At 40.6% G+C, this 288,358-nt stretch overlaps 2 protein-coding genes across 4 annotated transcripts in view; one reads left to right on the top strand and one right to left on the bottom strand.

The window, feature by feature from the left end:
- Pnrc1 (proline rich nuclear receptor coactivator 1) overlaps nt 1-2,937 on the bottom strand; it is a 3,414-nt gene extending 477 nt beyond the window's left edge. Inside the window, exons 1-2 of the mRNA XM_041667644.1 lie at nt 2,347-2,937; nt 1-612 (exon numbers count right to left, since the gene is read on the bottom strand). The exon at nt 1-612 is cut by the window's left edge and continues 477 nt beyond it. Coding sequence (XP_041523578.1) covers nt 169-612; nt 2,347-2,796 — 894 coding nt within the window. The 5' untranslated portion in view covers nt 2,797-2,937 and the 3' untranslated portion in view covers nt 1-168. The remainder of the gene's footprint in view (nt 613-2,346) is intronic.
- A 66,573-nt stretch (nt 2,938-69,510) lies between these two features.
- Rngtt (RNA guanylyltransferase and 5'-phosphatase) lies at nt 69,511-258,032 on the top strand. Of its 3 annotated transcripts, none has more exons than XM_041667676.1 (16): nt 69,511-69,700; nt 76,563-76,672; nt 81,021-81,124; nt 81,207-81,295; nt 95,214-95,289; nt 96,591-96,831; nt 104,037-104,146; nt 105,062-105,163; nt 125,189-125,324; nt 131,655-131,726; nt 133,601-133,765; nt 142,520-142,588; nt 164,919-165,019; nt 197,185-197,251; nt 253,599-253,722; nt 255,101-258,032. In XM_041667676.1, the coding sequence occupies exons 1-16, from the start codon at nt 69,637-69,639 to the stop codon at nt 255,262-255,264; spliced, it is 1,794 nt and encodes a 597-aa protein (XP_041523610.1). In that variant the 5' UTR covers nt 69,511-69,636; the 3' UTR covers nt 255,265-258,032. The 3 variants fall into 3 exon arrangements, with proteins under 3 accessions (XP_041523610.1, XP_041523611.1, XP_041523612.1); XM_041667677.1 differs by lacking the exon at nt 69,511-69,700 and adding an exon at nt 72,226-72,247; XM_041667678.1 differs by lacking the exon at nt 69,511-69,700 and adding an exon at nt 76,026-76,146.
- The last annotated feature ends 30,326 nt before the right edge of the window (nt 258,033-288,358 follow it).

The following is a 288,358-nucleotide window of genomic DNA, read 5'->3' as shown; positions in this document are numbered from 1 at the left end:
TATTTACAAAATATAAAATATAATACAAGTTTCTTGTGTGTGACTTAAGCTCATCTCCTGTCGTTATGCTCCAACATGGCAAGTTTCCAGCGTTGTATCCATTTCCGTTTAGAGTCCAAGGATGTGGGAAAAAAATCTATGTTTAACATACATATTGAAAACTAAAATCTACGTCTGAACTTTGAGGAGCGTTTTCAGATGCACTGCCATGAGCTCCCGGCTGTGGCTGGGATTTTCAGCAGTGTTTCCCATCCAGTGACTCGGAGGCTTTGGAAGAACACTAGGGGAAGGTGGGTCACTAAACTTTGCTCCCGCGTAATTTTCCTTTTGGCTAACTTCTGTCAGAAATGCTGATTTCTTCAAATGGTTACTTTTAATGTTCTCAGTATTTTTAAAAGGCTTTTTTTCCTGCTTCTGCATTCTATTGGGGGAAGCAGAGTCCTGCCAAAAGTCATTTTCATTCCTTTTTGCAGAGGTGATCTTGGTTAGTGGCAAGTTAAATTTGCTTTTCTGTCTGTTTATCTTTGGTTGTTCACACAAGTGTATACCATGTACAAGCTGGCCGTGGGGAAGGACAGTTTTCTCCGATTTTCCCATCTTTGATTTTAACACCTACAAAGGAACACAATAGTGAATAGTTTGAAAGTTATCTTTATAGCATATATTTTACATATTTCTTCTCAATTCCTCTAGAATTGAATCCAGTTTCGACAAAGTATATGCTAGCTACCAGGTTTCCAATTACACATGCCTCTTATATTGCTACTGAAAACATGAACTCAATGCTGTTACCGGAATGCATATAAAGTAAAACATCCAACTTAAAAAATTCAAGGCAACCATGTCCAACTTTTCTAACTGTAAGCAAGAGTTACTTGCGGGATAAAAAAATGTTCCTGGCCTGGTAGTGGAAGTGCAGGCAGATCTCTGTGAGTTCAAGGCCAGCCTGGTCTACAAAGTGAGTTCCAAGACAGCCAGAGCTGTTACACAGAGAAACCCTGTCTCAAAACAAACAAAAGAAAAATTTACCTTGTGTGCCTTTCAGGTTCAACAATTTCATGAAAAGCCTTTAGGCCCAGCCAAAAGGCCTGTAAGGCACAAAGAAGCAGAAGTTCAGGCCAGCATGAACTGCTTGGTTAATCTTGTAACCTCCAACTCAGCCACCAACAAAGGTAACTAAAACATTTTGCACACTGTAGTAACTTTCCTAACCAAAAGTGGAACCTAGAGAAATCTGCATCAAATGAAAACTTCTACCATTAGATCCCTTGGTACCTGCAACGTTACACAGAAACCGGAAAGCTAAGTACAAGGTCACCCATCGGTGAGTAGCTAAGGGTAGCACAGCTTCCCCTTTCAATACTGCCTTTGAAGAATAAAATCTTCGGCCAAGTCTTTTAGATTAATACACAAGAAATCTTAGCAGGCGTGATGCACAGTAATCGCAGAACTGGGGTGGGGTGGGGGTTAAGATATCTGTTATTCTCAGCTGCACAGTGAGTTTTCTAAGACAATACAGATTACGTAAGCGCCTGCCTGAAAAACTGAAACTATAATAATAAGTAAGTACATAAATAAATACCCTTAGAACCTAAGTTTTGATTCCCCTCCATGGGCAAACCCTGATCAAGCACAAATTCTAGTACAAAGACTGGTTTGGGGTCATTATAAATGAGAACCAATCCTTCAAACTGTATGAAAAGGTTTGTTGTTGTTTTTTAAACTAAGACTACTCTCAAATTCCTCTAACCCCGACGAAATTTTATCCGTATCATTCAAATCACTGAATTGGCATGGTTCATCTGATAACTTCTAAAACTCATTTTGGACACCACTTAGAAGCCCCGCCAGAGGCAGGCTCGTGATCGCCTGCACCGCTCGCAGCACTGGGGCTGGGAAACATTCGAGTCGGGCGTCTGAATGCAAACGCTCCTGCCAACTTCCAAAACCCCGGGTCCGACTCCGCGGGTCCGGCCGCGCGTGGGTTCGGCCAGGGTGCCCCAATGGGCACCGCGCCTGCGCCTCCGCCCCCACCCAGCACCGCCTTCATGAGCGCCCCAGAGCGCCGCACGTAGCGGGCTGACGTCAGCCCTCCGAGAGCCCGTGAGCCCCGAACGCCGAAACCCCCTGGAACGCCGCCAGCCTTCTAAATGCGGGCTGTTGCTGGGCCGCAGCCGCTGCTTCTATTGGCTGGCTTCGGAGCCAATGGGCGGCGCCAGCGCAGCCGCCCAGCCCCCTTCTCCCCCGCCCCCCCCACCCACCGCCCGCTTCCGCTCCGCGACTCCAGCGAGCGTCACGGAAACTTCCCTCCCGAGTAAACAGCCGCCCCGCCCCCACCGGCCCTACCTCCTTGGCGAGCGGGGGTTGTCGGTGTAGCAGGGCTGTGGCCGTCGGGCCCCGCTCCTCCGGCGCCGCGGTCGGCCCCGGGGTCGGACTGTGGCCGCCTTCCAGGCTCGGCCGGTGCTGCTGGAACTGGTGGAAGCGGCTGGGGAGCTGTCCGGCCGGGCTGGTCCGCACCTTCTTCTTCCGCCGCTTCTTGGGCGCCGCCCGCGGGGCAGCCGCCGGGGCCGGGCTGCAGCCGGACGGCGCAGCGGTGCGAGGCGCGGGGGCCAGGCACGGGCCGTCTCCCTCGAGGAAGTGCGGCAGGAAGAGGGTGGGAGGCAGCGCGCGCGGGTCCGGAAGGCGCGGCAAGGGCGGCGGGGCCGGGCTCACCATCGGGAGGGCCCCGAGGAAGCCGAGCGGCGCTAGGCGGCCGCCCAGAGCGAGCTCTCGCTGCGGGACGGAGACGACGGTCATAGCGCGGCGAGGCGTGGGACTCGGCAGACGACTGGAAGCGGGCGTCACGGGGTGCCGGCGGCGGCTGCTGCTGCTGCTGGGAGAGTCGGAGCAAGGACCATGACTCGGGCGAGGCAGCGCAGCAACAAATAGCCCGGGCCGCCGCTGCGAGTGTTGTTAGCCGAGGCCCCGCCCCGGGCCCGCCCACCTCCCTGCGGCTGCCCAGTCCGAAGGCGCCTGCCAGGCCACGCCCTCGGCCCCGCCCCCCGCAAGACACAAACAAGCCGCTTGCTGCAGCCGGGCACAAAGAGCACACGTCGCGCAGGCGCGACCAACGGGCTCTTCTGGAGAGTGTCCCGTGAACAATGAAGTTCCACTTCGGCCTCACCTCCCTGGGATGAGGGCGGTGGAGGAATTAGGAAGCTGCTGACCTCGAGAAGGGACTGCTTGTTTGTTCGCTTTTGTTCTTTTTCAGTTCATAAAATGTGTAGTTAAGAGATTTTGGAGAACACTAACGATTTATTCCATAGCACTGGCGAAGATCTGCCTCCGTATAACCTACAGTGAAGCGTGGTTGTGTGGTTTCTCATTTATTCGGTTTGTGACGCTGCTAATTAACCCTGGGATGAAAAGAAGAATTATAGGACTTACTGATGGGTTCCTAAATTTACAAAAAGTTCTCCATAATCCCGAAAACGGGCCTTACAAGTTTAACTGCTTTTATAGCTAAAGATCCGGGGGGGGGGGGGGGGAGGTTTGAGATCTCACACTGCCCCTGATAGTTGATGCTGCTGCAAACCGATTGGCCTTTGTCCCAGTGAGAACACCAGCCCTGCTATAGTTTGCTAGCTAACTGGGTTAACAGAACTCTCCCCACAATTCATACAGAAAAGGACTGTAGCCACCAGTAGCTTCTCAGTACTAATCCCGTAAATCATCTTGTTTGAAACATACTCCTTTGATGATTAGATTATTTTTTATCCTCATTTTACAGAAGGGGAATTAAGACACAAAAAAAGCTAAAGATTTTGACACAATCATAAAAAAAAAAGTCAACAGAAGTCCTAGTCTGGCAAGATCAAAGTTTGAAGCGGGGCCTGGTGGCACAGACCTGTAATTGTAGCCCCTGGGGAGGCTGGAGGATGGAAAGTTCTATGTGGGAAATTTACTGATACTCTGTCTCAAAATAAAACCAAGTAGGTAAAGTGTTTGCTACATAAACCATGCAGCCTAAGTCCCGTCCTTGGAAGCCACATTAAAATGGAAGAGAACCAAAAACCACAAAGTTACCCTGTGACCTCCAACTACATGTTGTGGCACACTTGCTCCCTGCCTGCCCTAGCACGCACGCACGCACGCACGCACGCACGCATGCGCGCACAGAGGATGCATAGGCAGGTAATAGTTCCGTTATTGTCCTTGGCCAGAAGTAGGGAATGTCCTTGTGCTCAGGTCGGGAATATTAGACCGAAGCTCTGATTTCTCATTTCTTCCTCAATAGCCACTCCCACATGGGGGAGGGGGGGTAAAAGTGAGGATATAACCAAAACTCCAGCCCGGATACTAATTCCTGATGGTGAACAGATTTAAATATGGGGCCACTAGCTTTTCATCATGAAAAGGTATGTCCATTTCCTGATTTCAGCCCATCTTGTCAATGATTGTAAGATTGCAGAGCAGTAACTTTGAACTGAACTTGATGCAGTTCCCCCATCAAGGGGAAGTCGGAAGAGCGGAATCCATGTCTTGTCGTGGATAGAAAGATGAGATTCTATAATTTCCCTTTTATCTCTCTTCTTTCAGATACTGGCCAGAGCCTGGACACTGGGTTGGTCCTGCCTTCTCCTCTGATATGTCTAACCAGCCTTCCTGTTCTGTGGCTGCTTTCAAAAAGGGAAGGCTTTCCCTTTTCCTTCTAGGCAGCTGCTGAGATTTACAGTATTCCTACTCTAGGGTCTTAAAAACAAACAAATCCCAAAACTCTAATGTTTGTGCTTAGGCTTCTGTTGAATCTGTTCTAAATTAACTTCTTATTGAGACTAAGAACCCTGAGAGGGGACTCCAATTTTCCTGGTAGCAAGTTGTCACAAGACCCCGAAAGGGACTCCTCAAAATTTCCAGTAACAAGTAAAAATTGTTTTTAATTTTACAGAGTCTTGCAGTATAGCCCTCATTGGCCTGGAATTCATTGTATAAACCAGACTGCCCTTGATCCCAAAGGAGATCCGCCTACCTGTGCCTCACTGGTGCCGGGATTAAAGGTGTGAAAAGGTGGGGCCCGGGGTGGAGGTAATGGACAAGCCTTTAATCCTAGCACTTGGGAGGCAGAGGCAGGCCTGATCTACACTGAGTTCCAGGACAACCAGAGCCACATAGTGAGAAAAAACAAAAACAAATCAACAAAAAAGCTAATCGTTGGTGATCATCGTCTGTATTTTCTGCCATCTTTGATTATCGGGTTTTCTTCTGTTATTACTTTTTTGAGGGTCTTGCTGTGTGGCAGGATGGATGAGCTTGTCTGTGAGAGTGAGGGCAAAAAGGCAAAGGACCAAAGCTTCCTTCTTCCTTGTTCTTTGGTGTGGGCTGCCACCAGAAAGTGTTGCCCAGAGAGAGGATGAATCTTCCCATCTCAAGTGGTCCAGTCATGAAAATCCCTCACTGGGAAGGCCCAGCTGCTTGGGTTTTGGTTGAGTCCAGATGTAGTCAAGTTGACAGGCTGTTCGTAGTCTGTGGTGGCTGTTCTTGCTTGTCAACTTGATTACACCTGGAATGAACTAAAACCCAAAAAATCCACCTGTTAGGGATTTCTGCCTAATTTGAAGTAGGTAGATCCATTTTTAATCCAGATCTTTGAGGGAGGAAGACACCTTCGATCTGGGCTGTACTTTCTGAAGGAAGCTTTGCTCTAATGGAAGCTTCTGCCCTCTGCCTGCTTGCCCTCCCCTTGCTATCAAGTCTATTCCTCCACTGCACTGGAGCCTCCTTCCTTAGGATTCCAGCATATGCTGAGATCCACTGAGACATCCAGCCTCAAGGAAGGAGCAACTATTGGTTCTTGGGCCTTCCATTCCCAGCTAGCCATTGTTGGATTATCTGGACCGTAGCCTGTAAGTCATGCTAATAAATCTCCTCTCTCTCTATAAGGAGATTTGTTTCTGTTACTCTAGAGAACCCTGACTAATACACTGTCACCCAGCCCTAACTCTCCAGGGAATAACATGAGGAGGTGGGTCCTCCGGGACATGATTTGTTACATGGGAGCCCTCATGAGCAGGTAGAGAGCCTAGACAGACTCTTGGTGCTGTGTGAGAACACTGCAAGGCCGGAGTCCATGACTTATGAAGAAAGCTGACACCTGGCCTTGGGCTTCCAGCCCCCAGAAGTCTAGAAGGCAAGTCTGTGTTAGCTATGAACAGCACGAGGTAGGAATCCTGTTGTTCTGGCACAAAAGGGCACCAGTATGTTGCTGGACCTTGCGTCCAGCCTGGGAATACCATCTTGGATCTTTGATCTCTACCAGTGTAGGGGAAGAAAAAAAAAAAAAAGAACCTTAGAGAAACTTTGAGGAACTCTGATTCCTTTTAGAAAAATATATTTCTAGAAACACTGCATCATCAACCCTGGTACAGTAGTTCATTTTTTACTACTATAACAAAATATGTAAGGTGGGTTATTTATATAAAGAAAACAGGTTTATTTTGGCTCATGCTTTGGGAAGGGAAAGTCACGGGGCTGTATCTTTTTTTTTTAAATATTTATTTATTATGTATACAACATTCTGTCTGTGTGTATGCTTGCAGGCCAGAAGAGGACACCAGACCCCATTACAGATGGTTGTGAGCCACCATGTGGTTGCTGGGAATTGAACTCAGGACCTTTGGAAGAGCAAGCAATGCTCTTAACCTCTGAGCCATCTCTCCAGCCCACGGGGCTGTATCTTGTAGCCTTGCTAGCATAGCCCTGCTGTGATCCGAGAGACTGGGATGCACGTGTGTGTGCCTGTCTCTTTTGGTCTCTTTTGACAGGGGCAGGATCTCACTACGTGGTCCTGGGTGGCCTGGAACTTGCTGTGTACATCAAGCTGGTCTTGAACTCTTTGAGATCTGCTCCTGCCTTTGAAGTGCTATGATCAGAGATGTTTCCTGCCACACCCAGCTCTCGTTCTCTTATACTCCCACCATGATTTAATCATGGACTTCATCTAATGACTCAAGATTATCAAAATCCTCTTATTTGTTTTTGTTTTTTGTTTGTTTGTTTGGTTTGGTTTCTTGAGACAGGGTTTGGGGTAGCCTGGACTGACCTCAAACTCACCATGTAACTAAGGCTAACCTTGTACTTACTGTATCTTAGGATCTTACTATATCTCAGGCTTGCTAGGAACTCAGTATGTAGCCCAGGCTGGTCCCAAACTAGTAGCAATCGCCTCCCTCCACCTCCTTCCCAAATTACAGACTTGAACCATTACACCTAGCTTCAGGGCCTCACTTATAAGCGCCGAAGCCATATTAAGCTTCTACCCACATAAAATTTCACAACTGGGATTCAATCACAACACATAAAAGTGAGGGGACACCTCAGACTGTATCACTTAATTAAGAAAAATATTGGCTGGAGTCAAGGTCCGTTCACTGTCCTCCTTGTGAGCCAGTCCGAGGCAAATAAGCTAGAAAGGTAACAGACGAGGATGACCGGCCTGGTTGTGGGGTCTCAGCGCTGGGCAGGAAGCAAGCATCTCTAGAGAAGAGCACCCAGACTGGGGTAGCACAGCTGTTCAGGGTGGTTTCCTTTTTCCTTTAAAGCCAAATGAACTGAACTTTCTGTTTTTGTTTTTTAAGATAGGTGCTCATGTAGCTCAGACTAGCCTTGAAATTTCTGATCCTCCTGTCTCTGCCTCCCTAATGCTGGGGTTATAGATGTGTGCTTAACATTCCTTGCTTAATATTCTTTTTTTCTTTTTGTTTTTCGAGACAGGGTTTCTTGCTTAATATTTTTATGTTTTCTTTTTCAAAAACAGAAGAATCTCCAAAATAATAAACTTGGGTTTTTTTTTTTTTTGTCTATGACCTCTAAAGAGTAGATTGCCCTTACTGAAAGACTTAATGCTTACAGTCATATTTTCTGATTCCACCTGATATCTTAAAAAATGAGATTCAATTATTTCCCAGAAGTTTAAATTAAATTAAGAGAGATGAGTGTAGTGAAACACACCTGTAATCCCAGCAACCAGGAAGCAGGAGGATTGCCATGAGTTTAAAGCTAGCTGGGCTACATAATGAGTTCCAGGCCTGCCTGAACAACTTAGTGAAACCCACTATCAAAATAAAAAGAGGGTCAGGAATTGTAGTTCTGCAGTAGAGAACTTGCCTAGCGTGAATGCCAGCACTGTGTAACCTGGGCATAACTGCAATTCCAGCATTTGGGAAGAGGAGGCGGGGGCTCAGAAGTGAGTTCAAGGGCAGTTTGGGTTTAATGAGAAACTGTCTCAAAGCACTGTAAGATAAGCAGAGCAAATGTGCCAATTTTACTGCTAGAGAGGCAGGGACGAGAAGATCAGGAGTTCAAGGCCAGCCTCGACTAGACAAATTTACAGACAGTATGGACTATATGAGACTGTCTCAAACAATTGAAAACTATGGCTGTGGGTTTAAGTAGTGAAGTGATTGCCTGACCTGTGTGAATACCTGGATTCAGTCTCTAATATCAGAAAAATTAAAATAAAGCAAGTTAAGGAAAATGGATTAAAAACTCCCTGCCAACTTTGTTTATTTTTCAGGTCTTAGAATATTCACTTCTATCTTTTCTCCTAATTAGCTAAAATCTGTAAGGAAAATAACTCGGACAACATGAATAGGGCCAGTGAGATGGCTCAGTGGTTAAAGTGCCTGCTTCCTGATACTGCACCCCTAACAACTTGAGTTCCATCCCTGGAACCGCATGTGAAGGTAGAAGGAGAGAACCTATGGCCACAAAATTGCCCTCTGACCTACATGGTTGCAGCATGACATGAACATAAAATACAATAAATAAAATAAAATTAATAAAATTTATAAGTTATTAAAAAATAAACTAAATACAGGAACCGGGTATGACGGCACATACCTGTAATCATAGCCACTTGGGAGACAAAAGCAGGAGAATCAGAATTTCTAGGTCATGCTTGGCTACATAATGAATTCAAGACCAGCCTTTGTTACATAAAACCCTGTCTCCAACAACAACAACAACAACAACAACAAACCAACTGAACACAGAAAGGCCAACCACGTGGCTTAGAGAGCTGAAGACCAAATGAAACCTCTGTCAAGAGACTCACAGAAGGAGCTGCTCATGTTAGCATTCTGCCAGGTCATATGTCAGCGTTGATGATGACTCATGGCTATAAATGCAGTATCTAAAATGATGTAATTATCACTTCGAGTTTCGGGAGAGAATAACTAAAGTTAAACCTAACTAGTAAGTTAGCATGTTACAGCTATTCTTGATATGTACAGGTACGCCAGATGCAATTAGTTTACATATTGATGCTCATATTTTCTTTGATATGAGACCCCCCTATTAATAGATCTACATCTATTACCTACCTACCTATGTATTTTTGAAACAGAGTCTAGCTCAGGCTGTCCTGGATTGCTTAATCCTCTTGCCTCAGCCTTCCAAGTGCTGGGATTTCGGGCGCACCACCATCCCTGAGTATATTTCCTTTATTTCTTCTTTCCTTTAATTACAATGTTCTCTGAGTTATAATGCCCTGGTTCTCTAAGCCTTGTCGAATTGTTACTCCTTTTCTGACTATAATCCATGCTTTATATCCAAAGTCTACAATCAGAGTCTCTGCCTCTGCCTGCCTGTCTGTCTGTCTCTCTCTTTCTCTTTTTTTAAAGACAATTTTTTTTTTTATGTTGCCCAGCTTGCCTAGAATTCACTGCATAGCCCAGGCTGATCTCAGACTCGTGATCCTTTTCCCTCAGCACCCCCAGTTTTTGGCATTATAGGTATACTTTACCATGCCCAGCTACATCATGAGGTTTTTGAGGACTGAATAGTTAACAACAGGTGGTGCGAGACAATTGTCTATTTTCTGTCAATTATGTTTTAAATAAATGCTGATTGGCCAGTAGCCAGGCAGGAAGTATAGGCAGGACAACCAGACAGGAAGTAGAGGCGGGTCAATGAGAACAGGAGAATTCTGGGAAGAGGGAAGCTCCCTCTGCATTCCTGTCCAGACACAGAAGAAGTAAGATGTGACTACGTCTCTGAAAAAGGTACTCAGCTATGTGGAGAACACAGATAAGAATAATGGACTAATTTAAGTTATAAGAGTTAATAAGAAGCCTGAGCTAATGGGTCAATCAGTTTATAACTAATGTAGACCTCTGTGTGATTTCTTTGGGACTTAATGAGTGCAGGAACTGGGCAGGACAGAAACCTCAGACAACAAACAGGAATTTGAATGACATAGAAACAGAGAAGAAAAAATTTCCAGGGCCACCATTGTGTTTAGTTCTGTGACAAAATATATGCCCCGAGAAAATTCACCTGTAAGGAGGAGAGGTTCATTTGGCCCATGGTTTCAGTCCCTGGTCACTTGCTTTGGACCTGTGGTGACACACAATGCACAGAGCAAGAGGACATGAATGTCTGACAGCAGAAGAAAGCGAGGAAGGGGCCCCAGTCCGATGCCCTCTTAAGAGCATGCCCCCACAGCCTATCTTCTATCCAATGGAAAGGTTTCCAATGGAACCTAGAAAAGGGTCCCATGCCCTCTTAAGATCATGCCTCCACAGCCTATCTTCTTTCCAATGGGGCCCTATCCCTAGAGGTTCCACTTCCCCAAAGCACAACAGGCTGAGGACCAAGCCCTCAATGCACAGGTCTCTGGGGGACATTCGGGATCCTAACTATGAAGCCCTCAATTATCTGTGAGCATCAAGAATTCAGTGAATGAGAAACACGAACCTCCAGGCAGAGAGCTCACACATCGTTCAGCACACTAGTTGGAAATATTCCTGCACCAAGAAGCATGATCGGAAAAGAGATGATCATTGAACCCCTCCAGAGAGAAACAGCTCTCACACGAAGCTGGAAAACCTGAGTAGCATCTGATCGCAGGAACTGAAATTAGAAGACAATGCACAAATGACTCCAGCATTCCCAAGGGAGGGGAATCCCAGCACAGAAGCCTGTTTCTCCAAACTATCAAACACGGGCAGAATCTAAATTCTTCAAGCACATAAGACCCAAGAAACTTGCTCTCATCCTGTCGTTCTTATGAAGCTACTCTTCTCAGAGACCGATCCAGAAAGAGAAAGGACGATGTTCCATTCAGGAAATGAGCATGAAGGTTTCTGGGGAAGAGAGAGAGCAGTGACCTAAGTGTCACAGCTGTGCGGGTGGACTAAAGAGCAACCAGGCCAGGCTGCAGTGGTAAAGATGGTTGCTGGGGGCGGGGTCAAAGAAAGCTTAAACTAATAGGATCTGCAGTATGTCTGTAGGAATTGAGAAGAGATGTACTATTCTACCAGAGAGTTCTGGGATAAAGAAATGATGGGTAAATAAAAGATGAAGTCAAGGAAAGGAGTGGGAAGATTATTGCTGTTTAAGACAGGGTTTCACATAGCCCAGATTGGCCTCAAACCTACTGTGTAGCTGAGGGTCCCCTTGAGTCCCTGATCTTCCTGTCTCTACTGTCCAAGTGCCAGGATTACTGGCCTGGTGAATTAGCACACATGCTTTATGCACTCCTGGGGATCGAACCCAGAGCCTCGCACATTCTAGGTCAAGGCTCTTATCAACAGCACTACATCTGTGGCCACGCTTATTCATCTGAAAGAAGCGCAGAAGCACAAGAAACAGACGTCAAGAGATCTTAAAGTTGACATACCCTTACTAGGAAAAGTGGGAAGGGAATACGTGCGTATATGTAGACGTCTGTCTGTGTATGGGATTCTGGGTACTGACAGATCAAAGGAGCCAAATCTTCAGCTGAAGGGATGGCTAAGCAATAGAGTGTACTTTTAGTATGGGCAGGGTCCTAGAGTTGATCTTTATTGCTAAATGAACAGCAAAACAAAATAAATATACATATTATACATTCTCTAAGCAGATGTTTTGCCACCTGAGTCCCCATTGGTGAAAAATATAGCATTTTAAGCATTTTATTTAAAAATATGTTCCAAGGGCCAGGCAGTGGTGGTGCCCACCTTTAGTCCCAGAACTCAGGAGGCAGAGGCAGGCAGTTCGAGGCTGGCCTGGTCTATAGACCCAGTTCCAGGACAGACAGGGCCACACAGAGAAGCCCTGTCTTGAAAAAGACAAACAAAAATGTTCCAAAGGATTGGAGAGATGGTTCAGTGGTTAAGACCATTTGTGGGCCAGGCAGTGATGGCACACACCTTTAATCCCAGCATTTGGGAGGCAGAGGCAGGCGGACCTCTGTAAGTTTGAGGCCAGCCTGTTCTACAGAGCAAGTTCCAGGAGGCTCCAAAGCTACACAAAGGGAAAAAAGAGCACTTGTATTAGGTGTGCATGGCAACCACTATGGAAATTCCCATTCACCTGTGGTTTCTAAAAACCGACCCACTGGTGAAGAGATGGCTCAGCAGTTAAGAGCACTGGCTGCTCTTCCCAGCACCCACATGGCAGCTAACAACCCTCCTTAACTACATTTTAGGAAATCTGACACCCTCTTCTGCCTTCCATTGGCACTAGACATGCACATGGTGTGTAGACAAACATGCTGGCAAAACTCCACATGCATAAAAAAAAAACCCTCAAGTTCAATTCCTGCACCCACATCAAGCAGCTCACAAACACTTGTGACTCAAGTTCTAGGAGGATTTGATGTTGTTGGCCTCCTTAGGCACCCACCTCTGGCATAGCCATGCGTAGACACATATACATAATTAAAAATAATAAAAATAAATTTAAAAATATATTCCAAGAGCTTGACCTAGTAGCCAACATCTGTAATTTCAATATTTGGGAGGAAGACCAGGAATTCCATCCTTAGTTTCATAGTGAGATCAAGGTTAGCGGTAGGATACAGTCTACTCCCGAATCTCAGCCTGTTATGGTGTTCATAGCTGTATTATTCTCAATAGTAAAACAAAACAAACACAAGAAAAAACAGAGAGACCCAATGTTTACCACAGAATGAATGGACACCCATGATATGGTATATCCGGTACAGCTAACCGTATTTGGCTACAGAAAGAAAGGGAATGCTGTCATATGCGGTAACAGCGAGTCCTGGGAAGCCTGGCCTGAAATGTGTATGTGGCCCAGGCTGCCTTAGCCATGCAGAAATTCCATCTTGGTCTCTTGAGTCCTGGGATTACAGGTAAGTGCACCATGTCTGCTTTATCCATCATTTTTTTTAATTTATTTATTTATTAAAGATTTCTGTCTCTTCCCAGCCACCGCCTCCCATTTCCCTCCCCCTCCCCCCCCAATTAAGTTCCCCCCCCCCCTCAGCCCGAAAAGCAATCAGGGTTCCTTGTCCTGTGGGAAGTCCAAGGAACCCCCCACCTCCATCCAGGTCTAGTAAGTTTAGCATCCAAACTGCCTAGGCTCCCACAAAGCCAGTACGTGCAGTAGGATCAGAAACCCAGTGCCATTGTTCTTGAGTTCTCAGTAGTCCTCATTGTCTGCTATGTTCAGAGAGTCCGGTTTTATCCCAGGCTTTTCCAGACCCAGGCCAGCTGGTCTTGGTGAGTTCCCAGTAGAACATCCCCATTGTCTCAGTGTGTGGGTGCACCCCTCACGGTCCTGAGTTCCTTGCTCGTGCTCTCTCTCCTTCTGCTCCTGATTTGGACCTTGAGAATTCAGTCCTGTGCTCCAATGTGGGTCTCTGTCTCTGTCTCCTTTCATCGCTTGCTGAAGGTTAATATTCAGGAGGATGCCTATATGTTTTTCTTTGGGTTCTCCTTATTTAGCTTCTCTAGGATCACTAATTATAGGCTCAATGTCCTTGGTTTATGGCTAGAAACCAAATATGAGTGAGTACATCCCATGTTCCTCTTTTTGTGTCTGGCTTACCTCACTCAGGATAGTGTTTTCTATTTCCTTCCATTTGTATGCAAAATTCAAGAAGTCCTTGTTTCTTACTGCTGAGTAATACTCTAATATGTATATATTCCATACTTTCTTCATCCATTCTTCCATTGAAGGGCATCTAGGTTGTTTCCAGGTTCTGGCTATGACAAACAATGCTGCTATGAACATAGTAGAGCATATACTTTTGTTGTATGATAAGGCCTCTCTTGGGTATATTCCCAAGAGTGGTATTGCGGGGTCCAGGGGTAAGTTGATCCCGAATTTCCTGAGAAACCGCCACACTGCTTTCCAAAGTGGTTGCACAAGTTTGCATTCCCACCAGCAATGGATGAGTGTACCCCTTTCTCCACAACCTCTCCAAAAAGGCTATCATTGGTGTTTTTGATTTTCGCCATTCTGACAGGTGTAAGATGGTATCTTAAAGTTGTCTTGATTTGCATTTCCCTGATCGCTAAGGAAGTTGAGCATGACCTTAAGTGTCTTTTGGCCATTTGAACTTCTTCTGTTGAGAATTCTCTGTTCAACTCAATGCCCCATTTTATAATTGGGTTTGTTAGCCTTTTACGGTCTAGTTTCTTGAGTTCTTTATATATTTTGGAGATCAGACCTTTGTCAGTTGCGGGGTTGGTGAAGATCTTCTCCCAGTTAGTGGGTTGCCTTTGTGTCTTAGCGACAGTGTCCTTTGCTTTACAGAAGCTTCTCAGTCTCAGGAGGTCCCATTTATTCAATGAGGTCCTTAATGTCTGTGCTGCTGGGGTTGTATGTAAGAAGTGGTCTCCTGTGCCCATGTGTTGTAGAGTACTTCCCACTTTCTCTTCTATCAGGTTTAGTGTGTTCAGATTGATATTGAGGTCTTTAATCCATTTGGACTTGAGTTTTGTGCATGGTGATAGATATGGATCTATTTTCATTCTTCTACAGGTTGACATCCAGTTTTGCCAGCACAATTTGTTGAAGATGCTCTCTTTTTTCCATTGTATACTTTTAGCTCCTTTATCAAAAATCAGGTGTTCATAGGTTTGTGGGTTAATGTCAGGGTCTTCTATTCGATTCCATTGGTCGACTTCTCTGTTTTTATGCCAATACCAAGCTGTTTTCAATACTGTAGCTCTGTAGTAGAGTTTGAAGTCAGGGATGGTAATGCCTCCAGACGCTCCTTTGTTGTATAAGATTGTTTTGGCTATCCTGGGTTTTTTGTTTTTCCATATAAAGTTGATTATTGTCTTCTCCAGATCTGTGAAGAATTTTGATGGGATTTTGATGGGGATTGCATTGAATCTATAGATTGCTTTTGGTAGAATTGCCATTTTTACTATGTTGATCCTCCCAATCCAGGAGCAAGGAAGATCTTTCCATTTTCTGGTGTCCTCTTCAATTTCTTTCTTCAAAGACTTAAAGTTCTTGTCAAATAGATCTTTCACATCCTTGGTCAGAGTTACCCCAAGATATTTTATGCTATTTGTGGCTATCGTGAAAGGTGATGCTTCTCTAATTTCCCTCTCTGTTTCTTTATCCTTAGTGTATAGGAAGGCCACTGATTTTTTGGAGTTGATCTTGTATCCTGCCACATTACTAAAGTGTTTATCAGCTGTAGGAGTTCTTTGGTAGAGTTTTTGGGGTCGCTTATGTATACTATCATATCATCTGCAAATAACGAGAGCTTAACTTCTTCTTTTCCGATACGAATCCCCTTGATCCCTTTATGTTGTCTTATTGCTATTGCTAGAACTTCAAGCACTATATTGAAGAGGTATGGAGAGAGTGGACATCCTTGTCGTGTTCCTGATTTTAGTGGGATGGCTTTGAGTTTTTCTCCATTTAATTTAATGTTAGCTGACGGCTTGCTGTAAATAGCTTTTATTATATTTAGGTATGACCCTTGTATCCCTAATCTCTCCAAGACTTTTATCATAAAGGGGTGTTGAATTTTGTCAAATGCTTTTTCAGCATCTAATGAAATGATCATATGGTTTTTTTCTTTCAGTTGATTTATATGCTGGATTACATTGATAGATTTTCGTATGTTGAACCAGCCCTGCATCTCTGAGATGAAGCCTACTTGATCATAATGGATAATTTTTCTAATGTGTTCTTGGATTCGGTTTGCCAGTATTTTATTGAGAATTTTTGCATCGATATTCATGAGTGAGATAGGCCTGTAATCTTCTTTCTTGGTTGGGTCTTTGTGTGGTTTTGGTATCAGGGTAACTGTAGCTTCATAAAAGGAATTTGGCAATGACTCTTCTGTTTCTATATTGTGAAATACATTAAGGAGTATAGGTATTAGCTCTTCTTGGGAGTTCTGGTAGAATTCTGCATTGAAACCATCTGGTCCTGGGCTTTTTTTGGAAGGTAGATTTTTGATAACGGTTTCTAGTTCTTCGCGACTAACAGGTCTATTTAGATCGTTCACCTGGTTTTGGTTTAGCTTTGGTATGTGGCACTTATCTAAAAACATGTCCATTTCTTTTGCATTTTCTAGTTTTGTGGCATACAGGCTTTTGTAGTAAGATCTAATGAGTCTCTGAATTTCCTCTGTGTCTGTGGTTATGTCCCCCTTTTCATTTCTGATCTTATTTATTTGTGTGTTCTCTCTCTGTCGTTTAATTAGTTTGGATAGGGGTTTGTCGATCTTGTTGATTTTCTCCAAGAACCAACTTTTTGTTTCATTGATTCTTTGGACTGTTTTCTGCGTTTCTATTTTGTTGATTTCCGCCCTCAGTTTGATTATTTCCAGTCTTCTGCTCCTCCTGGGCGTGTCTGCTTCTTTTTTTTCTAAAGCTTTCAGGTGTGCTGTTAAGTCTCCGATGTATGCTTTCTCTGTTTTCTTTAAGTGGGCACTTAGTGCTATGAACTTTCCTCTTAGCACTGCTTTCATAGTGTCCCATAGGTTCGAGTATGTTGTTTCTCTATTTTCATTGAATTCCAGGAAGACTTTAATTTCCTTCTTGATTTCTTCCTTAACCCAGGTGTGGTTCAGTAGTTGACTGTTCAGTTTCCATGAGTTTGTCGGCTTTCTGGAGGTAGGATTGTTGTTGAATTCTAACTTTAATCCGTGGTGATCTGATAAGACGCAGGTGGACACTGATATTTTTTTGTATCTGTGGAGGTTTCCTTTGTTTCCGAGTATGTGGTCAATTTTCGAGAAGGTTCCATGGGCTGCAGAGAAGAAGGTATATTCTTTCCTATTTGGGTGGAATGTTCTATAGATGTCTGTTAAGTCCATTTGCTTCATTACCTCCAGTAGTTCTCTTACTTCTCTATTAGGTTTCTGTCTGATTGACCTGTCCATTGCTGAGAGAGGTGTATTGAAGTCTCCTACTACTAGTGTGTGTGGTTTGATATCTGCCTTGAGTTTTAGTAATATTTCTTTTACATACATGGGTGCTTTTATATTAGGGGCATAAATATTCAGGATTGAGACCTCATCCTGACAAATTGTTCCTGTTATGAGTATAAAGTGTCCATCTCGATCTCTTCTGATTGATTTTAGTTTGAAGTCAGTTTTGTTAGAAATTAATATGGCCACACCTGCTTTTTTCTTAGGACCATTTGCTTGAAAGACCTTTTCCCAACCCTTTACTCTGAGTAGATGCCTGTCTTTGTGGTTGAGATGTGTTTCTTGCAAACAGCAGAATGTTGGATCCTGTTTTCGAATCCAATCTCTTAGCCTGTGCCTTTTTATAGGTGAGTTGAGACCATTAATATTAAGTGATATTAATGACCAGTGGTTGTTCATGCCGGATATTCTTGTTGTTTTTGGAAGTAGAATTTGTGTGTTTCCCTTCTTTGAGTTGTGCTAGTGAAGGGTCGCTAGATGCCTGAGTTATTGTAGGCAGTGTTGGCAATGTTGGATTCCTTGGGTTGCGGTTTTCCTTCTATTACTTTCTGTAGGGCTGGATTCGTGGCTACGTATTGCTTAAATTTGTTCTTATCCTGGAATGTCTTGGTTTCTCCATTGATAGTGAACGAAAGCTTGGCTGGGTATAGTAGTCTGGGCTTGCATCCATGGTCTCTTAGCTTCTGCAGTACTTCTATCCAGGACCTTCTGGCTTTCATGGTTTCCATAGAGAAATCAGGTGTAAGTCTGATCGGTTTACCTTTATAAGTTACTTGGCCTTTTTCCTTTGCAGCTCTTAGTATTCTTTCTTTAACTTGTATATTTTGTGTTTTGATTATTATATGGCGAGGGGATGTTTTCCTTTGATCCAGTCTGTTTGGTGTTCTGTATGCTTCTTGAATATTCAAAGGAATATCTTTCTTTAAGTTGGGAAAGTTTTCTTCCATAATTTTGTTCAAAATATTTTCTGGGCCTTTGGGCTGTGACTCTTCTCCTTCTTCTATTCCTATTATTCTTATATTTGGTCTTTTTATTGTGTCCCATAATTCCTGAATGTTTTGTGATGAGAATTTGTTGGCTTTGCAGTTTTCTTTGATCAGAGCATTTATTTTCTCTATGGTGTCCTCAGAATCTGAGATTCTTTCTTCTATTTCTTGTATTCTATTGATTATGCTTGTTTCTGTAGGCTGTGCTCGTTGACCTAGATTTTCCATATCCAGCTGGTCCTCAGTTTGTGTTTTCTTCCTTGCTTCCATTTCAGTTTTCAATTCTTGAACTGTTTCCATTACCTGTTTGATCGTTCTTTCTTGGTTTCCCAGGGTATTATGTACGTATTTACTCATTTCCTCAAATTTTTGGTTATACTTCTCATCCATTTCTATAAGGGCATTTTTCACATGTTGTTTAAGGGACTCTACTGCTTTCAAAAAGTCAATTTTTTCCACTTCTTCTGTGTTAGGGTGTTGGAGACCTTCTGTTGTAAGATCATTGGGTTCTGGTGTTTTCATGCTGATTTTCAGATTATTGGGTGAATTCTTTCCTTGACCCTGCCCATCTCCTCCTATCGATGCTATCTAAGGGGTCTGTTAAAACTGGTTCAGGTTTCCCTGCTGGCCAGGGGCTCCTCTTACAAAATGCCCTTGCTCTGTTTCCTGGTTCCTGCCGGGGGGGGGGGGGGGGGGGGGGGGGGGGGGGGGGGCCAAGATCCCTCTCACCCCTCAGAAGGGTCTTCAAGAATAGGACCGGGCTCCTCCTCTGCCAGGGACCTCCCCAACCGAATGCCTACCTCTTTGGTTTAATTGTAGTGGGGCAATCTGTTCTCGGTGTTTCGCGCGGTCCCTGCAGCCTGCTTCTGCTGCTGGGATGGTTCCCGCCACCAGCAGCCTGTGTCCTCTGCTGCCACTCCGGTCCCCGCCGGTTCCAGCCTGTCCCAGTTGGTCCCCGCCGGCTGCCTTTATCCATCATTTTAACAACACGATTTCCCCTTTAAATTCCACATATCTTCCCTCAGAACCACTTTCCTGATTGAGGTAAAAAGCTGTGGAATCTTTTGAATTTTGAATAGGTAAGGTCCTCTTTGAACAGAAGTCCTCTGGCTGAAAGGGATGTGGAGCCTGGCCTGCTGCTTCTGTGCTTTAATGTGTATTCTCACTCGGTTACATCGTAGTCAAGCAAAGCATTAATTGGGGCCTTTCGCTGAATGATATTCAACAAATATGCTAGACTAGAAGCCCAAACAACTTCCTATACCAGAAAGCCAATAGAGGGAATTAAAAGAAAGACTAAAACAGGGTCTGGAGAGATGGCTTGGTGGATAAAGTACTGAATATTGAGGATAGAAGTTTGCATACCCAGAACTCATCTAAATGCCGGCCAGGGTGAGTGTGGTGGCCTGCCAGTAATTCCAGATCCCAGAAGGCGGAGAAGCATATTGACAGCTGTACTGACAGGCTCTTGGGTTCACTGGAGAAACTCTGCCTCAAAGGATAAAGTAGAGACGACTGAAGAAGACTCCTGACACCAACCTCAGGCCTAAACATGCATACCTACATGTACCCTCACACACGTAAACATACGTATCAACATGCATACTTAAGGCACCCACATACATGTTAACATGCATGCCCACACGCACATGCATATAAACATGCATATATACACTGTATACATGCAAGCACGTATACATACAAACCACACACATACATGTGAAAAAATAATAACCAAGTTCTGTTTTGTAGCAAAAAATTATTTCACTAAAAAGATGTATCTTGTAGGGTATGGTGGTACAAACTTGGAAGCCTAACATTTGGCAGGCTGAAAAAGGAAGATTGTTCATGAATTGCAGACTAGCCTGGGTTACAGGGGAGTTCTAGGATAGCCAAGCCTATATAGGGAGACCTTCTCTTAGAAAAAAGAAAGAATAAAAGAAGGGGAAAAAAAGAAAAGAATGTAAACAAACAAGTATTTGTCTTTGAAGGGATTTGAGAGGGGACAAAGTTGGAGAGATGGCTTAGTGTTTTAGAGTACTTGCTGTTCTTGCAGAGGACCTGTGTGTAGGTTTGGTTCCCAAGCATCCACATGTGGCTCACAACCACCTGTAGCTCCTGTTCCAGAAGATCCAATGCCCTCTCTTCTGAACTCTGCAGGTACCATGCATGCACACGGTGCACATACATGCAGGCAAACAACACTCAGGTTGGGGATCATTATCATAAAGTAAGTGGATATAAGGTGTAATAAGGTGGTAAGTAGACAGTCTTCCAAACAAAATGAAACAAAGCAAAAGCTTCACATGTATTCTCTGCTTCAAGCTTTGGGGATCCAGCCTTATATGAACAGGTCAATTAAAGGGGGTAGTGGAGGAAAAAACGCACATGCATTTCTTACACATTTATTTATTTTGTTTTTTTGAGACAAGGTTTCTCTGTACCTTTGGAGCCTGTCCTGGAACTAGCTCTTGTAGACCACGCTGGCCTCGAACTCATAGAGATCCGCCTGCCTCTGCCTCCCAAGTGCTGGGATCAAAGGTGTGTGCCACCACTGCCTGGCTTTCTTACACATTTAGTAAAAGCCCCAGAACCAATCTTTCCTTCCTTCCTTCCTTCCTTCCTTTTCTTTCTTTGTCTGTTTTGTTTTGAGACAGGGTCTCGCAGTGTAGCACTGGCTAGGCTAGCCTGAAACTTGCTTTGTAGATCAGGCAACCCTTGAATTCACAGAGATCTGCTCACATCTGTGTTCTGAGTGCTGGGATTAAAGGCACACACTGCCATTTTACAAATGTTCACTAAAATCTTCATTATAACATAGTTGAGATTTGCTGGGTTAAACAGGTATTCATGTCCCCAAGACACTTTTTTTTTTAAATTTTATTTTTATATTTCACTCCTGGTATGGGTTCGAAATCAAACTCAAGTCCTCTGGAAGAGCAGTAAGTGCTCTTAACCATTGAGCCAGCCCATCTCTCCAGCTTTGGGCTATGTAGAGAGCATCAGAATCAGTATCAAAGGCAGTAGCTACAATCTATTAGCATTCAGGAGAGAGCCTCAGAAGCTTCCAAGGACAAAGGCTGTTTCTGTCTATTTACTGAGACACTCCCAAGGCTGAGGACTGGCTCCTTCAGGACACGGGACTGGTTGATCTTCCTTACCTGTTTTCTTTGTTCAGTGCAAACACGGGCACTGACGCAGATTTGTTGACTTTAACTTGTGTGTGGATGGCGGGGGGTGGGGTGGTGGAGGGTGTGGGGGGGTTGGGAGGGCTGGTAGCGGGACCTCTCACAAATTGGCAAGTCCTGTACCCCTGAGTGGCTCTGCCCGGTCCCTGCACTTCTTTAGCCTGTCTTCTCTGCCTGCTGATAATGAGTGATGTGATTTTGTTCCTGGTTCAGCCCCTGTCTCCCTTGTAATCTCTGGAAAGAATTCAGGCACAGAATGTGACAAGGGAGACAGGCAGAGGTCACCGAAAAGCAAGTACAGTCCACTCTCAAAGATAACAGTGGCAGTGGCCAAAGAGACCACACTGACCCAAGCACCACGTTAGATCGGGTCTGCTCTAGCTGCTCTGCTAACGAAAAAAGAACCTCCCTGTCAGGTCAGAGTCCTAGCCAAGTGATTGCTACAGCTGTTTGGTCTGCCTGGCCTTGGCTTTTACAGAAAGGAGCTCAGTGAGGCTCCTCATGGACTAATGTTTGACCAGAAGGCCTCCTGCTATGCGGCAGTCTTAGGAGGTTCAGAGAGAGCTAGGTGGAGCCTGGGTCAATGGTTATCTCAGGCACGTCAGCCTGGAGGCTGCTTTTCCTTCCATAGCCAGATGATTCAGGCCTGATTTTCTGATTCTTCATTAACAAGCTTTTACTTCACAGTCGCTGACTACAGAGAGGTCCTGGCCCCAACATCCTCCGAGACTTCTTACCTCTGACTTCTCACATCCTCTTCGCTAGGATGTCAAATCTTCCTGTCACCCAAGACCACCCTCCTGTCAGGAATTTACTTCTTGTCCTGGGCTGGGAGCTCCAGGTGTCTGCTGCTCTATGCGTTACTGAGTACTTGCATAGTCTGGGCAGAAACCGGAAGTTGAGTGAGAAACGGGGATTCTAGCCTACTTTTAAGTGCCCGGGATCAAGCAGGGGTGCCAAAAAGTCGGAAGAGGGTGCGGATCCCCAGGCACTGCAGTTCCGGGCAGCTGGGTGCCCCTGGAAACCGAAGTAAGGCCTTTTCCAGCTGCTGCAAGGGCTTGTCTCTAATTTCCAGGCTGGCCTGGGATTCCGTCTGTGAAACAGACCTTCATCTTCCCAGCTCTGCCTCAGTGCTGATGCTGGGCGTACAGGTGAATGCCTGGCTGTGCTCTATCATTAAAGTGGTCCTCTCTCACACAGACTCGGGAGGGGAACTCCCATAAACCAGATCTGGAATCACTGTTTGAGGCCGATGTACTTCTGAGCACAAATGTCTATTTTTGTTTCAGTATTTTTGAATAATGAGTTTTTGAATTTAGCACAAATATTTAAAAAAAATCCCCTTCCAGTTTAGGCTTTCTATTTCCCTCTCTGAAGACCTCTCTTGTGGTATATGTTCACACAAACAGACACAAATAAAGGTGAAAATAAATCTCCTTAAGAACTCAAAGTAACAGCCAGGATTGTTCCACAGAAAAACTCTGTCTCTATAAACAAAACACAAACAAACAAAAAGAATCCAAAATAATAACAATAACAGTAATAATTTTTAGGGCTCAGTAGTAGAGTCTTTGTCTATCATGTGCAAAGACTGAGGTTCAATCCCCAGCAATGCCAAATAATTAAGATTAAAAAAACAATAATAGGGAGAATTGTTTCTGTGGGTAAAGACTTGCTGAGCAAGTGTGAAGACATGAGTTGGGACTCCCAGAATTTAAAGCTGAAGAGTGTGTGTTTATAATGATAAGGCTCCTTTGGAGATGGGCGGTGAAGGCAGAAGAATCCGCAGAAGCTCATGGGCCAGATAGTCTGGCATATGAAGGAGCAACCACAACAGTGAGATCCTGTCTAAAGGTAAGTCAAGCACCAACACCCAACAATGTTCTCTGACCTTTGCACATACACACACACACACACACACACACACACACAGAGAGAGAGAGAGAGAGAGAGAGAGAGAGAGAATATGCTTTAGGAATGGTGCTGTATACACGTGGTTCCAGCAACTGGGAGGCTGAGGCAGGGATCTCGAGTTCAAGGCCAGCCTGAGCTATACATTGAGACCCAATCTCAAAACAAACAAAATAACAAAACACAAATCTCAAAGAATTAAGAAATTCTTATTTAATCTGGACCATATTTTTTTTTTTATTTTCGAGACAGGGTTTCTCCGTAGCTTTTGGTTCCTGTCCTGGAACTAGCTCTTGTAGACCAGGCTGGCCTCGAACTCACAGAGATCCACCTGCCTCTGCCTCCCGAGTGCTGGGATTAAAGGCGTGCGCCACCAAGTGGTGCCGGCTTGGACCATATTTTCTATGACAAAGTATTTATGATTCCCTTTCTGTGGAAGAGACATTGAACGTGTGCCCAAGGCCTCTGAGTAGAACCACTCACTCCAAGCCTTTCAGATTGCTCCAGTCTAGGACACTCGGGGGCCCCTAGCTTCACTCTGAGACACTCGGGGCCCCCAGCTCTAGTCTGGGACACTCGGGGGGGCCCTCCACTCCACTCTGGGACACTGGGTAGGACCCCTTGCTGCTCTCACAGGCCTTGAGTTTGTTTCCTAGCATCTGTTTTGGGCACAAAACAACTGCCTATCACTCCAGTTTCTGGTCTCTGCAGGTACCTGTACATATCCACACACAGATTCACACATAATTAAAAATAAATCTTTTAAACCCCTATCCAAACTAATTAAACGACAGAGAGAGAACACGCAAATAAATAAGATCAGAAATGAAAAGGGGGACATAACCACAGATACAGAGGAAATTCAGAGACTCATTAGATCTTACTACAAAAGCCTGTATGCCACAAAACTAGAAAATGCAAAAGAAATGGACATGTTTTTAGATAAGTGCCACATACCAAAGCTAAACCAAAACCAGGTGAACGATCTAAATAGACCTGTTAGTCGCGAAGAACTAGAAACCGTTATCAAAAATCTACCTTCCAAAAAAAGCCCAGGACCAGATGGTTTCAATGCAGAATTCTACCAGAACTCCCAAGAAGAGCTAATACCTATACTCCTTAATGTATTTCACAATATAGAAACAGAAGAGTCATTGCCAAATTCCTTTTATGAAGCTACAGTTACCCTGATACCAAAACCACACAAAGACCCAACCAAGAAAGAAGATTACAGGCCTATCTCACTCATGAATATCGATGCAAAAATTCTCAATAAAATACTGGCAAACCGAATCCAAGAACACATTAGAAAAATTATCCATTATGATCAAGTAGGCTTCATCTCAGAGATGCAGGGCTGGTTCAACATACGAAAATCTATCAATGTAATCCAGCATATAAATCAACTGAAAGAAAAAAACCATATGATCATTTCATTAGATGCTGAAAAAGCATTTGACAAAATTCAACACCCCTTTATGATAAAAGTCTTGGAGAGATTAGGGATACAAGGGTCATACCTAAATATAATAAAAGCTATTTACAGCAAGCCGTCAGCTAACATTAAATTAAATGGAGAAAAACTCAAAGCCATCCCACTAAAATCAGGAACACGACAAGGATGTCCACTCTCTCCATACCTCTTCAATATAGTGCTTGAAGTTCTAGCAATAGCAATAAGACAACATAAAGGGATCAAGGGGATTCGTATCGGAAAAGAAGAAGTTAAGCTCTCGTTATTTGCAGATGATATGATAGTATACATAAGCGACCCCAAAAACTCTACCAAAGAACTCCTACAGCTGATAAACACTTTAGTAATGTGGCAGGATACAAGATCAACTCCAAAAAATCAGTGGCCTTCCTATACACTAAGGATAAAGAAACAGAGAGGGAAATTAGAGAAGCATCACCTTTCACGATAGCCACAAATAGCATAAAATATCTTGGGGTAACTCTGACCAAGGATGTGAAAGATCTATTTGACAAGAACTTTAAGTCTTTGAAGAAAGAAATTGAAGAGGACACCAGAAAATGGAAAGATCTTCCTTGCTCCTGGATTGGGAGGATCAACATAGTAAAAATGGCAATTCTACCAAAAGCAATCTATAGATTCAATGCAGTCCCCATCAAAATCCCATCAAAATTCTTCACAGATCTGGAGAAGACAATAATCAACTTTATATGGAAAAACAAAAAACCCAGGATAGCCAAAACAATCTTATACAACAAAGGAGCGTCTGGAGGCATTACCATCCCTGACTTCAAACTCTACTACAGAGCTACAGTATTGAAAACAGCTTGGTATTGGCATAAAAACAGAGAAGTCGACCAATGGAATCGAATAGAAGACCCTGACATTAACCCACAAACCTATGAACACCTGATTTTCGGTAAAGGAGCTAAAAGTATACAATGGAAAAAAGAGAGCATCTTCAACAAATTGTGCTGGCAAAACTGGATGTCAACCTGTAGAAGAATGAAAATAGATCCATATCTATCACCATGCACAAAACTCAAGTCCAAATGGATTAAAGACCTCAATATCAGTCTGAACACACTGAACCTGATAGAAGAGAAAGTGGGAAGTACTCTACAACACATGGGCACAGGAGACCACTTCTTACATACAACCCCAGCAGCACAGACATTAAGGACCTCATTGAATAAATGGGACTTCCTGAGGCTGAGAAGCTTCTGTAAAGCAAAGGACACTGTCGCTAAGACACAAAGGCAACCCACTAACTGGGAGAAGATCTTCACCAACCCCGCAACTGACAAAGGTCTGATCTCCAAAATATATAAAGAACTCAAGAAACTAGAACGTAAAAGGCTAACAAACCCAATTATAAAATGGGGCATTGAGTTGAACAGAGAATTCTCAACAGAAGAAGTTCAAATGGCCAAAAGACACTTAAGGTCTTGCTCAACTTCCTTAGCGATCAGGGAAATGCAAATCAAGACAACTTTAAGATACCATCTTACACCTGTCAGAATGGCGAAAATCAAAAACACCAATGATAGCCTTTTTGGAGAGGTTGTGGAGAAAGGGGTACACTCATCCATTGCTGGTGGGAATGCAAACTTGTGCAACCACTATGGAAAGCAGTATGGCGGTTTCTCAGGAAATTCGGGATCAACTTACCCCTGGACCCCGCAATACCACTCTTGGGAATATACCCAAGAGAGGCCTTATCATACAACAAAAGTATATGCTCTACTATGTTCATAGCAGCATTGTTTGTGATAGCCAGAACTTGGAAACAACCTAGATGCCCTTCAATGGAAGAATGGATGAAGAAAGTATGGAATATATACATATTAGAGTATTACTCAGCAGTAAGAAACAAGGACTTCTTGAATTTTGCATACAAATGGAAGGAAATAGAAAACACTATCCTGAGTGAGGTAAGCCAGACACAAAAAGAGGAACATGGGATGTACTCACTCATATTTGGTTTCTAGCCATAAACCAAGGACATTGAGCCTATAATTAGTGATCCTAGAGAAGCTAAATAAGGAGAACCCAAAGAAAAACATATAGGCATCCTCCTGAATATTAACCTTCAGCAAGCGATGAAAGGAGACAGAGACAGAGACCCACATTGGAGCACAGGACTGAATTCTCAAGGTCCAAATCAGGAGCAGAAGGAGAGAGAGCACGAGCAAGGAACTCAGGACCGTGAGGGGTGCACCCACACACTGAGACAATGGGGATGTTCTACTGGGAACTCACCAAGACCAGCTGGCCTGGGTCTGGAAAAGCCTGGGATAAAACCGGACTCTCTGAACATAGCAGACAATGAGGACTACTGAGAACTCAAGAACAATGGCACTGGGTTTCTGATCCTACTGCACGTACTGGCTTTGTGGGAGCCTAGGCAGTTTGGATGCTCAACTTACTAGACCTGGATGGAGGTGGGAGGTTCCTTGGACTTCCCACAGGACAAGGAACCCTGATTGCTTTTCGGGCTGATGGGGGGGGGGACTTAATTGGGGGGGGGGGAGGGAAATGGGAGGCGGTGGCTGGGAAGAGACAGAAATCTTAAAAAATAAATAAATTTAAAAAAAATAAATCTTTTAAACAGCAAGAATTAAATTCCCCTTCCCCAAATACAACAAAAAATGCTGACTCCTCCTTGAGAAGCCTATAACCATACCTGGAAGTGCACTCTCCTTTCCCTAAGCTCCTCTATTAACCTTTAATTCATATTTAAACATTTATTCAGTGTGTGCAATGTGTGTTCTGTGGGTGTGGGGGACTGAACTTAGTACCACCAGGCGCCCTCACCTGCTAAGCCATCTCACCCTGGTGTTTTTTTTTTTTTTTTTTTTTTTTGGTTTTTCGAGACAGGGTTTCTCTGTAGCTTTGGAGCCTGTCCTGGAACTCCCTTTGTAGACCAGGCTGGCCTCGAACTCACAGAGATCCACCTGCCTCTGCCTCCCGAGTGCTGGAATTAAAGGCGTGCGCCACCACCGCCCGGCCACCCTGGTGTTTTTTTCTGCTGCCTTTTTTCCTTCTCCTTTTTTCCTTCTCTTCCTCCTCCTCCCTCCTCCTCATGTTGCCCAGGCCAGCCTCAGATCCCACAGTAGCAGATGATAATGTTGATTTCTTGCTCTTCCTCTCAAATGCTGGGATTACAGGCATGTGCCACAATGCCTAGCTAAACGTTCTTCCTACCAAACCGCAACTCTGCTTAAGAGGAAAGATGGGAAGGAAGGGAGAAAAGGAGGGAAGGGGGGAGGAAAATACACCAAAAATGGAATCTGCTTTTATTAAATCGAAATGACGTATTTGAAATTAAAGTCCAAGGGAAGCTCAAAGTAGCAGTGAGGAGTGATTTTTAGATATCAGGAAGCCCCTGAGGGCACACTGATGAAAGAAAATCCACTGAGATAGAGCTGGGTCACTCATTACACGTCTCTAGTGTGAGTTAGTACAAACCGGAGGCGAGATGACAGCATTGCTGGGGATGACTGCAGCTTGCACAAGGCCAGACATTTCCTGGATTGCAACACTTCTTGGCCAGCACCTGCCCTTTCCCTCCCTGGCGAAGTCCAGTGTTACTCACTTCTTAGCCTTCGCCAGCCAGCTGGATTCCCTTTACCGCTAGGGTGTGGCTGTTTTTAATACTAGCATAGGCTGGGGGAGGGGGAGGCGGGGTTGGATTTGCACGTGAGCCATCTCGTCAGACTGTCACACTGGGTCATCACTTGCATCAGTAACACTGTGAATCTGGGGTATGACTTCAGCCGAGCAGTGACGGGAATGCCCTGCTGGCAGGCTTTTCGTGGATCCTTGAAAGTCCGTGAGTGGACTGGGGTGAGCCCGGCTGAGTCACGGTCCCTGCTCAGCAGTTATTCTGTCATCATTCATGATGGTGAGCAGCCGCCGAATATTCCAGCCTTACACCGTGTTGGCTGCCAGGCTTTGCTTTTAGAACACGGCAGTGACAGGCCAACCCCAAGGCCCTCTCAGAATGGGTCCTGCCTGAGACAGGGAGGATGCTGCCAGCCATTCTCGGGCCTGTTCTATCCTGAGGCTCTCTCTAATCCACCTGCTTCATGCATTGCCCACCTTTTCTTAGACTCGGGTCTCACTCTGTAGTTCAGGATGGCCTCAACTTGTGGCAATCCTCTCACTCAGCCCCTCAAGTTATATAAGATGAACCACCCTACCTGACTCCCACGAAATTCTGAACCTATCTATGTCTTCCTGGAGCTCTGCCTCTGAGAATCCCTCCCTCATCCCCTGGCTCTTCCCAATGTCCCCCACGAAGTGGGAATTTTTCTAGGGTGTCTGGCTGTAGATAGTCAATTGAAGTATCTTTCCTAAGAGCTGGACATGGTGGCTCACTCAGTTTGTCCCTCTTTCCCAATCACAAACAACCTTTGCCTTTGGGCTTCCACAGCATCTCACCAGGGGCTTTAGAGCCCCCTTCAGTATGTGTCTGTGATTTATATTTTACTGTTTGTCTGTTTGTTTTGAGATAGGCTATTAACATGTGGTTAAGGACTTGATAGGTACACCGTGATGGCCTCGAACTCATGCCAGTTCTTTTGCCTCTGCCTCTCAAACACTAGGACTACAAGTTTGCACATGGTGCCCAGCTCTATTTACTATTTTAAAATTTTAATTTAAATTTATTTGGGGGATTTGTTTTGTTTTGAGACAGGTTCTGATGTAGTCCAGGTTGGTTTTGAATTTTTGACTCTTTTGTCTCATTTTTCAAGTGCTAGTATTACAGGTATGCACTGCCGTGTCTGGGCTGTATTTTTATTAACCCCATTAAAAAATTGTTACAAGTTTGGTGTAGGAGGTTCTTCTGTCTATGTGTTGCTTTCATTGGTTGAATAAAGAAACTGTCTTGGCCTTTCGATAGGGCAGAACTTAGATAGGCGTGGAAAAGAGAACTGCATGCTGGGAAGAAGGGCAGTGTGGCAGATGCCATGGATTTCCTGCCCGAGACAGACGCTGGTTAGAGTTATGCCAGTCAGCCACAGTCAAGTGGCGATACACATTAATAGAGATGGGTTAAAGTAATATGGGAGAGTTAGCCAATAAGAGACTAGAGATAATGAGCCAGGCAGTGTTTAAATGAATACAGTTTCTGTGTGATTATTTCGAGTGTAAGCTAGCTGGGTGGGACGAAAAGCAGGCCCACTCTCCCTGCAACACAAGTTGGGTAGTGGTGGCATACTCCTTTAATCCCAGCACTTGAGGGGCAGAAGCAGGTGAATCTCTGAGTTCTAGGCCAGCCTGGTCTACAGAGTGAGTTCCAGGACAGCCAGGGCAACACAAAGAAACCCTGTTTCAAAAATCAACAAAACAAACCCAACAAACAAAAAACCAAATTATTTATTTGTTTGTTTGCTTGTGTTTGGGCATGACTACCAAGGAACCTGTGTGGAGGTCAGAGGACAACTTGGAGGAGTCAGTGCCCTCTCAAATATGTGGGTTCCAGGGATCAAACTCAGGTTCCCCCACAACTGCTTTTACCTACTGAGTCATCTTGTCAGCCCTTAACCCTCTCCTTTTTATGGCGGAGCATGGGGACGCTCACCTTTATTCTCAACACCTGGGAAGCAGAGGCAAGTGGATCTCTGGGAGTTCAAGGCCAGCCTGGTCTACATAGGGAGCTCCAGGTTTGACATTATACATTCCATAATGTGCTGGCTGGTTGAGGACAACGTGACAAAGCTAGAGTCGCCTGATAGGAGGGAACCTCAGCTGAGAAAATGCCTCCATAAGATCTGGCTGTAGGGCATTTTCTTAATTAGTGGTTGATGGAAGCGGGTCCAGCCCATGGTAGATGGTACCATCCTTGGGCTGGTGGTGCTGGGTTCTATAAGAAAGCAGACTAAGCAAACCATGTTGAGCAAGCCAATAAGCAGCACTCCTCCATGGCCTGTTCAACAGCTCCTGTCTCCAGGATCCTGCCCTGTTTGAATTCCTGTCCTGACTTCCTTCAGTGATGAACAGCAAAGTGGAAGTGTAAACCAAATAATCCCTTCCCTCCCAGATTGCTTTTGAAAGCAAAGACCTAATCCATCGAAGTCCCTAGTTATGGGAAAGTCTCAAAATGTACAAGTCTTGCTTTTTTGGCTTCTGTAGTTCTGCTTCTGGCTCACTGTTCTTGGGAACTGAAGCATGTCAACCCAGAACATGCTTTTGTGCTTCAAACCTCACCCCGAGAAAGGCTCGGGGCTGCAACTGGATCCCAAGCACCCAGTGTAGTTGCTGGTCAGCTAATAAAAACTTTCTGTTGGTTTAAAGCCAAGTCTGAGCAGTCGTCTCTGGTGAATACCCAACACCACCCATCAACCGATGAATGGAAAATGAAAATGTGGTTCATATACACAATGGAATACTCTGGCTCTAAAGGAAAATAAAATCAGGACATTTTCAGGTAACTGGATGGAACTAGATAATATAATAGCGAGGGAATCAGACCCAGAAAGACAAACACTATACTTGAGGAATCTTTCCTCTGAGCCTTTAGATTTGAGTTCAAAACCTGAAGTAGCTGTAGAAGCCAGGGAAATAGAAAAGACCACAGAACAAGTTTCAAAAGGGGGCACTTGGGCACAGGTGCTGTAATGGGAAAATGGGGACTTTAGTGGGGGTGGGGAAAGGCATAAGGCAGAGGGAGAGAGACAGAGAGGAGGGACAAATGGCATTAAGGATATTTTTAAGCCCATAGGGAAACATTATTTTATAAACTTACTTAAAATTACATATGAGCGTGTACGCACACATGTGCATGTACTCTAGCAGATTTGCTGCTATTGTTCTAAATATATATGGGTGTGTGGTTATGTGCAGGTGAGTGCAGCTACCTGAGAAACTTGCGATGTCTGGTTTCTGGAGTTGTGAGTCACCTTACATGGGTGCTGGGAACCCAACTCAGGTCCTCTGGAAGAGCAGCAAGTCTCTACACCTCTGGGACATCTCTCCGGCTGAAATATGTACTTTAAATGGAGTTACTCCACGGGAGTGGTAATACTCCCCTAAAGAGCCATAGACTAACAAAAACCCCAGTGCCAGACATGGGAAATGTCCCTTCATATTGTCAGTCACAGGAATCCAAGAGACTTCCAAACAATATAGCCTGTTGCTGTTGCCCTTGCTTGCCTCCCAAAACTCGAAGGTAAGACCCTATTACTGAAGATACCACATATTTCTGACACAGGACTTGGAGGAATTGAACTAGAACTGACCTAGGAGTTCCCTTCTGAAGACACTATGCAAACTGCCAAGGGAAAGGAAGAACCTGTCATCCTTCCTAGCTGTAAAGCCTAGGAAGCGTAATGATGGCTGGGAGGAAAAGGAAGAGCCTGTCATCCTTCCTAGCTGTAAAGCCTAGGAACCGTAATGATGGCTGGCTCAACAAGACATCCCCAATGACAATCAGTGGCTGTTAAGGGAGGAAGAATCAGGTATTTTTCATGAATGAGTTTCCTGATGGGTTATCCAATCCACGCGGTCCGTCTCGAACACATGTCCATTCAAGCAACACTAAATGAACTCAGTAAGTTTTTTTTTTTTTTTTTTTTTTTTTTTTTTTTTTTTTGGTTTTTCGAGACAGGGTTTCTCTGTGGTTTTGGAGCCTGTCCTGGAACTAGCTCTTGTAGACCAGGCTGGTCTCGAACTCACAGAGATCCGCCTGCCTCTGCCTCCCAAGTGCTGGGATTAAAGGCGTGCGCCACCACCGCCCGGCTAAACTCAGTAAGTTATGCATGTGTAACAATAATAAAAGAGAAGAAGATATGGATTTGAGGGCACAGGAGGAGTTGGGGGGTAAATATTGTGAATATAGTGCTCTTAAATTCTCAAAAGATTAAAAATTAAAAATAAAGCCTTAAAAGTAAAAAAAAAAAAGGGGGCTCTCTTTACTTTTAAATTTTTGTTTGTTTCTTGAGAAATCAATCGACTGATTCTTCGGGAGGAAGCCTCTTTCTACGTAGCCCAGTCTCCCTGCTCCACCTCCCATTGTTGCAGGATATTTTGTCACAGTCTGACACACTCTTGAGTAAAGTTTACCTTGAGTCAGAGAGCAGATCCAGCTACTAGCTGACGAAAATTAGCCATAGGGGTTTTGGACAGAGAGATACAGAAACTAGACGGGAGGACTTAGAAAGATTCTAGGCCCTTTTGGATCGAGGAAGGAGAAAGAGAGGAGGTCACGGATCACTTTTCTGATGCTTCAGTGATCAATCAGGTTCTTACCCCCATATCTGACTCCTGAATTTTTATTGATAAATGAATAATTAGATAAACACTTCATCCCAGTGTTGGGATTACAAGTGTGTGTCATCATGCCAGGAGCTCAGAATGTGTTTTTTTATTGTCTGCTGCTCCTTAACATTAGAAACCACCTTCTGGTTGCTCCTCCATATACCTCGCACAGTGCCTAACACTTTCTCAAAGTCCACTAAATATTCAAAAAACGAAAGATTGTAAGATTACGTGATCCTGTCTTGTTTGGATTCTAGTCTTGTGAAAACAGAGGAACTGGAGCAGTGAAGTGACCCAACAAAAGGGCACTTGCTCATAAGCCTGGTGACCACAGTTCAATCCCTGAGACTCAGGTGGGGTAGGGAGTGCTCTGACCTTCACATGGATACCGTGACACACGTGTGTGCATACTCTCAAGCACATGCATGCTCACACACAAATGAATGTGAAAAAATGTTTTAAAAGAAAAACGAAACAGGAGCCATATGTGTGTTGACAGAGGTTTCTGTCCCACCACCAGATCCCGCAGTTGTTCAGTCCCAAAGAAACACACAGATGTCTAATCATAAACTGGTTGGCCTATTAGCTCAGGCTTCTTATTAATTAATTCTTACATCTTAACCCATAATTCTTGTCTGTGTTAGCCACGTGGCCTGGTACCTTTCATCAGCGAGGCATTCTCATCTATGTCCGCTACGTCTGGGTGACAACTGCAGGTTGACCGTTCTTCTTCCCAGAATTCTCCTGTTCTCGTCACCCTGCCCCTACTTCCTGTCTGGCTACTGGCCAATCAGCGTTTTATTAAAAATAATACAAGTGACAGGATAAAAGACCATCGCCTCACAGCATATGTGGATTCTGAAATCAAATAAGGTTCAGTCTCTGGCAAGCACTTCTCTGGGAAATGTGTCAGGGGAACTGACTGGAAACATGTTTGAGGATAATTATAGAATATGAGAGCTGACACAAGCAAAGTACAATACACTTGAAAATGTCATCTAAAACTCATTATTTTATATGCTTATAAAATAATTTTATAAAAAGGCAGGGTTACTGTCATTGAAGAAGCACCTGGTCCCAAAACATTGAATTATTTTATTTTGAGACAGGGTCTCATGTATCCCAGGTTGGCTCAAAATAGCTGAAGATTACTTGAGCTCCTGATTCTCCTTCTTCTCTCTCCCAGATCCATTAGAGAAGCCTGTAGGCAAGTCTGTGGGGGCATTTTCTTGACTAATGATTGATGTGGGGGGGCAGACCACTGGGAGCAATGCCATTTCTGGGTGGTTCTGGAACTTTGTGTTGGTTTGAATAAGAATGGTCCCTATAACTGTGCTGTGGTGGCACACGCCTTTAATCCCAGTACTTAGGAGGCAGAGGTAGGGGGATCTCTGTGAGTTTGAGGCCAGCCTGGTCTACAAAGTGGGTTCTGTTCTAGGACAGCCAAGGCTACACAGAGAAACCCTGTCTCGAAAAACAAAACAACAACAAAAATGTCCCCCATAGGCATATATATATATGTGTGTGTGTGTATATATATATATATGTGTGTGTGTGTGTGTGTGTGTGTGTGTGTGTATACACATACACATACAAATGTATATGTTTTTTGAGACAGGGCTTCTCTGTGTAACAGCTCTGGCTATCCTGGAACTTGGTCTGTAGACCAAGCTGGGCTCAAATTCACAGAAATCTGCCTGCCTCTATTTCCTAAGTGCTGGGATTAAAGGTGTACACTACACCCTCCCCTAACCCTTGCTCATATATTTGAAGGCTTAGTCATCAGAGAGTGTCACTATTTAAGAAGGATTAGGAGGCATGGCCTTGAGTGAGTAGGTGTGGCCTCGTTGAGGAGGTGTATCATTGGGAGGTGGGCGTTGATGTTTCAAAAGCCCAAGCCACGCTCAGTGTCTCTCTCTTCCTGTTGCCTAGGGATCTGAATGGAGAACTCTCAGCTACCCTCAGCACCATGTCTGCATGCATGCCACCATGCTCCCTGCCATGATGATAATGGACTAAACCTCTGAACCTGTAAGCCAGTCTCAATTAAATGTTTTCCTTTATAAGAGTTGCTGTGATCATGGTGTCTCTATAGACTAAGATAGACATATAAGAAAGCAGGCTGAGCAAGCCAGGAGCAACCCAGTAAGCAGCACTCCTTCATGGCCTCTGCTCCAGTTCCTGCTTCCGGGTTCCTACTCTAACTTCTCTTTATAATGAACTGCTTTCAGTTGTAGTGTTTATCAAAGCCATAGAAACCTAACTAGGACACTAGGCAAGCACTCTACCAACTTAGCTATATTCGCAGAGGCCCCTGGATAGTGTGTGTGTGTCTGTGTGTGCCTGTGAATGCATGTGTAAAGTAGATGATTGAGGAGGCTAGAGGCATCAGAGCCCCCTTAGAGCTGAAGTTGTAGGTGGTTCTGAGCCATCCAACATGGGTGCTGGGAACCAAACCCGGGTTCTCTTAACTGCTGCATTATCTACACAGCCCTGCCTCCACCTGAATGTTTTATATGATGAATATTTCATGGGTCTTTGCTCCTTGAAAATATTTTTTAAAAAAAGCTAGAAAAAGCTAAAGAATGACACTAATCATTATCAAGGACAGAGAAAATTATTTGGTAGTAAAAATAAAAAAGATCCAGAATCTCAGATGGCTCAGCAGTTGAGAGAACACAGTTTGCTCTTCCAGAAGACCAGAGTTTGGTTCCGAACAACCTTCTAAAACTCGTGTCTCCAATATCCAGTGTCCTCACAAGGCACCTGTATAGATGTGCACAAACCCTCACATAATCAACACAACATATACATAGTTAAAAATAAAAGGCAGTAGCTGGAAAGATGGCTTAGCAGTTAAGAGCATGGGCTGTTCCTCTAGAGGACACAGGTTCAATTTCTAGCACCAACATAGTGGTTTCAGTCCCAGGGGATCTGATGCCCCCTCCTGACTGCTTCAGGCACTGCAGGCATGTGGTGTACATACATACAAGCAGGTAAACACTCACACATAAAATATAAATCAATCTTTTTTTGTTTGTTTGTTTTTCGAGACAGGGTTTCTTTGTAGTTTTAGAGCCTGTCCTGGAACTAGCTCTTGTATACCAGGCTGGTCTCGAACTCACAGAGATCCACCTGCCTCTGCCTCCCCAGTGCTGGGATTAACGGCATGTGCCACCACTGCCTGGCTTCAATCTTTTTTTTTAATCTTTTTTTAGAAAAAGGTAAATCTTTAAATGATTCAAGCTGCAAAAAGATAAGATTAACTATGGATTACGAGAGAGAAAGAAAGAGAGAGCCCCTGGAGAGATGGTTCATCAGTTAAGAGAGTACTTGCTGCTCTTGCAGAGGATCTGGGTTCAGTTGTTCCTCAGTTCCAGGGGACTGGACACCCTCTTCTGGCTCCTTCAGAAACCAGTCATACACATGGTACACATACAGACAAATGTTCATGCACATGATAATAATAAAACAAATTTTGTTTTGTTTTGTTTTTCAAGATAGGGTTTCTCTATGCATCCCTGGCCATCCTGGAACTCGCTCTATAGACCAGACTGGCCTTGAGCTCAGAAATTCGCCTGCTTCTGCCTCCTGAGTGCTGGGATTAAAGCCCTGTGCCACTACCACCCACCTAAAGTATTTTTTTTTTTATTGAAAACATAAAGAAAAGCTAGTTTGACAGGCATGCCCGAAATGTCTGCTCTTGGGTAGAGGAAGGAAAATCAGGAGTTTAATAAGGTCACTTCCTAATAAGAAACTGTATTAATTTCTTTTCGATTGCTGTGAACTTTTAGAAAGAAAGGTGCATTTGGGTCTTATGGCTCCAGAGGAATAGGAGTCCGTGCCCATTGTGGCAGGGAACAGGGAAGCAGGCAGGCATGATGCGGGGGCAGCAGCTGAGAGCACACATCCTGATCCACAGACTGTGTTAGTGTCTGTTCCATTGCTGTGCTAAGGGACTCTGAGAGCTCAGCTTAAGGAAGTAAGGGTTGAAGGTCGAAGGTCGGACCTGCCACGCAGGGGAATTCAGGCAGCCGGAACTTGAAGCAGCTGCTCACATTAAGTCTCAGGCAGAAGAGAGCAATGCTTGCTACTGCCCAGCCCCCTCTCCACACAGTCCAGGATCCCATCCAGGGAACAGTCCCAGCCACACTAACATGTGTTTCCCCACATAATTAACAGAATTAAAAAATCCCCCACAGTCGTGCTAGGAGCCTTATCTTCTAGGTGACTAGAAAGCCTATCAAGGTGCCAGCAAACACAGCCATCACAGGACTTTGAGACCAGCCTGAGCTACGTCAGCTGCTGTCTCAAAAAAACACCTCCTCACCCATAAATAAAAAAGTGCAAAAAAAAAAAAAGTGCGTGTGTGTGTGTGTGGTGTGTGTGAGTGTGAGTGTGTGTGTGTGGTGTGTGTGAGTGTGTGTGTGTGTGTGTGTGGTGTGTGTGAGTGTGTGTGTGGTGTGTGTGAGTGTGTGTGTGTGAGTGTGTGTGTGGTGTGTGTGAGTGTGTGTGTGTGAGTGTGTGTGTGTGAGTGTGTGTGTGTGTGAGTGTGTGTGTGTGGTGTGTGTGTGAGTGTGTGTGTGTGTGGTGTGTGTGTGAGTGTGGTGTGTGTGTGTGTGTGGTGTGTGTGTGAGTGTGTGTGTGAGTGTGTGTGTGTGTGAGTGTGTGTGTGTGAGTGTGTGTGTGTGTGGTGTGTGTGAGTGTGTGTGTGTGTGGTGTGTGTGAGTGTGTGTGTGGTGTGTGTGTGAGTGTGGTGTGTGTGAGTGTGTGTGTGTGTGTGTGTGGTGTGTGTGAGTGTGTGTGTGGTGTGTGTGAGTGTGTGTGTGTGAGTGTGTGTGTGTGGTGTGTGTGTGTGAGTGTGTGTGTGTGGTGTGTGTGTGAGTGTGTGTGTGTGTGGTGTGTGTGTGAGTGTGGTGTGTGTGTGTGGTGTGTGTGAGTGTGTGTGTGAGTGTGTGTGTGTGAGTGTGTGTGTGTGTGAGTGTGTGTGTGTGTGGTGTGTGTGAGTGTGTGTGTGTGAGTGTGTGTGTGTGAGTGTGTGTGAGTGTGTGTGTGTGTGTGTGAGTGTGTGTGTGTGTGTGGTGTGTGTGTGAGTGTGTGTGGTGTGTGTGTGAGTGTGGTGTGTGTGTGTGTGAGTGTGTGTGTGTGTGGTGTGTGTGAGTGTGTGTGTGTGAGTGTGTGTGTGTGTGAGTGTGTGTGTGTGAGTGTGTGTGTGTGTGAGTGTGTGTGTGTGAGTGTGTGTGTGTGTGAGTGTGTGTGTGTGTGAGTGTGTGTGTGTGTGAGTGTGTGTGTGTGTGAGTGTGTGTGTGTGTGTGTGTGTGAGTTCATTGGTGAAGTTGATGGAGGGTGTGTGCCTATAAATCACAGATAGTTTCATGTAGCCCAGGCTGGCCTTCAGTACCATATGTAGTTTAGGATAACCTGAATGCCTGATACCCCTACTAGGATTATGGGTCAGCCCTTTTCAAATATTTTGATTTTACATACTCGGAATTAATAAATGGGAGCTGGTTTTTGTTTTGTTTTGTTTTGGTTTTTGGTTTTTTGAGACAGGGTTTCTCTGTGCAGCTTTGAAGCCTGTCCTGGAATTCACTCTGTAGATATGGCTGTCCTGGAACTCACAAGAGATCCATCTGTCTTGAGTGCTGGGATTAAAGGAGTGTACTACCACTGCTGGGCTATAAATGGGATTAAAAAAAAAAAAATTTCTGAGTTGAGACTGCTCCTGGAGAAGTAAGTGTCTGGGTTCCTGGCTGGAGGGCTCTGTTCTCTAGGCCCTGGGCCCTAACCCCAGGAGGCATATCCCGTGTACCACACTCAGCCACCAAACCCCAGAGACTCTGGAGCAGCCTCCACACAATGCAACTACCCCCACTGCCCCTGGAGAACATCTGAGACCACTGGAGTCTTGGCCCTGACAACCTATAGAGAGAGCCTTGGCCCCGCCTACACCTGGAGGAGCCCCAGAACCCTCCCAGCATCCACTAGAGGCGTGGACCTGCCTGCACTTGGAGGAAGAGTGACCACCTAAGCCACAGGTCCCATCTTTACCAACTGGAAGAAGAGGGACCTCCTGAAGCACAAGTCTCGCCTGCACCTACTGGAGGAAGAGATGGGCAGACGGCAGTGTAAGAACACATTCAGCAGCATAAAGAGCAATATGGCACCACCAGAACCTGGTGGTCCCACAACAGGAGGACCTGAACATCCTAATCCAGAAGAAGTAGAAGAAAATGACCTTAAATATAACTTTATGAAGATGATAGAGACCCCTAGGGAGAAAATGAAAAATTCCCTTAAAGAAATGGAGGAAAAGACAAACAAAAGGTTGGAAGAAATCAATAACTCTCTTAAAGAAAGCCAGGAAAACCAAGAAAAAAACAATCAAACAGGTGAAGCAAACAGTTCAATACTTGAAAATTGAAATAAAGAGTCAATAAAGAAAACACAAGCAGAGGGAATTCTGGAAATGGAGAATCTGAGTAAACGAATAGGAACTACAGATGCAAACATAACCCTAATGGGATTACCCACAGAAACAGCTGACCTGAGCTAGTGAGAGCTCACGGACTCTGGGCTGATAGTGGGGGAACCTGCATAGAACCAAACTAAGCCCACTGAATGTGGGGGACAGTTGCGTGGCTTGGGCAGTCTGTGGGGCATCGGCAGTGGGACCAGAATTTATCCTTAGAGCTTGAATTGGCTTTTTGGAGCCCATTGTTTTTGGAGGGATACCTTGCTCAGCCTAGATACAGCAGGGAGGGCCTCAGTCCTACCTCAAAGTGATGTGTCAGACTTTGTTGACTCCACTTTGGAAGCCTTACACTCTCTGAGGAGTGGATGGGGTATGAGGAAGGTGGGGGAAGCAGGAGGAGAAGAGGGACTGGGAACTGGAATGGGCATGTAAAATGAGAAAAGATTGTTTTTAAAAAATGAATTTAATAATAATAAAAAAATCTGAATCTAATAAAAATTTGAATCTAATAAATCACACATTTTAAAATTTAGAAAAAACAAACAAACAAAAACCTTTGTGTCAGTTTTGCTCTGTAAGCCAGACTAACTTGAATTTTCTCTGTAGTCTATTTGCTTGAAACTCATGGCAAGCCTCCTGCCTCAACCACCTGAGTGCTGGGCTTAAAGTAAATGGGAAATGTCCCGGTTGTATACAGAAGTGAAAATGAAACCAGGGAAGGAGAAAGACCAGATGTGGATGTGGGGGCACCTTCCAGCAGAGGTGGGGTGGTGCAGGGCAGGATGGGGGATGGGACGTCCTAGGCAGGCTGGACTTTCCAGGGCTAAGAAAGCATGCTGCTCTGCCTTCTAGTCAGTATCAATTTTCTTTCTAAATAACTTTCTTTATACTCTCACGAGTAAGGAAAGTTTAGGTGAAATAATGGAATGAGGATCAGGAAATGTAACCCAGGCAATTCTCTCATTTAGCCCCAAATGTGCTGGGATTGCAGGTATGAGCCGCCTCGCCTGGCTCCCACGTCTCCCAGTCAACAGAATTCAGCCAACAAGAGGCTGTGCTAGTTCAGGTCAACGCCTTATGAAAGTCGAGGACTTTGTGCTTTTGAAGTCTTGGAAAACTTGAGCCAATCCACAAAATAATTATTGTCCTGCTGAAGTGACCAGAAGAGAGTCTGAGCTCTGAGCCACATGACTGGCCCCTGGCATGCCCAGAGACAGAGCAGAAGGTCCCAGACTAAGGTCATAAGTGTGGGGAGCTCTGAGACTAAGGAATCGCTCTACTTCCGGCCTTTTGTCCCCATTAGCCATGGGTTTTTTTTTTTTTTTTTGGAAGTAATTTCTTACGCATCAATAGCACCTCTTTAAGAGATTCTATCAGCAAGTAAGGCCAATGACTGGCAAATGGAACCTTGTGAAATATAAAAGCATCTCTACCAGCAAAGGGAACTGTTATCAAGAAGATAAGCAGCCCACAGAGAAGTATACATACATCAGACAAAGGATTAATATCCAGAATATATAAAAACATGAACACTGATTAAGAAATCAAAGAACCAGGATTAGGGAGTTGATTCGGTGGTTAAGAACTCTATTGTTCTTACAGAGGACCCAGCTTCACTTCCCAGCAGCCACAGGGCAGCTCACAGTTATCTGTAAGTCCAGTTGCAAGGAGATCCAATGCCTTCCCCTGACCTCTGAGATCACCAGGTACCATACATGGTGTGTACACACATATCCAGAGCCAAAGTACTCGTAGACATAAACAAAGCTTAAGAAAACAACAACAAACCAATTTTAAAAATGGGTTAAATAACTTACCAGAGAGTCCCCAAACAAAGGCATACAAATGTCCAATACATATTTCTAAAGTCTTCAACAGGATTAGTCATCACAGAAATGCAAAATAAACTAATTCGAAATTTCATTTTACCCATCAGAGTGACCATTATCTCGAAGACGAATGAGAACAGGTGCTAGAGAAGATGGGAGGATGGAGAGGACCTGTCCCCTGTAGAGAAGATGGGAGAATGGAGAGGACCTGTCCCCTGTAGAGAAGATGGGAGGATGGGGAGGACCTGTCCCCTGTAGAGAAGATGGGAGGATGGGGAGGACCTGTCCCCTGTAGAGAAGATGGGAGGATGGGGAGGACCTGTCCCCTGTAGAGAAGATGGGAGGATGGGGAGGACCTGTCCCCTGTTGGTGAGAGTGCAAACTGGTACGACTACCACAGAAATCCGTGCAGATGTTCTTCAGAAAACTAACACTAGAGCAAACGTGCTCAGCTGCGCCACTCCTGGGCACACGCCCAAGGGCTCCACATCCAACTGCAGACTCTTGCACATCCACGCTCATTGTGGCGCATCGCCGATGGAATCAGTCTAGACGGCCATCGGTAGAGCGGAAAATGAAAACGTGGTACGCATACACCATAAAGAAAGGTGCGGGACTAGAGGGATAGCTCAGTGATTAAGAGCACTTATTGCTCTTACAGACGACCTAAGTTTGGCTCCCGTCACCCACGTGTAGCTCACAACCATCTGTAACTCCAGTTCCAGGGGATCTGACATCTTCTGGCCTCTGTGAGCACAGACATGCACATGGTACACATACCTGCATGTAGACATGAACTTACATACATAAAATATTTTTAAAAAATGAAATTTGCTGACAAGAGGGTGGAACTGGACAGACAATACTATATCAAGTGAGATAATTCAGTTCCAGAAAAATATTACATTCATTCAGATCCTAGTTCATTCCCTCTCTCTCTCTCTCTCTCTCTCTCTCTGCGCGTGTGTGCGCGTGTGTGCACGCGCGCAGAGGTCAGAGAACTAGAATAGGACCAGGAGAAGGGGAAAGAGGCTTTAATAAAAAGGAGCAGGAAACTATTAGAAAATGTAATATGAAAGTGGAAGGGGAAGATTGCGAGGCCAGAAAGAGGGACAGGAGGGAGGGAGGGAAGGACTTCAGCAGGGGTTGGGTGCAGAGAGAGGGGCAGGAGGGCATGAGGGAGGGGCTTCAGCAGGGGTTGGGTGCAAAGAGAGGGACAGGAGGGAGGGAGAGGAGGGCTTCCATCAGCAGGGGTTGGGTGCAAAGAAATGGGGAAAGGAGGAAGTGAGGGTAGGATTAACCAAAACTAAGTATATATGAAAATATCATAAGAAAACACGCAACTTTGTAAGGGTACCTTAAGAAAACTCCTCTAGCTGGGTGTGAGGGTACATATCTGTGATCCTGGCACTCCAGAGCCGGAGCAGGAAGGAGACTCGGGAGTTCAGGGCCAGCCTTGGGTACAACAACAAGTGTAGAGGCCAGCACGGGCTCTAGGAGACTTTGTCAAAATAGACAGACAGGCAGACAGAGGGATAGGCAGCTAGGTAAGCAGGGGGAGGTGGATAGATGAATGGATGGATAGACAGACAGGTGGGTAGATAAGGGTGTGGTGGCAGGTGTCTGTAATTCTAACAGTTGAGAGGTTGAGGCAGGAGACTCAGGAGTTCAAGGTGAACCTGGCTGCATGAGTGCCCACCTCACAAGAACAAGTAATAGTAATTATTAATAAATAAATAATGGTTTTTCTTTTCCAGAGTTTCTTTTTTGTGATAAACACAAGAATTCTAGCAGTACTCACACGCCTGCATGCATCGGCCCTTGTTGCTCTGGTAACAGAATTAGGCTTGCCATTCAAGGGTCCAGTTCACTGTTCCCACTCCTGCTCGGCCCCCTGCTACTCCCCATGATGTAGGCTGAGTCTATATGTTTAGCACAGGAGAGGTCCTGGGGCCCCACAGCTCAGCTCCCAACTCATGACTAGGTACATTCAAGATTCCTAGTTCACAGGCTGACACAGCAGCTTCTTCAAATTACATTCAGGGGAACAGAGCAGCTACTAACTGGCTATCTTGCACAGTACAAAGACTTCCAGTTTTAGAGGATTTTGCTGGTGAGTCATTAAGTTAAAAAAGGAAATCTGTATCAGTAATAAACAGTACTCTGTGTTCCTTTAAAAATTCATTGTTTCGGGGCTGGAGAGATGGCTCAGCGGTTAAGAGCACTGCCTGCTCTTCCAAAGGTCCTGAGTTCAATTCCCAGCAACCACATGGTGGCTCACAACCATCTGTAATGAGGTCTGGTGCCCTCTTCTGGCCTGCAGGCATACACACAAACTGAATATTGTATACATAATAAGTAAATAAATATTTAAAAAAAAATTCATTGTTTCTAAATGGCTACCTCGACTAACATCAGAAGAACAGATTTCTGATGTGATAGAAATTGGTGCTTTCTGAGAAATTGTTCCTAGTTTGTGCTTCTGTTTTGAAGTGGGCACAGGAGATTTTTCTAAATATTTTATTGCTGGGCAATGGTGGTGGTGGCACATGTCTTCAATCCCAGCATTCGGAAGGCAGAGGCAGGAGGATCACCATGAGTTTGAGGCCAGCCTGGTCTAAGACAGTTCTAAGACAGCCAAAGCTACACAGAGAAACCTGGTCTTGAAAATACAAAAAGCAATATATTTTCAATTACATGTATAGGAATATGTGCATGTCAGTGCAAGTGTCTGGGGACACCAGAAGAATCTGTTAGGTTTCCTGTGATTGATTTCATGTGGGTGCTGAAAATTGAACCCCATTCCTCAGGAAGAGCAGTCAGTGCTCTTAACTGCTTAGCCATCTCCCCAGCCCAGCATAGGAGATTTCTTATGAAGGTTACTTCTATGGATTTAAATTTTTCAATAAATTTAGTGTGTGTGGTGTGTGTGTGTTTCTTTTATTTTTGAGACAAGATCTCATTCTGTAATAGTGGTTAGCCTAGAAGTTGCTATATAGACCAGGCTTGCCCTAAACTCACATAGACATGTCTGATTTTGGTTTTGTTACTTGTTTGTTTTTGGGACAGAATGTCACTGTAGAGGTGTGACTGGTCTGGACCTCACTATGAGACTAGGCTGCCCTCAAACTCACAGAGATCCACATGCTTCTTCCTCTTGAGTGCTGGGAGCAAAGGCACGAGCCGCCATGCCTAGCCCCTTTTTCTTTTTAAATTACATTTTATTTGTATGTGTGTGGGTGTGGGAGGGCACACACATGCCACAATACAGAGGTCAGAGGCTAGGTGGGAACTGGTTCTTTCCTTCTATTACAGGTTTCTGAACCGAATCACACGGTCAGTTTTGTATTACATATTCCAGCAGTGTTCTCAGTATCGATGTTTATAAATTCAAAATATTGATAAGCAAAAGAAGAGGCTGGGGACTGCCTGCATGATAACCAGGTTCTTCTGAGCTTCGGAAGACTCGCCTGGCTCTGCAGGACATGCTGGCACCCGCAGGCAGGCACTGCCGGGTGAGCATGAGCAGGGAGATCCCACTGGGCCAGGGATTCAACTCCTCATAGACCTTCTGTGAGGATTTTGGGAAAAGCACGAGAAGCAGCACCCTGGCCCCTTGGTCACTTTAGGAAAAAAATAATCCTTGAGAGTTGGAAAAATTGTGTCTGCAAAGAAAGTTGAAGTTTGGCCAAGATGGGCTAAGCTCAATATGACAGGGAGATGAAGAATTGTATTCCTCTGAAAGGTGACAAGAAAGAAAAGACAAAAGGCAGCTATGTTCTTGAAAGACTACCACCTGCTTCCTGCCACCTTCCTGATTTGTTCTGAACATCACCCCAAACGAAGAGTGACTGTCCAGGTCTGTCTATTGGAGATACTGTGTGAAAGCTGGGTGAGACGTGGTCTGAACTGTCAGCCAAAGATAAGCAACCCCATGGGCAGACGGTTACCGTAGAGGAGATGCTTGGAAGGGTACTGCTGCATACATACCAAGGGCAAAAGTGAAGCAGGGATGAAGAGAAGGAAGCTGAAGATGAGGAGCAAGATGAGGATGAAGAATAGATGGCTGTCCTGTATACTGGAGTGTGTGTGCGTGTGTGTGTGCGTGTGTGTGCGCGCACGCGCGCGAGCCATGAGTTCAGGCAATTGTTTTGCTAAGCACGTGAAAACTCAAGTCTAGCTCAACATTATCTTCAGTATAGGAACTGTACAGATTTTCGTATAGCTAATAAGATTCTTTATAGAGAAAATACTTTGTAAAATGCACTTAGAGTCTGACTGTGGTGTGGAACACCTGTAATCCCAGCACTCTAGAAGCAGAGGCAGGCGGATCTCCAAGTTTGAGGCCAGCTTTGTCTAGAGTGAGTTCCAGGACAGCTAGGACTAATAGAGAAACCCCTTCTAAAAACAAACAAACAAACAAACAAACAGCAAAATGCACTTTGTACCTTTTTGAGGGGCTACTATGTACAGTTACATTTAAAGCTTTTTATGTTGAATGGTCTTAAATATTTAGTGGTTTCTTTAACTTCTTATATATGGTAGCATAGCAAACTTCATAGGACTTCATATTACCAGTAATACAATACCAGTACAAATACAGAATAAAATTATGAATCTTAAAAAAATACAGCAAACAGTTCTAAAAAAAAAAAACCCACTGAAGATGCTTTGTGTCCTGCAGACTCAAACACTCATCAGAGAGTTACTCCTCTGTGTAAAAATAAATAAGCACTCATCTTATTAGTGTGCAAATCTTCCTTTGTTTTTTAGTAAATGCTAAAATTATATGTAAGCAATAGAAAAATATATGTCTTGGCTCTGACTAGAAGACGTAGTGGGTATAGTGTTTGCTGACCCTGAGAACATGAGTCACGTCCCCAACAGCTACTGTGAAACTCTAGGCATAGCCATGCAGAGCCTATAACCCCAGCACTGGGAAGCACAGAGGAAGAGTCTCCAGGCTCCCTGGCCAGCTAGCCCAGGAGCCCCAGGTTCAGTGAGAGAGTGTCTTACCTAGAGTTTCTATTGCTGTGATAAAACATACAACCAAAAGCAACTCGGACAGGAAAGGGTTTGTTTGGCTTGCATTTCCTGGGCCACAGGTCCACTAAGGGACCACAGGACACATCTCAAGGCTGAGTAGGAACCTGGAAGCAGGAACTGGAGCAGAGGCCATGGAGAGTGCTGCTTGCTGGCTTGCTCAGCCCTCTTTCTTAAGGCACTCGGGACCACCAGCCTGGGGATGCCACACACCTGGTTCTCCCCCATGAATCAAGAAATGTGCCACAGGCCAATCTAGTGGAGACACTTCTCAACTGACGTTCCGTCTTCCCAAATGACTCTCACCTGTGTTCGTTTGACATAAGACCAGTCAGCACAGACAGTATGCTCAAAAAGGAGTGAGAAAAAAAGAAAAAGAAACCAAACAAAGGAAAGAAAAACAACTGAAAACAAAAACAAACCTACGAGATGGCTCATTGGGAAAAGTTTCTTGACGCCAAACTCAGCAACAGAGTTTGATCCCCAGGAACCACACAGTGGATGTTGTCCTCTGACCTCTGCTGTGCTGCGGGCATCTTGTCTATGTTGTGTCCTGACGTCTAATCAGAGTCAGGCGTTGGGTCAGGCGAGGGGGGAGGGGAGGGGAATCCTTAGTCAACTGATCAGAAGGGATCAAGGGATCACAGAGTTTCCCTAGACTCAAGAAAGGCCTGTGGGGAAGAGGAGGCGAGGCTAGACGGTTGAGAGGGTCCTTTCAAGCCAGGAAGCTAATGGTGGTACTACGTCGAGGGCATTGTCACTGGTTCTTATCTTTATATTTGTCCCCAAGTTTTATTTTACAATAAGAGAAATCCCAATACTAGTGTACACACACACACACACACACACACACACACACACACACAATTAAATGAATTTCTCGATGATTTTTTCATTAAATGTTTTATTTGTATACCTTTTATAAACCCCATGGCGGTAAATGCCTTTAATTCCAGCACTTGGAAGGCATAGAGGAAGACAGATCTCTGAGTTCCAGGCCAGCTGAGACTTCATAGTGAAATAGAGTCTCAGAACAAGAAAAGAAGGATAAAAAGGAGTCTCAAGTATAATAGAACCTCTTAGAAAACCCTGTTAGCAGCAGGCGGTGGTGGCGCATGCCTTTAATCCCAACACTTGGGAGGCAGAGGTAGGCAGATCTCTGTGAGCTCAAGGCCAGCCTGGTCTACAAGAGCTAGTTCTAGGACAGGCTCCAAAGCTACTGAGAAATCCTGTCTCGAAAAACCAAATGAAAAAAAAAATACAAAAAAAATAAACCCCCCCAAAAAAATAAAAAAAAACAAACCCTGTTAGCCAGAAATGTGGGCACATTTCTGTAATCCCAGCATTTGATAGGTAGAAGTAGAAAAATTAAAAGTTCAAGACCATCCTCTAATACCTGGTAAATTCAAGGCCAGTGTGGGCTGAAACCTTGCCTAAAATAAAAAAATAAAATAAAACAAAAAGCCCTTCTATGGATGACCACAGAAATCAGGACAGACATTTTTTGTTTGCTACTTTTGTTTTATTCTCAAATATTGTTTTTCTAGTCTTCCATATAATTTTATTTTCTACTTTCAACTATAATAATACAACACCCTGAGTTCTTCTAGTCTTTATTTTTTATCCTGTGGTAGGGCTGTAAACTCGGGCTTATCTAATCCACTCACAGACAAAGCAAATGCCTCTTCTTGAAATGGTCCCACTATGGACACCCACCCCAAACCATGTCCTCGCCTGGATTGATCTTCACCGCCTATCATTTCAGTCTTGAACTTTTCCACGGCTTCCATGGCTTTGCCACCACCCGTGGGACCCTGAGGCTTCTTCTCGGAGCTGTCTCCCCCAGAGACTGCACACCCCACTCCCTGCTTTCCAGAATCACTGTCTCCTTTCAATGGAATCATCTAAGTTTGCCTTTGATGCATTTTTTAAAGATAGGATCTCATGTACCACAGACTGGTCTTGAACTCACTACGTTGCTGAGAATGACCTTGAACTCCTGATCTTCCTACCTTACCTTTCCAATACTGAGGTCATAGGTATGTGCTACAATGTTAGGGATAGGGCCCAGGGCTTTGTGCAGGCTAGGCAAACACTCTGCTAACTGAACTACATCTTTAGCCACCTCGCTCTGCTTTGTTGAGACAGGGTTTTGCTAGGTAAGCCCCAACTGGCCTGGAATCCACCATGTTGACCATACTGGCGTTGAATTTGTACAGATGATCCTCGTCTCTGTCTTCTGAGTGCTGGGATAATGGGCGTTTCTGTGTTCCTTCCTTCCTAGGGTTTATATCTGATGGGGCCATGAACACTGAAGAAAGATGGCCGCACATCTGTTTTACCATGGGCAGTTCGGGGAGTAATGGAGAAAAGTAGCCGAAGTATTATGCTCTTTATTAACTTGGAGGTGCTTCTATTCTTTTGATCAGAAGCAGATCTCTTTTAAAAAATAGTGTATTTATTTCTGTGTTTTGGATGTTTTGCCTACATGTATGTATGTGTACTGCGTGCCCACGGAAGTCAGAAGGTGCTGGCCCTCTGGAACTGGAGCTGCAGATGGTTGTGAGCCACCATGTGGATGCTGGAAATTGAACTCAGGTCCTCTGCAACACCAACCAGTGCTCTTAACCACTGAGCCGTCTCTCCAGCCCCTGAAGCAGATCTTACCCGAAATCCTGAGTCTACCATGAGGACAACCCAGGCAGCAAAAAGGCAGGGACCAAACCAGATTTCACCTGCTCTTGCTTTGCGTAAATCCAGTCTGCCAGCATCTAGGTACAAAGCTCTGTTTCCATACTGTGTTCACTGCTGACCAGACTCCGCAGTTCTGCATTTGAAAGCCAGACATTGAGGCTGAGACAGGCTATGGAAGTTTTACCATGGCTATCGGGTGCATGCGTGTGTGTGTGTGTGTGTGTGTGTGTGTGCTGACTTGTCAGTGTGTGTGTGTGTATGCTGACTTGTCAGTGTGTCTCTGTGTGTGTGTGAGTGTGCTGACTTGTCAGTGTGTGTGTGTCTGTGTGTGTGCTGACTTGTCAGTGTGTGTGTGTGTGTGTGCTGACTTGTCAATGTGTCTCTGTGTGTGTGTGTGTGTGCTGACTTGTCAATGTGTCTCTGTGTGTGTGTGTGTGTGCTGACTTGTCAATGTGTCTCTGTGTGTGTGTGTGTGTGCTGACTTGTCAGTGTGTGTGTGTGTGTGCTGACTTGCCAGTGTGTGTGTGTGTGTGTCTGTGTGTGTGCTGACTTGTCAGTGTGTGTGTGTGTGTATGCTGACTTGTCAATGTGTCTCTGTGTGTCTGTGTGTGTGCTGACTTGTCAGTGTGTGTGTGTGTGCTGACTTGTCAGTGTGTGTGTGTGTCTGTGTGTGTGCTGACTTGTCAGTGTGTGTGTGTGTGTGTGCTGACTTGTCAGTGTGTGTGTGTGTGTGTGCTGACTTGTCAGTGTGTGTGTGTGTGTGCTGACTTGTCAGTGTGTGTGTGTCTGTGTGTGTGCTGACTTGTCAGTGTGTGTGTGTGTGTGCTGACTTGTCAGTGTGTGTGTGTGTGCTGACTTGTCAGCGTGTCTGTGTGTGTGTGTGCTGACTTGTCAGTGTGTGTCTGTGTGTGTGCTGACTTGTCAGCATGTCTGTGTGTGTGTGTGTGTGTGTGTGCTGACTTGTCAGTGTGTGTCTGTGTGTCTGTGTGTGTGCTGACTTGCCATCCTGTTTTCCCGAGGCAGTCATGAGTCCAGGTAATGTAGGGTCAGAATTCCTTAATCTCATGTTGTCTTATTTTTGCTTTGTCTTGTTTGGCTAACCTAGAACTCACCAGTAGACCAGACTGGCCTTGCACTTCCTGTTATCTTCCTCTTTCCCTCACAAGTGTCAGATTACAGGTGTGAGATTATAGGCGTGAGACACCACACCCAGCTTCTTTTACCACTTGTAGGACATTGAGGAAGCATATTTATCTTTTTACACAACACACAAATAAATGAGATTTTTCTAGACCCAAATAGCACTACAGGGTCTCATGTAGTCCAGCCTAGCCTCAAATTCTCTTATGTACCTGAGGATGACTTTGAATTCCTAATTTTCCTGTTTCTAGTCTCAAGCATTGGGATTACAGCCAGGTGCTGCCGGTTGGTTGTGGCTCGAAACAGGCTTTTCATTTCTGATTTTCGGATATGCATGCCTCTCCTTGTCTCTGAGAGGGAACACGCCTTCTCAGAATAATTACAAAGGTCACAGCCTGTGGCTGACGGCTGCTTTCTCAGAACGGGAAATCCTATGGTTGCGCTCTGACTCTGGGGGTTTTCCGCTTTCGTGAGGTGCTTCCCTCAGTTCCTCTAGGGCAAGAAACTAACTCGGGAGGCAAGGGATTGCTTCCCTAGGGACTGACATCGAGCAGAGGCCTGACAAGTAGATGGGATTTTCCAGAAGAAGGTCGGGTTAGGAGAGCTGACATGTAGGTCAGACCGTGCAGGGATATGAGGAAGTGGTTTGCCGAGTGAGGAGGAAAGGGGATCCGGGTGGGACTGAAACCTGGTGAGAACTACAGCCTTCAGAGAGAAGAGCCAGGAGTCTGGCCAGGGCCAGGAGCGAGGTGTCACGTAGGTGAGCATTCAGACAAGAAGCAGGACAGATTTTAACTGCGAGCTTTGTGGCGTTATTTTCTTTATACAATTGACATTGATAAAATTCAAACTTTGCTATGTCAAATTAGAAGTATGTCTTTCTCAACATTTTTACTATGAGAATTCTCAAAAAGCCAAGGTAAAAAAAAGACTGGTTGTGGCCATGGCTGTATAAACCCCTGGTTGCCAGTACTCAGGAGGAGGAGGCAGGAAGAGCAGGATTCCAGGGTCAGACCCAGTTACATAAGAAGCCCGAGGCAGTTAGAGCTATGGGAGACCCTGTCTACCACAAATAAACCAACAGTAAAAAGAATCACTTCAAGGAGTGCTACCTCCTTTCAAGAAAAAAAAAAAAAAAAGGAATCTCACAAATAGCTGAACAGCTTGAAAGAGTTAATAGGTCTATTTAAATGGTTTTGTTTGCTTGGAGACAAGGTTTGACTTAGCTCAGGCTGGCCACAAATTCCCTTTGTAGCCAAGGATGACCTTGAACACCTGATCCTCCTGCCTCCCGCTCCTACCTCCCACAAACTGGAATCACGGCCACGTGTCACCGTGCCTGGTCTGTTCAATGCTGTGCACAGAAGCCAAGGTTTCATGCCTGCTGTTACCTCCTCAGCCCTAGAGTATAGTTTAAAGGTACCTTTTAAATAACAGAAAAACTAAAATTCGCTGTGTGTCCTCCATGTACCTGGGACCTGCTCTTATTACTGTGATTACTGGAGGGGAATCAAGAAAAGGCTGCTTTAACTAACTAAACTGTAAACGTAAGGCCAGAGACGCTGGGTGGTTATGAACATGAGGACCTGGGATTGGTTCCCAGTACCATATGGCAGCTTACCATGGCCCATGACTCTGGTCTTCAAAGGTACCAGGGATGCATGTGACATACAGACAGACATGCAAGCCAAAACTCACACCAATCAAAATAAAATGTAAATGTAATTACGTTTTGAAACCTTTTCCTAGGCATGGGGTTGTAGCTCAGCTGGCTGAGGGCTTGCCCCTTGTAGCATAAACAGGGCACTGTGGTCCCAGCCTGTAATTCCAGGACTTTAGGAGTAGAGGCAGAAGGCTCAGTAGTTAAGGTCATCTTCAGGTACATGGAGAGCTTAAAGCTAACCTGGGCTACAAAAGACACTATATCAATTTTTAAAAAATGCTGATCTTTCCCTGGGATCTAGCCAAATAAAGATCACCTCCATCAGGGAAACTTCTTACAACAGACACAGAGCATGACATAAAAAAAGTTACAACCAATCAAAATGCAGAGTGGAGCCCAGTACAATGGGTGCATCTACAACACCACCCCTGCTGGGGATCAACCGCAAAGAGGGGGCAAAACCAAGGCCAGCTGGCCTAGGTCTGAAAAAGCATGGGATAAAACCGGACTTGTTGAACATAGCGGACAATGAGGACTACTGAGAACTCAAGAACAATGGCAATGGGTTTTTGATCCTACTGCACGTACTGGCTTTGTGGGAGCCTAGGCAGTTTGTGTATTTAAGTGTGTGTTCACAGGCACATGCAGGTGTGTAACAACAATTACAGAAAAAGACCATAAATTTGAAAGAGAGCAATGGGGGGTTGGTACATGGGAGGGTTTGGAAGCAGAAAGGGAAGGGAAAAAGGATGCAATTATAATCTCAAAAAATAAAACTATTAAAAAAATCTTTTCCTACTGTATATTGTGCTTTGAGAGTTTATTCTTGTTTTCTTTTTAATTTTTTTAAATATTATTTATTATGGATACAATATTCTGTTTACATATATGCCTGCAGGCTAGAAGAGGACACCAGACCTCATTACAGATGGTTGTGAGCCACCATGTGGTTGGTTGCTGGGAATCGAACTCGGGTCCTTTAGAAGAGCACGCAATGCTCTTAACCGCTGAGCCACCTCTCCAGCCCCCTCTTTTTAATTTTTTAAACATGTGTGTATGTGTGTGTGTGTGTGTGTGTGTGTGTGTGCATGCAAGCGTGTGTATATGTGTGTGTGCATACAGTCTGGGGTGCATGCCGCAGTGCTTATGCAGGTCACAGGGCAATTTGGGGGAGTAGACTGTCTCCTTCCATTAAGTGACTATAGGGATTGAACTCAAGTTGCCAGGCTTAGAGACAAGTGTCCTTACAATCTCGGCAGAGCCATCTCAGCAGCCCTGTTTTGGTTTTTGAGACCGGATCTTGTTATGCAGCCCTGACTGGCCTGTAGCTCACACTGATCCTCCTGCTTCGTCATCACAGGTTACGCACTATGGTGCCTGGCTAATGAAAGTGTTTTAAGGACCAGGCTGCTCCACGATTGTAACCCCCAGAGCCAGATTGTGACTGGATCCAGCTTGATACTCCCCAAGGAGTTCCTATTTCCAAAAGGGCCCGGAGATACCACCGGGTGGGGTAAATACAGAGGCATTTTCCTTTGGATCATCTCAATAATTCAGGGACGTTCCCCCTCTGAGAGAAGCCCCCTTAGAGATGTGTTCTTTCTTTCATATGGTGCCAGAAATGCAGAGACACTTTCTGCCCTGTCTCCGGAGTTTCACTTCCCAGCCTATGCAACCAGCAACACCTTCCATGACTACGGTGGTTCCTGAAATGCTCAGATTACAGAAGTGATCAGACTACAGTCTCTTTAGTTGCGTAACAGGACTGAAGAGTCTTTCGAACACCCTGCCGCAGGCTCCCCTCTAAACCTTAGGAAGCACCTCTTCGCAATGCCTGCTTCTGCAATTGGGTCACCCCAACCATTTTGCATTAACTCTTAGCTTGCTGTCTATAGTGAACATACCAAGGACCTAGCTAACTGCATTACCCCGGATACCTCACCAAACACATACTCACTCCCCCATTATAATTGACTTTAGGTGAAAGGTAAGAGTTGAACTTCAAACACAGACCCCGGTTTCCCCAACAAACGGTGTAAAAACGATGGTGCCATCACATTAAAAACTGAGGAAAGGGTAAACATCACTGCGACACTACAATTGTCGCCTCTCACCACTACGTCATCCCCTCAGTGAGCTCAGGGCGACCCAGTCCTGGCCTTCGTCAAGTCCCGGTGCCTTTCTGTAACTTCCTTCATATTTACAGTCCACGGGCATTCTGCAAACTGACTGTGTGACACACAGAACACTGGGGAGCTAAGAAAGCAGGAAGAACCTTCCAGGTGCCTGCTGCTCTTGCGAAGGCTTAAAGTGATGCTTTACTGATTGCATCCACACAGAATCACCTGCAGAAGTTAGCACTGAAGGAGATGGAACTGACTTGGTCGGTCCGGGTATTGGGAATTTCTCACGGACAGCCAAGACTGCACCCCACACACAAACTTCCTCACATGAACCCACATTGGAACAGCTACAATGATAGATTTTGAAATCTAGGTCTTACCTCATCCCAAAATGATATGAAGTGGTCTAAATGAAAAAAAAAATTACTTGTTGCAGCAGGAATCCCACCAAAGGCAGAGTTCTGGTCTGTCAAGCTGGCCACAGCCCATCTGGGGCTGGCTGAGGAAGTCAGTGTAGAAGCAAATTCAGGTACATTTTATTGTTCTGGTTTCGGTTTGTCAGACAACAGGGGCAGATTTTAGGGGAAAAGAATTCTTAGAAAACAGCTGATTGGTTGGGGTACTGTTTCTAGGAAGCTGATTGGACCAAGAACTGTTTCCAGGCAGTTGATTGGTCCACTAGCTGTTTCCAGGCTGTCTAGCCAGTAGATTGCTTGGTCTCCAAGGGTTACTCAATCCACAATGTGCTAACAGGTCCCTAAAGCTTGTGTTTTGGAATTATAATTTTCCCCATTACAAAAGCTTATTGAAGAAAATGTTAGTACTACAGAATGCCTCCTAGGAGCTCCGCCCTCCCCCCCTCTTTTTTAAAATGCACCTTCCCTAAGGGACAGGAAGAGACGCTGAAGCAGAAGCTTCCTAATGAGTTTTTCACAACTCAAGGAATGGCTCAAGCTATCCCATAGTAAACTGGGGCCTTTACAAAGCCACAGAGTGTAGGTTAAGTGCTTCCTAGCTTTTTCTTCTACTTCTCAAGTACCTGAAGCCATTCGTACTTTAACACGGGAAGGAAACAGCGCCTGGAACTGAAGATTGGGTGTGGTAATGTAAGACTGTAATCCCAGCACTTAGGAAGTAGAGACAGAAAATGAGAAATGCAAGGCCAGTCTCCGGTGTGCAGCCAACTTTAGCCTGGGCTGCATAAAACTTGTCTCAAAAAAAACAAAAATCAGGGTTGAAAGGACAGCACAGTGGGTAAAAAGGACTTTCCATGCGAGCCTGGGGACCGGAGTTTTTAATCAGTGACGAGATCAAATTGCAAGCACTAATGTAGAGACAGTTTATCCAATTCTTAGTTTGGAAAAAACATTTTCCATTGTGGTTATTGGTCACTAAATTCCTACATAAGAGAGCTACAGGATTTGGGAGGTTGAGGGCGAAGGATTAGGATTTCTGGGTCCTGCTTGGCTATATAAAGGGAGTTTGAAACCAGCCTGGTCGGTACGAGACTGTCTCATGATAAATAAATAAATAAATAAAATGCAGAATTTCAGGTCCACATCTGACCTATTGAATTCGATTTTATATTTAATGAGATTGCCAGGTGATTTTGTGCATTTAAGTTTCAGGGGCAAAGCTAAAACAGTGTGGGAAGTCCCTCTGTATATGTGTTGCTTTTATTGGATAAGGAATAGGGAATCTGTTCCTTCCAGTGGCTTGGCAGAGTAGAGCTAGGTGGGAAAACGAAACTGAATGCTGGAAGAAGGCGGAGTCAAGTAGACACCATGTAGACACCGTCAGGAACAGACTAGCCAGAACCTTGCCAGTAAGCCAGTCACGTGGTGATACACAGATTAATAGAGATGGGTTAAATTAAGATGTAAGAGCTAGCCAATAAGAAGCTAGAGCTAATAGGCTAAGGAGTGATTTAATTAATATAGTTTCTGAGTGATTATTTCAATTCTGAGAAACTGAGAATGAATGAGCGGGCTCCTACATAAAACCTTGCGCCCTGACAGGATATTTTTCCCTTTAAAGCACAACACACAGATGGAGCCCAAGCCAGCCCTGGACTTCAGGTCTTCCTGTTTCAACCTTTGAACTGTTGAGATCACTGCAAAAGTTTTCAACTGTTTATGACAGAGGATCTGCAGAACGTTTGTGCTGTGTAGGTGTTATGGTAACAGCATGCTGTGGATGAGGCTGGCACTGGAAAATCTCCAGTTCCAGGCCAGGCTGGGCTATACAGTGAGTCTAAGTCTCAAAACCACACAAGTAAGTAAATATATAGGTTTTCCGGGTAGTCAGTGATAGAGTGCTTGCCTATAATGCACCAAGTTCTGAGTTCAAGCCCCAGAACTGCATAATATGAAGTGTGGAGCGAGCCTGTAATTCTCACACTCAGAGGGGGCATACGGAGGATCACCCTTGGGTACCCAAGGCATTTGAGACCACACATTTGAGACCACACATTTGAGACCACGCAGGGGTACGTGAGACTTGGTCTCAAACAAACACAGAACTACCAAACCATAAACCCAGCAAATTGAAAAATAAACCCTGGTTGAGGACCAAAAAATTTGTTGTTGTTGTTAAAGTTATGTATGGTGGCCCACACCTACATAACACTACATAACACTTAAGAGTGGAGGATAAGGAGCCCAAGGGTGGCCTCAACTCCACACTCAAGGCCAACCTGGCATATCTGAGGTTGTCTCAAAATAAAACCCACCTGGGCCTTGTGGAGAATGTCTGTAATCCTGTTTCTTAGAAGGCGGAGGCAGGAGGATCAGGAGCTCCAGGTCAGCTTGCTGACAGAGCCAGGTCCTTTCTCAAAAGAAAAGAAAACACATTCATGGCAGAGCTTAGGTTGGATGGAGGCTTCCTGGCAGTTTCCAGTTTTGCATATCCTTTCCAGCCTGCGCAGCCTGCTCCTCACAAAGTCCATATGGCCACACACCTACTACACATAGCTGTGCCCACCAGCTCGTGTCTGATAACCTCAGAATCAATAGTTCGTGCAAAAACTGTGTTCTTCTCAAATGAAACGGCAAATAGCTTCCCATATTATTGAAAGCAGTTGAGCTAATTTTTTTATGACTCACGGACGCAAGTAATTCCTATCTCTGAAAGCCTTGGCAGCAGTGTTTAGAAAGGCCCCTCCCCCACAATCGCGCTGAAGTGACCGACATGAGCTGGACAGCAGAGTACGGGAATAGTCATGGCTACTTAATCGAGGTAGGTTAGGCTGACCTCTTTCACTCGGAATTCGGGGCTGGGGCCAAATTCAACATTTGGAATGGAACTAAATTCAAGAACCTGACTTGCTGACCTCATTTGTTTTGATTGCCAAAGCAATGAAATTTGTATTCGCTGGGTTGTAGCGCCATCTGGTGGAGTTCCATGAGGACTACTACTCAGTGTTCATAGTAGAGGAATGGCGGGGTTTTTATCTTTCCGTGTGATTATATCCTGCTTCTCAGCGTTCCGTGTATAAAGTTTGGTTCTTCTTGTGGTACTTAAGGCAATAACCGGGCTGAGGATGGAGCTAGTTGAGGGGACTTGCCTCAAATGCATGGCGTCTTGGGTATGTTTACGGCACCGCATAAACCAGACGTGGTGGCCTACGTGGGAGGCAGAGGCAGGGAGAGAAGTTCAAGGGCATCTTCAGGATACTTAGATAATTTGAAGTCAGTCTGGGATACATAGAAGCCTGTGTTTAAAAAGAAAACAATAATAACATTGTTGAATCTATTCTTTCATCAAGTCCTAAGAGAATGAATTTCTCAGAAGATCAGGTCATTTGTACTAATTTAATGTTGCCCTTGCATTTTCCTGTTTAGGCTTTGCTGTTGTTGTTAAAAGGTTTTGTTTTTGTTTATGTGTATGTGTGTAGGTGCCCATCTGACATTCATACCAGGACTCGAACTCTGGTCCTCTGGGAAACCAGCAAATGCTCTTAATTGCTGAGCATCTTTTGGAGCATCCTGTGTCTGCCCTATGAGAGAGGAGTCTCTTGGTGCATCCAGCAAGGGAAGGCTGAACCAGCAGGATTTTGAACCTCATCAAATGCCCTTAAAAGATGGCTGAAAAGCGAGCAGTAGGCACACGTAATGTAATATGTCAGTGCCACACACGTGACCAGATGGCAGAGACAAGGGCTAACCTTCCCTTGTTTGTTAGAAACAGTTTGTGTATACAGAATAGGAACAACCAAGACAATATGCCTCCTCCAGAAGTCAGAAACCCTACTGCAACAGACACTGAGAAATGCAATTTAGCAAAAGCACAAGACACTGACTTCAAAAACACCAATACACGTTCAAGAACCTTAAAAGCCTTATATGAATAAATGCCTTAATGGAGACTGTGAAAACAAACACAAAAAGTTGACTAAAACAATGAAAATATTTCAGGACACAAAAGTAGAATATAGCAAAGAAATAGAATCACTAAAGGAAACACCAAGTTAAAAAAAACTAAAAATAAAAAAAATTTAGGGAATAAAGCAAAACCTTAGAGTTAAGCCTCACCAATAGATTAAAAGATATGGACGAGAGAACCTCAATTGTTGAAGACAAGGCAGAAGAAATAGATAGCCCAGTCAAAGAAAATGTTAAGTCCTAAAAATATACAAGCACAAAACATCCATATTGAATATGTGGGGGTGGTTCAACATACGGAAACCAATAGACATAATCCAACACACAAGCAGAAGGAAACACAAAACCACAAAACCGTCTTATCAGGTGCAGACGAGGTCTTTGACTAAATTTAACATCCATTCATGATTGTTTATACAGTTCCAAGGAGACACCGTCCATCGTGGCAGCAGAAAAGCTGTTCCCACTGTATAGTTCCAGGGGTCGGGTCCATCGCAGCAGGCAAGGGATGGTGGCCAGGCTAGGAGACCAACTGGCCAGGTCTGTGTTTCCACTTAAAACAGTGTTCATTGACAATGAAAGAGTGCTTTCTAAATATTGTAAAGAAAAATAAGACAAAAACCATCAAGTAAGGAAAAAAAGTACAGCCAGGCAGTGGTGGCACAAGCCTTTAATCCCAGCACTTGGTAGGCAGAGGCAAGTGGATCTTTGTGAGTTCAAGGTCAGCCTGGTCTACAAAGTGAGTTCCTGGACAGCCAGGTAACAGAGAAACTCTGTCTTGGAAAACAACAACAACAACAACAACAACAAAAAAACAACAACAAAAAATGCACAAGTTATATAGATATAATGTATTTTAACAAAAATGTATTTTTTGCTAGAGAAGGCTAAAGGAAGGGGATAAATGTTTAGGCTTTTAGATGAGGGAGGCTTTAACGGAGGGCTTGTTGTACCGATTGTTGAATAAGGTCAGGTGTGGTGGTGCCTTCCTTTCCTAGAACCCAGGAGGCAGAGGAAGGCAGATCTCAGAGATCCACGACAGGCTGATCTACATAAGGAGTCTAGGCCAGCCAGGACTACACAGTGAGACTCTAGCTGAATAAAGGCTGAACTAGCTAAGACGAGACTAGAAGGTTTAAGTATGTTTTATGTGAGAGTTAAAACATGAAGCAGGTGACATCCATACAAATGGACGTTACATTCCTAAAGGTAAAGCTCAAAGCACTGAGATAAAACTGGTGCCTGATTTCCTGTGTATAACAACGAGATTTTCATGAACATTGATCTTTTAGTAACGTTTCTTCAACACAAACAACTGGCTTAAAAAAAAAAAAAGACTTGGTGGGTGAGAAAGAGGACTCAGTGGGTCAAGGTGCTTGCTGCCAAGCCTGATGAACACTGGGACCTACAGAGGGGAGAAGAACTGACTCCTGCAATCTCCACACTATTGTCACACATGTGAGCGCGCACACAGACACACACAGACAGACACACAGACACACACAGACACACACACAGACAGACACACAGACACACAGACACACACACAGACACATACACAGACACACACAGACACACACACAGACACACACAGACACACACACACACAGACACACCACACACAGACACACACACACAGACACACACACACACAGACACACACACACAGACACACACAGACACACACACACAGACACACACACAGAAACACACACAGACACACACACAGACACACAGACACAGACACACAGACACAGACACACACAGACACACAGACACAGACACACACAGACACACACACACACAGACACACACACAGACACACACACAGACACACACAGACACACACAGACACCCACACACAGACACAGACACACACACACACACACACACACACACACGTCAATAAAAGAAGTAAACAGTTTGAAAGGATATTTTTAAACAAACAAACAAAAACCCTCATGGATGTTGTTTTATCCTTACACTAAGTAAAACATTTAAAGCTTGTGATGGAGGTTTCATTCAAATGCTAATTCACGTGTTCTCTCCCTGGGTTAGAACTTTCCCCTTCAGAAAGCCACCCCTAGGCAGTAAACCATTCTGTTAGGAGGGCTGGGTCTTGATACTCACAGAACTTGTTTGACTGCATAAGCACCTGAATCTATCAGTAAAATTTGACCTATTATTTCTTTACACTGGGTTTATGATCCTCAATCCTCTGGGATGGTTGAGTGAGCAGACGGTACTATGAGAAAACAAAACACAAAAACAAAAACCTACTAGCAAAGTTAAAGCCTTTGGCTTTTGTAGCCTAAGAGACTTCTAAATCTCTGCCCCTTTTGGAAAACATTCATTATCTCCTTATAAAATAAGTACTCGGTGTCTTATAAAAGTTAATTTGAAATTAAATGAGCTGCATCAAAGGGAATCCCACACTATTATAATGGACTTTTAAATATAACTAAAATAGCAGTACTGGTCCTAGTCTTTGCGCAGGGAGCTCTAAGAGATGAAAAAACATCCACCCCCAACCAAAGAGGAGATTTCCTCAACCGAAACCAGAGACTGTGCATCCAAGATTCCCTTTGGCAGGAGAGAGGGTTCTCTCAGGCACCAACCAACAGCTAACTAGCCGCCGGGGCCAGAGCAGCCAAACTTCAGGACATAGACTCTCAGATTTTACTTCTCACCTCAAACGTGTTTCAGTTTCTTCTGAGAACATGACCACATAGACCTCAGAAGTGCTGGACGGCAATCACCTTCAACAATACCAACAACTAAGTGTGCCAAGTAACTAAATATTTCTAACTATATTTAGATATGGACACTTGTCTAATCTACTTAGTATTTTGCTTGGTATCTGCTTAAGTGATAAAAATAATGCTAATCTTGATTCTAGAAAAACCGGCAAGTGAGGACGATCTCCTCTCCTCCCGTTAATTGTATTTTTGCTACGACTGTTTGTTTATTTAGTACCCCATCACAAAACAGGCCTGGATCATGATTGCACATAGACTTGACCTGAGCCAGGAGTTTCTTCCATAATGGCTTTACCAGCTTGTTCTCTTTCTCAAAGACCTCTTCCCTGCCTATGATGTAGTCTCATCTGTATCAGATCCGAGGAATAAGCTTTCCTAGTAATGGGGGCCTCGAACTAATATTCAAAATAACAAGTGCCAACTGGGACGCTGGAGGAGGGTCTTTGAACTAAGCCTCCCGGAAACAAGTTACACGTACACTGAGCATGTCACAAAGGCTGACTAATTCAGTGGTTCTCACCCTGTGGGTCACAACCCCTTTGGTAAACCTCTCTCTCCAAAAATATTTACATTATGATTCATAACAGTAACAAAATTACAGTTATGACTTAGTAAGGAGAATAGTTTTATGGTTGGGGTCACCACACATGAGGAGCTGTGTTAAAGGGTCAAGGTGTTAGGAAGGTGGACAGGCCCTGGCTAATTCACCTTCAGTGCGTGTGGAGTGGTTGATTTTGAAGATCTAGTGCCAAATTGTCTCCATCTATCTTTTTTATTGATTTTACTGAGCTCTATATTTTTCTCTGTTTCCCTCCCTGCCTCTCCCCTCCCCTTCAACCCTCTCCCATGCTCCCAATTTATTCAGGAGATCTTGTCTTTTTCTACTTCCCATGTAGATTAGATCCATGTATGTCTCTCTTAGAGTCCTCATTGTTGTCTAGGTTCTCAGGGATTGTGATTTGTAGGCTGGATTTCTTTGCTTTATGTTTAAAAACCACTTATGAATGAGTACATATGATAATAGTCCTTCTGGGTCTGGGTTACCACACTCAATATGATGTTTTCTAGATCCATCCATTTGCCTGCGAATTTGAAGATGTCGTTATTTTTCTTTCTGCTGTGTAGTACTCCATTGTGTAAAAGTACCACATTTTCCTTATCCATTCTTTGGTTGCAGGGCATTTAGGTTGTTTCCAGGTTCTGGATATGACAAACAAAGCTGCTATGAACATAGTTGAGCACATGTCCTTGTGGCATGATTGAGTATCCTTTGGCTACATACTCAAAAGTGGTATTGCTGGGTCTTGAGGAAGGTTGTTTCCTAATTTTCTGAGAAATCGCCACACTGACATCCAAAGGGGCTGTACCAGTTTGTACTCCCACCAGCAATGTAGCAATTCATTTACCCCACATCCTCTCCAGCATAAGTTGTTTTTGATCTTGGCCATTCTTACAGGTGTAAGATGGACTCTCAGAGTTGTTTTGATTTGCATTTCTCTGATGACTAAGGATGCTGAGCATTTTCTTAAGTGTCTTTCAGCCATTTTAGATTCCTCTGTTGAGAGTTCTCTGTTTAGGTCTGTACTCCATTTTTTTTTATTGGATTATTTATTCTTTTCATGACCAATTTCTTGAGTTCTTTGTGTATTTTGGAGATCAGACCTCTGTCTGATGTGGGGTTGGTGAAAATTTTTCCTATTCTGTAAGCTGTCATTTTGTCTTGTTGACCATGTCCTTTGCTTTACAGAGGCTTTTCAGTTTCAGGAGGTCCCATTTATTAAATATTTCCCTCAGTGTCTGTGCTACTGGGTTATATTTAGGAAGTGGTTCCCTGTGCCAATGCATTCAAGTGTACTTCCCACTTTCTCTTCTATAAGGTTCAGTGTGGCTGGCTTTATGCTGAGGTCTTTGATCCATTTGGAATTGAGTTTTGTGCATGGTGATAGATATGGGTCTATTTTCATTCTTCTACATGTTGATATCCAATTATGCCAGCACCATTTGTTAAATATGCTTTCTTTTTCCATTTTATATTTTTTGCTTCTGTGTTAAAAATCAGGTGTTTGAAGGTGTGTGGATTGATATTTAGGTCTTCAATTTGGTTCCATTGGTCCTCCTGTCTGTTTTTATGCCAATATCAGGCTGTTTTCAGTACTGTAGCTCTGTAGTAGAATTTGAAGTCAGGGATTGTGATGCCTCCAGAAGTTCTTTTATTGTACAGGATTGTTTTGGCTATCCTGGTTTTTTTGCTTTTCCATATGAAGTTGAGTACCATTTTTTTTGAGGTCTGTGAAGAATTTTGCTGGGATTTTGATGGGCATCTCATTGAATCTGTAGATTGCTTTTGGTAAGATTGCCATTTTTACTATGTTAATTCTACCTACCCAAGATCATAGGAGATCTTTCCACTTTCTGGTGTCTTCTTCAATTTCTTTCTTCAAAGACTTAAAGTTCTTGTCATACAAGTCTTCTGCTTGTTTGGTTAGAGTTACTGCGAGGTATTTTATGCTGTTTGTGGCTATTGTGAAGCATGATGTTTCTCTGATTTCTTTCTCGGCCCATTTATCTCCATCTATCTTCAGATCCTTGAATAGTCATTCATTGCCCACCTCTGTGTCTGACCTAACAGTTAAGACTACCACAGGAAGCCTTTGGGGATATGCTAACCCAACAGCTTCCACTAACCAAAAAGCTAAAAATGTCATTTGATTTAAAAAAAAAAAAAGTCATTGCAGCCTCTGAGGCCTGTTGCAAAGCTTTTTCCCCTTTGCTATGATGGCTAACTTCAATTGTCAACTGGAGATATAGAAGTGCCTGGAAGTCGGGCCCCTGGAAACACCCGTGGGGGTTATCCTGGTTAGGCTGAGGTGGTCAGACTACTACCTACAAAGAGGAAAGCGAGCAGAACGCCAGCCTGCTTTGCTCCCTGTTTGTCCACGCTGGATTCGCTGTGAGCTGCTGCTTCAAGCTCTTGATGCTGTGTCTCCCATGCCAAGCTGTGCTGGAGCTCTCAGCTGGAAGCCAAAGCCAAGCCTTTCCCTCTGCAATTGTTTCTGTCTTACCACAGCAGCAGGAACGCTGATACAAAAAGCTGAGAAACGGAGCTCTTGATGTGATAAACAATACTATGCAGTCCTCAGGCCTGGGGATCATGGCCAGAACACAGAACAGTTAGATACCTTGGGGTAGAAAATAAGTAGAGAGTAAGGGGTCATTTTGGTAGGTGCTTGGAGGATAAGAATTTGGAGAGAGGATATAACACCCTGGAAGCAGAACCTTCCACACAGCATCAGGACAATAGGAATGCTCTCGGGACTCAGCAGAGGCTCCAGCATACAGCGATCAGAATTCATCTGAAAAAAAGAAATTCTAAGGCGAAGGGGTCCCCTGCTCAGTGACGTGTTTCCCCAGAGTCAGCGCACAGTTTGGCACAGCCCAAGGTGGCAGCACTGCCTGAGTTGATACTCTTCTTGTAGATAATGAGAGATGTCAGATTGAGGTGGTCCTGTGATCTTGACCAGCAGGTCTTTCTTCAGTGACAGGGTACTTGGGGGGGAGATGAGCTGAAGAAGAGAAGATAAAAAAAGACAGGAAGGTTTGGGGTTAGCAGGCTTTACATAAGCTGATGGCTTTTGCAAATGATTTATGAAGAAATACAACTCCTTACATACAGTTTGTAGGGGAGAAACAGGAGAAAGTCAGCAAGAAGCTGATCAAGCAATACTGTATGAAGGGCAACACAGGATATCTCAACGGCATCAGAGATTGAGCACAGAGCTTTGGGGACTGGCCAAGCCAGTCTCTTCGGAGGAAAAGCCAAGTTCCCGGGTACTGAAACTTAACTTCTTTGAGACCATGCCAGCCCAGACTTTGCCAAGTCTGCTCCTGCACCAAGGACCTAGAATTAGGTTCCTCAGAGGCAGGCGGATCTCTGGGAGTTCGAGGCCAGCCTGGTCTACAAGAGTTAGTTCCAGGACAGGCACCAAAGCAACAGAGAAACCCTGTCTCGAAAAACCAAAAAAAAAAAAAAAAAAAAAAAAAAAAGAAAAAAAAGAAAAACAATAGAATTAGGTTCCTTTAGTCCATCATAGGTGTTCTGGAGAAAACCGTGGGTGGCTCCAGCTCTCAACAGTCCTGTTACATAGTTTCAGGTCTCTGTGAGTTTGAGGCCAGCCTGGTCTACAAAGCCAGTTCCAGGACAGACAGAGATGTTACACAAAGAAACCCTGTCTTTAAGTCTCCCCAGCCCCGCCCCCCCCCAACAACAACAACAAAAAACCAAACTAAAAACAAACAAACACACAAAGAAACAAAGACACAAACAAAATGGAAGCTACCCAAATGACACTGAGGGAAGCCAAGGGACCATTTCAGAGAAAACTAACCAAGCGGGCGATCTGTGAACACTAGTAGCTGCTGGGAAGAGAGGGCAGGAAAACATCGAGAAGGAGAGTGTGGGTGGCAGCCATAATAGCTAAGTCTGGGCAGGTCACCCAAAGGAAGTTCTTTGCTTCCTACCAATATGACCCCCCCCCCCCCCAAGAGCAGACCATTCAGAGGAAATACCTGGCATTCCAACTGCTGTAGATAGGATCACCTACCAGCTCACCTCAACAGGTCACCCCTAGACAGATGTCAGCCAATCAGAGGTACTGAACCTCAGAAACCTCTCACCCCCACCTTTACTACTATAAAAACCCAATTCTAACTGAGCTCGGGGCTCTCCGTTTATTCCAATACGTTGGACATGCGAAGAGACCGAGTTTGCTAACTTGAGTAAAATAAAGGCTCTTTGCTTTTATATATGGTACTCAGTCTCCTTTGTTGGCTTTTGTGGGGACCCCACGAATTTGGGTATAACAGAGAGCAAAAAAGCAAGCAGCACTAAGGTTAGGCCATGGAGGTTGTAAAGCAGCTTCATGGGTCGTGTGTGTGTGTGTGTGTGTGTGTGTGTGATGGACATTTGATGGGGAGACACAACAACACATGGATCTATTCACTCCAGAAAGGGAGCTCACAACAGAATAATGACTATACTGTTTTCCAACTTAGTGAGCCAATGAGGGTTTTATTGGGGTCCTTTTTATTTTGTTTTTTGTTTTTCAAGACAGGGTTTCTCTGTAGCTTTGGAGCCTGTCCTGGAACTAGCTCTTGTAGACCAGACTGGCCTTGAGCTCACAGAGATCTGCCTCCCTCTGCCTCCCAAGTGCTGGGATAAAAGGTGTGCGCCACCACCACCTGGCTTTATTGGGGTTCTTAACAGGAGTGTAGGGGAGGGCTACTGACGACGAGGAGGGCTAACTTTCCTTGTCATGCAGCTTCAGGGCCAGAGAGCCTACTCTATATGGGTAACGATTAAGGAAATCTACAACTCTGGAGCTTTCTATGTGGCTCACTCCAGAACTATCTCTTTTTCCGCCACTTTCCCCCTCTTGGTCATAGTTTTCTCCTCTTTATCCGCCTGGGTAGCAGCCCTCAGAAAGCTTCCAATTTCCTGTTTTCACATCGCCCTGTGTTTGCCTCCTGAGGCTCAAGGGCCTTCCCTTTCTCCTCGGCGCAAATGTTTCAGTTTGCAGGGAATGTTGCAGGTTGTGAGGAACCTGCCTCACCAGAGGGGGCCTCACAGAGGGAATGAGATTGTCCATAATGTACCGGCTAGCATGTGTAGGATTTTGGCCAATAATAAAAGGCAGACAGAGAGAAAAGTTATGTCGTTCTGTAGGAACTCCTGCTTCCCCTTGCACAAGCTGGAAGACACCATCTGCCCCACTTTCCCCAACCCCGCCTGTGCTGAGGAAACTCTGAACAAAGGAATGGCACCCAAGTGCCCACCCAGGAATCTAGCTTTCGACCATACTTGGGCACAGTCCCAGCTCCTTGCTGGCACGTCATCACTTCTCACCGAAGGTCTAAAGAAGCTCCCTACCTTATCCTGGCCCTGTGGTTTCTCACCGAAGGGCTAAAGAAGCTCTCTACCTTATCCTGGGTCCATGGTTTCTCACCTAAGGGCTAAAGAACCTCCCTACCTTATCCTGGCCCTGTGGTTTCTCTGGCTCTGTTCTTTGGTACTGGTTAACTCACCCTGGAAACCATGCCCAATAAACCTGCATTTATCTGTTTTAAATCTGGTCTGATCTGGCCTTTTGTGTTGGCAGAAACTAATCATCTGCTTTTTAAAATTTAAACCACAGAAAGCAGAACAGAATTAGTGAACATCTGTAAGTAACTCCTCTGGGGGAAGGACTTGGGGTGTGTTAGTGCATTATCTCATTAAGGAGATAATTATTCTTTCCATCTCCTTAGCATGTCTTTAGGCAAATTAGCTTGGGTCTGGAATCATATGACTGACAGACTTAGTAGGATTAACTGCCTGGCACACCTGGCCCGGCACCTTGAGAGGACCTTGCAGAGGGGACCTGTGCCTCATACACCTTGAGGGGACCTGTGCCTCATACAGGGCAGGCAGTATGCTGTCCCTTTAAAAGGTGAAACTCTACCTACTTCTACCTCCCTCTCCCTCTTCTCTTGGACTGCTCCTATCCCCTGAGGTTGGTCTTTTCCTTCCTTCTCTCCCTTTCCCACACCCTTATCTTAATAAAACTTCCCATGTAAGTGTGTCTGTCTCTCACCCACCGAGGTCTCTCGCCCACAGAATCACATCATTGACTCTAAAGGGAGGGAACAATAGTACAAAAAAATTATAGATTTTGGGGCAGAGATTATATATGTCTCTCTTCACCTAAGGCCAAAGGTAGAATTTATTCCTTTGAGCAAGAGTGTTCTAGTTTGTTTATTTGTTTTCATAAATAAAACACTGGCTAAAAGCATCTTGTGGGGAGGAAATGGTTTATCTGCCTTACTGGTTCATCAAGAAAGTAAACAAGGGCAGGAACTCAACCAGGAACCTGAAGGCAGGAACTGAGCAAAGCCACTGAGGGACACTGCTTAATGGCTGGTGTCCCTGGCTTGCTCAGCCAGCTTTCCTATACAGCCAGCCAGTGGTTTTCAATCCGTGAATCACGAAACTCTTAACAAACCTGTATTCGCAAAAAATATTTACACTATGATTCCTGACAGGAGCAAAATTACAGCGAAGAAGTGGCAGCGAAAATAACATCTGGGGTCACCACAGCACGAGGAACTGCACTAAAGGGTAGCAGCATTAGAAAGGCTGAGACCCCCCCCCCACTTGGCTCAGGAAGGGCACTGCCCACAGTGCGTTTGGAGCTCTCCCGTCAATTAGCAATCAAGAAAATGCCCAACGAGCATGGTCACAGGCCAATCAATTCCTGGATTGAGGTTTCCTCTCCTAGGCGTGTCCGGTAGACAACTGAAGCTATTACAGGGAAGAACCAGCTCGGCCCTAGCGGGCCACAGCCACAGTAAAGTCCTGCTGGCTCCACCTTTTCAAACGGTGTTTTAAATCTCAAGGGGAAAACGCAAGGCTTCCTGGTCTACACTGACCTAGTAGTAGCCAAGTGGTCAATTTCTATCTCTCTGCCAATTATACATGATTACTGACCCCTTCGAGACAGAGACTTTCCAAAACTGCTAAATGTTTGCGATAGAGAAAACAAAAAAAAAAGATTAAACAACAAAAAAACAACAAAAAACACATCAAAACTGCCTGCCCCAGAAATGATAATCTTTTTTTCCCCCATCCTTTTTGTTTTTTTGAGATAGCATTTCTCTGTAGCTTTGGAGCCTGTCCGGGAATTAACTCCTGTAGACCAGGCTGGCCTTGAACTCTCAGAGATCCAAATTCCTTTGCCTCCTGAGTGCTGGGATTAAAGGTGTGCGTGCCACCACCGCCCAGCTAAAACTGCCTGTCCCAGAAATGACAAAGTCTTAGGTACTAATTTTTGATGTTTCATGGGTCCTCTGGAGCGTGTTCCCTAGCCCTCACAGAGAAAGAATTTCCTCATTTGTAATAACCTAGTCTCTGGTTTTAAGAATTCTGATCCGGGTAAGGGAGGATTCCCAAAGGCCGCTTCAAACCCAGATCCTGTAGGGACACCCAACTTGAGCTGTGATTATCAGAAAAACACTTTCACGTGTCAAAGATACCCTTTTGAAAGTGACATGTCAGTCCATAATGGGAGATAAGCTTGGATTCTTTCTATCTGGGGGTTTCTCTTGTTTGGATGGGAAATAAAAGGACGCGTGTCATTGGCTTACGCACTGAGTCAAAACAGGCTTGGGCTTGGCAGACAGAGGCGGGAGCCTGAGACCCAGGGGGCGGGGCTGGAGGGGCGGGGCCGGAGGGGCGGGGTCAGGTGGAACCGCCCCTCCACTTCGTGGCAGCTTCCAGCCACTCACCAGGGCGGGGCTTCCTCTTTGCTTGACCTCGGAAGGAAGGGGGCGGGCCCTTTGGGGCGGAAGTTGCGATGCATTGTGGGCTCGCCGGGAGCCTCGGAGTCGAACCTGAATGAAAGTGGCGCGCCGCTGAGGAGCTGGGTGGGGTTGCCGGGCTAGGGTCCCGGGCCGCTCGCTCCCGAGCGGTCGGCTAGGTGGCGGTGTGCGGCGCCGACATGGCTTACAACAAGATCCCGCCGCGGTGGCTGAACTGTCCGCGGCGCGGCCAGCCGGTAGCAGGTACCGGGGACGGGGCTGCGGGCGGGTTCGAATCCCACTCCTCCAGCCGGGCCTGGGAACCGCGCGCTCGGCGGCGGCCAGTCCGGGCTCCCGCAGGGCTGGGGAGCGGGAACGGGAGGTGGACAGGAGGCTTCCGGAGCTTGAAGTTGGTGAACTTCTCTCTGGGTGATTTGGAGACTGGGTCTCGCTGTCTGGAGACACTTGTTCTCGGAACGAGGACAGGAGCGGAGTGCTGAGTCTTGAGATTGAGGAAGACTTCAAGAGAAAGGAGCCTGGGAAGCGGGGGGAGTTTTGGTTTTTCTTTCAAACGGACTTTCGTGGAATGTTTCCATCTTGAGTTTGACGTAGAGTAGCTTTGCTCTGGAACTTGGGAGATGCTTTTTCTAGCCTCCAGAATACCTGGGCTTCTAGGCCCGTGTCACTGCTTGACTAAGGGATAAGGACTTAACAGTGTACGGTTTGATGAATTTGGATCACACACATATATCCCAGGGACTACCCCTGAAATAGCTGAGACACAGTTCTCTGAATTTGGGGAGACATTGCAGATGGTAGTTGTAAGGGGGACCATAGTTAACCAGCAACAAGGTTAGATAGCAGTTTGGAACTTTGTCGACTGGACGTAGGAGCCAAAAGCAATTTTTAGGCTGAAATTGAGGAAGGAACACACAAACTGTTTACACTGGATTTACTCTTTTTTTTTTTTTTTTTGGTTGTTTTGAGACAGGGTTTCTCTCAGTAGCTTTGGAGCTACAGAACTAGCTCTTTCAGACCAGGCTGGCCTCGAATTCAGAGAGATCGCCTGCCTCTGCTTCCCGAGTGCTGGGATTAAAGACGTGCGCCACCACCACCCGGCAGATTTACCGTTATAGAATAATCATCGGACAGTTGTTTGCAGATCTTTACTGCTAAGCCTTCGTTTATGAGTTCTCAGGCGAACTTTACCGTTTCTTTCCCTCTTTGGATGCTCTTTGAATAGCATCAGAAATACAGTGAGCGATGGCTCTCCATTGAGGAGCTGGTACCTCTACTTGTTGCATTTTCTTGGAGAAGCCCATACCCTTGCTTTCTGTTGTCATTCTTTTGAGCGACTCTCTTTCCCTGAACTCTTGAGCTCAAATCTGTACTAAAATATCTTCATTAAGCTACAACGGTGCTTCAGAACAAAGCCAAACCCAAAGTAGACAAGTTTTAGGATGGCGCTTAGGTGAGGATTTTAGCATCTATCCAGGGAACGACAGTTTTGTTAAATAAAGGTCAGGATCTGGTGGTAACTGAGTATCTTTTCTGGCACCATCTGGCATTGAGAATTAAATTTACAGCATCTTACGGCATCTCAGAATTTTTTTTAATATTTATTTATTATGTATACAATATTCTGTCTGTGTGTATGTCTGCAGGCCAGAAGAGGGCACCAGAACTCATTACAGATGGTTGTGAGCCACCATGTGGTTGCTGGGAATTGAACTCAGGACCTTTGGAAGAGCAGTAAGTGCTCTTAACCGCTGAGCCATCTCTCCAGCCCCCCCCCCCCACAAGTATTCTTAAGATATAAGAGATACAGAGAAGAGAAGGCAAGGGGACCACGGAGGCAGAAATTAGAGTGCAGCAGTCTCAAAGGAACTGCTGGAGGTGCAGGGTGCTGGGAGGGCAAAGGATGGATTCTCCCCTAGGGTCTTCAAGGGAGCAGGATCCGCTCCCTTAACCACTTGAGCCATCTCTCCAGCCCCCGGCATCTCAGAATTTTTGCCACGTTCAAAGTTCTCTCACTTTTTTCTGTTACTGTGCTTAAGTACCCCCTTTCAGGACATCCCAGTCAAGGCCATCCATGTGGTGACGCGTGAATGGGAAGTGCTCTGCTGCCACGCTCATCTCCAGCTGTTCCCCAAATGGTGGGATTAGGTATATCTCCTGTCTCCCATACCCTGCTGTCAGTTTTTAATCAGAGTTTGAGTTGTTAGAGGAGTTCCTTACATTTGTCAACTCCATTTTGTCGCCTGCTTTTTTATTCTAACAGTTAATGCATTTGCTGGGTGTGGTGCTACAGACCTTTAATGCCAGCACTAGGGAGGCAGAGGCAGCCTGGTCTCAAGACTGAGTTCCAGGCCAGCCAGGGCTGCATAATTAGACCCTAGCTCAAAAATAGAAAAGTGAAAGTTTAAAATTTTAACTAATTTACAACTTATTTTTGTGCGTGTGTGTGTGTTTTGAGACCCACCTGCCTCTGCTTTCCAAGTGCTGGGATTAAAGACTTACTTTTTTTTTAAATGATGGCAGAATCTTATGTGTGCTAATATTAAGCACATATTTTACAACATTATCTAACTATATGAAATTTTTAGAATCAGAGATACCATTATTACTTGTTCATGTTGATTCTTCTGTTTTGTGTTTAAGATTTTATATGAAGTCCTCAGTCAATAAAACCATATAAACAATTGATAAAAGTGATCTGAAAGATTTTAAATAGAGATGATGGGAGATGTATGCAATCCCAGCATTTACAACTGAGGAAGAAGGATTGCTTTGAGTTCAAGGCCAGCCTGGGTAAGACTGTTGGGGAAAAAAAGGATAAAAGAAAGAGAGAGAAATAATTTAAAGCCAGATGTGGTAGCATACACCTATAATTTTAACATTTAGGAGGATGGGGCAGGAAGGTCAAATCTTTGAGGCCATTCTGGGTTACATAGACCCTGTCTCAGAAATAAAAAAAGCTCTTAAATAGCTCTATTTCTTGAATAGAAAAGAAAGATAATTTAAGCAAGTTGTAGTGTGAAGAAATTAAAAAAAAGCAACTCTTTTTGTTGTCACCATACTTACATATGTATTTTTGTTTATAATGATACTCTTTGATAGTCCTATTATCTTCATTCTGAGTCTTTTAAGAAGTATTTCTTTACACCAGGCTGTGGTAGCACACACTTTTAATCCCAGCACTCTGGATGCAGCACTCTGGATGCAGAGGCAGGTGGATCTCTTGAGTTTGAGGCAAGCTTGTCTATAGATTCAGATTCAGTTCCAGGACACCAAGGCTACACAGAGAAACCATAAACTGTGTCTTGAAAAACCAAAAAAAAAAAAAAAAAAAAAAAAAAAAAAAAAAAAAAGAGAGAGAGAGAGAGAGAGACAGACAGAGAAATATTTATTTACAGCTGTGGCACATGACTTTAACCCCAGCACTTGGGAGGCAGAGACAGGGGGTCTGTAAGTTTCAGGATAGCCAGAGAAACCTTGTCTCAAAAAAACCAAAACAATAACAACAACAAATCCAAACCAAACAGGCAGAAAAAAAAGGTAACAATTGTTTACTTAGTAATGCAGTAATGTTTTGGATTGAATTTCGAGCCTCATACATACTAGGCATTTGTGCCACTGACCTATATTTCCATCCTTTGTGCATTTGTGTGTGTGATAGACATGTATAGGTCTGTACTCAGTGAAAGATGTTGTCTTTACTCCCTTGAGAAAGGGTCTCTCCTTGCGCCTAAAGCTAGTTTGGGAGCCAGCAAGTCCCAGTGACCCTGTTATCCATATACAGATGGATGTGGGGCCATCCACTGATGCATAATACACACCCCTAAGGAAACTGAAATTAACTCAGCTTTACTGAGCATGGATCAAGCTTTTCAGCATGGGGAGGAGTTTCATGTGCCCCATCCCCAAAGATTCTTTTTTTTTTTTTTTGAGAGAAGGTCTCAGTCTATGCTGGCCCCAGACTCACGGTGTAGCTGAGAATGAGGCGACCCTGAGCTCATCCTTTCCTTGTGCTGTTGCAGTCACGTGCCAACACTCCTGGTTCTGTGTGGTGCTAGGCTAGCAAACCAGTGCATGGTAGGCAAAATGCCCCCCAAAGATTTCTGTAAGTTATAATTTTATATGAATTGGAAATGTATATTTGAGAATCATCAGTGTAAATCTTAGTTGTGTGTGTGTGTGTTTGGGGGGAGATAGAAGCCCAAACTCCCCAAGTCTTGTGTATGGAAGGCAGGGAAGTTTTTCAGGAAGGGTGCTGCTGGGTGCATGAAGTGCTGCTGAGTTGTTAAGGTACTGGTAGTTGTTGACAAGTGTGAGAAGTGTTTTTCTTCCTCCTAGGATGTAATCACCTTTGGAAGGAGAGGGATTTAAAGGAGTGGAGAGAGAATTCTAATAGACTGCATGAGAACTCAAAATTAGTGTGAATTAGGTGTAGTTACGGACAGGTGAAGTCATTGCTGTTTTGACTACATGTACAAATAAGTATTTGTATTCATTTTCTTTCTTTTTTTTTAGAGTTAGGGTTTCAATATTTAGCTCAGGTTAGCATGAAACTTAGTATTCAATATTTAGAATTTACAGAAATCTGCTTGCCTCAGCCTCTTGAGTGCTGGGATTAAAGGAGTGAACCACTATGTCTGGTGGGCTGGAGATGTGGCTCAGTAGAACGTTGCCTAGCATATAAGAGAGGAAAAAAGAAGAAGTGAGGAATGAAAATTATGCACAGTCTGCGAGAGTTTGTTTGAGTCCTGTTCTTTTCTGGTCATGTCTGTTCAGGATTCTAAATGTGTCAGTGTTTGAATGCCATTTCTTTTCCTAGTTTTGGAAAATAGTCTGCCAGGATTGTATTGAATGTTTCCTGTGCCTTTAGTCTGCATCTTTTTTTTTCTTTTTTCTTTTTTTGGATTTTTTTGAGGCAGGGTTTCTCTGTAGCTTTTTGGTTCCTGTCCTGGAACTAGCTCTTGTAGACCAGGCTGGCCTCTAACTCACAGAGATCCACCTGCCTCTGCCTCCCGAATGCTGGGTTTAAAGGCGTGCACCACCACATCCGGCTTTAGTCTGCATCTTATTTCCTTGTTTTACAGCACAGATTCCTAGGTTTGGTGTCTTCTGTTGTTTATCTTGAACGCTGTGGTTGTGATCATTCATTTCTTTATTATCTGGATATAATAATTCCTTAGCCTTGTCTTCATTCATTGATATTCTTTCTTCCACTTAGTTTGTTATGATACTTTCCCTTGCGCTTTTTATTGGTTCCATTGCATCGTTGAGTTCGGGTCCTGAAGAAATGGCTCTTGTTGCTCTTCTAGAGGCCTCACGTTCAGTTCCCAGCACTTACGTGGCAGTTTACAGCTGTCTGTGGTCTTAGTTCCAGGGAATAATGTCTTCTGGTCTCCTCAGGCACTAGGCATACATATGATCTACATAAATACATGTAGGCAAGACACAACAAAAATCAGTAAGACAGTATACACCACCAGTAAATATGAAAATAGGAGTTAAAAATTGATAATGGGCTGATGAGATCAGCCGGTAAAGGTGCTTACCACTAACTAAACCTGGCACTTGAGTTCAACACCAGGGTTTACATGGTAGAAAGAAAGGACAGCGTCTCCAGCAAATTGTCATATGACCTCCACATGCAAGCTGTATGCACGCACACAAATATATGTAACAAAATTAAAATTATACTGTTACCGATTAAAAATTTTAGTTACTAATAGTAGCTAGCTGTGGTGGCACACATTTGTAATTCCAGCACTTGGCATGGAGAGGCAGGGAGCTCAAACCCAGCCTGGGTTTACACTGTTAAAAAAAAGGTACCAAACAAACAGTAAGTCTTTAGCAGCTGATTCTGGTTAATACCATTTTAACACTATAACATCCTCCATGATCTTTTTGCTGAGATGTGGATGAGGTTCAAAGATGGAAATACTTAACAACCTTCACATACAGCCAAGGCTGGGGAAATCCTTTAGTTAGTAGATTAGTTGCCTAACATGCACAAAGTCCTGCTTTTGATCTCCAGCATTACATAAAACCATCACTCTGAAAATTGAGGTAGGAGAATCAGGAGGTCAAGGTTATCCCCTGCTACACATTGAGGCTAAACTTGATATCCCTGCTTTAAATAACAAATAAACAGCAACAGCACCCCCCCCCCCCCCCTTACCAATGCCATGTAATCAGGAACTTGAAATAAATTGAGTTAAACTGGAGTGTTGGTATATACTTACAACTCCAGCTTTTGGAGATATTGTGTGAGGTGCTATTTCTGGGTAAATGTGAACATCTATTCTTATTCTTACCCCAGATAGGGAAATGACAGTAAACAAGAAGTAAGGATATTTACCAAAGTTCAACTTGGTGAGCAAATGAGTTTTTTGGGGTTCTTGCTCATAGAAGCAGATGACTTTCGTGGTATAGATTCCTAAAAAAAGGATTTATTTATGTTTTATTTACATATACGTGTGTGAGCCTGTGTAAGTTTATGTGCACCATGTGCGTGCAGGAGTTTGGAGGATAGAAGAAGGAATCGGATCCTTTGGAACTGGAGTCACATGTGGTTGGGAACCACCGTATGGGTGCTGGGAATTGAACCCAGATCCTCTGCAAGAGCAATAAGTGCTCTTAACAGCTGAGTCGTCTCTCCAGCTCCAAGTTTAGATTCTTTACGGATGTTTCACTCATTGGTAATTTTTCTTTGTTTATATCATCAAATTCTAGAATAAATTCAATTAATTAATCTGCATTTAGAGTGAAAGAACATTATGGGTAATTGCGTTTATAATTTTGTATTTCATTTTAAGGTATTAACAAAGTGGGGTTGGGATGTAGTTCATTTAGTATAATGCTTGCTTACTACCAGGAAGCCATAGGTTCTATACTCAGCACTACATAAAGCCAGGCAAGTGGTAGGCCAGAATCAGAAAATCAGGGTGATCCTCAACTACACAGTGAGTCTCGTGCCAGCCTGGCATATGAGACTCTACTTCAATAAAAAACAAAGACAAAATGTTATTTTAAGAAGGCAGGTTTGAAAAAGCAAATTATAGAATTTTAGTCCTTTCTTTAAATAATGAAAATTATTATTCACCTTGATGTTTAGGAAGATTCTTACCTCTGAAGACGATGCTGGGGCCACGATATGATAGTCAAGTTGCTGAAGAAAACCGCTTCCATCCTAGTATGCTCTCAAATTACCTAAAGAGTCTGAAGGTAAGAAGCAAAGCTCTTTGCTACTAATGTAGTCTTCCTTCCCTGCTTCATCTTCAAGCGTTTTCAGTGAGGGATATGTGCTTACACATGGGTATAGAGGCCAGAAGACAGCCATGGGTATGGTTTTCAGGTGCTGTTCACGTTTCTGTTCTTGAGATAGTATTTCTCAAGGAATACTATCTCATTGGTAGATTCCTTTCATATGCGTGTTTATTTTCAGAAGCTCTGCAGTAGTAGGTTTCCATATGACTTAAATGGCCTTTAGTGTTAGTTGTCCCTCCCCATATTCCCTTTTTTCCTCCCTTACTCTTCCTCTCCTCCCCCCGCCCTCATTTAATCCTACTATTCTAGTTTCCCTTTGTTTCTTCCTAACACTGTGTAGTAGTAAGAGCAGCAGGGCTGCGTCCCCAGCACCCCAGCCGCCCGCACGGCTAGCTTATGCCCGAAATAATTACACGGAAACTGTATTCATTTAATCACTGCTTAGCCCATTCTCTTCTAGGCTAATTCTCACATATTAATTTAGCCCATTTCTAATCATCTGTGTGTAGCACCCCAAGGTGCACTTACCGGGGAGATTCTAGCCTAGTCCATCCTGGGTCGGAGCTTCATCCCGGGAGCGGGGCATGGCGTCTCTCTCAGGCGTCTGCTCCAGAGAGGAGAGCTGTCGAGAGTCTGAGCTCACTTCCTCTTCCTCCCAGCGTTCTGTTCTGTTTACTCCTCCCACCTATCCTCTAACCAATAAAATGGGTCAAGGCAGTTCCTTTATTAGCCAATGACCTTCCTCCATCAACACTGTATTCTAGTTCCCATTCCTTGAGAGAGCTTCTCCTCCTCACTGGTCCCTTCCTAGGTACCTAATCTCTGTGACTGTTCAAATTGTAGTACACATATTGAAAGCCTAAGCTAATATCCACATGAAAGAGAACAGCATACGGTATTTGTCTTTTTGGGTCCATATTACCTCTCTCAAGATGAATTATTCTAACTCTACCCATTTACCTGCAAATTTCATTTTTTAAATATCTGACTCATATTCCATTGTGTAAAAGTATCACATTTCTATTATCCATCAGTTGATGGATATCTAGGCAGTTTCCAGTTTCTGGCTATTATGAATAGAGCAGCACTGGACATGGATGAGTAAGTATGTCCACAGTAGGATGTGGAATTCCTTGGTTTTATGTGCAAGGGTATTATAGCTGGATCTTAAGGTAGATCAATTCCCAGCTTCTTGAGGAACTGCAACACTGGTTTCTACAATGATTGTACCAGTTTGCACATTCCCCAGCAATGAAGAAGTATCCCCCTTTCCCAGCATCCTTGTCAGCATTTGCTATCATTGCTTTATTGTTCTTGGCCATTCTGACTTGTATAATATAAAATCTCAAAGTCATTCTAATTTGCATTTCCCTGATGTCTCAGGATATTGAACATTTTTTTTTGTTTCTCAGCCATTTGTATTTCACCTTTTGAGAACTTTATGCTTAGTTCTATACCTCATTTTTAAATTAGTTTATTTTCTTGATGTTTAGTTTTTTAAGTTCTTCATGTTTTCTAGATACTGATCTATCAGATGCATAATTGGTAAAGATCTTATCTCATTCCATAGCCTACTATGTTCTGAATGATGGTGTCTTTTGCCATTACAGAACTTCTCAGGTTCATGAGGTTCTATTTAATAATTGTTGTTTCTAGTACTTGTGCTATTGGTGTCCTGTTTAGAAAGTCCTTTCCCATGCCAGTGAGTTCAAGTCTGTTCCCTGCTTTGTCTCTATCAGATTCAGAGTATCAGGTCTTATGTTGAGATCTTGATCCATTTGGACTTGATAGGTACTGTTTGCATTCCCCCTTCTACTTCTACAAAGCCATGAACTTTGAGCAGTATCATTTGTTGAAGATGCTGTCTTTTCTCCAGTGTGTATTTTTGACTTCTTCATCAAAAATCAGGTGTCCAAAGGTGTATGGAAATACTTCTGGGTCTTTAATTCCATTGATTGCTTTTATTACAGTTTGAGATAGACAATAGTAATAACCTCAGTGTGTTTTTAATATTCAGTTGTTCAGGATTGTTTATTTTAGTTTGTGTGTGTGTGTGTGTGTGTGTGTATTTCCAAATAAAACTGAAGGTTGTTTTCTCAATTTCTGTGAAGAACTGTGTTGGAATTTTGGTGAGGAGTGAATTGAATCTGTAGACTGCTTTTGGTAGGATGGCCACTTTCACAATATCAATTCTACTGATTCTTGAACATAGGAGATCTTTCCATCCTCTGATATCTTCTTCAATTTTTGTCTTCAATGTTTTAAAATTTTAATTATACAAGTCTTTCACTTGCTTGGAGTTATCCCAAGATAGTTTCTTTTTTTGAGGCTACAGTGAAAGGTATTATTTCCGTAGTTTTTCTTAGTAGGTCTGTCATTTGTATATAGAAAGGTTACTGATTTTTTTATTAGTTGATTTTGTATCTTCCTACTTTTCTGAAAGTGTTTATCAGCTGTGAAAGCTTCCTGGTAGAATGTTAGGGTCTTTGTATATAAACTCTTTGCAAAAAAGAATACTTTAACTTTTCCTTTTCCTATGTATATTCCCTTCAGTTGTCTTAGTGGTCTACCTAAGACTTCAAATACTATATGGAATCTGTATGGAGAGAGTGAAAATCCTTATCCTGTTCCTGATTTTAGTGGAAATGTGTTGAATTTTTCTCCATTTATGTTGATCTTTACTGTTGGCCTGCTTGTCCTTTGTATCACTAGTCCATTGTGGACTTTTATCTTGAAGGAATGCTGGATTTTGTGAAAGGCCTTCTCTGCATCTGATGAGATGATCATGTGGTTTTTGTCTTTCCATCTGTTTATGTGGGGGATTTACACTCATAGGTAATGTAAAGTCTTTGGTAGGTAACTCAGTTCAGTTTTAGTTTTATTGGTTATATTTTCTTTGCATTCTTCCAAACTATGTATGATAGAATGTTGTGCAGGATTTGTGCACTGACTCTTTCTGGAGCTCAGTTCAGGCATATACTTCTCTCTTTCTCTTTCCCCTCTATTTTATTTTATTTTATTTTATTTTATTTTATTTTATTTTATTTTATGGGTATTTGGATAGAGTCTCATGTAACTCAGAATGTGCTTAAAGTTGCTGTATAGCTGAAAATGACTTTGAAGTTCTGTTTCTTCTGTGTCTACCTCCCATGTACTAGGCATGAGCCACTATACTAGGCTTGGGAACTACATTTTAAAAATAGCTGTTTATATTATCTATGTCTCTTATTTTTATTGAAAATAAAATTAAGATTTTAATTTATTTTCATACCCTTATCTTGTTTCTTTCTGATATCCAGGAAGAGAAATACACGTGCAGAGGCCAGAGGTTGATGTCTGATGTCTTCCTCTGTTATTCTCCAACTTATTTTTTTGAGACAAGGTCCTTCACTGAACCTGGAGCTTGGTGATTTGGCTAGACTAGCCGGACAACAAAGCCCAGAGGATCATCCTGTCTCCACCTCCCAGCTCGGGAATCACAGGTGTGTGTTACCACACCTGCCTTTTTATGTGGGTGCTGGGGATCCGAACTCAGGTTCTCATGCTTGCATAGCAAGCACTTTGCCCACTAAGCCATCTCCTCAGCTTTCATTTTTTTTTTTTTTTTTTTTTTTTTTACTCCCTGTGTGTAGCTTTGGCTGTCCTAGAACTATCTGTAGAACAGGCTGGCTTCAAACTCAGAGCTCTGCCTGCCTCTGGGATAAAGGTGTGTACCACCACACCGGGCTTCTGTTTTTAGTTTTTACTGTGCTTCTTCAAAAGGAATATAGTTCTAGGCATTAGTGTATTTTTAGAAAATGCACTAAAATAGAAGAATAAATTAAATAGAAAAGGAACACACATTTGTTGCATAAATGGCTTCTTACATGCTTTAAGGCTGGATACAGTGTAGTGGATAGAAGTAGCGGTTGTGGTGGCTACCTCGAACCTGAGTGATGTGTGCCAGGCGCTAGAGCTGTCCTGCTGTTGTAAGCTTCAGGCTTCTGAGGACCACAGGTAGATACAGAAACAGTGACAGTGTTTGCCTCCTTGAATTCACATTGTTGGCAGTGGAGTCTGTTTTGCTTATACTTTTTGTCCTCCTTAGTTTAGAATTATTTTCCAGTGCCCCCTTAGTTCTTATTTCTGGAATGGTTGGATTCTTCATTTAGAAGGTAGTCAGTAGCAAGCACTGTCAGCTGCTTGGTAGCAGTGAGCATGTAATCCTGCTCAGTGGAGTAGATGAGTTCTAGTCCTGTCACCTACTCATCTTGTTTGGAATAAATGTAGTAACTAGCAAATCTGACTCTTTATATATTTATTAAAGGTTAAAATGAGCTTGTTGGTGGATCTGACAAATACTTCAAGGTTCTATGACAGAAATGACATAGAAAAAGAAGGAATCAAGTATATCAAACTTCAGTGTAAAGGGTAAGTTGTAAGTTATAAACATTGAAAGCTTTTATTGAGGTTTGTAATCTCTTTTCCAAGCAACTTCTTTTTGTGTTCTCAGACATGGTGAATGCCCCACGACTGAGAATACCGAGACGTTTATTCGCCTGTGTGAGAGGTTTAATGAAAGAAGCCCACCTGAACTTATAGGTATGCTTGACTTCCTTAGGACAGTCCTCCTGCTTTCTGTGGATATTTACAAACAAATAGGACTCCATATACTCAGTAATTACCATTTGCTGATATTTTCGTCTTCCCACTAGTTTATTTTAGTATTTAATTTTGCTATTTTTTAATTAATTAATTGGTGTGTATTGTATGTACATGTTTATATGTGTGTGTTTGTGTAGGTCAAGACAGGGTCTCCTGTCTTGGAGCATATGAATTTGGCTAGGATTGCTTGCTGGCCAGTGAGCAGGGGTCTGCCTGTTCATATCCCATGGTGCTGGGTTAGAGATGTATGCTGTACCCAGCTTTTTACACTGGTGCTGGAGATCTGCACTGAGGTCCTTATGTTCGTGTGGCAGGGTATTTTCTGACTGATTCATCTTCCCTGACCTTTTTTTGTGTATTTTAAAGGAAATCGTAGATGCCATGCCATTTCATTAAGAATATTTTAGTATGTATCTCTAATTGTTCGGGGATTTTGGTTTTTCTATAATGACTACACAATTAGTATACCAAACAGAATAGTTACAAATTCCTTAATGTCATCTAAAACCAGTCTACTTTCAATTTTCCTTACTAATCTAAACTTTGTTTTTAAATTTTATTGTTTTGGGACAGAGTGTGGAATGACCTCTGGACTCCATATATATATATATACACACAGAAAAAGACAAAAAAACTGTAACAGCTGTTTATTTCCTGTATACTATGAAGCACACAGAGCCATCTATACAATATTCCCGTCTGAAGTGCTAGAATGCATCTGGAAATAAATTTAATTATGTTTTTAGACTAAATTCAACTAAATTCATAGGCTATATTATAGATAAAGAAACAATTTATAGTTTGAAAATCCATAATCTGAACATCCAAAATTCAAATTCTTTTAAACCATAAACTTTTGAATATAGTTATGACATCACAAATAACAAATTCCAGCCCATGAAACTTCGCTTAAAGTTTTGTTAAGAGTAGTTCTACAATATTAGTTTCAGGCTAGGTTTGTATAAAGCATAAATCAGTTTCATATTTAGACATAAATTCAGTTCCCAAAATAAATTTTCCAAAACTGAAAAAATTTCAAGACCTAAACCATCTCTGGTATGAAGCTTTTTGTATAAACTGTGATAAATAGCATGGGAAAATAAACAGAGGAATTTAGAATATAGAATATTTTTACAAGAAAATGACTTGTTTCTTTAAGAAACTTTTAATGGCTTAAAAAGAGAGAAACTAGAGAGACAACAAAGTTTTAATGTGAATGTTGTTAGATTGTATTTTGAGAAACTAACTTAGGAAGGCATTGCTGGCCTGGTTGTGGCGATGTTCTCCTTTAATCCTTCGCAGTACATTATGTAGCAAATTCTAGGGCAGCCAAGGCTACATAAAGAGACCTGGTCTCAAAAGAAGAAAAAAAGAAAATAACTATAAGTACAAATAGGCTATCAGGCTTGCCAAGCAAGCCTTTTTACCTGCTGAGTTATCTTACTGGCCTCAGAGGGTCTTGTTGAACTGCGTTTGGCATTTCTCTCTTAGGATATCCCATGCTCTAGCCACTGATTGATTTATACTTTGCTATATTTTGATTACTGTATTTACATTTGAACATATTTTTTAACTATCTGTACTTTCTTTGTATCCTAGGTTATGAGGATTGTTCATGTGAAAGGTTTTATTTTTAGTATTAGTGGTCATTTTTATGCTGTGGAGGTGGAAATAATTGATTTGGCTCAGCAAATAGTCATTTTCAAAACTGCCAATTTAAGTAACAAAAGCACTTTTGTAAAGAAGTCTTACATGTAGAAATGAGATGAAAATGATATTTACTTAATTCAGTTTTTGAGATAGGCTCTTTGTAGACCATGCTGACCTGGAACTCAGCATCTTTCTACCTCCCGAGAACTGGGTTTATGGAAATGTACCACAGTTGTTATTCAGACATTTTTTTTTTACATTTTGTGTGTTTGTATGTGTGTCTGTGTGTGAATGTGTGTGTGAATCTGTGGGTGCACATCTGTGGAAGGTTAAAGGGCAATTTACAGGAGTTGGTTCTCTCCTTTTACCATGCAGATTCTGGGGATTAACCTCAGGTTGTTAGGCTTTATGGCAAACACCTTTACCTGCTGAGCCATCTTGTTTGTATACTCTATATTTTTTAATTAGAATGTGACTTTATGATAACCTAGGCTGGCCTCAAACTCACCAAATTCCTGCTTCATTCTCTTGAATAGTGGGATTTCTGTTATGTGGTACCACACCTGGCTTCTGTGAGAGTTCATTTTGAGTCTGCAGGAGAGTCAGTTGATCTGGCAATAATATTATGTTAGTAATGACATAGAACTTTTTTTAAAAAGATTAAATTATTTATTATGCATACAATATTCTGTCTGCCTGCATGTGTCCCTGAAGGCTAGAAGTTGGCACCAAATCTTATTACAGGTGGCTGTGAGCCACCATGTAGTTTCTGGGAATTGAACTCAGGATCTCTGGAAGAACAACCAGTGCTCTTAGCTGAGCCCTCTCTTCAGCCCCCATAGAATTCTTAATTACTATTTCCTTCCTTCCTTCCTTCCTTCCTCCCTCCCTCCCTCCCTCCCTCCCTCCCCCCTTTTGTTTTTTTTAGAGACAGTGTTTCTCTGTGTAGCCTTGGCTGTCCTGGAACTCATTCTGTAGACCTGACTGGCCTTGAACTCAGAGATCTGCTTGTTTTGCCTCCTGAGAGCTGGGATTAAAGACCTGTGCTACCACTGCCTGGCTTTAATTACTATTTCCAAACTCTTTTGTGCTTTGAGACAGAGTTGTACTATGTAGCCCAGATCACTTATGGACTAATCTTTCTGCTTTCAGGCTCTTAAGTGCTAGAATGAAAAGAGGAATGAAAGCTCAAAACTGTTAAAATGATCCCCTTTATCCCCCCTCCCTTTGGAGATGGGGTCTTCTGTAGTCTACTTTAGCATTAGCTTGCTGAAATGACCGTGAACTTCTGATCCTCTTCCATATTTTCCTAAGTGCTTTGATTACAGAGTATACTACCATGCCCAGGAAAGTGATCTTAAATAATATTCTGAAGAGGGCTTAAGAAAAGTAAATTTATTTTCTTCAAGTGTTTCTTTCTTGTAAACATTCATTTTAAAGTAGCATAAGCCCCAATGTGAAGATACACTCAGTTGGTTTATTAAGCACTTTAAAATAGTATAGGTTTACTATACTGAGTCAACCAGTTATCTGCAGCTTCTTTGTCATTGTCCTATTGCTATGAAGAGACACCATGACCATTGACAGCTCTTTTTTTTGTTTGTTTGTTTTTTTTTTTTTTGTTTTTTTTCGAGACAGGGTTTCTCTGTGGTTTTGGAGCCTGTCCTGGAACTAGCTCTTGTAGACCAGGCTGGTCTCGAACTCACAGAGATCCGCCTGCCTCTGCCTCCCGAGTGCTGGGATTAAAGGTGTGCGCCACCACCACCCCGCTTGACAGCTCTTGTAAAGGAAAATATTTAGTTGGTGCTGGCCTACCGTTTCAGAGGTTTAGTCCATTGTCATGGCAGGGAGTGTAGAGGCATATAGGCAGACCTGGTACTGGAGAGGTAGCTGAGAGTTCTGTATCTGGAATGACAGGCAACAGGAAGATAGTGATACTGGATTGCGTTGACCTTCTAAAACCTCAAAACCCACCCCCCCACCCCCAGTGACACACTTCCTCCAACCATGCCACGTCTACTCTAACAAGGCTATATGTCCTAATCCTTTCAAATAATGCTACTCCCTGTGAGCCTGTCGGGGCCAATTTTATTTAAAGCACTATAGAAGCCATTCACTTCAGTTGATTACCCTCAACTATTGTTAATCCCCAGATGATTTTATATTCCTTTTTTTGGGTGTGTGTGTGTGTGTGTGTGTGTGTCTTATTTTGACTTTCTTTACCAGTATAGTTTGACCATCTTTCACATTGATCATAAGGGAGGCTGGAAAAACTGGATCATAGTTGTGGAATATAGGTGTCTTGTTTTTGTGTGTGTTCTTCTGACTTGTGTGTTTAAAACTTAAATTGTTTTTTTTTTAAATATTTATTTATTATTTATTATGTATACAATAGTCTATTTGTGTGTATGCCGAAGGCCAGAAGAGGGCGCCAGACCTTATTACAGATGGTTGTGAGCCACCATGTGGTTGCTGGGAATTGAACTCAGGACCTTTGGAAGAGCAGGCAATGCTCTTAACCACTGAGCCATCTCTCCAGTCCCCAAAACTTAAATTCTTGAAATAAATTTTGATACCTTTTTCTGTTCTTTTAAAAGACTTTTATCTTTTTATTTAAATATCATTTTTTTTCATTTATTTTACGCACCAACCAGTTTACCCTCCTTCCTCTGCTCCCATTCCCTTCCCTTTCCCATCTATCCCCCCTATTGTGGGTGCTTTACTCTTTTGACTTTTTAAGGGGCTCACCACCCAGCTCCCAAATAAATCACAGGGAGGCTTACTATTGTGTAGCCCAGGCTGGCCTCGAACTCGTGATCCTCCTGCCTCTGCCTCCTTCAGCAAATCCTACCGGCGTGCGCCACCACAACCGGCGAGGCTTACTATTGTGAATGCCCGGTTTTAGTGTAGATTGTTTCTTGCCAGCTTTTCTTTTATTAAATTATCCCAACTACCTTTTGCCTCTGGGCTTTTTCTTTCTCTATTTCTGTATACCTTACTTTACTTTTTTCCACCATGGCTTGCTGTGTAGCTGGGTGGGTGGCCCTTAATGTCCTCTCCTTATTCTTTTGCTTCTTGTTTTTCCTTTTATACTCTCCGCCTGCCAGCCCCACCTATCCTTGCTCCTGCCTCGCTGTTGGCTGTTCATCTCTTTATTAGGACCATCAGGTGTTTTAGACAGGCACAGTAACACAACTTCACAGAGTTGAATAAATGTAGTGTAGACAAAAGTCACACACCTGAAAATAATATTCCCCAACATCTCCCTTTTTCTTTCTAAACAAAATGAAAAATTTTAACTTTAACATAGTAAGACTATGCAGTAAGAACAATTATCAAGTAAAGATTACATTCACAATATAATGAATTCCAGTTCATTTGTGTCTAGCAAATTAAAACACCTCATTATCTGCCCTATCTTACTGAATCTATAGTTTTATACCTAATTTACTCTCTGTCATAACTAAGGAAAACTGCAACTATAACTGTCTGGTCTTCAACTCCATCAAAGACCCCAGAAGGGTAACATTTTTTGACTAAACAAAAAGTCCTTTGCAAACAACTCCCAAAAACTCTATGAATGACAGAGATATCTGACTGCTTGGACAGTCACCCAAACTTCCTTTGCAACATTGGGAAATCCATCTTCAGCCTATAGGCCCATAGAATCTGGCAGACTTTTCAACGAAGCAGGAAATTTGAAAGAGTGTCTTGCCTATATTGGTCATTTGTCAGTCACTTTCCTCTGTGCCCTGCATAATGTCTGGCAATTTCTTCTGTGAAGCAGGAACCCTGAATGACCATCCTGCCTTATTTTGGCAAAGTTTGCAGCAGTCACTTTATTGTGGGTCTTGCATGTCCAGTCTGCACAGCACATAGTCAGCAGTCAAAGGCAAGAGCAGTTTCTTTGTTCAGTGACTAACCTTGCCACAATGAAAGCAAACTCCAAAAAGGAGTTTCTTTATTGCCGATAGCTTCTTTGAAGTAAATTGGTGCTGCTAGGATCAGATTATGTCTCATTGTCATGAAAACTTTAACAGAACATTTTAAGTGCCATAGTCTATAAGTCTTTGAAGTATTTGAAGACCATCTATCTAAAATATATCCATATGATCTGGAAAATATACCTAGCTTATCTATAAATTTGATTGTTATAGATGACTACTGGCCTGTGTTTCTTGATTATCCTAAATAGTTCATAATAATAGTTTTCAAAAGCTAGAATTTTACCTTACATTTTTAAAGTGAACTGCATAGGTACAATACCTTAAATAGGCAAAAACATATATACAATAGGTTGTAACAAAATAACCTTAAATTGGTATCAGTATATAAAAATCCTTTAAAAAAAAGAGTAGATACATATGTATATAGTGCGTTGTAACAAAAATTACCTTAAATTTGCATCAGTATACAAGAGTGAAAACATATATATGTTGTAACAAAATTGACTTTCAATTTGTGTTCATATACTAAAATTTATGCCAATGCAAAATACCTGAGATTAATAGTTGTCGTTTTCTCCTGTATTTTTGTATTCCCCTGAATTATAACAAACATCCATAACCTACATAATAATCAAAGACCACCCACACCCCGTTTTCTCTTGGGAATGTGGACTTTGTGTTTTCTAGACTGCTTCCTGAATGTGGGTAAACTATTTTTAGGATTCCAGAGAGAAAATTTGAGATAATGGCTAAGTCCTGGGAAGACCAGTTATAACCTTTGTTGATAGATATCACCTATCAAGGTGCAGGAGGTCTCCCTTCATCAAACCAGATCCAAGTCAACCTAGAAGGAATCCACAGCCTCTTTTTTCCTCTGGAAACAAAAGCAAAATCTCTTCTCCAGAGCATTTTTGATTTCCATTTGGCAAATAACATTTTTTGGCTTTTAAAAGTTAAGGCATTCTTAAAATATCTAGGTTGGCTTATTTCAAAGTCCCTCTTTCAATTCCAGGTCTCTTAGCAGCTGCCCTTTGTTTTTCAGCAATCAAAGAATTCAAAGCCAACAATAGTATACAGAGTTCAGACTCCACGTGTGTTTCCCATCTTTATGTGACTTTTTTGGTTTACCTTACTTTTACTGTTTCTTTAAAGCTTTACTTTATTATTTTTAATCATTTTATTTCTTTCTATGACTACCTATATCCATTTTCTTTCTTTCTTCAGCCTATACACATTGTAAAGCACTCTGAAACTTGCTTAGATTTTTTTTTCCCTGTCTGGACCTCTTTCACTGCATATCTTTCAGTCCTTTTAAAACTTTAGACTGTTAAGCGACTACACCTTATCCTCTGTGGGCTTCGCCCACCCTCAGGTTGGGTTGTGAAAGCTAAACTTGCACCCTAGTAGGAGGTGCATGACCAGAAACTGCTTTCAGCCTTTCTAGAGCTCTAGAATGCTGATGCTTGCACTGTGACAGGCATTTTTACTTTTTTTTTTGGTTTCTCTTAGATGAACTGGCTGCTCAAGGGCTCACTAGCACGTGTAAACGCTTAAAGGAACCGAATACTTTTTCTTTCAGCTTTCTCAGGCCCTACATGAAAATATGGCCTCACATTGGAATGCCAAAATATTGTGTTTGTTTTACTCTTGGCTTTTTGAGAGGCCCACCACCCAGCTCCCAAATAAATCACACGGAGGCTTATTATTACTTGTGAATGCCGGACCTTAGCGTGAATTGTTTATTGCCAGCTTCTTTTATGTTAAATTATCTCAACTACTTTTTGCCAGTGGGCTTTTATCTTTCTCTATTTCTGTATACCTTACTTTACTTCTTTCTCCATGGCTTGCTGTGTAGCTGGGTGACTGGCCCCTGCTGTCCTCTTCTCCTCATTCTCTTGCTCCTTGTTCTCCTTGTTTCTCCTTTTGTACTCTCTGCCTGCCAGTCCCGCCTGTCTTTTCTCCTTTCTGGCTATTGGCTATTTAGCTCTTTATTAGACCATCACGTGTTTTAGATAGGCACAGTAACACAGCTTCACAGAGTTAAATAAATATAGTGTAAACAAAAGTCACATACCTGAAAAGTAATAATCCTCAATACCCCCCCCCCCCCATCCATTTCTCCATCTGTGTTCAGAAAGGGACAGGCTTCCCATGGGCTTGCACAAAGCATGGCACATCAAGATGAGGCAGGGGCCAGGCAATCGAGCATGGAGAACAGGGTACCAAAAGACAGCTAAGCCCTAGGGAGAGGTCCTGCTCTCATTGTTAGAAGCTTTCCTAAGAGACCAAGCTACACGTTTGTCACACACAGCCTAGGTTGATCCCATCCAGGTTCCCAGACTGTTGGTCCAGCGTCCATGAGCCCCATGAGCTCAGGTCAGCTGTCTTTGTGGGTTCTCCCATCATGACCCCTTGACCTCCACCTCCTCCCTTTCTTCCACAAGACTGGGAGCTCAGAGCAGTGCTTGTCTTTGGATCTTTGCCTCTGCTTCCATCAGTTACTGGATAAAGTATCTCTGATGATAGTTAGGGAAGTCACCAATCTGCCTATCATAGATGCCCTCTCCACCATTGCTAGGAGTCTTAGTTGGGGTCATCTTTATGTATTCCTGGGGGTTTCCCTGGTACTAGGTTTAATCCCTGTCCCCCAAATGAATCCCCCATCAGGACATTTCTTTTATTAATCTTCCCCTCCATCCTGCCTCCAACCCACCTCCAGTCCCCAACCCACCCAACCCACTTCCTCTAGTTCCCATTTCTCCATCCCCCAACCCCTGCTGTCAGTTTACCCAGGAGATCTTTTCTTCTTTAACTTCTGAGGGAAATCCATGCTTCCCTCTTTGGGCCCTCCTTGTTATCTAGCCACTCTAGGGCTGTGGATTGTAGGTTGGTAATGCTGTACTTTATTCTTAATAGCCACCTGTGAGTGAGTACATACCATGTTTATCTTTCTGGGTCGGAGTTACCTTATTCAGAATGATTTTTTTTTTTTTGCTAGTTTCATCCATTTGTCTGCAAATTTCATGATTTTTTTTTTTTTTTTTTTTAACAGCCAAGTAGTACTTCATTGTGTAAATGTACCACATTTCCTTATCCATTCTTTGGTTGAGGGCCATCTAGGTTGTATCCAGGTTCTGGCTATTATGAATAATGCTGTTATGAACACAGCTGAGCACATGTCCTTGTGATATGATTGTGCATCCTTTGGGTATATGCCTAAAATTGGCATAGCTGGGTCTTGAGGTAGATTGATTCCCAATATTTTAAGAAACTGCCATACCAATTTCCAAAGTGGCTGGCTCTTCAAGTTTGACTCCCACAGGCAGTGGAGGAGTGTTCCCTTTACTTTGCATTCTTTCCAGCATAAGCTGTCAGCAGTGTTTTTGATTTTAGCCATTCTGACAGATGTAAGATGGCATCTCAGAGTTGTTTTGATTTGCATTTCCCTGATGGCTAAGGATGTTGAGCAGTTCTTTAAAGTGTCTTTCGGTCATTTGAGATTCTTCTGTTGAAAACTCTCTGCCTGGATCTGTACCCTATTTTTTAATTGGATCATTTGGTATTTTGATATTTAGCTTCTTGAGTTCTTTATATATTTTGGAGATCAGCCCTTTGTCAGATGGGTTGGTGAAGATCTTCTCCCATTCTGTAGGCTGCCTTTTTGTCTTACTATGTTCTTTGCCTTACAGAAACTTCTTAGTTTCAGGAGGTTTCGTTGTTAATAGTTGCTTTCAGTGTCTGTGCTACTGAGATTTTATTTAGGAAGTAGTCTCCTGTGCCCATGTGTTCAAGACTACTTCTCAATTCCTCTTCTATGAGTTCAGTGTGGCTGGATGTATATTGAAGTCTTTGATCCATTTGCATTTGAATTTTGTGCATAGGGATAGATATGGATCTATTTACATTCTTCTACATGTTGCTACCCAGTTATGCCAGCACCATTTATTGAAGATGGTTTCTTTTTTCCATTGTACAGTTTGTCAATGGAAACTATGGTAAAAGCTTCTTTGTCAAAAATTAGGTGTTCATAGGTGTATGGATTAATATTCAGGTCTTTGGTTCACTTGTCTGTTTTTGTGCCAATACCAAGTTGTTTTCATTACTGTAGAGCTTGAAGTCAGGGATGGTGATGGCTCTAATAAGATGTAGTTGAATAGATTTGGAGAGAGTGGACAGCCTTGTCTTGTTCCTTATATTAACAGAATCTGCTTGAGTTTCTCTTTATTTAATTTAATGTTGTCTGTTGGCTTGCTGTAAATTGCCTTTATTATGTATAAATATGTTCCCTGTATCCCTGATCTCTCCAAAACCTTTATCATGAAGGGGTGATGGATTTAATCAAAGGCTTTTTGAGCATCTTGAGATAATCATGTGGTTTTTTTCTTTGTTTGTTTATATGGTGGATTACATTGACAGCTTTTCATATGTTGAACCAACCCTGCATCTCTGGGATGAAACCTTCTTGGTCATGTTGTGTGATTTTTTTTTTTTAAATGTGTTCTTGGATTTGGTTTGCCAGTATTTTATTGAGTATTTTTGCATTAATGTTCATGAGGGAGATTGGTCTGTAATTCTCTTTTTTTGTTGCATCTTTGTGTGGTTTCAGTATTAGGGTAACTGTAGCCTTATAAAAAGAATTTTGTTTCTTTTGTTTCTATTACATGGAACAATTAATTTGAGGAGTATTGGTATTAGCTCTTTGAAATTGTGGTAGAATTCTCCACTGAAACCTACTGGCCCTGGGCTTTTTTTGGTTGGAAAGCTTAATGACTACTTCTGTTTTCTCAGGGGTAATAGGTCTATTTAAATTGTTTATCTGGTCTTGATTTAATTTTGGTATTAGGTACTTATCCAGAAAATTGTCCATTTCTTTTAGATTTTCCAATTTTTGTGGCATATAGGTTTTTGAAGTATGACCTAATGATTCTCTGAATTTCTTCAGTGTCTGTTGTTATGTCCCCTTTTCATTTCTGATTTTGTTAATTTGGATGTTCTCTCTGCCTTTTGGTTAGTTTGGATAAGGATTTGTCAGTCTTGTTTTTTTCTCTAAGAACCAACTCTTTGCTTTATTGATTCTCTGTATTCTTTTTGTTTCTATTTTAATTTCAGCCCTGAGTTTGATTATTTCCTGTCATCTTCTCCTCGGGTGAGTTTGCTTCTTTCTGTTTGAGAGCTTTCAGGTGTGCTGTTAAGTCACTGTGAAATTTCCATGTTCTTTATGTGGGCACTTAGTGCATGAACTTGTCTCTTGACACTGCTTTCATAGTGTTTCATAAGTTTGGGTATGTGTGCTTTCATTTTCATTAAAATCTAGGAAGTCTTTAATTTCTTTCTTTATCTCTTCTTTGATCCAGTGGTAATTCACATGAGAATTGTTTAGTTTCCATGGGTTTGTAGGCTTTCTGTAGTTTGTGTTGTTGTTGAACTCTAACTTTAACCCATGCTGATTCAATAATATACAGGGCTTTATTCCAGTTCTTTGTGTATCTGTTGAGATTTGCTTTGTGACCGAGTATGTGATCAGTTTTAGAGAAGGTTCCATGAGGTACTGAGAAAGTACAGTTTTTTTGTGTTTGGGTGAAATGTTCTATAGATGTCTGTTAGGTCTAATTGAGTCATAACCTCTGTTAGTTCCCTTATTTCTAGGTTAATTTTCTGTCTGAGAGACCTGTCCATTGGTAAGAGTGGGGTGTTGAAGTCTCCCACTATTAATGTGTGGGGTTTGATATATGATTCAAGCTTTAGTGATGTTTCTTTTACCAATGTGGGTGCCTTTGTATTTGGGGAATACATGTTCAGAATTGAGACTTCATCTTGATGAATTTTGTTCTTGTGATGAATATGAAATTTCCTTTTTCATCTCCCTCCCTCCCCTCTTCCTCCCCTCCCTCCCCCCCTCCTTCCTCTCCTCCTCCCTCCTCCTCCTCCTCCCTCCCTCCCTCCCTCCCTCCCTCCCTCCCTCCGTCTTTCTTGGTTCTTTGAGAGAGGGTTCTCTGTTGCTATGGAGCCTGTCCTGGAACTTATTGTGTAGACCAGGCTGGCCTCGAACTCACAGAGATCTACCCGCCTCTATCTCCCAAGTGCTAGGATTAAAGACATGCACCATCACTGCCCGGCTCTTCATCTCTTTTGGTTAATTTTAGTTTCAAGTTTATTTGTTAGATATCAGGATAGCATCACCAGCACTTCTTAGGACCGTTTGATTGGAAAATCTTTTCCCAACCCTTTACTCTGAGGTAGTGTCTGTCTTTGAAGTTGAGTTGTGTTTCTTGTATGTAGCAGAAGGATGGATCCTGTTTTTGTATTTATTCTGTTAGTATGTCTTTTTATAGGTGAATTGAGTCCGTTGATATTAAGAGATAATAATGGCCAGTGATTCTTAGTTTCTTGGTTTTGTTGTTGTTTTGGTAGTGTGTTTGTGTGTTTCCCTTTTTAGGGATTCATTGGTATGGGATTATCTATTGCCTGTGTTTTCGTGGGTGCAGCTAACTTACTTGGGTTGGAGTTTTCCTTCTAGTATTTTCTATAGGTTTGGATTTGTAGATACATATTATTTAAATCTGGTTTTGTCATGGAGTATCTTGTTTTTTCTATCTATTGTAATTAAAAGTTTCGCTGGGTATAGTAAGTATGGACTGGCATCCGTGGTATCTTAGTGTCTGCTAAATGTCTGTGCTTTCATAGTCTCCATTGAGAAGTCAGGTGTAATTCCAATAGGTCTGCCTTTATATGTTACTTGGCCTTTTTCCTTTGCAACACTTAGTATTTATTTATTTATTTATTTGGTTTTTCAAGACAGGGTTTCTCTGTGGTTTTGGAGCCTGTCCTGGAACTAGCTTTTGTAGACCCAGGCTGGCCTCGAACTCACAGAGATCCACCTGCCTCTGCCTCCCGGGTGCTGGGATTAAAGGATTCTGTATGTTTATTGTTTTGATTATTATATGGTGAGGGGACTGGGTTTTTCTTTTTCTTTCTTTTGGCCCAGTCTATTTGGTGTTCTATAAGTTTCTTGTATCTTCATAGGCATTTCCTTCTTCAGGTTGGGAAAGGCTTTTTTCTATGATTTTGTTAAATATATTTTCTGTGACTTTGGGCTAGAATTCTTCTCCTTTTTCTATACTTATTTTTCTTAGGTTTGATCTTTTCATGGTGTCCCAGATTTTCTAGATTGTTGTAAGAATTTGTTGGATTTAACATTTTCTTTGAATCTATTTTTTGTATTGTATCTTTAGTGCCTTAAGAGTCTCTCTTCCATCTCTTGTATTCTGCGGGTTATTCTTGTATCTATAGATCCTATTCGTTTATTCAGATTTTCCATTTCCAGAATTCCCTCTGTGTGTTTTCCTTATTGCCTCTATTTCAATTTTCAAGACTTGAGCTATTTCCTTCACCTGTATGATCATTTTTTTCTTGGCTTTCTTGTTTTTTTTTTTTTTTTAAGCGATTAATTCTTCTGATTTTTTGTTTGTCTTTTCCTCTATTTCTTTAAAAGAATTTCTTTTCCTCTTTAAGGGCCTCTATCATCTTACACGGTTTCTTCTGCTTCATCTGTGTTGGGATGTTCAGGTCTTGCTGTTGCAGAACCACTAGGTTTTGGTGGTGTCATATTGTTCTTGATGTTGTTGAATGTGTTCTTAATCTGCTTCTTCTTCTTCTACTTGATGTAGGCAGTGCTTGTATCTCTAGGGGCTACTGATTTTGAGTGGAATGTTTGACCAGGGAGAGGGTGAAGGTTTCAGTGTGTTTGGGTGCAGAGTGTGTATTGTAGGTTACAGTGTCCAGTGGGTAGGGATGGTGGTGGAGCAGCCTCAATTCTTGAATTTATTTTTTTATTTATTTTTTGGTTTTTCGAGATAGGGTTTCCCTGTGTCCTGGAACCAGCTCTTGTAGACCAGGCTGGCCTCTAACTCACAGGGATTCACCTGTCTCTGCCTCCCGAGTGCTGGGATTAAAGGCGTCAGTCACTACCACCTGGCCTATTCTTGAAAATTTTTAATGACAAATTTTAGACAGTAAAGCATTTTAAACTAATGAACCAGTGTTTTATTATTAAATTTCTATCTAGTGTTCTAAATTAGGCCCTAAAGAACTTAAATTGACAAGCTATTAAGTTAAAGGAGTATTTTGAGTTTTTAGAATATACAAATACATAATGTAATTAAGTAACTAACTGAACTGTTTGGAAATCAGGTTGTCATTTAAAACAGAATGTCACCTTTGGAGTGGTTCAGTTTAACCCAAACTGCTTTTTCTTCTAGGTGTTCACTGCACCCATGGCTTCAACCGGACCGGTTTCCTCATATGTGCCTTTTTGGTGGAGAAAATGGATTGGAGGTATATAGGTTTATTATATTGGAAGAAGATGTATGTGACAATTCATGATGATTAAGAATCTTATAAACGGTGTACTTATTTTTCCATGTTTTTCTTGTATTTTAAAAGTTGCATGGGGGCTGGAGAGATGGCTCAGTGGTTAAGAGCATTGTCTGCTCTTCCAAAGGTCCTGAGTTCAATTCCCAGCAACCACATGGTGGCTCACAACCATCTGGAATGAGGTCTGGTGCCCTCTTCTGGCCTGCAGACATACATACATACAGACAGAATATTGTATACATAATAAATAAATAAAGAAAAAAGTTGGAGAAGTTGGGTCATCATTGTTTGTGTTTGTATTCAGCTTTGGAAATGTCCCGTTTTTTTCCTTTGAAATTTATCTTTTATAGCTGTTAATTACTAGGAAAACATAGTGCTATGTGAAGGAAGCATTTTAGGATGTCATTACCCTTTAAACAATCTTGTCTTTATTGAGCATGTTACTTGTGAAGTACATTTTTAGATTTTGAGAGATTAGAACCTAGTTACCTGAAATTCTTATGAGAATAGGGTATTGCTGACTGAGCTTTCCTTTTACTTCTCTAGGTTCACAGTTAGTGTTTCTAAATCCTTTTACCCAGCAGATCCTTTTTTGGAATACAGTCAAGCAAAACACGGATGCAATTGTTTTCTATTTCTTTTACACTCAGTGGTTTTCTACTTTGTGTATTTTTCAGCTCTTGTCATTTAGAACACTGTACACAATAACATCAGACTCCTATGCCAGACTCAGCCAGTGGTTAACTCTTTCTCAAAATGTGTATTCTTTGTGACTGGCTCTGGGTCTTTTGGTAAAAAGATTTCTTAAACATTACTGTTGCTTGTTCACTTTTCTGTTCACGTTCTTTTGACGGCTCTTTTTCTTTGAGACCCTGACCTTTAATGTTTTATTAAAATTTCTTTTCCTTGGCTATCCGTGTTTGTCATAAGCACTCACAGCAATGTGTTTTAGACATGTATAATGTATTATTTGTTAGTACCATATATTATAGCAGTCTATGTATTATATATAATGTATGATATATTATAGTGCCCATGTATTATAGGTGGGTAATCGATGTGTACCATATGTTGCAGTATACCATGTGTATGTACTTTAAGAATTAGTTTATCATTGAAAACTTTGCTGATAAAGAAAGACTTTGGTTTTTCTGTTTTATATGCCTGTTATACTTTTTGTGGTATTTTGAGTATGAGTTAATTATTGACAATTCCACATAAATGGACACTAGTGAGAAAATTGCATTGCTTATTTTCCATAGTATTGAAGCAGCAGTTGCTACATTTGCCCAAGCCAGACCACCAGGAATCTATAAGGGTGATTATTTGAAGGAACTTTTTCGTCGCTATGGTGATATAGAAGAAGCACCACCACCACCTGTATTGCCGGATTGGTGTTTTGAGGATGATGATGAAGAAGATGAGGATGAGGATGGGAAAAAGGACTCAGAACCTGGGTCAAGTGCTTCCTTTGGTAAAAGAAGAAAAGAACGGTTAAAACTGGTAATGTTCACAAATACTGTGCTGTTTTTTTAAAATTATTTTAAATTACATTTATTTATTAGTTATTTTGTGTATTTTGTATGTGCATGCTTGAATGTGTGTGCCTTGGTGTGGGAATGGCACAGTATGCATGTGGAGGTCAGAGGGCAACTCGTGGGAGTCAGTTCTCTTTTCATACTATGTATGGGTCCTGGGGGTCAAACTCAGGTTGTCAGGCTAACTGCAGGGGCCCTTACCTGCTGAGCCATAATTTATATTTTTGTTTAAACCTATTGTGGGATATTGGCTAGGTTTCTGTTATTTCACACTCTCTGTTTTTCTCTCTGTTAAAGAGCATAATAATGGGCCGGGTGGTGGTGGCGCACGCCTTTAATCCCAGCACTCGGGAGGCAGAGACAGGCGGATCTCTGTGAGTTTGAGACCAGCCTGGTCTACAAGAGCTAGTTCCAGGACAGGCTCCAAAACCACAGAGAAACCTTGTCTCGAAAAACAAAAACAACAACAACAACAACAACAACAACAACAAAAAAGAGCATAATAATGGTTTCTGATATTGTGAAATTAATTTTGGTTCTACATGAAACCCATTAAGAAACTCCTAACATCCTGAGCCTGATGGAGTCCTTAAAAAGTCATTGTTTTTTACCGCTGAGTAGTACTCTAATGTGTATATATTCCATACTTTCTTCATCCATTCTTCCATTGAAGGGCATCTAGGTTGTTTCCAGATTCTGGCTATTACAAATAATACTGCTATGAACATAGTTGAACAAATGCTTTTGTCATTTGATAGAGCATCTCTTGGGTATATTCCCAGGAGTGGTATTGCTGGGTCCAAGGGTAAGTTGATCCCGAATTTCCTGAGAAACCGAAACACTGACTTCCACAGTGGTTGCACAAGATTGCATTCCCACCAGCAATGGATGAGGGTACCCGTTCCTCCACAGCCTCTCCAGCAAAGGTTATCCTTGGTGTTTTTGACTTTAGCCATTCTGACAGGTGTAAGATGATATCTCAAAGTTGTTTTGATTTGCATTTCCCTGATTGCTAAGGAAGTTGAGCACGACCTTAAGTGTCTTTTGGCCATTTGAACTTCTTCTGTTGAGAATTCTCTGTTCAGTTCAGTGCCCCATTTTTTAATTGGGTTAATTAGCATTTTAAAGTCGAGTTTCTTGAGTTCTCTATATATTTTGGAGATCAGACCTTTGTCTGTTGCGGGGTTGGTGAAGATCTTCTCCCAGTCAGTAGGTTGCCTTTGTGTTTTAGTGACAGTGTCCTTTGCTTTGCAGAAGCTTCTCAGTTTTAGTAGGTCCCATTTATTCAATGTTGCTCTTAATGTCTGTGCTTCTGGGGTTATACATAGGAAGCAATCTCCTGTGCCCATCTGTTGTAGGGTATTTCCCACTTTCTCTTCTATCAGGTTCAGTGTGTTCGGGCTGATATTGAGGTCTTTAATCCATTTGGACTTGAGTTTTGTGCACGGTGAGAGATATGGGTCTATTTTCATTCTTCTACAGGTTGACATCCAGTTGTGCCAGCACCATTTGTTGAAGATGCTTTCTTTCTTCCATTGTATACTTTTAGCTCCTTTATCGAAAATGAGGTGTTCATAGGTTTGTGGGATAAAATCCGGGTCTTCTATACAATTCCATTGGTCGACTTCTCTGTTTTTATGCCAGTACCACACTGTTTTCATTACTGTAGCTCTGTAATAGAGTTTGAAGTCAGGGATGGTAATGCCTCCAGAAGATCCTTTATTGTATAGGATTGTTTTGGCTATCCTGGGTTTTTTGTTTTTCCATATAAAGTTGATTATTGTCTTCTCCAGATCTGTGAAGAATTTTGATGGGATCTTGATGGGGATTGCATTGAATCTATAAATTGCCTTTGGTAGAATTGCCATTTTTACTATGTTGATCCTCCCAATCCAAGAGCAAGGGAGGTCCATCCATTTTTTGGTATCCTCTTCAATTTCTTTCTTCAATGCCTTAAAGTTCTTGTCAAATAGATCTTTCACTTCCTTGGTTAGATTTACCCCAAGATATTTTATGCTGTTTGTGGCTATCGTGAATGGTGAAGCTTCTCTGATTTCCCTCTCTGCTTCCATATCCTTTGTGTATAAGAGGGCGACTGATTTTTTGGAGTTGGTCTTGTATCCTGCCACATTACTAAAGGTGTTTATCAGCTGTATAAGTTCTTTGGTGGAGTTTTGGGGGTCGCTTATGTACACTATCATATCATCTGCAAATAACGAAAGTTTAACTTCTTCCTTTCCAATTCGAATCCCCTTGATCCCATTATGTTGTCTTATTGCTATTGCTAGAACTTCAAGCACTATATTGAAGAGGTATGGCGAGAGTGGACAGCCTTGCCGTGTTCCTGAGTTAAGTGGGATGGCTTTGAGTTTCTCTCCGTTTAATTTGATGTTAGCTGTCGGCTTGCTGTATATAGCTTTTATTATATTTAGGTATGACCCTTGTATCCCTAATCTCTCCAAGACTTTTAACATAAATGGATGTTGAATTTTGTCAAATGCTTTTTCAGCATCTAATGAAATGATCATAGGGTTTTTTTCTTTCAGTTTATTTATATGCTGGATTACATTGATAGATTTTCGTATGTTGAACCAGCCCTGCATCTCAGGAATGAAGCCTACTTGATCATAATGGATAATTTTTCGGATGTGTTCTTGGATTCGATTTGCCAGTATTTTGTTGAGGATTTTTGCGTCGATATTCATGAGTGAGATTGGCCTGTAGTTCTCTTTCCTGGTTGAGTCTTTGAGTGGTTTTGGTATCAGAGTAATTGTGGCTTCATAAAAGGAATTTGGTAATGACCCTTCTGTTTCTATATTGTGTAATACATTAAGGAGTATAGGTATTAGGTCTTCTTGGAAGTTCTGGTAGAATTCTGCATTGAAACCATCTGGTCCTGGGCTTTTTTTGGTAGGGAGGTTTTTGATAACAGCTTCTAATTCTTCGCGACTTACAGGTCTGTTTAGATTGTTCACCTGGTCCTGGTTTAGTTTTGGTAAATGGTATTTATCTAAAAAAGCGTCCATTTCTTTTACATTTTCCAGTTTTGTGGCATACAGGCTTTTGTAGTAAGATCTAATGACTCTCTGAATTTCCTCTGTGTTTGTGGTTATGTCCCCCTTTTCATTTCTGATCTTATTAATTTGCGTGTTCTCTCTCTGTCGTTTGATTAGTTTGGATAGGGGTTTATCAATCTTGTTGATTTTCTCCAGGAACCAGCTTTTTGTTTCATTGATTCTTTGGATTGTTTTCTGTGTTTCTATTTTGTTGATTTCAGCCCTCAATTTGATTATTTCCAGTCTTCTACTCCTCCTAGGTGAGTCTGCTTCTTTTTTTTCTAGAGCTTTCATGTGGGCTGTTAAGTCTCCAATATGTGCTTTCTCTGTTTTCTTTAGGTGGGCACTTAGTGCTATGAACTTTCCTCTCAGGACTTCTTTCATAGTGTCCCATAAGTTCGAGTATGTTGTTTCTTTATTTTCATTGAATTCAAGGAAGACTTTAATTTCTTTCTTTATTTCTTCCTTAATCCAGGTATGGTTCAGTAGTTGACTGTTCAGTTTCCATGAGTTTGTAGGCTTTCTGGGGGTAGCATTGCTGTTGAATTCTAACTTTAATCCATGGTGATCTGATAAGACACAGGTGGTTACTAATATTTTTTTGTAACTGTGTAAGTTAGCTTTGTTACCAAGTATGTGGTCAATTTTCGAGAAGGTTCCATGAGCTGCAGAGAAGAAGGTTTATTCTTTCCTCTTTGGGTGGAATAATCTATAGATGTCTGTTAAGTCCATTTGCTTCATTACCTCCATTAATTCTCTAATTTCTCTGTTAGGTTTCTGTCTGATTGACCTGTCCATTGGTGAGAGAGGAGTGTTGAAGTCTCCTACTATTAGTGTGTGCGGTTTGATGGCTGCCTTGAGTTTTAGTAATGTTTCTTTTACGTTCGTGGGTGCTTTTATATTAGGGGCATAGATATTCAGGATTGAGACTTCTTCCTGATGAATTGTTCCTGTTATGAGTATAAAATGCCCCTCTCCATCTCTTCTGATTGATTTAAGTTTGAAGTCAACTTTGTTAGAAATTAGTATGGCCACACCTGCTTGTTTCTTAGGTCCATTTGCTTGATAAGCCTTTTCCCAGCCCTTTACTCTGAGTAGGTGCCTGTCTTTGTGGTTGAGGTGTGTTTCTTGTAGACAGCAGAATGTTGGATCCTGTTTTCTTATCCAATCTCTTAGCCTGTGCCTTTTTATAGGTGAGTTGAGCCCATTGATATTAAGTGATATTAATGACCAGTGGTTGTTAACTCCGGTCACTTTTTTAGTAGTAGGGTTTGTGTGTTTTCCTTCTTTGATTTGCGCTGGTGAAGAGTCTCTAGATGTCTGAGTTATTGTGGTCATTGTTGGACTCCTTGGTTAGTGATTTTCCTTCTATTATTTTCTGTAAGGCTGGATTTGTGGCTACGTATTGTTTAAATTTGTTTTTATCTTGGAAAATTTTGTTTTCTCCATTTATAGTGAATGAAAGTTTGGCTGGATATAGTAGTCTGGGCTTGCATCCGTGGTCTCTTAGTTTTTGGAGAACATCTATCCAGGACCTTCTGGCTTTCATGGTTTCCATAGAGAAGTCAGGTGTAAGTCTGATAGGTTTACCTTTATAAGTAACTTGGCCTTTTTCCTTTGCGGCTCTTAATATTCTTTCTTTATTCTGTATATTTTGTGTTTTGATTATTATATGGCGAGGGGATGTTTTCTTTTGATCCAGCCTATTTGATGTTCTGTATGCTTCTTGAACCTTCATAGGTATATCTGTCTTCAGGTTGGGAAAGTTTTCTTCTATAATTTTATTAAGTATATTTTCTGTACCGTTGAGCTGCCCTTCTTCTTCTTCTACTCCAATTATTCTTAGGTTTGGTCTTTTTATTGTGTCCCATATTTCCTGAATGTTTTGTGATGAGAGTTTGTTGGACTTGCTGTTTTCTTTGATCAGAGTGTTTATTTTCTCTATGTTATCCTCAGAATCTGAGATTCTTTCTTCTATCTCTTGTATTCTGCTGGTTATACTTGATTCTGTAGTCTCTATTCGTTTACCTAGATTTTCCATGTCCAGCCGGCCCTCTGTTTGTGTTTTCTTCTTTGCCTCCATTTCAGTTTTCAAGTCATGAACTGTTTCCTTTATCTGCTTGATTGTTTTTCCTTGGTTTCCTAGGGTATCATTCACTGATTTACTCAATTCCTCGAACTTTCTATTATACTTCTCATCCATTTCTATAAGGGCGTTTTTTATATGCTGTTTAAGGGTGTCAATCACTTTCATGAAGTCAGTTTTTTCTACTTCTTGATTAAGGTGTTCATGTCCTCCTGTTGTGGGGTCACTGGCTTCTGGTGGTTTCGTGTTGTTTTTCAGATTGTTGGGAGAATTCCTGCATTGGCGTCTGCCCATCTCTTCCTCCCAATACTCCCCTTTGGATCTTCTTTTACAGGATCAGGTCTTCTTGCCCACTGATGTACCTTCCCAGTGATGTCACTCCCCAGAGATGTTTCTCCACAATGATGTTTCACTTGGTGCCCAGATCGAAACTCCGCGCTGCTTGGTTAGCTCGCGAACAAAGGGCTTTATGATAAATTTTTATAAGGAAATTGAAATACATAGACGACTTAGACTATAGCCTTGTACCACCATGTCTGGCTTTTCAAATATACTTTTAAAAAACAACATTAATCTTGAGCATATATGCTTAATACATTTTTGAAAATATTACTTGATTTTTTTGATTTTAATAGTTATAATGAGATACAATTTAAAGGTTTATTTTTCATGCCTTTCCAGTGGAAAAAAATCTTAAAGTTACACCAAAGAATTGGTAGAGTGCTTACTTAGCATTTGTGCCCTTGGGTACATTTCTTCCCTTTTCTTTTTTAAAGCAGATTTGGGATTTTATTAGAGACATTTTTAATACTGACTTTAAGCATGCTGGTTAAGAAAAGAGAGGCGCTCAGGTACAAGGCACAGCTGGGCATATTTAAGATGATAGTTTATAGGGATATTGACACCACTTGGGTATTCTTAGTCATTGTATTACAAGTCTTAGAGTTTTGCTTTCAGAATTTATTTTCATTAGTTAGTAGTATTTATTAATAGAAATGGCCTATTTTTAAAGTGTTTTTTTAAATAAGGTTGTCAATATATAGCCTAGCTGGCCTCAAACTTATTGTGTGGCCAAACTGGCCTTGAACTTGTAGGATTCCTTCCTCAACTTCCATAGTGCTGGAATGATACTCATGCATCACCACAGCTGGCATCAGAAGTGTTTTCATTTTTAAGATTTATTATTTTATGTGTATTAGTGTTTCGTGTGTGTGTGTGTGTGTGTGTGTGTGTGTGTGTGTTTGTCTGGGGCCCATAGGGGTATAAAATGTGTTGGATCACCTGGGACTGGAGTTTTGTTGTTGGGTCAAGGTAATGGTATAACAGGAAAGCATTGGTCATCTTTATCCTTAGGTCATGGGATCCCAACATTATCATTATTTTAAGACAGTCAGAATTGAAGATTTCTTAGATGATGATACATCTCATTCTGGGTTTGAGACAGTGTAAGAGTGCTGTCTGCTAGAAAGACTTAGGACTCCTGAGGACCTGACAGAGTGGATATGTGGATGAACTCTGAATTTTTTATTCCTCTTCCCAAGGGCATTGCTTGCCAGATCTTGGCCAGAAGGTTGAACTTTGCAACTTGTAGACCAGGTTTTTTTATTCTTTAATGACATTGTCAGCTAGAGTTGTTACATAATTTTACTTGAAAGTGATGCAGAAGCTCTCTGATGTGGCTGAAACTGATTTAGTATACACTTAGACTAATGTTTTAGTTTTAAAAAGTATGAAAACAGAAGCACAGAAAATTTTATAGACTTTCCTGGAGTACACCTTTTCTTTTCTTTGGCTTTGAGATGGGATCTTGCTATAGCCTATGGAGACCTTAGAGTCCTTTTGCCCCGTGTCTGGTGGAGTGTAAATGCCACTCGTGCAGCAGGCAGAACCAATCGTTTCTATGTAATATGAGTTTTCTTAGGTTAACTAGCTCATTAATTTGTAAATACATTTATCCTTTATATATATGTGTGCGTGTATATAGTACATATATATATATTATCATTTTATTTTCTCTTTCCTTTAAAGGGTGCTATTTTCTTGGAAGGTATAACTGTTAAAGGTGTAACTCAAGTAACAACTCAACCAAAGTTAGGAGAGGTACAGCAGAAATGTCATCAGTTCTGTGGCTGGGAAGGGTAAGGCATATTTTCAAGTTTTAAATAAAATTTATTCTTTATTTAATACTTAAAATTAATAAAAGCATTAACTTGACTTTTTGCTTCTTAAAGTTAGTGTGTACATTGAGTGCGTAAGAGGATGTCAGGTGTTTTTCAAGGTAATCTGTAACAGTTGAGTTGAATCAGGATTAGTTGATATACATCATTCTCAAGAATACAACATTATTGTTGTCACCAGAGTTGTTTTCGTTGATCTCCTTGTTTCTGCTGGCTAATGATGAGGAGGACTCCTCGTGTCACCCTCTGCCTCCACTGCACCTGTGGGCTGGGTGCTCCCCTCCCCATCATTTATTGTGCATGATCTAAACTTGAGGGAAACACTTGAATTTTAGCTTAATTACCTTAACAATACTAGACCCCAGTATCTGCCTGTTTCCTCCCCCCCCCCCCCCATTTCTGGGATTATAGCATATGCCTGCCAGGCTTGGCTTTTGATTGGGATCTGGGGATCCCAATGCAGGTGCTCATACTTTCATAGGAATCATTTTAGCCCCTGACTCTCTCTCTCTTCAGTCCTGCATAATAATATTTTTAAATTAGCCCAATATTTATATTATAGCAGTGGCCATTTAGTACCCTTTAAACTTGTATTTTAAAATGTCAAGAGAGAGTGTAGCTTTGGCTGTCCTGGAACTCACTATGTAGACCAGGTTGGCTTTAAACTCACAGAAATCCACATGCCTCTGCCTTCTGAGTGCTGATTTTAAAGTAATATGCAACTATTCCTGGCTGAGATTGATGCTATTCCATTTGAAATTAATCTCGTGATAGGAAGAATATTGTGATCAACCTGTGAGCCATTAGAGATTGGTTTAACACAATGATAACATTATATGGGTTGTAGCTATGACAGAATAATGTTTTTTCTTTAAGGTCTGGGTTCCCTGGAGCACAACCTGTTTCCATGGACAAGCAAAATATTAGACTTTTAGAGCAGAAGCTATATAAAGTAAGCTGGAAAGCAGATGGTACTCGGTAAGTTTGACTACTCAAAATCAATTACACAAATAACTCTCATGCTTGAAGAATATTATATTGTTAGGGAAAGTGTATACTTCTCAGGGTGTGAGTTTCTGATTTGAACAGCGAAATAAATGTGTTTCAGAAATTATATAGCTTTTATCTGTTGATATTTTAAGTTGTATAAAGTTTTAGTTCATTCTGCTGAATTTTGGCAGCAGAATTCTGTTTGTTTTTGTGAAAAAGTTTTCTATTTTAATTTTTTGAGACAGAATTTTACTTTAACCTGGGCTAGCCTTAAACACCTGGTGAACCTACAGCAATCTTCTTATCCTCCCCAGTGCTGGGATTATAGGTGTGAGCCATCATACCTGATTTAATACGATCCTCTTACCTCTGTCTCCTGAGTGTTGGGATTATAGGCATGTGGCACCATGAGCGCATTTGGGATCTCTTTTTGTTATCCTTATTTCATAATTTAGTTGCCAGATATTCTAGTATCGTTTGTTTGTTTGAGACAGGGTTTCTCTGTAGCTTTGTTGCCTGTCCTGGAACTAGCTCTTGTAGACCAGGCTGATCTCGAACTCACAGAGATCCACCTGCCTCTGCCTCTGCCTCCTGAGTGCTGGGATTAAAGGCGTGCACCACCGCTGGCCTTCTATTCTAGTATCTTTATGTAAATGTATTTCAGGAAAACTTAATTTTGGGGTCAGGGATGTAGTTGTTACAGTGCCTGACTAGCAGGGGTAGGGCCTGAGTTTAGTCCCTGACACTGAGTAAAACTGGGCAGTAGTGGCGTAAGCTTGTATTCCCAACATTTGTGAGATGGTGGCTAGAGGATTAAAAGTTCAAGATCATCCTCAACTACATAACAATTTCAAGGTCAGTGCAAGGTACAGGAGACTCTGACACAAACTCACTAACTAACTTACTTTATTGCACAGCAGTAGGCACTATTTTCTTTGGAGTCATAGTTTGCCAACCCATGACTGAATATGTTCTTCTTAAAAGACTTTTTCCCACTAAGATAGGAGCTCTATAGTTTTGACTGGTCTGGAACTTACTATGTAGACCAGTATATTTCTGTGCACCACTTGTGTATAAGAGCTGACAGAAGTCTGAATCATTAGATATGGAATTATAGGCAGTTGTTATTCTTTATGTGGGTGCTGGGAATTGAACCTGGGTCCTCTGCAAGAGCACTGAGTGCTTTTAACCACTGAGCCGTCTCTCCAGCCCTGGTAAACATCTTTTAAAAACATTAAAAAAAAAGATTGTGTGTGTGTGTGTGTGTGTGTGTGTGGTAGGTGCTCATGGAGGCCAGAAGATGGCGCCAGAACCTTTGGAGCTAGAGTTACAAGTAGTTATAAGTGCTGGGGATCTAATCAAGTTCTTTGGAAGAAGAACAAGTGCTTTTAACTGCTGAGCCATCTCTCTAGCCTCTTAAAAACAATTCTATGGTTGAAAATTATTTTATTGTTGTTTTTGTTGTTGTTATTATTATTATTTGAGAGAGTCAAGGTCTCACCACTGCTAAGCCAGCCTGGAGCTTACTGCATAGCAGAAGTTGAACTTGAACTACTAATTCTCTTGCCTCCACTTCCCAAGTACTGGGATTATAGGCCATGCTCAGCTTTGTGGTTGAAGTTAAATAGTGAAAACAATTTTTTATTCCTACTGGAAATAGTTTTAGATTAGTGGGATGGATTACATTCCTTTTTTTAGTGGCAGGAAGTAAACTCACTTTAATATTTCAAAGATACAGGGATTTATAAAGACTTTTGAAAGTCAAAGATACTAAGGGTCCCAGTGAGATCATGAACTGTTATTACTGCTCTTCTAGCATATGGATTGTTTGTTTGCTGAAGGAGGGCTTTTACTAGAAGTGTGTTCTTTGGGGCAGTAAGGCAGTGGCCACTCAGACCTTCCACTGCGGAACTGGAACCCACACTGCTGCAAAGTCAAGGTCAACTTGTGCTAAATAACCACTTCCACCCTCCCCCAGCAAAACTCAGATTACAAAGCTATGAGACAAAAACTCTCTTGGAAGCTTTTGGACTATAGGCTTCTGACTGAACTTGACACAGCTGATTGTGTTGGAGGACCCTCTTTTTCTATCACTTTGATTACATGCATGTCTTATGAATTTTGGTTTAAAAATACATTTCTTTTTTTTTTTTTTTTTTTAGTACAAATGTCCTGTCATTTTTCAGTTGCTGTTGGGTCTGGGGTCTGCATCTTACTGGGTTGTGTAAAATGGCAGCTCCATCTGTGGAGATTATTTTTGCCCCTGTGCATGCTTCATGGCCCTTACATTTTGTAACCCAGAAGGTTATTGAAATGGTATACTTGTTTATATTTCCCCCTTTCCTTACTGTTTTTATTACTTTGTCAAAGTTATCCAATACTTAGCATTTTAAAACATCAAAACTTATTATCTCACTGTTTCTGAGAACAGTTTAGTTGGGTGGTTCTGACTCAGTGTTTTTCATGACATTGAAGTTACTCAAAGCTTCTGTGTATCAAACCTTCTTCCAGAATTATTTATATGATTGATGGTAGACCTCCATTTCTTATTGGCTATTGAGTAAACCAGATGTACACTTGTACTGTTATAAAACCAAAACTTTCAGGTCAGACACTGAGGCCTGAGGTCCTTGTTACTCAGGAAGCAGGATTTCTTGAACTCATGAGCTGAAGACAAGCCTAAGCAAAACAGCAAGGCTCTATATTATTAATCTCCCTATCTTGCCCCCTGACAACAGCAGACTTAAAAATTTCTAAACATTATAAATTTGGAAATACACATAAATTGTTGAAGTACAGTAGTTTCACATAGTGGAATAAGGATCCAAAATGATTCTGCTGGCTCTTAAGACCATCAAAATGATAGATAGCAAAGGTTTTTTTTTTCTTTCCTTTTTTCTTTTTTTTTAAAGTAGTATCTGGTAGTTTAAAAAAATCAACAACATTGGAAAAGCATGTTCATAGATAGTCTAATGCTTCCATCAAAGATGGTAGGAGGTGAGCACTGTTAGGCTGTGGAAGGAGTCCACTTCTTGTAAAGGATGTCCTGTTCTGACTGCTTGGGTTTAAAGTGGCCAACACATGATGAGGATACTCAGGGTCTGTGCAGTTCAGCTGCAACCTGGAGTTTTAGTATGAAGGTCATGTCAGAGTCAACAGATACAGAAGGGAGTCTTTCAGCTTCACTTTGCAATTTACAAACAGAAATTCAACCAGGCATGCTATTCCATGCTATTCCAGAGTTAAAAACTTGGAAGCAAAAACTCGAGTGTTAGAACATGCCTCTAATCCTGTGCTTGGGCGGCAAAGGCAGGAGGATAAGGGTTCAAGGTAAAATCTTGGCCATATATCAAATTCAAGGCAAACCTGGGCTTCTTGAGAACTCTGTTGTTTTTGTTACAGAGAATGTTTTCTGTACACAGAGGTATGTCTGTTTGCCTTTGACTCTCAAGTGCTGATATTCTTAAATCTTTTATTTTAATAATTTATTAAGGAGTTTTATTGCTGAAAACTTTCTGATTTAGGGTTGGTATTTTATGATCTCAACCAGATGGCAGTAGAGGACCAGCTTTAATTTGTTGCCTTTGTAAAACAGTAGAATCTTAATGGTAGTTATATATTATACATCACAGAATAGTATCTATCTTGTGGTTAAGAATTTAGCAAAGATCAGGTGGGTTCTGTACGCATGGAAAGTCTAGCTCTTTCGACAATACTGATATATTCTCTTGTGCATTGCAATTGTCTTTGTTAAAAAAAAAATTGCCCCATGGCTAGGTATGGTTCTGCACACTTCCTAGACTAAGGCAGGTGGGTGGGAATGAAATCCAGGTCTGCTTGAGCTACAGCAGGATTTAGACCAGAGGGACTTACACAGTGAGAGTGGATCTGATATTTTTTGAGTCATATTAAAGTTCTTAGGAATTCTTAGCCTAAGGAAATAGAGCTTCCTCAGTGAACTACGGGAAGGAGATAAGTAATGTGAGGATTCTCTTTTCATCTCATGTTTATTTTCTCTTACTGTGTTGGGAGTGAAGAAATTTAACAGAAAAACAGGTGTTGGCAGGTAGCTTTTCTGTTTTAGATATGAAGGTCAGCATCTGTAAGGTCAATATATTGGCGTTGGTTTAGGAAGAACAGTAATTCTGAGAACAAGCCCTTCTTTATAATAAAGCTTGGGAAGCTCTTTAACCCTGCATTTTAAAACTGAGCTTCCCTCCCTCCCTCCCTCCCTCCCTCCCTCCCTCCCTCCCTCCCTCCTTCCCTCCCTTTTTTAAAATTAATTAATTAATTAAGTTGAAAAAAATATCCGCCTCCTCCCCGCCTCCCATTTCCCTCCCCCTCCTCCCACTCCTCTCTCCTCCCCCATTCTTTTTCCCCTCCCCCCACTCTTCTTCCCCTCCCCCCACTCCATTCGCCCTCCCTCTCCAGTCTGAAGAGCAGTCCAGATTCCCTGCCCTGTGGGAAGTCCAAGGTCCTCCCCCCCTCCATCCAGGTCCAGGAAGGTGAGCATCCAAACAGGCTAGGCTCCCACAAAGCCAGTTCATGCAGTAGGATCGAAACCTAGTGCCATTGTCCTTGGCTTCTCATCAGCCTTCATTGTCCACCATGTTCAGAGACTCCGGTCACATCCCATAATTATTCAGTCCCAGTCCAGCTGGCCTTGGTGAGCTCCCAATAGATCAGCCCCACTGTCACAGTGGGTGGGTGCACCCCTCGCGGTCCTGACTTCCTTGCTCATGTTCTCCCTCCTTCTGCTCCTCATTTAGACCTTGGGAGCTCAGTCCGGTGCTCCAATGTGGGTCTCTGTCTCTATCTCCATCCTTCGCCAGATGAAGGTTCTAAGGTGATACGCAAGATATTCATCAGTATGGCTATAGGATAGGGTCATTTCAGGTTCCCTCTCCTCAGTTGCCCAAGGTACTAGCTGGGGACATCTCCCTGGATACCTGTGACCCTTTCTTTTTAAACTACCGTAAGGAATTAAATCAGATTTCTTTTGTTTGATAGTAGTTTGGTTCCCAAAAGGAACTGCTGTCTGTGAGATTAGTAAAGAAGTGGGGAACTGAATGGCAGCTCCTTTTCAAATGTGCAATCTGACTTAGAGTACAGTGTGTCACTGGCTTTTAGCCTAGCTTTAACATAGCTATTGCTGATAATTTTGCTGTCAGGTGAGCTTTCTTGCACTGGTTTTAATAACATTTTAGAATTTAGGAAACAATTTAAAAAATACTCTTGTGTGATAGAGAATTAAACTTTGTTATTTTTTAATTATGTTGAATGACATTTAAGCTTAGTGTGTGTTAGCTTTGCCTGATAAAACGTAAATTCCTGGAGTTACGGAATATAGAATATAATTAGAACAAAATATATTGCTGCTTACATTATAAAATTTAAGTATCTGTATATTAGAATTCTGTTGTAAATAGGGGCGGCAGGGCTGCGTTCCCAGCACCCCGGCCTCCTGCTCGGCTAGCTTATGCCCCGAAATAACAACACACAAACTGTATTCATTTAAACACTGCTTGGCCCATTCTCTTCTAGGCTAATTCTCACATATTAATTTAGCCCATTTCTAATCATCTGTGTATGGCACCCCAAGGTGCACTTACCAGGAAGATTCTAGCCTATGTCCATCCTGGGTCGGAGCTTCATCCCGGGAGCGGGGCATGGCGTCTCTCTCAGGCGTCTGCTCCTGAGAGGAGAGCTGTTGAGACTCTGAGCTCACTTCCTCTTCCTCCCAGCGTTCTGTTCTGTTTACTCCTCCCTCCTATCCTCTAACCAATAAAATGGGCCAGGGCAGTTCCTTTATTAGCCAATGATTTTCCTCCATCATTTCCCCTTTTTCGGTTTAAACCAAAAAAAAAAAAAAAAAAGGCTTTAACTTTAACATAGCAAAATTACATATAACAAAACAGTTATCAAGTAAAAATTACAATAATCTTTATCATAACTAAGGAAAACTATAACTATAACTAACTATTCTTAACTCCATCAAAGACTCCAGAAAGATACAATACTACTAAGCAAACAAGAAAAAAGCAACTTTTAAAACTCTAGAAATGACAGAGACATCTTGTTGCCTGGACAGTCACCCAAAGTTCCTCTGTACCGTTGGGGCATCCATCTTCAGCCTTCAGGCCCATGCTATCCAGCAGACATTTCCATAAAGCAGGAAAATTCAAAGTCAGTTCAGTCACTATCTGTTGTGTCCTGCAGAATGTCTCAGACTCTTTCATGAATCAGGAACCCCAAAAGATCATCTCACCTTAGGCAAGTTCAGTAGTCCTCTCTCTGTGGGTTCTCTGTGTCCAGTTTATGCAATAGTCCAGGCAAGAGCAGTTACTTGCCCAAGTGGCTATCAAACTCCATAAGGTGCCTCTTCGATGCCCATCTTCCTCTTGAAGTACATTGGTGCTGCCAGGAGCAGAGTGTCTCATTGTCATGAAAAGTCCTCAGTTATTAAAACATTAAATGTCCTATTCTGTAATCTTTGAAAGACATGAAGAATGTCTATCTAAAATATATCTCTATATATCTAGAAAATCTAATTAACATGACTACAAGCTTTACTATTATCGATGATTATCCATTAACAACCTATATTTCTTAATTATACAGTACATATTTAAATGAACTACACAATCACAATACCTTAATCAAAATCAGAAACACTTATACATATAACAAAATTGACCTTAAATCTCTATCAATAAAGCAAAATCTATACTAATGTAAATTATTCATATCTATATCATTTCCCCCTTTAAATGTAAAAGAACATTTATAAACCATATTTGGGAATATGGGCGCAGTTATTTCTCTCCAAACTGCTTCCTGCTGAATGGGGGCGTCGTTAATTAGGTCTTTCATGGTATAATCTGTGTGCTAGTTTCTTCTCAGTTGGCAGTTGAGCGAAGCAATTTTCTGAAGATGTTTACACCAACCCTTCAGGAGGGCATGGTTCATCATACGAAATCGGAATAGAAGAAATGAACAGCGTCTCATCCTCTGTGAAAACAAAATAAGAATCTCTTTTCCAAAGTATCATATCCTTAGATCCAAATTCAAAATATCTATGTTGGATTAGTTCAGCAGCATTTATAAACAAATATCTTTTAGCAGCTGTTGCTCCTTCCTCAGCATTCAAATAATTCAAAGAGAGCATAATAGCATACAGTATCAAAATTCTCTGTGTATTTTCCATCTTTGTACAGCTTTGTTTTAACCTCTATTTTGTTTATTTTTACTTTTAACTCTTTGCTTTTTGAGATAGGTTCTCTGTATCTTTGACCTGAAGTAACTCTGTAGACCAGGCTGTCCTTGAACTCTCAGAGATCTGCCTGTCTCTGCCTCCCAGGCATTCGGGATTAAAGGTGTACACTACTACACCTTGAACTCACAGAGATCTGTTTGTCTCTGCCTTCTAGGCACTGGGATTAAAGGCGTGTGTTACTACACACAACAACTCTCTTCCTTTTTTTGTTTTTTACTTTAAGAACTTCAACTTTTAGTCTTCATATATTTTTAACACACTTTAAACCATTTAGAAATTTTCTTTGTCTTTGAATCTCTCTTTACTGTTTATCTCTCTTTTTCTGACCACACAAGTCTTTAATTTACCAAGCAATATCAGTAGGATTAAAGGCGTGGCTTTGCCGGCTGGATCCAGCCCATTCCTTAGCTTTCCAGCCTCATGGCTGAGGTACTGGCTGTAGCCAGCAAGCGAGCTTCAGCAGCTTGTGCTTGCAAACCGCACAAACCGCCTGCGTAAAAGAGTCAGAGTTTGTTCTGGCAGGACAGCCCAGAAAGCTGGCATTTTTAAACGGCGCAGCTTTTTTCCTGCTACGGCTGAAAACCGAAAAGCATGCATTCAGCTTTTCGTCAACACCATTTAAGTGTTTCGTGGCAGGACCTCTTAATGAGCTGCAGGATTTTGCAGCTGAAGCTGAGTCAGGAAGCCTCTCTTAGATGAGGCGCTTGCTTGCCTCTAGCAAGCAGAGCAGACCCGAGAACACAGCGAGTGTAGTTGCCATCAAACAAATCATAGCACTTTACTCCAAATGCTCTATTCAAAAGCTCTGTCTCCTGCAGGAGCCAGACAGAGATAGCAATGTCGGCACAGCCCAAGGAAGTCGTGCTTTAAAATGACACAGCGTTTTTTCTGCTACTGTTGCCGAATCAGGAAATCTCTCTACAGCACGCCACCAACAAACAGCAAGAATCTGTGTTAAACTCTCTTTCCCTTATTTTTAAGCCTTCTCAGGTTTTTTAAGTGGATTTAGTCCATCACGTTGGGCACCATCTGAAGTAATAAGGGCGGCGGTGGGGCTGCGTCCCCAACACCCCAGCCGCCTGCCCGGCTAGCTTATGCCCCGAAATAACAACACAGAATTCTTTGAGACCTGGCCTTCCTAGTTGCCCCCCCCCTTGTATTCCTGATAGTGTTATATTCCTGATAGTGTTATAAATATTTGTTTTTAGCTGTTAGACTGATTCATCTAGAATGTCTCATGGCACTGTTCCTGTCAGTGTGAACAATGTGGCACTCAGTGTTTAAAAATAGATTATCTGTATGTGCATTTCTGTATTAGTATGTGCTGTTTGTGCCGAGGCACTCTCAGGCCAGCTGGAGTTACAGGTGGACGTACGTGCTAGTAATGGAACTGAGATCCTCTGGAAGAGCAGAAAGAGAGTCACTGAGCGACCAAAGCAGTTCATTTCTAATAGTGTAATCCATTAAATAGTATTCAGTAATGTTAAAAAAACGAAAATGGAAGTCACAGTTTATTAGCTCTACCCCAGACCAGTACTTACAACCTTTTAAGCCAAGTAGACATCATTTTGATTTTTCCAGTGCTATATGTATGCATAAAAGAGGCACAAAACAAATGTTAGTCCTTGTCAACATGACTCAGTGAAATCAAACCGGAGTTATAGATAGATTATATTACACAGACCTGCTTGCCTGAGAAGAATTCTTCAGGCATAATAGCCAGCCACAGAAGTGGTGAAATGCTTCATACGTGTGTGCTGCACACTACTGTCACTCAGTATTGGGCAGGCTTCTTAACCACACACATACCTTACACAACAGAAAAGTTTTAAAACTCTTCCTCAATCTGATAGCATTTGATTTTTGACATTGGCAAATGGAAAAATACTAAAACTCATTAAAAAAATATCTTAGTGGTTAAGAGTATTACCACTCTTCCAGAAAAACCAGGTTTGATTCCCAGCACCCAAACAGTGGCTCATAAGCTCTGTAATTTTAGTCCAAGAGAATCCAGTCACTTTCTTTTGGCCTTTGAGGACACTGGGAAGTATGTGGCATACCGACATACGTGCAGACAAAACACACATAAGATACGAAAATGAAAAACAGGGTGAACGTCAGCATTATGCTATTTATTCTATTTTTTTCTATGTGCATAAACTTAAACCAAGTATTTCCCACTATTTTTTAAGTTTTAATAATTTTGAAATAGGGTCTCATGTAGCCCAAGTTGACCTTATGCTGTCTGCATCCTTCTCCCAAGTGCTGGGAACACAGGCATTTACCAGCACATTTAATACTTTCATGCTTTTAATTGTCTTTCTTAAAAAATACCATAGTTTCATTGTTAGCTAGTTTATTTCTAATTTTTGTTTTTTTGAGACAAGGTTTCTCTGTGTAGCTTTGACTGTCCTGGAACTTACTTTGTAACCAGGCTGTCCTTGAACTCAGAGATCCACCTGCCTCTGCCTTATGAGTCCTGGGATTAAAGACTTGTGCCATCAACACTCAGCTCATTTTGAATTTTTATTTCTTTTGCAAAGTAGTAGGGAAGTTTATTTAAAGCAAGCAGTAGAAAAGATGAGAATAGTACAGGAGAACAGCTGGCCACCCAAAGCTCAAAAACTTTTGCTTCTGAGTTTATAACAAATAATGGAGGATAGTTGTTGTAAAACACTTATAAGTATAGTATGTTAAACGTGGTATCTTAAGTTTTTTTTTATAGAGTCGATCTTTTCAATAAAATATTTCTTGGAAATTTTGAGTAAAAATTACAAAAAATATGGAGAGACTGATTAATTTAAAGAAAACATTCAGTATCTGACAAGTTTTAGAAGGTTATTTGGACAGCCCATTCAGAGCCACTTAGCACAATATTGTGATGTGATAAAATATTTAGATGTACAGTAGTGATTTTTTTGGTATAAAAGTCATTTTGCATGTATTTAGAATTAAATGAAATTAAACATGGCTTATGTCCTTGAATGGGTCAAAGTCAAATTGATGCTTTAAAAAGAGAAGATACAGACAACAAAATGAAGTATAATTGTCTTAAAAGGCTTGACACATACTCTCATAATGTAGGAGGCTTAGGAAGAGGTTAGTAAAGGTTGTTAAATGGCAGCATCAGGAAGAAGGAAGCTGGGATTGGCTTGCTGGTTGGTGTACATTTCCGTGAATTCTGGTCTTTAGACACTCAGATGCTTAGTCTATAGGGAGGAATGAATCATACACGGAATCTTACTCTTTCTTACAAATACCCGGCCTTAGCTTGGCTTTCTGTCCAGCTTTTCTTAACTTAAATTATCCCATCTACCCTTTCCTCTGGACTTCTTCCTTTTCTTCTGTAATCTTACTTTCACTCTGACTCCATGGCTGGCTGGACCCTTCTTTGCTTGCTGTTGGATCTCTTTTGCTCCTTCTTCCCAGATTTTTCCTTCTGTTTATTCTCTCTGCCTGCCAGCCCTGCCTCTCCTTTCCTGCCAGGCTGTTGACCACTCAGCTCTTTATTAGACCGTCAGGTGTTTAATAGACAGGCACAGTAACACAGCTTCACAGAAGTAAACAAATGCAGCAGAGAAGAATGCATCATTGAAAGAAATATTCCACAGCATAAACAAATATGACACATCTTAAAATGATGACAGGCCAGTGTACATCTGGGACCTAAAATAGCAATAATGGGCTTCATTGTCCCAAGCTAGAGATGATTAGAGCAAAGATGAGAGAGTAAGTGGCTTGTTCAGGGCCAGTTATTAATCAGTTATGTTAGACTTTAATTTTTCTTGCCTATTTAAAAATAATTTGATTACATTTTAATTATTTTTATAGTATGTATCTGTCTAAGTGTTCATGTGTATGTGCACACATACATGTGAAAGTCAAGAGGACACCTTGTAGGAGTCAGTTCTACTGTGTAGTAGTCCCAGGATTCAAAATCAAGTTGTCAGACTTGATGATGCGTGTGCGTGTGCATGCATGTGTGTGCGTGCGTGTGTGTGTGTGCGTGTGTGTGTGTGTGTGTGTGTAGGGGTCTTTGCAGATACTTCGGCCAGCAGAGTGTCGATCTTGGGGAGACAAGAAGCAAAGCCAGTTTAGTAGCTGGTGTTGGTTCAAACTTTGAGAGTATGACACTGGGTACTATTTTAGGCATATTTAAGCCTGGCACAAGTTGTAAAAAAATTTCCAGATGATTATTAACTCCGTGCCATTTGCACAACAAAGCTGAAGTCATGACTATGTAGAGAAACTCTTGTGATATTTTCCATAAAGATAGTTTCTATAGATTAACTGGGGAAACAGGGTCAAGATGAACAAGCTCAACATAAGGGTCTGAGGGGAGGACAGCACCTTAGATTGAAATAAGGCAGCTCAAGTTAGGAGGGGTTTGGGAGCCAGTGTAGCACAGAGATCATCAGGCTGTTGACCACGTCCACTCCCAGCATTCTAGGTGGAAAACAGGTTATATAGCGCTCCCTTTGAAGAGACAGCCCTGTGTGTTTAACATTCCTGGTTTCTTATGCTTGTCTGTGAGCACAGTACCTGTATGCCTCCTACATATGGGTTTTTGCAAGTAAGTATAGGTTAAAAAAGAGGCCAGATGTGTTGGATTCCTCCTGAAACTGGAGTTAACAGGCTATTGTGAGTTGCTTGATGTGGGTTCTGGGAACTGAACCCAGTGCCTATGCAAGAACAAAATGTCTTTTAACTGATGATGGTATTTATTTTTTTAGATAGTTTTAAAATTGAGTGGTTTAGAGTAAATTTTTTTCTGTCTTATTGTATACTTCATTGTTGCTATTTCCTGTCATTTGTTTATGAGGTAGTGTGGAGGAGTCTAGAATCTGATGCTGGGTCCTATCCTCAGGCAAGCTCTCTGCTAATGGTGTGTGGGGGTTTTATTTGTTTGTCTTTTGTGTATGCACATTTATTTTTATGCTTTGTCTAATTTTATTTCTGGTTAAAAGAACTTTCTTGAAATAGAAACATCAATTATTTTGAAAATGATCAAGTTTTCTTGACAGAAGAATACTCAAGACATTTGAGAATGCTTGGAGATTTACCTGTTAAGATACTGTAGGCATCTTGAGCTCTTCACTATTTAGCTGTAAATTAATTAAAATGTAAAAAAGTTACTTTTTTTGTCTAGTGACTTTTCTATAGACAAAGTTTACCAAGATATAGTAAGACCATTTGTTTTATAAACAACATATGAAGTAAAATGATTTGAAATATTGAATTGAAACATTGGCAAATTATCCAACTGTTGCTAGCCTTCCATTTAATATACAGTTCATTCTAAAATAAGAACTTGATTAGAAAGAATTGATATTTCAATTAGCGAGGAGGTAATGGGCTTTGCAATTATAATTAAATAGTACATGCTGTCTGTTTAATCAGTGTGCATGCAAGTCATCCTATAATAGAATGAAGCTGACGACTTGTAGTGAATTTAAGATCACATCTGTTTCATGACTAAAAATGTGATTTGAGAATTGAAGGAAAGCTAATACTTGTAAAGTATTTTGCTATGTGTATAGACTCTATATTAAAATTAAATACCTTTATAATTGGAGTATTTTAATAATGTTCAATGAAAACTTGGATAGTTTATGTGGAATATAAAGTGTTTAAATTGTGTCTTTGTCAGTGATTGTTAATAGCAGCAATAAAAAAGTGGTTGGACTGGAGAGATGAGAGATGGCTCATTTGCACAAGCATGAAGACCTGAGTTGGATCCTAGCACCCAGGCATAAAGCTGGGTATGGTTGAAAATACCTGTAACTTCAGCTTGTGGTTTGGGGGCAGGAGGACTGCTAGGGCTTGCTGACTGAGCCCAACTCCAGGTTTAGTGAGAGACCCTGCCTGTCACAAGGGAGTCAGACAGAGTGAATGAGAGAGCAAGATGCTCACCCATGTCCTTTTCTGGAGCATGCATGTAGACTGTGGTGTTAGTGTATTGTGTATGTTTTCTTGTTGTAAAAATGAAGACCTTCATGTGAACTTTTGAATTTTTAGGAGTTCAAATGATAGATTTCTTTTTTAAAGTGCTGAAATATGTTATATGTGCAGGTAAGCACAGTAGTCATAGGTTTGATTTTAAACTCACCTGTTGAATTAAGTTGTTTCATCAATTTTCTTTTGTGGAAATATCTGAAACAAGATTTTGAATTACCTTGGTTTCTTTTCCTTTGTTTTCTTAATTTTAAATTGCATTTTATAGAATTTTGGCTTAAGTAGCGATTAAATATCCGAATTAGCCTATAAACTTTTCTTAATTCCTAAGGTAAGCTAATTTACCTACTTTGTATATCTGCCAGAAAGATAGTAAAGCTTATTATAATTGTGCTGTTAAGTAAATAACATAATTGCAGCGTTAGAAGTTTATAAAACATTATATTGGATACTTTAAATACTCTTAGGGCAAATATTATTTTATGAAATGAAGAGGCATTTCCCATGGAGGTTAGTAACTCTGGCATCTATAGGGGATAAAAGTTAGTATTTGTAATTATGTTTGATGCAAATATTGCTGGCTTTGGTTCATGAATGGAACTATGTAAAGAAGATAAGAAGGAAGAAATTAAAAAAAATATAAAATGTGCGGGTGGTGGTATTGGTGGTGGTACACGCGTTTAATCCCAGCACTCAGGAGGCAGGGGCAGGTGGGTCTCTGAGTTCCAGGACAGCCAAGGCTGTTAACGCAGAGAAACACTGTCTTGACAAACAAGAACAAACAAATAAAAAGTGATTAAGGTTTCACTGTCTTTTAAAAAGCTGGGAAAATCTAAAAAAGTTAGGGTTAAAGAGGACAGGATATAATTTTTTTACAATAGAGGTGATCAGGGATGGAGTTGACTGAACAGTGATCTAGTGAGAGATACAGAAGCCCACTTTGCATACATCCCATGGGGAAGAAAGGAAGCCGGAAGCTGGTAAATCAGTTGTTTTTGTATTATTTTTAGAACAAAATGCGAGAAGGGTATTGGTGAGTAATGGTAAGGTCTGCCTAGCTTTTCTTATGTCAGGAAAGTTTCTAAATTGTTTTTTTAAAAATAGCTCTAAGCTGTGCATTTTCTTTTAAGATGCCATGTAAGTTTACTGGGATTAGAAGTGAGTGGAATGATAGCAGTGGTTAGGTAATGGAGTCTTGTGAGGGCAGAAATCCACAGGGAAGGTTAGCCTTATGCACTTGTCTCTGCAAACGATGAGATGTAGGTGTCTTGCCTCTTGGTATGAGGTTATTCTATATAAATAGCTAGTATTATGCAACCCTTGGTATTGAGGATATGCTGGGGACATAGCACGGGTATTAAATCATAGGCACACCTAATTTCCACTTGGCTGAAGAGAGTTGAGAAAAGACAACCACACAAAACTAGTATGGGGTGGGGAACAAATATACTTATTAGCATTCTTGATGGTGCAAATCAGTTTTGACTAACTTATCTAAAGAATGTCTTGGAAGCCTCTTGGGAGAAATAATTTTTTTTAAAGATTTATTTAATACGTGAGTGCTCTATCTCCATGTATGACCTATGCCAGAAAGAGGGCATCAGATCCCACTGCAGATGGTTGTGAGCCACCATGTCGTTGCTGGGAATTGAACTCAGGACCACTGGAAGAACAGTGGGTGTTCTTAACTGCTTTCATCTCTCCAGCCCCAGGAGAAGTAATCTTAAGATGTTGTCTGTTGACAACTTTATTACTAGTCTTGTTCTCCCTCTCAGATGTTCTAGCTCCTGAGTGGGGAATAATGCAACATCACTAGCTTCAGCTCTTAATACTTGAGATTTGGTTTGATGCAGATATATATTACTAGTTTGACTCATCACTGGAACTAAATAAAGGGTGAGGAGGAAGGAATAAGAAATGTATAAATTATACTTAAAGTTTCAGTTCATTTTAAAAGTTGGGAAGAATCTAAAAAATTTTGGGTTAAAGAGGACATGGGTAGAGTTCTACAAGGGAGGGCATTTCCATATTAATGGATGCTTTTATGTTTTAAAATAATGGGATACTATATTTGTTCAGGGATGGATATTGATTTTTCGTCAGTACAAAGTAGTTTGGTGAACTTCCTTGTATATAATTGCTTGAGCATTTATTGAGTGTCCTGTGTGATTTAAATAGACCTGGTCTATAAAGAACAAATAGATAGATTTTTGCATTCAAAACCTAAAATAAGTTTTTGAAATGTGAATTTATCATCAGTGTTGTGAATTGGTGATATGAAAGTCAGCGTTATTTTCCCTTTAAAGCACTGGTTGGAATGTGAATTAAGACATGTTCTATTGCTTACAATTTTGTCTGTTGGTCCTCTTCTCTATACTTCCTCATTTTTACTAAAGCATATTTTGCGGATTTTACTTGACCATATAACCTCAATGATGAAAAAGATAAAATTGGATTGTTTCTAGGTCAGCTGGAAAGCTTACATTTATGGTAAAACATTGTATCAATCTGGCTTTCCTATAATCTATAATAACTGCGTGTACCTTTATAGAAGGAACACTTCAGGTCTAGTTGTGGTGATGAATGTTTGTGGTCCCAATCATGGGCGGGGAGGCTTTCTTGTGATAATGCAATTTGGAAATCTTGAGCCTGAGCTCAGCCTGGGCTACACAGTAAGATCTGTTAAACAACAAACAAGCAACAAAAAGCTTGGCAGGAAATGAAAAGGTTTCAGTGAAATTTTATGCCTTAATGAGAATGCATATGAACACGAATAATTCTGAATATTATATTTGTAATTGGTGTAATCTTCTAAAGAGAAATTATATTACCCTAGTGGTTCATTGTCAGTAAAGGAAGATTTGTACTTAGGTACTGAGCCAAAATCTAGCAGTGTGTGAGGTAGTTGTCTCTTTCAGAAATAATCTGGTTTACTTTCATGTGTGAGAATTCTTTCTGTCATCTTTACCCTTTGTTCCTGACATGAGACAACTCATTATTCACTTACTTATTTTTGGTGCTATCTTAGCCCTGGTCATTTCCTCCAATAACTACCACATAATAGAAGAATGTATCATTTGAAATGATTAGGATATAGGCCAGAAATTGTACTTCAGCAATTTGTTTCAAAACCCAAGTGCTAATAATACATGTAGAGGAATCCCCGGATAGCAATGAGTAATTTTTTTTTTTTTTTTTTTTTGCTAACTCTCTAGATACAGTTGTTTTTCACATAAGCAGTACTATGTAGTAAATTCTATCCTCCAAAGCCTTTTTGTTTTTGGTCTTTTAAACCTATTAATATGCATGGGCACAGAGTATTTTATTTTATGTATATGATATTTTTATTTTTTTATCTTTTTGCTTATATCATGTGTGTGCACTATATTCCTGCAGTGTCTATGGAGATCAGAAGAATCATTGGGGATCCCTTGGAATTACAGTTCCAGATGGTTATGAGCCACCATGTGGGCATTGTATTTGAACCCTTGTTTTTTGGAAGAACAAGTCAGTGTTTTTAATCACTGAGCCATCTCTTAAGCCCCTGTAGTATTTTTTTAAATTGATGAGCTCATAAGATAGATACATAACTTTGTGTGTGTGTGTGTGTTTGTGTATTTGGAAGTTAATATATCACTACTCTAGAAATTAATGTTTATTTTATATTAATTCAGGTCTTAATTTCTGATTAGCAAGTAAAGAGAAATACAGTGTCTGTCTTATACTCAGAACAGGCAAACTATTTCTTTCTCAAATTTGAAAATGTATCAATGTAAGCCAGTTTGTTCTTGAAGTTTGAATTCATATTGGTGTCAGGTTTAGAAATCTGAGGCTCAATAAGACAGATACACTTATATGTTTTCTCATGATTTTAATTTCTTTTAAAAAGATTTTTGTTTTTAGATTTAAAATTTTTATTTTGTATGTATTATATGTTTGTTTTGCTTACGTTTATGTATAATATTACCTGGCATCTAGGGAGTTCAGAAGAGGGCATTGGGTTCCCTGGTATTGAATGTTGCAGATGGTAGTGAGCTATCATCTGGGTTTGAGAATCAAACCCCTGTTCTCTGCCAGAGCAACAAGTGCTCTAAACCTTTGCGCTATCTCTCTGCCTGTTTTATTTTTTGATACTGACTCTTAGGCTATATAACTGAAGCTTGCCTGGAACTTCAGAATCTTCTGCTCCTGCAATATCTCTGAGGGCTGGTACTACATATTACTACACCTTACCTATGATTTAAAATACCCTAATATGTATGCGTATCTTGACTTCTAAGAGTTTTCCTTACTTGTGTTTTCCATAAACACCTTTTATTAAATACTGGCTCAAGTCCTCAAAGACAATGGATTGTTTATCTTATATAACACTGTAGAAGTGTCATAATTGCTTTTTATTTGACATTATATGTTGATTTAAATTTCTTATGGAACATAGTCCAGAACATTTCTTATTTCTTGCAAGAAGCCTAGTATTTTCATATATATCTGGAAGCATATGCAAGAGTGCCTTGGGTTTTAAGTATTCCTGTTACTTTTGAGCCTGCTGGATTAGTATTTGGTCCATGAGTTTTCTTTCCAGACTAATTGATTTTTTTTCTTAGTGAAACTGAGTTTCTGCCCTTTTCGTCTATTAGGGCTGCCATTACTTCCAAATGAGACATGGGCCTGAACAGTCTGTCTTAGGGCCAGCTGGAATACTTACTTTAGGAGCAGCAAGGGATACCATGTTAGCCCTCAGATAGAAGCCCCTTGGATGTTCACTGCTGCTCTTTTCCCTATTGTTTGCGTCCTTTCACTTTAGTCTCTTTCTACATATGATAGACAAATTATTGTGTTAGCTGCTATCTGTTCATTTAATGTCTCTTCTGTCACCTGATTTTAGTCTGCTTGCCCTCCATCTTTTACTTGTTGCCGACACACTGTATCCTCTGGGGAGGTGGTTGTGTGGATCGTTGTTTTCTCCCACTTTAAGTGTCTATCTTGAATATTCTTCCACATCTGTGTCTCCTGGAAATCACTTTGCAACCAAAGTTGACCTTAAACGTCTGATCATCTTGCTTCCCTTCATCTTCCATGTGCTCAGATTACAAGACCCTGCCACCATTCAGGGTTTCTGTGCTAGGACTTTGGGTATTCCAAGCAAACATTCTACCAACTGAGCTGCACTCTCTAGTTCTACCCTTTCTGACATCATACACAAATAGCTTGACTGAACTTTGTTTTTGCCAGGATATTGGTATGTAACTTAGAGAAACCTTCAACTCTTGATCCTCCTACTTCCTCCTCCTGGACTATTTTTCTGTGATGTGAAATTTGAGCACTGTTCTTATTTGTATGTACAAGTGTTTATTTGTGATGTATGTGGAGGATTGTTTTTCTGTTTTTGTAGACAGGTTCTGTCACTGTGACGTAGCACTCACTGATAGAACTAGCTTGGCTGGATAGTTAGTCCCAGGGTTCCACCTATTTCTGCCTTCCTAGCATTGAGATTACCAGTGTGTGCCTTAACACCGGTTTTTGTTTTTTTTTTTTTATGTGGGTACTATATTAGTTACTTTTCTGTTGCTCTAATAAAGAGCAAAGCAACTTATGAACGAAGGAGTTAATTTCACAGAATTAGAGTTCATGATGCAAAACATGAAGTATGTGTTTAGAGCAGACCCTGAGAGCCTCAAGCAGGAGGCAGAGAGCCATGGACATGACACAGCATCCGAAACCTCAAAGTCTACCCTCCATTGACATACCTCCTCCAACAAGGCCACACCTTCACATCCTTTCTAAACAGTTCCATTAACTGGGGATCAAGTATTTAAACAAGAGCCCATGTGTGGCTGTTTTTATTTAGGTTACCATAGGTACTACAGAGCAAACTTAGTTATTCAGGCTTTCATAGTAAACTTTCCACTATTATTATTATTTTTTTTAAAAGAGAGACTGGTTTCACCTTTCCCCCCTTCAAGGCAGGGCCTTACTCTTTATGCTGGCTGTCCTGGAACTTGCTCTGTAAACCAGGCTGCCTCGAACTCAGAGATCTGCCTGTCTCTGCCTCCCGAGTGCTGGGATCACTATGCGTGGCTGAATCATGGGATTTTAAGTGTGAGCTCCATGCCTATGTTGGAGCTCCATGCTTGACATGCAGATACCATAGATTTAACCTGACTTATGAAGTATGACTGCTTTATTCAGTACATAAATTTCCCCATATATTGATTGGAGATAAAAGTCAATGAAAAGTTGTAGCTGAATATTTTAATTTTGTAGTTATAAATGAGAAGAATTCTAACATTCTAGTATTTTGCTTATCACAGTATTGATTCAAAGAGAAATACTTGTGCAGTTGGTATGGTAGAAAGAATATTAAATAATTTGAACTCAGTGTTTTATCACCTTTGATATGGAAAAGGTAGTATCTAATTTGTAAAATACAGTACATATGTTTGTGTATTTTTAAACTTTGAAATTTTTTGATATAATAATCTAATCAAAATTAGAGAAACATTTCTTCTTATACATCATATATGCATTATGATGGTATCAAGAATGCATATGCATATGATACCATATTGTCTTCATAAAAATCAGATTTCCTTGTTTTTATGTTTTCTATAGAAATTAAAACAAAAATAATGTGATTCTTTTAATTTTCATGATCAAGAGAGGGACTGTAGTAATCATTCTATGAAAATGTTGTCAGCCTAGGGAAAAAAAGTTCAACTGTTCTGATAACCTTGTTCTTGAAACCATATGTTAATACTTTTTAAAAAAATGTTTTATTATAGTTATATGATGTTGATCGATGGCACAAATGAAGTTTTCATGATTGACAGAGATAATTCAGTGTTTCATGTTTCAAATCTGGAATTTCCATTTCGTAAAGATCTTCGCATGCATTTATCAAATACACTTTTAGATGGGGTAAGTAATTTACTTTTGTGTATTTTTTAAAATTGACTAATGCAGTCATTATTAGTATGTTTGATTTAGAATCAAATGTAATTTTTATTTGAATGTTTCAATTTTATTTCTTACCTGTACGTAAAGTAAACGAATTCCTTAACAGATGGATCTAGAGCTGGGTGGTGGTGCATGACTTTAATCCCAGCATTTGGGAGGCAGAGACAGGAGGATCTCTCAGAGTTTGAGCTCATCCTGATCTACAGAGTGAGTTCCAGGACAGGCTCCAAAGCTACCGAGAACCCCTGTCTCGAAAAAATCAGGGGAGAAAAAAAAAAAAGATGTATTTACCTGAGAATGGTAGTGCACTTGTATGATCCCTGCACGTGGGTGGCAGAAGCAGAAGGATTGCAGCAGCAAATTCAAGGTTATCAGAGGCTAGCATAATGAGATCCTGGTCTCAAAAACAAAACAAACAGACCTCAAATATTCATCTTGGAGATTAAATACCGTTTTTCCAATATTTTTTTAGTAGAAAAAAATGTTCATGATATGGGAAATCAATTAATAAATCTGGCATTAATCTTAAAGGGACAAAATAAAATCTTTGTTTTATTATTAAAAAATGGTTGTTATTTATTTTTTGGTAATTATCAAGTGATTTTTCACTTTCTTCCTGCAAATAGCTTTCTCCAACTCAGTTCTTAGGAAAAGAAAACATACTTTAAATAAAAATAAAAATAATGCATAACACAACAAAAAACCTGGTAATAAAAGCTGAACATGGTGGCACATACTTTAATCTCAGCACTTGGAAAGCTGAGACAGGGCTGTATGAATGCAAGGTTAGCCTGGGTTTTATATTAAGTTCCAGGCCAGTCTGGTTTCATAGTAAGACTGTCTCTAAAAAATCAAAAGCAAATAAGCCAAACAAAGGAAAAGCAAATAAAAATAAAAGACCACTGAAGCTTCTAATGGTGGGATAATTTATGCTGCTATTTTGATGGCTTTAACTGTGTCCTTTGTTCAGTGTTGAAAAAATAGAGCACATTCATATGAGTAACATCAGCTTTGAGAACTGAACTTTCCTTCCTTCCTTCCTTCCTTCCTTCCTTTCTCTCTCTTCTTTTTTTTTTAAGATTGGCTGTTTTATAGATAGTTTTTAGTATTTAAGGTTTGTGAGTTCAAGAACCCCCTGTGCCTGCAAGTGGTGGGATTATGCATGTGTACCACCACAGCTGGTTTTTAGAGTATAGATTCTTTTTTTTTTCTTCCAAGACAGAGTTTCTCTGTGTAGCTCTGATTGTCCCAGAACTTATTCTGTCGACCAGGCTAGCCTCAAACTCAGAGATCTGCCTGCTTCTGCCTCTTGAGTGCTGTGATTAAAGGCTTGCATCATCACTGCCAGCTAGGGAATAGACTCTTAAACAGTTTGTTTGAAGCTTTAGGGAAGCTAGGGGCCTAATTAAGTCTCAGAGTTTGAATATTCAACAAAATCTTTACCTTGGCTGGAAAAAGGAGTGCTCTGATCAAGTATGTGCGCCTGTAGATCATTCTTTGATTGCTTCATCTTCACAAAGAACTAAATGCTGTACATGATTTTTAAAGTAATTTTTACTTGCAGTATGTTTTGGGCTTATTATTTTATATAAAGGTCTGAGTGGTGTACATATATATATATCATAAATTTGGATTTCCAAACTCTTTTTAGATTCTGTGGGACTGGAGTCCCAGATGATTGTGAGCTAACATATTGAATGCTGGAGGCCAATTTGGGATCTTCTGAAAGAACAATCTGTGCTCTTCAACGCTGAATCTGCTGTTCAGTTATTCCAAACTGTTTTAATGGCAGAAATCATAGGGTTAAAAATTACTTAGTAATTGGTGGGCAAGACTGCTTAGTGGGTGCTTTTTGTGTAGGTCTAGTGACCTGAGTTTAATCCCCAAACCTATGGAAGGTGGAAGGAGACAACTTCCTGTACAAAGCCGTCCTCGGATACTGTGGCCCATGAGCTCTCACATGCACATCATGCACATACACAATAATAACAGAAATAAAATAAGATGCAAAATGAAAAAGTTTTTGTTAAGAACTAATAATTTAGACAAATTCTAGGTTGAATTTTAAAAAATATTTTCCTATAAATTTATTTGATTATTTAGATCAATTGGTGTTTGTATTTCTTATTGACTACAGTAGGCTTTCTTGTGATAATATTTAAGTCTTGTACATATTTTAGTATGTTTATATATTATGTAAACAACAGTAGCAGCAGCAACAAGAAAGTATATGGTTCTTTCCAGCTAGGTATGGTGTGGATACCTTTAATCCCAAAACTCAACAAGCTTAGTCAAGAGATTGTTAACTTCAAGACCAGCCTGGGCTACGTAGTGAACCTGTCTGAAAAGTATCAAACCGAGGGTTGTTGTTGATTGCCAGTGAATAAAGACTCTTGCTGCAAGTTTGATGAGTTGTTTTCCTCCATTTGGTTGGAGGGAACTGACTCATGCAGTTTGTTCTGACCTCCACACATGTGGCATAGCATGCATGCAATCCTCCCCACATAAAAATGAATATAATTAAACACACACACACACACTTAAACAAACCTCTCTATTCTAACAGCTGGTTCTAGATGTCCTAAATTGCAGTCTCCAAAGTGAAAGGATCTATATAAGTGACCAAGAGATTTTGGTGGACATTACAGTTTTTGTTTTAGATTTTTTTCTAATCATAAATGTATATCTTGTATGTTCAAAATTGTATGGTTTTATGATAGAGTCCTTTTTCTAATAGTACATTTTAATTGCTTTTTTTAAACACAGAGTTTTTTCTAAATATTTATTTATTTATTTATTATGTATACAATATTCTGTCTGTGTATGCCTGCAGGCCAGAAGAGGGCGCCAGACCCCATTACAGATGGTTGTGAGCCACCATGTGGTTGCTGGGAATTGAACTCAGGACCTTTGGAAGAGCAGACAATGCTCTTAACCTCTGAGCCATCTCTCCAGCCCCCTTTAATTGCTTTTTATCTATTTGTGTGTGTGTGTGTGTGTGTGTGTAGGTATGTGCATTTCATGGCTTGTGAATGGAAGTCGAAGACAAATAGGAGTTGGTTACCCTTTCATTTGGGTCACAGAAATTGAATTCAGGTTGTCTAGATTAGCTCTAGGCATTGTCACACTGTGTTAACACTGAAGTTTGATTTGAGATTTTCTCACTTAAGAGGGTCAGAGTGATTTCTGTATTTAAAAATAGTGTGAATAGCAATGAAACCTTCACTGCAGCTGCCTCCCTGGCTTCATCAGTTATTCTGAGTGACCTGCACTGTTCACTAGGTTCTCTTCTCTGTGGTGACCTGGAGAAGATTGGGAAAGTTTGTAAGGTGATTTGGTAGTGTGTGATACTTACTCCTCCTTTATGTGAGTCATTATGAGGCTTAACGTCTCACTTCTTCATGAGTTAGGATTTTGATTCTGAGAGCCCCTGTTCAGAACCTCTCTACTGTTTCCTTTTGGGTATTCATTTCTCTCCTATCAGCTTATGAGGTCTTTTGTCTTACTGGGGCATATTTTGTTACATAGTTGAAGGTTATGTTTCTTTTTTTTTTTTGTCATTTCAGGTACTATACAAAAGTTTAAATATATGTAGATTAAATATAAAGATCTTGGTGCTTACTCTCAGCCTTTTCACATTTCAAGACACCGTTCATCTCAGGATGATCACAATACCTGTATTTCTTTTAGTGTTTTCTTTACATATTTGGATATTTTATCCAGCCCAAATATCTCTTGATAGTAAGGTGCAGGTGCCATTTTCTTACTTTTAAATGTCTAGACTGTCAAAACCACTTAACTGCTCTGTTTCCCCCTTTTGGTTGGAAGTATAAGTTTTTATATGCTAGATCCCACTGTTACCCGAACATCTCCCCCCTTTCTCCCTTCTATTTTTTCCTTCCTTCCTTTCACAGGGTCTTGCTCTGTAGCCCAGGCTGCCTTCAAATCTGAGATCCTGCCTCTGTCTTCAATACCTGGCTATCGTTGTAGCATTCTTGATTCATTTCCTTATTCTATTAATTTTTGATTCATCTAGTGATAGTTGTAGATTCTTTTAATCCTGAGAGTTTATCTCAGGACTGGAGAAGCCTAACGTACTTCTGGATGTACTCCTGTTGGCTACTGAGATTTTACTCCTTTCTTTGTTTTTTGAGTGAACCAACTATGCATAACAAAGAGACTAGACTGCTTTGTTAAACACTGTGTGCTGGTCTAGGTGGCAGTAAGCCTAAGCTTTTTTTGTTCAGAAAAATTCTGTGAGGGTTATATTCAGACCTTTTACTTTCTTGGGTGCTACTGTTCCTAATGTTGATCTCCTGCACAGGGCAGTGCAGGATAAAGAGGATGAAATATTTTTAAATTAAAAGAGTATTTCTTATAGGTTGGGGTAGTTTATATTTAGTATTTGTTGAGTATCTCTTATGAGTGCAGGCATTGCTTAGAGTGTGGAAGCCTCCTCTTTCTGGAAACTATTGGGAAGGATAGACAAAGATTGGTAATAGTCGGGGGTACCTTTAATTAAAACTGTAGCCCTAAGATATACTTAAAACAAGTCCTGTGGTCATTTGGAGGAGAAATGATTCTCATTTAATGATGTGGAGTGGATATTCTTTATATAGGAGTTTGGATTAAAGATGGACGATGTGGGGCCTAGAGAGATGCTTGCTGTGCAGGATTAAAGACCTGAGTCTGTATCTCAAATACCCATGTGAAGCTAGCTGTGACTGAGTGCTTATAAACTATAGGGCTGTGGAGAGCAGGGACAGAAAGATTACTAGGGCTTGCTTGCTGGCAGCTGACCTAGCTACAGTTCAGTGAGAGATCATATTTTATATGAGTCTTACTTAGAGTCTTACTTAGATTCAGAGCCCCATGTTCTCCTGGCATTCCCTATTCCCTCTGACTCCTTCAGTCTTTTCTCCTGTTCTTCCCCAGAAAGAGACTCCTTAGAGATCTCCAGTTTATACTCTTTCCACATGTCTGACTGTGGGTTTCTGCACGCACACCCCTCTGCTGCTGGAGGAAGCCTCTCTGATGACTAGAAAAGGCATTGATTTATGTGTATAGTCGAATATCATTAGGAATTGTTTCATTGTCCCCTCCCCACCCCCAGGTCTCTGGTCTGTATAGTCTCTTTCTATATTTTCAAGTTTAGTGAGTTTTCTTCGCCAAGTTGCTATTAATCCTAACCATATATTTGTACTGTTTTCCTGTTGAATTTCTTTAATTATTTGTGTTATACCTTTCTAATCATCTCTCTAATCCTAAATGGCAGAACAGCTATATATGAATGAAGTTGACTTAGTGTTTTGATCTACTAACTTTTATTACCTCTGCCAGCTTTGAGTCTGTTTTGTTTGGCTTATATTGCATGCCTGGTAATGTGTTTGAATGTCAGTTATCTTAAGTTTTCCCTGTGCTATTACCAGAATGTATTATGTATTTTGAACTGTCATTAAAGAAATAGACAAAAAACACTTGCTCATTTGTTTATTACATTTTGTTTGTTGATAATATACTTTCATTTTGGCTTTTTAAACCAATGTTTAAAGGAAAGCATTTATTTTTTTTCCTCATTTTATCAGATAATTTGGAAGGGGGAATTCCTTGCTATCCAACTTAAAAATTCACTTTTTCTAGTCCTAGTTTTTGAAAAGAATCTTTAACTGAAATCTTGGTGCCACCTTGTTATTGCACCAGGCATTCAAATGCAACTGGTTAAATAAACTCAGTTCAGTTAAAACAACAAATTTGAGACTGGGGCTGTAGAATACTTGTTTATCATGAGCACGACCCTGCCTGATTTTATCCAAAGCACTACAAAATGATGCTGAATTTCAAACTTTGTTATTTACTCTTAAATATTGTTGGTAATTCAAACATAAAACAGAGTGTGTTGTAGCCATTCAAGTGTAGAAAGACATATAACTGGTTGTGATGGTGCAAGTGTATAATTTAGTGCTTTGAAGGCTGGGGCAGAGGCTTTCTGAGAGTTCTAGACTAGCCCTGACTACTTATGAGCTGTAGCCTAGCCAGGGGCTACATAGAAGGAACCTGTCTGCAAACAGATCTACACACCCCAACCCAAAACACGAGATAATTTCAACATATATTATAATACATAGTTAAGATTTTTGACATGATGAAAACTGGGATGATTTGATGTGAGTACAAGGGTACCTTTGAAATCTCAGTAAGACATGTATTGAAGAGTTAGATTCTTTTTGTATTATATTCTCAAAATTAAAGAATTTGCTATTAAAGTAAAGATTAATCTTTGTTTCTTTCAAGGAAATGATCATTGACAAAGTAAATGGACAGGCTGTTCCAAGATATCTGATATATGACATAATTAAATTCAATGTAAGTATTTTTTCTAATTTATGAAATTATTAGAAATGTCACTGAGATATGTGTATGTTTATATATATTAATAGCTTTTGTAGTTCTAGGGATTGAATTCATAGATTCACATGTGCTAGGCAAGTACTCTACCATTGAGCTACACTTGCACTAATAAAATTACAAATGTTTTTAATAAACAAAAAATTATTTAAGTCAGATATGGTGACACAGAGCCTAGAGGAGGGAGCAAGGAGGAACAGGAGTTTGGTGCCTCGCTCATGATGCCACCTGTCTTGAAGAAACAAAAATCATATAGTCATTACTTAAACCATACTGAGAGTATTTTTTGATTTTGGAATTGTATGCCTATTACTGTACCTCATGATTTAAAGTCTCATATTTTTCACATACTTACTACATGTTCTACTATTTAATCACTATAGAACTTTCCCTGCTTTATTAGTCTTCATTTATATTGCTAGCCTCCAAATACCTGAGGCTGGATGATTTGTAATGTCAGTAAGTTTGGCTCCGGTTATGATGGTTAGAAAGCCGGAGTCTTAATTAAAATCATTTTGGTTTTTTTGTTTATTATTTTCTTCAGAAAGAATTTAACTGATCATTTTATTTATGCTAGATTCTGTAGTTACTGAATATAAAGAAACTGATTTCTGATTTCTTACCTTTATATCAGTTCATAACAGTTCATTGAATTTGAGAACAACAGAGGAAAATTATTATTATTATTTTGATTTTTTGAGACGGGGTTTCTCTGTGTAACAGTTCTAGCCGTCCTGGAACTAGCTCTGTAGACCAGGCTGGCCTCAAACTCACAGAGATCCACCTGCCTCTGCCTCCGAGTGCTGGGATGGTGTGCACCACCACCGTCTAGCTGAGGAAAATTATTCTTAATGCATTTATTCTGTTTAGTTTGCCTTATACAGTTGTACCTGCATATAAGTTGATAGTAGTAATGGCATACATTGTTTACATGTTGGAATATGTGTTTAGATTGGATTTAATATTGAAATCAACTTGCAGACTGCTTATCTGTAGAGGTGAATAGAAAAGTAAAGAAATCTGCCTGGGCATGGTGGCTTATAGTTTTAAACCTCACACTTGAAAGACAGAGCCAGTCTGGTCTTTATAGCAGGTTCCTGGCCAGCCAGAGCTATACAGTGAGACCCTGTTTGTTTATTTATTTATTTTTGTTTTTTGTTTTTAAAGTAAAGAAACAGAAATAGCATGGTAGTGCTCAAAGTAGCACAAGAAGGTTTGTCAGAGGTAGAATGGAGCTGGTGGGATGGGCACACTTCATCCTCCCTGGCTGTTATTGAGTCCTTGAAGGATGAGTCAGGAACATTAGACGGTTGTCTTCATGCTTGATGTGTGCTGAGGAGTGGATCACATAGTAGGTTGGGGAAGGTGGCAGGTTACTTAAATAAGGTATTTGAACTTAGATTTTAATGTAACAGGCTGTTATCACTTGAGGGTTTCAGGTATGGTGATGGTGGGGTAGCATTTTTACTCCTTTGAAAGGACTTCATTGCCAGTGTGGGCAGTATTTGGAAATGAGGAGAGACTGCTGAAAAGGAGCCCAACACAGTGCTTTGAATGAGTCTTGCTATTCTCAGTGCTTCTACTGCTTTGAAATCTGAGCCAGCTTATAATAGGTATATGCCATTTTATTCTGCTGCTGTAATTACAATTTAAAAATAGCAATTGTTATCCTAATTATTGGAATGAACATGTATTGTGTGTAAGTTGTTCACTAGACATCTCCAAAGATTCCTATTTGTACAGTGCATAGTTTGTGTATAGTATTGCAGCCTTGGCAATAATGCTGATAATGTAGCTATAAGTGTTCAGATAAAAAATGTTCTCTCATTCAGGCACAACCAGTTGGAGATTGTGATTTTAATATTCGACTGCAGTGTATTGAGCGTGAAATCATAAGTCCACGACATGAAAAAATGAAGACTGGGCTCATTGACAAAACACAAGAACCATTTAGTGTCAGACCTAAACCATTTTTTGACATCAACATTTCAAGAAAGGTAAAGTTTTTTTTTTTTGTTTGTTTGTTTTAGTTGTTAATTCAAGTTCCATTGCTCAGCTTGTGAGAGGAACAGGGATGATATCTTTCCCAGGGTGATGCTCAGGGTTTCTTCTTCAGCGGTGTTCTCAGTGTGGATACAACACTGTAAACCGCTTTGGGTGGGCTACTCAGTCTAGGGGTTGTAACCCACCCTGCAGTCAGTTATTCCATGGTCCCAGAGAGACGCTATCTGGAAGATATGAGCTGAGAGAGAGGAAGGAGGCCATGCTAGGTTTGTCAGAGCCTCCGTTTATTATAGATGGGGTACAGCTTATATAGGGTAAGGAGTTGGGGGTTGGGCACAGGGGCCTGGGCTCTAGCCGCATGGTTCACGTTGGTCACGTGATTCACGTTCAGTCAGGTCACGTAGGCCAGGAGTTCACAAGTTGACACACCTAGTTCTCTAGATAGTTTGGAATGTGGGGTGGGTTCCGCTAACAGATAGCTTTCCATTAACAGCCAATTTGGGTATGGGGTAGGCTCTGTCAATAGAACGATTCCTAACACAATTAGGGGTGTGGGGTTCTCTGCAGACTCCCCAGGGTAATGGTTCCTGCAATGATTTTAGGAGGAAATTGGCTCCTGACAGATCTGTAGATTCCCCAGGGTGATGGTTCCTGTAATGATTTTAGGAGAAAATTGGCTCCTGACAGATCCCCCTTTCTTTTATAAAGACAGGCAGCTATTAAGTGGAGGGCACCAGGTCAGAGTCCAACCATGGTGTCAGATCTAAAGGAGAAGGGACTGGGACAAGGAGAGACCCTCCTCTCGAATGGTGAAGCAATTTACCTCTCTTGGGAACAGAGGGGTGCCTTATGATTCTTAGGTCGAGTGAGGACCAGGTCTTTTTTCCCCTTTACTCATCCTAGGGTTCCCAGGACCCTGTCTTAGGTTGGGGGATGTCCTGCCACAAGTCACCCGTCCTTGGAGCTCCTCAAATAAAAGGTATCTAGCAAGATTTAAAGTAAGCAGATCACAGGGCACCCTGTCTTAGGCCATGTGGGGGGCACTCCTCGTGCCTGGCACCATGCCATGTTGAGCTGGTTTCTACAAACTCTGTATGGTGTGCTGTTCAGGCGAGGATCCACACTAACTCCCATCATTGGGCCCCTGCGTCTATCATTAATGAAAAGACTGTGAGGAGCTCCTCAAACAAAAGATATTACGTATAGGTTGAGTAAAGATGTGATTAGTGATCATTCGTTTGTATTCTCATCAGCTCACACGAAGTCACTTAGAATGAACCCAGGAAGAAGAGAGGAGAAAAAAAAAGACAAGGAAAAAGAAAGGAGAGGAAGAGGAAGAAGAAAAAAGGAAGGGAGAATTTAACCTTGTTATTTTAACAGTCTCTTCATGCTGTTTAATCTAATACAGCCAAGACAGTTAAGGAATGATGAGCTGTTCAGGATTTAGATTCATATACGTAGTTAGAAATAACTTTCATGACAGTAATAACAAGTAGAGAGTTCTGTAATTCTAGTTACATTTCAGTTTGAAGGCTAATTTAAATGGAATTATTTGGATTGATTAAATATAGTTGACAAAATTTTAAAAGCATACAGCAAAAAGTTTAGTTGAAATATCTCTACTCATTTTTGCATTGAGTCAGAAAAGTAACAGCTCCTTTTAGTTTTTAGTGTATTTAGAATTCTGGAAACCATGTGGAAGTCCATGATCTATCTGTGCTGTTGCCAGCTGCTATGGGCAAGGCAGCTTTTGCAGTGCTATCAATGACTGCAGACTTATAACTGAGAATGAGAGATATTGAAGGCTTCTCCTTCCACCTATGTTTTAACCTATGAGGGCCAAGCAGTTTCTTTATTATAATTAACCAATGACCTTCCTCCATCATTTCCCCTTTTTCTGTTTAAACAAAAAAAAAAAAGGAAGGCTTTAACTTAACATAGCAAAATTACATATAACAAAACAGTTATCAAGTAAAAATTACAATAATCTCCACGTTGGGCGTCCGATGAAGGTGTAAGTCATAAACAATCCCACACCAGTTTGGAATTATGATTAATAGGGTGGTGTTTATTTAAAGGGAAAAAACTTACAGATCACCGTCCCAGACAACAGCCCTCTGTGCAATCAGGAAGGAGTCTAGTCGCAGGAAACGGAGCAGGAAGCAAAGAGAGCATGAGGAGGGAAGTGGCCCCTTTTTTAAAAGAGAGAGACCATGCCCCAATGGGCTGGTATCTCAGCGGCTATTGGCTGGAGGAGCGGAAGGACTTCCTGCAACATATGGTCAACATAATTTTTTTGTTTTTGGTGGGAGTGGGGAATGGAGGGTGGCATAAGGGTGGAAGGGTGGTCCTGGGAGGAATGGGAAGTGAATGTGATGGGGGTGCATTGTATGAAATTTCTAAACAAATAATAAAAATACTAGGTTGGGGGAAAAGAATTCTGTTATACTGTATAAATATAAACACATGTACTATTCATAGTCGTGCCATGCCTAATCAAGAGGTGATTCTTTATACACTATTAGGTACTTCTTATTTTTATTATTTAATTTTCAGTCTCACTGTCTATCTTGATTCCTCTCACTCTAGGTGAGAGATGTTATACTTTGGCTATTATTCTTTATTAAAGTTTTATTTTATTTTTGGGATTGTATTTTAATTGCAAAATCTTTCCTCCCCTTTTCTCCCTCTGAACCATTCCGTATATCCTTTCCCCCTTCTTCAAACTCATAACTCTTTTCATCAGTTGTTATTGAATGCATATATGTATTTGTGTGTGTGTATACACCCACATAAGCTCTTAAAAATAACTTGATGAGTCCATGTAATGTAACTTATATGTATGTTTTTGGGGCTGACCATTTGGTACTGGACAGCCAATGGGTGTGCTCCTCCCTGGGGAGCACCACCTCTCCCACTGGCAGGTTTACTCAGTTGCCTATAGTTTTTTTTGTGTAGGGCTGAGGCCTTGTGCTCTCTCCCTCCCCCATGCAGTCTGGCGTATTTGTTGGTATTTTTCTTGTTCAATTCATGATTAGGCAGTCATGTTGGTGAAACTTTTTGATGTAGCTTCTGATGTTACTAGGAGACTAGGATACTCTGTCTCCTAGTCTGATCAATAGCTAAACAAGGATTGATTTGACTCAGACAGTAAAGTACTTGCTGACAACCTGACATGGATCCCAGAACTCTTATGAAGATGGAAAAGGAGAACATACCTCATAAAGTTGATCTTTGACCTCCATAGGCACATCAAATCAAGTACGTGCATGCACATGCATGCACACAAAAACTTAGTATGCTTTATGTTTGGATACCATCATATGTAGAAGGAGCTGTGGTCTGCTTCCTGCCTCCCAGCTCCTGGCCACCGGCTAGCTTTATACCCGAAATAACAACTCACAAATTGTATTCATTTAAACACTGCTTGGCCCATTAGCTCTAGCCTCTTACTGGCTAACTCTCATATCTTGACTAACCCATCTTACCAGGAAGATTCTAGCGTATGTTCATCTTGGGCTGGAGCTTCATCGCGTCTGCTCTGGAGAGGGGAGGCATGGCGTCTGCCCCACTTCCTCCCAGCATTCTGTTCTGTTTACTACACCCACCTATGTTCTAACCTATCAGGCCAAGCAGTTTCTTTATTAATTAACCAAAGAAAGCAACAGATTGATATATGACACTCCCACATCAATTATAACTCATGAATAGGTTTGACTTAAAATGTAGATAAGGAGAGAGGATGTGTAGCTTAAAACCTTAAAGACATTTAGGAATGTAATGTCAGAAAAAAATTACAAAGGTAGCTTTAAATCATGTCGGTCATTTAAATTATTAGCCAGGCGGTCGTGGTGCACGCCTTTAATCCCAAGCACTCGGGAGGCAGAGGCAGGTGGATCTCTGTGAGTTCGAGGTCAGCCTGGTCTACAAGAGCTAGTTCCAGGACAGGCTCCAAAGCCACAGAGAAACCCTGTCTCGAACCCCCCCTCCAAAAAAACCCCCACAGTTATTAGCAGAACAAGAATTGTTTGGCTTTTCATTATTAATTTTGGCACTTTTTGTGGAGATTGCCTGACTCTGAAAGACCACCCATCATCCTTAGTGAACGTATCTTCATCCTGTTTGGTCTGACCTATCTTCTCCAGTTTGAAGCTTTTGTTACAGTGACTGCCTGCATGTGTGCATGTGTGAGTCTTTTGAGGAGAAATGACTCAAAAGACAACTGTCTCACTGAAGCCATCTCTAGCATGGATGCGGCTCATGAAGCCTGGTAAACCTGTAGTGCACTGCACAGCCTGCAGGGTGGGGAGTGTCCTTTCCAGGTGGCTGGCTCAGTTTAAACCTAGGCAGCCTGGCTGCTTTCTGCTTCTTCCAGGCTGCTGATCTGGTCTGAGGAGTCTTCTTTGCAGCTCAGCTTCCGTTTCTGTCCTGGCTGGGGGTTGGTAGGGTGGGTGTGGGGGCCAGGACATTACTTTGATTCTTATTGTGTACTGTGACAGGACGGGGCCTAATGAATCTGGTTAGTTTCAGAGACTTCCTGAAGCTATTTTGAGTTACTTAGCATCCTGCTTAAGGAACTTCTGCAGAATGGATGTTTTAATCTCAAGGAAACTGTTACATGACACTTCCTCTCCCTCTTTCTTTCTAAGTAGATATGTAATCTGCCAAATATTCTACCATGGTTTTGTACTTATTCATTTCTAAGTGCTTTAAAATGTTTCTTTTGATTTTTTTTATTCATAGAATCATAGAAGTTCATTAGGTTCTGAACATTGACAACTTCTCATGGTTTGATATAGGGATTAGCAAAATTATATATTTACTTTTGTTTTAGCTTTTTCTCATCATTAATTTATAAATATTTTTGATAAATCATTCAATGTGTTTACTACCTAGTGTTGATTAGTGTGAAAATGACTTTCATTTTTTCTCTAACGTGAATGTCATATGTACTTAAAAAAATTGTGATTTTTTTTTTTAATATCCAGAATGAAAGTTAAGTAGTTATTTGGCACATCAGAGCTTTTTTCCCTTTTATTTATAGGAAGTTAAAGATTTTCAAACAGATTAAGTTTTTATTTAGGTGAATTTTCTCCTCATGTCACTAAACCTGTGAGAGAATTGTGGAGAAATATATAAATTTTGAACAGCCCTAAAATTTGGCCACACTGTGTAATATTGGCCTGAGAATTTCAGTTTGTTCACTTGCTGATGGTGGAGAAAGAAAACAAACGACAGCCAGGGGGAAAGTCAAGAACATTGTAGTAACATTTGCCTTCTTAATATTATAACTATTAAGTCCAGTCACAGGAAGTGCGTTTGCATTATTGCGTAGTCATTACCAGCTGTCTGTCTGCAGAACTTCTCCATCTCCCTGCATTGAAGCTCAGCAGGGTGTCATGGAGTGCTCCTCTAATCTCAGCATTGACCGGGATGAAGGAGCAATAGAAGTTTGAGGTCAGTCTGAGATTCATGGGGTCCTGCCTCAACAAACCAAGACCACCAGCAAAAGGAAACAACTCTGAAACTTAATTAAACTCTTAAACTGCTGTGTATCATCTTAACCCTCCTTAGATTATCTGTCACTGAGTATAGCAAAAGGCTTTATTATTAACATTAAAGGAAATAAGCATGTTCAAACTCTAATATAAATTGCTTTCACGTTGAAGAAATTATGTTGGAAAATGAGATGCCAGCAAAGATGAAGTCAAAATTAGGACCCCAAATCACAGAGATCCAATATCTGCATCCCAGTGTTTCTACTTCTCTTCTGTTTCTCAGTTCTTATATGTTGAAATAAGAAGCGGCGGGCTGCGTCCCTGGCACCCGGCCGCCCCCACGGCTAGCTTTACCCGAAATAATTACACGGAAACTGTATTCTTTTAAACACTGCTTGGCCCATTTCTATCTAGCCTCTTCTAGGCTAGCTCTCGCACCTGGACTAGCCCATTTCTAATAATCTGCTGTAGCCCACGAGCTGGCTTACCAGGAATGATCTTAACCTGCCTCTGTCTGGAGTGTGAGAATCACAGTGACTCACTGACTCAGCTTCTTTCTCCCAGCCTTCTGTTCTGTTTACTCCACCCACCTAAGGGTGGGCCTATCAAATGGGCCTAGCAGTTTCTTTATTGCTTAACCAATGAAATCAACAGATTGATATATGACACTCCCACATCACTTCCCCTTTTTCTGTTTAAACAAAAAAGGCTTTAACTAACATAGTAAAATTACATATAACAAAAAGTTATCAAGCAAGAATTACAGTTACAATATTTATATCTATTTTATCTTTTATCATAACTAAGGAAAACTATAACTATCTACTCATTCTTCAACTCCATCAAAGACTCCAGAAGGATATAATACTACCTAACAAGAAATAAGAAAACTCTAGAAATGACAGAGACATCTTGCTGCCTGGACAGTCACCCAAAGTTCTTTTGTACCGTTGGGGCATCCATCTTCAGCCTTCAGGCCCAAAGTATCCAGCAGACATTTTCATCAAGCAGGAAATTCCAAAGACAGTTTAGTCATTTTCTGCTGTATCCTGCAGAATGTCTCGCAGACTCTTTCATGAGTCAGAAACCCCGAAAGACCATCTCACCTTTAGGCAAATTCAGCAGTCCTCTCTCTGCGGGTTCTCTTTGTCCAGTTTATGCAACAGTCCAGGCAAGAACAGTTTCTTGCCCAAATGGCTATCAAACTCCATAAGGATCCTCTTCGATGCCCATCTTCTTCTTGAAGTAGATTGGTGCTGCCAGGAGCAGAGTGTCTCATTGTCACGAAAAGTCCTAAGTTATTAAAACATTTAAAATGCCATATTCTGCAGTCTTTGAAAGATATGAAGAATGCCTATCTGAAATATATCTATATATATCTAGAAAATCTAAGTGACATGACTACAAGCTTGACTATTACTGATGATTATCCATTAACCTATATTTCTTAATTATACATTACATTTTTTAATGAATTACACAATCACAATACCTTAATCAATATGAGAAATACATATACATATAACAAAATTGACCTTAAAATCCATACCAATGCAAATTATTTATACCTATATCATTCCCCCTTTAAATGTAAAAGAACATTTATAAACAATATTTTGGGAACATGGGCGCAGTTTTTTCTCTCCAAACTGCTTCCTGCTGAATGGGGGCGTTGTTAATGAGGTCTTCATGGTATAACCTGTGTGCTAGTTTCATCTCAGTTGGTAGTTGAGTGAAGCAATTTTCTGAAGATGTTCACAGAAACTTTTCAGGAGGTCGTGGTCTATCATACCATATCAGATAGATGCAATCCACAGGGTCTGGTCCTCTGTGAAAACAAAAGAAGACCCTCTCCAAAGCATCATATCCTTAGACCCAAATTTTGAAATTGTAATACCCTTATATCCATTCTGGTTTAGCTTGGCAGCCCATGTAATGAAATGTCTCTCTGTACTTAGCTCCTTCACAGTCAAAAATTTTAAAGAAAACACAATGTACATAATCCAGACTCTCTGTGAATTTTTCATTCTTACGTGGCTTATTTTTTTTATTTCTTTTAATCTCTTAACTATCTGTACTCTGTCTCTTTAAAGACTTCACTTTTTTTTTAAACCATTAACTTTATTCTCTATATTCTTTTTCTTCTCTCTTTCAAGCCTACGTACATTCATCCAACAGTGTGGTCTTTCATGTCTGAATCTGTTTTATTGTGAATCTGTAACATTTTTTTACTATCCAGGAGCATTTCTTAAAATGTTAAGCAGTTCTTAAAAACTTAAGTTGCAACATGTACAAGTAATACGGTAATAAGGTACAGCCTGTTTCCTGCCCAGTCTAAACCTTAACTGTGCTGTTTTTACAGTAATTATGGTAGTTCCTGCCTGAGACCAGCACAGTTCATCATGGCGGAGCCGAGCAGCTCCTGTCTCAGAGCCATTTGGTGCCCCTGAGCCACACAGAGTTCCAGGCATACAGCAGTCCACATTGCCATCAACCAAGCTATAGCACATTACTCTAAATGCTCCATTTAAAAGCTCTGTCTCCCGCAAGAGCCAGACAGAGATTGCAATGGCGGCACAGTCTTAGGAAGCCGCACTTTAAAATGACGCAGCGTTTTTTCTGCTGCTGATGCCGAATCAGGAAATCTCTCTACAGCATGCCACCAACAAACAGCAAATATCTGTATCAAACTCTTTCTCCCTCATTTTTAAGCCTTCTCAGGTTTTTAAGTGGATTTAGTTCATTACGTCTGGGCGCCAATCTGTTGAAATAAGAAGCGGCGGGCTGCGTCCCCGGCACCCGGCCGCCCCCACGGCTAGCTTTACCCGAAATAATTACACGGAAACTGTATTCTTTTAAACACTCCTTGGCCCATTTCTATCTAGCCTCTTCTAGGCTAGCTCTCGCACCTGGACTAGCCCATTTCTAATAATCTGCTGTAGCCCACGAGCTGGCTTACCAGGAATGATCTTAACATGCCTCTGTCTGGAGTGTGAGAATCACTGTGACTCACTGACTCAGCTTCTTTCTCCCAGCCTTCTGTTCTGTTTACTCCACCCACCTAAGGGTGGGCCTATCAAATGGGCCTAGCAGTTTCTTTATTGCTTAACCAATGAAATCAACAGATTGATATATGACACTCCCACATCACTTTTATGTTACAGAAAATTTTATAAATCTTATTAAAAAGAAGTTAAAATGATTTTTAAATTATCATTTTATTTCTAAATATATATTCTTATTTTATAGCTCCTGGAAGGGAATTTTGCCAAAGAAGTCAGCCATGAAATGGATGGACTTATTTTTCAGCCTACTGGAGTAAGTTCATGTGCGTTGATGCATGCATGTGTGTGTATGTGTGTGTGTAAACATTTTCATCAATGATTTTATTTATTTTTTAAAAAGATTTATTTATTATATATACAGTGTTCTGTCTGCATGTTTTCTGGGACACCAGAAGAGGGCGTCTATTTTCATCATATATAGGTGGTAACGAGCCATCATGTGGTTGCTGGGAATTGAACTCAGGACCTTGGAAGAGCAGCCACTGCTATTAACCTCTGAGCCATTTGTCCAGCTCCTCATCATTAGTTTTAAAGGTTTTTTTTTCAGTGTTTTCTTATAATATTTTACCTTTCTGTGCTAGAAATCTACCAGTGACATTTAATAAACACTTATTTTCTACCAAGGCTTCTTATACCTTTAACTATTAGTATCTCAAACTTTCCATTTGCTATCATTGAGAAAAATTCAAAGGATTATGGAAGAAGATAAAGAAAAGCTGCTGTTTTGAGACTTTATTCCATATGGATCTTTACCATGTTACTGGTCAGATCACACATGGAATAAGCTGTGCTCTACTGCAAGCCTTCCTGCCTCATCAACACAAATGTGTGGGTCTGACAGTTCTTTGGTGCTGTACTGTTAGTCCCAGGAGAGAACATTGGCAGTTCTCTCGCTCTCTACTCAGTACTCAGTGACTGCCAGTGCATTCCCGTTCTGGTCACCACTTGAAAACCAGTTCTTTATACAGCCATATTTCCAAAATGTGTTAAGGGATTGACACCCCGAGGAAATGGGTAGAGATACATGCACTGAATAAAAACCTGGGTAGGGATTGAGTACCTTGTTCTGCAATGTGATATTGGAATTTCTCTGACTGTTGAAGACTAAGCACTGCCTATTCAACAAAGTTACATCTCATGTGGGAACACCCTCCCATTTTGTTTTTATTCAATCTGTTCTGAGAAATTAGGGTTTGAACTACTGGGAAGTTACACAGGTGTCAAATTAGGTAACTGGAGCAAAGAAAAGGAACTAGTAATTTTGAACATAAGGCATATAAAACCGGATCATTTATACCTTAAATATACAGTTGTACTGAGGCATGAGGGTAGCAGGATTGATGGCGGTTGGTTTCTCAAAGTGTCCTTGGGTGGTTCAGGAGTAGTGCCTGATAACTGGGTCACACAGGCATCTGACAGGCAGTGGTTTGGTGTTCATCCGAAGAAGGCCTCAGCCCCATAGAGTGCTGTGAGTATAAGAGTTAGCTTCTTTGCCTCTTTCACTGTGACAGCTCTTGAACAGGTGGACCATCCTGTGGCTACAGGGTCTAATCAAAGTATGCCAACAGGGCATTTCTGCGGACCCAGAGTTTGGGTTAAAACCATTTTTATAATATAGTTTGTTTCCTGGACAAACAGATGAAAAGGGTTTGAGACCTCTGGAAGTGCTAGGGCTGAAGCCAAGGTCAGAGCTGCTTTTAAAGCCCCACATACCTTTTGTTCAGTCTCAGTCCAGATTAGAGGCTCAGTGCTCCCCTTTATGCTGGTGTATGGAGGCCTCGCTCTTCCCTCAACACTGGTATCCAGAAGTCACTATGAACGCTTGACCTTGTCTCTTACCCTTTGGAGTTGGGATCTGAAGCATGGCAGCAATCCTACTTTGAGACAGGCTCCTTTTACTTCTCCTCAGCTGTTTTCTGAGATAGGTAGCCTCTAATAGACAAAGCTGGGATATCTTTGCTAATGCTCTGTAGCCTAAGCTCTTAATAACCCTTATAGTGGTCTCTCAGTGGCCCTTTTAGAGTCTGTTTCTCTTTCAGAAGTTAGGAGGAGGTCATCTACATATTTTAAGAGTATGGTCCCAGGAGGTCAGGACTTAGTCTTCTTCAAATATGGTTGGGGAGTTTTTAAATCCTTAGAACAACCTTTAGGTCTCTGTGTTAGTTTAAGTTTCTATTCATGTGAAGAGACACCATGACCATGCAACTCCTATGAAGGAAAACATCTAATTGGGGCTGGCCTCCAGTTCAGTGGTTTAGTTCATTATCATCACACCATGAAGCATGGTGGCAGACAGGCAGATGATGGTGCTGGAGAGGTAGCTGAGAGCTCTACATCTGGATCATCAGACTGCAGGAAGACACAATGAGACACCGGGCCTTACTTGAGCTTCTGAAACCTCCTTTCCATCTCCCTACAACAAGTCCACAACCTACTTCAAATGAGGTCATACCGCCTATGGTTATTCAAACTATCACAGTCTGTCCATTCTAAAACAAAGATAGGCTGACTTACCTCTGCCACTGGGAGGGGAAAGAATGCATCATTCGTGTTCAAAGACTGTGTATATCAGTTTCTCTAAGTGAGTCAAACACATGAGAGTTTGTGGGTTTGGGGCTATGGCTCTTGACCCTCTTATTTACCTCCTCAGATCTTGGATGGGTCTATCATCAGAGGTCCCAGGTTTCTTCACAGGCAGGAGAGATACATTTTAAGGTGACTAGCAGGATGCTTGTTTCTCTAAGCTGGAAAATACAGACTACAGTTTCCCTTTTTGTTCCCAGGGTTATTGGGTATTGTTTAATCTGGACAGGCTAGCTGGACTGGTTAGTTTAAGAAGTTGGTGTTGGATCAGTCCCAGGGAGTATGGTTGTTCATATCCCTGAGAATCTTTGTTGTAAATCTCAGAACTAGTCCAATTGTATCTTTTGATTGAGGATAGGGCTTTCAGTTAGGAGATACTCAAGACAGAGGACAAGATACTGATATTTTGCTGGGTGAGTCTAATAACTTATCACCAGAGAAGGTGATGATGATTCTCAGTTTATGTAAAAGATTCCATTCCAACAGGCATAGGGGCAATTAGGCATGACCAAGAACAACAAGTGGGTTGCATCTCTTTTACTAAGTAGATAGGATAATGGTCCAGGGCCTGTTGCCCCTTGGACTCCAATCTTTTGCTCAATCTATAAGAGGAGATGCAGTGATATCATAGGGCTCAATAGGACTAGCTGTTTTATGGGTGCTTCTGTATGTGCCATGTGGTCATCTTAAGTAAGATGGTGATGAAATCACATGGTGTACCATCTCTTTAACCTAACTAAAGATAGCTGCCAGCCTCATGGTTGCTTCCATCCTGGTGGTATCATCAGCAAAGATGGTGGCAAGCCACATGGTTGCTACTTCATGAGCAAAGATGGCAGCAAACTACTCAGTTACTATTTAGTTCAAGGTGAGCCCATGAGGCACACACTATTTTCTGTTCTTTTTGTGAACAAAACAAAGCTTCCATTTCCTAAACTAGAGTTGAATATAAGTTATATACAAGCATGCTGTAGCAAATAAAGATTGCCTGTATAGCTGGGCTGTGGTGGTACACACCTTTAATCCCAGTACTTAGAGGTAGAGGCAGGTGGATCTCTGTGAGTTTGAGGCCAGTCTGGTCTACAGAGCGAATTCTAGGATACTCAGCTATTACACAGAGAAACCCTGTCTCGAACAACAAAATAAAACAAAAACAAAACAACAGAAAGATTACCTATATATCGATTTGTTTATCCTTTTTATTTCAACTTTTAATCTAAATTTTTTATTACAGATTTCATTTTCTGAGCCACACTCAATGAGTGTATAGAACTTGAGAGACAGAAAGTTTGCACAGTGGTCTTAGAAATCTTGAGATAAACTTTATTTATGCTTTAGCAAAAGTTTTAGAGATGTAAGAGAGGGCCATGTTTATGGAGTTACAACTAAGAAAGAGGAGTATGAGATAATCCCCATTGGCAGCAGTTTAATTTTTAGCTGTTTTAAAGCGCACAAGGTCTTTTCCTGGGCTGTTCCATTTTATAGAGACAGGTGGCCTGCCTGACTTAGGACAGAGACTTTGGAGGAAACTTTAAAACAAGCATGCTTAAGTTTAGAGCGAGTAGGCCATAATCTTAAAAGCCAGCTATTATTTTTTAGTATAGTACAACAGCATTTGACAGATTTTAATGTTATTTACACTCAAAACACATTTGAATAAGACTGGATTTTGTGAACAGTGAAGAGCTAGAGGAAGCTGAGAGCAAAGAAGGCTTAAGATATTAGAGTGGAGAGTAGAGAAAGGTTTAGAGATAAGGGGATTTTTGGATCATTTGCTGTGTGGTGGCAGAAGTTGTTACAATCTGTGAGAATTTGGAAACTGAGTGTGCCCACCCCCTCCCCCCCTTTTTGTTGACCATTGAGACAGGTTATCTAGTTTGTACTTAGGCTATGCCATTCATGGTAAAGCAGTGTACCTTAATGGAATCTGAGTCTGAGGAGGGAAAGAGATTAGGGAATGTAGGTGAGGGGTTTATTTCTGATTGAGAAGAGCCCATGGTTAGAGTCAGGAGCTAGCTGTGAGAACAAGCAGGGAAGAAGAGGTGGGAGAGGCTTGGGGGAAAATATTTGAAACAGGAACTGTGGCAGAGTGAGAATTCGAATATCTCCAACACTGCAGAGCCCAGGAAGGCATAGAGAAGTTGTCTGATATATTTGTGGGACTTTCTCAGAGTAGGCTCCAGGACCTGAGAGAGACAGAGTAACAGGCTCCAGCAAGTCAGTGAGTGAGACAGAGTCAAAGCAGCCCTTAGGGGGAAGCGGGAGAGACAAGTAGTTAGCCATAGTTAAGACACAGAGTAAGCTTCAGGAGGTAGCTGAGAGACAGATCAAACAGAGGCATCCAGGAGCTGAGTAAGAGAATGGGAGAGACTTGGGGGAGTAAGTACCTTGGCCAGAGAATCTGTGGTTCCTAATCTGACTTAGAGACCTGTGAGAGACATGCCCAGGGGTCAGTCGAGGGGCCTCCTTTCTACATGAGACATTAGGAGAGAGACTAATACATCGGTGCAGTCTTGATGAGCCAAGAGGACACAACAGGTAGCTCAGACACTTGAATGAGTAGGTGCTTAGAGATGAGTGACCAGAGCAGGTAGAGAAGCAGATGAATTTAAGTGATCCACACCTAGGGGGAGTCAAAATTGGTTAAGAGGAATGGGGCCCTTTGTGGGGATGGTCCAGTGTCCATTCCAGGTTTTAGCACCAAATATAAAATTTAACATCACAGAGATCCTACTGAACTAGCTGCTCTAGTCAGAAATATCAAGACAAGCAAGAAAAGCAAGCAGCTTTTTGTCAGCCTCTGTCAGAGGGTGGGGACCCTAACTGTTGTACAGGCTGTCGGGAGTGACCAGAATAAGATGTTTTTGTTTGAGGTAGGTGACCTTTAGGGGACAGCTAAGAGTAGTTCCTGGAAAATTAAGGGTGGTTTTCTGGTTGATTGGGGGGGGGGGGGGGGGGGAACAGGAACTAACTTTACTTTAAAAACTTTAAAGAAAGAAAAACCCGAACCAAATATTAAAAAAATGAAAAACCAACCAACCAAGGAAACAACAAAAAAACCAAAAACCCTAAAACAAAACAAAACAAAACAAAAAACTACCCTACTGCTTTTCTAGTAAAGGGAAACTGCCTTTAGACTTGTTTATCTGGTAATAGTTTTCCTGTGTGCCTGGGCTAAGTCCTTTTGTTTATGATAATATCACCAGCACTGCCACTTGGTGAGGTTGGAGGCATTCTTGACGTAGGATTAGGTGTGCAGGACTCACCTAGATGAGCTAGTCTTATTTCTCCATCTAAAGAGCCTTAATGTAAGTATTATGATGCCAAATATATAAAATTCATGGATTCTTGGCATGTTTAGCCTCACTCTCTGTTATAGTTTACCATGACATTTCTAATTATTAGTCATAAAATTGGACCTGAGTCCTAATGTTCAGTATAATTTCTCATTCTGTTTTAGTTTGATTTGTAAATTACCTTAGTTAGGCACTGTATTAAAATCAAGTTCTATATGAGAAGTTTAGGGCTTTGATCAGACCAAGAATTTTTAAATATAAAAATTCCCAATCTTCCTGATTTTTTTTTTCCAGAAACGTCTAGAACTTTTTGATGAACTTAGTTTTAGTAATTGAAAAGGGGTTGGGATTCACTATTATGGTAAATTAGTGTCATAAGTTATTGTTTTTTTTTAAATATTAAGTTACATGCAAATCTTAACCTTTGGTTTTTTGTTGGTTAATGCCCTAAATGTCAGATCCTATGGTTCAATTCTTGGGAATTTCTTCTGTCTGTCTAAAGACCATTCCTCCAGTCTCTTGTCTGATGGCATTTCCCTCCTGTCAGTATTTTAAGAGTAAAAAGGCAAAGGAAAGATTAGAGAAATGACTTAGAAGTGAAGAGCGAGCACTGCTCTTGCAGTCAGCTCCCAGACATCCAGCACTGTCCTTTGGCTTCTGAGGGCACATATCCGCGTACAACCATACCAGTATACATATAATTAAAAATGAAATCATGAAGGATATTTAAGAAAGGTAAAGGGATGTAGTTCTACTCTTAAGAGGGTAAACTCTTCCAAACTCCAGGTTTGTTTTCCTGTGCTGGAATTTCTGGACTGAAGCTTCTACTCTTGAATGTTTGCATAGATAGTCGTACTTCTTGCTGTTCTCCTCTGATGGCAGGGACTGAATACTCGAAGCTTGGGTTTTACCTGCAGTATTTTCCCTGGTACCGCAAAGACATTCCAAAGGCAAAGGAGTGTTGAAAGATGAATATTACCAATGTGTGATATATGTCTGTGTCTGTCTGTCTGTCTTGCCTACCTATCATCCATCCATCCATCCATCCATCGTGAAGAAAATTGCTTGGCTACAGCATGTTTGTTGCTAGCTACTTAAAATGTGGTAAGGAATTATTTCTCTTCTGTTACATTAATTATTATTGTATTGAATCACTTAATAGGTTAGATGTAAGTTCTGCTGTAAGAAAGACACTGCTGTGAATTTTGATGAAATATTAAAGGCATTGGTAATGAATCTAAATAATCATTCTAATCAGGCCAAGGCACAAAAGTGAGTTTAGAAAAAAATGTTTAATTTTTGATTTAATGTTCTATTTTGAAGAGAAATTTTAACCGTTTTTTACTTATTTGTGCTTATGTATGTGTGTGTACACATATGTACATATAGCACACATATCATAGTATGCTTGTGAAAGTCAGAGGACAATTTGCAGGATTTAGTTTTCCTTGCATAGTGGGGAGCCCTGAGTTATCAGTTTTGGCACCAGCTGCTTTTACTTACTGAGCCATCTTGGGAGCCCAATACTTTTAGAAATATGACTATGTGCTATCTGGAGAATTGCTTATTGCTTTTATAAGAGGTGAATCCAGACTTTAATTGAGAAAGAAAAGCTTAGAATATTTCTTCATTTATATAAAGAAATTTGAGAATATCAGATTTTGAATAAAACCACAGTAGTTATTAGTCATCACAACAGACCTGATTCAAAGTAGGCTAAATTTTGAAAAATTATAGAAAGTTAGCTGAAGAAGTTAATTTCAGGATTATTTATTTAGTCAACTGGTTCCCAAACTGGTCCCAAACCTTCAAAGTTCTAGGTGTCTGCAAATTGCCTTACCACATGGAGTCAGTAGGAGGAAGCCACGAGTACCTAAGCAGCTCGGACTTTTTACTGTGTGTAGTGCAGCTCATGGTTGCTCTTTGGAGAGGTTGCTAGTGATGCCTCTTCAATTAGTTGTTTTTTTAACTCCACCCTCTAGTGTAATGGTTCTCAACCTGTGGGTCAAGACCCCTTTGGAAGATGGGGTCAAACGACCCTTCACAGGGGTCACATATTAGATATTCTGCGTATTACATATTTACATTACGATTAATGACAGTAGCAAAATTACAGTTATGAAGTAGCAACGAAAATAACTTTATGGTTGGGGGTCTGAACAGCATGACAGACTGTATTGAAGGGTCACAGTATAAGGAAGGTGGAGAACTATGGGTTTGCTTTAGTGTTAGTCTATATCTCTGCTGTTTCTTTTAGTATTCATTGGTGTCACCACAAACTCCTGGCTTTCTCTTAGTATTCTGCCATTTCTTGTGTCTCATTCAGCTCTTCGTCCTTTACAGCATTAAAATTTATCATCTTGAGGCTTGTTGTTGTGAGGCCCTTTGTTCTTTCTGTTTAGCAATTGCATCTACACTCATGGGTTTAGTTCCCTTCCATTAGCCAGTTACGTCCATTGAACTCTAGATTTAGTTATGTGTCTTCTCAGACATTACTTTCTGATTAGTGTCTCGATGCAATCAGACGCTAATGGCCAAACATACAAACTGGTCTTTTTGTGTATCAGTAACTTAACCAGAAATATAGATGTCATCTCTGACTCTTTCTTTTCTTACCATCACAAGTCTTGTTTTACCTTCCAACTGTTTTTTAAAATTATTCTTTGTCTGTCACCACTGTCACAGCTGCAGTTCTTTTTGTGTTAATTGTCTTTTGTTTGTAGAACCACAGGAATGTTCTATCTGGTCTTGGTATATTTGTTCTTGTCTCTCCCTTCAGTCTTTATATTCACAGCAATCAATTTTCCTAATTGCTAGTGCTTTCCGATCATCCTTACAGCAGAGCCAGCTTATCTTTTCTTTTCTGGATCGGGTTTTTTGGGTGGGACCCAGACCTCACATGGAGTAAGCATTACTCTACCACTGAAATATACATAGCGCCAGTCTTTTGGGAGGAGTGGGGCTCTCAGAGACAGAAGGTGGGGCCTCCTTAGCCAAGCTAGTACTTTCCTACACAAGCTGTATTCTTACTTCCCTTTTACTCTTTATTTTGAGACAGATTTCACTGAGTTGCCTGTCTAGCTGAAATCTCTCTATAACTCAGACAAGCTTTGGACTTGTGATCCTCCTGCCTTAGCCTCCCAGGTTTGCTTTCTTTGCTCTCTTTTAGTTACCTTTTTGTTTCTCCATGTGTTTTGCTATTGATTCAAGATTTTTTTTTTTTAATTTAAAGATGTCTTGTATTATAAACCAACAGCGTGTCTTGGTTTGGGTGTTGTGATAAAATCCAACAAACTGAATTGCCTTTAAAATGCAGAATTTTTTTCTTTGTAGCCTAAGGTCAAGATTAATATACTGACTGACTGGTGTAGGGTGAGGGCCCCTGTCTTAGTCCACAGAGGGCTATCTTCTCACAATACTCCTTGAGGTGTGAGGAGGACCTGGTTCATTCACAAAGAGTGCTAATGGCATCGTCTAATTATCTAAAAGGCTTTATCTTTTTTTCAGTGTGTGTGGGGGTTCAGGCAAGACAAGTCAGTGTGCACTGGAGGCCAGAGGACAGTTTTGGGGAGTCTTGACCTTCTCTCTCCTAAGGTCCCATTTTCTAATGCCTTCAGGTGCCGTGATGTTGGATTAGGGTTTTACTTTAGGAATTACAGAGGACAGAAACAATTTTAAATACCGTTCCGAACATTTGAGATGTCAGACTGGAGAGTGTCTCAGTGATTAAGAGTACACACTGCTCCTAAAGAGGATCTGAGAGCAGTTCCCAGCATCCTTGTCAGACAACTCAGACGTAACTGTGACTCCAGCTATTCAGGAATCTGACTCCATAGGCACCCACACTTATGTCATATTCTTTCTCCCCATATACACATAATATTAAAAATAAAGCTTAAAATTTGAAATGCCAATTATACTTGAGAAAACATTGAATACATTTGAATATTTTGAGAAGAATTTGTATTTTCTCTAAAAGAAAATGACTGTTTTTTTTTTCAATATTTTTCCACCTAGGGTTTAAAGTTCAGGCCTTTAAACTGAAATTCTTTTAAAAATCCATTTTCAAATTGAACTCCTGTGCTGTTATCAGTCTGTGTCATAAATCAAACAGTTCTTACTAGACTGCTAATATTAAATGGCTTTAGTTCTGTACATAATTGTCATTATGACAATTATTATTTTTGTTATTTTATTTTGTGGTTTGTTACTGAAGAATGACTATTCATAAAAAGTAACTTGACATTTTAATGTAAGTAGTAAGTCTTTTACTTGATAGCTATTAGATCATTTAATTTACAGAGCTGATGTTAACATTAAATCTTTTTTATTTACCAGATTTTGTAAGACTATTTTAATGGTAATTTATGTAATATGCTGTTCTTTTAAGTTTGATAATAATTAAGTTGATTAATATTTGATCTTTTAAAAACTGTCTTCAATTTTTTTACCATCCATCCATCCATCCATCCATCCAAGTACATAGCCTTGGCTAACCTGGATATTCCTCTGTAGACCAGGCCAGGATGGCCTTGAACTCATAGGGCTCCTTCCGCCTCTGCTTCTGTTTCTCAGTGCTGGGATTAAAGGCATGTACCACCAAGCCTAGCTTGGTTTACTTTAATCTTGTGGAAATAATATTTCTAGACAAGAATTTTTATGTAGCTAATTAAAAATAGAGTAGATTGTATAGTTGTTGTAAGGATAGAAATCTTACAAGTACTTTTGTTTACTTTTAGAAAAACTACTTGTGTAGAAGAGACACGGCAGTTAGTAAAACACTTAACTGCTTCTATGTGGCGACTAGAGTGTTTACTTTAGTAGTGATACAATTATTTTATGATGTGTTCTTTCCAAAGTTGGGCAGCGTAATTTTAGGTCTCTGGCATTAATCAGTTTGCATGTAAATTTAGAGTCAAATTTAGTTTTAATATTTCATTCTTGCAAAATATTAATATTTTAATGAAATTTTTACTACTGCTAGGTCTAATGACTGTTATAGATAGATTGTAAAATGAAAACTGGTTATTAGTCTAAATGCCTTGTCTTAAAGTACATGACGAGTTACAGTGGTTTTTCTCTTTAGCAGGGCGGTGTTGCCATGGTGAGAGCTTGTGTTTCCATGACATTTGCTTGCATATTTTGATAGGTCTTCAGCTGAAGAAGGGCTCTGTTTCCTGGCAGACTGGAAAAGTGTCATCTCCCCACCCCCACCCTGGAACTGTGCTATTTTTTCAATTGAGAAATATAATCACTTCTGAGAAATTATAATAGTAAAATGTTAAGAAAGAAAATACACCTTGTTCATTTAAAATATTTTTTCTTGTTCAGTTTTCAGAGTGTAGCAATTCTTAACTGTTTAGTGGAAGGAAGAAAAAGGAAAACACCAATTTTTAGGTTTCATAATTCATAAATATATGCCTTCTAGTGGATTTTGATGACAAAATAAACAGTTACATATGATTAACTTTTAGCCAGTCTTAGCTGGATTTAGATATATATTCTTCTGTACAACTGTGTGGTTAAAACAATTGGTCATGATGACATGTTGGAGGCTGAGAAAGGGAAAGTAAATATAATCTGTTTAGAAAATGAAAGGATCAGTGATGCCTTTGAGGGTGAAAATACAGATCATAGAAAGCCAGTTCTCATATAGATGACAGCTAAACACCCAAGGAATAGGATAGTTTTATTATTATTATTATTGGTACTTTATTGTTAAATGTTGAAACATAATGGTAGATTTTTTTTAAAAGAATTTACGGCAGTATACTTAGTTTCAACTTTTCACTAGATAATATATTCACAGAAGTATAACAGTGAATCTAAAAGTGATATATAGAACAGGCTTTTCCTCTCTTTTAGTTTTTATTATTTTAAATTTTTAGGCAGAGTCTCATTGTGTAACCTAGACTAGCTTCAAGCTTGCTGAGATCTGCTTGCCTCTGCTTCTTGGTCCTGGAATTAAAGGCATGTACCTTTATGCCCTCACCTCTAGTCAAGCTTTTACCTATGTTTTCATGGTTTCTTTATTCAAATCTGAGCAAGTATTAGTACATTAATGCATTCTTACTTCCACTCAGCTTTCAAAGCTGGTATCATTTTATGCTTTGCATTTAGTATTTATCCAGAAACTTCTAACATATAATGCTAATGATAAGGTTTTTAGCATTCATAGGATCATATAGAATTCTAATGAAAAGAGGGTGCCTGACAATCATGCTTGTAACAACAATTTAGGAGCTAATTAAATATAAATATTTTGTTGATAATGCATGAATCTTTCTTCTTTCCCTCTGGTATTAGGGATTGAACACATGGTCATGTGCTTGCTAAGTCCCTGAGCTGTCCTGGTGCCGGGGGATGCTGCAGAACTCCAGAGCAGTCCGAGCAGCCTTGGGGAGCTCTGGTCATTCTTACACTTTATACATTTGTAAACATACAGACCTTTAGAAGATATATTTAAAATTCCTTATTTTGTGACATTTTTACTTAAACAAATTATGCATTACTGAAAAGATGTATTTTTATTTCGTGAATATGGGTGTTTTGGCCACTTTTTTTGTGCGTGGTGCCTTAGGAGGCCAGGAGATAGTGTTAGATGCCCTGGAACTGGAGTTAGAGGTGGCTGTGAGCCAGCATGTGGATGTTGGGAACTGAAACTGGGTCTTCTACAAGAGCAGCAGCACTCATAACCATCTCTTCATCCCCTAAATTATATGTTTTTAAAAGTTTACACCTTGGTGTTTTGATAATCGTTTATAAAGTGATCAGCCCATTCCATATAATCAACATCAATCATCTCTAAATTTACTAATTTTGTGCCATTGGTCAACTTCATGCCTTTCTCGGGATTACAGTTCCTGGCAACACCATCTTTCTTTCTACTTTCATGAGTGCTTAGTCTTGATTGCACTTGGGAGATCCTATTTGCTTTCTCTTTCTGTATGTTAGTTTGCAGAATGTCTTCTAGCTCTGCTTGTAAAGTGGAGAATGGCGGGATATTTTTCTTTTTAAAAGCTGAATAATTTTCCATTGTAATTTTAATTCCTTTATTTGTTATGTTTTAAAAATTCATGGATCTATTAAAGAATTTAACTGTTACCATACTTGGGTATTGTGAGCAGTGCTGCAGAGAGCGTGGAAGCATAGGTTCCTCTCAGTGATCCTACTTTTGGTACCTTTGGATGTGCTCAGAAATGGAATTGTTGGCTCATTTAGTAGTTTCATTGTGAAATTTCTACACTATTTTCCATAGTGCTGTACCAGTTTTCAGCAGGTGTTCAATGCTTTCTTTTTTGTCCTGTTTCACAAGAACATTTGCTCTTTTTGGTCTGTTTGCTACTATTCATCTGAGTAGATGTGAGGTGAGTTCCTATTGAGGTTTGGTTTCCAGTCTCTGGAGATGGCTGAGTAGGTAGACATCTTCTTACACACGTCTGTTAACATCTGTTTCTTCCTTGTTCAGGTTCTTAGTTCCTATTTTAATTGGATCATTTATATTTCATTTTTGAGTTATGTGACCATATATTTTTGTATATGAAATTCCTTATTAGACATATAGCTTTCAAATATTTAACCCCCTTCCCCTGTAGTTAACCCTATATTGTGTTTCCTTTAATGTCCAAATTTTTCTTATTGTAATGGAGTGGTACTTTTCTTGTTAATGTTTGTTGCTTGTGCTTTTAGTTCTGTATCTAGAAAATTATTTTAAAGATCTCTTGATATTTTCCCCTAAGGTTTTTCCTGGTTTTACAGTTAGAGGTTTAATCACTTTGAGGTGTGTGTGTGTGTGTGTGTGTGTGTGTGTATGTGTTAGTGTTATGTGAATCCCTGTTTTTCCATTGGCCCAGTTTATTATAGTAGTTAGTGTGCATTTTTATGTGGAATAATATATCTAGATTTGAATATTTACTCTGTCTAGACACATTGCTTATTTTCTGTTTTTGGTGACCCATGAAGACAGGAGATTATGATGAATTAACCTATTTATAGACTATTCTAAAAATCATGTGATTTGATGGCACTCAGCACCCATGGTTGGTCAGGAAAATGCACAGTAAATGATAATTATTAGAAATTATTACTGTCTTTATTACTCCATGTAAAGACTGCAGAAGAAGATGCAAACTAGAGGAGACAAAGGAGGCTAGATTGGGGGCGTGGCTGTTAGTTTCAGAAGCTTGAATCCTATTCAATCAGCTAGCCAATCAGCTGGAGTGAGAATAGTTAGATTTGACAGGGTTTGTTGGCTATAGGGTAGCAGCTGGGATATCACAGTAGTGAGGGAAATCCTGGGGTAAGTGATGAGTGCAGAGTGATAGAGTCGAGTCATCTATATAGAAAGTGAACCTGACTAGGTTGGAGTTCCTGTTCAAGATGAAAAGGGTAGCTTTTTGTTTAAAAAACGAGTGATTTCATTTTAGATTTAAAACTTTCTGGACCCGAGGGGTGTTGGATTTGTGCTTGATGTACTCATATTCATAAAGGAATACCTAGGTTTCCTTGAGAGTAATTAAGAAATGAAGATTTGGAAATAATTTTTGTGGGTAGATTTGGAGTCTTCTAGAAGTGACTTACAGTGAGAACCAGTTTCAAAAAGAAACAAAACAAAAAGGTGTGAGGCTAGATATGTGAAGACCATATTTATTTAAAGAGTGGAATTGCAGCAAATGGTAAGATGGTACGTTGAGAAGCCATCATGTGGGAAGCTTGAGATACAGTATTTTCCGAACATGGCTACTAGAGTTTGAAGAAGAACATACAACTTTGGTCTAGACATCCTGTTTTTAGGAAAATAAAACTTTAAACTTCCTTGATATTATTAAGTTAGTAAAGTCAAAGAGGAATTAAGCATTACTTTTTGTGCAGTTGCTGTCACTGACTTGTGGTTTCTTCCTTTGGCCTGTTCTGGGCAGTGTATCTATAGTGGTGTTTCTGGCTGTGCCCCTAGATGGCAGTAATATACCTTCCTTATGCCAGTCTTTCCATCATTTTCAGCCTCTTCAGGGCCACCATCTAGTTGAAAACTGCCGCCTTACACATACCTGTCAGTTTCCCTCTGTCTAGTTCATGTATTTTCTTTATAGCCACACTAAAGTGTACTTTGAACAGAGGTTTGGCTATGTTTTACATTTCCCTCTCATAGTCTGATATTTTTAATATTTATGTTGATTGCATTGTTGCTTCTTTAAAGACTGTGGACATCTCAGATTATATTGGGCTGTATCCAAACACAAGTATTTCTCTTGTTTTTCTCCTTTAAACAGTTCACTTGTTAAAATCAGGTTTATTTATAGGTATCATATTTATCAGTTAGCTAGAACTTTGATAATGATTTTAATATGAATGTATGCTGGTGAATTCATCACTCCTTATTATGTATTAGAGTATGTATATACTTGTATACTTAAGCAAAAGTTTATATTTCAAATGTGGTAAGTCATATATATTTACTTTCAAAAACCTTAACCTTTTTTATATAATATCTTGGCCCTTTTACTTTGGAGACTGTGAAAAAAGAATTTATTTATTTGCCTCTTTTTTTCCTAATATTTATCATAAATACAAACAAACAAACATGAATAAATGATGACTTGTCTCTGAGTATGAATTCCCTTGCCCAGGGCTGTGGATGGATTCAAGAGGGCTAGGCATAGGCATAGGGACTTGCTGTCGACATTACAACTCATTCTTTTTTGCAGATACTTTTTTCTTCTTTATTCTCTTTGTTTACGTCATGACTCACTTTCTGAGATTTCTATCAAATATCCTTAATTAGCAAATGTAAGTTGCTGTGGGAGCTCCTTTGGGGCCGATAGCCTTTAAGATACCAGCCCACTTGGGTGTGGAGCTCTTATATTATAAATGCAGTTGTAAAGTGTGTGCTTGCTCTCTTGCTTCTGGTTTTTGCTCCTGGCTGCTTTTTTGGTTCCTGTTCCCCATTCATGCAGAGGACTGTGATCTAGGACAGTGATCTGTGAGTCTTCCCTAAATAAATAACCCTTTATTATATGTAATTTTGAACTAGTGTGGGATTATTTTGTAACTTCTGTCATCAATAATTAAATTTTATTATAGTCTTTTCAGAGATGAGTTGATAATTGGAAACATTTTCCAGTTTGAACAGTAAGGAAACTATGCAGAGCAAGTCTGAGGAGCTTTGTTTCTAGTCACCTCTCTTCAGGTTTGGAGCTAAGAGCCTCCAATAGGAGAGAACATTTGATGTCTTTCTGGATCTGTATCATCTCACTCAGTACGATGTTTTCTATTTCCATTCATGACCCTGCAAAGTTCATGATTTCAGTTTTCTTACAGTGGAATAGCAGTATTGCATGGTGTACATATACCACATTTTTATTATCTATTTGTCAGTCGTAGAACATTGAGGTTGTTCCCATTTCCTACCTATTAGGAGTAGAGAAGCAATGAACATGGTTCAGCAAGTAGCTGGAGTGTGATGCAGAGACCTTTGGGAATATACTTGGTCTTATGGTAGGTTTATTTTTAGCTTTTTGAGTATTCTCCACATGAATTTCAATATTTAGATTCTTGATTTGGTTTCTGACTATGATGTATGGTAGGGAATCCTCATTGTTTTGTTTGTGGAAATCTTATTGTCTCAGTATTACTTTTTCCTCTTGTATATCCTTTAATTTACTTGATCAAAACATCTTTTTTTACATACCCAGATCTGTTTTATATACTCAGTATGTGAGAAAAATAGTTAAAAGAATGAATGGCTCCTTGTTTTTTGTTTTGTTTTATGACTAGGTCTCCGGGCAGTCTGGCCTTGAACTCCTGATGCTAGTAACTCTGCTTTCAAATTCTGCTGTTATAACAATGTCTCCCATACTCAGCTTTTAATTTCGATGTTTCATGTACACATCAATGGTGTTGGAGGCTGTTTGTTTCCCAGCCGCGTGGCAGCTCAGACCCGAAGTGACCACACAGAACCATCTTATTTAAATCACTGCTTGGCCCATTAGCTCGAGCTTCTTATTTGCTAACTCTTAGATCTTAATTAAACCCATCTCCATTAATATGTGCATCACCATGAGGTTGGGGCCTACCAGCAAAGTTTCTGCGTCTGTCTCTGGCAAGCTTACATGGCTATCTCTGTTCACACCTTTCCTGTTAACTTCATGTGGTAGTTTGAGAATGGGCCTCATATGTTCTTCCCCAGTTGATGGAACTGTTTGGCAAGCATTAGGAGGCAAAGCCTTTTGCTGTAGGAGGTGTGTTACAGGCGTTGGGCCTTGAGGTTTCCACAGACTTGTATCATTCCTAGTGTACTTTTTGTCTTTTTCTTGCCCTTTGAGATGTGAGCTCCCAACTGTTTCTGCTGCCATGCCTTGGTCCTTCATGGACTCAAACCCTATGGAACTGAAAGTTCACTCAAACCTGTTTTTATCAGTTACTTGTGTGTGCATCTTATCACAATAATAGAAATGTAACTAAGACACCTTCCTTCCATAACTGTTCGTTTCCCTCCTTCCAAATAATCTTCTGCTTTTATATCATATGTGTTTGTGTATGAAATCAAGTCTAGAATTCATACGTAAGAACATGAGGCGTTTTTTCCCTCTTATTACTCTCTTATTTTCTATTTCTTCACCTTCAAGTTTTGGACCTATTCCTTTCTTCACATAGACCCATATATATATATATATATATATATATATATATATATACATACATATATAATTCATATATTTGCACTTAAATCTAGAGTCTGCATATGAAAGAAATAAAATATTTGTTTTTCTGAGTCAAGGTTAGCAGCATCCTTTCTGTTTATTTAAAATTTATTTATTATTATTGTGTGTATATATGATGTGTGTGTTTGAGGTGGGATGGAGAGATGGAGAAGGGTGTGGAGGTAAGAGGACAACATTGTGGGATTGTGGGTCCAGGGATTTGAACAAAGGTCAGAAAGCTTGTTCAGAAAGCGCCTTTGTCTGTTGAATCATCCCAGTAGCCCAGTACTATTTCTTGAAGAGAATATTCTTTCTCCATTGAATGAACTTTATGCCCTTGTGAAATGTCAGTCAATTATACACATAGAGCTTATTTTTGTACTCTTAATTCTATTCCATTTACCTGTATATTTATCTTTATGTAAAGTAACATACTGTTTGATTTGTAGCCTTGCAGTAAATTTTTAAAATGGATTAGCTTCAGGTAGCCTAGTTGGTGGAGCTTTTGCCTAGCATGCATGAAACCCTGGGTTTGATCCCCAGTACTAAATGAAATGGGTTTGGTGATATGCCTGTGATACCAGTACTTGGGAGGTGGAACCAAGAGGATCAGAAGTTTAGAAATTCAGTGTCATTCTTGGCAACATAGTAAAATTGAGGCTAGTTTAAGATGTATGAGACCTAGACTTAATTTTTTTTTGAAAATATGTTTTCTAACACCAATATTATTTTAGTTCGTTGGGGTCGCCTCTAGTTTCATATGATATTTAAGGTGGGCTTTTCTATTTCTGCAAAAAAAGACCGTTGATTGAGAGTACATTGATTCTGGGTTATTCTAGTTGCAGTGTTGGTAATGGGAGCCAGGCCTTCATGCATTCTGAGCTGTATTTTTAGTGTGTTTTCTTTTAGCTCTGGAATCTAGAAATTTACTGGTGATATATAGAAGCAAAACTGAATTTCTTTGTGTTAGACATTTTACTAGAGTATCAGGAATTAACAAAAATTGTCCACTGAAAACTATAGCATTGCTGAGATTCATTCAAGGAGACCTAGTAAGTAGAGATGCAGTATTTCTGAACTAGAGTCTGATTGTTAGTAGGATAGAAGGCGTGTTCGGCAGTGCAGCAGATGATGGAGGGCAGAAATACATCTGAGACAGCTGTCCTTTTGGAAAAGGTGCTTTATCAAGTGCAATCTCTCACACATTATTGGACTAATAGCGTACTTATCTGTCAAGCAGTTAATCTAGTTTTCCTTTTTTGAAAGATGTTTATGATTATTATATATACATAGTATGTGATAGGAGTGGCACGTCTGCATGGAAGTCAGAGGACAGCCTTGTGGGTTTAGTTCTCTCCTTCCTCTGTATGGTCTGGAGAGGCAAGGGCCTTTACCCTTTACTTCTCCCCTGGTCGCCTAGTTTTCCTTTACATCTCTCCGTAGATACAAAAGAATAAGAAATGTATCATCTACCCAAAATAATTAAAACTGAAACTTCTTTAAGAATATGTGGCAGAAAATTCTAGTGATTTTTAGATCAAGAAAATATTTCTTAAACAGGGATAAACTCCACAAATTACATAATTTTAAAGTGGCTTTTAAAAATATTTTTGCTTGTGAGCCTAGCCTTTAGTGACTGAGACATCTCTCCAACCCTAAAAGTGGTTAATTTTGACTTAATTAAAACAAAAAAGTTTGCTCAGCAAAATAATTTTTTTTGATTTATTTATTATGGATGCAGTGTCTACACGTCTGCCCGCAGGCCAGAAGAGGGCACCAGATCTCATTACAGATGGTTGTGAGCATATGGTTGCTTGGAATTGAACTCAGGACCTCTGGAAGAGCAGCAGGCAGAGCTGTCTCTACAGCCCTGCAGTAAAATGAATTGTTAAGGGCAGACCAGATGCTACAGGCCTGTAATTTTGGGTGCTCTGGAACCTAAGACACCAAAGACAAGACCAGTTTGGTCAATTTAGTAGGATTTTTTATCTCAAAATGAAAAATAAACAGCGTTATGGGAGGTAGGTCATTTTTGGATTTAGTATCCAAGAGGCCCCATGTTTAAACATTTCCAGTATTCTAAAAAATTAGTAAAGAGGGAAAAATGAAAGGAAAGGAAGAAAGATAAATTGTTAATATAATACAAAGAAAGTGAGCATGTTGGTGCATCCTGTAATCCCAGCACTCAGGAAGTTGGACTAAGAGTATCATTGTCAATTCAAGACCAAATTTTACTGCATAACGAATTCCACACCAGTCTTGTCTCACTCCTATCCCTGATGCCTCCAAAAAGAAAAGAAAAGAAAAGAAAAGAAAAAAAAAGCATGTTGGGCGGAGGGGGGGGCAGAGAAGGAAAAAGGCTCAGGATCTGCACTTTGGGAGGTGGGAGCAGGTTCAGGAGTTCAAGGTCATTGCAACTGCGTAGTGAATTTTGAGGCCATACTCACCTTTACGATAGTTCTCAAAACAAGAGCAACAACATTAGGATCGAGAGGTGATTCAATAAAGTACTTGGTGTAAATACTTGAAGATTAAAGTTCAGTTTCTTCCGAACCCACAAACCAATAACTAACTTGGTGTAGTGGCAGATGCTTGTCCTAACACTAGGAAGATAAAAATAAGGGGATATCCTTGAATTTGATATCCAGTCAATTCAGTAAACTCAGAAGCACTGAGAAACCCTGTCAAAAAATAAGGTGTATAGCCAAAACAATTAGGAGTAAATTATTTGGACACTTTGGTGAAGAGTCCAGGGCTCTGCCTATACTGTGGACACTGTTGGGTTGACTGCTCTGCTCTGCCGGAGCAGGTCAGTTTTCACAGGTTCCTCTTCCATGGGAAAATCTCACAGACTTCCTGAATCTTGCAGCCTAAGGCCAAAGCAATCCTGTTCAGCAGCTGAAATTATAATACTATCCTGTATGATTTTGTCACCCCTTTATCATCAACAAAAAGCTTGGAATGTTAGGTTTCAAGAAATTTGTCATTCAGAAGTCTGGTATTTAGACAAAAGCAAACATTCATTCCCTCAGGAACTTAAGCAGATAGTTCCTATTGCTAAAATGAATCGTTTTCCTTATCTTTGACAAAAGGGGCATATGGCTGCTCCATTAACCTTTGCCTAAGGTGCTGTTTAGCACATCAATTAGAACACACTGGCCACTAGATATCTCAATATCACCAAAACTGTTATAGAGTCACCCTGGCTCGCATATCCCATTGCCTACCCTCGATCTCTCCAAATCATAGGGGAGAAGCGTCCTTTTCCAGGTGTCAGGGGGATCAGTATAATGAGAGGAGCTTTCTGCCACAACAATGTGACTTTTGTAGTATTAGTAGACATAATAGGCAGCTCCAGGGTGACACTTACTCAGTAGAGGAAGAGAGGATAAAGCAGCTGAAGAGATGGAGAAGGCAGTTCTTATGGGGACCAGGAGAACCTTCTGGGAAAAGGGAGGGTTCTGATAGAAGGAGACGGGTAAGTGTCTTTAAAAAAAAGATGTGTTCACGTGGAGGGCATAAAGAGATGCCCCAGGAAGGTGTAACAGGCTGTAGTAAGTAGATGAGAGGCAAATGCTTTGAGTAGGTTGAGGGAAGAAGCAGATGAAGACTGTAGAATTAGGAGTCGAATTTGATGGGTAGCAGAAACCAACATAAACAGTGATCCATACATACCCTAGAAGAGTCAGATCAGCAGCTTCCTGTGGAGTGGTTGAGACCCTTGAAGGGAAATCATATATGCCAATTCTGAGGTTTTGGCACCAGGTGAACAAAAATTGAGGTATGGTGATATAGGAGGTTTATTGTACAAATATTACAGGTATTGGGCAGAATTCAGCCAGAGACTTCTGGAAGAGTCCAGACTTAATGGGGCCATAGAGGTGGAGGAGGAGTGGGAGTGAGAGAGGAAGAACAGAGAGGAGAAAGGGAAACTAAGAGGCCACTAGTGAGCCAGGAAACCAAGAGGCCAAGAACCCGCATAGCCAACATGCTTGGGTAGGGAAGGGAAGCTGCAGGGAAGAGGAGTGAAGCTCAGGTGTTGACTGAGTTTCTGTCCTGCCCAGTTCCTGCAATCGTTAAGTCCCAAAGAAATCACACAGAGGTCTACGTTAATTATAAACTGATTGGCCCATTAGCTCAGGCTTCTTGTTAACTCTTATAACTTATATTAGCTCATTATTCTTGTCTATGTTAGCCACATGGCTCGGTACCTTTATCTGTGCGGCAGTCACATCTTGCTTGTTCTGTGGCTGGGTCACAACTGCAGAAAGCAGAATCTTCTTCCCAGAATTCTGTTCTTGTTGCCCTGCCTGGTTGTCCTGCCTATACTTCCTGCCTGGCTACTGGCCAATCAGCGTTTATTTAAAATATAATTGACAATACAGACCATTGTCCTGCACCACTCAGGCTGAGAGGTTGAGGTTAGAGGGTGGGGATTGCTAGCCAAGATGACTCTAACAGGTATTGTTGATGCTGAGAGTATCTGCTTTGATATGTTTAACATATCTCAGACCTTTTAGCAATAAAAACTATCTTTTTATTCCTCTGAGGGAATGCTGACTTTTATCTAAATGCTGGACCTTGGGAAAAGGAGTTTCTTGAGCCCTAATATCTCACAAGTTTATGCCTGACCATCATGCATGAATCTTTGTATGTACACACCCACCCACATACACATAAACAAGCAAATAATAAGTGTAATTTAAAAAATGTAAATAGGGGCTGAGAGATGGCTCAAAGGTTAAGAGCACTGACTATTCTTTCAGAGGTCCTGAGTCCAATTCCCAGCAACCACATGGTGGCTCACATCCATTTGTAATGAGATCTGGTGCCCTCTTCTGGCCTGCAGGGATACATGAAGGTAGATGCTGCATATATAATTAATAAATAAACCATTAACAAAAAATGTAAATAAAAATAGAAATGTTGCTTAATAAAAATTATGTATGCTTAATGAATTGAACTCTAAATTTTACCTTTTTCCTGATTATTGTTTTTACTTTAGAAATACAAGCCTGGGCGATGCGATGATATTTTGAAATGGAAACCTCCTAGTCTGAACTCAGTGGATTTTCGACTTAAGATAACAAGAATGGGAGGAGAAGGGTAAGTGTGCACTCCAGGCCCGAATAAGGACTTTGTTTAGTTTTTGAAATCTGTTCTTGCCTTGTACAGCCCCAGCTAGTCTTGAACTCAAGATCTTATTATTTCCCAAGTCTTGGGATTATTAGCCTATATTACCATTCCTGACTAACTTCATAAAGTTTCACCCCACCCCCTGTCTGATTTGCATGAAATCATATTTCATATAAGACTTGACTGTTTATAGGCTAGTTTACTTTACTATGAAAAAGAAAGTAAAATAGTCCACATATTACATATATATCTCATTTTCACACATTATTTACTGTTGACAAAGCTTTTTTCAAATTTTAAAGTTTCAATATAAAATAAATAATCTCAGCAACCAAATTTTGCATATGAGATCATTGATTTTAAAACTACAGGTACTGAATCAGTGGGGTTTTTCTTTTGAAGGGCATTTGTTTATACTTTATTAGGGGAAGTTTTTCATTATTGACCTATATTCATTTTTTTATTTACTGACTATTTTTACTGTTGATTCTACTGTAATAATGTTTAGAGTGAATATTTATTGTATTTTCAAAACCTTGGTTTTTTTTTTTACAAATTAAAAAGCTTATCAAAGCAAATACAATAAAATAGGAAAAGTTTAATTGAGGAAAATAATAAAGAGGAAGTAAATAGGATAATGATAGCAAAGGGTTAAATTTTCAGGGCATGCCATTGAAGTTTGTTTTGTCTGTCAAAGGTAAAGTACAGATGCACCTTTGTAGATAATGGAGGCAAGGGCATATGATAGATTGCAAAAGTCCATACTCGAAGACTAAATATTAGTCTTTTAATAGAATATAAATATCTTTTAAGAGAATATAAATATTCAAAAAGGGGTGTTGTGTAATGTAGTGAATCTTAAGTAAAGAAAGGTACTTGATTAGTGATGCATATTAATGCTAGTTTTTAAAATTAAAGTGTTTCATATTTTATGCTTTTTGTGACTTAATTTGCTATTGTGCTTAATAGCAAAAATTTGTTAAAGAATAATAACAACTTTAGCACTCGGGAGGCAGAGGCAAGCGGATCTCTGTGAGTTCGAGACCAGCCTGATCTACAAGAGCTAGTTCCAGGACAGGCTCCAAAACCACAGAGAAACCCTGTCTCGAAAAACCAAAAAGGAAAAAGAAAAAAAAATTTGTTAAAGAATAATTTTCTCTGGCTCCTGAGTTTATTATATTCAGGTCTCTTTGTCTGTAACTAATCCATGGATAGATAATTTTATTTATTTGTTCATTTATGTATGTATGTATGTATGTATTTATTTATTTATGTTTGTGTCTGTCTATGTGTATGTATGTGTCTGTGTGTATATGTACAATTTTCAGAGGACAACTTGTAGAAGTTAGTTCTTCAAACATGTGGGTCTGCAGATTATCAAGTGTTGGTGGCAAGAACCTTTACCCGGCGAACAATCTAGCTAGCCACATAGAAATAATTTTAAACTATAGGGATACATTTTGTATACAAACACACACATGCATGATTGGGAGGCTGTTTATGAAAATATTTTGTCTAAATATTTGATTAATACTGAGTCAAGTTTATTTTTCTGATGTATTAACATTCTCTCTAGCTGTGGAGGCTTAGTGCAGTAAGCAAGAATGTATACTTATGAAAGACTATCCCACTTCAGAAACAGTGCATGATGGAGATTATTCTGGTGGGGCCATTTTTCAAAAAGCAGAGATGTTTATGATTGTTTGGAAACTTATATTTTGCTTTGCTTTTTTGAAACGTAGAGTCCTCTCTAGCTCGGCTGGCCTATAACCTAGAGAGCCTCTTTCAGACTCCTCAGTGCTGGGATTTTAGGTGTGAACCACCGTGTTTGTTTGTTTGTTTTTTGTTTGTTTGTTTGTTTTGACTTTTCAGGACGTGGTTTCTCTGTGTAACAATAGCTCTGGCTGTCCTGGAACTAGCTCTGTAGACCACAGTGTCCTGCAACTCACAAAGATCTGCATGTCTCTGCCTCCATCGTGCTATGATTAAAGACATGCACCACCGTCTCCCAGCGTATGATTTTTTTAAAGATGTACTTGTTATTTTATGTGTGTGAGTGTCTAAATCTCTATATGTGTGCCACATGTGTCCCTAGTGACTGAGGAAGTTAGAAGAGGCTATCAAATCCCCTGTAACTGCAGTCACAGGTAGTTGTGGACTGCCATATGGATGTTGGGAACTGAACCTGGGTTGCTGCATAAGAAGCAGGAGCTAAGAGTAGCAAGTCTTGTTAACTGCCGAGCCCTCTGTCCAGAATACTGGGAAGTAAGATTTTAACAAGAAAGTAAAATTTATTAAACTGCTTCGTTACTAATAATTTCTTTTTTTCTAATACTGTGTTTATAATATTTTGTTAGTGACTATTGACTATTGTATCTGATTTTCGTTGTTTCATCTAATTTTGAAAAATCTTGAGTTGTGTCTTTATAGATCAATCTGGCAGTTAAAAGCCACCTGAAGAGAAAGAGAATGCTCATCTCTTTAAGCTGCAAGCATGTTAACTGTTTTCCTGAAATTATCCATTATAATTAGTTGTAGTAAAATTAACGAATGCTTTTTCCATGTTTTTTCAAATTTTTGTTCTTTTATAAATATGTTTTTTTAAAACAAAAATGTATTACATTTTAAATATCAAAATGTCACTCTTTAATGTGATTTAAGGTACATCAATATAGGTACTTAGTTTATTTAAAACAGGTGTCAATTAAAAATAATGATATGGCAAGATTGGGCGTGTTCAGGGTGGTCTGGCTGGAGAGATGGCTCAGAGGTTAAGAACACTAACTATTCTTCCAGAGGTTCTGAGTTCACTTCCCAGCAACTACATAGTGTTTTTCAACTATGTGTAATGAAATCTGGTGTCCTCTTCTAGCTTGCAGGGATACATGCATCGTATACATAATAAATAAATCTTAAAAATAATAATTATGAGAACTATTGTATGGTAACTGTTATATGAAATATTTGTTAGCCAAAATGTTTTTTCCATATAAGGAATGTTATGTGAAATATTTTAACTGTATAAGTGAGGTTATGTCTAATATTTCATACTACCTCATTTGCTAAAAATATGCCCACTTTGAAGGGATAATAGCTTTGTCCATGTGCCCAAGACATGACTCAGTGGTTATGGGCACTTTTTTTTGGTAGAGGATCCAGATTTGGTTGTCAGCACCCACTTGGTGACTTACAACAGTCTCTAACTACAGTTCTAGGGGATCCAGTATTCTTTTTTTTTTTTAACCACTTTATGCTTGTACACATACTTGGTGCACAGACATGCACTCAGTCTCTCTTCTGTCTCTGTCTTTTTAAATAAAAATATTTAAAAAGTGGTGGCATCTGAAATGAAAGGAACAGGACATGTACAGTGAAGTGAGGCAGAAATATTAAAACACCATGAGATAATTTAATATCTTTTAAAAATTGATTCCAGATATTTCTAGGAAATTTAAAATGGAATAGTATGTTTTAAAAGGTATAATATCAGCTTTTGAAAATATCTGCAGTGAGTTATTTTAAGTGAGATTTTTAGGTTTTCTTGTTATGACTTTGTGTTTCATTTAGCTGGTAAAATACAGTAATACTAGTTCTTGTTAGGTTCAAGTTCAATCTGAAGAGAAAAATCTATTGTTATGTTTATTACCCCACTGGTAGCATCTAAAAATCTGAACTTGGTCTTTCCAATTCTTAGAATTTTTCAAAATTTGAGCTATATTAATCTAATGTCATTTCATCACGGCTTAAAATAAACTTTGTGTATCTTAACAACTTAAGTGTTAAATTTTATAAACATAACTTTTAAAGTTTTCCCTGGCAGTGGTGGCCCACACCTTTCATCCCAGCTCTTGGGAGGCAGAGGTAGGCGTATCTCTGTGAGTTTGAGGCCATCCTGGTTACAAAGTGAGTTCCAGTACAGCTAGGGCTCTTAAACAGAGAAACCCTGTCTCTAGAAACTTTTTTTTTTTTAAAAAAAATCATTGTTTTGAAAATATTGTGGGTTTTGTATTAAGTGCTTTATTGCCCAGATACACAGTTGAACCATGAACTACACAGATAGTCTCTGTTTTAGAAATTGTAAACCCTTGAGTGCAATAACATTGATTTACAGTGAAGGCTATAGATTTATTGTATTGCACAGTAGTTAAGAACACAGAATGGGTTGAAATTATTTTACTCATGGCCTTTGACATAGTATTTTCTTTCTGTGCCTCTGATTCCTCATCTCTGTCTTAATTACTTTCCTCTTTCTGTGATAAAACACTATGACCCAGGTAACTTTTGAAAGACAGTGTTTACTTTGGGGCTTATGATTTAGAGGGTTATTGAAGACCCCATGACCACCATGGTTGGGGCTATGACAACAGTCAGGCAGGTATGACACTAGAGCAAGTAGCTGAGAGCTCACACCTTGAGACCATCGGGAGGCACGCCTGGGGATGTGGAGGTAGCAGAAAGGCTGAGACTGAGAATAAGTCTATCTCCTCCAACAAGGCTACACCTTCTAATCCTCAAACAGTTCCACCATCTGGAGACTGAAATATTCAAATATATGAACCTTTAAGGGGTCATTCTCACTCAAACAGCCACAACTGGTAAACAATTAATTGGTGTCATAGGATTTTTTGAGGAATAAATGAGTAAAATAATTAGAACAGAGCTGGGTACATGATCCATTTAGATGTTTGCTACTGCTTTTCTTGTTTTCATATAAATAGCTTTCAAAGACCATATTCCCTTTTTGCCTGTAGAATTACTGTTCCTTGGTGTACTTTTTAAATTCCATTGTCTCTGTGAACCATTTCTTTTTTTTTTTTTTTTTTTTTGGTTTTTCGAGACAGGGTTTCTCTGTAGCTTTGGTGCCCGTCCCGGAACTAGCTCTTGTAGACCAGGCTGGCCTCTAACTTCCAGAGATCCGCCTGCCTCTGCCTCCCGAGTGCTGGGATTAAAGGCGTGCGCCACCACCCAGCTGAACTATTTCTTGTTTGCTTCCTGTCCTTGTTAAGTTTTTCTTTTTGAATGCATACCATTATGAATTTCTGAAAGAGACTATATTAGTTACTTTTCTTTTCTTTTTTTTTTTTTTTTTGGTTTTTTCGAGACAGGGTTTCTCTGTGGTTTTGGAGCCTGTCCTGGAACTAGCTCTTGTAGACCAGGCTGGTCTCGAACTCACAGAGATCCGCCTGCCTCTGCCTCCCAAGTGCTGGGATTAAAGGCGTGCTCCACCACCGCCCAGCTAGTTACTTTTCTTTTGCTTTTTCTGTGACCAGAAACTGTAAGAAAGAGGGCCTGCTTGTTGGTCGTGTCCTCCCGGCTAGCTTAGTCCTGGAATAACCATAAAGAAATCTTATTAATTAAATCACTGCTTGGCCCATTAGCTCTAACTTCTTATTGCCTAACTCTTACATATTAATTTAATCCATTTCTATTAATCTGTGTATCAGCATGAGGCTATGGCTTACTGGTAAGAGTCCAGAGTCTGTCTCCTTCGGCACACTGGAAGTGAGGCAAGGCTATACATTCTCCAAGCCTGTCTCCAGTGATGTATTTATTTCTACAACCCCCTCAAGCATTGCCACCAACTGGGGACCAAGTGTTCAAATACATGAGCCCATTGGGTACTTTTTTCATTCAAAACACTGGAGGGACCACTGTTTTTTTTTTTTAAAGTTTAAAAAGAAAGTAATAAGTGATGATGAGAGTATAAAATGAAAGCTTTTCTAGACTTGAATTATCTTGTAAGAATAGTTCATAAAAGTTAAAGGGTCCAAATAATCCTGATGCCCACCAACTGATCAGAAGGTTCAAATAAAGAAAGCAGCTCTTCTGTGGGAAATACTGGTACTGTGAACTGTTTTAAGCAAAGGGTCTCTGGATCCTGAAATTCTTCTTTTTGGAGTTTTATAAAATAGTATATGTCCAACATTTGGACTGTTGCCTGTGACATAATAAATACATTTTTTTCTTAAAAAACAATGACTCTGGATTATGCTATAGCTGAGAGTATGAGACCTGTATGCTGTGGATGTAACTTCAAGTTGATAGAGAATCCCAAGAATTTGCTGATTTATATTTTTATAGAAGAATGAAGAGGCTATGTTGATTTGCCTTGCTAAAGATAACATCTGGATGTGGTTGGTGTAACAACCTGATTACATTGTGATAACTCAGTGATCATTCAATGCCTCTGATAATGGTACTTATCTCTGCAGTTCCCTTGGGGATGCCGTTTCACTTCTGCGCAGGTGATTGTAGGGCAGGTCGGTTGTAGGACTTTCATTTTTCCTTTTCTAGAATGATGACTCTTACTCAGGGTTAGAGAGTCAACGTGGAAATCCTTCCAGATGCCACGTATTTTTCATTATATATCCAGTAATTGGGAAATAAGTAGAAGTTCTATTTGTGAACATTCTACTCCATTTAGGTTTGGTTTTGTTTATGTTTTATTTGTTTTCTAATCTTTTCAAATAATATAGTTCACTATTGTTATCTGTGGTCAAACCTTTAGTTCTTCCTTCCTTGTAATTATAACTTAGAATCCCTTTCCTCTTCCCATCTTCTGGTAATTAGTACTCTGACTTCTGTAGAACTAACATTTTTATATTCCACATGTGTGTGCGGTCCTATGGTACTTACCTTTCTGTGCTGTGTTCCCCTTAAAATGCTGTTTTCCATTTCCATCCATATTGAAAATGACAGAATTTCATTCTTAAGTCACAAACAAATTTATTATCTGACCATGTTGAGTTCCCTCTTTAGCTGGGAGAATATGGTTACATCTTTGTTCCTGATAATTAGTATCTGTTTAAAGTGAGTGTCTGGTAAATTTTCTTTTTCTTTTTTTTGTCCAGTTATAGTAAATCATGTCAGTCAGAAAGTGGTTGTAGGATTTACAGTAAGGGTGGTACATTTTAAAAGGCCACACAGTATTAAGGTTTGGTCTATAATTCTCTGTTTTAACTAGTCCATTCTGTCAGTGTTCTGCAAAATTTAACATAGGCTAAGTCTGTCTTCAGGAACATGGTTGTGGTTTCATTAAGCTTTATTTCCAAAGCTAGGTTTCAGGCCAGATACTGTGACTTTAGCTTGCCACCTGCAGTTTATGTTGTATACTTGTGACAGTGTTGCAGGGTCCTTCTTCAAGAGAAATCTGGCCTCCTCCTATCAAGAGGCCCAGGTATCTATCTTACATAGTATCTATACATTAAAAAATATGAAACATGGGCTTAATAACAATCATAATGCTTTACTTTCTGTGCAAAAATGTTCTTGGCTGTGGGCATGTTGGCACACACCTTTAATTCCAGCACTCAGGAAACAGAGGCAAGTAATCTCTGTGAGTTAAAGGCCAGCCTGATCCACATAACAACTACCAGGACAGCCAGGGGTATGTAGAGAGCCTGTCTTAACCTCTCCCTCAGTGTCCTCACAGACTATTGTAACTATTTTCATTTGCTTAGATTTGTTTAAAAATAGTTTTTAATTAATTTGCTTTTTATGCTTGTTTATACTAGTGTTACTGTCATAAGTAAAAGCACCATGTTGGCAAAATATTCCGGATATTTGAAAAATGTCCTTGTCTAAGAAAGAATTGGGTTAGTAAGAATATAGTTAATGATAAACTCTGTAGGGACATGCCTTTGTTTTGCTGTGCACTTTATTCTCCCTTGTTTTGAAATGAATGTCCCGCAGTTTTAATTTTACTATACTTTAAATTACTTAAAGAAGTAGAATTTGGAGATTCTACTTATATAGTACCATCAATGGTATTATAAAGATTGGTTAGGGAGTGCCATGAAAGGGGTGTGTGTCTGTGTGTAGAAGTATAGAATGTACCTTGTTCATATCCAATCCAGATTCTTTTCACACTTTGTGGGCCTTCCATACCCAATACCTCATTTTCCCTCGTTTTAGTTCTCTTCCTCCTCTTCCTTTTTTTTTTTTTAAATTTCTTTTATAACTCATTGGATATACCCTAGAAGAGAATGATTCTTTCTTCATTCATTACCAATAGATCCTCAGCCAGGAGCTGAGCCTAATGAGACCTTCTTGCATTTATTTCTGTTGGAATGTTGACTAGTGTCAGTCTTGTGCAAGTAACCATAGTTGTTGTGAGTTCAACAACTATGCGAACTTTGTGCGAACGTTGTGTTCAAAAACCAGTATTTCACAGCACTCCTCCCCATGCTCCCCTCTTAACAGTCTTTATACCCCTCTTCTATGTTTTCTGAGTCTTGAGTTGATAGAAATTTTTTATTTAGGGTTGAGCATTTAGTAGCCACCTGTTCTCAGCCCCTTGACCATTTAGGAGTTTTGGCACTCACTGCATAAAGCTGTTTCTCTGACTGACTTTGAGAGAAGCATTAATCTCTGTGCATTAACATAAATGTTTCCAAGACACTTTGAGTATGAGTCCACTTAGTAAAACAATAATAGTAGGTTACACCCTAGGGTAAGAATATTGTGAACGTAATTTAATTTATACCAAAGTATAATGATCTTAGTTTTTCAGGAAAATAAAAGATTATCTTCTATTTCATTGATTTGTCCTTTTATAAAAATCCACATGTTACTGGGGAAAATTTACGGTTCCCTTTTGTGGTCACTGAGTCTCATTGATAAAAGAATTTAAAAGCAGGACCAGTGAGGTGGTGGCTCAGTGTATAAAAGTGTTTGTGACAAAGTCCATTTGGATCTGAATTTTATTTTGGGGGACACACCTGATACACACACATATACTCCATTGGTAGAAGTAAAGATCTGACTCCTGAAACTTGCCCTTGTTCTTCTTTTGTTTGTTTTAATTTTTTTAGTGTTTTTTTATTTAAATTTATTTATTTATTAAAGATTTCTGTCTCTTCCCCCCCTCCCATTTCCCTCCCCCTCCCCCGATCAAGTTCCCCCCCCCCCCAGCCCGAAGAGCAATCAGGGTTCCCTGACCTGTGGGAAGTCCAAGGAACCCCCACCTCCATCCAGGTCTAGTAAGGTGAGCATCCAAACTGCCCAGGCTCCTACAAAGCCAGTACGGGCAGTAGGATCAGAAACCCACTGCCATTGTTCTTGAGTTCTCAGTAGTCCTCATTGACCGCTATGTTCATCGAGTCCGGTTCTATCCCAGGCTTTTTCAGACGCAGGCCAGCTGGCCTTGGTGAGTTCCCAATAGAACATCCCCATTGTCTCAGTGTGTGGGTGCACCCCTTGCGGTCCTGAGTTCTTTGCTCGTGCTCTCTCTCCTTCTGCTCCTGATTTGGACCTTGAGATTTCTGTCCGGTGCTCCAATGTGGGTCTCTGTCTCCTTCCATCGCCTGATGAAGGTTAATATTCAGGAGGATGCCTATATGTTTTTCTTTGGGTTCTCCTTATTTAGTTTCTCTAGGATCACTAATTATGGGCTCAATGTCCTTTGTTTATGGCTAGAAACCAAATATGAGTGAGTACATCCCAAGCTCCTCATTTTGGGTCTGGCTTACCTCACTCAGGATAGTGTTTTCTATTTCCATCCATTTGCATGCAAAATTCAAGAAGCCCTTGTTTTTTACTGCTGAGTAGTACTCTAACATGTATATATTCCATACTTTCTTCATCCATTCATCCATATGCTCTACTATGTTCATAGCAGCATTGTTTGTAATAGCCAGAACCTGGAAACAACCTAGATGCCCTTCAATGTTTTAATTGTTTTTATTGAGCTATATATTTTTCCCTGCTTCCCTTCCTTCCTCTCCCCTCTCCTTCAATCTTTTCCAATGGTACCCATGCTCCCAATTTACTCAGGAGATCTTGTCTTTTTCTACTTCCCATGTAGATTAGATCTATGCATATCTCTCTTAGGGTCCTCTTAGTTGTCTGCCTTCTTTGGGATTGTGAATTGTAGGCTGGGTTTTTTTTTGCTTCATGTTTAAAAACCACTTATGTGTGAGAACATATTATATTTGTCTTTCTGGGTCTGGTTACCTCACTCAATATGATGTTTTTTTAGATCCATCCATTTTGCCTGCAAATTTTAAGATGTCATTTTTTTTTTCTGTTGAGTAGTACTCCATTGTGTAAATGTACCACATTTTCCTTATCCATTCTTTGGTCAAGGGGCCTGTAGGTTGTTTCCAGGTTCTATGTGCCCTTGCTCTTAAGGAAGCTTGGGGACCATTTTCTAAGTTTTCATAGAAAAGCGACAAACTAGGCAAGCTGTAAAGTAGAAGAGGAGGAGTTTTTTTCTTGCTGTGCCTTTTCAGTTGAGGTTCATAAAAGCGACCATGTCCAGCAGTGCAGCCTCCATGTGGACGAGGACCAGGAACATTAGAGAATTGAATGGAATATCCAGAGGGTCAATGATAGCATTCACAAAAGTAGGAGCAGGCAAGTGAACGAGGAAAAGGCCAGAAAACCCTGGGTAAAGAAGGTGCATGTCCCTTCTAGGACATTTTCACGTCTTTCTGTGTGAATGATGTTTAGATCTGCTAATCTTGATACTGCTCTCATTTAGACTTTTGATTCTTTCTTCCTCCCTGTAAGTTAACTTTAATACCATTCTCTCCCTTGTCTGTAGGTTTTAGAATTTGGGTGATTTCTTTTGAATCACCAGAATATTTATATTATCAAAACCAATCTATTTTGCATGTTGGTTTTGAAAGTGGATATTTCCTGTTTATTCCTAAAATGTGTTTCTCTAATTTTTCAAAGGGGTAAAATATTTTCTGTGGCATTACACTAGCTTACTACAAACGCAGTTTAAAAAATAACATTAGTGAAGTGAAACCATGTTTTAGTCCAGCGACTATGTTTTATATGATTGAATGTGGAATTTAAAAATTAAGCTTGTTTTGGTTTATTGAGATTTGACCCAAAGTAGTATTTCAGTTTCTCTATATCCCAAGTTCAAATTCCTGTCTATAACTTAAGGATAAAATGGGAGGAGATTTGAGCTTTTTAACCAATGTGCATTTCTGACATAAAATCAAGCTTAGGTTAAATAGCTTTAATTATTAACATAGTTTAAAAATAATTCTTAATATAATTATGTTCCTTTACTTTTCAATGTCTGTTGAATGAAGTCATTTATTTTGGCTTAAAGAGTTAGTTATAATGAGATGATATTTAATATCCTTTAACATATGACAGCCTCAAAATATAAATATGGAAATTTATTACAAAAAGAAAGGGCACATCATTGTTAATGCAGGCCTTTTATCTCAAGGAAATGGAACTCATATCAAGCTCTGCGTCTCAGGGGAGAGTATATGTGGGAGGGATTAGAGAGGCTTGGTTCATTCTTTGTGTACATTAGAAAACTATCTTAGGCTAGACTCTCAGGTCTTTAAGAAAGGGATAATAGGGACAGTTATAATTCAAGACTTTTGCAAGACTATGTATAGTGATGGAACTAGTATTTTCTAGCACTTTAATTTTATTGTATTGGTCCCTGCTGTTAATGACCTTTGTTTAAAAAACATACTTTCTTATAAGAAATTTGTTTCACTACAGTAGAAACTTAGACTTTGGGTCTTGGGCACATGTTTACCAACATGTCTGGTAAGAACACTACTGATCTAACATTCTGTTTTTAAGAAATGTGTTTTTATAATTAGAAACCTCTGTCAACTTTGAGGGTGCTGGTATCTGTATTTTCCAGAAAAGATTCTTTATACTCATATTGATAAACAGAATCTATTTTAAATGATAGAACCATCTTTTACTCATCAAAAGAAGTGTAGACTGCACCTTTTAAAAATTACATTTTTTCATTAATTTCCTTAAAAATGACAAGTTGTATAAAAGTTAGATCTATTTTACTGACCACTTCTAGTTACATAAATTTCTCAGATAGAAAATTTCTCTTTTTAGTAGCATCTGTATTTTAATATTTATTTATATTTAAAAATTGGGTGGACATTTAAGTGTGCATTCGTTATAGGAAGAATAGTGCATGCTAATGGTCTCAAGGGAATTTAGAATAAATTAACTGTAAATTACATGAATTCATTACTAAGGAACAAAGACCTTTTCATCTGTTTTAGGATGTAATTTTTGAATAAGAGAAAAATTACTATTCCTCCTTGTCTTTCCAACTTTTAATATAAGTAGAGATGCTAGTTACAGCTGATTTATCACTATTCATTAAGTATCCTTTGAGAACCATCAGTGTATTGTTATGTGCAGGAAATAAAAAGACTCGTGAACCCTGCCTAAAGGAATGAGTGGCCTACGACAATAAATAAAAATAACTGTTCCTATGGACAAATGTTAGACTGCTGCCGTGACTATAGTACCACAGACGCCAGACAGTTCCAGATCTTAGAATGTATGAAAATTAAATAGGGAATGTTCTAGTTGCTAGACAGAACACAAAGTAAAGGTGGTTTGGTTGAAAAGAGCCTTATAAATATGTTGGAATTTTAAAAAGAAAATGTAGTGGGCAAGAGAGTACAAAACTTTGATGTGATTATGGAGGGAATTCACAGAGTTCATGTGAATGGAGATTTGAATAAAGTAGACCAAGACTTAACTGTGACAGACCCAGAAAGCAGAGAATTAAACTCACCTTAGAGAGTTAATGACTTTAAAACAAGGATCAGTTGTCAATACATCCTCGTTGGAGCAAAAAGAGATGAAGGAGGTAAAGATAAACCAAGGAGCTCAACAAATCAAACAGCACAGGATCACATCATAGCAAGGGTGGTCAGGCATAGGGAGAAGTGTACCAGCTTTCATCTTAATGATGAAACGCCTCCTTGATGAATTAATGCAACACTTTGAACATGGCACCAAACACTGTATTCAGGTTCTAGCTACCATCTTATTTTAGCAATGATGGCATGAAGTTGCACTCTTGGAAGACCACTTCTGTTTACTGCTGCCTCTGACAAGGAGCTATATATGAATAAGTGGTTTCCCCTGATCTCAGAGGCTTTTGTCTTCCTGTACATGCAGGTTGATAAATGCTTCTCTACTCTCTCCTGACATCATTTTCTCCTTTAAAATTTTATTAATGTACCCCTGCCCTTTATGGGATGTGTGTGTATGCGCACATATGTGTACGCACACATATATGCAGTTGCCTATGAAGGCTGGAGGATAGTTTTTGTGACCCCCCCCCCATTCTTTTTCCAGCTCTTAAATACATAGGCTGCATTTATAACGATGGATTTTTCTAAAAATCTAATCCTGACTTTAGCAAATTTTAGTATGTTGGTGTTGTTAGATAAGAGAGCCTGGCTGGTATGGGAAAGGAGCTTACTGGAAATTGGTATTTAGAAATGATACTTATTAAGAGAGAGAGGATTTTCTGGGAGTGGTGGCACATGCCTTTAATTCCAGCACTTGGAAGACAGAGCAGGTAGATCTCTGAGTTTGAGGCCAGCCTGGTCTATAGAGTTCCAGGACAGCCAAAGCTACACAAAGAAATCCTGTCCTAAAAAGTCAAAGAAAGAGCAACAGGGATATTTTTCTTGGGCAGAGAAGTTAACTCATTTTATAAAGTACTTAACATGTAAACATGAGGACCTGACTTTGATCCCTAGAACTCAGGAAGCCAGTATGACGCTATGGGTTTATAATCTTAGTACTGGGAAGTCTGAAACAAAAAGTAGTTTACTACTCCCTGTAGTTTACTAATGAGCCAGTAGCAGCAACGTGACTTACTGAAATCATGGAGGTCAGCCAAACAGCCCAAGTCCATGAGGCTGAGGTGGAAAAAAATCCATGTCAGAGTTAAAACTAGAAGGACAATTAGCTTATGTCTTCTTTTATGATTATAGTGTCCATTACCTACATTCAGCCCCCTTTAAATTTTTTAAAATTCTTTTATGTGTATAGGTGTTTTTCTTGTATGTATGTTTGTACACTACTTGTGTGTAGTGTATGCAGAGGTCAGATGAGGGTATGGAATCCCTTGAAACTAGAGTTCCTAAACAGTTTCGCCAACTGGGAACCATATGTTCAAATATATGAGCATGTGGGGGTCATTCTCGTTCAAACCACCACACCAGTCCAGCTCAGTGAGTGAGCTCAAGGTCCAGTGATAGACCTTACCTCAAATGTTAAGGTGGAGAGCAATTGAGGAATTACCTGATACCTCTGGTGTCTATACATGTGCATACAAGTATATGTTACTCCACACACATGAGCATATCGTGTACACATATTTTTAAAGTAACCTTAACCAAGTTGTATGTGTATATCATATATGTTTTAAAAATTCAGTATGCATAAATGACAAAAGATGACTTGTATGACTTGCATAGAGATGAGATTAGAAATTTTTTTATAAGGAAGACATACCTCCAGACCAAACTGCTTATGCACCATATGTTACCTCTTGTCAAAGAAGGAATTGGTCCTGCTTCATATTCTTGCTATTCTAGTGTACTTTCTGTTACTATGATTGCACATTTATTATCAAAAATAGCCTGGGGAGGAAAGTTTATTTCATCTTATCAGTTTAGAGTCCACCATTGAAGAAAGCAGGGTATGATCTCAAGGAATGACGTGAAGCAGAGACTTGCTAGCTTGCTCCCAGGCTCTCCTTCAGCTACTTTTCTTATATATCCCAGGTCCTTCACCTTAGGGATAATACCATCCACACCAGACTGGGCCCTCACATCAACTAGACACTCACAGATCATCTGATGCAGTCAGTTTTTCCATTAGTGATTCCTTCCTTCTGGGTGTGTTTGGTTGACATCTTAGTCACCAAAGTCTGAAGCCTAAAGTAAGATAAAAGTTCATTTACTCCTAGGAAGCATATGAGGAAAATTTTGTTTGTGATTTTTTTCTATTTATTGTTTTTTTTTTTTTCTTTTCAAGACACGGGTTCTTGTGTAGCCCTGGCTATTCTGGAACTTGCTATGTAGACCAAGAAGGTGATCTCAGGACCCACAGATATCTGCCTGCCTCTGCCTCCCAGCTGCTGGGATTAAAGGTGTGTACCACCTCCACTCAGCAGAAAATTCTATTTTTAGAAGAGAAAAAAATCTTGAAGCTCTGAAGTACTACCTCAAAGGCTAAAATTTGCTTCATAGCACTTTGTGACTGAACAGACTGGTAGCTGCCCAAGGGCTAGAGTGCTGACAGATCTCAGAGAGCACCAGCTTTGTCAAAGGCAGCATGCCTTGACATCCAGAAAAGGCTGAATCTGGTTGAAACCATGGTCACAGATGACATCAGATAGTAAGCAGTAGTTTCCAGGGCTTAGAAAGGAGCAGGAGAGAGAAAAGGAGTTTGAGAGCAAAGACTTTTGCACATTCTCTCTCTCTCTCTCTCTCTCTCTCTCTCCCTCTCCCTCTCCCTCTCCCTCTCCCTCTCTCTCTCAAAGGAGTTTCGGAGCAAAGACTTTTGCACATTCTCTCTCTCTCTCTCTCTCTCTCTCTCAAAGGAGTTTCAGAGCAAAGACTTTTGCACATTCTCTCTCTCTCTCTCTCTCTCTCTCTCACACACACACACACACACACACACACACACACACTTATTCACTCACTTTCTACAGTTTATGGGTCACCTTAAGAAAACAGACTGTTTCTCTTGGGATAGTGGTCAGTGAGGTAACTAAGCAACTGTGGCCTGTTATGTTGTTTCTAGAAGCCCTTCTGGACCTAGTAACACAAAAGAAGGGGTTAATTTGGTATGGATACTCAGGTTTTTGGATTACACAATGTGAGAGGTTATTTTTTAGTTCCAGCTTCCTGCCTGGTTTAGTCTCTGCAGAATGTGATAGTATAATGTTAATTTATTAGTATAGTTTTAGAACATAGGCAGAGTCTAGGTATGGCCAAATGATAGAGCATTTACCTAGACTTGTTCAAGGCCCTGGGTTTCCTCTCTAGCACAACAACAAAAACAAGTCATGAAAAGCCATACTGGATGGTTGTACCACAGTGCACACATTGAACTGTGAGTCTTGATTTTATGGTGTCTTTTAGTAAGGCACAATATTGTTAGAGCAAAGTATTGTAGCAAAACCTACCATGCTTGTGTTCAGAGGGTTGTTTTGTACTTTGGAGATGGTGATGACATTATCATTATTGTAAAACAACTGCCAATACACTCTCTGAATTAGGAAAATGGTATCAGCTGTCACCTGAGCTAGTTGTATGCCATATTTCAGAGAGCCCTTTAAGTATGTTCTAAGAAACAATTTTTACCCATTTCTTTGCCTGAAAGGAAAACAAAGACCTCCTGCTACTTTTTCTTGTCTCTGTCCAAGTCATAAGAAAAACACTTAAACCAAGTGTGTGTTCCTTGATAGGTGATTGTTTTTTTCTTTCTGCAGAGCTAGCAGCACCTCAGTAAATGTAGGTAGTGGCCATGAGATGGATTGGTTATAATTGTCTGGCATTTGCCAAATACAATGTCAGAGGTTTTTTATAGTTTCTGATTCCTTGATGCTTTTAAAAAGTACTTTTTGGCTATAGTAATTGATATTTGATACAATTCAAACTTTTGAGATAGAAGAATCAATCAAGTCTAGGACTTCCTTTTCTACATGAATTTCCACCTAGTAAATTTTATGGTGGATGAATAACAGAGATTATATCTGTACTATTTGCTAAGAACATCTCTTTCTGCTCTGATTGTGATTGCATTATTGCAAAATCCAGCATAAGTCATGCAGATGCTTGATCTTGTCTGTCTTCCCTATAGTGTGAGGAGATTGTTTGGAAAGACCTCTCACCAGATTCCAAATAATGGTTGCATTTTTGGGGTGGTGTGGAGAAGGGTGTATTATTTTTGAGATAAGTCTCTCTATGTAGCCCTGGCTGACATGGAACTTGCTCTGTAGACAAAACTGGCCTCAAACTTGTAGAGACCAATTTGCCTCTATCACCCATGTGTTGGGATTAAAGGCATGCACCATCATGCCCAACTATAGTCACATTTCTTAATTTTAGCAGTTAAGAAACCTTTATAGATTTCATCTTGTCCGGGCATTTTTTTTATCATTGGTATGCTACTAGAACTTTTCCATTTCAGTTTTCATGATTATAGTGACATCATTACTTTGGGACACACATTGAAATTTTTGACTAGTTATTTTTATGGAATAAGAGGCACTGAAGAACTAAATTCTTATCTGTATTCTTTAAATGCAATTGGAACTGGAAAAATGAACACTAACTAGTAGTTTTGGAGAAAATATTTCACTCTGGGGTTTCAGATCTTGTAGCTTCTGAATAGCAGGTGCTTTATTATAGATTCAGTTTTTTCATTGTTTTATTATTGTATGCATAAATGGTGTGTGTATATGCGTGCGCGTGTGTGCGTGTGTGCCAGAGGACCACTTTCAAGAATTAGTTTACTTCTAATTGGATTCTAGGAGTGAAATTAGGATCATCAGGTTTTCGAGGTAAGTTCTTTTATTCTCTGAGCCATCTCACTGATCCTTATTATGGGTAGTTTTAGAGAATTTGGAGAGAGAAAATAGAAATTTAGACTGTTGTTTAAAATACCTCTTAACATTTTGATGGCTGATCCATAATCTCAGGATTTGTAGGAGAATTGAGTGAGATTGAGGCCACATTGTTTTGCATAGTGAGTTCCAGGTCACTTAGGTCTGTAGTGTGAGACTTAGCTTCAAAATAGAAAACAGAACAAAACTGATCCTATAAGTACCCAATCCGACAATCATGGTTTATTATTTTATATTATAGATTTGTCATATATAACTTTTGCTTATTATCATTGACATTATACATTAATAGGGTCTTATCTTCAGGGGATGTCCTAAAGACACCCCACACACATACACATTGGATGCCTTAAAACTTAAATAGAATAGAACCTATTACTTATGGAAACCTCATATCAAAATGAATCTTTATATACTCAGATTTTTTTCTGCTATACAGATTTAGGATAAAGTTTAATTTGAAGCAAAGTAGGGGTTAATTGATGCACAATCCTAATTTGTCTTAATAATAAAAACTTGGAGTCAGACATGGGGATAAAAACTGATGCCCTCTGATCTTCAAGCAAGCTTTGTTTGCCAGAACACAAATAAAATTTCACAACAATAACACTAACAATCAAACAGGACAAGAACAACAGAGTAAATAGTATCTAAAATTATGGGAACACAATGTCTCTTTAACATATTTTTGTCCTCTCTCCTGTGGTGATGTGACTGTGTAGTGTAGCATTTTTGATCATTGTTTAATAAGAAAAAATAATCAGGAGTCACATACTAAGGTAAAACCTGAGAGATTCACAGAGCATGGAGAACCTCTACTCTCCATGCTTTCCTGATTGAAAGGGCCTGCCCATCTCCCCCTCCCTATTCCCATGTGTGTCCATCTGTCTCTTAAGAATTCATTGTAGTAGAAGGCTGCTTGTTCGTTCCCAGCTGCTCTAGACCCAAATAATCATACAGAAACTATGTTAATTACATCATTGCTTGGCCTATTAGCTCAGACTTCTTATTAACTAACTCTTCTTAAATTAACCCATTCCTATTATTTTGTATTTTATCATGAGGCTTGTGATTTACCAGTGAAGTTCAGGGGCATCTGTCTCCTTTGGCAGCTACATGTTGTCTCCCTGGCTCCACCTACTCTACCTTTATATCCCTGTTCAGATTTCCCACCTGGCTGTATTCTGCCCTGCCATAGGCTCAAAGAATCTTCTTTATTAACCAATAGTAATAAAACATATTCCCAGCATACAGAGGGGAATCCCACATCAGTCCATCAGAGAACTCTGTGGTCCATTCCTGTCTGCTGAATGTGGACCCCAACCTCTGAACCAAGGCCCGACTCCATTGGCAGTCTCAGAGCAACCACACAAATTTCCTGAAGCAGTGCAGAGCTGTCACTGTTGAACTACTACATGACACTATGGTGCACAAGTTCTCCATGACCATTAGTATTTTCATAGCACAGGTACCAGAGTGCAAAAAGCGAAGAGAGGTTACCACGTGGTTTAAAGTTTACTTGACTGAAGTAGTTTTGTTTTGTATGACCTTTACTGGCCTGAAAATTGCTATGTAGATCAGGCTGGTCTTGAATTACCAGAAATTCCCTGGCTTCTGCCTCCAGAGTAGTTCAATTAAAAGTGTGTGCCACCGTACCTAGCTTTTTCTGTTTTTATCGTTGCAGAACACTTCCTTTCAGTACCACTGTGTTTCCTTGATGCATGCAGTCAGGGCCAGTGGTTTTTGTTCGCTTGTTTGTTTTTAATTTCCATATCTTAGTATGTAGTCTTTTATCACCGTGACCTGGGTTAATGACCTAGATTTCTTGTTCATTTTACAAAACGCTCTTTAGAGGGAATACACATGGTTATAGAGAAGGAAAGGTAAGCAGCATATCAGATGGTTCTCTAAAAAGTAAGCATTTCTTTTTGTTTGTTTGAGATTTTGTCTTTATTTATGCATAGGTGTGTGTCTGACACAGTAGGTGTGTGCTTGTGAATGCCAGTGCTCTCAGAAGCCTGAGGCCTCAGATCCCCTGAAATTGGAGTTACAGGTGGTTGGCTCTCAGCCATCTATAATGGCATCTAATGCTCTTTTTTGACATGCAGGGATACGTCCAGATAGAGCACGATATACATAAAATAAAAAAATCTTTTTTTTTTTTTTTTTTTTCCCACTTCTTTTTTTTTTTTTTTTTTTTTTTTAAATTTATTTATTTATTAAGGATTTCTGCCTCGTCCCCACAACCGCTTCCCATTTCCCTCCCCCTCCCCCGATCAATTCCCCCTCCCTCATCTGCTCGAAGAGCAATCAGGGTTCCCTGACCTGTGGGAAGCCCAAGGACTGCCCACCTCTATCCAGGTCTCGTAAGGTGAGCATCCAAACTGCCTAGGCTCCCACAAAGCCAGTACGTGCAGTAGGATCAAAAACCCACTGCAATTGTTCTTGAATTCTCAGTATTCCTCATTGTCCGCTATGTTCAGCTAGTCCGGATTTATCCCATGTTTTTTCAGACCTAGGCCAGCTGGCCTTGGTGAGATCCCAATAGAACATCCCCATTGTCTTAGTGTGTGGGTGCACCCCTCGTGGTCCTGAGTTCCTTGCTCGTGCTCCGTCTCCTTTTGCTCCTGATTTGGACCTTGAGATTTCTGTCCGGTGCTCCCGTGTGGGTCTCTGTCTCTGTCTCCTTTCATCGCCTGATGAAGGTTAATATTCCTGAGGATGCCTATGTGTTTGTCTTTGGATTCACCTTCTTATTTAGCTTCTCTAGGAACATGAATTATAAGCTCAATGTCCTTTATTTATGGCTAGAAACCAAATATGAGTGAGTACATCCCATGTTCCTCTTTTTGGGTCTGGCTTACCTCACTCAGGATAGTGTTTTCTATTTCCATCCATTTGTATGCAAAATTCAAGAAGTCCTTGTTTTTTACTGCTGAGTAATACTCTAATATGTATATATTCCATACTTTCTTCATCCATTCTTCCGTTGAAGGGCATCTAGGTTGTTTCCAGGTTCTGGCTATTACAAACAATGCTGCCATGAACATAGTAAATAAAAAAATCTTAAAAAAAGAAAGTTATGAGCCATTTGACATGTGTACTGATTACCAAACTCTCTGGAAGAGCAAGAAGAGCTTTTAATAATCATAGAGTCGTCTTTCCAGCCTCTAATCATTATTTCTTATGTATTAACTGTGGCATAAATGGGTTTCTTTCTTTTCATAGTGCGAGTGGCACCTGTAAGAGGTTGGTGCTGGTGTTGTCTTCTCTGGGAAAATGTATGAGAAGTCAGTTGTTTAAATGAAACTATTCATATTGGTGCTCCCTTTCTCTTATCAACATAGATATAGTCCTATTGATATTTTATTCCAAGGTATGGTATATATGAGGCTTTTTAAATAGTGCTTTTTCATAGCTAGGAATGGTTATAATTAAAAGTATTCTATTCTTCACTCTTTATTGGTAACTAAAGTAATCTGACATTTTCATTCTTTAGGCTTCTTTTTAAACTATGATTAAAACCATCTCCAAATAGTATTTTGACGTGTAGTTTAGGAACATTTCTAGCTAGGTATGCAATAAAAAGGATTGCATCATCTCTAAGGGGAAAAAAGTATTTTTATATATTTTAGTTATATCAAAAAAGAAAGCCCAGATAAAACCAAGTTTGACATTTTTCTCTAGGATTCACTTTATTTTAGAGTACCATATTCTCAATCTTTTAGTGTCCCCCTAGTAATGAGAAACTTAATTTCAACTTGGGTGAAGAATGTGATGGTATATACTTGAATCTCAGTGGTTGGGAAGAAGATTGCCACGAAGCTAGTACAAGCCTATTCTGGCACACACAGTTGTTGGCCTGCCAAGGCTTTAGAGAGAGACTCTGTCAAAGATAGGATAAAATAGAATGGTATAGAATATGCTTCAGAAATGATTCCTCTCCGTAACCGTGCATGTTTATTTGTGACTTGTAGGCCTAGGAAGTTGTTTATTTTAAACTTCCATGATACTTGCTTATATTTTTACCTACGAAAGTAATTGAAAACATTGTGCTTACCATTTCCAGGTATTACGATAGAATTGTAATTAAAGAATAGTTTAGTGTTTTAAATTTCAAATTGCTGCTTAGAGCTGTTTAAATTACACAGTCTTAATAATGTCCCTTCTTACCTGATAAATCCACTAATGCTGTTCTTAGTAGGAGTGACAGTTACTTGTAGCCATTTCTAAATTATGTGTAATAGATAAGCTTATTATTATCATCTTTATTTATTAGCCACTGTTCATAGCTTATGGTAAAGGTTATACCTTACACAACAAAATATAAAGATGCCTGAACTTTTGTAAATTTAATCTGATGTTGGAAACAACATTGTCTTACCTTAGTTTACCACCCAATACAGACTTTTCAGTTCATTGATGACCTGTTTAGTGATGGTGTCAGTTCCATGGTGACTTGATCAATGTTTGTATCTGTCCTTCCCTTCCTTTCCCTTCCTTTCCCTTCCCTTCCCTTCCTCCTTCCTCCTTCTTCCTTCTTCCTTTTTCCTTTTCTTAAAAAAAAAATGACTTATGTTTTTAGAGTCAAGGGATTCTAGCACTTGGGTAGCTAATTGAAGCTCTGACTTTTCTCTTGTCTATAGCCCACCTGACTGTGGTCCCTAGTAATACACATCAGATTCTGTAAGTAGATTCTAGTCTTAAACTGACTAAGATTTATCAACTATTTTAAATATTACCTACTAGAAAGTAAAAGTTTTGGAGTTTGTTAGCACTGTAAGCATAATCAAAAATGAGGAAATGAAGTGGAATATTCAAGTTTCATCCTAGAAGTAATTAACCCTGGCCACTCTTGCCATAATTAGAACATCTGCAGAATGTTTGTTGGTTACATTGCCAAAATGATTTCAGATGTTTTACTACCAGCTATGCATATAATATAGCAACGTTTTTGAATTTTTCATGAATACCTTTGTTTTTCCAAGACTAGATCAAGGGAGAATTTTGGGATTCTGCTAAGCTTTGTGTTTGTACTTATAAGTCATTTGCTATCTTTTTTATACAGATCCTTTAGGTGTCCTGAGACCTCCATTGCCTTTACCTTGTTGCAGTTGAAACTTTAGCTTTCTTGCTGTTTTGTATGATTTGTTTCTTTGTCTTTGAGAGGGGGTTTCACTCTGTACCTCTGTCTGGCCTGGAAGCTGGTATCTAGACTGAGCCAGTGGGAATTCACAGACATCCTCTTGCCTTTTCCTTTTGAGTGCCAGGGTTAAAAGTGTGCATTGTCACACCCTGCTTATGTCTCAAAATATTTTATGGCAAAGTAATCTACATATAAATTTCCTTTATATCTATTCACTGAAAAGAGCACACTAACTTTTAAGGCCATTGATCGTCTTCCATGTGTCAGCCACTTTACTGGAGATTTGATATTATGTCTCTGTATTTGAAACAAGTCTCACTATGTAGGCTGGCTGGTATAGAACTTACTATGTAGACTAGACTAGTGTAACACTCATATATAGAGAGAGGTCCTCTGTCTCTGCCACTCAAGTGCTAGTCCATGCCTTTAATTTATTCATTAAGTTTAATTAATTAATTAAAAAGTCTCACCATTCCTTTTTGTTTTTTTCAGTTTTTTTTTTATTTTTTTATTTTTGTTAGGTTCTTACCTTTAGCCCCAGATGACCATAAACCCATGGCAGTCTTCTCGCCTTAGCCTCTAAAATGCTTCCCAGGCATATATCACCATAAATTATTAAAGTGATGTTTGATAGCAGGTGGTAAGAGAATCTTAAAATATGAAACCGTTAACAGTTGTTTCATGATTGTGTTTCTAAGAGAATATACAAACTTTAGCTCTTACCATTTAAAGTCTTTAGGTTTGTGTAAGTCCATAATTGTGTATCAGTACTGATTTATAGTATCTTTACTAGTATTCACAAATGCATAGATACCCATTTGTCTAGAATTCATCTTTGCTAATTATATCAGTGAGTTTCTGGGTTCCCTTTGACCACCTGCGTCTCTAGTCTTTGTTTTTTATATATGAAACCAACAACACATAGGGGTCTGAAACAGAAGAATTGCTGTGGGTTTAAGGCCAGCCTAAGAGAGTTGCCTAAAATTAATTTGTGGGACCGTAAGCCCCAATATTTCTTATGAAGCAATTAATTTTTCTTCCTTATTAAATATATATTTTTAGAGTATATGCTGGTCTCTTAATGTAGTTCAATTTAAACATAAACTATGTATATTTACTTAATGCTCAAAACTAGGTTTTTATCAATATATCTTATAAAATACTGAGAGTAAAGAGGGTTTAAATGAATTGCCTGTATTGTACAGTAATAAGCAGTACAGTTAAAAGTTGACCACATTTCATGATTAGCTTTTCATAGCATCACAATACCCTGATGAGAAAAGCTTCTACAAACCCTGAGTCAGCTGTCTCAGAGTAGACTGTGTATTCTGTGATGTATTTTAGTTGACTCATCTTCAGAATGTCCTTTGCTGATCTTGTAACCCCCTTCTTAACTGTCAAAATGGGAAAAATTAGAAATTAAAAAGTCATTGAATAAAGAAATGTTTGAATCTGGAAAGGTATCCAGAAGTTTCAGGAGAGATTTTCGTAAGAACACAAGAAGAAAAGCTAAGAAACTTAAGACACTGTGTCTGTCTGTCTGTCTGTCTGTCTGTCTCTGTGTGTGTCTTTCCATCCATTATATATAAAATAGTTTTACTTATATATTTTTATTATATGAATACATATATAAGTGAAAATATACATAAAATGAAATTTACTACTTCTCATGTTAATATTATTGTCAATTTGACAGCATCTAGAGCCACCTAGGAAATGATCCTCTGAAAATTTGATTAGAGATTATCTGGATTAGGGTGATTGAAGTGGAAGGCCCACCCTTTTTTAATGTGCGCGGTACCATTCCAGGGCTTGGGCCCTGAGCTGATGAAAAGGAGAAAACTGGCTGAGCCGTACAATTGGTGGCTTGACTGTCACAATGTGATCAGCTACTTCGAGCTCCGCCACCTTGTCTTCTCCGCCGTTTGTATTAAACCCTTTTTATCAGACTGAGGAGTGTAGCCTCTTCACTGAAGCCATGGTTTTAAGACATTTTAGTTTTATTTTTAAAAATTTGTTTATAGTTTGTACATGTACAGGTGCCTTTGGAGGCCTGAAGAGGAAATTGGACCCCTCGAGGCTGTAGTTATAGGCAATTATGAGCTGCCATGTGGCTGCTGTGAATTGAATCCAGGACTTTCAAAGAATAGTCATCAATGCTTTTAAACATGAAGCCATCTCTTCAGCCCTGGTTTTTAAGACATTTTAAGTTATACCAACTGTGTGACTTTGCCGCACTGTTTAGTAAAAAAGAGTTTAGCTGACATTTCATGATTCCCTGTCAGCCTTGTATGTGAGTGAGATTTTGATAGATTTTGAGCTGGTCTAATGTGTTGGGGATATTTTTGCTTTAAGATTAGTACTGTGAGCAGGTGGGACAGCTGAAAGTCTGTTGTGCTTTCCTTTGTGGGTTTTTGTTTGTTTCTGTGTTTTCAAACTGAGTCTTATTATATATCTCTGGTTGGCTCTGAACTTACTATGTACACCAGGCTTGCCTCAAACTCACAGAGATCTCCTGCTCTACCTCTTGAGTGCTGGGATTACAGGCATATGTCACCATACTTGGCTTAGTTTACTTTCTGATGGACTGTTATCCCTTTAGTGTGTATAAAAACATGCATCATTTTATTTTGTTCTGAAATGTTACAGTTTTTATAGCATTGAGGTGGAACTATCTTTTACTTTGTTATTATCTTTTGTTTGTTTTCTAGATGAAAAGGGGGCTGTGTAGTGAATGATCTTATCTAAAGAATATATAGGGCAGAGTTTTAAAGAAAGATAGGAGAAAAAGCTGGTGTCCAGATTCAGACTTTCTCAATCCAGAAAATGAACCTTTTAACATTTGTCTTATGTGCCATGTGCTTAAATAATTCTGTCTGCTTTGAGAATTGTTTCCATAAGGGTCTTCTTTATGTGTTACTGTATTTATATCCAGTATTTTCTTTAGCCAACTAGCAACAGTTCACAAAGTGTGAGGCAGTTCACTTCAGTTAAAGTAATACTATAATGTATTTCTTTTTTCACAACAGTAAAATAATGTGTTTGTTTTCATTCTGTTGGGATTATTAGTATCAAGAAGTTAGTGTCAAGTAGAGGAGAATGCATAAATATGGTGATTACTGAGATTTCAGATTGAAGTTTAATCCCCTAGTAAGCCATTTGTTCCTTTCTCTGTATGTATGGTAAGGCATAAAATAATTCTTAGCATTATTAAATAGTTATGTAGGGAACTGTATGTTTTCAGTGACTTAATTATTGAACTCAGCTTTTCAAACTACTCTGATTTACATTTGCACAGAAAAGAACAAATCAGCTGTCCCCTTAGAATCATCAAAGTCAACTTAAATTCATTAAGAATTTTTTCATCATTTTTTATCATATTATATGCATATGTGGACATGCATGCAAGTGCTTTTGGAGGCTAGAGGCATTGGATCCCTTGGAGCTGGAGTTACAAATGAGCTGCCTGATGTAGGTTATGGAACCAAACTCAGGTCTTTTAAAAGATCCGTAAGTGCTATTAACTGTTGAACTATCTCTCCAGCTCCAACTTAAGAATTTTATATTGCAAATGGACAAACCCCCATACAAAATGTTTTCAGAATAACTAAAAACAAATTTACTAACTTAAGAACAACATGTGGGACTGAGAGCTCAGCAGGTAAGGGCACATAACTGCCAGTCTTGATACTCTGACTCAATTCTTGGGGCCTACATGATAAAAGAAGGTTGTTCTACCTCCACGCATGTACAGTCACATGTGTGTGTACATCAATGCGCACACATGCATGTGCGTGCACACATACAAACAAATAAACAAATATTTTTAAAGGAACAACATGAACTGGGCATGGTGGCACTCACTCAGAAGACTGAGAGAGGAGGATTGCTGGAGTTCTAGGATAGACTGAGAAAGGAGTATTGCTGGAGTTCTAGGATAGACTGAGAGAGGAGGATTGCTGGAGTTCTAGGATAGACTGTGAAAACCTGACTTGAGCAAATATACAAACAAAACAGCAAAACCAGCTTTTGTTAAAATGTAGTTGAAGACTACATTTCCATTGAAGTCTGGTATTGTAATATTTGTATCTCTGTTTTGGGTAATTCTGGTTTTTGGGTTTTTTTTTTTGTTTTTTTGTTTTTTTTTTTTTTTTGCTTGTTTCTTTTGTTTTTGTATAGGAGCTATTACCTTGATTCTGAGCCTCACAGAAATGTCTTTTCTTTCTCCCATTATTCTGTTATTTCTCTGTTTGCATCCCCTGTCCCTCCAGCCTCTCCTCCTAAATGCTGTGAGGCTTAGGAGTAGGAATATTTTGTAAACAGTATTCATGGTACTCTGTGTGAGCATCTGAGCTGGAATTTCCAGAATCCAGATAAACCTGGATGAGATAGTGTGTGTCTGTGGTCTCAGGGCAGAGACAGGAAAATCCCTTTAAGCCAAGACTCAGCTGGCTAGACACACACAGATCCTGTCTTAGACAAAGTGTGAGGATCCCGTATCTGTCCTCTGACCTCTACATAGATACCTGCGCACATACGTGAGCATGTTCACACAAGTGAACACATCATGCACAAACAGATAAAGAATACTGTAGATTGTTTCAAAGTATTTTATTGGAGCTTGAAATCACATCTAATTGTATGTAGTATATGTGTGTGGATGTTTTGCCTGTGTATATGAATTTCTAATATATATGCATGCCTGATGCTTACAGAGAAGAGCATCAGATCTCCTGAAACTGGAGTTACAGAAGATGGCAAGATGCCATATGAGTGCTGGGAACTGAACCTAAGCCTTCTGGAAGAGCTAACAGTGTTCTTAACTGCTTATCCATCTCTCCAGCACCTACAATTAATTTTAAATTATTAGGTTCTTTTTCTTTTCCTCTTGAGATTTCATTCTAGCAAACTCCCTCCCCCATCTTTCCACCTCAGCCTCTGAAATGCTGAGATTACAGATGTGTGCCACCATACCCATCTTTCTTTAAAACTTTTAATTTGAGGTAATTGTAGGCTTGATTGCTTTTTGAAGAGATGCTTCTGTGTCTTTCAGTACACGGTTGTGAATCAGTATTTGTCATATATCATCATACAGTGAATGAAGTTCATTTAGTGTTCATTCTCTTACCCAACAGTGTTTGCTTTCCATTTATTGAGAGGTGTTTGTGGGAACAATGTTGGGACTTTTCCAGTATAGACAGCGGTTACTATTTGTGCCTGGGAAATTAAAAACAAATGGGACACTAGTTTTACTACTTTTAGTTCTTCAAAGGCTATAGTAGGAATCCCCTCCTCCAACACTACTACTCTGTTGTTGTTTTTCAAGAGTCTTACATGGTAGCCACACTACCAAACATTTAGTGCTTCCTAGTCATAAATACTAAAACACTAATTCCAGTACTTGAGAGGCCATTAGTAGTTCATAAAGATCATGGTGATGTTCACCTAGCTTAAGGGCAGAACAGCTTCATGAACTTGAATGGGCTAGAATTTCTGTCTCAGAGAATACCTGTTTATGTCTGTTAGTGTTAAATTAGTGTCTTACTGTGGAGATTAAAATGTGATTGCTGTATTGAAGTACAAACACCCTGTCATGGTAAGTGATGCTTACTTGGCAATAATTATGTATAGAATTTTGCATAAACAATCATTTAAAAAGAAAAATCATTTAAAGAAATATTACACTTTAAAAATGGAAACATACTTACAAAGTATAGCATGATTAATAAGAACCCCCAGACAGAAATGGGAGTTTGACCTGAAGACTATTCCCTCTACCTCAGTCTGAAATGGTGATCCTGCCTCCAGGAATCTCAGAATGAGACGGTGTGTGAGAGCTGGTTCCTCCTGTTTTATATTCTCTCTAGTGCTGGGATTAAAGTTCTATGGCAAACTAGTGTGGCTACTGGGATTAAAGGTGTGTGTCACCACTGCCTGGTCTGTAAGGTTGATCAGTGTGGCTATTTTACTCTCTTCAGGCAGGTTTTGCTTATTAAAATACAAGTGAAATATCACTACAGCAAAGTATTATCTTACTCTTATAAGGCTTTTAAATTATAATATATATTTAAGACTACTCAACTGAAGCCAGTTATGGTATCTTTGGCACATCTTAATCTCAGTACTCAGGAGGCAGAAGCAGGCAATCTGAGTTTCAAGCCAGCCAAAGCTATAAGTGAGGCTTTGTCTTAAACAAACAACCACAACAAAGCCCTGATCAAGTGAAGATAGTAAGATATATGGTAAAGAATATTAGATGTTTTTAAAAGTTAAAAACAAAGCCTAACTGATAACATTTAAGAAAATGCTGAGGAAATGTGGTTTTTAGATAGCAAATTAAAGGAAGGGAGGTGTACACTAAGTACTAGATTGGCAGACTGCCTGAGATGCACGTGCATAGTAATTAGAGGCATGCTGGCTTTCACATGTCAGCCAGCTCTTGTTTGTATGGACAGTAATCATTCTTACTTTTAAAAGAGGTTTATCAAGTTTTCCATGAACATTTGTTAATTACCACTACTATATATAGCTACTCCGAGCAAATGGTTCAAAGTTTTCTTTTTTTATCTATCTATCTATCTATCTATCTATCTATCTATCTATCTATCATCTATCTAATCTATTAAATAAAGATTTCTGCCTCCTCCCCGCCACCGCCTCCCATTTCCCTCCCCTTCCCCCAATCAACTCCCCCCCCCCATCAGCCCAAAGAGCAGTCAGGGTTCCCTGCCCTGTCGGAAGTCCAAGGACCTCCCACCTCCTTCCAGGTCTAATAAGGTGAGCATCCAAACAGCCTAGGCTCCCACAAAGCCAGTATGTGCAGTAGGATCAAAACCCAGTGCCATTGTTCTTGACTTCTCAGCAGTCCTCATTGTCCGCTATGTTCAGTTCTTGGTGGAATTTCTTAGTTGTCAAAGCATGGCTAAGATTTTTCTCATTTCGTTGTTGAGATTTGGGGACATCCTCTATGCTTTGTATTTGAATTCACTAAACAAATGCCCTTAGTAATCTCTCTTATACTATATTATTGACATATTATCATTCACATTCTAAATGTAAAAAGGGATTTGCCTAATTAGTTTAATTCAGGATTGTATATATCTACTCTAAATGTTCTGTTAGTGTTTTGTTCCTATAGAGTGTTTGGAGCAGACTTTTCTGAGGAGACTGAAACTGCCCTATTTTTACTTAATATGTTTGCTTTCTTAATCTCGCTAGGTAGTCTGTACCAGTGAGGAAGAACCATACACTCTCACATCTGTCTCCAGTGACAACTAAAGATTCCACTAATATCAAAAATGTTCTGATTTCAGAAAAGTTATTAGTAAATGTGGATTCTAAAACTTAGGTTTTTTTTAAAGCTATGAGTTGAATTGCAAAGAGATGGTTATCCCAGGTCTTATGGTAATATATCAGTAACCCACCACTTGGTAGTAGAAGGTAGCCTGGTGTAGTTAGAAAGTTCCAGTATATCCCAGGACTATGAAGTGAGATCTCTATAGTTCTGCCTCAAAAACCAAAAACAAACAGCACAAAAAGGAGATTGTTACAATTCACTTAAGTATTCAATATGGCACCTTGAGAAGGTTCCATTGGCTTGCTTTGAATTGGCACTTGTTTAGTGTGTGTGTGTGTGTGTGTGTGTGTGTGTGTGTGTGTGTGTATGTGCGCATATACATTATACGTAATCTTTGAGTCTTCTCAGATTGATAGGATAGAATGCATAGTTATCCTACAGCTCAATTCAGTTCTGTTACCTGTCTTTAAAAGCTGTTAACCTCATATAGACTCTTAGATACGTCTGTACATAGAGATTTAGGGTGTTGAATACAGACTTTTCCTCCATATATTAATGCTAAGGCTAAAGTTATATGTCCATTTATTTACATGCTTTTTAGGAAGTAAAATTATGATAAAAGAGTGAAATATACTATGGTATAAGTGCCCATGCTTGCTTACCAGGCATGGTTACCTAATATGGCTGTGAGGAATAAACCAGGCTGGTTGGAGGGGCCACAGCAAGAATGAGGCTGTGACTATTTTATTGAGAGCAATCAGACTTTTTATACATTATCAGCAACAGAATATAGCGCCAATTGCCCGGATCAATACAGTTGTAGTTGCCAGGATAGAATGATGTTTACAAGCTATACAAGGTACACATGATTAAAGTCTAAGACCATGTGTCCCATCAAACTTCCATGCTTTTTTCACTTCTGAGGGAACATACAGAGAAACACAAAGTAGCCTGAATGCTTCGCCTGAGAGAGTGCATTGGTCTCTCTCTCTGGAACTGGAAGGCCACTGTGCCTGTCCTCCCCACCCCCAGCCATGGGCTCTACCCTGAGAACCTATAAACACATGCCTCTCAAGGCAGTTAGGCCAGCCCAACTCCGTGATTGCCCACACTATGGTCAGTATTTATGTCCTTCCCATAGCTTGCTCTACTACTGATTTCTCTTTAATCATTCCAAAGTTCTAAAGGCAGTATTTCTTCATTTATAATGTTTTGATGTGGACTGGGAATATAGTTCTATATAGAACACTTGCCTTTTTATATGAGGCTCTAAGGTTAATTCCCAGCACCACTCTGTAGCTCTCCATAGTCAGTGCCCTCACCCCACTTCTTTCCAGTGACAGATATTTTATCATGCATGGTTAAAGCTACTTTTTTAGTAGGGGTATTTATGGCAAGTTTTTGGTAAAAATTTTAGCACAGAATTAAGGTTATTATCATCTGTAATACAAGGTGTGGATATGCAGTCACTAGTTCTTCAATTAAATCTTTATAAAATTTTGATTATAATATTGTCACCTCATTTCCAGAGACACTAGTAATCTTACTAGAATTATTGTTAATTGTGTTCTATTATTTAACTTAAGTTTTTTGAGATGTAGAAGCACGTAGCCCAAGCTATCCTTGAACTCTCTGTGTATCTGAGGCTGACCTTATATTTTTGATTCTCCTGCTTTGATCCCATGAATGCTGGCATTGCTGGCCTGTGACAGTACACCCAGTTTTATGCTGTGCTGGGATTTGAACCCAGGCTTCATGTATGTTGTGCTAATACCCTTCCTGCTTGAGCTACATTGCAGCCCCATTCTTAGCATTTTACCCATTTTAAAATAGGATTCCTTTTTTACTGTCTCATTGTACTAAAGACAATGATTGCATATTCATTTTTCATAGTATCTGTTAGAGAAATCTCTCTCTGTGTAGCTAGAGATCTACCTTGGGTATTGTTTTACAGATGCTATCTACCTTGTGTTTTATTTTGTGTTTATTTTTGTTTTTGAGGCAATCTCTTTATTAGCCTAAAATTTGACAGTTAGGCTAGACTGGTGGTTGGTCAGTGAGCCAGTCTCCACCTCCCCACTGCCTGGATTACAGGCTGTTGCCACCACACCTGGTTTTTTCACATGGATTATGGGGAATCAAACACAGGTCCTGATGGTTGGTTGTACAGCAAGCACTTTACTGTTTGAATATTTCTCCATTCTTCCCACTCTTTATTATTATACATCCTTTCTATAAAGGCACAGTACTTTATACATAAGGTGTTTATTTTATTTTTTCCTACCTTGTAGGTTGCTTCCACAGAATGTTGGCCTTCTCTATGTTGGAGGTTATGAAAGACCCTTTGCACAAATCAAGGTATGCTTATTCATTTTCTGTGTACTTTTTTTGGTGTTTACTTACCTGGAGTCCACCCAAAACTTAGTAAAACCATCAGTTTCCTCAAAGACATTGGTGACTATGAAGGAATAAGTTTATGGATTTTGCTAATGTCTGCTGAAAAAAAAATTGTAAAGCAATACCAGACCCGTTATTGAAAGGAGGGAGAACATGAGCAAAGAAGTCGGGACCACGAGGTGAGCACCCACCCACTGAGACAGTGGAGCTGATCTATTGGGAGCTCACCAAGGCCAGCTGGACTGTGACTGAAAAAGCATGGGATAAAACTGGACTCTCTGAGCATGGCCAACAATGAGGGCTGATGAGAACCCAAGGACAATGGTTTTGAACCTACGTAATGTGCTGGCTTTGTGGGAGCCTAGCCAGTTTGGATGTTCACCTTCCTAGAAATGGACGGAGAGGGGAGGACCTAGGACTTACCACAGGGCAGGGAAATCTGACTGCTCTTTGGGCTGGAGAGGGAGGGGGAGAGGAGTGGGGAGAGGGGGAGAAGGGTGGGAGGAGGGGGAGGGAAATGGGAGGCTGGGAGGAGGAGGAAATTTGTTTTTTTTTGTTTTTTGTTTTTCTCAACAAAATAACTAAAATTAAAAAAAAAAAAGAAAGAAAACTCTGCTCATACTAGAATTGACTTTCGACAACCTTCTCAGGACACTTGTTCTCTTTAGTTGGGGTGTAGTTTACAGCAGTATACTGTATATTAGACATCCAGTTTGATACTTGCTCTGGTTAAAACTATTAAGATAATGAAATATTGGGGCTGGAGAGATGGCTCAGCGGTTAAGAGCACTGACTGCTCTTCTAAAGGTCCTGAGTTCAATTCCCAGCAACCACATGGTGGCTCACAACCATCTGTAATGAGGTCTGGTGCCCTCTTCTGGCCTTCAGGCATACACACAGACAGAATATTGCATACATAATAAATAAAGAAATATATAAAAAAGATAATGAAATATATCTGTCATTTGAAAAAAATTATTTAGATGGCTTGATTTTTTTTCTTCCTGCCCTTTTTGTCATCTTGTCTCCTAGCAACCACTAGACTAACTTGCTATTATCGAGAAATTTATGTACTTTAGTATTTATGTGAGCAGAATCAGACATGACTATTTTAAGATTGCTCTACATTGTTGCACTTGCTATTGCTACTATTCTTTTCTTTGGGAGGTGGTGTTGGGAATTGAACCAGTGACTGCTGTGTGCTAGGCACTGCGGTTAGCATTTGCATATAGTTTCTCAATAGCAAGGCGTGCTTTCTTTTCTCTTGGATAGCACAGTATCCTTATTTCTCACAGGTAGATACATATGTCTGTTCCGTTGACCTACCAGTACCACTTATATGGATTATTGTAGTTTTATAGTAAATCCTAAGATCAAATTATATAAACCCTCCAGTTTTATTCTTTTTTTCCTGTGTAGTTTTGGTTAATCTTGTTTCCTTTCACTTTCATACAATTTTAAAGAACTATTGTATCAGTTTATATAAAAGTGCTTATTTGGATTCTGTTTGAGATTATGTTGAATCTATAGATAGATTTGAATAAAATTGAAATTTTAAACAGCATTGTGCTGGAGGTATGGCTTGATGTTAGCCTGCCATGTGTATAGTACTGGGTTTGGTTCCAGGCGAGGAAGGGAGGTAGGTAGGTTCTTAATAATACAGGATCATTCAGTTCACCAACACTGCATGTCTGTATTTAATCCAACTTTTATATTTTCTTATTGGTAGTCTTGCATAGTTTTATAATATATAAGTATTTACATATTTCATGTTTTGGTGCAAGTATAAAAGTACTTTTATTTTGATTTTTAAATGTTCAATGCTAGTGTGTAAAAAGATGATTATAAATATATTGACTTAGGATTCTGTAGTATTATTACACTGAATTATTGGTTCTGGTAGTATTTTTTGTAGACTTTATAGGATTTCTTTACTTACTTATGTGCTCCACTGGAAAAGGCTGTCCTCTTCTTGTCTGACCTGATGCATTTCTCTGTAGTTTATTGCGCTGACTGCAGTGTATAATGCCAAGCTGAATAGTAACTGTTAGATCAGACATCCTTGCTATCTTCCTAAATCCTAAAGGGAAAACATTGTCTTTTGTCAGACTTGTCCATAGAAATATTAGGTAAGAATTGATTAATTGGGGCTTGAGAGATAGCTTAACAATTAAAAGTGCCCAGTGTTTTTGCAGAGGAGTTTAGTTTGGTTCCTAGCACTCAGACTTGTAACTGCCTATAACTCCAGCTCAGGGGGCTCCATTTCCTTCCCTCTTTTAGCTTCTGTGAGTACCTACACACACAAATAATAAAGTAATTTTGGAAGAGTTTATTAATTAATTCTAACCTGCATTGTTGTAAGGAATGAAAAAATAGGGCTGGGAGATAACTCAGTAGGTAAAGCACTTGAGCACAAGGGGCATGAGTTTGAATCTCGGCAGCCACATAATGCTGGGTGTAGTAGCTTGTGTTAGGAACTCCATTGCTGTTATGCGTAATCCCACATAATGCTGGGTGTAGTAGCTTGTGTTAGGAACCCCAGTGCTGTTATGTGTAATCCCACATAATGCTGGGTGTAGTAGCTTGTGTTAGGAACCCCAGTGCTGTTATGTGTAATCCCACATAATGCTGGGTGTAGTAGCTTGTGTTAGGAACCCCAGTGCTGTTATGTGTAATCCCACATAATGCTCGGTGTAGTAGCTTGTGTTAGGAACCCCAGTGCTGTTATGTGTAATCCCACATAATGCTGGGTGTAGTAGTTTGTGTTAGGAACCCCAGTGCTGTTATGTGTAATCCCACATAATGCTGGGTGTAGTAGCTTGTGTTAGGAACCCCAGTGCTGTTATGTGTAATCCCACATAATGCTGGGTGTAGTAGCTTGTGTTAGGAACCCCAGTGCTGTTATGACAAGATGGGACATAGGGTGTACAGTGCAGTTGACAAAAGGACCTGTGAGGAAGGTGAGAACACATACTCAGATTTGTCCTTTGATGCTCACGTGGGTGCTGTGGCACATACAAGAGCCTGTATGTGTATGCATCTTCCCTCTCACATTTGCATCACATACACACCAGAGGGTAAAAATGAACAAGACAGTAAACAGAAAGGAAGATTTCATTTTTCCCTTTTCTTCACTATTGTAACTTTTTGTAAATGTTTTCTTATTCCACTGGGTGAGAATAAGACCAGAATTTTTAAGCCAAGTTTGAAGCAAGCATTATTAAATACTGGTCAGAACAATGGACACTGGCCAGGTCCACACCCAGGATTCCCAGAGAATGGCTATGAATTACATTAGTCCTTTGCTTATTAAGACAAAACCCACAAGGCTGCATTCTTGCTGCCTCTATCCAGTGGGGACAAGTATACATCCTAATGTACTGCTTATGTACTTCATGCCTACCTGTGATCATACACATCCTGTGCAGCTGGAGCAGCCAGACTTAGTCACAGAAGTGAAAACACGTGGCATGTTATCTTTCTTTGGGCTTACAGGTTAGAGGTGTTTTTGTTTTATAAGCATAGCAATTAAAACCTAAAACATAATGTTAACCCTCACATTCCATCTGTAAACTGTATCCTGCGTCAAATTCTTGATTTTGGTAGATAATTTGTTTGTATTGGGATCTAATAAGCATCACTTTAATGGCACCCAGCTGGGAATTTATGTATCTATTTAAAGAATTAATGATGCAACTACCAGTAGTAATTAACAGAAACAGAAGGGCCAGAGACTGACATCAGAGTTACTATGAAAACGGGAACTAGACATTTATTTTATCTCGGGTCCCCCTTTTTTCTTCTCTCTCTCCGTCTCTCTCTCTCTCTCTCTCTCTCTCTCTCTCTCTCTCTCTCTGTGTGTGTGTGTGTCTGTTTAAATTTGAGTACAGCCAAATTACTTCTTAATGGTTCCTGAGTAATTTTGTATAGAAACCACAGTCTTAAAGTCACACGATAACCTCCTTGTTCAACATAGAGCAAGTCTATGGACTTGTAGAACTACTTAAGCTAATATACCTATCTGTTGATAGATCTGGATCTGTTTGGTTTTAACAGGTACCTTTCCTGGTGTGCAAATAGGTGCTGTTGGTAGCCACTTTGTTTCATATGCCAAAGAGTTTTCTTTTGACCTAACATTCCAGCCTGTTGAGGATAAAGGGTGGTGTATTTTCTTCTGTAACTACTTTCAACCGAAATCAGGATGTTGTTGTCAGGGCCTAGGAAGGCTGAAATGCCAGTCAAAGTCTGGGAGGGGATTCAGGCAATGGGGCATTCATCAGAAGCATCTCATTTACTGGTCCAGCTGAAGAGAACAGGGAACAATCACATCAGCTCGACTGTTTCATATCAGCTTTCAGCAGATCCTGGGATCACAGGCATTTGAAGTGGTTTGTAGTCAGCACTTGTTTCCGGGACGGTGTCTATCAGCTAAGTAGAAATCTACTGAGACAAATAGAGACCAAGGGCAGAAGTTAAAGTTCAGGAACTTAAAGGAAAATCCTACACTTGGAACTTTCAGGACCATAGTCCTGTTAGTTGGAGAGTGAGAGGAGTCTCAAAACCAGGAGAGGGAGGGAGGGAGGGAGGGAGGGAGGGAGGGAGGGAGGGAGAGATCACACGCTCAGGAATAGGCAGGTAGGGAACTGGTTCCATTTGACCTGTGAGAGTTGGATCTGAGTCTTATGACTCCCTCAACTCACTGAAGCTCACATGAATTTTATGTTTACAAAAAAAAAAAAAAGAAACATTTTGGATATATTAGCAATACTGCTGTTTGTAATCTGCACTAAAATCCACATTGTAGAAAAAGCAGTTAACAGGTGTCTGTAAAACACCTAGCATAGATTCACACCTTTGAATAGCACAAACTGTGTTTTGGGCTAAAAAGTATGGACATTCTTTTTTTTTTTCTGTCTAGTGGGCTGGCTCGCTCTCTCTCTCTCTCTCTCTCTCTCTCTCTCTCTCTCTCTCTCATATTTTTTTTTAGCCCTAGAGAAGTACCTTTAATTCTATACCTAGAAGACAACCAAAGTAAATTTGAAATCTAGAGCTTGTGACTAATAATAGTAGTTGGTACTTTTACAAGCTTATCAGAACTCCATTAATTAGTGTTAAAACTCTAAAGTTTTGTAATCTTTGTATATCAGTAGCATAGTGAGGACGAAAGAAATCGGAAACATTTTTTATTACTTAAATCACTTTTTTATATCTTTACTACTTGCATTTACATACTGTGGAACACTTTCTTAGACACCCAGAAATTCCTTAAACGTTCACATCTCCTTATCCTTGAATGTACCTTAGAGCAGTTTCTCATACCCTCAGAACTTATATAAACTTAAAACCTTTTTTTCTTTCCATCTAATCATTTACTAGAGACACAGGTAGATATTGCTGAGAGCATTCATTCCAAAGCAAGTTCTTTTAAATAAAGGAACAGTAAAAAGTTACATCTGAAACCTGCTATCCTTTAATATGAAGCCTGTTAGCAAGACAAACCTGTCTGCTTTTTTCAACAGGAGACCTAGTATCTCTAGGAAAAGGTAAGATCTGATTTTTCTATATGCAATAAACTAACAAAGTGGCTGCAGCCTTGGGGAAGAAGCTGTTTGCCTGCTGTTAAACTGACAAAACTGCAGTCAGTCAGCCTTACCACACTAGATGCTTGCCCTAGGCTCCCGTCATCTCGATAACTTCATTAGAGGCGGGGTCAGTCTTCGACTGTCATACAGGACAACATTTGATCTTCAACCGCCACACAGAGCAGCATCAACCTTTGGGTTGATCCAAGCATCCATTCAAGCGTGAGAGATTTTTCTGTAGCAAGGTACTTAGGCAGAATAGAGCAGTCAACCCAACAGTGTCCACAGCTTGGGCAGAGCCCTGGTGGCAGGCAATGCACTGGGCAGTTTTTCCAGGTGGAGTAGTCAGTGCTGTATTGTTTTCTTGGAAGACCTTAGGGTTTCTTCTAGGACATGACTTTTCTTTCTATAATGGGAAATTTTTTTATTAGACATTTTAAATGTTCAGCAGATCTCGGAAGAGTTTGATGATCATCTATTAAGTATGCATGACTTAGTTACTTACTTTATGCTTAACCTCAAAACACAAGAGACTAAATAAAGCTTATTTCTGTAGTTACATTTGGCTTTGCATGACTACAGATATAGTTCTGAACACGTTAATAGATTTGACCCTTTACATCTTTAACAGTTTTTAACGAGTTAGTACCTTTTATAAGATTAGGATTTTACAATTTTATGTCTGTTAAGTTTGAACCTTAAAAAATAAGAAATTCTGAATTGAAGTTCTTTTAGTATAAAAATAAAACTTTAAATCATAGATACAGTCCATAGGGAGACTGATTACTTTACTTTCTGGCTCTTGATAGAATATCACTTTCTTGTATGACTCAGTTTATCAAAATAGCTAATGTTTAACAAAGTTCACAAAGACAGAGAGGCTAGACATACATCCTTAAATCGGTCTCTGTTTGCCTGAGTAGATCTCAGGTAAGGAGAGACGTTCTGTGGGCTCTTTGCAGGCTGCTTCTGTCATCGTCTTGCTGCATCATAAGCTAGGAATATCCCAGTTTCTGGTTTTTGGTGTTTGGTGCTCATAGCTATGACCCCAACTTTTTAGCCTTTTATTTTCTTTCTCTCCCTATCCCTCTGCCTCTCCCTTTCTCCCCTCCTCCTCTTTCTTTTTCCAGAATAATATTTTTATTATTTGGCAATTTTACACAGTAAGTATGAAACCCATCCATTTCATACATTCTAATCACACTCGCCAAAAATAGATAGATAGATATGTAGATATGTAGATAGATAGATAGATAGACAGACAGATAGACAGACAGACAGACCTCCCCCACCAAAAAAAATTACACGATGTACAATTTGTGTTGCCCATATACTCATCGGAGCATGGTCAAACTCCCAGTGACCAGCCCCTTAAAAATAAATGAGTCCTTTCCTACCCCTTGCCACCAAAAGCCAACAACTATGAAGAGCTATCTTTTAGCATCTTCCCAATTTTTAAATACTTTCCTCAATGGCTTCTGTCTAGACTATTTTTCCTAGGCTCTCTGTAGGAACTCAAGCCATGCTAGGCAGTGCCAAGTCTCAGTTGTTCTCCATGACCCCTTCATGCCTTTAAAACCGATACCACCTGGATGTCACTTATATCACAAAGTTTGACTGCCAACGTGAGGGTCGTTCTTGTATATGAATGCATAGAGGTGTAGTTTTAATACTTCATTAAACAAGAATTGCTTTTAAATTTTATATTTAAGAAACCATCTTTTCCTGACTTTGCTTTTAGGGCAGGAATCAAAAATCCATCCTAACCCAAAATATCTTGGAGACCTGTTCTTGTGTCCTTGGTTTATATCATGTGATCAGCTTTAATCAACATGGCAGTATAGTCACATCACACGCACCCTCCTCAACCTTAGCAAAGATGACTGCCAGCCAGTGCCTACCTCCATCCTGATGGAGGAAGGCAGCTAAGACGGTGGTAAGCAACATGTTGCTTATAACCCTTTATGGCATCCTGTCATGGTTCCTTTAAGATTACCTGTGTTTAGTGATGGTTTCGATTGTTGTGAATGAACACCATGAGCACAGCAACTCTTATAAAGGAAACATTTTATTGTGACTGACTTACAGGTTCAGCGATTTAGTCCATTATTGTCATGCAGGAAGCATGGTGGCAGGCAGGCAACCACGGTGCTAGAGAGGTAGCTTCTGGTTCTACATCTGGATTGGCAGGCAACAGGAAGAGAATGCCACACTGGGCCTGGTCTGGCTTGACCATCTGAAATCTCAAAGCTAGCTCCCAGTGACTTACTTCCTCCATACCTACTCCAACAAGGCCACACTTTCTGCTCCCTAACAACTTATGGAGGCCGTTTTCTTTTAAACCACCACATTATGCATAAATTTTTGATATGCTATTGTGGTGATTTGAATCCCTGCTAAACTAAATCTGGTAATCAGAAAGCTCAGAGACCAGTTCTGAGGCTGGCCATCAAAACAGACACGGCAAGCTGCTTTAGCAGTAGTTGCTGGCAGCTGGTGGTGACAGAGATAGCAAAAACAAAACAAATAAATACCATACAGAAAGCTCACACGCTCAAAGGAAACTAGTCAGAAGCAAAACATGAGGTGGCCACCATCATTCATACTTTCAACTGAGCCTGACCCTATCTTTCCTTGTCTCCCATGTGTGCAACAAAACTTAGACACTAGAAAACAGACAGAAAGACAGACAGACAGACAGACAGACACACACACACACACACACACACACACACACACACAAAACTTTCCAAACAGCCAGGCAAGTAGGTTGACATCTTGCTTCTTTTTGCCGCAGAGGAGAGTATTTAGGTCCTGTCAAATCTCTCCACGTCCTGGATTGAGATCCCACAGAACAGAACCAGACTATGATTTACCAGGGGATGTCTTTATAGATGCTTGCTGCTTTTCTCAGTATGGCAGTTCACTCTGAGAGTTCATTAAGTCAAATGCATGTCTAGGAAACTTGAAACCTCTCAAGGTGTGAGCCTCCTGAGGACACCTTCATTCAGTTCTGGAGTCTGCAGTAAAGGTCCTGCTTTAGAATTTGAGTGGATGGTCTGAGCTCACTAGAAAATGTGAATCCAACAAGGCAAGAATAGGACCACAATTTTGAGCCAAATTTGAAGGAAGGTTTATTAAATACTGGCCAGAACTATGGACACTGGCTGGGTCCATACCAGGGATTGTCAGAGAGTGGCTGTGAATTACCTTAGTCCATTGTTTATTAGGACAAAACCTACAAGGCTGATACTTCCCACCTTCAGTCCTTTGTGGGAAAGCATACATCCTGATGAACTTTCTGCCTGTGTTCCTCTTGCATATATATACGATCAAGCACATTCTCCGCATTTGGGGCAACCAAACTGGTTTACAGAAGTGAAAGTGCGTGGCTTGTTATCTTACATAAACAGCAGCCCTCAGCATCCCAGGAGTTTATCTGCCTTTGGGTAAGTGGGCCTCAGAGATTAGAGACATTTTGTTTTATATATATCTGAAGCAAAACAGCTAAAACTTAAAACATTATTTTTGCTCTCACAGTGTGCACAGTTTGGTGGTAGGATTTGTGTGTGTGTGGTGTGTGTGTGCGTGCATGTGTGTGTGTGTGGTTTATTTTTTGCCTCAGGAGCTATTTTTCTGCTGCTTATTTGAGAGTTGTACATTTAAATTCCTTTTTAGCTGCATACATGATGTAGTTTTTTGCTTTGAAAAAAAAAATAAAGATTTTTCACTTAGCCTGAACAGACTTTTAACACACAGGGTGACCAATCTCAACATCAACAGCTTTTAATGTTGAGAAGGTATATATTTAGAATTAGTCAGCTGGGCTCAGTTTAGATTGTCTCAATTTTGTTGATAGCAACCAGAGCTTCGTAATCAGGAGCCAGCCGAACATCTTCTCTCATTTAGGCCGTATCAGGTGACTTTGGCCACATCATTGTCATAGAGTTTTTTTCACAGCCTGTTTGATCTGGAGCTTGCTGGCTGTGACATCCACAGTGAGCACAAGTGTGTCGTCTTCTGTCTTCTTCATGGCTGAATCAGTGGTCGGGGGCACTGGATGATGGCATAGTGGTCAAGGTGTTTCTCCTGGGTGCGCTCTGTCAAGAGTATTTGGGCTGCCGTAAAGTGGGTGACATGCAGATCTTTTTGTGGTTGTGGCTACCTTTCAGCACTGCCTTTTTGGCTTTTAAAACCTTTACTCTTCAACTTTGGGAGGGGCAGGGGCTTCCTTCTTTGTTTTTGGTACTCTCTGCAATATCAACATTATTATACGGAAATTTCATTATAGTTGCCATGGTATCAGCACACCTTTAAAACCTATAGTAATTTATTTATCTTAAAACATTACAAAGTCTGTCATTATTGTTATAAACTGAGTACCTTCTTATGTTTCCTGATTATTTAAGAAGCGGTAAGCATTCCTGTATTCTCCCTTCATTTTTCAGTGTTTCTATAGCACTAGTGGTTTGGCAAAAGTGTCTTTATATCTTTGCCTCACTGTCCCATTCATGAAATTTAACAGCAGAGCCAGAAAGCTTACTATCTTCAGACAGGAACATTTCTGACAGCCTAGTTTCTTTCTCTTCCTCTGTTCTCCTCCTCTCCCCTCTGCTTTTCTCCCATTCCCTGTACCACTCCCACTCTGCTTTGGAAAATCAATAGGAAACAGAGAGGGAGAGACATGTTTGTGTTTGAGTTATCACAAAAGCATTATTACAATATATGTATGAGGGTAAGTAAGTTCCTTTATCAGCCACTGATTCATTAACATAAATAATATTTTCTTATCTAGGTCTTTCTTAACAGGCTGTGTCACAGAAGATCCTCCTTTGTCAACTCTATATACCTGATTAATCAGCTTGGCTGAAATGAAAAATCCATTAATTTAGGTTATCTTTTTCCTTTGGTTTTCTCTCATTCACTGTGGAAAGATTTCTCAACCTTACAATTGTTGAAGTGCTTTATATTTCCTTGGTTATGACTAATTGCATCTGTCTAATTAGAATATGTATAAGTTCATTGGAAACAATAAAAATGGTTTGAATGATTGAGATTATGCTTTATATTTAAGGTTAATTTCTTACCTTGTCTGTGCTTACTTCTGAAAATACCAGCATTTTGTTATGCCTATTTTTTCTCCCATTGCACTAAATGTGATGATGATGTGTTCTATGTCATAGATACCAGATAAAATCTTTTAAAATGGAGAGTGCATTATTTTTAAGACCATATTGATAACTGCCTTTTAAAATAAATCAATCTATACCAAGTGTCTTTCTTAATACTTTTCCACCTTCATTTTTTAAAAAGACTTATTTACTTATTATGTATATACAATGTTCTGTCTGCATATATGCCTCCACCCCAGAAGAGGGCGCCAAATCCCATTACAGGTGGTTGTGAGCCAACATGTGGTTGCTGGGAATTGAACTCAAAATATCTGGAAGAACAACCAATGCTCTTAAACGCTGATACATCTCTCCAGCTCCCTCCACCTTCATTTTTTATATATTTATTTTTACTTTTAATTATGTATAGCTATGTGTACTTATTATCAATGTGAGGTCCATAAGGCCCTGTTAAAAACAAAAAGAACTCTCTAGGCAGCAGTGGCACACGCCTTTAATCCTAGCACTCGGGAGACAGAGGCAGGCGGATCTCTGTGAGTTCGAGGCCAGCCTGGTCTGCAAGAGCTAGTTCCAGTACAGGCTCCAAAGCTACAGAGAAACCATGTCTTGAAAAACCAAAACCAAAACAAAACAAAAAAAACTTCTAAAATTAAAAATCCTAAAGTGTATTTTCCTAGTAACCAAAATAATATTGAATACCTAAAAATATGTTTCAGAAGAAACATTTATTAATGATTTTTTATTTTAAACATGCTTGCATCTGAAATATAATGAGTTAAATAAAACATTGATCATTTTCTAATAGCTTAAAAGCCATCTGTGGCTGGAGAGAGGGCTCAAAGGTTAAGAACACTTGCAGTCTTCCTGAGAACCTGGATATGGCTCTGGCACATACATTGGGTAGCTGATAACTACCTAGTTCCAGGGGATCCTGGAACACATATGGCATGTGGCAGTGGTGGGGAGTGGTGGCAGTGATGGGAGGCACACAAAAGTATATAATAAATCTTTTTAAAAGTTAGTATATTTTTCCTTTAAAGTATTTTGTATTGAGGTTGTTACTTAAAAACACCTTTGATATGGTTAATAATTCAATTTTAATTTTAGTCTAAATTAAATTTAAAAGTTAAATTACAAATTTTGAACCCTTCTGTTGTTAAAACTAAACTTATGGAAATAATTTGATATGCTTGCCAGCTAGTGATTGTTTAAAAGATACTTGGAGACGTTATAGTGTCTCATGCCCATAATCTCCCCCTAGGGAGACTGAAGCAGGAGGATTGCTACAAGTTTAAGATCAAAACAATGAAAACCTGTCTCAGGTCTGGCATGGGCGCTTACTTGATGTATTAGATCACCGCTTATTATTTAAATAAACTAATGTCCACATATTCACATTTTAAATTTCAAAAATGCTTTCCATACTTTCAGAATATAAAAGATATGTTTTTGGTGAGATCCTGTCCCAGAGAGAAATCTGTCAGGTTTTGTACATATTCTACAAACTGAGCTTTAAAGTAGATGTTATGTCACACTATTATTTCCTGTCTTTTGATTTGGATTTTTATTTTAAAATTTCCATTTGCTTATTGTGATGGAGGTGTATGGGGAGCTCAGAGGATAGTTTTGAGGGGTTGACTCTTTCCTTCTACAGTGTGGTTTCTGGGGATAGAACTCAGGTCCTCAGGCTTGGTGGCAACTGCCGTTTTAGCTCCTGGGCCGACTTGTTGTCTGTTGGTTTGATTTTTAAATGCTGGACTCAGCCCCCAGAAATTTCTCTTTTGAGACTGACTCACAGTTTGGCAAATACTGCTTCAGGATAAGACTCCTCCAGCTAATGCTGCCATATGCTTCCAGTAGAAAAATGCCACATTGTCATAATAAGGAAGTTGCTTGCCCTGAGTTGAAGCTAGCCCTTAGACTGGCCTTAGAGAGGAAGGGAAAGATAAAAGAACATGTTTTGTTACTGGGTAGGGTGCAGAAGACAGTGTAGGAAGATATAAATGGGAACTGATTGTTTTATAAAACCAAATAAAACCATTTTCTGTTTCAAAATTCATAACTCTTAAGAACAGAAGGGAGCCTTCTACACCTCCTCTGTCTTCCAAGTGATTTCATGTATTTTGAGGATAGAGAAAGAAATAAAGATCAAATCTCCCCTTAATTAAAAAATTAGAAGTTGAGGTGGGTGAGAATTTGAGAGAAAGCAATTTGAATCAGATTTAGATTTATATGACATTCTTTGAATAATGACTAAATTTTCCATAGTGCTACTAATAATGAGGAAGCATTTTCAGTGTTTTGGACTTAGAGTAATAAAGATTAAAGGGGTTGTCTAGATGTTGAAAGTAAGATTAGTAAGAAAAAGAGCAAACAACAACATCATTGAAGGTCTCAGGCTTTCTTCTTCCACAGAATAGCTATTAAATTATTCTTCAGATCCCTGCAGTAAGGGAGCTGTTTGTTACTTTGTAGATATTAGAATTTTTACATCATGGTCTGAGGAGTTGGGACAGTAAGTCAGGGTTTGCCTTGCAAATGTGAGAACCTGAGTTCAGTTTTTCAAAACTTTTATTTAAAAGCAAAAGTGGGTGTACTAGTCCCTATAATTCCAGACTGAAGACAAAGGAATCTCTGGGGCAATCATTGAGCTCCAGGTTCAGGGAAAGAGAGAGACCCTGTTTTAAAGTAATAAAGTAGAGTAATTGAGGAAGAGACTGGGTGTAAATGTGCTAGCACATATACATGGAATTACACATTGCCATGAACAATTCATATGATAATTGTTGAACAAAGTTCTAGAAAGTACACCATGCTGATCTTTCCCTGCATAAGCGCTTTGGATAGGATTGTTCTCAAAATAGAGTGAAGTTCAGGCCTTAGCCACAGAGTTTAGTCTTGGTTTTTCCCTCTTGTGTCGCCCAGGGCAGTCCCAGATCACTGTGCTGCTGAGGATGATCTTGAGCTCTTAATCTTTCTTCCCACTGATGAAGGCACATGTCACTCTGCCCGGTCACTCCCAATGTGTGGGTTTCAGGGCTCTCACAAGCCAGAGAGGGAATTAGATCCCTTGGAGCTAGAGTTATGTGGGTCTTAGAAACTGAATTCAGATCCTATGTTCCTAACTGTTGAGCCTTCTTTCCAGTACCTCCCTTCCAATCTCAGTAATCTCATCTTTATATCAGTAAGTTATCTTGTTTAAGTCTGTATCCTCAGCATTTAGCTCAGTTGCAGGTCATATATAAAAGGTAAATGAGTATTTGTTAACGTTATTATTAAAGAGTCCTTAGAAAGTAACACTGTTGCTATTGTTTTTTTTTATCATTAAAGAACTTATCATGACTGATTTGAATGCATTGACCTTGTATAGACTTCTGTAATTTCCTCACCTGGGAGATTGAGACTGCATAGGGAAACTGTCTCAAAAACAACACAGACCTGTCCCCAAAAGAATTTATGGAATTCACTATGTATACCAGTCTGGTCTCAAACTCATCTGCTTGCCTCTACCCTTTGAGTGCTGGGATTAAAGGCAGTGCTACCATGCTTGGCTATATTTTCTAATCTCTTATTATAACTTGAGTTATACTTATCTCTGTGGCAACATAAATTAATTTTAATTTCTAATCTAAGATTGTGGCAGTAAATTATTATTAGCAGCTTTATTTGAAATGTAGATTTTATGAGTGTATTGCATTGAGAACATTTTAAATATAGTACTCAAGTTGTTTTTGTATTAGGAAAGTTAGGATTTTTCCTAATTAAAAATTCCATTATCTGTCAGTCTCTCAAACTGGATTCTTTACAGAAAAAAATATGTTGGAAATTATTTGGCTTACTCTACTTTTTGTGTATGTCTGTGAGTGCATGGTGCTGGGATGGAGACCAGACTTTGTAGTGCGCTGCTACTGAGTTGGACCCTCGGATCTTGATCACACTGTGTAGCCCAGACTGGAGTCTGTAGAAATCAGCTTGATTCGGGAAATAACCATGCTAGCCAAAGGATAAAACTATTATTATTTTTAATTTCTTAGATTTTTTTAAAAAAATTACCAATCCAAATTTCCACTTCCTCCTCTACTCCCATTCCTTCCACACACTCTCCCATCCTACCCCCTCTAATTCTAAGAGAGGGTAAGGCACATTGCTTTGTGGAAGGCCCAAGGCCTTCCCTACTACATCTAGGCTGAGCAAGATATACATCCAAAGAGAATAGGATCCCCAAAAGCCATTACAAGCAGTAGAGATAAACTCCAGTGCCACTGCCAGTGGCCCCTCAGTCTGCCCAAGCTATGCAACTGTCAACCACATTCAGAGGGACTAGTTTGGTCCTATGCTTCTTCCTTCCCAGTCCAGCTGGAGTTGGTAAGCTCCCATTAGCTCAGGTAAACTGTTTGAGTGGGTGAACCCTTCAAGGTCTTGACCTCTTTGCTCATATTCTCATTCTTTCTACTCTTCAACTGGACCTTGGGAGCTCAGTCCAGTGCTCTGATGTGGGTTTCTGCCTCTGTTTCCATCAGTTGCTGGATGAAGGTTCTATGGTGATATTTAAGATAATCACCAGTCTGACTATAGGGCAAGGCCAGTTTGGGCACCCTCTCCTCTACTGCTTAGGGTCTTAGCTGGCATCATCTTTGTGGATTCCTGGGAATTTTTCTAGAGCCAGGTTTCTTGCTAACCCCATAATGGCTCCCTCAATGAAAGATATCTCTTCCCTTGTTCTCATCTCTGTCCTTCCTCCATCTCGTCTATCCCATTTCCTTAAGTTCTCTTCAACCCTCCCCTTATCCCCTCCTTCCCCTTATCCCCTTCCTTCTACCTCCTGCCCCCATGCTCCCAGTTTTGTCAGGTGATCTTGTCCGTTTCCAATTTCCAGGTGGGTCTCTATATGTTTTTCTTTGGGTTCACCTTATTACTTAGCTTCTCTAGGATCATGAACTATAGTCTCAATGTCCTTTGTTATATGAATGAGTACATACCATATTCATTTTTGGGGGTCTGGGTTATCTCACTCAGGATAGTGTTTTCTAATTCCATCCATTTGCATGCAAAATTCAAGATGTCTCTCTCTCTTTTTTTCTTGCTGAGTAGTACTCTAATGTGTAAATGTGCCACACTTTATTTTTCTATTCTTCAGTTGAGGGGCATCTAAGTTGTTTCCTGATGGAGAAAGGTCATTGGTTAAATAAAGAAACTGCCTTGGCCCTTTAATAGGACATAAAATTAGGTAGGCAAAGTAAACAGAACAGAATGCTGGGAGAAAGAAGCAGAGTCAAAGAGTCGCCATGATTCTCACTCCCGACACAGACGCAGGTTAAGATCTTCCCTCGTGGTGTTACAGGGATATTAGAAATGGGTTAGATCGATATGTAAGAGCTAGCTAATAAAAAACTGAAACTAATAGGCCAGGAAATGTTTAAAAGAATACAGTTTCCGTGTAATTATTTCAGGTATAAAGCTAGCCGTGCGGGCGGCTGGGTGGCGGGACACAGCCCCGCTGCTCCTATTTCAACAGTTTCCAGTTTCTGGCTATTACAAATAATGCTGCTATGAACATAGTTGCTGGAGAGGTGACTCAGTGATAAGAGCACTTGCTGCTCTTGTAGAGGACTCATGTGCTTATAACTTAAAATTTCAAGGCATCTGATGTCTTCTGGCTTCCTTGCATGCCTATGGTGTACATACATACACTTAGACACACATTCACAAACATAAAATAAAAATAAATCTTGTATATATTAAACATACATGTTGGTTGTTTACATTTTCTTCCAATAGTTAAGTCTGGGAACTTTAAAATATATTGATTATACATAATTATATTACATCATATATCAATTATTTATGCATTAATTATAATATATGAATATATTATAATATATACTATCATATATATTATATATTCATACTCACATATATAGACACACATACACTCTATCCATAATTCTGTATGGACAGGAAAAAATGACTTGTTAAGTCACTTAACTATTCTGACATTCTTCTTCTTAGCAGGTTACAGTATTTTAGACTTTGACCTAAAATAATAAAATAAAAAGCAGTTATCAGTAGAAAATTAGTTTTAGGCTGAGAATGTAGCTCAGTTGGTAGAATGTTTGCCTTGCATACACAGAGCCCTAGGTTTGATTCTTACTTAGCACTACATAAAATGGATGTGGTTACATCTTGTAATTTCAGAAGGTGGGTGCAGGAGGACCAGAAGTTCAAGGTCATCCAATGCTAATTGGCTAGACTGAGGTAAATGGAACCCTGTCTTTAAAATAGAAGAAAGGGGGGTTTTGTTTTAAATTAATTTGGGTGAAAGTCGAGACATTGAGAATTACATATGAATAGTCACTCCTTGGCTTCTAATGAGGTTTAAGTGTAACTATCTTACTCATAAGTCAGGAAGTGGCTGTAAAAGAATATTTCAATTTAATGTATGTCTAATTAATAATAAAGTTTTCACTTGATTAAGAAATGGTGGAATTATAACAACTGATGACTGTTTTAGAAATATTTCAATTTTTTTGTATTTTATTTAACTCTGATGTAGAAAAAAAAGCCAGGGTAATTTATTTGTTTAAAAATCAAAAAAGTTGAAGCCAGGCAGTGGTGGTGCACGCCTTTAATCCCAGCACTTTAAACCCAGAGGCAGGTGGCTCTCTCTGCATTCGAGGCCAGCCTGGTCTACAAGAGCTAGTCCCAGGACAGGCTCTAAAACTCTTGAAAAACAAAAACAAAACAAAACAAAAACAAAAACAAAAAAATCAAAAAAGTTAGCAACTATACTTTTAAGTTTTTTTGAGGTCAGATCTCATGTGTCCCAAGGCTTATCTCAGTCTTCACTAGTGTGTCACTAGTATGACCTTGATCTGCTGATCCTTCTACCTCTATCTCCACAGCACAGTTGTAGCTTTAAAGCTAGCATTATTATTAGATGGACATACGTTATAGTGACAGTTATTGATATGTGCTTGACGTTATTCAAATTAGTTCCCAAACATATAAAGTATAGGTGCTTTTAGCATTTCAGTTTTTTTTTTTATTTTTCTCCATAGGTTTTTTTTTTTTTGGTTCCTGTCCTGGAACTAGCTCTTGTAGAACAGGCTGGCCTCGAACTCACAGAAATCCACCTGCCTCTGACTCCCAAGTGCTGGGATTAAAAGCGTGCGCCACCACTGCCCGGCTAGCATTTCAGTTTTATAGGTTTGGAATATGTAGATGACCAGGTAATAATGGGGTAAGACACTCAGCTAATATATAGGACAGTTATGTCATCCCTTTGGGGTGTTACTTTATTATATGCTATTTATTTATGAATGCAGAATCTCATATAGCCGCCGGGCGGTGGAGGCAGAGGCAGGTGGATCTCTGTGAGTTCAAGGCCAGCCTGGACTACAAGAGCTAGTGCCAGGACAGGCTCCAAAGCTACAGAGAAACCCTGTCTCGAAAAACCAAAAAAAAAAAAAAAAAAGTGAAGAAAAAAAAAGAATCTCATATAGCCCAGGCTTTCTTCTACGTAGCTATGTAGCTGAAACTGATTTTCAGTGCCTGCTCCTCTTGCTTCTACCCAAGTGTTGGGGTTATAAGTGTATACCATCCATGCCCAGATTCGATGTAGTCTCCTTTAAAATAATTGTTTGTCTTCGTGTTGAATTATTATTATACAGAGTATATTTTATAGTGCTTGGTGTTGTCTTTGTTTAGCTTGTATAGTAGACCAAAATGATCCCTGTAATTTCTGTAACTTGACAAAAGGTATGTGATTTTTACCACAAAGTTTGAACTAGAAAATGATTGTGCTTTGTTTGCAGTTGAAATAGAATGGAGCATAAAGGAGCTCAGTGTTCCACATATCACCTCTTCCATTTAGTTAATAATCCTTGAGAGTGTTTACATTCATTATTGCTTAATAGGAAGAGCTGAGAGTTTGTACATTTGGAATACTTGTGAATCTCTGAGGTGTTTGAGGAAACGAATTACAATGTCTTATATAGTTAAGAAATATTTTTTTCTGTTTCCAGAGCATCATGTTTTGAATTATATTGTGTCATATATTTTTGCTAATTAGTATTCCTTTTTACAGTACTGCTATATTTATTTTGTGTATGCGTGTATGTGTATGCATATACATATGGATGTAGCACAGGAAGCATGGAGAAGTTAGAGGACAACTTTCTAGAAATTTTCTCTTTTTCTACCACATGGGTCGTAGGGACTGAACCCAGCCCATGAGGGCTGGTGATGAGCGCTCTCACTCCTTTAGTTTTGTAGTGCACAGGACCTTTTGTCTTTAGTCCTTTTTATTACTTGCTATTGTGTGTGTGCAGGTGCACGTGGAAGCCATGGTTGATGTCAGGATTTTTTTTGGGGGGGGGGTTGTTGTTGTTGTTTGTTTGTTTGTTTTCCAGTCACTTTGCAGTTATTTATTGAAGCAGAATCTCTTGCTGAACCTGGAGCTCACTAATTCCACCTAGTCTGGCTGGCCAGCTTGCCCTGGGGATCCTTTTGGTGCAGTCAAAACAGCCAGCTTACTTTCTCAGCAGCTGTTCCACTCTTCTCCCAGCAGAAGGTCCATTAAGACTTGGGGAATTTCTTCCTGTGGTGTGGGGTCTTTGGTTTTTTTCTGCACTGCAGTTATATCCTGTTCATAGTGCCAGATTTCCTGCCATGCTCCAATGCCAGGAAAGGAGAAGGGTCACAGAACATCAGGAGGTTGAAGATACTGTGAGGAACAGAGAGCAAACAAAACTTGTTTTATTCACCAATGTATAGGCTGGTTGTCAGGTAGGCGCACAGGCACACAGTGGCATATGGAAGCTGCTCACAGACAGACATAGGCACACCCACAGATTGGCACACAGGCCTGCAGACAAACACAGGAAGACTGGCAAAAGCAGAAAAGAAGGGTTCTACCCACTGACCCCAAGGCCATATTTATACAGAATCACACAAAAGTGGCATTCTGCCAAAAATAGTTATGTAACATCACATCACCGTTTACTTTGGAGTTCCTTGGACATCCAGTGACAGCCATTTTATGCTGACTAGTAGACCCCATATCCAATCTCAGCCGTGTTTTAACTGATTCATCTCTGATATCCACATCAGTGCTCTATTGTCTAAACATAAACTAACGCTTTTTGTTTCCAGCACTCATTATTTTTAATATCTAAGAAGTTTAGGTTAAAACTATCATAAGGTTTTATTAATTTGAAGCAGTCTAGAATCTATTTTATTTCTTTGAGAACCAGTTGGTAGAAAATCACATATATAAACAAATACCCTTTGTGTTTGAGTGTCAATTAATTTATAAAAGAAAAGTTAATCTTATTTGCAGAATTTTTCGACTAGGTATGGCAATTATGCTAGATACAGTGAAATAGTTTTACATTTTTTAGCTTAAAGTTGAATGCGAGCATAGTTGGAATTAAAATGTTTTAATGTTTTTCCACCAGTGTGTCTTGGAGTTAGTTTGATGACTCAGGACTGGTTTTAGCTGCAAAGTGAATTATAGCAGAATTGCAGTGAAAAGGAACAGATGTTTTTTAAGTTTCAGAATGAGTAGGTTGGTTGCATAGCACAGGGTAATGGGATGATGTAAAAGGCTGTAAGCACTACTATTCCAGTAGTGATGATGGCTTAGCAAAAGGATGAATGAAATAAAGCAGGATGCACGTGGCATGCGGGTCATTAGTTGTTACTAAGTTGCTCTGTCTAGAGTGATAGAGCTCCCTGAGAATGGAAGTTGTCTTATAGGGGGCTCTGCTGCTACTGATGACCTTTCCCAGGCTATTTATCCAACCTCTTAGGCATTTTTAGGAGTCACCTTTCTTCATAATAGCTGAAATCTTATGTAAAGTTCAGTAATTTTCAAATGTCTTGAATGAGTGATTTATTAAATCAGTAAAAACATTGAAGATTATACTTTGGGAGAAAATAAGTAAAGACAGTTTTGTTCGTTTTGTTCCAATCATTCTTTGGAGTCCCAAATTACGTTCTTTAGATCCACATCATGTGAGCCCAGGCTTCTCCTTAGTTAGCTCTGCCAGCCCCAGCAATCAGCACTCATTTCTTGCCAGTGGCCCCACACAGAACCTTCACTCCCCTGTAGGCTCTGTTTTAGGCATGACACATCCTAGCATAACATCAATCTCATATGTATGTGTTTCTGGACATTTCCTATACAGACTTTGCATTAATTTGGTTTTGTTTACTTTAAAAATCAGCAGTCTAGCAAATATGAAGTCCTTCTATCAGACTTTCTCTGTCCACTGTGCTTTTATTTCCTCGAACTTCTTTTAAATAACATGTTTGCAATTCTCTCTTCCTTTATGTATGTTTTCAGGTGACTTGTATGACTCAAACCTTACCTGATGATCACGAATAGGCAGTGAGATGGCATATAGAACTTATTAAGATACTTTGTTCCTGACCTAGCATCTGATAGAAGGGGCATTTTCATAATAAAATCATTAACTGTACCATCTAGGATGAGATGTGTCAGGTGCTCAGAATTGGTTGTAAATGTCAAAAGCTGAGGAAGAGCATTGAGCTGGGACAGGCGGGGAAGGAGTCACAAAGGAAGCAAGAAACATTTTTGCTTTACTGATTATATGGGTGGTAGGTTATGATTATGCGTGGGTCTTTTTCTGTTTTTCCTCCTTTGGGGTAGAGGATGCTTGGCAGTGTACAAAAGTACAAAACGTTTGATTTGGTGCAAGGGTAATAATTGAGTAGGACCAAAGGTTTCTATGAGGAAAAAATAGATATGGGTGGAGAGGTAAATTGGTGTTAGAGAAATAAATGACATTCATAGCCTTGCGCTGTTTAATAATAAGATAATTCTGAGTCAGCATGGTAATACACATACTCTCATTCCGACTGAGGCAAGAAGATTGCAGGTGTGAAGCCAACCAGGGATATACACTGAGATAGGTTTGGATGAGGGGGAACATAAGGAATGGGAAGTTAATGATTCATCTCCCCGCCCCCTCAGATTTTGTTGTGTGAAATAGTTATTGATGGTGGTTTTGTTTGTTTTGAGACAGGGTCTTGTAGTGTTTCTTGGATTGGGCTTGACTTTAGCACATATCTTAAGCTGAACTTAAACTCAATATTTTCTTGTTCCCACCTTCAAAGGTGCATGCTACTTTTCCTGGTTTCTATGAACAACAATGGCTAATATTTATATATCCAACATTTTAAAAATCTACAGTCAAAATACAATTTTAAAGATAAAAGTAGGGGCTGGAAAGGTGGTAAGTAAAAGTGTTTGCTATACAAACTAGATGATCTGAGTTCAAGCCCTGGAACCCACATAAAAGTAGGAGAGAACTGAATCTACAAAGTTGTGCTCTGATCTCCCCATGTGCACTAAGGTACATGTGTGTGCCCTCCTTTGCACTTACGTCCTCATTGTCATCAATAATAAAGATAAAAGTTGATATACCTGTAAAGGGCACTTTCTGTGATTGGAGCCTGCAGGGCTCAGAGTTGGTTTGGGGGAGCAGTGAATGAAAGGTTTAGGGTTTGGGACTTCAAAGGGATGATGAAGTGAATTATCTTTTGGATAAGAGATTTATTAGATACTAATGCCATGAAAAATAGCATGACTAATGCTCTAAGGGATGCTCAGGCCTGGTATAATAGACAGACGGGTTCTGAGGAGTGTTCATGCCAATGGGGCACACAGTGAGAGTTCCTTCTTAAATGTTTCAGAGGTAGGTTTTCAGATAGTCCTTTAAATATATGATCATATTGTGTGAAATAGTTTGACTTACTCCTTTCCTGTTTGTATCTCTTTATTTATTTATGTTTTCACTCTCTTTATTGCCCTAGCTAAGATTTCAAGAGTGAAGAGTAGAAAGCCTTGTCTTTTTCTGATTGTAAAGATGTTTAGTTCTTCTTAATATAGTCTGACTATAGATTTGTCCTAAATATAGCCTTTGCTGTACTGAGGTATGTTCCTTCTATTCCTAGTTTGTTCAGAGCTTTTACAGCGAAGGGGGTTGTGCTCTGTTAAAGGGCTTATCTGTGTCTTTTGAGGTAATGCTGTGCTTTCTGTCTGAGTCTTAGGGCTGTATTATAGTTAGTGGGGGTGAGGTGTGCATGCATGCACATAATATCCATGGAATGAAATGAAGTTGATAGTGGTGTCTAGTCCTCTGCATGTATTTTTAATTTGGTTAGCAAGTATTTTAGTAAGATTGTGTGTGTGTGTGTGTGTGTGTGTGTGTGTATGTTTCTGTTCATTATTGAAACTGGTCTGTAGTGTTTTTGTTTTGAGACAGGGCCTTACTCTCCTGACTAGACTGGTCTTGAACACACAGAGGTTGTCTGCCTCTTTTCTCTTGGAATATGGGATCAAAGTATTTCACCACCTTTAACCTGATCTGTAGTTCTCTAACTTTGTCTTTACCAGTTTAAGTATCAGGGTAATACTGGCTTCACTGAAAGAGTTTGGTTGTATTCTTTCCTATTTGTTCAGCAGATTCAGGAGAATTGGTGTTAGATTTCTTTAAAGATTTGGTGGAATTATGTAGTTTTTATTTGTTACTTTTCATTGTTGGAACACTCTTTATTATTCCAGTCTCATTGATTGCTATAGATCTAAATTGTTTGCATCCTCTTGATTGGTTTTCTATTTCTGTTTCTATTTCATTAAGTTCCAATGCTTGAAGGTTCATCTGACTTTTTAATGTGGACACTTAGAACTGCAAACTTTCGTCTTGTGACTACCTTCATTTTATACTTCATTGTATTTGTTATTTTATTTAATTTTAATACTTTAAATTATGTTCTTCTTGATTTCTTCTATAGTGTCTTATTTAATTTCTGAGTTTGTGGTTTCTGTAATTTCTTTTGCTGCTGATTTCTAGCTATAATCCATTGTGTTCAGAGAATATAGGATAAAGGATATTGATTCACTTTTCTTGAACTTGTTGAGATTTACTTTGTGTCCTCACTGATGTAAAAGATAGTTTGTTAGATATAGTAACCTTCTGGCTTTATTTTCAGTGCTTGAAATTTAAAAATAAAAGTGTTATTCTGTGCTTTTCTTCTAGTTTCTGTTGCAAGAACTGATGTTACTAGGATATATTTGCCCTTATAAGTGACTTAACTGTATCGCTAAAAGCCTTTAAATGTTGTTTCTTTGTTTTGTAGTTTTGGCATCCTGAGTGTAATGTGTTGTGGAAAGCTTTTTGCCTAGTCTTTCTTTTGGAAGTTCCAAATGCCTCTTATGCTTGGATGTCCCTTTCTTCCCCTGAATTGGGAAAAGTTTCTGCTATAATAACATTGAATGGATTTTCTTTGCTTTTATTTTTTAATCTCTGTTCTTTATTTTACCATGGATTCTTTTTTAAAGGTGTATTTTTTAAAAAAAAATTATGCATATTCTACAAGTGTGTAGATACCCATAGTAGCTAGAAGAAGGTGTTGCAACCCTTGGAACTCGATTTATAGGTGCTTATAAGGTACTTAGTACAGGTACTGGGAATTGAACCCGCATCATCTTGAAGACCAGCAAGTTCTCTTAGCTGCTGAGCCATCTCTCTAGCCCTTGCCTTGTGGATTCTTAGGTTTGTCCCTTTGGAAAATCTCAGAGTTTTTGCAAGTAGTGGTCATGCTCGCTCGCGCTCTCTCTCTCTCTCTCTCTCTCTCTCTCTCTTTCCCTCTCTCTCTCTCTCCCTCTCTTTCACACACACACACACACACACACACACACACACACACACACGCCACAATATCCATGTGGAGATCAGAGGACAACTTGGAAGAGTCAGTTCTCTCTTTCCATCACGCTGGTCTCAGGTGCCTGATTCAAGTCATCAGGCTTCATAGCAAATGACTTTACTTACTGAGCTGACTCTCTGGCCATCAATCTTTTTTCTTCTTATGGATGTTTGAATGTAATATTTTCTTGACTTTATCCTCCATTCTTGACATACTCTCTTTTGTTTGGCCTGTTGTATTGCTGACCTTTTGTTGTGTTTTTGTTTGTCTGTTCCATTTGTCATTTCATCTTCAGCATTTCTATTTATTTTTAACCCCAAATCTCAATTTCAGCTGAATTTCTTAACCATGTTGCTGATTTATTCTGCAGGTTCTGAATTAATAGGTTTTCATCCTTATGCTTGTTTATATCTTTCTTCCTGCACTTTAGTTTCACCCACGTTTCAGGCCTGTCACTGTCATAATTTCTAATCTTCTTTTACTAGTGCTCTTTTTGAATAGTCTTTTCTTTGTTATCCCACTCTATAGAGTAGTTTCTTAAGTTTTTTTTTTAATGTGGAGTGTTTTGCCTACAAGTATGTTTGTTCATTTTATGTATGCCTGGTGCTTGTGGATGTCAGAAGGTGCCATCAAATCCCCTAAAACTGAGTTCCATGTGGTTGTGAGCCATGTGGATGTTGTGAACCAAACCCAGGTTCTCTGCAAGAGTAATAGGTGCTCTTAATTTTTGAGCCATCTCTCCCATTCCACAGAGATAGTTTTTTAACTTGGGTCCCTGCTTTAAAATTTCCCCACTAGTTGAAAGTAGTGGAGAATAATTCTTAAATACTTATTTAGGAAACAAATCCGTTTAGGTAAGAAGCAAACTTAAAGAATGGGTCCCTTCTTGGTATTTCGTATGGTTAAGTCCAGGCTAAAGAAATGGATAATAAATGGCTACGCCTGTGGACAGTAGAGTCCTTGATTCCTAACATTGTCACTGGCAAGTGATAAATATTTTTTATGTCTTCCTCACATTATCTGCAACAAAGAAGTCGAGCTGATGCAGAAATAGATGAAGTTAGTGTGTCTCTCAGTTGTTCTGGCTCCCTGTCACTGCTCGCACTGAACTATTATTTGTGACATGAAATGATTGCACTAGGTAGAGCCTTCTGAATGCCTAATTACTGTCTTGAATCTGACAGTTAAAGTTGTAGATTTTGTCTTCCCATAGTTATTATTTAAGTTACTTTCTTTTTATGTTTTGAAAAGTAAGATTTTGTTTAAAGGTTTTTCCTTTTTATTTTTTAAATAGCCTATTTAAAATTATTTCTACAAGGGAACTCCATCTTTTTGTTGTTGTTCTATTTATTTTTTGTTTTTTTGCATCCCAACCTCAGTTTCCCCTCCCTCCTTTCCTCCCAGTTCCACCCCCCCCCCCCCCAACATCCACTCCATCTCTCTATTTCTCTTCAGAAAAGGGAAGGGCTCCCATGGATATCAGCCAGCCATGGCATATCAAGTTGCAGTGAGACTAGGCACCTCCTCTTCCATTAATGCTGAATGAGGCAACCCGGAAGGAGGAAAGTGTCCTAAAAGCAGGCAATAGAGTCAGAGACAGCCCCTGCTCCCACTCTTAGAAGTCCCACAAGAAGACCAAGCTACACAACTTTAGCGTATGCAGAAGGCCTAGGTCAATCCCACAAGTCTCCCTGATTATCAGTTCAGTCTCTGTGAGCCCCTATCAGCCCAGGTTAGTTGCTTCTGTGGATTTTCTTGTATTACCTTTGACCCCTCTGGCTCCTACAATCCTTCTTCCCCCACTTCCATAGGATTCCTAATATCTGCCTGTTGTTTGCCTGGGTCTTAGTATCTGTTTCCATCAGTTGTGGGTGAAGCCTCTCGGATGAATAACCACTGGGCTAGGCACTAATCTATAAGTAAAGCAGATATTTTGTGTTTGGTTCTGTCCTATGTCTCTGATTAATTTGTCATGTCTGTTAGACATACTTGTTTGTAAGAGAATTGTATTCTAAAGTGAGATGGCAGATCATTTTGATTCAAGTTCATTCAATGAAGATTTTCATTGTAAGATAGAAACTAGTAGTTGGGTATAGTCGGATTGAAGTAGTTACTTGTCTGTTGCTGTGATAAAATACCATGATGAAGGCAACATACAGAAAGATGAGATTATTTTGGCTTACAGTTCAGAGAGCCTATAATGGTGGAGGACAATGGAGACAATGGACTTGTGGGAGTAGGGAGCTGAGCGATGACATCCTCAACCTCAAACACAGAACAGGGAAAACAAACTGGAAATGGGACAAAGCAATAAACTCTCAAAACCTGGTCCTAGTGACTACTTCCTCCAATAAAGTCATACCCTCTAAACCTTCTGAAGCCATGTGTTCAAATACATGAGCTTGTGGGGCATTTCTCATTCAAAACACCACGAAGTAATCCCATCACTTTGGAGACTGACATAGAAGCTTCATCAACCTGGGCAAGATTCATCATACTCTTTTCTTTAGTAATGATCAAATTTTCCATTATGATTGCATTCACAGCTTCTTCAGGAAGTTATTTTTATAACTGATATTTGAGTGCAAAGACTTGCATTGTTTGCTTGAAGTTTGGGTTAAATTCCCAGTGCTAAGTGTGGAGGGTGAAGCATTGAGATTGTGTCTTTAGAAATAACATTAAGCTAGGAAGATAGTTCAGTAGATAAAAGTGTTTGCCACCAGTCCTAGTCTCCTTATTTCAATCCCCAGCATGCATGTAATATCAAGAGAGAACAAACTCCTGCAGGTTATCCTTTGATCTCCATGTGTGCCCCGTGGCATAAGCACCCACACACATAAACACACATGTAACCAGAATAAATAAAATATAATAAAAATTTTAAAAGAATCTTTTATAAGTGTTACCAGTTATTTGTGGTAGCACAGCCCTGTAATCTCAGCTCTCAGAGGCAGAAACAAAAAGATCATAAGTTTAAGGCTAGCCTTGGCTACATTCTAAGACTGTAGAAAACAAAGCAAAACCCAAGTCAGTCTCTGGCAGCTGGGAATGTAGCCTGTTGACTGAGTATTTGTGTAGCACGTGCTAAGTCATCATTTCAGTCAGTCCCTTTACGTGTTTCCACATGGTACCTGGAGCAGAAACTTGAACTCTGATGTTTTCTACCCAGTAGAATAATCCATCCTTGACTCATTCAATATATATATTTTCCATTTAGAAAAGTAATCTTGGATATCATTTTTTAAGTTAGATACTTGTTTTGAATTTTGTACAAATTTGATATTTGTACTACCTGTGGAAGAAAGCCAGATATCTTACTCAGAAGTAATAGAAGTAATTTTATTTATGTCATGTGGTCAAGATATATTTTCTTTCTAATATTTATAGCGGTTTTGGTTGTGAGCCTAGCCTTTAACAGCTGAGCCATCCCTCTAGGCCTATGGCGGTTTTATAAAGTAAATATTAGTTTTTGCTGGCACATGATTGAGAAAATTAAGGCCCAATGAAATAAAATAATTTGCCCATTATCTTAGTTTTTGCTGGCACATGATTGAGAAAATTAAGGCCCAATGAAATAAAATAATTTGCCCATTATCAAGGAAGCAATAGAAGATAGGTGTTTTGTTGTTGTTTTTGTTTCGTCATGTCTACATGTGTTTGTAATCCAAATATGTGCACATGCCATAGAGGTTAGAAGATAGAAGAGGTCATTAGACCTCCGGGAGTTGAAGTTAGGGAGTTGTGGGTACTCAAGACTGAACTCAAGTCCTCTGCATGAGCAGCAAGCACTCTTTTAATCCCTGAGTCATCTCTCTGGCCCCTCCTGGAAGTATTTTCTAAGTACCTTTATTTTTATATATTTTTAATTTTTATTTTATTTTACTTTTTCATATGCATGTGAATGGTTTATGTGCTTGTGTATGTGCTTGTCTGAATGTATATGAGCATATGTGTCTGTAGGGACACATGTATGTGTCTGCATATAGAGGTCCTAGATTCACTCACTTTCCACCTTGGGCAGAGTCTCTCAGCTCACTAATTCAACTGGTCTGGCTAGCCAGTTAGTTTTGGAAATTTCTTGTATCTGCCTCTTGTGGACTGGGATTATAGGCCCTACACCCACCCGGCTTCTATGTGGATTCTTACTTACATGGCAAGTTCTTTACCTACTGTGCCATCTACCCGGCCTCTCTGTGTAGCTTTTTAAAGTAAGCCTTTATATTACTTTTTGTTATATATTGGAAATTTCGTTTTAAACAAAGTCTGCTATAATTTATATGTTTCATTTGTAGTATTTCCAGCTGATGCCCTGTGCTTTAATAAAGCAACTTCAGTGCTCTGAAGCCAGTTTCTGCCTAGAAAAATGGCCTACAGTGACCTTTTATGATTGCATATTTTATGCCAGCTGTCATTTTTAAGGTCAAATTCTGGCAGTTCTTTTCTTGCTACTTCAATTTTTTTCCCCTGCCAGTAATCGAAGAAGTGCTAATGTTTATAGAGCAGGCAACTTGATATGTGCTTGTGCAAGCTCCCCGCCCCCAACATTCGACCCATGAGCCTAGAGGTAGCTCTGTATCCACCTTTAGAAATATTTGCCACTTTGATTTACTGACACTGAGTTTTTTTCTTTTTAAATTTTTTATTTTGTGTGTATAATTGCTTTGTATGTTTGTGCACCACATGTTTGCTGTGCTTGTGAAAGACAGGAGAGTATCAGACCCTCTGGAACTAGAGTTATAGGCAGCTGTGGGCCACTATGTGGGTGCTGGGAACTGAACTTAGGTTCTTTGAATGAACAGTCAGTGTTCTTAATCACTGAGCCATTTCAACAGCTACCCTGTGTTTTTTCCCAACAATTGTGGCCATATGTTGTATGCTTAAAGTGCCTACAGATGTGCTCTTTATTTCTGTCAATAATAAATTATAATTCTTAATAATTTAATATAGTGCTACTTACTGAATGTAAATCTATGACTGTTGGCATGACAAAAAGTAGCAGTGGTTATGCTGGTTATGCCCTAAAAGAATATTTTTGATTTGAGTGGTTTCTTCAGTGACCGTACTGCCTCTAATTTAAAAGTACGTTTCTTCAGCAAGGCAGCTGCCGATGTCACTGCTACTCAGAGCAGTGCCAATTGTTGTGAAACAGTCTTGAGACTTAAAACATTTATTTCTCTTTACAACTTGCATACGTATATCTTCCTTCAAGTGTCTCCAGCAAAATAACTAATCGGTTCTACCCTGCTTGCCAGTCACTTGTTGGAGTTTCCCTGCCCTTTTAGCAGTAGCAGTGTGCACCTTCCTTCTTAAGGAGAGTGAAGTCGTTTGCTTGCTTCTTCACTGCAGAGCCTGTTGCTGCTGTCTGAGTACTGTGGCCGATAATGAGGTACATGGTATCACAACGTCACTCGGCTGCTTTGAAGAAAACATACAGTCACTTGAATGTAAACTTAGGCCTTTTTTACTGAGTTAAACATGGTAGGCAAAACTCTTTGAGGGAAGTCAATTCCAAATACTCATTGAAGCAGTATAAAGTGTCTTATGAAAACAACCCAAACATTGCATACTGTCCAAAGGACTCTTGTAAAGAATGACTTGATCAGTTTTCATTCATAGGTGGGGTACTTGCAGATTTTCATTTTAGGAGTTTACAACCAAAACCAGTGGTTCTCAACCTTCCTAATTCTGTGACTCTTTAGTATAGTTCCTCTTGCTGTGGTAACTTCCAGCCATAACAGTAGTCAATTTGATAATGCCTGTGAAATTGTTGGAACAGAGTCTGCTGGCCATGAGTGGTTATGGTGTTCACGACCATTATTGCTATCAGTCATTCTTGCCTGTGAGTATCCATCCCAGACCCTTTCACATTCTAGGTAAGATTTTATAACTATAATTGAACTATACCCTGGGTGCTCTTTTGGGCATTTATTTAAATGCCCATAGAGCCCTAAACTTGTTTTAGAGTATTATGAGGATGCTGGGTAGCTTTGTTAACTTGACACAACCTAGATTCACCTGGGAAGAGTCTTTGTGAGGGTTGTCGCCTTTGGTTGACCTGTGGACATGTTTGTAGGGAATTGTCTTAAGTTAACTGATGTGGGAAGACCCAGCCCACTATTCCCAGGTGGTGCTGAGCTATATGAGAACGGAGAGATTGATCTGAGTACAAACAAGGGAGCATACGTGCATTCAATTCCTATGTTTTCTGACTGTGGGTGTGATGTTTTAAGCTTCTGCCTTGCCAGTTTTCCAGAGTGATGTAAAAAATGATAATTAGTTTAATGTTTATTACAGCAACAGAAGTGAAACTCAGGCAGTGGGGATTCAAGGATGAAAAACAAAAGTGAAATATATTCATTCAACTTAAGATGTGAATTGAGATAGCTAAAAAGGAAAAAGCACAAGGGAAGTGCACAGAAATAGGAACCAGTCTCTGGGCAGGAGCAGTTCTTTTCTCAGGAGTGACTGATACCTGCAAGCACTTTTTATACTACCTGTGAAATCTAAATTTTTTGTTATTTTTTATGAAAATGTATATTTGAGTAATAGGTGTTCTGACTATAGGTTGTTAGTCTTGAAAGCCTAAAAATCATGGATTTTTTTTTTTATCTTAAAAAGCTTCACAGTTGCTTGAGACTGTTTAGCAGCCTGTCTTCCATAAAAGGGATCCTGTGTCAGTGAAGAAAAAGAGATACTACCTTTTCTTTCATGGATGCACATTTGTAGATCTCACCAAATGTCTACTCTAATGTTTTCTTGTGGTAAGGAGGTATCTTTGACATCATTAATGAAAACTGATAAACATTTAAATTTTTCTTTTATCTTACCAACAGTAGCAAAAATAGCATAATTCACTTTTGGTAATAGCATCTTATGCTCACAGAAGGCTACTTGTTTTATAAATTGAAGTTTTCGCACCATTGCTTCTATTTCTCTCTTGGAAGAAAACAGGTGGTACTGTATTGAAAATTACATGTTGTAGGTTTTGAGGGAAGTGTGTATTTAAAATACCTATAGGGATGGGAAGTACCTCTGTTTAACTGATGAGAGACCAGCTAACACTTCTATTTATAAAATTACATATTATGTAATTATATAGCCACTATTAATATGTTTAGCCAAGATTTGTTACAGACATGGATCACAGACAAAAGAAATAAGTGAACAGTTTACTGGTTGGAATATTTTGTTTCTTTGTCTAAAATCTGCACGCTTAATGATCTTGACTTGAGTTCTGGTTTTTGTCTGAACTTTAAAACTTGGCAACTATTCTTTTTACTAAGTATTTGCTTCATAATTGTTACAACACTGAACAAACAAAGCTTGTTGTATATATCTTTTATTATTTTGATGTCTTAAATCACCAAAACTTTTATAATGAAGGCTTTTTGAGCTTTGCCAAATACCTTTTCAGTATCATTCGAAATGAGTATGTTGTTTATGCTCTTATATTTGTTTATATGGTGTATTATTACATGTATTATGTTGTGTGTTGAACCAACCTTGCTTTCTGAGTGAAGCCCACTTGGTCATAATGTGTAATCTTAATGTGTTTCTGAACTCAGTTTGTTAAAATTTTGTGCATCTATGTTCATCCAAGACATAGTCTATGGTTTTTTTTGTAGTCTTTACATGGTTTTGCTATCCTTCATATTCTGTTTTATAAAACAATATAGGAAGAATTGAGATGAGGCCTTCCTTGAAGGGTTGATAGAATTCAGTAGTGAATAGTGAGTCTATCTGGTTCTGAGCATTTTTTTTCTTTCCTTTTTTAGAGGGGAGGCTTTTGATTACAGCTTTGATGTCATTACTTATAATAGGTCCATTTGAGTTATTTTTATCTTCTGGGTTTAATTTTGACAGATGATAATGCATTTAGAAATTCTTCTATTTCTTGTGGTTTATCCAGCCTTTTAGAATATAAATTTTTATAGTAAACTTATTTCAGTGGTATCTGTTATGAGGACATTCTTGATCTCTAATTTTGTTGATTTGTGTCCTCCTTTTTTTGTCAGATTGGCTAAGGGTTTGTCAGTTATACTAACTTTTTCAAAGAACCCACTTAGTTTGGTAGATTCTGATTTCTTTTAATCTCTGTTTCATTAATTTCCTACTTCATCCCATCTATTGTGTTTGGGATTGGCGGCTTGTTTTTCAGAAGACTTGAGGAACTTAGTTTGGTTGCTTGTTATCTCTCAGATTTGTTAATATGAGCAGCTTTATATGACTATAAACTTCCCTGTTAAGGACTGCCTTGGCTTCATCCCAGAGGTTTGGATAGGATGCGTTTTATTATTGTTTGTTTTAGGAATTTTTGAATTTCCTCTCTGATATCTTGATTAACCCATTGTTTATTCAGAAATGTATTGTTTAGTCTCCAAGAAATTTTTTTGGGTTTTGTAGTTTCTTTTGTGGTGAATTTCTAGCTTTATGCCACGATCTAATAGAATACACTGAATTATCTCATTTTTTAAAAAATTACTGAGGTTTAATTTGTGTTCTGTGAAGTGACTGATTTTGGAAAAGTTTCTATGTGTTGCTGAGAAAATTGTATATTTTCTTCTCCTTGGTAGAATATTTGTATATACCCCTCAAATCCAGTTAACCTACAGATTATTTTAGTTCTGAAGTTTCTTTATTTGCTTTTAGTTAGGGAAACCTATATAAAAATGAGTGTGGAGCTAGGCATGGTAATACCCACCTTTAATTTCCAGCAGTTGGGAAACAGAGCCTGCCTGGTCTACATAGAGAGTCTTAATGCTGCTCCCAAATTCTAGGAATATGGTGCCTATCACCAAGCTGAGCTTGGTTTTGGTTTTTGACTCCAAATACTTTATTTGTTATTCATATTTGCAAACAAAGATTTTTAACTAAACACATACTATCATACTATTCTTAGCAAGGCTTTTGTTGTTTGTTCTTTGTCTTGAGAGGTGGCCTCTAGCCTAGGCTGGCCTAGCCTCTCCTCCATTCTGGGATTGCAAGCACATGACCCATATCCAGCACACAAGCAGTTTTGAAGGAGAAAACTGTCAAGTTATGAGAGAATTCAGCAGATTATATTTTGAATAAAGAGAAGATTAAGGCTTGTTATCAGTGAATGACAAAAACTTGCACAGACAGAAAGAGGCTTCCAGAAGAAGTGATTCTGGTAAAAGGGAAGCAACTGGCACAGGGGAGGAGAGGCTGATGCAACAATGAGACCTTTGAGCACCTATTTTGTGTTCAGTGGAGGGGTGGCCATCTCTAAAGCACCAGCTACTCTAAGCTAGTATGTCATGCAAAGGGACTGATCTGTCCATAAGGGTGAACCTTTTCACAGTGCAGTAATCTAGGGGCCCATGTGATTGAGGGTTTTATGCTAGCAGACTCCAGTCTTGAGCCCTGTCTCTTCCCTTCCCACTATCTCCTTCTTTTATGCAACTCAAAACTTTGCTTTCTCCACAATCTTGCTAGTTGTTTGATATTTTCTTTTCTTATACTCAATGAGGTATCCTACCTCCCCAACTTTGGTGATTTGTCCTGAAATCATTGCAATAGGTCTTGTTTAATTTTTTTAGTTCTCTGGATATTCTAGTTCTCAGCCCCTGCATGAACAGCTGACAAAGACATCTACTCTGTTGTGCAAAAACTTTTAGATTTCATGTTCTTTTGTAAGATGCAGGAATTTATTTATTTCTATCTATCTATCTATCTATCTATCTATCTATCTATCTATCTATCTATCTATCGTTTTGTGGTCTGGAATGAGATCCATTTAGAAAAGGTTCCATGTGCCACTGAAAGGTGTATTCCCTATCTATTGAGTGGAATGTCCAGGATGTAGCTGTTCAATCCAGTTATTTCTGATTTCAGATGTGGTGTCCGTGGCTCATTGTATTCCGTATTCCTCCGCAGGGATACTGAGTTCCACCTCTGTTTTCTTTTCTAGCAAGCATAAACTGCTTCCTTATTGCCAAGTGTATCACTTACACGGTTCATATTTGATGCATTATTTTTAGTAAGTACTAAGATTATGTTAGATATTTTTAATGGGAAAGTAAAAGGCTATATCTACCGTAATTGTTCTCAGACCATATTTTATGTACCTAGAAAAATAACATACCAGCAAAAAATAGGAACCAGAGTTGGTTCAAGATAAAGGCACTTGCCACCAAGAGGACTACCTAGACCCAGTACCCATATGGTAGAAGAAGAAAACAGACTCCAAGTTGTTCTCTGACCCCCACACTATGGCATTTGGCAAATATGCATACACATGAATAAATAATACACTTTTTAAATGTAGTAATAAAAGTTAATATGGCTCCCTTATTTGCAATAGATCCTTGAAAACTTGATAATAAGCAGTTAAATGATGAAAGTTCACATACTGGGGATCATTTGTCCAAGTTCTCTACTAGCCAGCATGTAGAACTTGAGGCTTGTGAGTCTATTTTCTTTTCATCTTCAGCCTGTATTTAAAAATAATTTATGTTGTAGATTGTGTTTTGTTGAATATAGCATGATTTATTAATGTCAGTATGTCTCCTAAAGTTTGCAGTGGGGAAGATTGGTTCAACCCCATCAGCTGATTGGTTTAACTGTTTGATCATTTCCCTTGCTGCTGTTTTAGAGTTGGAGATTGAGTTCAGGGCCTCACATACACAACTTGTACTCTAACGCTGAACTACATCCCTAGTTCCTGTAATTTCTTTCATTTTTTGGGGGAGTTGCACACAATGTCAGAGAACAACTTTTTGGGAGTCAGTGGGTTCTGACGATCAAATACGTGGTTAGGCTTGTTAGCATGTACCCTTACCCATTAAGTCATCTCATTGGTCCCAGGCTGATCTTATGATCTCTTGCCTTTACTTCTTGAGAGTATCCTACTTATATATGCCACCATAATTGGTTAATTTCTTGGTGATAGAATTTTATCAATAGTTTCCTTTTACTATGCTGAATGTTCCCACTTAATGCCAAGAGACAATACAGATTACAGCTCTAAATTTATACACAATTCTTTTTTCATTATTATAAAAGTAACAGGGACAGGAAATATAGCTTAGTGGTAGAACTCTCATTTGGCATGTATAAGTCCCAGTTCAATCCTTAGTACTCTCAGACCAGAAGAACATCAATGATGATGGGCATGAAGTATTTTCCTACTTCATAGACATTAATAAAAGTAATTTCTCCCCTCTTCCCCATGGAGGAAAAAAAAAATCAGCCAGTAATTAGATTAGATATCTTGGCTAAGTTTTTACAGTACAAATTACAAAAATAAAGAAATTGCTTGTTTTCTTACTTTCTTTTTTTTTTTTTTTTGACTACCTTACTACTTGACAGTGAATAATTGACATAATGGAGAGCACTTTAAATTTTAGTACTTGAATATTGTAGAATAAGAATGTCTGGTTGGTGATTTTTTTTTTTTGGATTCCTGGTTGAAGTTTTAGTTATAAAGCATTTGATTTTATGAGATTTTTTGAGGTATGTTTCAATTTTTTTAGGAATATAAGTATCATGAGTATGATATTGGTAGCTAATTTATGATCACTTTAAGCTTTAAACCTCTTTTCACTGTTTTATGACAGTTCTAGATTCTTGGAAGGATGAGGTATGTGCCTATAAAATTTGTCATTCAGGAAGTCCATAGACACTATAGAACCTGAATCTGGAAACCATTCTGTCTCTACATTTGCATCACTTCTGTAACTCTTTAGATTTCTTTTTTGAAGAGGAAATATGATCCATACACATCAAAAGACTTAAAATGCCTCAAAGTGTCTGACTATTTTATACCACAGTAAGGGTACAGCTGTTGTAGACAAAGAACTCTGTGTGTCTTTGTGATTTCAGAGTCAGGTACAGACTTGTAAGAAATAGTCCCCATAGAAGCCTGCTTATTTTCTTAATGAGAAATAGAAAGGGGCTGTATCTGAGTGAGAGGGAAGGTGGAGAAGAGTGGGGCGGGAGCCATAATCAGGATATATTATATAAGAGGGACCTATTTTCAATAAGAGGAGGGAAAAAGCAATCTTGAGAACCTTGTTTGCTCAGATGAATCCTAATGACTAAAAAAAATTTTCACTAACCCAAGAAATTCTAAATTGTGATTAATATTGTAAATATTCTGAACAGTCTTATTAAAGCAAATTAAGTTATTTTAAATGAGAATGAATGTATCTAAAGATCAAGAGTGTCCTAGCTTTGTTGGTGGTGCTGGGCTGACAGGAAGGAAGGGTCACTCATCATTAGTAGAACATACTCATTATGTATCTGTCTGGTGGGTAGTTCTCTACCCACTAGGAAGAACATAGCTGAGAGAAAAGAGACAGTGTGTATGTGAGCATTATGCATTAATAAATAGAAATTTTAGTGAATATTACTGGGGCAAAATTATTAGCAAATACTTAAAAATAAAGGGTTATTCAAACTGTATGTTAATATCTTAATGAATTCCTTGATTCAATTATTTTGGAAACTTTGTTAAACATGAATATTTAATGATTAGCTATATAATTTTCTTTTTTTTGCATTTTTTAATTTATTTATTTATTAAGGATTTCTGCCTCCTTCCCACCACCGCCTCCCGTTTCCCTCCCCCTCCCCCGATCAAGTCCCCCTCCCTCATCAGCTCGAAGAGCAATCAGGGTTCCCTGACCTGTGGGAAGCCCAAGGACCGCCCACCTCTATCCAGGTCTAGTAAGGTGAGCATCCAAACTGCCTAGGCTCCCCCAAAGCCAGTACGTGCAATAGGATCAAAACCCCACTGTTATTGTTCTTGAGTTCTAGTCCATGCCTATAATCCCAGCACTTGGGAAGCAGCAAGATTATGAGACCCTATTTCAAGGTCATGAGACCTTGAGTTTATTTTATTTTATTTATTTACCTAGTCATTTGCTATGCTAGGGATCAAACCCAGAATTCAGGTATGGTAGGCAAACACTCTACCACTGAGGCATACCATCAGCCTATAAAGCAAAAAAGGTGTTCAGTTAGGTATCTGCTATCAAAGTTGATAGAGTGAGTCAGACATGGCGGTGTTTGACTTTAATGTCCACATTTGGGAAGCAGAGGAAGATGAGTCTCTGTGATTTTCACTAGCCTGGTTTACATAGTGAGTCAGCGCAGCCAGAGTTTAAAAAACAAAAATTGATAGACTGAGCCAACATCATTCTAAATGGAGAGAAGTTCAAAGCATGAACTAAAATCTGGAATACACGACAAAGATGTCACTCCTTACCTATTCAGTATAATATTATTTTAAGTAGAACAATAAGACAACTGAATTAAATCAAGGGGCTACAGATAGGAAAAGGGGAAGTCAAATATTTTCAGCAAAGTAGCAGTATACAAAACTAACACAGAAAAATCAGTAGCTTTCTTATATATAAATGACAAATATACTGAGAAAGAAATTAGGGAAGCTAATATCTTAGGTACATAATTCTAGCTTAGCAAATGAAAGACTTGTATAAGTTACTGAAGAAAGAAATTTAAAAAAGATAACAGAAGATGAAAAGTGTTCCTATTCATGCATCAGTAGGGTTGATTTAGTAAAAATGGCTACTCTGCCAAAAGCAATCTAGAGATCCCCATCAAGATTCCAGTATAGTTCTTCACCGAAAAACAACAACAGCAACAACAACAACAAAAAAAAAACAACTTCAGTTTGTAGGGAAGCACACATATAACAGCAACAACAAACACGCATACAAAAAATAAAACAAAGCAGAATAGATAAAACAATCTTGAATAATAAAATAACTATTGGAAGTATCACCATTACAGATTTCAAGTTGTATTGCAGATTTATAATAATAAAAACAACATATTGGAATAAAATCAGACAAGTAGATGAATGGAATCAAATTGAAGACCCAGACATAATTCCATACACCTACAGACAACTGATTTTTTTTTTTCCCTCAAAGAAGCCAGAAATATACTCTGGAGAAAATACAGCATCTTCAACAAATGGTGCTGGTCATATGGGATATCTGCATGCAGAAGAATGAAAATAGATCTGTATCTACCATTTGCACAAAACTCAACTTGAAACACATCAACCTAAAACATAAGACCAAGATAATCTCTGTCTGATAGAAGAGAAAGTGGGGGGTAGTCTTGAACTCATTGGCACAGGAACGACATTTTGAACAGGACACTGATAACACAGGCACAAAGAACATCAATAAATGGCCCCTCATGAAGCTGAGAAGCTTCTGTACAATAAAAGACACTATCAAAATGCCAAACTACAGAATCAGGAAGTATCTTTACTAACTACACATCTAATAGAAGAAAAATATGTAAAATATATAAAGAACTACAAAAGCTGACCATTGAAAAGCAAACCAGTTAAAAATGTGGTACAGAACTAAGCAGAACTAAAGTTCTCAAAATATGAAACACAAATGACTGAGAAACACTTAGAGATATGGTCAGTATCCTTAGCCATCAGGAACATGCAAATTCAAACTAGTTGAGTTTCATCTTATTCAGTCATTAAGATCAATAAAACAATGGCAGCTCATGCCGATGAGGATGCTAGGAAAAGGGAACACTTGCTCATTATTGGCAGAAGTGCAAACTGGTATACCCAGTATATAAATCAACATGAAAGTTCATCAAAAAGCTAAAATTTAATCTACTATGAGATCTGGCTATACCATTCTGTACCCAAAGGACTCTACATTTTACTACAGAGATGTTTCATCTGTATTTATAGAAACAACTTAGGTGTCCATTAACAACTAATGAATGCTGTATTGATTTGAATGAAAATGGCCCCTATAGACTCATTGGGAGTGCCATTATTAGTGGTGGCATTGCTGGAGGAAGTATGTCACTGGGGGTGGCTTTGAGGTCTTGGATGCTCAAGCCTGGCCTAATGGGGATGTCTCTTCCTGCTGCCTTAGGATCCAGATGTAGAACTCTCAGTTACTTCTCCAGTACCATGTTTGCCTGCATGCTGCCATTCTGCCATGCTTCCCTCCGTGACAATAATGGTTTAGACTTCTGAAACTGTAAGCCAGCCACAATTAAATGTTTCCCTTTATAAGAGTTACCTTGGTCATGGCATCTGTTCACAGCAATAAAAACACTAAGAGAAAATGATAAAGAAAATGTGGTACATTTACTTAATGGAATATTATTCCATTAATTTGGACCTGGCATAGTGAAACACACGTTTAATCCCAGCAATTTAGAAACAGAGGCAGGTGGATCTTTGTGAGCTTTGGGGCTGGTCTGGTCTGTGTAGTGAATTTCAGGATAGCCAGAGCCCCATAGTGATATCCTGTTTCCCAGAAGGGGAGTAGGATGCCAGTGGCCCTGTCAGAGGAGCAGCAGGTAGCAGTTAAAGTTTGGGAAGCTATTCCACCAGGAAGCCAAATTCCTATGGATGGAACTCAAACAGGCAAGACCCCAGAATGTCTCTTGCTACTGTTGTGTCTTTGCATGTTTGCCTTTGGTATCTGGCATGGTGTGAATGAGTGTGGGGAGCTCTCCCCTGCCCTTCATGCAGTGTGATTGTTTCTTGGAAATATCCTGTTTTACTGGGCATTTTTACCTGTGTATTACTATGAAGATGATTGCCTTGTAAACTTTACCTTTTAACTGAAGCAATGATTTTTATACAACAATAGTATTAGTTAAAATAGAATCTTGATGTTGAGTGTCTTTAATAAATATTGTAAGGGATTATGATAGAGCTTAGTGGGAAAACTACTATGTATAAAAACAAGATAGAGTATTGCCTCCACTCCTAATAAAGCAGGTACTGGAGAAGATAGGGAATAAGAACTAGAAAATATCACACAGCTATTTTCTCTTGAGACTGACTTAGGTTAATGATTAAGAAAAATATTTGAGATCCAGAAAGCTCAGCTAGCTCAAATTCTTTTAATCTTAATGTTAGGAGATGTTTTCACAGATTTCAGTCTGCATCATAGTTAAAACAAAGCTTTAAATATGACTTAAGGTTAGGTTAAGATATTTTTGTTAATGACTTTGAGGTAGAAAATCTTAGAAAAGCACATAGTTGAGAGAAGGACTCGTTAAGGTCAGAGAACAAGAACAAAGCAGCCCAGTTATTAGCTGAGGAGCCTTTCTTGGTAGAATGGGTTGGTGAGCAAAGATAATGATTAATTCCTTGTACCCATTTCTGCTTGCAGTTTCCTGATACAACAAACTGTTGATGAGTGGGTGAGGATTTAAAATAGAGCTGACGGATTCTTTTTCATATATAAAAGTTTAGATTTGTGATCTTCTAAGATATCTTAGAAGATTATCTTTTGAGTTAAGTAGTAAAATAATTGGTCCTTTCTATGTAACCGCAAAATGCAACCTGCCAACAATAACAAAAAAAACTGGCTGAGAAAAATATCTTGCTTGCTTATACTCAGTTACTATATAGCAAGTTGCTTGGGTCCCAGGCCCAGGAGTAGTTGGCCAAAACAAAATGGACTCCATGTTTGTTTGTTTTTTTAATCTTACCGTTTGTTTGTTTTGAAATTTGGTTTTATGTTTTGAGAGAGAGAATGAACCTATTGGTTGGGTAGGGAATACATCAAGTCTGGAAAGAATTGGAGTAGGAGAAAGAACATAATAAAAATATATTGTGTGTAGAAAATTTTAAATAAAATAAATTGATAGACTGTTAATCAAATTTAATATGGCAAATATACTTGAGTATTTTTGGAGGTTCTAGCAGTGAAGCATAGTTATTCATATACCTTTGACCAAAGAACCGTCCTCTAATGGGGAAGGTCATCCTCTCCAACAACATACTCAGCTTCAGGCCGATACACTTGGGGCATTAAGGGAGGATGAGACACCTGCCTAACCAACCAGATCAGCCAAATCAGTCCTGGCAAGCAATGAGGTGACAGATTTCAGAGCCAGATCGCCTTCACATCCTGTACTTTGTGAATGACATATATTACTTTCACCAAAGGTATCTTTAAAAACCAAGTAAGATCAAAAAGGCCTGCCATTGTGTTTATGGTTATTAGATATGCATGTTGTGTTGTAGCCTCATATTAGAAGGATAAGCTTTCCTTGCTTATTTGTTCTACTATTTTCAGCAATGCAACAAATTCATGGTCTGTTTATAATTCTCATAATGCTTGGTACTAAACAGACAGGGAGGCAATGTTTTGCATCATAGAGTTCAACACTCTATTTACTGAGCCATTGCCATTACCTCACTAACCTTACCTGGAAGAGGTGGTGTTGTCTCTACTGGAATCTTTTCATATTTGCTAGTCATTCTCATTGGAAGGTCATTTATTCTAATAATGACTTCTCATTTGGTCTAAAACTCAAACAAAAGCTTTGCAGCTGTGAGATGTAGCCCATTTTAAAATTAACCTATTGTAAATCCTTAATGACTGAGAAATCCTGTAATTTGCTATGATTTTTGGTAGTGCTGCATGAGGAATAGCAAACAGTAAAAATGATACAGGTCGGAATGATATACACTTGGGAAGAAAAAGAAAAGCTCAGCCAATATGTTAATGTCCACTGCCCTTCATCAGTCACGCATCAGTTCATCCCATGCCTACGGACTTTTCAAGTGAAATGTTATCTTTGGAAGTAATTGATTAATACAGTTTATTATGCCAGAAGTAAAACTGTCCATAAGTGTATTCTACCTTGGCTTTTTACAATATCTTAGCTACCTAGAGCTCAGATTCCTGGAAGGAAAAAAGAAGTACAAATTTTTGATGTACAAAGTCCTTGATTTTATTTTATTTACCTACTTATTTTCAGTGCTAGAGATCAAACCCAGGCCTTCAGGCACTCCAGAAAAGTACTTTACCGTTGAACCACACCCTCAGTTCAAGAATTTGAATTATGATAATAAAACACATTAGTTCCATCCTTATGTAAATTATATAAATTCTCTAAGTTTGGTTTTTGGATCTAGAATTTCTCTGGATTTTATACACCCTAAATTAAATATATTAAAGAATCTTGTAGACATAGTATGTTTCTCCACTATCTGTTAAACACTTGTTGAATTACTTAACTCCTTTGTGCGTGTTTTTCTGTACATAAAATGAGACTACTAATAACACCTAGTTCCTAGAGTTCTAAGGATTCAAAAAGTTAATTTGTATAAAGCACTTTGAATAGTACTCAATACCAATGAAGTGACTGCCAGTAATTATTAGTCTTCTTGGTGTGCAGATGAACAACTAATTTACAGATAATGATGTACAGTATAAGTGAAAAGTGTAAGGTGCACTATGATAATTTATGTAAGTCAGAATGGTGTGAGGGGCTGCTTCATTTGGTCCTTTGAAGGGAGAATCAGTTGATAGAGGATATAATTAAATTTGCCTGTATTTTTAAACACTAAAAAGTTTAAATTTCTTTTTTTAAATTCACATTAAAATTTGTTTATAATAAATTTGCTTCTTGGTATACAATTTTGTGGGTTTAGACGTGCATATAGGATACAGTACCACTGAAATCCTAAGGCAGAGCAGTTACCCCTGCCTCCAAAATTCTCATAAGATACTCCCTTGTCCTTGTTCACTTATCTTTTTACCCATTGCCACTGATCTATCCCTTTTAAAAAGATTTATTTATTTACTATATATACAGTGTTCTGCCTGCATGCCAGAAGTGGGCACCAAATTTCATTATAGATGGTTGTGAGCAACCATGTGGTTTCTGGGAATTGAGCTCAGGACCTTGGAGACATGACCCAGTGCTCTTAACCTCTGAGCCATCTCTACAGCTCTGCCACTTACCTATTTCTGTAACTATGTTCTTTTTTTTTTTTTTTTTTTGAAAATTCTCTCTTAAATTTTATTTTTTTAAGTTTCTTTTTTTTATTTTTTTTATTAAATTTATTTATTTATTAAGGATTTCTGCCTCCTCCCCGCCACCGCCTCCCATTTCCCTCCCCCTTTCCCCCATCAAGTCCCTCTCCCTCATCAGCTCGAAGAGCAATCAGGGTTCCCTGACCTGTGGGAAGTCCAAGGACCGCCCACCTCCATCCAGGTTTAGTAAGGTGAGCATCCAAACTGCCTAGGCTCCCCCAAAGCCAGTACGTGCAGTAGGATCAAAAACCCATTGCCATTGTTCTTGAGTTCTCAGTAGTCCTCATTGTCCACTATGTTCAGCAAGTCCGGTTTTATCCCATGCTTTTTCAGACCCAGGCCAGCTGGCCTTGGTGAATTCCCGATAGAACATCCCCATTGTCTCAAGTGTGTGGGGGTCCTGAGTTCCTTGCTCGTGCTCCCTCTCCTTCTGCTCCTGATTTGGACCTTGAGATTTCTGTCCGGTGCTCCAATGTGGGTCTCTGTCTCTGTCTCCTTTCATCGCTTGATGGTTAATCATGTCCTGTGAAATGGTTTACTTAATAGTTTATAGAGTGTTATTGTTTAACTATTACACATTTCATTTGAAATTCATCCATGTTACTGAACTTACCCATAGATCTTATCTATCTATCTATCTATCTATCTATCTATTTATTTTGTATACAATATTCTGCCTGTGTGTATGCCTGCAGGCCAGAAGAGGGCACCCGACCCCATTACAGATGGTTGTGAGCTACCATATGGTTGCTGGGAATTGAACTCAGGACCCTTGGAAGAACAGACAATGCTCTTAACCTCTGTGCCATCTCTCCACCCCTAGATCTTATTTCTTGATAATATTTCATTGTATAACCTTACTGTACTTTATCTGTTCACCAGACGAAGGGGTTGCATGTTATTTTCTGTGTTGTGCTATGCTAAAGTTGTGTTTGTCATATGCTTTGATATATTCTTTTAAGATAGAGTCTTATAACCCAGGCTAATAACTATGATCTCACTCCTGCTCTTCTTCCTCTGCTTATCAAGTGCTAAGATTACAGGCATGTACAGCCATGTCAGGCTTGGTTCCTATTTAAAATGATGATTTTAAAAATCTACTTAAAATATACAATTTTTATGTGGACTTTTACTTTCTCTTTTCTTGGAAAATACTTAAGATTGAAGTTGCTGGTTCTTGCGCTAAGTGTGGGTTGAACAAAACAGCTGCCAAACTATTTTCCAATGTGATTATATCATTTGACATTTTCTACCTCTGATATGTGAGAGCTCATTTAATTTGCTTGTTTGTAGTCCTTCATGTTGTCAGTAGTTTCTAATAGAGCAATACTGTAGAGTTTTGATCGCTAGGCCTCTGTGTTAAACTTTGAGGTTAGTATGACTTCTTCATCATTGTTCTTTTTAAAAATTATTTTGACTATCCTAGTTCCTTTGGCTTTCATATAAAATTAGGTTGTCAGTGTCTATTAATAGAAATTCTAATCATGCAGGTGGTACATGCCTGAAATCTCACCAGTTAGAGACAGGTAGAAAAATCATTACATTCAAGACCATCCTGGGCTCCATATTTAGGAAATAAAAAATTCTGTTAAGGTTTACCTTGTAGTTGTGTTGAATTTGTAGACCATTTTGGGAAGAAGTGATCTAAAAGTATTGGATCTTTCAATCTATGAATATATTCCTGTGTTTATTTACTTCCCTTTATTTCTTTCACTGGCATTTTGTAATTGGCAGTGTGTAGGTGCTACAGTTTTCAAATCTTAGTTTTTTTGCAGGTGGGGGTGGTGGTTTGTTTTTGGGTTTGTTTGTTTGTTTGTTTTTGGATAGGATTTTAACTAGCTCAGGCTCGACTTAATCTTGCAGAAATCTTCTTGCTTCATCGTCCAGAATAACTGGGATTATAGGTGTCTATTACCATGCCCCGCTGAATTTTTAAGATTTATACCTAAGTATTTTGTGATTGTGGTTTCTAGTGTGTATGTGTATGTGTGGTTTCTAATATATATCATACATATATATATAATAAATATCCTTGTGTTCTGTAACCTTGTTAAACTTATAATTGTTAAAAAAAAAACCCTCTTTATATTCCTTCTATGTAAGTGTTGCTTTCTGTAAATCATGACAAATGTATTTTTCTCTTTCCAGCCTGGTAGATATTTTCTCTTAAGTGAGAATTATAATAAGGTTTTTATTTTTCTAAAGTCAGTCTAGCTTTATATAAGAATTGATGGGATAGGAAACAGTTTGTGAGACAGCAGTGTCTTGGACTATGAATTTTAAACCAGGGTAGTAGACAAAACAGATTTTAGGTAGAATCCATAAGCCCTCTAATGGATTGAATAGAAGGAAAAATGAAGAGGAAGAGTCAGGGCACCTGAGTTTCTGCCATGAATTGGGTGAGTAATACTGCCATTTTTTAGACGATGACAAGAAGAAATAGATTTGGAAGAAGATGACAAGTTGAACATGTTAGATTTGAGAAGTCTTTGGAATGTTCAAATAAAGGTATGTAATAGGGGTAGGGCCTGTATTTCTGTGGTAGAATAATTAGCAAGCTTGAGACCCTAGTTTTATCCTTTAAAAGCAAATTATATCAGGTAGGAAACTAGAATATGAAAGCTTATGGAATGGAATTTGTAGACTGTAAGAGTTTGGGAGTGTGTCAAAACTATGTTGAGACTCTGAAGGGCTTATAGGTGACCTCTCTTACACACACATCATACTCTGAGTTGTCTTTATTTTGGTCCTTTAGTACGCTAAGATTATGTAACCTTTTGCCATAGGTCTTTGGATCCATTGCTCACCACTAATTTGAAGCATGTTTTTCTTTTTTCCAGTCTATTCCCATGTATTTTACTCAGTTATTTTTCTATTTCCATGATAAAACATTGTGAGCAAGTCATCTTATAAAACAATATATTTAATTTGGGGCTCATTTTTTTTATAGGGGTAGAGTTTGTCCTCATTAGGGTTTTTATTGCTCTGAAGAGACACTGCAACCACAGCAATTCTTATAAAGGAACACATTTAATTGGGGCAGGTTTACAGGTTCACAGGAGTAGTCAGTCCATTATTGTCATGACAAGAAGCATGGAGGTGTGTAGACAAAGATGGTCCTGGAGAGTAGCTGAAAGTTCTATATCTAGATCCACAGGCCACAGGAAGAGAGAGGCGCACTGGACCTAGCTTGAGCTTTTGAAACCCCAAAGCACACCCCAGGAGACATACTTCTCTAACAGGGCCACACCTCCTAATGCCACTCTCTAAGCATCCAAGAATATGAGCCAATAGAGGCCAATCTTATTCACACCACTACAGAGTCTGTGACCATTGTGCAGTGAGCTGACAACAGGCAGGCATGGTGCTGGAACATTAGCTAAGAGTTCTCAGCTGTGGTGCTACACCCTAGCCCTGGTTTACTTTAGCTATCTGTCAACAGGATTAGCTGGTTGAGGAGCTGAGGCTCATGACCTCTTGGATTTAATAAGCACTGTTCCCCAAGGGTCTGTTCTAGAGCAAGTACTAGGACAGGAAGGAAATGAGTGACTTTTGTGTAATCTAGATGAGGGGTTGGGATCTCATTGTGCAATCGTTTCAGCACCTCAAGCGGTGTTTGCAATTACTTGATTAGTTGCCCTCCCATACACTCTATATAAGTTAATAAGTAGATTTAGAGATTCGGGATATAGAAAAGGATGAAGGAAAATAGTTGAAGACAGAAGTTATTCCACTTTCTCTTTTTACATTCCCACAGACACTGAACTAAGTCTTAAAGAAATGCTTGGCAGCCCCATTTATTCAGCAGATAGATTGAGTTAGCTAAACATTTTGTTCTACACAAACAACATAGCATGCATTGAAATAACATCTCAAGCCTTGGAATCAAATATCAACATGCTTATATATTCTATTCTACATCGATTTATTTTTCATACAGTCCGTGTTTTGTTTTTTTTTAAACAAAATAACTGCCGGGCGGTGGTGGTGCACGCCTTTAATCCCAGCACTTGGGAGGCAGAGGCAGGCGGATCTCTGTGAGTTCGAGGCCAGCCTGGTCTACAAGAGCTAGTTCCAGGACAGGCTCCAAAGCCACAGAGAAACCCTGTCTCAAAAAACAAAACAAACAAACAAAAAACAAACAAACAAAAAAAAAAACAAAAACAAAAAAACAAAAAAACTGTCAACTATTCAGTTTTGCAAAGATCTACTAATACACTGAGAACCCTTGCTTGATAGAAACAATTTGTATTCCTTCTGACGAATAATTTGCATGGTTGCATTATGTCGAGCACATGTCACAGTGTTTCCCTAAAACATTAAGACAATCACAGCTCTTCTACATTACTGCAGCTTCCTTTAAGTGGCTGCAGCTTCCATGTGCTCTCTTGCAAGTTGGTTTAGTTCTTAGTCTTCATTGCTATTTGGAAGCTATGAGGAATTGTCTTCTAGCTAACTGTTACCTATTGTTTTTTATACCTTTGTTTCAAAAGCTAGCCTGATCATTTTTATCTTTACTAATTTTTAAGATTGTAAAGTTAAACATACATAGTGCTGGAATGTTGAAAATTAGTAGATAGAAGAAAAAAGAAACCACTGCTATCACGTTGCATTTGACCTGTTCAGTTATTTTATATGCCAGTTGATTTTATTTTGAATAATAAACATGATTTGAATTTATTGGGAGGTATTAAACTGTAGTTTAATGTGAATTTAATATCCTCAAGTTGTAATATGTCTATAATGACTTTAAGATAAACAAAGTGGGATTTGTAACTTTCCGCTCTTTAATTGCTTAGTCTTCGTGGCTTAAGACCTGGATGAATGGTTTAGAGACCTTATCATTCCTGAGTATACATCTCCTGTTGCTGTGTTGCTGCCCAGCAAATACAGGGATGGTACTGAGAAGCAGTTTATTATAGACGCCCAAGTGACAATAGATATTAGTGGAGGTTATTTTAAAGGTTCTGGTATGCTTCCGAGTGTTTTGTAAAGGCAATCCTATCATGGCTCTACTCTAATGATTCTCAAAGAAAGTCAGCTTTATTCAGATCTCTTGGTATCATGTGGAAAACTTATCATTTCATTTCTGAGTTGTTTTTATTTCCTCTGACTATAAATACTAAAAAATGAATGAAGATCATAAAACCAAAAGGTTTTAATTAATATTCTTTAACTGTTTTTTAAAATCCACTTTACGTCATGCTATAGAGGTATAAATTATTGAATTATTATTATTGAATTATCAAGAAGCAGAGTTTTATCTTTAAAAAAGAAAAGGTGACCATTTTAGTTTAACTTCACTAAAGGTGGTGGAAACCTCCCAATTATAAGTCGGTATTCTCAGTGGTAGTGCTCTTCCCCATGTCCTTGCCCTTTGCTCCCTCTGTGGCCAAAGCAAATGGTGGTGGTCCTTCCTTAGCATAGCTAGACTGTTGAAAAGTAATTTTGTTTTTTGAAAAATCCCTTAGACGGTCCCACAGAGAGTAGAAACAAGCTAAGCAAGATCCAGTCTGAGAATCCTTGTGATCAAACTTGGAGTTCTTGAGCAGCAAAATAATGAAGATGGTGCTTCTTAAACAACATCACTTTTTAAAAAAGATTTTGCGGGGTGATCCATGTGTGTCCCTTTTAGGGTCCTCATGTTGCCTAGCTTCTATGGGGCTGTGGGTTATAATCTGGTTATCATTCGCTTTACATCTAATATCTGCTTATGAGTGGGTACATAATACTCATGTTTTTCTGGGTCTGACTCAGAATGATTTTTTTCTAGTTCCATCCATTTGCCTGGAATTTCAAGATGTCATTGTTTTTTACCGCTGAGTAATACTCCCTTGTGTAAATGTACCACGGTTTCTTTACCTCTTCTTTGGCTGAGAGTTATCTAAATTGTTTCCAGGTTCTATTACAAATAACGCTGCTATGAACATAGATGGGCAAGTGTCCTTGTGGTATGATTGAGCATCCTTTGGGTATATGCCCAAGAGTAATGTAGCTGGGTCTTGGGGTAAAGTGATTCCCAATTCTCTGAGAAACCACCATACTGATTTCCAAAGTGACTGTACAAGTTTGCACTTTCACCAGCAGTGGAGGAGTGTTTCCATATTCTTTCCAGCATAAGCTGTCATCAGTGTTTTTGATCTTAGCCATTCTAACAGGTATAAGATGGCATGGATCACCCTGGGAAGGGGAAATAAATGAGCTTTCCTGAGATAGAGGGGAGAAAATTGGAGGTGGAAACATAAGGGATGGGGTAGTTGAGTTGCAGAAGGTGTTGTAAAACAGTGCAAGAGGTACCTTGGCAGATTGTAGCCCAGGGACTCCATGGAGGGTGAGAGACAGACATGCCATACAGACCTTGCTCATGTGGAGGGGTTTTATTGAGAGAAAGGGAATGGGAAAAGGAGCGAGGGGAGGAGGGAAACCAACCTCTGGGAACGGGTGGCAGAAGGGGCAGGGGAAAGACAGGAACAGCACAATTGCCTATCTCTTTTTGTTGTTGTTGTTTGGTTTGGTTTTTCGAGACTGGGTTTCCCTGTGTAACAGTCCTAGCTGTAGATCAGGCTGGCCTCGAATTCACAGGGATTCACCTGCCTATGCCTCCCGAGTGCTGGGATTAAAGGTGTGCCCCTTAAAGGGGCTTGTAGTGCATGCACACAGACTACATAGTGACATAGCAGCCATAGGACCCTTAGCTGGCCAGGGTTCTGCCTGAGTGCATTCTGCCAGGTGACAGAGGGCAGGCCAGAATAATGCCTGAATTCTAACAGGAGGGGATGGAGAGGGAGAGCGATGAAAGAGATATCTTGATAGAGTTGGCCATTATGGGGTTAGGGAGAGACCTGGTGCCAGAAAAATTCCCAGGAATTCACAAGGATGACCGCAGTTCAGGCTCCTAACAATTGTGGAGAGGATGCCTGAACTGGCCTTCTGTAATCAGATTGTCACCATAGAACCTTTATCTAGTAACTGATGGAAGCAGATACAGAGATCCACAGCTTGGGTCGAGCTCCAGGAGTCCGGTGGAAGAGAGGGAGGAGGGAATATAATAAGGAGGAGCGGGGTCAAGATCATGACAGGGAAACCCACAGAGAGAGCTGACCTAAGCTCGTGGGAGCTCACAGACTCGACCAACAGCTAGGGAGCCTGCATGGGACTGAACTAGGCCCTCTGCATGTAGGCAACAGTTATATAGCTTGGTCTGTTTGAGGGTCCCCTGCAGTGGGATCTGTCCCTGGTGCATGAGCTGGCTCTTTGGAACCCATTTCCTGTGGTGGGATGCCTTGCTCAGTCTTGATGCAGTAGGGAGGAGCTTGGTCCTTGTTGGCTCCCATAGGAGGCCTTATCATTTCTGAAGAGTGAGTAGGAAGCAGCAGGGGGAGGGGAAATGACTGGTATGCAAAAGAAATAAAAAGTCAAAACAAAACGAAACAGCACTGTAGTCTGTACTACTAGCCATCGAGAGGAAAATGGGTAGGTCTTCCTTGCAGAAGCCGGTGAGTGAGTGTATAAGGAAAGAAGGGAGTTGAAAAGTCCCCCAGAACACTTCACTTAGTAATCACTGTAGGCAGGTTTGTGGATGGATGAGTGCTAAAGACAATGACCGAAATTTGAAGAAATGGAGTATATGCATAGCCTCAGAAGATATACCTAAAAAATTTATTAATTATGTTATGAATAAATTCCACATTGGACTGGAGAGATGGCTCAGTAAGAGTACTGGCTGCTCTCCCAGAAAACCTGGGTTTGATTCCTCGTATCCACAGGATCATTCATAACCACCTGTAGCTCCAGTTCCATGAGATGTGACTCCTTTTCTAATCTCTGCTGGCACCAAGCACTCAAGTGGTACACAGAAACAAACATGCTGGCAAAACATCCATACACATGGATTTTAACAATAAGTGAAATAAGCGAACCCCACATATCTTTAATAACCCCTTTCCAGGAAGCAGACGTTCATAAGTGAGACTAAGCACATGACTCACACCAGTCAATAGAGAAGAGAAAGGAACCTGGCGAATAACCACCCTGACTAAGTAGAGTTGCTGTCACCAGTAACACCGTTAGCTAGTGTAGTGTGGGTAGGACCAGAAGGGCGCTCCTTGCCACACCCAGAAGTTCTTTACCAAGGGCAAACGGGGAAAAAGTCCTACTTTGAACATCATTCTTGAAATTTCTAATTGGCATTCTTTAAGTATCCAAGGAACTGGGTGTGATGGCGCAGGCCTATAATCCCAGAGCTTGAGGGAACTCAGGTGGGAGGTTACCATGATAAGAGGCCAGCCTGGGTCACAGAGCATCAGTAAGTAATGAAAAAACTGAGGACTGTCTGAGTAATTGCTACAGATTGGGAGAAACTAGTATGTGGCAATTAAATCCAGGTGGTTTTCTGGATTGAGTCCTGTTATAGATAATGACACACAAGTCCTGATAGTCTTTATGTTATACCAATGTTAATTTTTTTAGAGTTGGTAGCTATACACTGATAAATGGAATATAAATGTTAGCAGAAAGTAGCAGAAGAAAATAGAAAATTCCCCCTACCACATTTGCAACTTTTCTGTCAATCTAAAATCATTCCATGTTAAATGTTAAGAAAGTAGAAACTCCTGATGGCCTTCTTGGTATATGGGTAATTTTGTTTTGTTTTAATGACATCAGAGCAAACAGAAGCCACTTGATACAGCCGGCTGACCTGCAGGCCCCTGTCCTACCACCAGAAATAGAACTATTCCTACCCTCTTTGTGCAAGCTGCCAACACTTAGCATGGCTTTTGAGGTTTTATTGTGTGTTCTCATTCAGATTATTAAATCAGTTTATAATATAGTAATGGGTATAGTGTGATTCTAATTTATAAATATTTTATTCTTTTTACTATTAAGCACTCATTAACTGGAACTAGGATAACAGAGTTGCTGTAGAAGATCAACAGGGGTCCTCTTTTATTCAGTGATAATGTAACTGGCTGAAGATGAATATGGATACTAAAATTGAGTCACTCCTGTACCTCATTCATTTTTTTCAATGAGACCATTAGTGGAAACTTTAGTTTGTGCATGTATGAGAGATACTATTTTTATCAGTTAAATATATTTACCACCCAATCAAATGTTACCTTGAAGCCTGACTCTAGTGGGAATATAATGTATATAGAACCATTTCTTGTTGAATATGGACATAAATTAAAGTTAGTATTAACAGGTACATGCATTTTCTAGAAAGATTTTCCTGGATTCCTAATACTTGGCCAAGCAGCTGCAGTAGATAATTAATAATGCTACTCAATTGATGTGGTCAGACCAAACTACACTTAATTTAAAACAAGTCTGAAACTGAGAACACAAGAGTGATACTCTATGATACTTAACCCCCAGTTGCTAGCCAGTGAAAGAACCAATTGCATTCGTTGACTAGCAAGCTAGATAACATTCTTCTAAAATGCCAAAGATATAATTTTGTTGACAGCTGCTTTCAGAGTACCTTTTCATGTCAGCACGATTCTTTTCGTGAGTTTACTTATAAAGTTACTGAAAGAAAATAAGCAATGTTTCTTGTTAAAAGAAGTAAAAGATGATAATACAACTAAGGGGAGAAAGCTATTCAGTCGTTATATGATCAGAAGATAATGTTATCAGGGTATCCATAGAACTTACAGCAACCTTCAGATGCTGTGCAACCTTATCAAAACCCTAACTATCTCTTGCAGAAGGGGAAAAGTTGTGCTAGAATTCATATGAACTCTCAGGGATTCTACATAGCAAGGTTGGAGTCCTAGCTTCCACCTACCGCAAAGCTACAGTGGTTTAAATGACACACTTCATCACTGACAAAGACAGGTAGATCACAGGATCTAACAAAATAGCCCCACCTCCAAAAGACAGATGTGCTAGCACACACCTGTGATCTCATAGTACTTGGGAGATTGAGACAGGAAATTCATGAATTTGAGGACATGCTGAGCTATATAGGAAACCTCTCTCTCAAACAATAGCAAAAGCAACTAGAGTGGTCAGTGGAATAGGAAGTCCAGAAATAAGTCCTCAACCTACAGACAAATGATATTGCACAAGGTAACATGATTACACAGCAAGAAAAGCTGATTTCCTCAATAAAAACTTCTAAGAAAACTGAACCTGCAAAAGAAAGAGGATAGACCTTGCCCCTCTACCGTGTAAAAAATTAATTCCAAACTCGATTAAAAACTGAAGCATAAAACCTTAAACAATTGAGTATCAAAGGATTAAAAAACAAAACAAACAAAAATAGGAACACTTTGGGAAAAAAATCTGGCAGTAACTTATTGGATGACACTAGAATCACAATCAACAGAATGGAAAATGAATAAGGACATCAAACTTAAAAACTCCGCTTCTTGTCATCAGAGCAGAAAGGTGTCCTATAGGATGGAAGAAAAGAATTATATTATCTGATGAGAGTTAATGAAAATTCAACAACACCAAATCCTTGATTAGAAATATAGGCACCCAAACTCAAAAATAAATAAAAAAAGAGTCCAAAATAACTAAAATATTTTGTCGTTCAAATATTAATATCTATTAAATTTTTCTTCTTCCAATTGTTCTGTAATATATATCCCCTGTTAAAATAATAAATTGCTCAAACTAAATATATATGAATTCATATTCAAGTAAGTAGAAAAAGCATGACAAGTTTTCTTTTTTGTGGAATCCAGTGGGCGGGGCATCAAAATAAAAGGAAATTGGTTAAGATCTCTTCTTACCCTGTAGTTCACTGGGGGAACAAGGGAAGGGAAATGGGAGAAGTAATTATGGTCAAACATGTCATCTGCACAGATGCAAACCTCCAACTGAATTATGTTAATTTTTATAGTTAACATATGCTAATGAATTTTTTTTAAAAAAAAAAGTAAACGTATCTGAACAAAGGCTTCTGATTCCAGCACTTGGCTAAGACAGATCACAAGTTTGAGGCCAGGATGGCTACAAAGTGGGACCCTCTTTCATACACCTACCTCTCTCCCCAAATGGCAAAGGAGTTAAATAGATAGTTTTCCAGAAAAGGTATACATCCAGTAAGCACATGCAACCAAGAACCATAGTGTCATAACATCTGGCGCCTGTCAGGATGGCCAGCATCAAAGGATGCACTGTCAGTAATGTGATATGGTTTAGCCATTTTGGATAATAGCATAAAAGTTACTTGGAAAATTAAAAACTTGAATTACTATATGATCCAGCAGTCTCACTTCTGGGTACATACCCAAGAGAATTTAAAGCAGGTTCTCCAAGTGATAACCATACCCTTATTTTCTCACAGCGCTAGCTGCCGTAGCAAAGAGGTAGAAAAATGTCCGTCAGCAGATGAATGGCTGAAGAAATTTAATGCATGTCTATAATGGTATATTATGTAACCTAAAAAGGAACTCCATCCCATGCTACAATGTGAATGAACCCCAAGGATGCTGTGCTAAAGCAAAATAAACTGCTTTAGAAACATGATTACTATGCAGCCCTACTCATTTGAAATGTATAAAGTAGAAAGGGTAGAAAATCACAAGCAGAAAACAGGAAGGTCTAGGTATGTAGGAGGTGCACAAGCTGGAAAAGTTGGCTATACAGCAGTGAATGTGTCTAGTACGCTAAACTATGCCCTTAAAATGCTTAGACAGGATGTTGGCTTTCTTAAAACTTTCTATTTAGTTATACTTTTACTGATTTTCTTTTTTGTATCAGGCACTTTCTTCCCATGACCTAGTATATTAGAAAATTCTTTGCTTTTAGAGATTAGAAAATGTAGACTTTGAAAGACTTCGAAATTCAGTTCTGTTAAACCTTACATGGCATAACCCGGAAGTGGTTGCCTAGATTGAATGAGTTGCCCAGTGCCTGCATATGAGTAATGAGTCAAAAGTACAAGGAGATGGACTCCTGCTAACTCAGGGAAGGGAGACTAGAGTGTGGATTATCTGAGGGCACACCGAGCCAGACGGCTGGACATCCTGAGCCTGTTGAAAATGCAAATGATCCAGCGAAAGCAACTCGTCTAGAAGGAAGGAAAGCAGTTTGAAAGTTTTTATCACGACACACCCTAATCTGTGAACTGAAAGCAGCTTTTAAAAATTTGCATCCCTTCATCTTCCTAGGTGGTAGTGAATATGTGGGCAGAAAATGAGAGCATTTCAAATAATGTTAATGAAGTTTAGTGATTACAATCTACCATATTGTGAGGGAGAGTTGTTAGTTCTGAAGGATGAAGACGGAATTCAAATATTACCATGACTGGCATTTGATTGGAAAAGTGCAAAGATAAGCTTAGGTTCCTTTTATGAAAACCATTCTCCCAGCCTGATGGAATATCTTTTAAAACTTACCATAGTTACCATGGAGACTTGGTGGCTTTGATAGAGTATGTTGTAATCCATATTCAATCATGTGAAGTAAAGAAGCCAAGAAACACACCAGCTAAAGTCAAATCCATACGCTCTGGGAAGATGAAAAGGGAAAATAGCCTAACGAGTAGGTTTAGGTTAATTATCACTGCCTGAAAATTAAAATTTAGGAAGCACATTGCCTGAAGTTGATGCTAGTGTTTATTTTTTATGTGTAGTCCTTTTACCTATAATAAAGAGATTTTCTTGGGCTTTGGCATAGGAATTTAAATGATAAGATCATTCTGAAAGTTGATGAACCTTAAGCGGTATACTCAGTTTCTGAAAGCCAGAGAAACACAGACAGGATTGCAGGCGTTGTCCCCATGGTAACATATTTGCATTTGGCCCAGAAGTGGCAGCTTTTTTGCTTAGCTTCTTTTAATTGCTATATATTGACAGCCATTTTCACAATTCTGAAGTGTCAGATATATGAGCATGTGTACTGGGAGTGTGCACCGTATCTTCAGGCTTGATTAGACACTTCAGATGACAAAGAGCTCTTCTTGAAGAGCTACTGAGATGTTTTTGGCATTTCCTAATGTGTCTGTCACATAGTGGAAGCAAAAAGCCTTTCAAATGATTTAAATATTTTCATCAATTCTTTCTTAAAACAGGTGACAAAAGAACTAAAACAGTACGACAACAAAATTATAGAATGCAAATTTGAGAATAACAGCTGGGTCTTTATGAGACAGAGAATAGACAAAAGTTTCCCAAATGCCTACAACACAGCCATGGGTAAGTATGAACAGTAGCCATTACATTAAATTACAGAGTATTATGGCGTCAGAACCCACATGTATGGTTGGTGCTGTCCTGCTTGATGAGGTAAACAGTCAGGCAGAACCTTGCTAACCTCTAGTCAGCTGGAAGTTGTCCTCCTTGAGCTGGGGAGCTGCCTGTGTGCCTGTGAGGGCAAAAGAGGGCAGGGAGGTGGGTACACACTAGTTGAACTTAATGAATGACAACAACAGTGGAAACCACGATAATTTCTGATCTATTCAAAACTATTAAAACCATTATTTGCCAGATGGTAAGAAACAAAATTAGCAAGGGAAAATGTAATTTCCCAGTTCCTAAAATAACTTTACAAACAATGGAGAGAAAGTAAATGAGAACCATTTTAAAACATACAAACTGCCCTGCTGTCTTTCAGAATGTTCTTTGGATATAATCTGAATGCCTTAGAGATTTAGAAAAGTTTATTGTTTTCATGAGGAACACCACAAATCTACAAATTCATCTGAGTTTATAAAGTGTTCTAATAGTAGACATAATGGAAAAGGTCGATAAAAGGGACAATGGAAGATTGAAGGTTAATAGAGTTTGTCTAGTGTCCATTGCTGATGGTGATGATGATCACAAGAAGCAGAGGAGAGAGGGAGAGAGAGAGCGCCAGTGCAGGCTTTTCACCTTAAAAGATACACTTTCACATTCAGGGCCTTTTATTCATTTTTTTTATTTTTTTTTATTTTTTATTTTATTTATTTATTTTTTTTTTTGGTTTTTCGAGACAGGGTTTCTTTGTGGCTTTGGAGCCTGTCCTGGAACTAACTCTTGTAGACCAGGCTGGTCTCGAACTCACAGAGATCCGCCTGCCTCTGCCTCCCGAGTGCTGGGATTAAAGGCGTGCGCCACCATCACTCGACTGGTCATTTTTTTATTTTAAGGTAGCCTCTGTGCTCTGACAAAGTGAGTTCATTTCATTGTCTTCCCTTAGCCCCCAAAAATCAAATAGATAAATAAAATGAAAAACATTGCTTCTAAATTTTGATTACTCAAAGAAAAGAAAAAAACCTCCCTATTCCCAGTAGTGGCTATTGCTGTTGTATTTCCCAGAATGAACATCCTTCTGAGAGAAGGACTTGAAAACTTTAGTGTCGAAGTTTTAGTTGAATAGGAACTTCCATGAGGTGTGCTGTACTGGATTAAAATCCCTTAACATTTTTGCTTAACATTAATGCTCCAGCAAAGAGTAAGCACTAGAAAAGCCCCTAACCTAAAGCCCAATGGTAAAATGCCAGGGTTTTCCGGAGCTGCATGGAGACCACCCTCAGCCTGTGTTGAGTCAGTTGCCTTAGTGATTTACCTGAGATGTTTTCCCCTTTGTCCACAGCTGTGTGCAACAGCATCTCGAACCCTGTCACCAAGGAGATGTTATTTGAGTTCATTGACAGATGTGCAGCAGCTGCCCAAGGACAGAAACGGAAATATCCCCTGGACCCTGACACGGAACTCATGCCACCCCCACCACCCAAGAGACTGCACCGGCCAACCTAGTCCTACTGACCTCATGCTCAAGAGGGAAGAAGAGTGAGAAGAACGCTGCCGCCTCATTTTTACAGCCAGAGGGTGAAAGAGACAAGTGTGGCTTGGTACCGGCACATGTGTCTTAAGGGAAGCCGTGGAGCCAGCCTGTATATATTTGTTACATTTGGTTTCTCAGAACCACAGTGCATCATGGACCTAAATATTTTATTTATACCTGATAAATTCAGCCTTACCTTGTGGAGTTTGAAGATTGAAATATCCAAAGGTTTAAATCAGATTGAAGTCAGTGAAGTAGAGGCCTTGTTTGTATGTGAACAGATACCTTTACATTTGATTCACAACTAGCAATCTGAAACTGTGAGCACATTGAGTTTTTTAGAAGTTGGATTTTAAGTTTTCCTCTTAAAAATGTAGACAGTGACATTAAAAATTCTCGCTGTCACTTATCATGGATTTCCTATATTTCTGAATTTTCTATATTCTGAACAATGACAAGGTCAAGTATTATGCACATTAAACATTTTGGTCTGGCTATCCCATTTTAAAAAGGTTTTTTGTTTTGTTTTGTTTTTGGTGTGTGTGTGTGTGTTTGGGTGGGTGGGTGAGAGGTAAAAGTAAAACAATAACAGCCCCTCCCCCTAATGAATTGTATCCTTTCTTTAGAAAGTACTTTGAGTATTTTTACCGTTTCTCTTGTTTGAGCCACAGTGTCAGATGTCTGGTGTTCAATCCTGGCAGTGGTTTTGAGTTACTATGTGCACTTAGATAATAGAGCCCAGGTCCCTCGTGTGCTGCAGTCCTCAGAACATTGCTTCTTTCAGACGCCAGGGCCCTTGTGCTTTACCTCAGTGGGATCATCACACAACACTCACTGTGATCTCTGGGAGCAATAGCAAACACAAATGGTGTTGTGTTAGTTCCCTCAAACAAAGCGTCAGAAGCAATAGTGGCTTATTTCTTTAGTTGGAAGGTAATGTCAACTGAAGAAGATGTTGTCTCTAGGAAACGCTGTCCTCCCTCTGGATAGATGCAAATGCATTGCAGAGACTGATCATGGAGGACAAGATGATGCTTCCACTGTTGCACCTGTGTCTGGGGGATGATATTTCAGTGATGCGGCTTCACTTCTGTGTTTACTATAGACAGTGGGTTTAAAAGGCAGCTAATGGTCCCTGACATTGTAAAAACAAACAAACAAAAAACTGTTCTGATTGGCTTGTGAGGGAACTCAGAACTAGCAAACAGCTTAATGTATTTATTTTTAGAGACACAGGTTTTAAGGATATGTATTTAATTAAAACAAATTTTCATGATCTGAATTTTTATATATGTATAAGCATATCTGTTAAAGTATATGCAACAGTGTATATTCTTGTACTGATACAGCCAGAAGTGACAACCCAAATGCACTACCTAGCAGACTGAGTATCTGATGAAGTTTTTATTTGAGTAGCACAGAAGAACCAAAACTGTATTTATATGAGCCTGAGTTTTAATGTTTTTAAACCTTTTCTTCTGCAGTACTTTTCTACATGGAATACTAGGGCTGTGCTTGGGCTTATGCCTCTGTTGTTCCCAAGTTATGTAATGTGTAGCAAATTTATTCAAAATGCCGTATTAATGTTTTTTTTTTTTCTGGATTGCTTTTGTATATTTGAGCACTGAAGGGATTTAAACTCCTGCCTGCTACAGTGATTGTTGAGGGGAAATTGGCAAGGTTTCTTCTGTCTTTCACATGGTGGATCCAAAGCTGCCTGTGGATTCCAGACAGTCTAGTGTCTGCCTCAACAGGGTCGGTGGCTTTGCATCCATCATCCATGGTCTACTCCTCAGCTGCTGCAAAAGCAGAGCCCCTTCAGCCCCTTCTCAGAGTAACAAGCTTTTGCCGGTGATCTTAATAGAATCAAAATGTTGATGGTAACTCTAACATCTTAAATGAATTTTGTGGAAAGAGCTTTGTATAGGACTTACTTTTTCAGTTTATCTTTTTCTTTCAATTATGGTAGCATTATAATCATTGGTCTTCTCGGCAGATTCCATGTAGTCCCCAGACACAAGGCCTTCTCAAGTATAATAACACAGTTAGGTTGTTGGGGGAAACCTGGAGGCAGGACTTGGACGTCTAAAGGAAATGTTCCTTTCTTTCTGAGGGCAGTCCATCCCTTCTCAGCTCATGGTACGTTTTCTTTAGCGGACGTCTTCTAGACAAGAGTAAGAAGACTATTTTCATGAGTTATCGCACATAAAAGCTTGCTTTTTGTTTGGAAAAAAAAAATGTGGGTGACCACTGCCTGGATGGTGACTTTGCTTTCCATGAAATACTCAGAAATGCCAGAACATTCCTTCCCTAATTGTGTGTCAGTGTGTAATGTAATAAAACTACTGATGTGAAATAACAGTGTGTCTTTCCTGTCTCGCTGGAGTGACTTGGCATCCCTTCTGCTGCACTGACCCTTGTTGCTGCCTGCCACACCTCGGGTGCTTCATCTGACTAGTTTCACTCTAAAGGTTAAAGATTTGGAAGATCTCTTTTGCCCTCTGAGAGACTTGATTGACATGGCAGTAGCTGTTTGAAATCTAGGGTGGAGGTGCTTTCTATATTTCTGTGCATTTACCCCATCCCAGCAGTCTACCAATGAGTATTCTCTTACATGCTTCATGGGTTTATTTTAGACTATTTAGTAGTAAATGTCCTGTAAAGACTATGCATTTTTGTATGTGGGATTTTGCTGTCCTTAAACATAACATTTGGAACATTTTGAGCATTGTATAGTTTCTTCAGAACAATAAAATCTTGAAAATTGATAACTAAGCAGTAAATGCCTATAATGGAGACAAGCCCTAGGCTTGATCCAAAAAGAAATTCAGACTGAGCCACCTACTAGTTTTGTGTTCTCTCTACCTTCTCCCTCATTTTTTCATTCATAAAATTTCAAGGTTGGGCCTAATTACAAGGAACCTTTCTAGTCCGACTATGATTCTCTGTAAAGTCAGGAATGTGTAAATGTCTGCAAGAATGCCTGCACACGACTCTTCCCTTGGAAGGAGGCCTGCACACGACACTTCCCTTGGTTTTCCCCCTCCAGATGTGGCTGTAGTCTGTGATACTGGGTCACAGAGCTTGGCAGTAATAAAATTCAAATGTCCTTTTGGGTTAGTCTAGGAGTGTGTGTGTGTGTGTGTGTGTGTGTGTGTGTGTGTTTGTGTTTCTAGTTCTCTCGCTGTAACTGAAGCACTAAGCACATGTTCACAAGACTGTATATTCAGGTTGTATCTAGTGCAGCTCCCACATAATCCCATCAGCAGCATCTTGTCTGTTGTTTGTCTTTTGCACTGAGAGCAGGAACTCGGGGACACTGCTGAGCAGGTAGTGCCCTGTTCTCCCCTTTTGTGATATACTTGTAAAGAGTTGAAAAGGAGGTCATCTTTTTTTTTTTTAACTGTGTCTTATTTTTTTTTTAGTGCCGTTTCATTGAACTTACCGTATATCATAAGCTAGGAGGCTCACCTTACCCATCCTACCCATTTTTCTCATGTTTTCACAGAGCAATCCTTTGGTAACTATTGGGATATTTTGGTTTTAAAAATAAATTCCGGTTCCCTTTGGGTAAGTCCATGCCTCCAGCCTTGTCTTCAAACAGGAGAGCAAATGAAGGAGGCTGTTCCTGCTGCTACTATTGAATGTCTTCCAGAATCTAAAAGAATAAGAAACTGCCCAGTTTCCATCTGAGCATCCTTGTGTGGCTTTGATGTCGGGTGTAAATACAGCGTGCTCTGATAAGCATCAAGGTGAGGCCTGTAGAAACCCTATTTGAACCCCCAAAGGCCTATAAAGTTTCTGGACCGTATCATGTTTAGGTGAAGCTAGAATGCCTGTGACATTTGCTGGGGATGGAATCAGAAGAGAGATGTAGCCAATGCCTGCTTGGATGGCCAGCAGAGCTATACGTATTGAGGGTAAGAAAGCATGTGAGGAGGGTTGCCACAGCTGTGAGAAGGAGATTGGCTAGAAAATAAACAGTAATCTCCGTCTCTGTAGAGCCTGTCGCCCCTGGCACCACAGCTCTCTGCACGGGGTCAGATGCACTTAACGTGAACAGCCCGCTGGCAGCGTGTTACACAGATGCGCATGTGCAATGAGAAACGAAGTCCTATTTCCACAGACTTGGTGGTGCTCACAGTGTCAGGGTCATTCATTCCACTGGCCAGTCCACAAACACCAACATGATTGCTTTAAGATTCATCTCTCTTCCTCTTGCTGCCCTTGCTGCACTTGGCACGTAAGCCATTCCCTCCCACATACAGCTGCCCTTCCCCAACCTTTCTTGTCCTTCCCACCTATACAAACGGCCCAGGTGCCGTCCGCTGGCCTCGGCCACACGCTACCAGAGTCTCCAAGTTCATTTAGAGTGTTCATTCTTGAGTGTTGAACTCAGATATCCCATTGACAGTTTAACATCTTTGCTGGGGTGTCTCCTGTCACCTCAACCTGAATATGCCAAAGCCGAGCTCTTCCCCCTTCCTGTGTGCTTCCTTCTCCGCCCGCAGGCATCTTCCAGGCCTGGTTAATAGCAGTAACGGGTTTCAGTTACTTCTGTATGGTCTTTGACTCTCCTCGTTCTTTTCCGCTTTCACCCAGCACATCAGCAAATGTCAGCACTACCTTCAAAATGTGACAGCTCCTCCATCTCCCAGCTCAGTTCCAGGGTCATCCCAGGTCTTCCGTCCCCACAGCTTCTCTAACCTCTGCTCAGACTGTCAGGATAGCCTCTTGATTACACTCAGCTTCTACCCGCCTTCCTGCCTCCTCTCTGTACCGTTGAAGTAGTGCTTTCAAAAGCAGGTCACTTTCCTAGTCAAACCATCCAGAAGTCCTGCCTTATTCAGATGCCCTATGCTCTCCTTAATTTAATAGCAACATAACTTGCTCCTGTTGAACCTAGTCGTCACTCCAGTTTCTGTGCTGTGTCCCTCTAGATAAGCAAGCTTTCGTTTTAGGGCTTTGAACTTTCTGCATCTGGAATGCTCTTCCCACAAACATGAGAGATCCCCACACCTGCTCCTGCAGCGATCATGCTACCTGGAGTGCCCCGCCCTCCTCCTCACAGTCCCTTCTCCAGTGTGTGTGTTAGCTTTTCTGCCCGTCTTTTGTGTCTCCTCTCTAGAATGCAACTTCTGTGTGCAGTAATAATTTATTGCATCACTGGCTATATTTCCAGCACCTAGATTATTTAGGCATAAAGTTTGGGAGTGAATATCTTTAGAATCCCTAAGTAAAATCTGGCTATGCAGACAATGCAGGGCTTTGAATGTCTGACCAAGAGGTTAGACTAAATGCCAAAGTTAGCAAGCTGGGAGTCCCTTGTGTTAAATAGATGGGGGTCAAAGTTTAGACTAGGGAAACTATATAAATAGGGGAGAGATGTGATGGGCATTCCGAAGGTTAAACCTCCAGACTCCACCATCAGAGGGTTCAAGTCTAGGTGGGGAAGCAGTGACCCCCTTAGCAGGAATAGGACAAGAGGAGAAGCCAAGCCATATGGGACTGGATGAAAAGAAGCCGAGTCTGTTGAGTTGGCTGGACATACTTGGGAGAACCATGGGGGTTATGCCATGGACGGTAGCAAGGAAAGCAGGGCTTGGATGCGATCAGTAGCAGGTGTGAAGTAGAAAGAGGGATGGGTACCCAGCTTGGTGAGCTGATGGGAGAGGAAAGTAAGCAGCAGAGTAAGGCAACAAGGAAGTAAAGTCAAAAACCAAAGCTTGAGAAGGTGCATGGAGAGGGGAGGAAGGCCTGAGAGGCAAGACCAGAGGGCAGGGCTTGGAGCTGGCTCCTGGGGGACCTGCAGAAGCATGCTGAGGGTGAGTCCAAGAAAAACAAACCAGGAGGAAGGTGTGTGGTGGACCTTGAGCCACAGTAGATAACCCATATAACCCCACAGTGGTGAGCCTACCTGGGCATGCTGACTGAGGACATAAATGTCCCAACCATTCCTTCAGAACATTAGCAGTTTGTCACCAGGGATAAGAAAGTATTTACAGCTCTCAGCCTACAAGCCTGGCCCCTTCCAGTCCTAGAATGCTGCCTCTGGGCTTCTGAGTAGGAGCAACCTGTGGTCCCTACAGATGAAAGTGTGATGACCAACGTCAAATCCACAAGGCCTTGTGTATGGGCTTCTCTCTGGAGATGGTCAGACCAACCAGAGGGCCAACTGCAGCCCATTCTGGCTGGGCAGGCACCCTGAGCAGCTAGTGAGCACATGGCTCAGGTACAGATGAGCTAAAAGGGGTGTGCAGGGGGCTGCTGAGGGACACGGAGTGAGTCTGAGTCTCAGCCATTACCGGTGATGGTTTGGGAGGCTTTGGTCTCCAGGTCTGGATGGCAGTGCACATCAGGCACGTCAGGACTTAATCCGTGCCTGAGAGAACTGACACGAAAGGCCCATTGAATTAGAAGTCCACTTGAATCATCCAAGAAATGCCAACAAGACATCACAAGGAATTTGTGAAAATGAGAAAAAAATGATTCTTTAAATATAGTTTCATCTGTTGACGTTTTTGAAAGATTGCAAAAATCGTTTAAGTTTTTATTCCAACGTGCTGCTTCTCATCATTAGTGACTGCTAAGTATTAGAAGAGGCTATCAGGATCTGAGGGTGGCCCCTCTAGCATCAAGCTGTGTTAAAAGAAAAAAAAAGGCAAGTTGAGGTGTTCAGACATTCTGGAAAGGATTTATTTCAAAGCATCGAACAATGCTCTCCTCCACACACTGACAAACAGGTTGTTATTAGGGCTCTTTTATTATTTTAATTTTGTGTATGTGGTTGCTTTGCCTGCTTGTGTATACATCATGTAGTGCCTATGGAAGCCAGAAGAGGGCATCAGGTCCCTGAGCTGGGGCTATCTATTGTAAGGGGCTGTCTTTTGAATGCTGGGGATTGCACCCAGGTCCTCTTAACCACTGAGCTATTTCTCTAGCCTCAGAATTTTTTTTTTTAATAAACCATAGACTAAAACTAGAGATGAGGATTTCTATATCAGTCTTGGAGTGGGGTTTGTTACAGTTTCTGTATATTATTGTGGAGGTTTGAATAAGAACGGCCACCATAGGCTGGTATGTTTGAATGATTAGTCACCAGGGTGCAAAACTCTTTGGCAGGATTAGAAGGATTAGGAGGTGTGGCCTCATTGGAGGAAGTGTGTCCCTGGGGAGGGGTTTGAGATTTTCTTTTCTTTTTGTTTCTTTTTTTCTGGGTTTTACAAGACAGGGCTTCTTCTGTGTAGCTTTGGAGCCTGTCCTGGAACTTGCTCTGTAGTTCACGCTGGCCTTAAACTCACAGAAATCCAGCTAACTCTGCCTCTTGAGTGCTGGGATTAAAGGTGTGTGCCACCACCACCCAGCAACTTGAGGTTTTCAAAAGCCCACACCCGAGTCCAGTGCTTTTCTTTCAACCTATGGATCTCAGCTTCTGCTCCAGCACCGTGCATGCCGCCATGTTCTTTGCAATGACTACAATGGACTAAAAACTAAAACTGTAAGTCAGCCTCCAATTAAATTCTTTCTTTGATAAGAGTTGCCATGGTCATGATGTCTCTTCACAGCGATAGAACAGTGACTAAGACAGTTACGTAATTGGGAAGAGGTGAAATGCAGCTTGCAGTGGTGTGTAGCTACAGCGGAGGAAGTTTGTGGTGGGGGAGCGTATTTTCTGACCTCTATGACCTGGCATCTTCCAAGAGGAAAGAAAAGCCCCAGACTGCTTTCCTTTGCAGCTTTAAGACAACGGTCCCATTTTACAAATGAGCAGCCTGAGACTTTGATGAAGTCATAAACTTCATACCTGTGGTTTCCCTACTTGTTTGGTATTGCTCCTTGCTTAAATAAGGGTGAGGGTGGGGAAAAAATCCTTCAGATGGGTATATTGCTCTTAAAGACAGCCAGGCTGTCATCTGTTGGTGACTTCTCTTCAGAAAGCCTTGAGAGCTGTTTACGCGTGGGGCTTCCATATGGAGGGACTACTGGCCTCTTGTCCACCCCATCAAAGTTTCCAGGTTCATTTAGAGCATGGATCTCATTCTTGAGTGGTGAACTCAGACATCCCACTGACAGCTTGTCATCTTTGCTGGGGTGTCTAATAGTCTCCTCAACCTGAATACGCCAAAACTGAGCTCTCCCCCTTCCTGTGTGCTTCCTTCTCTGCCCACGGTCTTCTAGGTGTCGCAAGTACACCTCGTCCCCTTTTCTCCGGGAACTTGAGCAGCCCAGGCTTTCCAGAATGCTGGAGCTGGGACACACCTCTGAGGTGCACAAGCTTATCTAGTGTGAGGCAAAGACTACAACAAATATCGACGTACCCAGGTTGTGTAACCCATAAGCACATGTGAAAAAGTTTGATTTTGATTGCCAAAGAAGGCAAAACATCGCAAGACGAAGTTTGAGCTATCTTTGGGCAGGATGCAAACCGCCCTTGCGCATCTCACATCAGAAGCGACGTGTGATTTCTTCAGTCTTTCAGCTCAAAGAAGAGGAACAGATTTAACTGATGCATTCTAAAAATAAATAAATAAATAAAAATAAATAAATAATTCACTTGAGCTGGAAAGCAAGCGTGAAGTAGGGTGGGGGTTAGCAGGGTGGTGGAGGGGGTGGGGATCTTTTGTTTCTTAGAATGAAAAACAGAGGGCAGTATATATGTTTCAGCTGGGAGGAAGAAAAGAGGGCCAAAAGTCACAAAAACAGGAGTTCGAATAGTGTGTGGATGGGGATTAGAGATTAAATCGTCACACACACCTGAGGATACACCGTCCTCGGAGCTGAGAAGCACGATGAAAGTCCAAGCCCCTTTTTAAAAACCTCTGATTTTAAGAACAAAGCCAGCTGGGGTATACTAGTCCCTGATTTGAGGCGTGAGTACTTAGGGGCCCCTCCCAGCCTCACAGAGCCCTGAGAAGTCCTGCAGAAGGAGGAGGTGTCCCTGCCTGTCACACAGGCACAGCTGTGTGTAGGGACATCAGATCCCCTCCTCTCTAGGGCATGGTCAGTCTTTAACTTCTTAGGTACCAACAACTTACTGGACGGAAGCAAAATGTCCTTCCCGGGTCATCCAGATGTCAGTGTGGAGCCCGTTGAATTAATATGGCTGCGCTCTGGAGTGAGAGTTTATTCTTTTAGTGCTCTTTTGTCTTTTTCAGAAAAGAGACTTAATATGTTACTGTGGTGTAGAAAATCAATGCTTCGAAATCAATGGTGATTTTGCAGGCTCTTTAAAATGACTCCCGTAGCTGTAGAAACGGCTGCACAGCAAACCTTCGCGTTTGGCCCATTCCACCATTCCACCCGAGTGGCTGCCACTTCTTGGGGGGTTGGATGTTTACTCAGCGCTCAGAGCTTCAGCCCAGACAGAGCCAGTCTGACCCTGAATCATGCTAGAGACTCAGAAGCTGTACGTGTGACGTGTGTTGGGGCCAAGGCCGGTGTGACTACATTGCTGGCTAATAACTAAACAAGAAAAACAGGGACAGAATTGCTGCCGAGGGTCAAGAGAAGCTGGCTGGTCTTTGGTTGACTCTAGGGCCACTTTCTGGAAGAAGGGCTGTGGTCACTGGTGAGAGCTAGGCTTTGAACAAATGACGTCCACCCCGTGACTGTGTTGTAAGCTACTCTGGGACAGTTATCATCAGTGCCTCTGAAGGAGACTGGTGTTCAGAGGTCTTAGGTGACTCCCCCAGGGTCACATGGCAGGGGAGCTGGGACTTGGCCCTTGTTTTCTTTCTCCACATGCCCCTAAGGTGGCACTTGCCATGGGTTCTCTGGTCATTTCAGATCTGAACTTCTGCTATCCATGACTGATAAGCAGAATCCAGAGCCCAAAGGCACCAGATACTACAAGGCCACAGCAGCACGATGCCTTGGTAGCCCCTCAGTGGGGCACTGGCTACACACGGTGGCCTGCTCACCCCTCTCCAGTCTCTTTGGATGTGCCAGGCCCCTACAGGCATCTTTCTCTGTTTTGGCCAACCCTAGAAAAACTTTCTTCCAAGACAGCATTGCCTTCTTCTAAATCACCAACAGCTAGTTGTGGTGCCTGGTGTAGACAGTACATTTCGGGTATTGGGAGTGGGCGCCTCCAAAGGCTGGGTCTTGGCTTTCACCATGCAGAGTCAGCCCAGGGAACCAGGTGTGAATTGGGGGTGTCCTGCACTGAAGGCCATTAGTAACTCACGGGCCACACCTTGGACAAACAGCACTCTGTAAAGGACCAGGAGGCCACCCGAGAAGAACCCAGATGGCCGACTCTGACTTCTTAGACCTGGGAGGTGCAATTGATGCCATTTCTGGAGAACGCCAGTTGCTTTCAGCCTGTCCTCTTGGAGAGGATTTCAGCCAAGTCCTCAGCCAGGCTCTTACCTGGAGGCTGTGAGTGAGCCTCAGGGTTCTTCTGTCTTAAGGGGAAGTCCTGGGCGGAATCTTTCTGAAACAGTGCATCATCTCCGTCTGGTACCCTAAAGATTCTCCATCCTGGAAGTTCCAGACTTGGTAAGCAATTCTTTGGGTAGATAAAGTTGGGGTGTTTGTGCACACCTGTTCCCCAAAACACAGAACTGTTCCCTGCATGGGCTGCTGCTGTGGAATAAGCTTTTGATTGGCAGGGCAGCCTTCCTTATTCTTGGCACCCAGCAAGTCACCAGACCTCTCATGTGTACCTGTGAAAGCGACAGAGAAGATGGCATTCGCAAAGGTGATCTACTTCCTGTTTCAGGATGTCCCAGCCTATGGCAGTGACCTGTGGTCCCAGTGCTTGGCTTCAGTTGACAAAGTGGAGCCCCGCGTGGTGCTCCTGCACTGAGCTCCTCAGAACTGCCCATAGGATGCCCTGGGCTCCCTGAACGAGCCACACCGGGCTGAGGAGATTGCTTCAGGCTTGGGCTGTACAGCCCGTTCTCTGCGGTGAGAATCACAAAATCCAGGCCTCTTCCCCTTCCTTCCTTTCCTCTGCCTGTATACGGGAAGCATATTATTATCTGCAGCCCAGGGACAGCGTCTCTATCAGGACCCAAGTGCTGTGGGTTGCCTGACATCTGCTAGAGCCCAGCAGATGACTAGTAGGGGAAGACTCTGGAGAGAAGGGCTATCAGGTGGAGAGCAGAAAGTGGGGTGCTATATTCTAAGTGACCCCCTGGTTCCGGGTTGGGGGAGGGAGGGATGAAGCCAATTTGTTTCTGCCTTCTGGACCAAATGCTGCTAGGTCCTGAGGCTTGCAAGCCCCAACCTCTCAAAGCCTGGAGGCAGAGAACAGGACTGAAGGACCCTCAGGGATGGGGGACGGGGGGAGTAAGAGTCCTCAGGGGTTGTGGGGGCCTATATTTGGGGTTGACTACTGATTCTCCCAAAGCCCTAAGCCTCTTGTGAGTCTGGGACAGTCTTCCAGTGCCTGCTATGAAGATCAGTTGAATCGGCAACTTCCTCTCTCTCTGGTACATACACAACATTCTCCTTTCTGTCCATCCCCACATTACCAGAGCGGAGATGCATGTAGAACAACTTGTAAATGAACCGTGGGCCCCTCCTCCCCAGCTTCTACAGGAAGTCAAAGCTGCCCTGAAAACTGACAAATGCTCTCATTATGCAAAACAAAGACAACAAGCCTGCCCCCCAAAGCAAGAGGGCCGCAGAGTTGCCATCCAGTTGAGCTCCCTTCCACGAATAGTTCCCTTGCCAGAGCCCACAGTACCCACACTTTCAGTTTTGATGATTCCAGAGATTTTAAAATGTCAAAGAAATCCTGGCTGTAAATGTCCCCACAGTGATTTTAGTCATTTTGTAGAGAAAGCAAGCAAGCTTCCTGACTGGCCAGCCCTTTCAGAACAGTCCAAGCTGTGGGCCCAGCCCCTCCTTCCTAACCCCTTCCTACCACTCCCCCGTCCTATTCATATTCTGATCAACACACTTGAAAAGATGCTATTCCAAACGTTCCTGCCAAAGAGGAAAACTTCCTCCTGTTTTTAGAGCTGATGCCACAAGCCTTCTTATGCTCCGGGTCCGGTGGCTGCAGATGAGGGACTTAGGCACCACAGGACCAAGCGGACCAGGCTTTGGCGTCAGGGAGCTGGCCCATTGGCCTTGTCTGAGGTGTCACAGCCTAGAAGGAGGAAGGTGTCAGATCCCCTTGAGCTTCTAACTCTGCACAAAACTTCAGGGGTACTCACGTAGGGGGCAGGGATACAACTAGGTAAGAACCCACCCCCAGAGGGGAGGGTCCCTTGATTCAGAATTCCCAGTCAGTTGAGGAAAATGAGAGCGAGATGTGGTAGGTAGGAGACGTTTGCCAAGCTAACTTGTTAAATAGCAGAAATTGGTAGAGAACTTTTAAAAAGAGCAAGATAACGCGATCATTCTTCGCTAGCATTCATTGACGCTCTACTGTGCGTCTGCGGATAAAGCTGACCAGCGTGCACTCTGCGCTTAAGGGTGGAGGTGAGAGCGGGCAGATTGGCTGAGTAGGTGAGGTTCACTTGAATGGTGCCCCCTGTGCTCATGACAAGTGTGAAGACCCGGGACTTTAGACACCTTCCCAGAGGAAGTCATGTTGAAATGGAGGTCCGGCATAGATGAAGATCTGCAGGACACATGTCCTGTTGAGAAAGGAGGTGTCTCTCACCGGTCTTCTAGGAAAGTGTGGTGCAGCTTTGGGGACGCCAGATGTCTCAGCCGCAGACTGGGAAATTAGTGGGGTGTACCTACGGCTGAGGGAGTCGGAGGGGCTATGAAGAGGTTCTGGATTCAGAGCAGGGCGGCTGCAGAGGGCCAGTGCTGTGTGACCACTCGTGGGAAGCTTGCTGGAGGAGGAGGGGAAGGGAAGCAGGTGGGAGGGGAGAGAGACCAGCTCCCTGGGAGGGTGCCCACTGGAGTGCAGCTGGAGGAGGTCCAGGGTCTTCATGCCCCTGGGGACCTGGATGAGGACCTCAGCAGCATCCCTAGCAATCAAGTATCTGGTGCTAATTACAGATAACAGCAGGCTTCATTTGCATATTAACGACTGAGTATACTAATTACAAATTAGCTTTATCTATTCATTAAAACAAGGCCAGGATGCCTTTTTCCTTGGGAAGGGTTTGATAGTGTTGAGTTAAATTACTGTGCACCTGGAAGGAATGAATACCAGCTGCATTTTCTTGTGGGCATTGTATAAATCAGTCTGGTAAAAATAGAGGCAGCAGCAAATTTGAAACCAAAGATGGGGTTCGATTTTCTGTCCTCAGAAATCCAGTACATACATGCAGATAGGAGTAATTTTCAGCGAACTTGTCAAGAAAGTTCCAAATTATTACACTACAAAGAAGAAAAATTTTGTACTGCTCTCTCTTGACGCCCGAGGAACCAGGGCCCCTGGAAGTTTCCTCTGAGGTTGGAGTGCTTCCAGAATGAGCCAGGAAGGAGCTGTGTAGGGCGGCTGGAGTAGAGAGGCTGGGGAAGAAAAGGTGATAATAACACAAAAAGCCAAGCCAGCAGCCGCTCCAGCACGAGCCCTAGGAGAGAAAGCAAAAAGCAGTGAAGATGACAGGGGCTTTCTTGTCCGTGGGAAGCTTGGCTGTGAAGTCCTGGGGGCCTGTGGCACTGCAGAGATGGAGAGGAGGCAGCATGTGTCTGGAAGTTTTTTAATATGTGTCCCAGATAAGAAGGTAAATAATAGCTGGGATCCTAGGCGTGGGGGTTGGAACATGACGTGGAGGCGGGGACAGCTTTTCTTCTCTGTGCGCCTGCTAGTCATGCTGACTTCTTAAACCCCTGTAGTGTATCGGCGTAAATAAATGCAATGCAGATATTAAAGAATATTTACCACTTTAATGATAAACTTACAGAACCTAGGTTCCTGCGTTGCCCAGGAGGTAGGAGAGGAAAAAAGGGCGGAGCCGCCTCCCGCGTGCCCATTTATCGGTATGCATTCGCCCGAGGCAAACCCGCCTCCTCAAGGGGCTGGCTTAACCCTACACTGTAGAAGTGATACTTTGATATAGAATAATGATCAGGTCTGTGAAGATAGGGAAGATAAAGGCAGTTTGTTTGGCTTTAATCCCTAAGCCAAGACATAAAGACATAACAGTCTACTAAGTCACCAAAACAGAAACAGAGTAAACACTCCTGACTGCGTGTGGTTGGAGCAAATGCAGCTCTCTGTGGCACTGGCCTGTCTCAAATTCTCAAGGCTTTCTGTCGACCTGCCTGAGAAAGTTCATGCGCTTCAGGGCTCCTGTGATATGGGCACTGTCTGCCTCTATTCATGGCCCTCTTAGTCCACTGCCTGTCCACTCGACATACAAATGTATCAGTGTCCAACTTCTAAAGTTTCACAGTCTTTACATTTTTTTCAATGCTTTAATAGTTCAATATCTTTTAAAGGTTCAAAGTCTCAAAGATAAAATATAAAATGTTACATACTTTTTACTCAAAAGGGAAGAATCAGGACATAAACCAATCACATTTAAGCAAACCGAAATCTATCAGAGTAGCTAACTCAGTGTCTAGTATCTGGTCCACTAATGATCCATAGGGCTTAGCCATCCCCTGTCTACAATTCTGCCATCCTCAGCAAACACAGTCTGTCTTGTAGGTGCAGACAGCTCCACTCCACACCTGATGATGTCCTTGGTCATCATGGTCATCCAATGGTCCTGAAATCTCCAATATCCTAGAGTCCTCACTACATCTGAGACCGCACCTTCACCAGTGGCTTTTCCTGGCCTCTCTTCAGGACTCTGTCCCTGCCACATGGTGGCAAGCCTTGGATTCTCTCTATGGCCTCTTTATGCATTTAAAGTCAGTATCCTTGGCTTCCTTCAGGAACTTCATGGGTAAGAAGGCCTCCACTGTCTCTATTTCTGATAACTCTCGTATCTCCCAGGCTACCCCAGAGGAGCCTACCCAATGAGTTTTCTAGCCCAAAGTCCTCCTTGCTTCTACACTCTTACCCAAACCCAGCATGGTCAGGTGGTCACAGCAACACCCCACTCCTGGTACCGAGTTTTTGCCCTAGTTTGCCTTGGATAAAACACTCGGACCAAAACAACTTAGGGAAGGAAAGGATTTATTTCAGCTTACACTTCCAGGTCACAGTCCATTGGAGCACGATTAATAACAATTCAGAGAGAGAAACTGGGGTTCAACCTGAAGGGAAAAACAAAACAGCCACTGGCTTTTACCTTTGCCTTAGTCCAAAATGGCGATCCTGCCTCCAAGAATCCCAGAATGAGACTGTGTCTGAGAGCTGTTTTCCTCCTCTCTAGGGCTGGGATTGAAGGTGTGCACCACTGGGATTAAAGGCACTCACCACCGTTTTTTTTTTTTTTTAAAGGTTTATTTACTTATTTTGTTTACAGTGTTCTGTCTGCATGTATGCCCACACACCAGAAGAGGGCACCAGATTTCATTACAGATGGTTGTGAGCCACCATGTGGTTGCTGGGTATTGAACCCAGGACCTCTGGAAGAACAATCAATGCTCTTAACCTCTGAGCCATCTCTCCAGCTCCCACCACCTGGTTTCTATAGCAAACTAATGTGGCTACTGGGATTAAAGGTGTGTGTTACAGCTGCCTGGTTTGTAGGGGCTGCTTTCCTCTCTGATCTTCAGGCAAGCTTTATTTATTAAAATACAAATGAAATGCCACTGCAGTCCACTAGTAAGGGAGGTCAGGGAAGAAGCTCAAGCAGGGACTGAAGCAGAAGCCAGGGAAGAGCACTGGCCCCTCTAGCTAGATCAGCTAACTTTTCTTTTATAGGCCAGACCCCACCTGCTTAAGGATGGCACCGCCTACACTGAGCCAGACCCCTCCCCAGCTATAATCAAGACAGTTCCCCCAGCCATGCCCACAGACCAGTGCAATGAAGACTGTTCTCCAGCTGAAGTTCCCTCCTCCCCAGTGACAGTTTGCATGCAAACCTGAAACACTCCTCTTTGAAATCCATAGAAAAGCAAACCGTTTTCATCTTTCTTTTTTTCTCCAGATCCTGTTCTCCATCAAGTCCCCTGACTCAGTGTCCACTCCCCTCTTTCGCTGGAAGACAAAGGAAACCCAGGTCTGATGGGAGAGACAGGCAGGTTTCCAAAGACAGCAGGAGCATTAGGGACTCAGGGCTCTGACGGACTTCTCAGCTTTCCCAGCTAGCTGTGCCCATAGAGGGTAGGGCTAGGATGCTTGTAGGTTCCTTCTGAACATTCCCCCATGCTGTCCATGTCTCTGACCCTCATTCTCCAGGGAGGAGCAGGCCCTGGGCTCATCCTCAGAGAGCTCCTGACCCGTCAGCTGAGATTTCTAAACGCTGGGGGTGCACGGTCTGGAGCGACCTCGAGTGTAGCTCAGCGATAAAGTGCTCACCTTGTACCTGAGAGGGTCCTGGCTTCAGTCCTCCACCTGACCACCAACAACTGAATTAGAAAGCCCTATGTTCTTTCTCAGGTTTCAGCGGGCCCCAACCCTTCATCATGGGACCAGGCAAGTGTGTAGTGTGGGGCCTCACAGCTCTTGCAGTGAAAACACCCAACCCAGCTCTGGTTTTGCAGGTTTCTCATGGAAGTCTAGCCCGAGAGAGGAGAGGAAATGGCAACACAGTGGTGAGCAAACACCTAGAGAAAGGAGGGATGCTGAGCCAAAGTGCCTTGCCTTAGGGGCACAAGACAAAAGTCTAGGCTTTCTTTCAAGACAAATAAATAAATAAATAAATAAATAAATAAATAAATAAATGTATGTTCTTGATTGCGAGGTTGATTGGGCAAAGAGGACAGGAGCCAAAAAGAGTTCAAATCTGCTTCCCCAGTTGGTATGAGGGTGGAGTGGTCCAGGCCCAGAGAGGAGAAACGCTCCTGAGCGTTAGTGAGAAAAGAGTTAGTTTTAGAACCCTTTGTGTGGTTGTAGATGGTCCTCATGCCTCGTCCCAGGTTGCCTGCATCTTTTAGGAGGGAGTCGTGTTCTGCCTTGGGCTTTGGAGCTCCTAATGTTGAAGTCATTGGTTAGGTAAGTCGGCTGCTTCGGTGTGTGATGGTTCTGGGCTCTCTTCTGGAAAAGCAGCAACAACATTCTGCTGTGTAAGGAACTCATGCCCAGGCCTTCGCTGATTTCCAAACTAAGGGTAGTAGTCACTCAGGCAGATGGTTTTTTTGGACTTCTGCTGTGGGCCCTCAGCCTGTCTGCAGTCCAGGGAGCTAGCCGCTGTCAGGGCCTCTGGCATTTAGTGGGTATGAATCCCCAGGCTCAGAGCGGAAACTCAACTTGTTTAGGTCACCTGGCCTTGGCCCTGCTGCAGGTCCATCTGGCCTCTCGTTATGGACCAGATTGGCAAAGGACAGAGATTTGGAGCTGAGGAAACTCAGCGGACACACTCTTGAAGGCTTCCATAACTCTCCTCCATCCCTTTCTCTTCAGGCTGCCTACTGATTGGGTGGCGAATGAGCAGAAGGCTTTCACTTTAGAGGATGCACTTTCGGGGAGGGGGGGTCAGCTCTTAGGGGTGCTGGCTGGCCTCATTTCCTCCTGCAAGCCCACTGTCAGCTCCCCAGAGTTCTGAGGGCACTTCTTAGTTCCAGAGTTGGGCCAAGGGTAAACCAGGAAAATACCACAAGTTACACTCCCGGGGTGTGTCTCTAATCTGCATCTAGTCTAGACTTTCTAATGCCCCTGGAGGAGCAGGGATCTTATCAGCGTCTTCATTTTTGACAAGCAATAAGTTCACGCTTATCTAGGCTGATGGCTCCGGGAGCTTCCTTCAGTGAACTGGTAATTTCAGAAGTTGTAGGAGGGAGTTCTCTGCCAAAGGACCACACTTTCAGCCCCGAGCTACAGCTCAGTTTGGCCTGATTGTCTTTGATTTTATTTGTTGCATAAAATGGCTAGTTTTAGATGCAAAAATAAACAAATGGTCGTGCAGCTTTGAAAGCCCTTCTCCTTGGAGACAGATCCCTAAGCTCTTTGCTGCTTCTTGGCTATTTCCGGCTGCCACGGTGCTGATCTTTCTTTATTCTTTTCTATTTTCTGTCTCTCTGCTGTGCTTTCCCAACCCTTACCAAAAAAGAGAAAGACAAGCATAGTGTCTCTCTGTGTGTCTCTCTCCTCTGAGTCGTGCACTATCTTAGCATGGATCCTCCTAGACATCAAGAATAGTTCCTTCAGGAGATGACACTCGGAAATCTAGACATGCCTGCTTAAATGATAAATTAGAATTTTAAAAAAAGTGATTAAAAAAGAAACCCACCATTTGTTTCCCCAGTAACAAGTTTGTTGCAAAGCCCAACGTTCAGACCTGGAATGAAAAGCCTGAGAGACCATCCTAGGCCCCTGGAGGGAGAATGCCTTCCACAAACAACCGAAGATCCATTCCGGTGTCCCTCTTCCCCAAGCAGAGGCTAGAGGAAGGCCTGCATTCCAGCAACCTCTGCCTCCAGGGAGCCATGCAGTCTTCAGGCTTGGGGTGGGGTGTGGGAGTGTGGGTGATCTGGGTGTATCCCAGGGGTGTCTGAGAACACGGAAGAATAGGAAGGAGGTAATCCAGAGGACTGAGAAGGCCAACTGTGGCAACTGGACAGAAAGAAGGTGAGGCCTTGGAGGCATTTGGGGATTGACATCTCCAGGCCTTGGAACCCGCTATGTAGAGTATGAGGAAAGGGGACTGTAGAGCTGTTCTGTCCTGCCTGGGGGACCCAAGAGGGTGTGGTTGATACGGATCAGGATTGTGACCAGAGATGGAGCTACTGTAGTTGATGCCACCTGTTTCCACAAGAGCTGGGGTCTGGTTTCCCCCTTCTGGAGTCTGTGTGGACTTGCCTTGATGAGCTGCTTCAGTGACCGTAGCTCAACAGAAGGCGCATCACGTGACTTTCCACTACTAGTTTCTGGAAGACACTCGCGCTTCTACGTGGGTCTTTCCTGGGGCCCTGAGGTACTGTATCACAGCCACACGGGAAGGCCACAGGTAGGTGCCCAAGAACAGTTAGCCATCACAGGAATGTCCCTCGTCATAGCCACTGTCTATCCACAGCCCTGTAGGAGGCACTCAGTGAGAACTAGAGAAGCTGGGTCAATGTCAGACCGGGAGAAACAGTGGGTGACTCTGCTGTGCTGAACCCCTGTGCTCTGTGGGCTTCTGATGCAGCGATGGCTGAGTGGGACATATGGGAAGGGAGGGGCTGGGTGGAGAGCACATAGCACGTACAGAAGGACCCCCATGACAAGCGATAGCAGGCTCATGGCAGCGGGTTATTGGATGAAGCCCCCTGGTGTAGACCTGGGCAACTAGCAGGACACCAGGTGACCAGCAGCCTGACAGCAGCTGTAATATGAGAGAGAGAGAGAGAGAGAGAGAGAGAGAGAGAGAGAGAGAGAGAGGCTGGGATGGGAAGTGGAGATGTGCCAGAATGTCAGCAAGACCAAGAGGGATTGAGGAGGAGGGCATGACTGCCCAACTCTCCTACCCTCTCCTACCCACTACCTGCCAGTGCCTCCCGTTGGCTACGTGCCAGGGTGATGGCAAGGCAGAGGCCTCTCTGAACAGTCTGGAGAACAGGTTGGCAACCTGTTTGGGACTTGGCCACCACAAGTGAGAAGAGAGGTCAAATGGAGGTGAGGAATGCAGCCTGGAGGGTAAAGTGAGGCAGGGGTGGGTCTCTTCACAGGAGGAGAAGCTAAGGTTTGCTGGGCAGGAGGGTGCTGGATGGTACAACGTTCGAGCTCACTGAGGAACTAACTCTGGAAACCTGATGACCCCCTCCACACCCATACCCCTACTCTGCCCCTGCCTCCACCCTCCATCAGACCCAAGTATGCTTCTGCAAAGTGCTCTCTAAGACCTCTCCTCAGGGGACAGGCTGGCTGCTAACCCTGTGTAGGGCGGCAGAGAGCGGCAGAACACTCTAGGAATAAATAGACCGAGTCCTAGACTACAGCTAAAAGGTGACCTTTCCCAACAGAGGCTCTTCTTGTTTGTCCCTAGTAGAAAACTTCCTGCATTGGGGAAGGTGGAAGGAAGGTCTCTCGTTGAGGGAAAGCTTGATCCGGAACTCGGGCTGACGGCTTGATCTTCCCTAGTCAGCTTCCACTGGGTGTCTGATGATTTACCTTCATCTGTTGCTGTTTGCTTTCACTTGGAAACCTTACCTGAGGGGGACACTCTAAGAAGCTCACCAGTGGACCTTCTTAAAGGGGCTTCTTCAGTCTACCTCTGCTGGGTGTTTTGAGTACCCGATTCAAACTCAAGGAAAAGTGAGTATTCCAGAGCTTTCTCTCAGATGTACAGACATGTGGGAAGAACCTGCACCCCCTCACCCAGCAGAGGAATATTCAAAGGGCCTCAGGCAAGTGCCTAAGGCAGGGCTCTCTCTGAATCAGTGAGAGCAGAGCTTGAGGCTCTCGGGGAGCGACCACAGTGGGGAGGTCTGTCTCAGTCTGTCTTCAAGCTGGTCATATTCCTTCTTCAGCTGGCATCTGGGACAGTGTGAACCTCCTGAATTCTTGTACTGTGCACAAAGGGAGTCGGGTGCCCTCTGAGAAAGAGTGAGATAGAGGTCAGAGGGCTTTACAGAAACTATCCAGGTAGGCCTTTACCCAGTTTATTGGTTGGCTTGGGAATTCAGTCAAGCTCCCGCCTAACCCACCCTGGCTAGGGAAACTCTCAGAGTCCATGGCTTGTTTAACACTGGTATCCTGGAGGACAGGACTGGCTGGCTCCCCTTGAGGTAGCTCTGCAGCCTCTTCCCTTGCCTTCCAGCCCCAGCATGTATAACTCATAGAAGTGGCTGCGGGAAGAAGACTCCCGGCATAGACAGTGGTAACAGCTGGCCTATAGATGCTGAAAGGAACAATGTCTGGGGACTTGGGGGTCTTCCTAACCCCACAGTTAGTGCTTACAGTTCAGAAATAAATGAAGGGGGTACCCTGGGCATGACAACTCAGATTAGGTTCATTAAGATTTTGTCCTGCTCTGAGATTCAAGCACTGTGTGTGTGTGTGTGTGTGTGTGTGTGTGTGTGTGTGTATGCGCGCGTGCCTGGGTCTGTGTGTGTAAGCATACATGTGCACACATGCACAGAACTCCCTGGAGAATTGTCAGAATGGTAGAAATGTTTTTCTACCCCATATCACATCGTTCAGACTAAAATACAAACAGAATAATATGAAAGGCTTCTCTTATCCGCCCTCCCCACATCCCAGAAACCAGCAGGCATGGGCCACAAGAAGAAAGGGTTTAGTACCATGGAATAAGACTGAACTTAAAATTAGAGAATGCCGTACCTCTCCCAAGGTGTCCTTTCTGTGGCAGTGATGGAATTGTCACTGAAGAAGCTGGAGAAAGGTAGTCTCCGCCCTGCAGAACCCACTCTACGCCAGGTGCACCCTGACTCCTGCAGTCTAGTTCCCTGGCTGCATCCCTCCTATGGGGCACAGAACCAGTGACCTCAGGCTCAGAGCCAGGAAACATATGTTGGCGCCCAGCCCGCTCCTGCCCACTGCCAGGCTGGGGCTCTTGGCCGCGCCGCCTGACAGCTGGGAATGGAGGGGCTATGCTTGGCATCCGCTCTCAGCACTGGTGTTCCCATTTCTGCTGGGGTTCACTGGGAGAGAGACGAAGCGCCAGCACGACAGATTTGTTTCCCTTTTTCTCTCCGTGACTCACTTTTTACCTAAAGAATAGGGGAGTTGGAGCCGTTTGGTCTTGGCTTTGGAATGGAATAGCTCCGTGTCTTGGGGTTTGGCCAAGGGCCTTTTCCAATGAGTTCCTTCCTCTCCTAGGAGAGGCCATGTTCTTGTATGAGCCAAGGAGGGAGACACAGATGTCAGCGTGGGCGCGAGAGCTCCAAGTCCAGCTCATTTCTTCTACATCTATCGTTCAAGGCCAGCCAGCGCCAAGGAGGTACTGGGCTTTCCTACTGGACCCTGATGGCGGCAAGGTGCTTCAAAGCGCCACGGAGCAGCATACCCCGCCCCTTGCCACTCATCTCCTGTGCACCCCACACATTCACCTAACCATTTATCCACCCACCTCTCTACCCATCCTGCCTTGCTCTCATCCATCTGCCCATTCATTCACCCACCCAGCTGCCTTAGCTCTCAGGCATTTACCCCATCCATCTATTCACTCACACGATGACTCTCAGGGACCCCGTGTTGGCACATGGCTGGGGTGGGTAGCTTCCACACCAGTGATTTAATCAGCCTGAGGTATTGGTGTGACTGAAGGAAAGCCCATCAGTACGGAGTGGCATCAAGGAAGAGGGAGTGGCTGGCAAGGCCCAACTCACTTTGAAGGGCTGGCTTATAGCGTTGGCCAATCCCACAGAACACTCATCTGAGGTTCGCAGTCTTGGAAAAAACCCGACTTCCTGGGGAGACACAGGGAAAGTTAGCAGAACCACAGGGGTGCCTCTTGGAGTTGGGGTTTGAGTTAAAACAAACAAACAAAACCCCTCAGTACCCAGAGTTCAACTCTTTACCTCTAAGGGCATGGTTACAGAACACCACAGAACGAATTCATTTCATGTCACAGATGTGTGTGCCTACATTTAAAACCCAGTGGTTATTCTGGCTGTTCTCCTCAGAAACACATCCCAAGTCCATGGGGAATGTAAATGAGAAAGCCAATATGCCAGAATGTGAGGCACATGGAACACCCCCTGGAGTTATTCAGAGAGAACGTAGGCTTTTTTTTTTTTCTCTCACAGATTTTACATTCTTCTTGAAAGTGACTGACCCCAGAGCAGGAAGCCTCTCTGGGGCTTTTTGGGAGGCAAGGGTGAAGGACCAGCAGGTGTCTGTCCCCTTGGGCCTGGCAAGCCTGGAAGCCAATGCCTGAGCGAAGTGTGCATGGGAGGGGGGGGGGCAGGGGGGAGTGTACACTCCCTGCCTGTGCTGTGTGGTTCCAGTGTTTTCTCTCTGTAAGACCTGAGAGTGGTTTTCACATTTCTGAAGCCGTTTGCCTGCTTCCTCTGTTCTGTTTCCTGAGCAGTCAGGCAATGTGTTGTCTCCAAAACAGTACAAATGGCAATTCAGTCTCAAAGGAAATACCTCGCCTAAGGAAGAATCTCACCATGCCAGTTGTGGGATGATCGTTGCCCACACCAAAACCACACTGGAAATGTTGGATGTCAAGACACAGAAGCGGCAGAAATGCAAATTCACTTAACACCAAGAAAGAAGAGAAACCATGTTCTGTTAGGGTGGCTCGCCAAGGATGCTCGGCTCAGCCTTGCGTTTCCCTCGGCAGGCTTTGCCACGGCTGCTCAGGAAAAGGACTCGTGCTTTTCAGAAGAGGGGCATCCCCAGTGCTGCCTAGCAGGTGGTATTCCTGATGCTCACAAAGGCTGGGCATCTTTGCCAGGCTTCCCCAGCAGGTTAACGTTGAGGTGATGATTAGACCCCGGTGACAGACGGCAGTTCGCACCCCTCCCCGCCTTCCTTACAGATCCCCAGGGCCTCTGGGGTTGCTTCCTCTCTGCTTTTGCTTGTTTGCTGTTGCTACCGCCTTTAGTGGGTTGCTGGATCCCATCTGTAATCCAAGTAAAGCCAAGCTGTCCTTGCTCAAGCAAAGAGCTGGGAAGTGTGTGCGTGGCTTGTGACAATCACACAGCCTCTCCCTAGAGGAGGTGTGGCCCGTGCACATGTGAGCTGGAGCCTAAGCTCATCCTTCAAAGAAAAATGTCTCATTGCTCAGCTTCTTGCTGACATTCGGTTCGCAAGTGGGACGCTGCCAATGCCTCTCTTGTGGCCTCCGAGTGTGAGGAGACACCGGGCTTGCTCACTGCTTTGTCTAGCCATCCTTCAAATCTCACCAGTGCTGGCGTCGAATGCATTAGCTGCCCGACAAGAAGAATTAACTTTTCTCTGACGTGATATAAAAATAATAAAAACAAAACTGGCCAACTTCCTATGTGTAGTATAGAGGAAAAGCTGCTGTCTGGGCACCTGAAGCATAGCTAGCTCTTAGATGGGGTATGCTGTCTGACGGGGAAGCTGCCAAACCCCAGTCCTGTGGGTCAAGCGTAGCTCTTGTTTGTAAGGCTGAGTTTACCTTGACTCTTCACTGGTAGAAACATTAAAAACAGGACTTATGATTCCAGACAGATGGGATAAGGGCAGCCCACTACTTCTGCTAGTGACAGTGGAAAATTCTGGACAAAATACATAAAAACTACCTACCAGAAAATTATGTACGATAGAGGAAAGACAGTGGGCAGCCACAGGTGTGTGTGTGTGTGTTTATGTGTGTGTGTGTGTGTGTGTGTGTGTGTATGAGATTGCCTCCTGTGTATCCTGGCTTGTGTACTAGAGAGGCTCCCAAAATATGAAAATGTCACTGGGCTCAGTCGAAAATGACTTCCCGAAAATGACTCTTCTAGCTGAGGCCCTGGGAAAGGGAGGTAGTGCAGGACAGAACTCTCCCCAGTTCCTGCATTACACCAGGACAGCCCCGGGCCACACCTTTCTCACTGGGCATTGTGGTCGGGGAGATGGCTGAAGTGTCTGGACAACTCATTTCTCAACTGTGATGGCAGGCTTTAAGTAACAACTGGACATAACCTAGAATCGCCTGGGAAAAGAAGTTTGATGAAAATTTATGTAGATCAGTGTGGCTTGTGGGCATGTCTGTGGGGGGATTGCCTTGTTTGTTACCAGTATAGGAAGACTCAGGCCCACTGTGTGACACTATTTATGGTCAACATCCCTTTCTTCACCATACGGGAGTAAAGAGAGGGTCAGCCTGGAGACGAAGCCACTGTGTTCCTTTCTCCCTGCTTGTGAGTGTGAACATTATGTGGCCCGCTGCTTTGGTTTTTTGCCTTGATGTCCTCAGTGATGGACAATCAGCTAAAACTGTGAGCCTTTGTCAAAACAACAGAAATAAAATACAAAGATCCTCCCACAAGGAAGAGATGCCCATCCTCTGTTGTCACTGGGACCATTTTGTAGGCTTTGAATAAGGAGATTGAGAACATCTGCTAATGGAACCGTGGGCAGTCCTCAAGCGCTTCATGAATGAAAATCTTCACAATTAACAGAGCCATAGGTTTGAGAACCAAAATCAGACCCCACCAGTTTCAGACTGAGCCCTAAGTGCTGCCAGGAATGTTGAAAACAAAGGGCTGTCTCTTCAAAGAAGAGATGTATAGGCTGTTTTTCACCCAGGAGACTGGTAACAGGTGTGGTTGATAGTTTGCTGAATTCTGTGCTACCCTGTATGGCTGGGTCACACTCATCATGAGTGTTGTTTACCTTGCTTGATCTTGCTTCCTTGTTAACCTATTGACTATCTTGATGGAAGATATCCCTTGTACTTTACAACTGTTCCAATGTAATCATGTCTTAAAGCTATGCTGTGCATTTGGGGACTGAGTTAGTTATCACCAGCAAACTTTTTTTTTCCAAATGCCTAATCTCCCTGGTGTCAGACTCTTGAAGTGTGAACCAACACTGGTGATGGAATTGTATTGAATTGAATTTCCTTCTCGTCTCCCCTGGATTGACACTCTGCTCGCTAACCATGGCGTTTGCAGAGATACCCAACATCCAAGGAGGGCAGAGGAGAAGAGTAGGAGAGAGACCTTGAAATGAGAATCAGACAGACCCTCACAAAAGAAGCCGAAGATCTGTGTTCTGAACCTGGAAGACTGACTTTTCATAATAGTGGAATATTTAAGTAGATGCCAGATCATGACACGATGCTCCAACGTTTCAAGACAAATATTTTATAGAAAGAACAGGAACAAGGACAACAGAACATTTTTTAAAAGGGTTTATAACTATCATGAAAGTGACCCAACAATCAATTATGAGCACCCTTGAAGCAAATTCTCAGTAAGACATTCAGATAATATAAAGGAAAACTAAATAGCAACACAGAAATCAAAATAAAATGAATTCTAAACCCCATGCAATAGATTCAACTTCAGAGTGAGTTGTCAAAGGAAAGAATTAGTGAACTAAGACATAGGTCAATAGAAACGATTCAACCTGAGCAAGGGAAGAAAAGATAGTCTCAAGGATCTGTGGAATTGTGACAGACAGAAAATCCATCAGTGTCCTTGAAGAGGACTAAGTAAGAAGCTGAGCAAACACTGTTAGAAATAATGTCACATGACTCCCCAAACCTGATGAAATACATTAATATATAGGCTCAAACACTGTAAAGGGTCTTTCTTTGGACCACCAGCTCCTGAATAATGAATGACATAGAAAAATTATGAAATTATGAAAGCTTGGCTTTAGCTTGGGCCTGTTTCCAACTAGCCCTTATAACTTAAATTAACCTGTTTATATTAATCTGGGTACTCCCACGTGGTTGTTACCTCTCCTCCATACTGTACATCGACTTCCTCTGTGTGTAGCTGGCAAATCTTCACCTCTTTGGTTTTTCTTCTGAGTTCCTCTCTCTCCCCAGAAGTCCCACCTACCCTCTCTTGCCTAGCTATCGGCCATTCAGCACTTGATTAAACCAACCAGAAGGTGCCTTGCCAGAGAGAGACACATCTTCACAGTGCACAAAAAGATTATTTTATAGCAAAACGCCAAGAGAGACATAATCAGGATAAACTATCCATACTCATGCATAATCAAATTCCCGAAAGCTGAAGACAGAATGTCTCACAGGCAACCACGGGGAAGCATACAGGGCGAGGAATGGTGGAAAGGGCAGAACATTTCTTATCCAAAGTTGAAGGGGCTAAGAAGAAGGGCTTTGCAAGTGTTGAAAGAACAAAATCATGAGCCCCCAATTCTATCTATATCTCACGAATTTCCCTCAGAAACAAAGATAAAGTAAAAACCAGAACATTCTCAAATGGACGGAAACTAAGATTGTTGTCCATACACCTGCTTGAAGAATTACTATGGGACATTTTTAAACCGGAAAGTAAGTGATAACGGAGTAAACTGGCCATGAGTAAATGCCTAGGTGTCATGAGTGTGCGCCGCTCTTCACAGTTTCCAGGGCCAGGGACAGATCACTGAGCTTTGCAGCATATTCTGAAGCAAATGTGGAGACATTTCCATGATATCCATCCTGGGGAGGATGGACCTATTCTAAAGACAGCCCAGGGTCCCTTCCCAAAGCAGATTTAAATCTTCAAATGCTAATAAACTCATTAAGTGTGAAGTCTAAACACAACGGATAAAAAATAACAGAGATTAGCAGAATGGATTAAAAAAAAAGGCAAGGTTTACCTCATATTCCCTGTGGATAATCACTTGAAAGTAATAATATAAGATTTTTTTAAAAAATGTAAAAGCATGGGGGGAAGCTGCAAATGAATCAAAGGGAAAACGGGATGTGTTCCATCGAGCAGCATGGACTGCTGTGCAGAGAAGTTGCCAGAGAAAAAGGAAGGGCGCTACGTAATGGCGAGCACAACACAATACGTACTTCTCCCACTGTGCACACCACACAGCTTCAAATATCCGAACCATGGGCTCCTTTCATGAGCTGAGGGTTTTGGAAGACTGGAGGGCCGAGCTGCACAGCAAGATCCTATCTCAACAAACAGAAAACTAGTCCTGGGCAGGTGGCTCGGTTAGTAAAATCCTTGCCATGTGACCTAGGTTAAAAAAAAATTGCAGCACCTGGAGGTAGAGACAGACGGAGGCTTGGGGTTAACTGGCCAGCCACTTTAGCTGAGTGGGTGAGTTCCAGGTTCAATGAAAGACCCTGTCTCAAAAACAAAACAAAACAAGGGAAAGGCTCCCGAGGGAGGACGCCTGACCTTGACATTTGGCCTCTGCGTGCACATTTTATCCCATTCCTCTAAAGTCACTAAATCCAGTCCAAGCGACCAAACCTCATCTCCTCCCAAAGAGACTAACATAAATCTCCCAGCAACAATAACATCATTGTTCTATCAATAACTGTGAGAATTACAGATAAGACTCCCCTCGGTGTAGGGGGAGGAGTATGAGAGAATCTAACCACACCTTTGGTCAGCATGCTCTAGTCAACTCTGCAGAGCCATCATCCAACCACACCATCGGCCAGCACACTCTAGTTAATACTGCAGCCAATATCTTCCTTTGCATGTCTCAAGAGATGCTTAAAATACATGGAATGGGGTGATGATGAACATAAAACTGGTCATCTGATCAGATGGATTTGCCAACGCAGAGCTCAGAGGGACTCGGCAGCAGTGAAAGCTCATGATGGAAAGATGGAAAGGCCTGCAGCCATCAATCTAAGCAGCCACCTCCAGACACTAGCATGAAGAGAAAATGAACAAGAAGAAGATAAGAACAGGGCAGAAACTGGTGAGACGGAAGGCAAGAACAAGGAGCATCCAGAAAGTCACAAGCTTGTTCTTGGAAAAGATCTGTAAGATTGAATAATCTCTAGCAAGTCTCACCAAGATGATAGAGAACACAAATTACCAATATTCAGGATGAGAAAAGGGGGTGATACACAGATTGTTCCCATTCTGAAATAACAAGGGCAAGGACAAACAATGCTGTGCAAATAGAACTGGAGGCTCTGAGGAAATGGACCCGTTTTTTCCCAAAGCCACAAATTGCACACGCTCGGCAGAGATGAAGGAGGGGAAGAAGTTGGAGCGGCTGCAGAGCAGCTGAGGACATGGGATTGACAGCTAAGGCTTCCTGCGCCAATACCTTCAGGCTTCTGACCATCTCCTCGGACCACTTAAGGAAGAAATCACACTAGCATATCTTCTCTTACAGAAAGTAGAAAGGGAGCACTTCATTATTAATGTCATGGGGCGGGCACTACTCTGATAACCAACCAGGATAAGGATAGATAAGTGGGGTGCAGGGGGGAGATGCCGTACATGCCAAATCCTCAATCAAATACTGCCAAATTGAATCTATATGAAAATAATGGTATACCACCACCAATAAAAATATTTTCCTCATTCACACAGGATATAATCCAGGCAAGAGCTCTTAAAACTAAAATGTGAACCACACTAAGGCAGAAACTACAAAGTCAACCCAACAAAAAGCTCATCAACCTGAAAATGGAAATTCTGTTTATAATTGCTTCAACAGAAACCATTAGGAGATGGCATTAGTTGCTGAAAACCACAAAATGTTAATTCAAAGAGCTAAAGAGAAGTGTCTGGCTATCCGGCAAGGAGCTGGCGGCCTCCAAGGTTGACATGCAGGTTCAGGGCAGCTCCTGTGGAAAACTCAGCTGGGCATAGATACAGTGATTCCAAATTTTCTTTTTTTCTTTTCTTTTTCTTTTTTTTTTTTTTTTTTTTTTGGTTTTTCGAGACGGGGTTTCTCTGGGGCTTTGGAGCCTGTCCTGGAACTAGCTCTGTAGACCAGGCTGGTCTCAAACTCACAGAGATCTGCCTCTGCCTCCCGAGTGCTGGGATTAAGGCGTGCGCCACCATCGCCCGGCCAAATTTTCTTTTTTTTTTTTTTTTTTTATTTTTATGCTTTATTTTAACTTTATTTTATGTGCATTGGTGTGAAGGTGTCAGATCCCCTGCAACTGGATCGTCAGACAGTTGTGAGCTGCCATGTGGGTGCTGGGAATTGAACCCGGGTCCTCTGGAAGAGCAGTCACTGCTCTTAACCACTGAGCCATATCTCCAGCCCCCCGGCCAAATTTTCTATGTAAGAGAAGATCTGGAGTTGAAACAGCTATAAAAAGGGAAAGTGAAGTTGGAGCAATGGTACCACATGATTTTAAGGCTTCCTGTGTGTCCACAGTGACAGGGAAGGACACATGGGTCAGAGGAGCAAAACAGAGTTCAGACCTGGGGAAACAGAAAAGAACTGGGTTTTAAAAGTAAAGTTGCAAGATTCAAAAAGAAGAGGAACATCTTTTCAACTGATGCTACGGCCAAAGCCAAAACAAAACTATAGCTCACGCTTTGTATAAAAATGAACTCAAAGTGGGTAGTAGATCTAAATGAAAAGTGAAGACTGATTTAAAAATAAATCTAGGAGCTTATAGCTGTGTGGTGGCACATTTGCCTTTAATTCCAGCCCTTGGGAGGCAGAGGCAGGAGGATCTGTTGACAGAGTTTTCTGTCCCGCCTGGTCCCCAGCCATTCAGTCCCAAAGAAATCACTCAGAGGTCTACATTGATTATAAACTGATTGATCCATTAGTTCAGGCTTCTTATTAACTAATTAACTAATCCTTACATCTTAAATTAGCCCATTATTCTTGTCTATGTTAGCCACATGGTTTGGTACCTTTTGTCAGTGAGGCATTCACATCTTGCTTCCTCTGTGTCTGGTTTCCTCTGTGACCACAGCAGACTGACTCTTTCCTCTTCCCAGAATGATCCTGTTTTTGTCACTGGCCTCTACTTCCTGCCTGGTCGCTCTGCCTAGCTACTGGCCAGCCAATCAGCGTTTTTATTAAAATAAATGTAACAAATCTTTACAGGATACAAGACCATTGTCCCACAGCAAGGATCTCTGTGAGTTTGAAGTTAGTCTGGTCTGCATAGAGGGACAGTTACTTGGAAAGTTGTTCATATACTTACCATATGAATTAGTAATCACAGTCCCCAACTTTCTTCCCAGATAAAAACCTGAGCATAAATATTCATAGCCCTACAGAAATGTTATTCATAATACTAAGTATTTATTCACAATAAAAACTGAAAACAATCCATAGATCCTTCGGTAATAAATTGTTAAATAAACTCTGGTACATCCATTCCTTGGAGAGAGAGAGAGAGAGAGAGAGAGAGAGAGAGAGAGAGGAAGAGATAGCTTGTGTATGCATGGATTCACTCTTTAAAATCTTTAGCGTGTTTGTGCACACCAGAATATGAGCGCAGGCACACAGACCATGGTGCATGTGTTGGGAGGCTCAAGGACAACCTTTAGCAGTCAGTTTTCACGTTCTGCCTTGTTGAGTCAGGGTCTTTCTTATTTCTGCTTCTATACTGACTACTTCATGCTACCTGGCCACAAAGCTTCCCAGGGATTGTCTTGTTTTCATCTCTCCATAGGAATAGCCAGGATTACAGATGCAGGTTACTGCACAGGCTTTGTAAAAATGTGTGTTCTGTGAATTGACCTTGTGTGTCAGTCATCAGACTTGTGGAGCCTTTACACATTGAGCTCTCTTCCCAGCCCACATTCATGTGGCCCAGGTCGTTCTAGAGCTCATGATTCTCTTAATGTTTGCCTACTGAGTGTTGTGGTTACAGGTGTCTGACACCACATTCAGGTAGAACAGGTAGAACAACTATTGGTACATTCATCATTTGGATGATCTTGAGAGTATTGGGCTAAGTAAAAGAAGAAACCTGAAAAGGTAGCATACTGTGATTTAGTGTATAAGGTATTTTTAACAATGACAAAATTAAAGTAATAAACAGTGGACACCAAGGGCTAGAGATGAAGGGAAGACCATAAGGGGTCTTATTGTGGTGCAGGGAAACATTTGTTTATCCAGTTAGGATGTTTATAGAATACATCTGTGTTCTGAAGCTGTGAATGTGAATGAGGGCTATAGTTGGAGCAATGATATAATTTTTAGAATGTCATATGATTTTTATTTGCTTCTTTTAATTAAGACATTATAATTACATCCTTTTTACTTTCCTCCCTTCAAGCCCTCCCATATACCTTTCTTTTCTCTCTTTAAGTCAATAGCCTCTTTTTTTATTAATTGTTATTAAATGCATATATGTATATACATATATATAGTCCTAAATATATTTGCTCAGTCTGTTATGATGTTACTTGTATGTGTTTTCAGGAATGATCATTTGGTATTGACAACCAACTGCTGTGTTCTCTTCCCTGAGGAAGTTTATTTCTTCCACTCAGCATTTTCTATCTGCTTGTAGTTCTTTGTTTAGAATTCAAGCCTCCTGGGCTTTTTCTTGCCTACTTTGGCTTGTCTATTTTTTTTTTAATGTGTGCCTTTTTATGTTTTGTTTTTTTACTTTTTTTCTTTCATTAAAAATAGATTATTTTCTCATGCAATATGCCTTGATTACAGTTTCTCCTTGCTCTATTCCTCCTTACCTTCCCTGCCCTCTAGTCCTACTCCCTTTCTGTGTTTCATTGGAATAGAACAGGCTTTTAAGAGATAAAATCAAACATGACAGAATAAAGTAAGATGAAACAAAAACTGTCATATTGAAGTTGGACAGGACAGCCCAACAGGAGGAAAAAGAGTCCCAAGAGCCAGCACAAGAGTCAGAGATGACTTGTTCTCACCATTAGGAGTCATAAAAATACTGAGCCAAAAGCTATAACAAATACACAGAGGACCTGTTGTAGACCCATGTCGGACCTGTGCTTGCTGCTTTAGTCTCTGAATTCATACAAACCTTGACTGTTTGACTCAGAGAGCCTTGTTCTCCTGGTGTCCTCCATCCCATCTGGCTTGCACACTCTTTCTGCTTCCACTTCAGGGTTCCCTGAGCTTTAAGGGGAAGGATTTGAGGGAGCCCTCCCATTTAGACTCTCTCTGCATAATGTCAGGCTATGGGTCTCGTTTGCTGCTGAAGGAAGCTTCTCTGATGACAACTGGATAAGATACTCATCTATGAGTATAGCAGAGTATCACTAGGAGTCATTTTACTGATTTTTTTAAAACCAGTAGTGATTGGTTTTACCCTGAGATATCCAGTCTCAGATTGTTGGCTACCCAAGCAGCGTCAGGGATGGGTCCCTTCTCATACAGTGGCCTTACATCAGATCAGAGGCTGTGCTATGCCCACAAGCTCTGTGCCACCATCATTCTAGAAAATTATGAAGGCAGAACAGATGTACGTCAAGGGTTTTGTGGCTAGATTGGTGTCTGTGTTCCTTTGTCAGTAGCCTGCAGAGTACCTCCCCACACCAAAGAGGCTAGAACATGAGGCAAGGGCTCCATGAAGGGACCAGTTTGACTTCTCCATGTTCAATGAGTTGTGTGGGTGTTGTTCTTGTTAATGGGGCCCTGCTGTCAGTTTGCAGAGAACAGCCTTGTGTGTGATTACTTCTTTTTGTTCTAGAGCTTTCAGATGTGATAAGTTTAAGTTGATATTATGAGATCTCTCCATTTTTTTTTTTTTTGATGTAAGCACTTAGTACTATGAACTTTCCTCTTAGCACAGTTTTCGTTGTGTTCCACAAGTTTGGATATGCTGTGCATTCATT

This window comes from Microtus oregoni, unplaced genomic scaffold (genome assembly GCF_018167655.1).
Source record: "Microtus oregoni isolate MIOR12 unplaced genomic scaffold, Mior012 000017F_ref0000208, whole genome shotgun sequence".
NCBI classification, from domain to species: Eukaryota; Metazoa; Chordata; class Mammalia; order Rodentia; family Cricetidae; genus Microtus; species Microtus oregoni.
The sequence above is the reverse complement of the archived record's forward strand: the minus strand, read 5'-3'. Positions and strand labels throughout refer to the sequence as shown.

Excerpts from the sequence above, each read along its gene's own strand:
- Rngtt (XM_041667676.1), top strand. The coding sequence starts at position 69,637 with ATGGCTTACAACAAGATCCCGCCGCGGTGGCTGAACTGTCCGCGGCGC. Across the intron at positions 76,673-81,020 it reads ATTACCTAAAGAGTCTGAAG|GTTAAAATGAGCTTGTTGGT; the intron begins GTAAGAAGCAAA and ends TATTTATTAAAG. Across the intron at positions 165,020-197,184 it reads ACAAGAATGGGAGGAGAAGG|GTTGCTTCCACAGAATGTTG; the intron begins GTAAGTGTGCAC and ends CCTACCTTGTAG.